This window comes from Chiloscyllium plagiosum, unplaced genomic scaffold, assembly GCF_037043375.1.
Source record: "Chiloscyllium plagiosum isolate Xiang-an unplaced genomic scaffold, Cpla_swu_hap1 HiC_scaffold_40, whole genome shotgun sequence".
In the NCBI taxonomy this organism is placed as follows: Eukaryota; Metazoa; Chordata; class Chondrichthyes; order Orectolobiformes; family Hemiscylliidae; genus Chiloscyllium; species Chiloscyllium plagiosum.
This window is the reverse complement of record NW_028270178.1, coordinates 37,310,200-37,586,098: the sequence shown is the minus strand read 5'-3', so window position 1 is coordinate 37,586,098 and position 275,899 is coordinate 37,310,200. Positions and strand designations below refer to the sequence as shown.

Here is a 275,899-nt window from a genome sequence, read left to right as displayed (position 1 = left end):
ACAGTCTCCCCCTGGACTGGGAGGAGGGGTCAGGAGACTGGAGGATTGACCTTACAGTCTCCCCCTGGGCTGGGAGGAGAGGTCAGGAGACTGGAGGATTGACGTTACAGTCTCCCCCTGGACTGGGAGGAGGGGTCAGGAGACTGGAGGATTGACCTTACAGTCTCCCCCTGGACTGGGAGGAGGGGTCAGGAGACTGGAGGATTGACGTTACAGTCTCCCCCTGGGCTGGGAGGAGGGATCAGGAGACTGGAGGTTTGACGTTACAGTCTCCCCCTGGGCTGGGAGGAGGGGTCAGGAGACTGGAGGATTGACGTTACAGTCTCCTCTGGACTGGGAGGAGGGGTCAGGAGACTGGAGGATTGACGTTACAGTCTCCCCTGGACTGGGAGGAGGGGTCAGGAGACTGGAGGATTGATGTTACAGTCTCCCCCTGGGCTAGGAGGAGGGGCCAGGAGACTGGAGGATTGACGTTACAGTCTCCCCTGGACTGGGAGGAGCGGTCAGGAGACTGGAGGATTGACGTTACTCTATGCTACTTTCTCCCCACCCCCCCCCCCCCCCCCCCTCCTCTCACTTCTCTCTCCACCCTGCAGGCTCTCTGCCTTTATTCCTGATGAAGGGCTTTTGCCCGAAACGTCGATTTTCCTGCTCCTCGGATGCTATTTGGGAAGTGAGATGTAAGAAAGGGATGATCACCCTTTTATTGTAATTGTACTTTTGAACCCCCAGTTGAGAGAGTACAGATTTGAGATGGCCCAGGAAATCCCTTGTGGACTCGACCTGTAAGCCTCTCTTGATTTGTCGTGGAGATTGTACTTCTTGGTCACCTGGAATAAAAAAGTCTCGCAGACAGATTAGTTTAATTTTAATCATCCCCTTTATTTACTAATGATACTATTAGAGTTACAACATAGTACTGATACATATAAGCTAAACTAACCGGGTTCTAATAACCCAGGAGAGTAGGACATCAGCTCTTCAAGAGCCCTGGCAAGCTACTCTGCTGAACTTTAACAAACAGGCTAGCTTTATACAAAAGCACTGCATGTTCTGAACTCGACAGATAACAGTGAAGGACAATAATTTGGGAAAGACATTAATTGATATCAAGTTTTGTTTCGAGGTCAGGATCAAACACTGTTGTACCTTTGTGAAAACAACAGCTCTGTGAATGTTATCACTTGGTGTCCTGTTTATGCAGATTCAGTGATGTTAAGGCAAATGTTCTTAATTGCTTTATCCTCCCCGCCTGTCTGTTTTCTAGTGTGCAGCAAGTGTGTTCTATAATTGAACATTATATTTTAGTCTAAATGTTTAAGGACAAGTTAAGGCTAGAGACCTTCTCACAGTAGTCAATGGAAAATTGAGAAACCAGTTTGTAAAGAGATGATTTGAAGGTGGTAAATATTGTTCCCTTGTTCAAGACAGGGAATAGGAATAATACTGGGAATTACATACCAGTCTTAATCTGTGATGGGCAAATTATTGGAGAGGATTCTGTGGCTTTGTGAGGGGCAGGTCATGAATCACAAGCCTTATGGAATCTTTTGAGGATGTGACAAAACACATTGATAAAGGTAGACCAGTGAAGGTGCTGTTTTTGCATTTTTAGCAAGGCATTTGATAAGGTTCCCCATGGTAGGCTCATTTAGAAAGTAAGTAATTGATGGAGCTCAGTGACCAGTGGTGTACTGCAAGGATTTGTTCTGGGACCCCTGCTCTTCGTGACTTTTGTGAATAGCTTGGATGAGGAAATGGAATAATGTGTTTGTCGATGACAAAGGTTTGTGGAGGGCTGTTGTAGGTTGCAACAGGACATTGACAGGATTCAGAACTGGGCTGGTAAGTGGCAGATGGAGTTCAACCTGGAAAAATGTGAAGTAATTAATTTTGGAAGGTTGAATTTAAATGTTGAAAACAGGGTTAAAGGCAGAATTCTTGTCAGTGTGGAGGAATAGCATGATCTTGGGGTCCATGTCCATAGATGGCTCAAAGTTGCCACCCAAGTTGATAGGATTGTTAAGAAGGCATATGGTGTGTTGGCTTTCATTTAGCAAGGGCATTGAGTTTAAGAGCCCGAGGTGATGTTGCAGCTCTGTAGAGTCTTGGTTCGACCACACTGGAATATGGTGCTCAATTCTGGTCGCCTCATTGTAGAAAGGATGTGGAAGCTTCAGAGAGGGTACAGAGGAGATTGACCAGGATGCTTTCTGGACTGGAGAGCATGGCTTATGAAGAAAGGTGGAGAGGGTTAAGGCTTTTCTCATTGGAGCGAAGAAGGGTGAGAGGTGCCTTGATTAGAGGTGTACAAAATAAGAGGCATAGAGAGTGAAGAGTCAGACTTTTCCCAGGGCAGAAATGGCAATCCCAACGGGGCATAATTTTAAGGTGATTAGAGAAAGGTTTGGAGGGGGATGTCAGAGGTTGGTTCTTTACACATTAAAGTAGGTGCTGGAATGCACTGCTAGTGATGGTAGAGCCAGATCATTAGGGACATTTAAGCAACATGTGATTTAAATGAAGAAGGTGTAGGTTAGTTTGATCTTAGTGTAGGGCCTGTACTGTTCAATGGTCTGTCTCCATTATGTTTTTAAAAATAGTGGTTGTGGAAGGGGATTTTAACTTTCCAAGCATAGACTGGGACTGCTGTAATGTTAAGGGTTTAGATTGAAAGGAATTTAAGAATGCACAAGAAATTGACTCTGTATGTAGATGTATCAACGAGAGCAGGTCCGGTTTTGCACCTTCTCTTGGGAAAGAAGGCAGGACAAATGAGTTGTCAGTGGGGGAGCACTTTGGGGCAAGTAACCATAATTCTATTCGTATTAAAATAATGGGAACGGATAGATCGGATCTAAACTGGAGGAAGGTCAATTATGAAGATATTAGGCAAGAACTTGCAAAAGTTGATTGGGGATAGATATTTGCATGTAAAATGACAGCTAGAAAATGGGAAGACTTCAAAAATTAGATAGTGTTCACGTTAGGGTGAAAGGCAAGGCTGGTAAGTATAGGGAATGTTGAATGACTAGAGAAATTGAGGTTTTCCTTCAGAAAATGAAGGAAGTCTCTGTCAGGTATAGACAGCAGAGATCGAGTGAATCCTGAGAAGAGTATACTTAAGAGGAAAATGAGGAGGGTTAAAAGGGGACAGGAGATAGCTTTGGCAGATGTAAATCCCTTGGGATTCTAAGTCAAGGACAAAAGGGTATCTAAGGAGAGAATAGGCTGCCTTCCTGATCTGCAAGGTGTCTTATGTGTGGAATTGCAGGAGGTGGATGAGATGCAAAATACTCATTTTGTATCAGTGTTTACTGTGGCAATGGACATGGAAGATAGAGAATATTGGGAAATTGATAGTGACATCTTTAAAAATCTCCATATTACAGAGGAGGAGTTGCTGAATGTCTTAATACACATGAAAGTGGATAAATCCCCAGGATCTGATCAGGTGTATCTTCAAAGTCTGTGGGAAGCTAGGGGAGTGATTGGTGGAGCCCTTGCTGAGATATTTGGATCATCAGTAGTCACAGATGAGGTGCTGGAAGATTGAAGGTTGGTTAACGTGCTGCCACTATGTAAGGAAAAGCCAGAAAACTCTAGACCAGTGAACTTGACATCAGTGGTGGGTAAGTTGTTGGAGGGAATTTGAGGAACAGGATTTACATCTATTTGCAAAAGCAAGGAATGATTAGTGATAGTCATCGTGGCTTTCTCCGTGGGAAATCATGTTTCACGAACATTTTATTTTTTTTTTTACAGAAGTTTTTATTTGAAGAGGATTGAGGATAGAGTGGTGGACATGATCTGTATGGACTTCAGTAAGACATTCGACAAGGTTCCTCATGGTAGATTGAATCTTGCTAATCAAACACATAGAATACAGGGAGAACTAGCCATTTGGATACAACACTGGCTCAAAAAGAGGGTGGTGGTGGAGGGTTGCTTTTCAGACTGGAGGCCTGTGACCAGTGGTGTGCTAGAAGGATTGTGGGGCATGAAATGGGGCTGAGAGGTAAATGTGGGGATGGGGCATGGTAGCTGAAAAGGTGATAGGTAAATGCATATGGAGGAGTGATAGTGATAGGTCGGTGGGAAGAAAGACTGACAAGTAGGACAGTTCAAGAAGGCAGTGCCAAGGGTTGGATCTGGGATGTGTTGAGAGGAAGGGAGAGAAAGGAATTCGTGAAGTCACCATTGATGCTATGTGATTTAAAGGGTCCCAAGGCAGAAGATGATGCTTTCTTCCTCCAGTCATTGAATGGCTTGGATTTCACGGTGGAAGAGGCCCTGACCTTGCATATCCTTGGCAGAGTGGGAGGGGGAGTTGTTTCGTGCATGTCCCAGAGATATTCTCTGAAATGTTCTGAATTGGTGTCCTGTCTCCCCATTTTAGAGGAGACCTCATCAAGAGCAACAGACACAGTAGATAAGGTGTTTGGTTGGGCAGGAAAATCTCTGCCGGACATGGCTTTGGATGGAGGTGAGGGTGGACATTTGGGCGCATGTTTTACAACGCTTGCAGTGGCAAAGGAAGGTGGGGAGGTGTGGACTTAACAAGGGAGTCAGAGGGAACAGTCTCTACAGAAGACAGAAGGGTGGGGAGGGAAATATCCCTGGTGTTGGGGTCTGATTGTAGGTGATGGAAATGGTGGAGGATAACATTCTGTATCTGGAGATTAGTGGGATGGAAGGTGAGGACCAGGGGGTTTCTGTCCTTGTTGCAGTTGGAAGGGTGGGATTCAAGGGCGGAGGTGTGGGAAGTTGAAGAGATGTGCTGGACGGCATTGTCGATCATGGGGAGGGGAAATTGTAGTCCTTGTAATAGAGGGCCATCTTGGATGTCCAGGAGTGGAACTGCTCCTCCTGGAAGCAGATATGGCAGAGGTGGAGGAATTGGGAGTAAGGGATCACATTTTTATGGGAGGGCTAGTAGAAGGTGTAGTCCAGTTAGCTGTGGGAGTGTGGATCTTTTATCGGGGTGTACAGCAGAGGTCCTTTGCAGATTTTGGAGAGTGTGACCTTGAGCTGGGGCAGGGCTGACTGCAGGGAGAGTAGGTAGTGGCGCATTACTTAATAGTCAGGTCATGGGAAATGTTGTTGAGAAAAGATTAGATTACTTAGTGTGGAAACAGGCCCGTCGGCCCAACAAGTCCACACCAACCCAACGAAGCGCAACCCACCCAGACCCATTCCCCTACATTTACCCCTTCACCTAACACTTTGGGCAATTTAGCATGGCCAATCCACCTAATCTGCACATTTTTGGATTGTGAGAGGAAACCCACGCAGTCACTTGAGAATGTGCAAACTCCACACAGTCGCCTCAGGCGGGAGATGTTGGAGTCCAGGTTCATAGTTCCTTGAAAGTGGAGTCGCAAGTAGATAGGATAGTGAAGGGGACCATAGAGGCAACTTATTTTATGCAAAAGGTGGTGCGTATATGGAATGAGCTGCTGGAGGAAGGCTGGCACAATTGCAACTTTTAAAAGGCATTTAGATGGGTAAATGAATAGGAAGCCTTTAGAGGGATATGGGCCAAGCGCTGACAAATGGGACTAGATTAATTTTAGTATATCTGGTCAGCATGGACGAGTTGGACTGAAAGGACTGTTTCCATGCTGTAAATCTCTGACTCTTAACAGATTTACTAACTATTCTCTAATTCATTTTGTTCATTGTTGGTGTTCGATAAATAAAATTTATTTCATTTTAATGGAAGAGAGTATTCCTTTTATAGACAGATTGGGGTTGAGCGAGAGGTTTTACTACTTGTCACACTTCTTTTAGGTTATGATGCCAGGTGAGCTTCTGAGTTTCTGATGTAATTATCAGAGGGGTGTCGACCTCCTTAACACGAATGTAGGAGTCGCATAAAGTAGATTGCCCGGGCAATGTCTCGTCGCCCGGGTGTTGAGGAAAGCAAATTGTGAGCAGTGAATATAATAAACTCACTTGAGTGAAACGCTGCTTCCCTCAGAAGGTGTCTGGGGCCTTGGATAGGGAGGAGGAAAATGGGCAATATGCGATTGCATGGGAAGGTGTTATGGGAGGTGGGTTGGGAGTGGAGGAGGAGTGGACCATAGGTTCCCAGCAAGCATGGTCCCTGCAGAATGTAAACAAGGGGGGGAAGGGGAATATGTGTGGTGGAATCCTGCTGGAAATGGCAAATAATGATCCTTTGAATGCAGATAGAAAGTATCCTATCTGGATTCATCAGTGTGGTTTGGCAACTGCTCTTCCCAAGGTCACAAGGAACGACAGTGTCGTGAGCAGAGCACAGCCCAGTCCACCATGCAAACAAGCCTTCTAACCATTGACTACATCTATACTGCCCACTGCCTTGGGAAAGTAACCAACATCAAAGACCTCTCCCACCTGGGTTATACTCTCTTCCATTAGGCAGAAGATATAAAACTTTGTCTACGCTTGTGTATAGATTCAAGAACCGCTTCTTCCCCACTATTAGAACAGAGAGCATGTAACATTACAGCGCAGTAAGGGCACTTTGGCCCTTGATGTTGCACCGACCTGGGAAACCAATCTGAGGCTCTCTATCCCACACTATTCAATTTTCATCCATATGTTTATCCAATGACCATTTAAATGCCTTAAACTTGGCGAGTCTACTACTGTTGCTGGTAGTGTGTTCCATGACCCTAATACTGAGTAGAGAAACTACCTCTGACATCTGTCCTATATTTATCATCTCTCAATTTAAAGCTATGTCCCTTCTTTCTAGCCATTGCCATCTGAGGAAAAAGGCTCACTGTCCACACTATCTAACCCTCTGATTATCTTCTATGTCACTATTAAGTCCCTTCTCCACCTTCTCTCTAACAAAAACAGCCTTTGTTCCTCTGCCTTTCCTCATAAGACCTTCCCTCCATACCAGGTAACATCCTAGTAAATCTCCTGTGAACCCTTTCCAAAGTTTCCACATCCTTCCTATAATTCAGTGACCAGAACTGTATGCAGTACTCCAAGTGCAGCCACACCAGAGTTTTGTCCAGCTACAGCATGACCTCGTGGCTTTAAAACTCAATCCCTTTTCCAATAAAAGCTAACACACCATATGTCTTCCAACAACTCTATCAACCTGGATGACAACCTTCAGGGATCTATGTACATGGATGCTCATCTACACTGCCAAGAAACTTCCCATTAGGCTTTACCACTACTCATTATTCCTGTTCCAGAGTGAATCACCCCACACTTTTTTTTCCACATTAAACTCTATTTTTTACCTCTTAGCCCAGCTCTGCAGCTTATCTATGTCCCTCTGTAATTTGCAACATCCTTCAGCACTATCTATAGCTTCACTGACCTTGGTGTCATCCGCAAATTTACTAACACATTCTTCTACACCCTCGTCTAGGTCACTTTATAAAAGTGACAAATGTTCGTGAAACCAAAACAGATCCTTGTGGTACACCACTAGTAACCGAACTCCAGGATGAATATTTCCCATCAACCACCATCCTCTGTCGTCTATCCAGTTTCTGATCCAAACCACTAACTCTCCCTCAATCCCATGCCTCTGTACTTTGTGCAACAGTCTACCGTGGGGAACTTTATTAAACGCCTTACTGAAGCCCATGTGCACCACATCAACAGCTTTACCCTCATCCACCTGTTTTGTCACCATCTCAAAGAACTCAATAAGGTTTGTGAGTCACAATCTACCCTTTACAAAACCATGTTGACTATTCCTAATCAACCTATTCCTTTCTAGATGATTATAAATCATATCTCTTTTATTACCTTTTCCAACACTTTACTCCCAACCGAAGTAAGGCTAACTGCTCTATAATTACCAGGGTTGTCTCTATTCCTGTTCTTGAACAAGGAGACAGCATTTGCTATCCTCCAGTCTTCTGGCACTATTCCTGTAGACAGTGACAACATAAAGATCAAAGCCAAAAGCTCTGCAATCTTCTCCCTAGCTTCCTCGTGAATCTGAGGATAAATCCCATCTGGCCGAGGGGATTTATCTATTTTCACTCTTTCCAGAATGGCTAACACCTCCTTGCAAACCTCCAATCCCATCTAGTCTAGGAGCCTGTATCTCAGTATTCTCCTCAACAACATTGTCAGTATTCACAATGGAAAAAGACAAAAAATATTCATTTAGTGCTTTTCCTCTCTTCTCAGACTCCACGCACAACTTCCCATTATTGTCCTTGATTGGTCCTAATCTTACTCTAGTCATTCTTTTTATTCCTCATGTACCTATAGAAAGCTTTAGGGTTTTCCTTGATCCTATCTGCCAACGACTTCTCATGTTCCTTCCTGGCTCTTCTTTGTTCTCTCTTCGGGTGTTTCCTGGCTAGTTTTTACCCTCCAGTGCCCTATCTGTGCCTTCACGTCTCATCCTACATAAGCCTTTTTCTTCCTCTTGACAAGAGATTCAACTTTTCCTGGCCGACAGGTACATACTTCCCAAGGACACACAGGAGCTATTTCTTGGAAAAAGCTCAATTTTAATTGTGCCCATCCTTTGCAATGCCCTTCTCCATCCTGTGCATCCTAAATCTTGCCTAATCTCATCATCATTGCCTTTTCCTGAGCTATAACTCTTGCCCTGCAGTATATACCTATCCCTTTCCATCCCTAAAGTGAACATAACCGAATTGTCGTCGCTATCCCCAAAATGCTCACCTACCTCCAAATCTAACACCTGGCCAGGTTTATTACCCAGTACCAAATCCAATGTGGCCTCTCTCCTTGTTGGCCTGTCTGCATACTGTCAGTATACCCTCCTGCACACAATGGACAAAAACTGACCCATCTAAAGTACTCTAACTATAGTATTTCCAGTCATCTTTGGAACTATCTGGAGGCCTATAGAAAATTCCCAACAGGGTGACCTCTTCTTTCCTGTTTCTAACCTCAGCCCATACTACTCCAGTAGACGAGTCCTCAAATGTTCTTTGTCACTGTAATACTGTCCTTGACCCACAGTGCCATACCTCCCCTTTTAGCATCTTCTGTGTTCTCACTGAAACATCTAAATCCCAGAACCTGCAATAACCATTCCTGTCCCTGTTCTATCCCTGTCTTTGAAATTTCCACAACACTAAGTCCCAGGTATCAACCCCTGCTGCAAGTTTATCCACCTTATTCCAGATGTTCCTGGCAATGAAGTAGACACACTTCAAACCACCTTCCTGCTTGCCAGTACAGTCTTTCAACCTTGTTTCTGACCATACTAGTCTTCAACCTTTTTGGAGACTAACTACAATTTAGGTTCCCCTCTCCCTGCTGAATTAGTTTAGACCCTCCTAAAGAGCATTAGCAAATCCCCACCCCTACCGACATCATATGTGGACCACGACTTGGGGCTGCTCCCCCATCCCCTCAAAGATCCTGAAAACCTGATCCGAGACATCACTTACCCTGGTACCTGGGAAGCAACATGCCCACTGAGTCTCTCTCATTCCCACACAACCACCTAAATGTCCCCCTAAAATGGAGTCCTCAAAGACTAATGTGCTGCTTCTCTCCCCTCTTCCATTCTGAGCAACAGGGTCAGACTCTGTGCCAGAGACCTATATCCCATGGCATACCCCAGGAAGTCATCACTACCCAACACTATCCAAAACAGTACATCCATTGAGGGGAATGCCCACAGGGGATCCCTGCACTGTTCCTTTCCGTCCCCTGACTAACCCACTTGCCTTTTTTTGTACCTGAGGTGTGACTATCTCCTGTAACTCCTCTCAATAATCCCCTCTGCCTCCCGAATGATTTGAAGATTATTAGATGTATTATTAGACTTCTGAATGGATCGTTGAATATAATTGTAATTTGGATCTCTCTCTCGCTCGCTCTCCACCTTCTGTCTGGAGCCATAACACTGCATTCTTTGCTGTGTTGTATTACCTAATACACTTTTGTATAGTACAATCTGCCACTACTGCAGGCAAATAGAACTTTTCACTGTATCAAGGTATATGTTTCAAATCAAAGATGCTGGTGGAGTAGAAAGTGAAGACTGATGGAATACTCACTTGAGGTAAAACATTTGAGGCACTCACTGGGATTGACAAGGATCTGAGCCATGTCCCACCCATTTCCCACACTTCTGCTTCACCACCCAGTTCTCTTCCCTCCCACGACACTGACATGATCTTTGTTCCTCACTTTCCATCCCACAAGCAGCTGCATCCAAAGAATTATATAAGCTGCTATTTCTTGTACTTCCAATGCAGTTGCTCCATGGCCACTGGCCAAAAGAGTTCAGACAATTGATTGACATAGTGTAAACTACATGCCCATGGAAATATGATTGAATAATGTGTTGGGGTAGAGAGAAGTTCTGAGGGTAGTTCTCAGCAAGCAGACCTTGTAGATAGCAGATCTCATTAGTCTGTCTCCAGAGAGCACTCTTCATTGAGCAGTCCTCATCAGGCAGATGAAAGATGGACCAGAAGAGGAGGAAGGTCAAGGGAAGAGTTCACAACCATCTCCATGTGAGAGCAGGATGCAGCTCCTCCACTTTTTTAACAAGATTAAAACACTTTATGCCATCAGTCTCTTTGTCCTCTGGTCTCAGCCACTGATACCACTGTTATATACTTTTGTTTATCTAATTTACTAATGTGATATAACTAAACTGATGTTTCTTTGCAAACTCAATTAAACCATGAGAAAATTACTTCTGCATTGTTGACTGCTGTTTTTTTTTTCTTTTAATGTCACCCGAGCCAAGGGAACTCTTTCTTCTCCCAACAGTACACTGACTGTGGCCAGCCACCTCTGAGTCAGTCGACTGCCCTTAATTTGGTAACTGATCGTGAACCTCAAAAAAACATCAATGGTAGTGAATAATTTAGTAGAATTGTTAGATGTGAAGTGAGACCTTTCTTGTCATTGAGATCTCAAATTTACCAAGCAAATCCTGGAGGCTAAGATGAGATTATTACTAATAATTACCAAGGTGCCTATTCATGTTCATTACAAAGCTCATTATTACTTATTTTGCCTCCATTTAATGTATAGGTTTCTATTCAACCACCTGCCATAAAACAATGAAGGGTCAAGAACTCTCAGTACAAAAGTGAGTAGCTGTGACACCAGCTCACTGCTTGCTCTTCCAGATGTCTATCTTGCACATGTGGCATTAACATCTCAGGGTATGCCCCATGGGCAACAGCCACATGCACCCCATGTCTATAGATACTGGCATTCAAGCTGTAGTATCTGACATGCCAACGTTTATGCTTGATTAAATCGCATCAATTGTCTTGTTGCAACACTTTGTCTGCACTGCCATGCTCCAAGGACAATTTGAGCAAAATAATACAGCTCGCAGACTGGACTAGTCTGCATTTCAGGTAGCTCAGTTGATATCTTGGTGCTCAGACTGTTGTACCTCCATTGGTGTCTTGCTTTTCCTTTTTGTACTTTTGGCCTCTCAGCTAGACCTTTTTGAAAGGATCACACTATCATCGATAAGAATAGATTCCCTACGGTGTAGAAGCAGGCCATTTGGCCTGTCACGTTCCCACCCTTTCCCTTCAGCCCTACGTTTTCAATGGCTAATCCACCTGCGCATCCCTGGATACATTGGGCAATTTAGCATGACCAATCCACCAAACCCCCACAACTTTGGACAGTGGGAGGAAACCGAGCATGGAGGAAACCTACACAGACATGAGGAGAATGTGCAAACTCCACACAGTCTCCTGAAGTTGGATTTGAACCGGAGTCCCTGGTGCTGTGAGGCAGCAGTGCTAATGATAGGGCAGCATGGTGACTCAATGTTGTCTTGCAATGCTGTTTAGTGAAAACACAAAGCTAAGCAGCTTCAGCAGTAACTGCAGAAGTTTTAAAAAAACAGATTAAACGTTTCAAGTTTCATGACTTTTCTTCAGAATGCCAAACACTCAACATGTTTTACGGACAGTTGATCATGCCTCAAAATCTAATGAGAGTAGGCCTTAGTCAAGTCTGAGGTGACACCCTTCGTCAAGTCAAGGTGTACAATAGGTCAATGGCAGTGTGTGATAACTGCCCAGTAGTTTGTATGTGGTCAGACAGCTGAATGGTCGTCAACAGTCAGGATGAGGGAATTGTACTTCTTCAGTGCCAAGAGTTGGTCATGGACTACCGTCTGAGTCCAGGTGCAACCTGTCATGGGAAAGCAGTCAGGGCACTCTTTGTCCAGTTAAATCTCCAGAGAATTGAGCTTGATCTATTCTGGGGCACCTTCCACTAAAAGTCAAGTAGGGCTAATCAGCGACTACTGCTGCAGGGGGGAATGTGGGAATTTGTCGGATTGGAGTCCTACAAGGCAGGGATGCAGAGTGAATTACAATACTGAAAGGGGAGAATTCAATACATAAGGTCAGGAGGTGATAGCGAATGGAAAGGGGTCACACAAGGTGAGGGGAAAGAGGGAGGAGGTTATTGATTTAAATAACACCCTGGTTTCCAAGGGGAGACGGTGCACAGCCAGGTGCAGCATATTTTCTTTGTCTGCCTGTGGCTGGGGATGCTGGGTTGGTAAAGTACACAAATGAAGACTTCGATACAAACATTTTGGGGGGGGGGGGGCAAGCTTGCAGTGAAACCTGGCAGAGGTTTAACCAAGGCAAAGAAACTAAGTCTGAGACTCACTGCATGTCAACCCTGACAAAGAAACCCTAACCACAATTGTACTGTTGTATTTAGAGAGAATCCCTAATTACCTGACCATAAATGTTATGGTACATCACTGAAACAAATTGGGTCATGGCATCATAGAGTCCCACAGCACAGAGACAGGCCTTTTGGTGCAAACTGGTCCATGCTGACCAAAATGTTTGTCCACGCTAAGCCTGTTTCCCTGCACTTGGCCCATATCCTTCTAACTCTATCCATGTATTTTTCCAAATGTTAATGTATCTGCCTCAATCACTTCTGGCAGCTCTTTCCATATGCGCATCACCCTGTGTTTTTAAAAAAAAAGTTGCCCCTCAGCTTCCCTTTTATTCTTTCCCCTCTAAACTTAAACTAATGCCCTTTAGTCCCTGATTCCCTAACCTTAGGGTGAATTCACTCAGTCTTTTTCCCCAACCATGCCTCTCATGAAATTGTATAACTCTAAGGTTCCCCCCCCCCCAATCTCAGTCTCCTACACTCTGAAGAAATCAGTCTGAGCTTGTCCAATCTGTCCCTCTATCTCAGACCATTGAGTCTCGGCAACATCCTTGTAAATTTCTTCGAGGAGAAAGTGAGGTTTGCAGATGCTGGAGATCAGAGCTGAAAATGTGTTGCTGGAAAAGCGCCGCAGGTCAGGCAGCATCCAGGGAACAGGAGAATCGACGTTTCGGGCATAAGCCCTTCTTCAGGAATCCTGAAGAAGGGCTTATGCCCGAAACGTCGATTCTCCTGTTCCCTGGATGCTGCCTGACCTGCTGCGCTTTTCCAGCAACACATTTTCAGCAGTTGTAAATTTCTTCCCCTATCCTTCCAGCTTAATACAAGGCGACCAAAACTCAACGCAATACTCAAAGTGCAGCTTCACCAATGGCCTATATAACTGCAACATAACCTCACAACTTTTATACTCAGTGCCCTGACTGATGAAGGCCAGTGTCCCAAAAGCCGCCTTCACTGCCCAGTCTATCTGTGACTCCAGTTTCAGAGAACTCCTTAGGGTACTACAATTCATCATGAAGCTCCTACCTTGATTTGACTTTCCAAAATGCAACACCTCACACTTACTCCATTTAACTCCATTTGCCATTTCTCACCCCACATCCCCAGCTGATCAAGGTCCTGAGTAATTTCTGATAATGTTCCTCACTGTCCACAATGCTGCCAATTTTAGTGTCACCAGCAAACTTACTGATCATGCCTTGTAGATTCTCATCCAAATCATTGATATAGATAACAAACAGTAATGGGCCCACCACAGACCCCTAAGGCACTCCACTCGTCACAGGCCTCCAGTCCAAAAATTATCCTTCCACTATTACACTCTGCTTCCTACCATCAAGCCTATTTTGTATCCAATGCCCTGGATTCCATGTGATCTAATCTTCCAGAGCAGCCTATCATGCGGAACCTTATCAAAGGCCTTATTGAAATTCATATAGACTACGTCTCCCACCCTACTCTCGTCAACCTTCCAGGTCACTTCATCAAAGAACTCCCAACAAATTTGTGAGGCATGACCTCCCACTCACAATGCCATGCTGACTACTCCTAATCAAACCAAATGTCTTTCCAAATACATATCTCCTCTCTCAGCATCTTCTCAAGTAACTTGCCCACCACGCATGTTAAGCTTACTGGTCTGTAGTTCCCAGGCTTTTCTTTGTCGCCCTTCTTGAATAATGGCACCACATTCACCACCCTCCAGTCTTCCTGGACCTCATCCGTGGCGGAAAATGTTGCAAAAGTATCAGTCAGGGCCCCAGCAATTTCTTCTGTAGCCTCTTGCAGCATTGGTCTGGTCAGGACCAGGAGATTTATCCACATTTATACATTGTAATACATTCAACACCTCTTCCACTGTGATATGGAGTGGTCCTGAAACTACACCTCCTGGCTCAGAGTTAGGGACACTACCACTGCGCCACAACAGCCCTTCTTTGACAGATCAATTGGCTGCACAGCTGCATTTGTTCAATTCCTGCACCACTTGAGATTCCCTTAAAGGGTCCAACTTCTCAACACAACTGTTTTCTATTTCAGAAATATACTTTATACATAAATATCTTTCAGTGCATACATAGTCACTAAAGCAATTCGGCTCTGTACAGTAGCATGACAGAAAGGGGGACAAGGGAGGAGGTGGAGTAGCATTTTCGATTAGGGATAACATTACGGCTGTACTTAGGCAAGGCATTCCAGGGAGTGCATCCAGTGAAGTTTTTTTGGGTGGAATTGAGAAATAAAAAAGGGATGATTACCTTATTGAGATTGTACTGTAGATTCCCCAACAGTTAACAAAGCAAATTTGTCTGGAGATCTCAGTTATCTGTAAGAATAATAGGGTAGTAATGATAGGAGATTTTTAAATTTCCAAACATAGACTGGGACTGTCATAATGATAAGGGCTGAGATGGAGAGGAATTTGTTAAGTGTATACAAGAAAATGTTCTTATCTAGTATGTTGATGTATCTATTAGAGAAGGAGGAAAACTTGACCTTCTGTTGAGAAAGAAGGCTGGGCAAGTGACTGAGGTGTCAGTCTGAGAGCACGTTGGGGCCAAGGATCATAATTCTATTAGTTTTGAAATAATTATGGGAAAGGATAGTGTTATGGACCAGGCCAGACACCTTCAAGACGTTTTAAGAAGGTAGCCCAGACCCGAACAGTTTTTGTTGTTTTAGGCAGATGAAAGGTGGATATTCTCGGCGTGACAGGTGTGGTCAAACCACTTGGCTTGAAGCAAAACAGAAACACAAACAAAAGAAAACCAAATTTAGAGTAACACCTTATTTGAAAACCTAACCGATCCTATCATAATTTAACAAAGCTGTTCAATTCCTTGCAACATCCCATAAACACACCCTTTGGTGAAAGGTCAATTCAAAGACAAGTTCTTAGAGGCAAGAGAAATTTCAGAGAGTAGTCAGCCAGGGATCATTTGCTGAAACATGAAACAGCTTTTCACAGGAGTTGCTTGTCTAGGTCACCAGCTATAATTAAACTAGAAGATAAACTGGGAGTGTTAAGGAAATTAGTTAGTCTGAGACTTGGAGTCTTGAGTGAAGAAGCTTTATTTTTCGTGAATTCATGGAGAAGCTGCCACAGTCTTCACTGTCTCATGGCACTCTCCCAAGCCGAACAGTCGGCCTATATTTTTACAATGATACGAAAACTTTGCTTGTTTTAGTTAGATTACATTCAGCACTCAAGTAATGTTGAATACAATAATGCAAGATAAACAAAAGTACAATGCAGCTACTCCCTTTGTTCCCGATTGTCGCTCAAGACAGAGAGACCAATGAGTTTGAATTGCACTCTCTGTATTTCATCAAACCATAATTACACAACCTCAGTCTTTTTCTCCAGCAATATTTTTCCACTACAGCTGCGAGCCCAGTAGCCAGGTCACCTTTAATCTTGGTCGAGTATCCCATCATGCAGCAGTATGCCATGTTCTTACCACTTCTACAATTCCCTCGTTGGTCTTCCAGATCAACGCCTGAGTTTAGGATATCGGCTCATCCAAAAAAGGGGGCACATATCCTTCTGGAAAAGGTCACACACGTCTGTTCATTGTAGGAGTCGTCATGGGGTACGGTCTGATAGATAATCACCAGTTTTCGAGCAGTGGTAGGAACAAACTGTTCTACATATGAGGCAAAGTATGAGGAGTATGATCGTAAAGGTGACGACTCCAATGATTAATGATGATCCCCACTTATCCAGCCAGGAGAGGTAAAAAGACCACCCAGAATCAAAACAGCAGCTTAATCTCTTCCTTGCGAATGTGAGTCACCAGATTAGAGACATTTTTAGAGTTGTCTGGTTTGTAAGTGTAGCATTCCCGCCCAATAACAGCACAAGTGCCTCCCTCCTTTTGGATAATAGACAATCCAAGACCAAGCGTTTCTGAAGGGCCGCTGTTCTAACTGCAATGAGCTCAGCAATGATCTCAGTCAGGGCCTCGGCGGTATCATTGGCGACAGTTTCCAATACTATTTTTAATTTGCTCAATTATTGGGAATGCAGATAGATTCCAAAAGATGGAGAAAACATCCCAACCCATTTGAGGGATCTGGTGAGCAATCTCTTGGGATTCAGCGGTGCAGGTACCTCATCCAAAACTGTGATGTGAGGGACTAACTGTCACCGATAACACACCCTCTCAAATCTGAGAAAAGTCAAGGATAGACCTTAAGGCCACAAGTAAAATAGGAAAGTTGTGGAGGGACAGAGGTTCCACAGGGAGCCTGATGTCTCATTGAGGTCATGAGATCCATTAAACAAAGAGTCACCCTGGCTCGTCAAAGTTTGGATATGATCAATCCAAGGGATAATAAAAGAACATTGACTAGATCCCACATAAGTGCCACGAGAGACGTTCCTGTGTCGCTAACAGTGTTGTTCAGGACTACAAGGAAAGGGGGCACAATGGATCTGTTGTAGTTAGGTTGGTATCAATCTTGGAATCAGGCCAGATTATACCTTGCTGACTTCCACTCCAGCACATCCTCAGAGTTATCAGGTTTGCCTGAAGAGTTTCGGCGTATAAGTCTTTCAGCAACTTCTGGCCAGCTAAAGGATACGGGCCACAAAGGGATACCCCCCGTGAATGGGTACATACCCAACAGGCACTTTCTTTTCCCACCATCTAGCCATTTTAATAGGCCAGATACAAAAAGGTATTATGGTATATTGATCATCTTAGTTGCTTTATTCCCATAACAGAGGGGAAGCCATTTTACTGATCCATAGTCACTTGCACCTAAGGCTTCTCTAAAGATTGAACCCAAGACTCCAGGCACCAGTGCAAGGGGTTCTGCCCAGGGGTAAATACACTCTGCCTCCCCAACCCCGTAATAATAATTCCAGTGTGTCACATGAGAATTTTCAGTGATCTCGGTATGATTAGATTCGATTATATTCCCTACAGTGTGGAAACAGGCCCTTCAGTCCAACAAGTCCACACTGACCCTCCGAAGAGTAACCCACCCAAACCCATTTCCCTCTGACTGATGCACCTAATACTATGGGCAATTTAACATGGCCAAATCACCTGACCTGCACATCTTTGGACTGTGGGAGGAAACCGGAGCACCCAGAGGAAACCCACGCAGACACGGGGAGAACGTGCAAACTCCACACGGACATTCACACAAGGCCGGAATTGAACCCAGGACCCTGGCGCTGTGAGGCAGCAGTGCTAACCACTGAGCCACCATGCCGCCTCCATATGGGATCAGGAGCAATTCAAATTGCATTTCTGTCTGACACATGCCTGCCAACTGCCCCCTCCTTGCATGCATACTTGCTAGAAAACACTTTTAGTTTCCATATCTTCCCCTGTGGTGGATTCCTTGCAGGTTGTGATCTCCCACACGCCCCTGAGAAGCACTACAAGGGAACCCTGGAAAATCTGCCAGACAGTGGAGACTTAACTTACAAGAACCAACATTGCAAAGCATCGGATAATCTTTTTGACCTCCTACTGCAGTGGAGGAAAGATGGTTCACTCTCCCCAGATCCTGACCCATCCTTTGCATATTCTGAGTAAAAGCCATGTTAAAGTGTGATACACATTGTATTGCATCATCATTGCATAGCTGACGGGTACTTTTGGTACGCCCACCACAAGGCCAAATATCTCTAGTTTCAGTCATTTATAGGCTGAGGAGGCCCAGGAATTGCATTCACACAACACCAGGTTATAATCCTAGTGGTTTAGTTAGAAGCACTAGCTTTCGGAGTGCTGCTCCTTCATCAGGTCACTATTGGGACAGGATCATAAGACACAGAATTTATGGCGAAAAAATCATAATGTCATGCCAACCGATATGATATAGTGAACAAATCTAGATTGCTGTGAAGTCTTTCATCTTTTAGAACGGTTTGCAGGTTTTGATTCATTAATATGTAAATCCCAGAACTTCTTTCAAGTCACATTCCTGACACCTAAGGTTTTATTTTAAAAAAAAGACATCTCAGCTCAGAAAATGCATTAACGGTGTGAGGTTTGAGTCTGTCTGTATTCCAATCTTGAGTCAGACTGGTCCTATTTCCAAAGTTGAAATTTATAAGATGTCACATGGATTGGCTGCTTGCATTGACCGCCTGCAGATTGTGTGCTTTTTGAACAAAATAGCATGTATCTGCAAATACAATTCTGCAAATTCACCCCATAGATGTGTATGTGTGTGTGTGCATGCATGTGAGGAAAAGAGAGAGTGTTTGTGTTTGTGTGTGGGAGAGAGTGTGAGTGTGTGCATGTGAGTATGTGCGTGTGATAAATCTGTTGGACTATAATGTGGTGTTGTGTGGTTTTTAACTCTATCCATCCCAGTCTAACACCAGCACCTCCTCATCATATCCACAGGGTTGTCATCAGCATATTGCTACACAGTGCTGCCACAAGGCAGTCAGAGCTGAGACAGATCCCTTCGCATCACCACTGCATAAACTGCCGGGCTTTCCATATCTCCCTGCAGAAGACATGTCCAGGTGAATTATTGGCTCCCGTACATGAAGGCAAAGAGTTCCTGGCTATCCTCGTGGGTAAATGGAGCAAAACATTGAACAAAGGTCTATGACAGTGTAACAAGCCAAATCCAGGGCTACCAAGGAAAAGATGACATTGATATAAGGGATGACCTGTGCCGTGGGAATAATAATCTCATTTACGGCATGCAAATCCTGAACAAAACGCTGCTCATTGTTCCTGCCCAGTTTAGGAACAGGTAAAATGGGAGTTTTACAGGGAATTTTAGTAGGATGCAACACCCCCTGAGCGAACAGTGCATCAATAACCGGACGAAAGCCTATTTCTTCGTCAGGGGACAATCTATATTGAGGAACGCAGGGAAGAATGTGGTGGAACAGACAGTAACATAGTGCGGTGGAGCAGAAAAAAACAACCCCTGATGATTTTTGTGGAGCGCCCACAGGGAAGAGCAGACGGATGCTAGGAGCATCAGGGGCAAATAGTCATGAGGTGGAGGTGGAGGTGGCTGATCCCGAAGAAAAGTCACGGACCAATAGGCAGGTGAGTGTGTGCGTGTGAGGCGTAACCGGTCTCATCAGAGAATACAGTAATCCAAAAGTTTCCACAATGGGTCTCCTTTCGTGATTTACTGCAGGACAAGGATTGGTTCATAGCACCAATTTCCTCAGGCCAATGCATGGGGTACTGAGGTGTGATCCATAGTGAACAAAGGTACAATTTCAAGCTGGATAGAAGCACCTAGGCTCACAGAACTGAAATAAATTCGCAGATTGAGCTGCAGTGAACCTGACTGACCTAAAAAAGAGGCTGTTAGGCTTGCAATTAAATCAGGGACTGGCCGGTGAGTAAAAAGGGCCATGCAGTGGGTAGTTGTGGGACAACGGTGATGGAGAAAGCTTCAGTAGGGATCAGTGCTTCCTTCTAGGTCTGTGATCAGGGGGTGCAAGAGAGGTTCAACAGGGTTGTTCTGTAGTTGCCAGCAGTACAATACAGCCTGCGTCACAGGGTCAGAGCACTCCATCAACAAATTCAGGGCCCGTGCCACAGGGTGATCAGGGAGCTCCAAGTACAGGCCCTGATACAGTGGATCGAAGCACCAAGTTTACACAGGGCTTGGCAATCCAGCAGGCAAACAGGAGAATTCTTGGCAATGACAAACGACTTCTCTACCTGGAGCTGACCTATGTGAATAGGAACAGGTTGGTAGCATTATTCCACCGTGGGAATTCCGGCTATACCAATGGTGGAGACAGTTTCAGAACCTATCGGACATTCCACAAAGGGGGATGCAGATGAAATAGTTGCGCCAGAGACAACTAAAACCATAACATGCTTCCCCTGAACATGTTTCCATCATTGGGTCTTTGAAGGTACAGGAAGGTAGCTGGATCAAAGCAGCCTGTACCGAAAATACCTCATAGCACCCCTGTTATATAGTCTGGAAGGGGTCCGTGTGTGTAAAGTTGGGGCAGGCACAGAGGGCTGAACCTCTGCAGTTACAGGAGGAGCAGCCAACTTCACCCAACAATCTCTATCCCAATGACCCTTCTGGCCACACCAATGGCAAATAGACCAAGCCGGTCCCTGCTCTCCAGTCTAACTGAGGTGGGAATGACTTCAGGGCCTTCAATTATAAGATTGGTGTTATTGGACAAACTGGTCCTTGGGACCCTCAGACCTCTTATTGAATTGACCTTGTCGATCCATGTTAGTGAGGGAGGTAACTACAGCCTCCCAATGTTGCTGTTGCCAGATGACGTTGGTAAAATTGAAAGCCTGAGCTATCTGGGGCTCAACACAATTTAACAGCCAAAGGATCGTTACCTTCCCACATGCCCTTAAAATGGGTGACGACATTAACAAGGGGTTCCCCCTTTTTTTGAAGGCATCGAGTGTCCCCCCCAAAGTTGCTATGCTGCCTGGCCCCATTTGAGATGCCCTGCATAGCTCGGTTCTGGAGCCACTCGTCCCGGGGGATATTTCCCTGATCCCGCTGCTACTCTGTGAACTCCTTGATCCAATCCCCATTTTCGCGGCTGGGACTGGAAAGGAATCCTGAACAGCCGCCCATGAGGTGCCATATGCAACTCTGAGTAGGAGAGGAACACGCTTGGCTAAGGGCTCATAAATCTGGCAGCTTTGGACCAGCCAGTTATGGAAGGGGATAGGCTTCTTCAATGGTTTCGGAGCCCCATTGATCATGCTTTTAACCTCAGAAGGGGAACAAGGCTTCAGGACAGCTATATCACTGACCATCAGTCAGGGCAGTTGGGTGACGGGAGGTGTGGAACTAGAAGGTTCATTCGCATCAGAGGTGGTGGAGAGCATCCCAGATGCCATATCCAGGTCAGACGCATTTCAGTCTGACTGCCAGCTGCATCATAGTGGGTTGGGTAGCGTCAGCGGGGCACTGATATAGTCTACATCCTGGCAATGTGGATGGTGAAGAGGCCGGGCCTGCTGTTCTCACACAGGAGGTCAGGAGGATGTTCCCCATAACTGCATCCTCCTGAGATTCAAGTCACACGGGGATACAGCCCCATCGCGGCTCTGGAAGATGCCTCCTTCTGTGCACCAGCATTTTCCTTAGGTTTAGATTTGGGAGGTTGATGATGCTGAGTAACCTCTAACCATTTAACGAAACAATGCATCATGTAACATTTGTTCCAAGTGGAATTGCCACCTCCTTCCTGAGGAATTTCTTGCCATTCCTTAAGTGAAGTCAAAAGAGCCTCCATAAGGCCATCAGCCCTGGCACCATCCATAAAGATCACCACAAAAAGGAGTGACATACCCAGAATCTCATGTTTCACGGAGCACTGTATCCACCGGTGATCCCAATGGAAGGATGGGGTCTTCGACGTGTTACCATGATCTTATCACCTTCCAATGTCTTTGTTTTATTCACTTTTGCATCTTTGGGCCGTCTTCTGGGTGCCTCACATCTCCATATGCGGAGAGGCACTGACTGCTGGCTCGATTTCCCATTTCCATGATCTACAAAGAGACATCACCTCCCAATAAAGGAAAAGAGGAAACAAACTGTTACCTACGCCCACATGCACTAATCTACTATAAGCACTCACCGGTGTTTCTTCTCTGTCCACAAGGTCTTGAAGTCTCGAGTCGATTTCAATTGGATAGCTACCAGTTCTGTGTCTCTCTCACTGACCTGGTAAGCTTAGTCTTCTCCATGATCTTGCCTCAACTATTCAGTAGTCTTGGCCCAGCTGGAGCCACCTGTCAGATGCCAGATGGTGTCCATACTACACCTCCATAAGGGGAACATCAAGCCTAGGCCCCACCCACTATTTCCACTATTTCCTCCTTTGGCTTTTTTTCTGATCCCATATTAATTGGGAACCTGCCTGACTGTGCCAGATTCTGTCGAGGTAATTACTTAGTCTGAGACTTTGAGTCTTGTTTCAAGCAGTTTATTTTTCGTGAATTCGTGCTGCACAGTCTCTCTTGTCCCTCAGCACACTCTCGATCTGAACAGTCAGTCTATACTTCTACAAAGATACGAACAACTTTGCTCACATTCCACACTTTACCATCATTCGAGATAAAGATAAGCACAGTGCCAGCTATCGCCTTGTTGCTCAAGGAAGGAGAAGCTAATGAGATCGAGAAGCACTCCCACTAACGAGCCTGTGATATACTCCCTGTAGTTCATCAAATTATAATTACACGGCCTCAGTCTTTATCTTCAGTAGTAATGTCCTAACACAAGATATTCCTAATACTAAATCGAAAGGCTGAGAGCCAAGATAGTTTTTACCTTGGTCAAGTACGCCATCAATCGTATGCTTTCCTTCCCTGTCAAAACACCTTTTGAGTATACTCGTGTGAGAAACAAAGCTCACTCACTTCAATAATTGCAGTCCGAAACGAAAATCTGAATCAGCAGTGTCCTTTATTTTACACTTGCAAGTGGGTGTAATGTCCACAAGGCAGGGACAAAAACACACCAAATTCAACAAACTCTTGAAATTTATATAATTTGGGTCCCTACATATTTTTTCTTATTTCATTGTTTCCCGCCCCCCCATTTACATCATTCACTTCCCTAAGACTGATCCCACCACCTCTGTTTATCCGGCCTTGTCCGTGATAGAATGCTTATCTCTGGCCTCATAAGGTCGTTTGACGTCATCCCACTGCAGGTCATCGTTAGGCATATTCTTTCCATCTGGGCCTCTCCGGAGGCCACTCTGATCTGTACGACCTCTTTAATTAGGGTTTGTTCCTGTGTCTCCGTACAAGTGGGAAACAGATGTTTTTACCTACTGTTATACAAGCCGAGGTCATCCCCTTACAACTTCTTATCTATTTGCCCATACATCTCCCATTGTTTTGCAATCACGTTTCATGCTAACATACCATTTTTAACTGATACGAAAACAATTATATATTTCCTTTACATAGTTTCCATTCTTGTTGACTCAGCTCTAGGCTAAAACAATTACACACTGATGTGAGTTCATTTACTCTGTATCAGAAATTATAATTGCGGATCTGCAGAAGAAACATTAATTTACCTATATCCCACAATTTCCCCTTTTTCTTTTAATTACCATTTGTTATCTTCTGCATTTTCTTTTTAAACATCGCCCCCGAAATTCGCAAGCATCATTCCGGAGATTTCATCCATCTTGGTCTCACTCATCTCCTCATTATTTAGTCGATAAAGTTCCTCTGTCTGATTCCCTTTTAGGGGCATCTGTTTCATCAAGGCTGTTTCAATCAGTCTTTGGGTGAGCCCTCGTATATAGGGTATGATACAACAGCCAATGGCCACCAATACCCGACTACTACTATCAGGGAAGTAAGGATAGAAACCACAACCATTTTCCAAACCATCTTTCAAGCCATCCCATGAGAGATGTGTCTGCTCCTGAATTCTCAGCCAGTTCCTCTGCTAAGGTAGTCAATCCCCGTAAGGCCCGAGTAATTGAACCATCAGGTGCAGTGTTATTAGGAATAAAGGTACAACAGCTTCCTCCTAACATCACACACACACACACCCTTTTTCTGCTAAAATCATATCAAAGGCCATTCTGTTTTCCCATGCCATCCTACTTGTCGCATCAAGCTGTTCTGATATTCCTTTAACCGCCTCTCTTGTATAATTTATAAATCGCTGTTGATTATAGAAAATGCAATTTATCCAATCTACATTTTTATTAATTGTTACCCACCAAAAGAGAGCTGACTCAAAGCCTGCTGCAATCTGATTACGAGCCTTGAATTCATCAGGTACTCCCCTAGGAACTCCTACCGAATCGAGATAAATCCTGTCATCAAAAGAAGTATCTAACAGTAATCTCTTACCCCTTCCCCTTTTTCTTACTATCTTCTCCTTCTCAAATGCCAGGGTAAATGGAATTGCCAATTGTACAATTGCACATATCCCTCTCCAATCCGGAGGGAGGGTGGGTCTCAATATTTTGCCTCCACAGTACCACCACAGATCCGCTCGGGGAACCTTTAGTGCTGAGTAGTTCCCTCCTTTCTCCGTTTCGGTAACATTCTTAATCTCTGTACATAATTTCAGCTCCCCCAAATCTCTCGACCGACTTGAACCTCACCTGAACACACACGATGTGTGATTTCCAACTGCGGCGGAAAATGTGGGGGGGAACTTGTACATCTTTCTTCTCCAAGGGAGGGAACATCAGAGATAGGGAGGTACGATTCCTATCATTCCATGCAGTCTCATCCTGGTACAGGGCTATCATACATTTCATGCCCTTCCTGTCTCGCTTCCACTCGAGCGGAAAGGGAACCACCTGGGCCACTGGCCTACCGGAGGCACATGCATAACAATTGCTTTTGTTCAGACTCTTTACAGTATACTTTACCCATTCAACCCAGGCATTTGCATCCCCGTACCCAGTTTCTATTTCGATTATCTGTTTCAAGTCCTTTACCTCTATAATTTTTACTACTTTAGGATCATCGGGAGGGGTGAAAGGTTGTATCTTATTACCCAGTAGTTCTACCCATTTTCCCTGTCCTACGCTAATTCGAAAACAACAGCCCAAGAAATCCTTCCCATTTGCTTTCCTTTCGATCCCAAATGTTTCATTTAATTGTATCTCATAGGTGCCCCCCCGCCCCCCCAGAATTGCTTCGTGCCATGTGATTTTCGCGAGCTGGTCGGAAGGGGGCCCAGTGTCCTGTGACGAGATCATTATACCAAGTACCATCCCCAAGGCCATCCCCATAGGACTTAAGATGTATCTCAGAGCTGCGGTACTGTCTCTGATTATCTACATCCCCACAATTTACTAAGCTGCATGCATCAGTGTCTATTACTTGTGGATTATCAGACTCAGGAACCGTTAATAATACATATGAAAATAATATTTGACAAAATCCCAATACTAAGAGGGTTAGCATCATAACTCTAAGCATTCCCAGTATTCTAAACATCATACTGAAGCACAAAAAGACTTAATATACAATCTTACAGAAATAATCCCGCGCTCGCGCCGCCACTGTATAATCAGTTACTCAAAGTCTCTTTAGTCTGAGTTTCAGCGGGTCTTGCGTTGATTCGGCTGTCCAGACTTCTTCCTCAGCTGGAGGGTCCACAGGCCCTTTGATCCGAGTGTAATGAGTCCAGCCTTTCTCCGCCGTCCTTATTGCCGTTTCGGTAGTCAAAAGAGCCTGGTACGGCCCTTCCCAGTCCGGCTGAAATTTAGTCTCTGTCCATGATTTTACTAAGACCCAATCTCCTGGCCGGATGGGGTGAACGGTGAATTCAAGGGGCGGAGTCTGTGCCAACAGACCCTGTTTTCTGAGGAAAGATAAAGAGGAGGACAAGGCCAGTATATACTTCTTTAAAAATAAATCTTTAGTTTCGGGAATTGGCAATTCTCCATTCGTTCCCAGATAAGGTAATCCAAATAAGATTTCATAGGGGGATAGTCCCAAATCTTTCCTTGGGGCTGTTCGTACTCGCAAGAGAGCTATAGGTAAACATTTGGTCCAAGGGAGTCTGGTTTCTATTATCAATCTAGAGAGCTGTCGTTTGAGTGTTTGGTTCATTCTCTCAACTCTTCCTGATGATGGTGGGTGCCATGGAGTATGGAACTCCCAGGAAATCCCCAACCCCTTCATTACCCCCTGTAACACTTGAGAGGTAAAATGAGTTCCTTGGTCAGAATCTATACGGTTCACTAGCCCGAGGAATTATGTGCTTTAATATTGTTTTAGACACCCCACTCGCAGTGGCGGTAGCTCAGGGGTATGCCTCAACCCAACCAGATAGATGATCTACTATGACCAACATATATTTTAGTCTTCCTACTCTAGGTAGTTCAGTATAATCTACTTGTATACTCTGGAAGGGTCTCAATCCTGGGTCTCTTCCTCCCGGGGCCTGTTTTCTCAAGACTGTTTTTATTTACCTTTCTGCATATTATACATCCCTCACATATTTGTTTAGCAATGGTATATATCCCTTTACATCCATATTCCCTAAGAACTAAATCACACATTGCTTGTACTCCCCAATGACTGCCTTGGTGTAGGATGGCCATAATCTCTCGCATCATCATTTTGTTTAACATTTCCCTTCCATCAGGTAACCTCCAATGCCCGTCTGCTGTTTTTGCAGCCCCTAAATCTCTCAATTCTTTTTCTTCTCTTTCAGTAAATATAGGAGCTTCCCTAGGACCTGGGACAGTAGGTATTAGGGAATGAATCACCACTTCTTGTGGGTTCAGGGCGGCTTCCCTAGCCACTTCATCAGCTAATCTATTTCCTCTAACTTCTGGTTCATTTACTTTCTGATGACGATTTACGTGTACTACGGCTATCTCTCGGGGGAGTAGTAGAGATTCCAAGACCCGTTTAATCAATTCTTCATGAACTAATTCCTTCCCTCGACTATTGATCAGTCCTCTTTCCTGTCATATCTTTCCGAAAGTGTGCACAACACCAAATGCATATTTAGAGTCAGTATATACTGTTCCCTCTTTATTTTCTAATGCCCTAAGGGCTCTTTCCAATGCATAGAGTTCCCAGGTCTGAGCTGACCACCCATTTGGAAACCTTCCTGCCTCCACCACACTACCTTTTGTCCCATCTATGACTGCATACCCATTATGTCTTTTCCCTTCAGTCACCCGGGATGATCCGTCTATAAAAAGTCTAGCCCCTGCATGAAGCGGAACATCTCTCAGGTCCATGCGGACCTTAGTTTGGTATTCTATAATGTCAAGGCAGTCGTGCCCTGGATTCTGAGGAGAGTCTCCTTCCCCTTTCCAAAGAAAGGCAGCTGGATTTAAACAATTGTCAGTGACCAACACTAGATCATCTTTTTCTATTAATATCGCCTCATATTTCAGAATCCGCGAGTCTGTCAACCATCGCCCAGCTTTTTGGTTTAAGATCGTTCTCACTTGGTGTGGGGTGCTTACTATTAGGGCTCCCCCAAACGAAAGCTTTCTGCTTTCCTCCACCAACAGTGCAGTGGCAGCCACAGCCTGCACACACTCAGGCCACCCTCGGGATACTGGATCCAATAGCTTTGGAAGATATGCTACTGGCTGTCTCATCCCTCCCCACCTTTGGGTTAATACTCCCAAAGCCGCTCCCTTATCTACGGTAGCAAAGAGGTGGAAAGGTTTATCTAGGGAAGGTAAGGCTAACACGGGGGCATGAATCAGATCTCTTTTGTGTTTCTCAACTAGTTATTTTTCCTCATCATCCCAACCTAGACATTTTGACTCCCCCTCTAATAGTTTGAGATATAATTTCCTAGTCTTCTGAGCATAGGAATCTATCCACAATCTGCAATATCCCGTTAGACCAAAAAATTTGCATAGCTCCCGTTTAGTGCTGGGCAGTGGCATCCCCACTATTCCCTCTATCCGTTCCGGGCTTATCTTTCGCTTACCCTCACTCACTAAATGTCCCAAGTATTTTACTTCTTGCTCCACATATTGGAGTTTGTTTTTAGATACTTGCAGTCCCTGCTGACCCAGGAAATTCAATAATTTGTTAGTGGCTTCTACTTCTCCTTCTCTCTTTATTCCTGATACTAAGAGGTCATCTACATACTGCAACAGGGTAGTCCCCTTGGGGCTGCTAAATTTCTCCAATATTTGTTCTAACATCTGTCCAAATAAATTTGGGGATTCCGTAAACCCCTGGGGGAGCACAGTCCACCGGTATTGCTGTTTCCGTCCTGTCTTAGGGTCTTCCCATTCAAAGGCAAACAAATTCCTACTTTCCTCCGCCAAGGGACAAGCCCAAAAGGCATCCTTTAAATCTATCACATTAAACCATTTGTGGTCATGAGGGATCTTACTTAATAACTTATAGGGGTTTGGCACCACTGGGTGCCTGATCTGTACTATTCGATTTAATGTTCTCAAATCCTGCACCAATCAATAAGTTCCATCAGATTTCCGCACTGGTAGTATTGGGGTATTATAAGGAGACATACATGGCTCCAACAGTCCATCTCTAATCAGTCCTTCAATTACTGGCTGCAGTCCTCGTTTACCTTCTATGGAAATAGGATATTGTCGTTCACAGACAACGTCCCCTTTCCGTTTTAAATTTATTAAAAGGGGAGGGATCTGTAGTTTTCCACGATTCCCTTCTCTAGTCCATACAATAGGGTCTATCTCTCTCTCCACATCCTCTGTCAACATTGCCAGTTGTACAACTAATTCTTTTTCCTGAATTCCAATCTCCAGTCCTAAGAGGATAATTAAGTCTTTCCCTAGTAAGTTACTTCCTATGTCAGGGATATACAGCAGTTCCCCTGTAACCCTATCCTTAGGACCTTCTATCATCATAAGTTTAAATACTGGAACAGTAAATCCTTCCCCGTTTACCCCCGAAACAGTAATTGACCGCGTTGACATTTCTACTTTCTATGGTTTAAAAATCAGCGATGACCGTGCTGCCCCCGTATCTACTAGGAAGACTACCTCTTCCCCACAGGGTCCCACCTTCAGGTTTATCAAGGGTTCCTGGTGGGCCCCCCCAAGGGCAGGAACCCCTGACCCCCCTATTCTTCATCAAAATTCATAAGCGGAATTACCCTTTCTTCCCTTTGTAGATCAGGACACTCCCGTTTAAAATGCCCTATCTTTCCGCAATAATAGCATCCTGCCTGTGGAGACCTCCATCTCTGCCCCTGTCGCTCGAACCCTCTATCAAATGCTCCCCCTTGTCCTCTCCCTCTCCCTCTCTGTCCTACATGCTGCCACCCGCTGCTCCGGTTGCTCACTATTGGTTCCATTCTTTTCTTAACTACCTCATCAACCGTAGCTACCATCATTTTCATCTTCTGTTTGTGTCTCTCATCCTCCCTCTTTACAAACAGTTTCTGTGCCTCTCTTAACAATTCATCTAATGGTTTTTCACTCCACCCTTCTATCTTCTGTATCTTTCTCTGTATGTCTGGCCATGCTTTTGTCACAAAATGTACTTTCAAAAGACCCTGTGCCACTGGGTCCTCAGGGTTCATTCCAGAATATTTCCGCATTGAGTCCCTTAATCTTTGCAAGAAAGCTGAGGGAGTCTCATCTTTCTCCTGTCTAACTTCAAAGGCTTCAGTCAAATTCTGTGACTTCGGAACTGCCTCTCTTATTCCTTTTAGAACCAGGTATTTCAATTCCCTCATTTCTTCTCTATGCTCTGGGTTTTGATTTTCCCACTGGGGGTCTCTGAGGGGAAACTTCACCTCTCCCTGTCCAGTATCCCCTTTTTCTTTTTTTTAAAGAAATATTGCAATATTTCTCGCTCCCCACAACTTCAAACACCAATTGTCAATTCATGCTTGACTAACTTTTAAAGCCTGTTCCTAACTTGTAAATATATTTATATATTTACGTTCATTTATTCAGTATTTAATATTTAAAATGTAAAATGCATCCAGTTCCCAATTTTGAAATCCACTGAAATCACCCAGTTTTAGTCCCTTAATTTAAATCCAAAATTAGTTTTCTTAAATAGTCCTGACCAATCGTTGCTCAATTGCAAGACTATAGGTCGTAAAATAATCAGAGTTGCCTTAAAAGAATTTGTCTATTCAAGTTTAAAAAAAAATTCTAATGCATGAACAATGGCCGAATGCAAGGTCACAGATATTAACCATAGAATTTTGTTTTTACTACAATCTAATGTTGAACTGAAACTTCAACTGTCCTCCATAAATCGCTTTTATGTAAAGATAAGAGATTAGTTAGAAACTGACAGTAAGGCAGTTATGACCTGTAAAAAGAACAGGAGTTAACATTCTTTTTTTTCATAATCTCTATAGAATCCTTAACCTTAAAAGAAATCATGTTAAGTTTCCATAATAAAAATCAGATTCAAAACAGTCCTGGAACTCAAGCTCCAGGGAATAAAACGCAAACCTTCAATCACCAACAAACAAATGTTCATTCAAACCAAATCACAAAGGGTTAAACTTTCTACCCACTGTACAGCTCTTTTCATTCTCTCTCTCTCTCACACATTGACATATAAATTCAGATATTTACAAACCCAGACTTCGTCCAACCCATACTTTGGCCAGAAGACAGCAGGACGAAGAATGGATTCCTTAGTCCATACAAAGCAACAATATTTAATCATTTTTCTCCCTTGTACAAGTATTATTTCTCCAATTCCACAACATCCTGCCCAAAGGACTTTCTGGAGGTATGTTGTAAGGGATCCCGCCTCCATTTCCATTGCCTTTTTCTTGTTTTCCCGGAGGCTTTTTCCTTTTCCACGGCACAACCCATATTGAGTTCCTTCGTTAGTCCCTTATTAACTACTAAAACTCAATCCCGGCCACCAAGGCAATACTTAAAAGTCAATTTTCTTACCTTGGTCTGTGCACAGAGTGGCCTGGCCCCTTTTTGCCGCATTTTCTATCAACCTCCTCTCACTGTCTGATTCAGATGTCTCTCTAGTGGGATCCGTACCAGTCGCCCAAGGGAGCAGACCAAACCGGAACACGAGACCGCTCCTCAATGGGGAACGGGACGCGTCTTCCCAAGGCCAGCTACTCCCCCCGGCGATGGAAGAAAATCCCAGACAGCCCCAATTGTGAGAAACAAAGCTCACTCACTTCAATCATTGCAGTCCGAGACGAAAATCTGAATCAGCAGTGTCCTTTATTTTACACTTGCAAGTGGGTGTAATGTCCACAAGGCAGGGACAAAAACACACCAAATTCAACAAACTCTCAAAATTTATATAATTTGGGTCCCTACATATTTTTTCTTATTTCATTGTTTCCCCCCCCCCCCCCCCCATTAACATCATTCACTTCCCTAAGACTGATCCCACCACCCCTGTTTATCCGGCCTTGTCCATGATAGAATGCTTATCTCTGGCCTCATAAGGTCGTTTGACGTCATCCCACTGCAGGTCATCGTTAGGCATATTCTTTCCATCTGGGCCTCTCCGGAGGCCACTCTGATCTGTACGACCTCTTTAATAAGGGTTTGTTCCTGTGTCTCCGTACAAGTGGGAAACAGATGTTTTTACCTACTGTTATACAAGCCGAGGTCATCCCCTTACAACTTCTTATCTATTTGCCCATACATCTACCATTGTTTTGCAATCACGTTTCATGCTAACATACCATTTTTAACTGATACGAAAACAATTATATATTTCCTTTACATAGTTTCCATTCTTGTTGACTCAGCTGTTGGCTAAAACAATTACACACTGATGTGAGTTCATTTACTCTGTATCAGAAATTATAATTGCAGATCTGCAGAAGAAACATTAATTTACCTATATCGCACACTCACATGACATACTCTGTGAGATTTTTTTCAGTCTTGAGTTCAGTCTCAAGTAGTTCACTACACTCAATCCCCTTTTGACTAAACCTTACTATTAAAGGTTCATCTATCACTGGAAGTAACACTAATACCTTATCCCCGACAGCAAATTTGCGAATCTTTGATTTATTGCCCACTTTCTGTTTCATCATATGCTGCGATACCTTTAAATGGTGTCTCTCCAACTCCCCAGCTCTGTTTAATCATTCCTAAAATTTGACACACAGTCCAAATATGTGGTCTCTAAATTCTGACTTACCAGTTTCTCCTTAATTGATTCTAACGGTCCTCTCACTTCATGCCCCAAAACGAATCCAATGGTCTGAATTTGGTCGACCCATTTGGTGAATCTCTGATCACGAAAAGCACAAAAGAATTTCCCTTGTCCCAATTATCTGGATAGTCTTGACTATAAGCCCTCAATGATCTTTAATGTCTAATGCCACCTTTCTAACGCTCCCTGGAATTCTGGATGATACGCAGTAGGTTTGAATTGTTTTATCCCCAAGCTATCCATAACCTCATTGAATAGTTTTGACGTGATGCTTGACCCTTGATCTGATTGTATCTCTGTTAGTAGTCCGTATCTCTTGAAATGTTTGAAAAATCCCTCTACAATTCTTTTAGCTGTGATAATTCGTTATGGAATGGCCTCTGGAAATCTAGCCGAAGCATCCATTATTGTGAACAAATACTGAATCCCACTTTTTGTTTGAGGTAGGGGACCTATGCAATCAATTAATACTCCTGTAAAAGATTCTGCAAATGCAGGAAGAGGTATTAAAGGTGCGGGTTTTATTACCGCCTGTGGTTTTACAATTACCTGACATGTATTACACATCTGGCAAAATTCAACTACATCCTTGTGCAGTCCGGGCCAGTAAAAGTGTTTTTGTATTTTAGCTTGTATTTTCCTCACTCTGAAATGACCCCCAAATGGTAGCTCATGTCCCAGTCGCAACACCAGGACCTGATCAGGTGTACCCAAGAACTCTGTGGGAAGCTAGAGAAGTGATTGCTGGGCCTCTTGCTGAGATAGTTGTATCATTGATAGTCATAGGTGAGGTGCCGGAAGACTGGAGGTTGGCAAACATGGTGCCACTGTTTAAGAAGGGTGGTGAAGACAAGCCAGGGAACTATAGATCGGTGAGCCTGACCTCGGTGGTGAGCAAGTTGTTGGAGGGAATCCTGAGGGACAGGATGTACATGTATTTGGAAAGGCAAGGACTGATTAGGGATAGTCAACATGGCTTTGTGCGTGGGAAATCATGTCTCACAAACTTGATTGAGTTTTTTGAAGTAGTAACAAAGAAGATTGATGATGTTAAAGCAAATCTTAGCAGGACTGATACACTTAATGGTAAGGTCCTAGGGAGTGTTGCTGAACAAAGAGATCTTGGGGTGCAGGTTCATAGCTCCTTGAAAGTGGAGTCGCAGGTAGATAGGATAGTGAAGAAGGTGTTTGGTATGCTTCCCAGTGCTTTCCCTAACCCACCAACACTGTGATTTCCTGTAGCCGACTTTATTGCAGTGAAAACACCAGAGCTTTTTAACTTCTCTGTCCCCTTCGATGGTTTCCTTTTTACCCTGTGGTAAGTTATCCTTACGATCATCACTGAGATCTACCTTTCCCTATCCATGTGAGAATTTCTCTTTTGCCCAGTTTCTGTCCCTCATTGATTGAAACTGATTCTCAAAGCCAAACGTTAATTTATAGACAACTCATAATCATCAGCCATTTCAGCTGCTAATCTTGCCATTTTTAACTCTCTGCTCTTCCACGTTAGTTCTTATTATTTCAGGAAGTAGTGAACTCCTCCAAAATAATTGTCTTTCTAGGCTTGCTCTATTTTTAATGCCCTCATCCACCTATCTAAATGAATATTATGCGTTCTTTTCAAACTCGATGTAGGTTTGACCATGGTGCCTCATTAGATTCCTGAAACGTTGTCTGTAGGCTGCTGGCATAAGCTCATATGCTCTTAAGATGGCTTTATTCACCTCCTTGTACACCCCAGATACCTCCTCTGATAGTGATGTGAATACCTCACTAGCCCTATCTACACATTTTGTTTGGATCAACAAAACTCACATGTTCACTGGCCACTGCTTCCACATCCTTCTCATTGAATTTAGACAATGGTTGAATATACTTAAACAGTTCCTCACCCACCCTTGTTACCATGGGTTTGCTCATCCTCACTAAGCTTACCTTCAGCCTTCATCTGCATCCTTTTAAGCTGACTCTCCTGTCTCAGTGACAATTTCTGAAGTGCAAACCCTCTTGCTTTCTTCCTTTCCTGTCTCTCCTTTTCTCCCTCTTCCTTTTGTCTTCCTCTTCTCTCTCTTTCTCTATCTTACCCATCTCTTTCTCCCTCTTTTCCTTTTTGCTCTGCTAAAGCGGTTCATTCTTTTTCTCTTTCCACTGCTTTCAATTATAATTCAAACTGTTTCATTTCTGCTGCCCTTGCCTTGTCTCTTGCCTCTAACTCAAGCTGCTTCATTTTCAGTTGAATTTTAGCCATCTCTAAAGATTCTGATGGGGTTTCCAACAAATGTAAATGCTGAGCTACTGCTGTAGTTATCGCTCCTTTCCTTACAGAATGAGGCAGCTCCAACCCCAGTCTGACTGCTAATTCCCATAGCTTGGTCTTAACCACTTTGTGTAAAACCTCCAAGGTCACTTCTTCCATCTCCAGTTAATCTCTTGGTAACTGAAAGAGCCATTGCTCTCCCAAACACTGTTTAAACCAACCGAGTTCAACATCTAGAACAAAAGTTGCCAATACCTACCTCTCGCTGCCTTTGAGACCAACAACCCTCATCCCAAATCGGAACTATAGAACAAATCCCAGACGAGCCCCCAATCTGTTATGGACCAGGCCAGAGCCCTCCAAACATTTCAAAAAGATAGTCTAGACCCTCACTTTTATTGTTGTTTTAAGCAGGTATTGAGTGGATATTCCAGGAGAGATGCAGCTGACCTCACCACTTAGTTGGTCAGAGTATTGAGTACAGGAGTTGGGAGGTCATGTTGCGGCTGTACAGGACGTTGGTTAGGCCACTGTTGGAATATTGCGTGCAATTCTGGTCTCCCTTCCTATCGGAAAGATGTTGTGAAACTTGAAAGGGTTCAGAAAAGATTTACAAGGATGTTGCCAGGGTTGGAGGATTTGAGCTACAGGGAGAGTCTGAACAGGCTGGGGCTGTTTTCCCTGGAGCATCGGAGGCTGAGGGGTGACCTTATAGAGGTTTAGAAAATGATGAGGGGCATGGATAGGATAAATAGACAAAGTCTTTTCCCTGGGGTCGGGAGTCCAGAACTAGAGAGCATAGGTTTAGGGTGAAAGGGGAAAGATATAAAAGAGACCTAAGGGGCAACTTTTTCACACAGAGGGTGGTACGTGTATGGAATGAGCTGCCAGAGGAAGTGTTGAAGGCTGGTACAATTGCAACATTTAAGAGGCATTTGGATGGGTATATGAATAGGAAGGGTTTGGAGGGATATGGGCTGGGTGCTGTCAGGTGGGACTAGATTAGGTTGGGATATCTGGTCGGCATGGACGGGTTGGACCAAAGGGTCTGTTTCCATGCTGTACATCTCTATGATTCTATGACTCAAAGAAGCAGGCCTATCTATGGGAATTCCTGGAGTACCTGGGTAATCCATGATTACGTAGTTTGGTCTCGAACATAAAGGCTGGAAATCATTTTGTTGAATGAGTTGGGTCTCTTGATAAGAAACATGGTCGACATCCCAGTATGGTTCTACCCATCCAATAATTGGGAAAATATTAGTGCCATTAGGAGTATCATAATGAAGGTGGGTGTTGTTACCCATCCCACAAAGGGTTTGAATACCAGTGGTAATAGAGACACATTCCTCCTTGAGGCATGCACATGGGATGTGGGGTCCTTCAGAGAACATATAATCATAGCACAGAGGATAATTTTGGGCACTTTTACATTCGTGCACCCCCCCCCATCCCTTACTATTGTAGTAATTTGGAGAGGATATCGCGGACTTATTGGAAGAAGTCTATAATCCTGTAAATACTTTAGAACTATTTGATATGCCCATGTTAGGATTTGGAAGGATAAAAGGGGTCAGGGAGTCTATTGCTGAAGTAAGGGCGCAACTTCATCCTCTCCAAATATTTTATTATGGGTTTCTAGAAACAAATTGTTAGTGAAGGATAACATGCCCCCTTTGTCTCTTTTACTATGGAATCTGTCTGAAAGGGGACAAGGCTTACCAGGGATGCCCATAGTACAAATGAAATCAAACTGGCACACAACACTTTTAGAGGGTAAAGACCATTTAGACTTGTTCTGTAAATGACCTGGTCAATCGTTTTGTTGCAGTTGACCACTGCAATAGTCATTCTTGGTAACATTCAGTCTCTCGGCACACATGGACATCTTCCTGGTATAGATGGTACACAGTCTCTGGTTGCTCAGGATCGCACAGGTAAACTGTCCCTTCTTGTGCACCAATGCTGGCAATGGCAAGTCCACACAACAGGTCAAGTTCAATCTTTATCATCTGCCACCCCCCCCCCCTCCTCCACACCATGCAAGGGGCTCATCTGATTGAGCTTGCAATGATGGAGATGAACCCAGGCAGAACGTTCAGTGACCTTAATAGCAGTTGGGGTGGTGAGGAGGACCTGGAAGGGTCCTTCCCAACAAGGTTGGAGGCCGTGGAGTGTTCATTGTAAGAAAGCATAAACCATTCCCTCCTTGTATATAAGTAGATACAATATACACATAATCAATTAAAATAGACGCAGCAAACAAGTAGCACAAACTAATCTAGTAGGGGTCACCTATATTCTGGTTTGAGTATCACGGGAGTACCCTATTTGTGCTCTTCAGCAGGCTAGAAGCCCTAAGAGCAATTTTGAAATAAATTATTCTCAAATTAATCAAACTCAAATAGCCCACTTGAGTAAATATATTGCCCATACTGGCAAAATGCTCATTCATTTTAAACTCAAAGCACTAAAGATTCCCTTCCTACCCATTATTTTCTTACTTTATATGGAGGTAACCAGGCATGGGCGAATTAAGCGAGCCCAGTTTTATAAATCCAGCTTTGCTAAGAGGTAATACTCTTCGAAATTTTGCTACTAAAAACATCAATATTACCTAAAAGTTAGATTAGTTCCACAATATATTGTATTCTTTTTAAAAACATGCCCAATCTTGTGCCCAATCGAATGGCCCAATTGACAGCTGTAGTTAACAGTATTTAGAATTAAGTGTAGAAACCAGGTGGTGATTTTGAGCAGAGAAGTTGGAGATGAGTATTGGCTGGAGGGCAATGCTGTGCCCAAATTATGGTAACATGACGCAAAGCTTTCAAACCACTCTGAAATTTTCTAATATTGAGCTAACCCTAGAATTTGGACATTGGTACAGTCTTAAAATTATAAACCATCACTGTTTAATATCAAATAGCTAAGTGAAGATCATAGCTCAGCCAGACACTCCTCCTTAGATCTAACAGCCCAGTCCAAAGATAAATCAAATCAAATATTCTTATAAGCTCCATACACAAAGCAAAGCTATTTAAGCTTAGCGTCCATGTATGAAATCAAAAAACTTGATAATTCAGCCAGTAGTATATTGTAATATAAAGTGCCTGTAATTATTTCAGAAATGAAAAGTAGCAAATTACTTCCAAATTTCAAAACGATATTGAAAACAATCCAAATGCTAAACCTGTATGATTATAGTCAGTAAGCAATAGAGAAATCAACCTCTACATTGTGAATTGGCACTGAACAGACAGTCTCATTTCCCCGTGATGTTTGGACCTTACCCATGTCTGACACACCCGTCCTTATGCTGTGTCTAACCGGGTTTTGCTGTGGACCCAATGGGATCAGAAGTTTGGGGTATAAGGCTGCCTGCTTGGCAGCTGCATATACTTGCCCACTACTTTGGAAACTGTATCAGTTTCATCAGCATGAGCTGAACATCTTGATAATTGCCAAATTGATTGGACAAGATAGCATTACTATAACACTGCCCTCTTTGGGGTTTAGATTAGATTAGATTAGATTACTTACAGTGTGGAAACAGGCCCTTCGGCCCAACAAGTCCACACCGACCCTCCGAAGAGTAACCCACCCAGACCCATTCCCCTACATTTACCCCTTCACCTAACACTACCGGCAATTTAGCATGGCCAATCCACCCTAACCTGCACATTTTTGGAATGTGGGAGGAAACCGGAGCACCCGAAGGAAACCCACGCAGACACGGGGAGAATGTGCAAACTCCACACAGTCAGTTGCCTGAGGCGGGAATTGAACCCGGGTCTCTGGCGCTGTGAGGCAGTAATGCTATCCACTGTGCCACTGTGCCGCCCATAAAAAGCTTCAGTGTTCCCACAAGGCTCCAACATCGTGGATCATTTAAAAGCACAATGAAGAGTCAGTGTATATTAGTAGATTTTCCTTTTGATAGGATGAAAGCATGTCGATTCCCAACATCAGTTCCAAGGTAACATTTAGGACGCATTACTCCCCATTGGCCACATTTCAACAGTTAAAGCAAAGGCCAGGCATATGTCCCTGGGGGATTTTGCTGTCTTGTTCCCAGTCTCAAAGGTGAAGTGCTGGGGAATCCCTGTCCCCATTTTCAGGATCCCCTCGGGAAAAGATTGTCCAGCAGTGGTCGTCGGGTAGGTACATGAGGTAGGTTCCTCCCCCCCCCCCAACCAGTGGGTATTCTGGTTCCAATAAACCATATCAAGGCTGGCATACGGCTTTTGGGATCACGAGGGGGCTGGATATAATTTGTTTTACCTGTAACTTGGATCGTGGTGCAGTCCGGTTCTGGCCACCCCAATAAAAAAAACATCGCTCTCTTCATTTACGATTGGAAATCCCTGGACTGGTTCATACTGTTGGTCTGGATCCTGACAGTGACTCCAGGTGGATAATATTGCAAAAACATATGGTGAAGTAAAGGTAATTGAGCATCTTGATTATTGTTCAATTGTTTGTCACTTCCGTCAGACAGATAGCCACATCTTTCAGTTTTGTAACACAAGCCATTCATATTCAGGTTACTCCCAGAATTTTAATGCATTTACATTCTCATCACCCTTGGACATATTGAGTAAATTGTTGGTCTAGCAGTCAGGGGCCTGCTTCATTAACGTAACTCTAATTCCCGGGATGGGACGCGGTTTAGGATGGCACAGGCCACTTATGCCCATGATATCGGCTATGAAGGCTGGATACTTCATTTTCAAAAGAAAGAAAGGTTTGTAACAAGTGGACAGTTTAAATTAAGGCTGGGGACAATCAGGCTCAGGAACAAAATCCCAATCCTCAAAAAGGGTCAGTATGCCAGACATAGTTTCTACTCGGAATCCCGAGCCTAAGTTCTTTATTTTATAGTTTTGTTGCTTTAACCTTGTTTATATATTCCTCAACCTTAGTGACCTTGCACTGTTTTTTCATGTCCCTTTATTTATATATTATATACACACCCACACACACATATATACCCATTCACAGTAATCTCCCCAGCTTTTGGGAGTTCCATCTATATATTTTTCTATCCCTATTCCCCCAATCACATGCAGAATTTCTTCAACTGGCCAGTAATGTAGCTTTCCATTCTTTAATTAACAATGAATTAATGCAGCCATGTTTTAAGTTTACCATGAGGCAATAAGACAGGTCACTGACAATGTATAAAGGAATTAAAAACAAGCGACCCGGCCAATTAAATTTGATTTGGGATAATACAATTGATTATTATAAATATTATAAAATATTATTATAATAAAATAATTAATCATTATCTGTAATTCAGGGTGGGAACCCAACAAGTGACTGAGACATTTTCAAAACTGTACTTTGCTGCTTTATCCTTCTTATTGCATCATTCTCTTCCCTACTGTACTTGATCTCCTTGTCTCTATTTTCATTTTAACCTTATTTAACCAATTTATCAATTTATGTTTGTCTAACTTTAAAGCCTGTTCCTATCTCTACATTTTGGAATCTTGATTGTCATAATCTGAAAGCTAGTTTTAGGATTTGAAGTTTCAGCTAATCAAAAATTGCAAGAGGAGAATGACTAAATAGGCGATTTGTCTCGTTCACTTGTCCTGGTCACTGTATCACATGGTTGTGACATTATGGAGCCTGCTAACTCTATGGCAATGGGGCAGTGATGCTACAAAAGAAACAGTGATTCATTTACCACCCTATTCCTTGAGATGTTTGGCTGTCCCTATTGTCCAAAGCATGCAATGCTGGGTGACAGCAGTGCCTGCCTAAGTCAGTCAGTAGTCCTTTTTCATTTGTTCGGGACACCCCATGATATGGATAGAATTCAGTTTGGATTTTGAGGAGAGCACAGAGTGGGGTGGTGCCAAGCATACTTTGCACAGTACTGAGTGGGGATCCAGCTGAAGAAGAGTCCGGAAAATAAGTTTTCATTTATTTTTGTGGACACTGGACGATCAACAGAGCTTAGTTCTCTTTGTCTTGTTTTGAGAGCAGATCTTCTCTGTGGTGATATATCAATGGTCATTATTCTTACAATATATATCTGAGTAATATGCAACACTGTATTTTCTTATTGGTCATTAATATATATTGGAAATTCATTCATTCAGAATTTAATATTTAAAATGTAAAATGTATACAGTTCTCAACTTTGAAATCCACTATAATTACCCAGTTTTAGTCCCTTAATTTAATTCCAAGATTAGGTTTCTTAAATTGTCCTGACCAGTCATTGCTCATTTACAGTGCTATAGGTCATGAAATAACTGTAGCTGCCTTCAAAGGTCTTATCAATTCAAATAAATAAAAACCCCTAATGCATGAATAATGGCAGAATCCAAAGACATAGATATTAACCATAGGATATTAATTTTGTCAGATGATTTATCAAAACCTAATGTTGAACTGAAAATTCAATAGTCATTGAGGGAGAGGACTCCCTCAATAAGACGACAACTGTCCTGACCAATGATCACCAATAACAGTCTTAGAATTAAGTGGAAACAAATGAATCTGAAACAACAAAAGTTATAATGTTGTCTTCCTCTTTATTAAACAGATTTGAAATCGAATAAGATCAGCTTTCGTGTAAGGATAAAAGAGATTAGTTAGAAATTGACAGTAGGGCAGTCATGACCTGTAAAAAGAACAGGAGTTAATATTTTATTTCATAATCACTGAAGGATCCTTAACCTTAAAATAAATCATGTTAAATTTCCAAATTGCAAATCAGATTCAAAACAGTCCTAGATCTCGAGCTCCAGGGAACAAAGCACAAACAAATTGCCATCTGTAAGTATATAAAAAAAAGCTTCTGGATTAGTGGTGATGGAAGAGCACAGCAGTTCAGGCAGCATCCAAGGAGCAGCGAAATCGACGTTTTGGGTAAAAGCCCTTCATCAGGAATAAAGGCAGTGAGCCTGAAGCGTGGAGAGCTTGTAGAGAGAGAGGAGGAAAACCCCTTTATTTATATCTATAGGGTTCTCTTAACACTTCCCTTGCCAAGACCGACCTTTTCGGGCTGGTCTAGAAAATAGACAGCGAGGGGGTCAGGTCGGATACAAATTGAATGAGGAGGAAAACGAACCCTATATAAAACACTCGCGTCTGGTCAGCTGCATTCCTCAACCCTCAACAGTGAAGGACTCAAGGCTCTTAGACCGCTGTCTACAATCTGTCCATAGCGAATCAACAGTCACGGCACCAAAATAAAAATCTAGACATCCTTGCAGGGCCTCTCGGTCTCGGGATTGGTCAAAAAAATAACCAGGAGTACGGTCTGTTTTTAACAAGGTTACCAGTTTAATAAATTAATACATAAAAGCAGCCCGGTGCAGATTTGTCCAGCAACACGGAGGTTAAAAGCTTTTGTGTTCCGTGGAGAAATGGTGCAATTACATTTAAAAATTACACATTATTTATATTTTTTAAAGAGATAGTACAGCCTTAATTACAAAAGACCAATCACATATAATAAGGTGACAGGATTGACAACAGGCTAATTCAGTGATATTTCCTGGGAAACAGATTGTTATACACACAGAATCACCCCGTGTTTAAGATTCATTCAAATACCAAATCGCTGTCTTATGATTCATATTATGAAAAATCTATTGTATTTTCTTATCTTCTGTTTAGCTTAACTCAGCAAAGCAGCAGCACAAGTTCACAGCGTCAAATCATTATTTGCAGCCATTATGTTATATTATTTTAAATTGAAAAGCCATTTTGTGGTTAATAAAAATCAACATAGACTTTTTGCTTCTAACAACACCTAAATTCAAATTTTAGATCCTCACCAGAAGACTGGCGGTTGGCTAATGTGATGCCACTATTTAAGAAAGGTGGTAAGGACAAATCAGGGAACTATAGACCGGTGATCCTGACCTCGGTGGTGGGCAAGTTGTTGGAGGGAATCCAGGATGTCCATGTATTTGGAAAGGCAAGAACTGATTAGGACAAATGTTCGGCTGCTAGGACAAATGTTCGGCACAACATCGTGGGCCGAAGGGCCTGTTTCTGTGCTGTATTGTTCTATGTTCTATGATTAGAGATGGCTTTGTGCATGGGAAATCATGCCTCACAAACTTGATTGAGTTTTTTGAAGAAGTAACAAAGAAGATTGATGAGGACAGAGTGGTAGATGTGATCTATATGGATTTCAGTAAGGTGCTCGACAAGGTTCCCCATGGGAGACTGATTAGCAAGGTTAGATCTCATGGAATACAGGGAGAACTAGCCATTTGGATCCAGAACTAGCTCAAAGGTAGAAGACAGAGGGTGGCGGTGGAGGGTTGTTTTTCAGACTGGAGGCCTGTGACCAGTGGAGTGCCACAAGGATTGGTGCTGGGCCCTCTACTTTTTGTCATTTACATAAATGATTTGGATGTGAGCATAAGAGGTACAGTTAGTAAGTTTGCAGATGACACCAAAATTGGAGGTGTGGTGGACAGCGAAGAGGGTTACCTCAGATTACAACAGGATCTTTACCAGATGGGCCAATGGGCTGAGGAGTGGCAGATGGAATTTAATTTAGATAAATGTGTGGTGCTGCATTTTGGAAAAGCAAATCTTAGCAGGACTGATACACTTAATGGTAAGGTCCTAGGGAGTGTTGCTGAACAAAGAGACCTTGGAGTGCAGGTTCATAGTGTCTTGAAAGTAGAGTTGCAGGTAAATAGGATAGTGAAGAAGGCATTTGGTATGCTTTCCTTTCTTGGTCAGAGCACTGAGTACAGGAGATGGGAGGTCATGTTGCAGCTGTACAGGACATTGGTTAGGCCACCGTTGGAATATTTCATGCAATTCTGGTCTCCTTCCTATCAGAAGCATATTGTGAAACTTAAAAGGGTTCAGAAATGATTTACCAGGATGTTGCCAGGCTTGGAGGATTTGTGTTATAAGGAGAGGAGTTGGTTTCCTGGAGCGTCGGAGGCTGAGGGGTGACCTTATAGGGGTTTATAAAATCATGAGGGGCATGGATAGGATAAATAGACAAAGTTTTTTCCCTGGGCTGGGTGAGTACAGAACTAGAGGGCATAGGTTTAAGCTGAGAGGAGAAAGATGTAAAAGACACCTAAAGGGCAACTTTCTCATGCAGAGAGTGGTACGTGTATGGATTGAGCTGCCAGAGGAAGTAGTGGAGGCTGGTACAATTGCAACAATTAGAACATAGAACATAGAACATCGAAAAGTACAGCATAGAACAGACATTTCCGCTCACGATGTTGTGCCGAGGATTATTCCTAATCTAAAATAAAGCGTTTAAAAGGGATCTGGGTGGGTACATGAACAGGAAGGGTTTATGGGGTTAAGGGCCAGGTGCTGGCAGGTGGGGCTAGATATCTGGTCGGCATGGATGAGTTGGACCGAAGGGTCTGTTTCTGTGCTGTACATCTCTCTGATTCTATGACTCCAGCTTTTCCAGGTGGAACTTCTCAGCCCAGCTCTGCATCCTGTCAATGACCCACTGCGACCTACAAACAGCCCTCTACACTGTCCACAACTCCACCAACCTTCATGTCATTCGCAAACTTAGTAATCCACCCGTCCAGTTCGTCAGTCAAGTCATTTATGAAAATCACATGTTGATGCGTGTCTCGATACTTGTGTTCATGTGTGTTTGTGTTTCACGTGTGTCTGTGTGTCCGTCTCTGCCTGCAATGGGAATCACTTTGTCTGAATGGAAGTTTGAACGAATAAATTAAAATGTGTTGAATCGAAGGCTCAGAGTTCTGTCTCTCTTTCTGCCTGCGCCTTTTGTGTTTCAAGTGACACAATACTGCTGGACTCCCCATGCCACTGCGCAAACATCAGATTTATTTTGGAGAAAACATCAAAGTCTGTGAATGTCTCACATTGCACGTTTGTTTCATTCTTCAAATAATGTCTTTGGAGGCACGGAGCAATTATGCCTGATCCCTTGCGATGTTGTCTGTGAGATATGAGGAGAAACAGATAGACATACCCACTGCTGGTCTCATCCCCGTTACCTTTAAATCCTTTCTCACTTAGAATTTGTGACAGCACGTCAGAAAACATTGTAAGCTGCAGAAAGTGAAATAAAATTCACCGTACTCCCCAATAAATAGCTCACTCGAAGGTGCCTGGATACAATATCAGTGGAAATTCTGTATTTAATGTGTATAATATCAGAAATACTGCTAAAAGACAAATTCCACTTTGCAGAGGTAGCACAACATTTCATGGGTTTGGAAAGTGCTGCCTGAGGATCTTTGGAGAATTTCTGCAGTGTGATTAGTCCCACATCCACAAATATCCACTCCCTCCGCCTTCGATGCTCAGTAGCAGCAGAATATATCGTCTACAAGATGCACTGCAGAAATTCTCCAAAGATCCTCAGGCAGCAAGTTCCAAACCCATGACCACTCCCATCTGGGAGAGCAAGTGCATCTGATACCTGGGAACACCACCTCCCTGCATGTTCCACACTGAGGAACCTCAGTCCAATTGCAACTTTATCCACAACGGACTTGTGTGTGTGTGTCTGTCTGTCTGTGATGGTGCTGTCAGTTTGGATTATGCTGTGAGCTGCTGCTGTCCCTCTCTCTCTCTCTCTGACTGAATCCTTGAGGGAATAAATCTTCCTCAGCACCACATGCAGTGGCATGGAGAGGACAGTCGAGGGTAGCGTTGTGTCACGTTTAACAGCAGAGAGATTATTGCATGGGTTTGAATCTTCATTCCATGACAGGGAATACATGTTTGTAGGCTGCAATGGTGTAGCAACCCCTTGGAACTTGTAAGCTTGACATTAAAAATAAGAAGCCCAGCTTTTGTTATCATTCGAAAGTTTCATTTGCTCACAACACAAGGAATTCATGCAACTCGATATTTTACTGTCTTACTGAACTTCTCTCTGACTCTCGACAATGTTGCTGCATAAACAAATGTTTGGTGGGTGGATTCTGATAACATCATCCTGCCACAATCTCTCACATTGTCACAGCTCATCATTGGCTGTTTATGACATTCGTATGGAGTCTGTTGGATTATTACTGAGCAGTGAGACCATGTATTTAATAATCAAACATTACAACTTCTATTTAATTTCATCAGAAAACTCTGATGGATTTGATTGTGATGGAGATTTACAGAGGGCTCCAAGCTGAAAGGAATTACCCAGCAGGAGATTCCATTTCCCCGGACAATTCATTTGGACAGCGCTGCGATGGGAAATCCTCAGGTTCCCAGCTCAACCCTCTCCCTGCAATGGGATAAGGACTTTCTCTCAGGAGTGTGGTAAGGGAATACTCCCCACTTACCTGGATGGGGGCAGCTCCAAGACTCACTCAAGAAGCTCGACACCATCCAGGACAAAGCAGCCCCCGCTTGATTGGTCCCACATCCACAAGTATCCACTCCCTCCGCCTTCGATGCTCAGTAGCAGCAGAATATATCGTCTACAAGATGCCCTGCAGAAATTCTCCAAAGATCCTCAGGCAGCACCTTCCAAACCCATGACCACTCCCATCTAGGAGAGCAAGTGCATCTGATACCTGGGAACACCACCTCCCTGCAAGGTCCCTCCAAGCCTCTCACTATCCTGACTTGGAAATATATCGCCGTTCCTTCACTGTCGCTGGCTCAAAATCCTGGAATTCCCTCCCGCGGGGCATTGTGGACTGCAGCGGTTCAAGAAGGCAGCTCACCACCACCTTCTCAAGGGGCAACTAGGGACAGGTAATAGATGCTGACCCAGCCAGTGACACCCACATCCCACGAGTGGATATTTTTAAAACATCATTTCATGGTCTGGAAGCAATAGGACCTCCTGTGGGGCTCAATGAGGAGTTTCATTTATTTATAACACGAGGAAACCATGCAACCAGATATTTTACTGCATTACCGATCTTCGCTCTGAACCGAGACAATGTTGCTGCATAAATAAATGTGTTTGTACAACAACTTAGGTTCTGCAGCATGTAACCAACTTTCCTGAAGTGACTCAGAAAACCCGAGTAATCGTTAGGATTGAATCCTTGAATGACAAAATATAAGAAATGTACAACATAGATTAACCACAGGAGGATGAAGCTCCCAGAGATGGTCAACAGCAGAATCACAGCCTTCCTTCTGCTCTCCATCTCTGGGTCTCTGTGATTCTCTCCTTTGCTGTCACCCTTCAGCCTCTTCCGGACCCGACTGGTCACTAAAATGTGTCGGACTGTCAGAGCATTGAGCAACAGAATTAAAGCGAATGGCAGTAAAGGGGTCAAAACAGTATCAAACCAATCCAATACCACCCACCAAGTCTCAGTAAAGTAGCTTGACTTTGTTGTACAGTAGAAAGGCACATTGTTGATTATTCTCCAAGGCTCATATTGAAAATAGAAGGGGATGTTTTTTAAACAGAGCAGGGTGCAGGTTGTTGCTAGAACCACAGTCGCAGTTTTCTCAGTGCAAAAGTTTGTTCTCAGCTTCTGACAACAAATGATCACAAATCGGTCAAAGGAGAAAGTGACAGTGAACCAGACAGAACAGTCCCTGGCTATGCGGAACAGCACCCCAGCAACACTACACACAGAAGTGATGTCCAGGAAACACCGCGGGAAATAATAATAGGGAAATCTCCACAGTATAACACCAGTGATGATTACCACCAGATCAGCAGCTGCCATAACCACCAGGTAGCGTGTAGCGCAAGGGGAAATGCCACACTTGCCCCAGGAAAGGACACCAATCGCCAGCAAGTTAACTGTGGAAGATAAAAGGGAAAAGATGCAGTGAATTACTGATCAGAAACTCCCCCTGCCTGTTCCAGAGAGCACCAATAAGATGTTACAAGCAAAACCCGCCGCACTGTGTGAGTGGAAGTTGGGTGAGTTTGAATTTTAAGACTCTCACACCCACCCCAGATTGTCCTCCAGCTCAATAACTCCAGAGATTATTGAGTTTGAATGGAAACTGCACTCACAGACCCTCCAAGGAGAGCAGAAGGAAGTATGGATTTTGTTTGGTTGCAAGGTCACTATTTAAATGTGTGTAATATACTCTTACAGTTCACAGCTCCAACTCTGGCAGGTGCAGAACCCCATGAGAAACCTCACTCCCAACTCAGTCACAAGACTGGCGATTGGACAGTCAGTAAACCAAACTCCACCCTTCTCCTTGGGTCAGATAATCCCCAGTTCCAAGCACTGGATCAAATCCTGTTCAGAGCCATAACAGGACCAGGAGACAGGTCATTCGAACCTTCACAAGATCTCGAACAACACTACTCCATATATATGACACAAGTACAGCCCCCTTAGTGACAACATGTGAGTGTTAGGACTGTTCTGAGATTTCCACTTAAATCTACACATCTGGATATGACAAACAATTTGAAGTGCAGGGATCAGGAGAGCAATCTGTCAAGATTTGGATCCACTGGCCAGAGATGGTAAGGAGGAGAGAATTTCCTGGAGGGATGATCATTGGATGAAGCTATACAAATCAAAAAGGGACACATATCCCTCAGTTTCTTTGCTTCACAAAAAAAAAGTCCAAGCTCAGATTTAAAATTCAAAACTGATCCGACATTCACTGCCATTTGTGAAAATTAAATCCAACACGTTACCACCCTTTGTATGTCAAAATGTTTCCCAAGCATTTTGTAGCAAAACAGAAATTGTTGGAGAAGCTGAGCAGGTCTGGTAGAATCTTTGGACATAAAGAAGTGTTAAAGTTTCGATATGGGTAACCCTTCTTCAGAACTAACATGTCTGATCTCTCCTCATACCCTCACGCCGTATGAAACCAGAACAGATGACAGAACACTGAGATCAGAGAATTCTGCAGCAGCAGTGACATTGGGTGTCTCTTTCAGTGAAGAATTGTACCGAGAATGCTGCTCAGTGAATTGCTGTCACTGTTCCAGTGTCTGGATCAGGCTGACCAGTCAGTGAGCTGGAGACATTATTGTTCAAACGATAAAACCAGAGAGCAGATAAGCAGCAGTTTCAAACAAGTTCAATTCTCATAAAGCCATATCAGGGATGCCAAGAAAAGCAAGGATGGTGTAGAACGCCTTCTCCACGTGTTGAATTGGTAGATGCGTTTTTCTGTGCGAGGTGATCTGTCCCTTCAGGCAGCTGACAGCTCCTTGTTTGAGACTCTGACCTGATGCATTCCCAGAGACTCTGTCTTATATTGCATGGAAGCTCCTTGGGGAGATCGAGGTGACAGCATTGCTCAGCTTCGTTGCTGTTTTTCAAATTTGTCTCAATGAACAAACTAATTACAATGATGAGGTTAATCCCGATTATGAAGGAGTGTTGCTGCTCAGTACATCATAACGAAATAACAAAACCAGAATCTGGAATCTGCCAACAATAACACTGCCCACTCAAAGACCATGGGCACCATCCCAAGATCAGAAAATATTTCAACCAATGCTGTACTGAGCCAGTTTACTCCGAGTGTGAAAATATGTGTCAGAGCTGTCCTTCTGCACTCTAGGGTAGGAGCTGCCCTCTTTAAACAAGCATGAGGATGTTGTTATGAAGGTGTCGAAGTGTACTGTACCTCTAAGAGAGTGAAGGACTTGGCAAGTGCACGGAGTGCTGGAGAATTTACATTGTAACATTTGGTTCAGAACAGATAGCACTGGTTGCGTTGCTATGAGACAAAAACAAATTTGAATTCAGCAATCAGTTTAAATTATACCCTGAAAAATACCAAACTCTAATCCAGTTTGAATTGAATATATTGACAATCTTAAAAGCCAATGACACAATCTGATGCTTTGGAGGTATAAGACTGGGGAAAATTGAACAGTTGGGAGGAGAATCACCAAACTACCAGCATGTAAAGACTGCCCAAAAATAGCTCTCTTAAAGGTACCTTTATCGATCAGTAACCTGTGAAGCAGAATCGCCACGAAGAAGAAAAGACAGGAACACAGTGAAGAACCGAAAGCTGCCTGGTTTTGAGATAAGAGGTGTTGTCTTGTAAATCTTAATTGGGACTTTTATCAGACTAGTATTATAGAAAGGGAAGGTATGGGTTCGAGGAAGGAGTTGTAAATAGTTGTTAGTTAATCATTCCCTGGTATACCTTAAGAAATAAAGTTGTTAATACTTACTTTAAATAGTTCTTGGCCACTCACATTTTCACAGATTACTGCACGGGATAAATCTTTTCTGTGTTGCTAGTTTAAATTAAGCAGGAGGGTTTACCCCATGTCGTAAGAAATGTTGTACAGTCAGACTTTGAGGAGGTATTAGTTATGGTGCAGGTTGGTTCCCAACTAGGAACGTTTGGGATTGGTGGGTCCTTGGTAACATGGATTATAGATGAGGTCAAAGGTGGGTAGGTATAAATGGGCATTTCTCACAGTGGAGGCGAGTTGGATGTGGTGTTCCCAGGGGTCGGGATTGGGACCTTTGCTTATTCTGATTTTTGTAAATGATTTGGAAATGGGCATTGAGGACAAAATCTCTAAATTTTTTTTTTGAGTGCGAGCAGCAGCTGAGTTTAAACGAACCCGGAAGGCTACAGCTAAGGTAAGACAGTTTGTTTTAAAATTACTTACCAGTAGCAGGCAGCGGTGTTTTTTTTTTCTCTTCCCAGAAAGAGCGGGAGCAGCAGGGGGAAGTGACAATGACCAGACGGGCAGCCGGGAAGGAAAGCAGTGAGGATATAAATCAGGAAGGCGGCTAAACCCGAGACTCTATAACCGTAGTGTCTCCCACCCACCCTCCTCCTCTAACCCCCTTACTAAGTACTGTTTATCTATTAATTGGTTTTTAGAAAAAGACTATAGCAGAGAGGTATCAGAAAGTATTTTAACTCAAACCTGTACAAAGTAATAAAGTAATTAACTAAGCAGAGATGGCTGGGCAGGTGGTGTGCTGTAGCTGTATGATGTGGGAGCTGGCTGATCCCATTGTGAATGGCAGTGACCACATCTGCAGCAAGTGTTGGTTGCTGGAAGAACTCCGGATCAGAGTTGATGATCTGGAATCTGAGCTTCAAACACTGCGGCGCATCCGGGAGGAGGAGAGTTACCTGGACGCTTTGTTTCAGGAGGCAGTCACACCTGGGAGATTAAGTAATTCACATCCAGTTAGTGATCAGGGACATCAGAGTGTGACTGTAAGTGAGGCAGGTAGGGGGAACCTGAGTTCAGGAGTGCAGGAGCCTCAGCCCTTGACCTTGTCCAACAGGTACGAGATTCTTGCTCCCTGTATGGATGAGGAAAAGGGCTCTGGACAGGATGAGCCAACTGACCAAGGCACCATGGTGCAGAAGGCCATTCAAGAGGGGGGAGCTAATAGACAAGTAGTGGTTATAGGGGATTCTATAATTAGGGGGACAGATAGTATCCTATGCAAGCCAGATCGGGAGTCTCGCATGGTGTGTTGCCTACCCGGTGCCAGGGTTCGGGACATCTCTGACCGGCTTGAAAGGATATTGGAGCGGGAGGGGGAGGATCCAGTTGTCGTGGTCCACGTTGGGACTAACAACATAGGCAAAGCTAGGGTGGAGGACCTGTTTGGGGATTATCGAGCACTAGGAAGGAAATTGAAGTACAGGTCCTCAAGGGTCATAATCTCCAGATTACTGACCGAGCCACGTGCCAATTGGCATAGGGATAAGAAAATTAGGGAAGTAAACACGTGGCTAAGGGATTGGTGTGGGAAAGAGGGATTCCATTTCATGGGGCATTGGCATCAGTTTGGAACCGGGGGTATCTGTACCGTTGGGACGGTCTCCACCTGAACCGATCAGGTACCAATGTTCTAGTGAAGAGGATAAATAGGGTGGTCAGTAGGACTTTAAACTTCTGAGTTGGGGGGAAGGGAAAGTGAAAGCGACAGGGAGTATGGAGTTAAATGGAAAGATAAGCGGCAGGATAGCATATGTGCAGGCAGATTTAAACTTGAGACAGACTGGGAATGCAGCAAAAACGAAGGATAACTTAGGACATCTTATGACTTCCAATATCTCTAATGATAAGAAAGTTAGCATTAAGGCACTTTACCTGAATGCTCGTCGCATTCATAACAAAGCTAATGGCACAGATCATCGTGAATGATTATGATGTGGTAGGCATCACAGAGACGTGGTTACAGGGGAGTCAGGACTGGGAGTTAAACATCCAAGGGTTTTCAACTTATCAAAAAGACTGGGAGGTGGGCAGAGGGGGCGGGGTTGCCTTGTTAGTTAAGAACAAAATTAAATCTATGGTGCTGAATGACATTGCGTCGGATGATGTGATGTCTGTGTGGGTGGAATTGAGGAACCACAAAGGCAAAAAAACCATAGTGGGAGTTATGTACAGACCTCCTAACAGTGGTCAGGACCAGGGGCACAACATGTACCGGGAAATAGAGAAGGCATGTCAGAAAGGCAAGGTCACAGTGATCATGGGAGACTTCAATATGCAGGTGGACTGGGTAAATAATGTTGCCAGTGGATCCAAAGAAAGGGAATTCATGGAATGCTTACAGGATGGCTTTTTGGAACAGCTTGTCATGGAGCCCACAAGGCAGCAGGCTATTCTGGACCTAGTGCTATGTAATGAACCAGACTTTATAAAAAATCTTAAAGTAAGGGAACATTTATGAAGCAGCGATCATAATATGGTCGGGTTCAGTCTGCAGTTTGAAAGAGAGAAGGCAAAATCGGATGTAATGGTGTTACAGTTAAATAAAGGTAATTATGAGGGCATGAGAGAGGAACTGACGAAAATAGACTGAAAGCAGAGCCTAGCAGGGAAAACAGTGGAGCAAAAATGGCAGGAGTTTGTGGTTAAAATTGAGGACACTATACAGAGGTTCATCCCCAAGAAGAGAAAGATTATCCGGGGAGGGATTAGGCAGCCACGGCTGACAAAGGAAGTCAGGAAATCTATCAAAGAGAAAGAGAGAGCCTATAAAGTGGCCAAAAGCACTGGGAAATCAGAAGATTGGGAAGGCTACAAAAACAAACAGAGGATAGCAAAGAGAGAAATAAGGAAGGAGAGGATCAAATATGAAGGAAGGCTAGCCAGTAATATTAGAAATGATAGTAAAACTTTCTTTCAATACATAGGAAACAAACGACAGGCAAGCGTAGACATTGGGCCACTTCAAACTGATGCTGGAAGCCTAGTGATGGGAGATAAGGAAATAGCAGGAGAACTTAATAAGTACTTTGCGTCAGTCTTCACAGTGGAAGACATGAGTAATATCCCAACAATTAAAGGGAGTCGGGGACTGAGTTGAGTATGGTTGCCATTACAAAAGAGAAAGTGCTAGAAAAGCTAAAAGATCTTAAAATTGATAAATCTCCTGGCCCTGATGGGTTACATCCTAGAGTTCTGAGGAAGGTGGCTGAGGAAATAGTGGAGGCGTTGGTTGAGATCTTTCAAAAGTCACTGGAGTCAGGGAAAGTCCCGGATGATTGGAAGATCGCTGTTGTAACCCCCTTGTTCAAGAAAGGATCAAGGCAAAAGATGGAAAATTATGGCCAATTAGCCTAAACTCCGGTTTTGGTAAAATTCTAGAATCCATCATTAAGGATGAGGTTTCTAAATTCTTGGAAGAGCAGAGTCGGATTAGAACAAGTCAACATGGATTTAGTAAGGGGAGGTCGTGCCTGACAAACCTGTTGGAGTTCTTGGAAGAGGTGACAAGTAGGTTAGACCGGGGAAACCCAGTGGATGTGGTCTACCTAGACTTCCGAAAGGCCTTTGATAAGGTGCCACACGGGAGGCTGCTGAGCAAGGTGAGGGCCCATGGTGTTCGAGGTGAGCTACTGGTATGGATTGAGGATTGGCTGTCTGACAGAAGGCAGAGAGTTGGGACAAAATGTTCTTTTTCGGAATGGCAGCCGGTGACAAGCGGTGTCCCGCAGGGTTCAGTGTTGGAGCTGCAGCTGTTCACATTATATATTAATGATCTGGATGAAGGGACTGGGGGCATTCTAGCGAAGTTTGCCGATGATACGAAGTTAGGTGGACAGGCAGGTAGTACTGAGGAAGTGGGGAGGCTGCAGAAGGATCTAGACAGTTTGGAAGAATGGTCCAGGAAATGGCTGATGGAATTCAATGTGAGCAAATGCGAGGTCTTGCACTTTGGAAAAAAGAATACAAGCATGGACTACTTTCTAAACGGTGAGAAAATTCGTAAAGCCAAAGTACAGAGGGATCTGGGAGTGCTAGGTGAGGATTCTCTAAAGGTAAACATGCAGGTTGAATCCGTGATTAAGAAAACAAATACAATGTTGTCAATTATCTCAAGAGGGTTGGAATATAAAAGCACTGTTGTGCTACTGAGATTTTATAAAGCTCTGGTTAGGCCCCATTTGGAGTACTGTGTCCAGTTTTGGTCCCCACACCTCAGGAAGGACATACTGACACTCGAGCGTGTCCAGCAGAGATTCACACGGATGATCCCTGGAATGGTAGGTCTAACATATGAGGAACGGCTGAGGATCCTGGGATTGTATTCATTGGAGTTTAGAAGATTAAGGGGAGATCTAATAGAAACTTAGAAGATAATACATGGCTAATACATGGCTTGGAGAGGGTGGACGCTAGGAAATTGTTTCCTTTAGGCGAGGAGACTAGGACCCGTGACACAGCCTTAGAATTAGAGGGGGTAAATTCAGAACAGAAATGCGGAGACATTTCTTCAGCCAGAGAGTGGTGGGCCTGTGGAATTCATTGCCGCAGAGTGCAGTGGAGGCTGGGACGCTAAATGTCTTCAAGGCAGAAATTGATAAATTCTTGATGTCACAAGGAATTAAGGGCTACGGGGAGAATGCGGGTAAGTGGAGTTGAAATGCCCATCAGCCATGATTGAATGGCGGAGTGGACTCGATGGGCCGAATGACCTTACTTCCTATGTCTTATGGTACCAAGTTCAGGAGAATAGTGAATTGTGAAGCTGAGGATGAGTCACTTCAGAGGGACATTGACAAGTGGCCCAATGGGCAGATACCTGTCAGACATATGTCAATGCAGAGAAATGTCAGGGAATGCAATTTGGTGGAAGAAACATGGAGAGAGAACACAGGCTCCATGGCCCAACTCTGAGGAGAGGGTAGGAGCAGAGGGACCTCGGAGTTTACATACATGAATCCCTGAAAGTGGCCAGGCCGCTGCAAATGTTTGTTAAGGAGGCTAATAGGATACTTGGAGATAATAAATAGAGGCCGAGAGTATAAAAACAAGGAAGTGATGCTCCATCTCTGCAAAGCTGAAAATGTGTTGCTGGAAAAGCGCAACAGGTGAGGCAGCATCCAAGGAGCAGGAGAATCAACGTTTCGGGCATGAGCCCTTCTTCATGAGCCCTGAAGATGGGCTCATGCCCGAAACGTCGATTCTCCTGCTCCTTGGATGCTGCCTGACCTGCTGCGCTTTTCCAGCAACACATTTTCAGCTCTGATCTCCAGCATCTGCAGTCCTCACTTTCTCCTCCATCTCTGCAAACCATTGGTCAGCACATTTGGAGTATTCTGCTCAGTTTTGGGCATGTTGCATGGTACAGTAGATGCAGAGAGGCTGTTCCCTGCTGAGGGATAGCCCAGGACCAGAGGGCACAATCTCAGAATATGAGATCATGCATTTAAGACAGAGATGAGGAGGAACTTCTTCACTCAAAGGGCAGTGAACCTGTGGAATTCTTTATCTCAGACGGCTGTAGGGTCGTTAAGTTTATTCCAGACTGAGGCAGACAAATTTTTAATCAGTACCGGAATAAAAAGCGACAAGAAATGCGTGCAAGTGCAGTTGAGGATTATCAGATCAAACATGAACTTCTTGTCTGTGCAGTGAAATGTGACCTGCTGCCTGGTGTTCAGCCGCAGGGTGCCGCTCTGGCTCGTCTCAGGGATCTGGCCAGCCCAGCGTCTCCTCTTGACCACCCAGTTCTCTCTTTGTCGGTTCGCCGCGACCGCTCCCTCGTGGGGGCGGCCATGCTGGAGTGACGTCAGTGTCATTTTTTTTTAAATATATAAATAAAACTCCGAAACGCTGAAACGGAGAAGGGGAGCCTCGAAACGATAAGTGGTTGGAGAGTCTGAGCGGACCGGAGGCGGAAATTTGAAATAAAAGAAGACGTTTTGGAGGTGAGGGGGTGGATCCAGAAATGCGCATGCGTTGTGTCGCTTTCCCCAGAGGGGGCTGCAGCCAATGTCAGGGATAAACTCACACAACACCAGGTTAGAGTGCAACAGGTTTATTTGGAAGCACTAGCTTTCGGAGCGACACTCCTTCATCAGGTGATTGTGGAGGGCTCAATCCTAACACAGAAGTTATAGCAAAAATTTACAGTGATGTAACTGAAATTATACATTGAAAAATTGATTGTTAAGCCTTTCATCTGTTAGAATACAGTGATAGTTTCACTTCTTTCATGTGTAAATCACAAAACCCTTTTTTTTAAAAGTTGCATTCTCGGGTTAGCTGTTAATAATGGTGATAGCTAGACAATGTGTTGAAGGTGTTAGCCCCCTGTGTTCTCTGTCTACGACCTGATGTTTAGATTGATTCTAATCTAAAAAGTGAGATAACGGAGTTTTACACAGATTCATGCAGTTTTTGAGCAAAGTGCAATGTAACTCTGCAAGTACAAATTCACCCCACAAAATATATATGTGCATGTGGGTCTTTGTCTGTGTGTGTCTGTCTGGGGTGGGGGTTGTGAGTGTGAGAAAGTGTGTGATCACCATTGCACCACACACACACAGATATTCCTACACACACAAGGACACAGGTACACGCAGACGTGCACACAGACACCCACACACACTCACACATGCACCCCCTCACAGACTTAAAACACTCTGCCTCACTACACACACACACACACTCTCAACTCACAACCCCCACCCCAGACAGACAGACATACACACAAAACTCTGTTATCTCACTTTTTAGATTAGAATCAATCTAACCATCAGGTCATAGACAGAGACCACAGGGGACTAACACCTTCAACCTATTGTCTAGCTATCACATTGTTAACAGCTAACCCGAGAATGCAACTTTTAAAAAAGGGTTTTGTGATTTACACATGAAAGAAGTGAAACTATCACTGTATTCGAACAGATGAAAGGCTTAACAGACAATCAATTTTTCAATGTATAATTTCAGTTACATCACACTGTAAATTTTTGCTATATATTCTGTGTTACGATCGAGCCCTCCACAATCACCTGATGAAGGAGCATCGCTCCGAAAGCTAGTGCTTCCAATTAAACCTGTTGGACTATAACCTGGTGTTGTGTGATTTTTAACTATGTCAGTGATAGAGGCCCTTCACAGCCGCGGGGTGTTATGGGAGCAGCGACCACTGTTGCTCCATCCACAGCCCAGGGTCTGAAATGACAGAATAAAAATGGATACAGACCTTTAGATCATAGATTTCAATTTTTCAAAAAGCGTACACTATCTGGAAGAAATATGTCGAGGTGCATGCGTGTTCCACTTTGTCACTCCCTTTGTCAAGGTTGAGAAGTAACTCATTAACACGGATTTTCCTACAATTTAGTGCACAACGATTCTGTGCAGAAGCAGTCAGACCGTCACCTTTAGCAATTTCTCTCTTCTGCGTCTTCTCTGTAGCTCATCCACAGAAACACCCTCTGCTGGCTACCATCATAATTACACACACACATACACATACACAGTCTCACTTTAACTCCCCCGGCTCGGCGTTCATCTCCCTCTGCTGGGCACTGTTATAATGGCATACACAAAAGCGAAAACCTCATAGGCATGTGCGCGCACACAGTCTCATCTCCACCTCACTCTGTTGGACACTGAATATCACACGTATGCAGTATTACCTTCAACAGATACTGAGAGATTGATACCTCAAAAATCCTCTGTGTCCTTCTCTACCTCCTCCCCAATGCCATAACTACTCCAAGCCCACACCTTAGTACCTGTGTGCCCATTTCCAACAGCACTCTTACTACACTCACTCCCACTTCCAGGATCATAATCCTCCATAGCTTGGTCCCCTCCCAAGCCCTTGGATCTCTTGTGGCTTTAATAACACCCTCCAGCTGGTATAGTCCTCACTATATCTGTAAATATTTCCAGTCAATACAACTCTGTTTGTCATTATGATGTGGAAGTGTCGGTGTTGGATTGGGGTGGAAAGAATTAAAATTCACACCACACCAGTTATAGTCCAACAGGTTAATTTAGAAGCCACCTGATGAAGGAACAAGGCCTCCAAAGCTAAGCGAAGGTGAGGACTGCAGATGCTGGAGATCAGAGTCGTGAGTGTGGTGCTGGAAACACACAGCAGGTCAGGCAGCATCCGGGGAGCAGGAGAATCAACATTTCGGGCAAAAGCCCTTAATCAGGAAGCTAATGCTTCCAAATAAACCTGTTGGACTATCACCTGGTGTTGTGCGATTTTTAACAATGAGTGTGATGTCCTACAACTGTTACAGCCACCGACTTTCTGTCCTCTCCTATAATTCTGGTTTCACATATATTGCCAACGTCATTATAGTCCGCCATCAGTATTGTTGCCTCCAGATATTTGGTTCTCAATGGCTCACTTCGGCTCACTTTATTCCTGGGTAGCCAGTGTGTGCTCAATGCTTGTTCCATTATAGCATTTTGTTTCTTCTAAGCATTTTCCCTCCTTTCAGCAAGCTCACATTTCCTTCTTATTTCTCTTCATATATTATCATAAATATTACAATGTATAATTGTTTTATGATCGTCACCTTATTATGTTATGCAATTTACCCTCATGCCTGGTTACACACAGAATGTAGCTCCAAACTGAAGTGAGAATCTGCAAGGGCTCTCACATGACACAGTGCCCATCAGTAGTGGAGGGAAATTGTGGATGTGCTGCTTTGTTCTGGATGATGCTAAGCTTCTTGGCTGTAGTTGAGCTGCACTTGTCCAGGCAAGGGGGGAGGATTCCATCACACTCCTGACTTGTGCCTTGGTAGACAGGCTCTGGAGAGTCAGGAGATAAGTTACTCACTGCAGGATCTCCTTCCTCTGATCTGCTCCTGGAGCCACGTTATTTATGTGATTCTGGTTGGTGGTAACCCCTAAGATGCCGATAGTGGGGAAATCAGTTTTTATAATGCCCATTGAATGTCAAAAAGTTAAATTCTCTCTTATTGGAGATAGCCCTTGACTAGCACTTGTACAGCGTGAACATTATTTGTCAGCCCAAGCCTAGATATTGTTCAGGTCTTGTAACATTTAGATATGGATTGCTTCAGTGTCTGAAGGGTTTACCAATGGTGCTGAACATTGTGCAATCACCAGTGAACAGTCCCACTTCGGAGTTGATGATTGAGGGAAGATTATTGAAGGAGCTGAACATAGAATTGTAGAGCTGGACAGCATGGTAACAGACCCTTCGGTCCAACTCATCCATGCTGACCAGATATCCTAAATTAATCTATTTCCATTTGTCCTGTATCCCTCCTAAACCCTTCCTATTCATTCACCCATCCAGGTGCCTTTTAAATGTTGTTATTTTACCAGCCTCCATCACTTTCTCTGGCAGCTCATTCCTTACACACACTACCCTCTGTGTTTAAAAGTTGCACCTTAGGTCCATTTTAAATCTTTCCCCTCTCACCTTAAACCTATGCCATGTAGTTTTGGACTCGTACACACCAGGAGTATTCACTATTCATCCTAACCATGCCCCTCATGATTTCAGAAGGTCACCCCTCAGCCTCCGATGCTCCAGGGAAAACAGTCCCAGCTTGTTCAGCCTCTCCCTTTTGCTCAAACCTTCCAACCCTGGCAACATCCTTGTAAATCTTTTCTGAACCCCTTCAAGTTTCACAACATCCTTCTGATAGCAGAATTGCATGCAATATTCCAACAGTGGCCTAACCAATGTACAGCCGTAACATGACCTCCCAACTCCTATATTCAAGGCTCTGACCAATAAAGGAAAGCTTACCAAATGCCTTATTCTCAACCCTGTCTATCTGTAACTGCATTTTCAAGGAACTATGAAACTGCATTCCAAGGTCTCTTTGTTCAGCCACTCCCTAGGACCTTACCATTAAGTGTATAAGTCCTGCTCTGATTTGCCATCCCAAAGTGCAGCACCTCGCATTTATCTAAATTAAACTCCATCTACCACTCCTCAGCCCATTGGCCCATCTGGTCCAGATCCCATTGGACTCCCAGGTAATCTTCTTCACTGCCCATACACCTCCAATATTGGTGTCATCAGGAAACTTATTGACCACACCTCCTATATTCGTCCAAATCCATCATATAAATGACAACACCAATCCTTGTGGCACACTGTTGGTCATAGGCCTCCAGTCTGAAAAGCAACCCTCCACCACCAGCTTCTGTCTCCCAACTTTGAGCCAGTTCTGTATCCAAATGGCTGGCTCTCCCTGTATTCTATGAGATCTAACCTTGCTACTCAGTCTCCCATGGGGAACCTTGACGAATGCCTTACTGAAGTCCATATCTATCGTGCCTATTGCCCTGCCATCATCAATTCTCTTCATTAATTCTTATTTTAAAAAGTCAATCAATTTAGTGAGACATGATTTCCCACGCACAAAGCCATGTTGACTATCCCTAATCACTCCTGGCCTTTCCAAATGCATGTAAAACCTGTCCCTCAGGATTCCCTCCGACAACTTGCCCACCACCAAAGTCCGGCTCACTCGTCCCTGGCTTGTCCTTACCACCCTTCTTAAACAGTGGCACCACGTTTGCCAACCTCCAGTCTTCTGGCACCTCACCTGTGACTATTGATGATACAAATATCTCAGCAAGAGGCCCAGCAATCACTTCTCTAGCTTCCCACAGAGTTCTAGGGAACACCTGATCAGGTCCTGGGGATTTATCCACCTTTATGCCTTTTAAGACGTTCTGCACCTCCCCCTCTATAATATGAACACTTTTCAAGACATTTTTAAGTTCTCTAGCTCCCGTGTCCTTCTCCACAGTAAACATTGATTGCAAAATATTCATTTAGTATCTCCGCCATCTCCTCCAGTTCCACACATGTTTGAGTGTGCAACATTACTCTGATGAATTCCTAAACCTGAGATGATTGGTCTCAAGAACCACCACCATCTTCCAACCAGCTGAGGATTTTCTCCCTGATTCTTAATGGTGCCAGTTTTGCTTGGGCTGTGTTGGTGCTGCAGATGGCTGAAAGCTGCACCGTGAAGATCAAAAGTTATTTCCAACTAACTCAGATCAGTCTGTTCAGTGTCGGACTGTATTAAAGTGAACGATAAAATGGGACCATTGTAGCTCTGTGGATAGAATATCATGGGTGGCACAGTGGGTTAGCACTGCTGCCTCACAGCGCCAGAGACCCGGGTTCGATTCCCGCCTCAGGCAACTCTGTGTGGAGTTTGCACATTCTCCCTGGGTTTCCTCCGGGTGCTCTGGTTTCCTCCCACAGTCCAAAGATGTGCAGGTCAGGGCGAATTGCCCGTAGTGTTAAGTGAAGGGGTAAATGTAGAGGAATGGGTCTGGGTGGGTTGCTCTTCGGCGGGTCGGTGTGGACTTGTTGGGCCGAAGGGCCTGCTTCCATATTGTAAGTAATCTAATCTAAAACATTCAAGGTAACACAATTAAGATAGCACAGAGAGAATCCTATATTGAATACACAAAGGGTCCTGGTACAGACAGGCAGATGCAGTTGTTTATATAGAGACAGCTGGATAAAGACACCCCTGAGTGTGCTGATAGAAACATTCCATACCTAGCTAATTTAGAGTCTGAGATCCATCACAAGCAGAAGGAAACATTTATTTATTCCAGTTAAGATTTCCAAAGAATGATCGTTATTGATTTCAAATGTTATAACACATAACCTCCTTTAAGAAAATAACAACGAGCATTAAAGAGATTATCCTATGGACCAGACAGCTTAGACAGTAAGGATAGGTGTCTGCACTGCTTGCAGGGAAGATTGAATAATAGGTGCAGAAGCCAACAATATTGGAAGGTGTTACATAACAACATGCACTGTGAAAGTCCCAAGGACAGAGATAAAGATGGAGAGTATGATGCTGGAAAAGCACACCATCCGAGGAGCAGGCAAGTCGACATTTTAAGCAAAAGCCATTCATCAGGGGTTCATCCTCATGAAATGCTTTTGCCTGAAACGTCGATCCTCCTGCTCCACAGATGCTGCCTGACCTGCTGTGCTTTTCTAGCACCGCACGCTAGATTCTGATCTCCAGCATCCGTAGTCCTCACTTTCTCCCAGAGATAAAGGTGTCTGGTAAACATCATGAAATTGTGGAAGACCATCTGTAAGAGTTGTCCATGAAGCTGTCTGTCAGTGACCATCCAGTCACATGATTAATTTGATTGGGTGTGTATGTAATGGGTTAATAACACGATTTGTCTGGAGTTGTTAAATGCGGGCTGAAAACAATTGTATAAAAATGCATGTCCTTTCTTTGTCAATTTCAAGACATTTCTGATCCCCAGAGGTTTTGTCCCACCCCAGTGTAATTTTAATAAACTCTTTGATGCTGCAAGTGGAGTGATTTATTTCGGCCCGGTGGCCTCAGTGGTCAGCACTGCTGCCTCACAGCACCAGGGACCCGGATTTCATTCCAGCCTCAGGCGACTGTCTGTGTGGAGTTTGCACGTCCTCCCCGTGTCTGCATGGGTTTCCTTCGGGTGTAGGTTAGGGTGGATTGGCCGTGCTAAATTACCCCATATTGCCCAGGGATGTGCAGGTTAGGGTGGATTGGCCATGCTAGATTACCCATAGTTTTCAGGAATGTGCAAGTTAGGGTGGATTGGCCATGCTAAATTACCCATAGTGTTCAGGGATGTACAGGTTAGGGTGGATTGGCCATGCTAAATTACCCATAGTGCCCAGGGATGTGCAGGTTAGGGTGGATTGGCCATGCTAAATTATCCATAACGTCCAGGGTTGTGCAGGTTAGGGTAGATTGGCCATGCTAAATTACCCATAGTGCCCAGGGATGTGCAGGTTAGGGTGGATTGGCCATGCTAAATTACCCATAGTGCCCAGGGATGTACAGGTTAGGGTGGATTGGCCATGCTAACTTATGCATAGCATTCAGGGATGTACAGATTAGGGTGGATTGGCCATGCTAAATTGCCCATTGTGCCCAGGGATGCGTAGGTTAGGGTGGGTTGGCCATGCTAAATTACCCCTAGGAGTTAAGAGATGTGTAGGTTAAGTGCATGAGTCAGGGGTAAATATCGAGTAATGGGGAATGGGTTTTGATATTCTTTGGAGGGTCAGTGTGGACTGGTTGGGCCAAAGGACCTGCTTCCACACTGTAGGGAATCTAATTATACAAAAACACAGGGTTTGCAATATGCATCTGTCCATGACAGTAATGCCACGCAGTCCTTGAGGAGACATATCGCAATCTTGACCCTGTCGAATACCTTCCATCATGTTGCGTTAAATAGATCCATATCTAACAGACTGAGTACCATTTATTTATTAAAATAAGGCTGACAAGGTGGGGTCACAGGACTCGAAACGTGAGCTTTTTTTTTCCCCCTTTACTCTCTCCCACGGATGCTGCTAGATCCTCCTCAGCTTTTATTCAGCTATCCATGGCTGGGAGCTGGCCCATTGAGGATTGAGCAGCCAATCGTGCCAAATAACATCCTGCTGATTATACTTTACTTTACCCGTCACGGTGTTCGTATTTTTGGAAAGAATATGGCCACACCTGCTCCAAAGTGTTGACTGTTCTTTTGGTGATGTGGAGACCCAGAACTGTGTGCACCATTCTCAATGTGCTGTAACCATGGCTCTCCCAATCTCAGCTATCCCTTTTCATGATCTTCCTGGAGAAAGGAACAGCTGTGCTCTGATCAGATTTTACAGCCTAACGTCCTTCTTCACTTTAATCCCTTAACCATCGATAGTTCCTGCACTCCAGTCACAGGAGTGAGTACCAAACCCTGCCTGAAAGAATGGGTTCCAATCATGGGGTGGGCTGTGATCCGAGTGTGAGATGGAGTTGTTGGAGATAGAGTAACGTCTATCTATCATATAACGCCTCATTAATCTATTTATCTGAATGACTAGCATTCTGTGAGTGTTGGTCCTGCATCAGTAACTCTGATCAGTGAACAGGGCAAGATGGGTTAAGGTCATGGTTCAAATTCTGACCGATCCCAAACCATTCATTTGTACCGCTAAAAATCTTTACTGTCTGGGCACTGAGTTGAAGAATGATGGTCAATAATCTCCATTCTCGTTCCCCCCATCTCTGTTTCACAGTCAGTTTCCCTACAATTGTGACGCTATCCTGGGGAAAGTGTGGTCTTTCTAATTGTATCACTCGTTAACTCTGAACCAGTGTGGTGCTGGAAAAGCACAGCCGGTCAGGCAGCAGGAGAGTCAACATTTCGAGCATAAGCCCATCATCGGGAATGCTCTTCACCTTCCCCAACTCGATGGAGTCACAGACTGTACTCTCTGGCTCACCTATCACTTTAACATTCGATGGATTTGTTGTCATTTTTTGCCAGGAGCTGAAATCTAGATATTACACTAACGAAACACTGAATGTGGTTCTAGCAATGAGTTGTAACCACTTCTGTTTAAAGAACATTCCTATCTACAACAGTTTTATCCCCTGGAAGATAATCAGATATGGCAGATATTTGTTCTCATAAGGAAAGCTGTTTAACTGACCCTGGATTAGAAGGTTTGAGAAGAGTTTATCCCCATTAATGCATATTCATTTCAACTCTGTTGCTGAGCACTCTGACTGTCTGACACAATTCAGTGGCTGGGATTCCTGATGAAGGGCTTATGCCCAAAATGTCGATTCTCCTGCTCCTCAGGTGCTGCCTGACCGGCTGTGCTTTTCCAGCACCACACTCTTCGACAATTCAGTGGCTAATTAAGTCTGCAAGAGACCGAGGGGTCGGAGCAAGAGAGAGACTCGCAGTGACCCAGAGATAAAGGACGGACTGAAGTCTCCATACCCAGGCAGCTTCATAGTTTTGAGGTTTGTGGATAGTTCATATTTCTGTGATGTTGCAAATCACTTGGACTGTAATTCTCTTTATGTGTGTATGCAGGTGGCATGGTGGCCCAGTGGTTAGCCCGGTTACCTCACAGCGCAAGGAACCTGGGTTCGATTCCCACCTCAGTCTGTGTGGAGTTTGCACATTCTCCCAGCGTCTGCATGGGTTTCCTCCCACAGTCCAAAAATGTACAAGTTAGGGTGGATTGGCCATAGGAAAGCGTTCAGGGCTGTGTAGGTTAGGTATATTAGTCAGGGACTGATGTAGGGGAATGGGTGGGTTACTCTTCGGAGGGTTGGTGTGGGCTTGTTGGGCCGAAGGGCCTGTTTCCACACTGTAGGGATTCTATATCAGATATTCTATATTTGAAAGCTTACATGTACACTGTTTTTCACAACAACATTTTATTTACAAAATGAATCAAGCCAAGTTCAGCAAGCAGTTGAAGAGCACGTTGAAATATCAAGTTGCATCAATTCTCAATTAACCAATGAAAAGAGCTCAATGATCCATGTAATGCATGTTGAAATACTGGCACATGGGATTGCTAACTTCTCTGAAGAGTTTAAAAGAAATAGGGGAGTCAGTCTTTCTGGAACTGTTGTGTAACTTGGGTAGTGTTGTAGAAGAGAGGGACCCAGGGGTGCAGGTACACAATCATATGTGCACGGGGTGTTTTAAGAAGTGTTTAGCATGCTTGCCTTCATTGCTCAGACCTTGGAGTACAGGAGTTGGGGACGCCATGTTGGGGTTGTACAGGACATTGGTGAGGCCTCGTCTAGAGCACTGTGTCCAGTTCTGGTCACCCTGTTACAGCAAGGAGATTATTAAACAATAGGGGGTTCGGAAGGGATTTACCAGGAGGTTGCCAGGTATGGAGGGTTTGCGTTATGAAGGAACGCTGGATAAGATGGGACTTTTTTCACTGGAGTGAAGGCAGTTGATGAGCAATCGGAGAGTTTAATAAATAATGAGAGATTTGGATAGAATTAGTAGGAGTTGTCTTTTCAGGACCAGGATGCACATTCTTAAGGTGAGGTGAGAGGGATTAAAGAGAGACATGAGGGGCAAATCTTTACACAGAGGGTGGTTTGTGTGTGGAATGAACTTCCTGAGGTAGTGGTGGATGCGCGTACAGTTACAACATTTAAGACATTTGGAAGATGGATGAATGGGAAAGGTTTGGAGGGATATGGGCCAGGAGCAAGCAGGTGGGACCAGTTTAGTTTGGGATTATGTTCAGCATGGAGTGAAGAATCTGTTTCTGTGCCGTACAACTCTGTGGTTTATGTATCAGAGAGCTGGAAACCCTTACATTATTAAAGGAAAGATGTTTTCACTGGGATAGTTTATGACAAGTAGGGTAGACGTTCAATGTTATTCGCTTGTTATTGGTTTAAGATGAACAAAGATTGATTTTAGCTTTGGAAACCCAGAGACTGAAAGCCTTTAGGGTAATCAGAGGAGGCCTAACTGGGCCCAGCAGCACAGGTGGCATGGTGGCTCAGTGGTTAGCACTGCTGACTCACAGCGTTTAGGGTCCTGGGTTCGATTCCAGCCTTGGGGTGAGTGTCTGTGTGGAGTTTGCACATTCTCCCTGTGTCTGTGCGGGTTTCCACTGGGTGCTCTGCTTTCCTCCCACAGTCAAAACATGTGCAGGTTAGGGTGGATTGGCCAAGCTAAATTGCCCCATAGTATTCAGGGATGTGTAGGTTAGGGTGGATTGGCCGTGCTAAATTACCCATAGTATTCAGGGATATGTAGGTTAGGGTGGCTTGGCCGTGCTAAATTACCCATAGTATTCAGGGATGTGTAGGTTAGGGTGGATTGGCCGTGCTAAATTACCCCATAGTGTTCAGGGATGTGCAGGTTAGGGTGGATTGGCCATGCTAAATTACCCATAGTGCCCAGGAATGTGTAGGTTAGGGTGGATTGGCCATGCTAAATTACCCATAGTGTTCAGGGATGTACAGGTTAGGATGGATTGGCCATGCTAAATTACCCATAGTGTTCAGGGATGTACAGGTTCGGGTGGATTGGCCATGCTAAATTACCCATAGTACCCAGGGATGTACAGGTTAGGGTGGATTGGCCATGCTAAATTACCCATAGTGCCCAGGGATGTGTAGGTTAGGGTGGATTGGCCTTGCTAAGTTACCCATGGTGTTCAGGGATGTGCAGGTTAGGGTGGATTGGCCATGCTAAATTACCCATAGTGTTCAGGGATGTGCAGGTTATGGTGGATTGACCATGCTAAATTACCCATAGTGTTCAGGGATGTACAGGTTAGGGAGGATTGGCCATGCTAAATTACCCATAGTGCCCAGGGATGTGCAGGTTAGGGTGGATTGGCCATACTAAATTACCCATAGTGTTCAGGGATGTGCAGGTTAGGGCGGATTGGCCATGCTAAATTACCCATAGTGTTCAGGGATGTGCATGTTAGGGTGGATTGACCTTGCTAAATTACCCATAGTGTTCAGGGATGTACAGGTTAGGGTGGATTGGCCATGTTAAATTACCCATAGTGCCATGGGATGTGTCGGTTCGGGTGGATTGGCCATGCTAAATTACCCATAGTGCCCAGGGATGTGTAGGTTAGGATGGATTGGCCTTGCTAAGTTACCCATGGTGTTCAGGGATGTGTCGGTTAGGGTGGGTTGGCCTTGCTAAGTTACCCATGGTGTTCAGGAATGTGCAGGTTAGGGTGGATTGACCATGCTAAATTGCCCATAGTGCCCAGGGATGTGCTGGTTAGGGTGGATTGGCCATGCTAAATTACCCATAGTGTTCAGAGATGTGTAGGTTAGGGTGGATTGGCCATGCTAAATTACCTATAGTGCTCAGGGATGTGCAGGTTAGGGTGGATTGACCATGCTAAATTACTCATAGTGTTCAGGGATGTACAGGTTAGGGTGGATTGGCCATGCTAAATTACCAATAGTGTTCAGGGATGTGCAGGTTAGGGTGGATTGGCCATGTTAAATTACCCATTGTGTTCAGGGATGTACAGGTTCGGGTGGATTGGCCATGCTAAATTACCCATAGTGCCCAGGGATGTGCAGGTTAGGGTGGATTGGCCATGCTAAATTACCCATAGTGCCTAGGGATGTGTAGGTTAGGGTGGATTGGCCTTGCTAAGTTACCCATGGTGTTCAGGGATGTGCAGGTTAGGGCGGATTGGCCATGCTAAATTACCCATAGTGTTCAGGGATGTGCAGGTTAGGGCGGATTGGCCATGCTAAATTACCCGTAGTGTTCAGGGATGTGCAGGTTAGGGTGGATTGGCCATGCTAAATTACCCATAGTGTTCAAGGATGTGCAGGTTATGGTGGATTGGCCATGCTAAATTACCCATAGTGCCCAGGGATGTGCAGGTTAGGGTGGATTGGCCATGCTAAATTACCCATAGTGCCCAGGGATGTGCAGGTTAGGGTGGATTGGCCATGCTAAATTACCCATAGTGCTCAGGGATGTGCAGGTTAGGGTGGATTGGCCATGCTAAATTACCCATAGTGCTCAGGGATGTGCAGGTTAGGGTGGATTGGCCATGCTAAATTACCCATACTGCTCAGGGATGTCCAGGTTAGGGTGGATTGGCCATGCTAAATTACCCATAGTGCTCAGGGATGTCCAGGTTAGGGTGGATTGGCCATGCTAAATTCCAACGTGAATGCATGGGATACATTGACACCACGATGTAAACCACCTGTTCTTCCTCATCCTTTATCACAGGCGTTCACAGAGAAACCCCACGCCTGTTGGTGCTTGGCCACGCCCCCCCAACTCAATGTCACACCCGAGTGACACACATCGAGTGGGCGTCGCCGTGGGTTAACTATTCGCTCGCCAAACAACCTTGTTAATGAGATAAAAACTTCACAAAATGAAAACCTTCGGATTTCGGAGCTTTTTCGGTTTTTGGATGTTGGGGTAAAGGATCTTCTACCTGTGTGACAATGTTCCAATGAAGTTTGAGGATCAGCACTTCACTTACTACTGAGGTACCGTACAGCTTCAAGGGCTCACTGTTTAATTCCACGACCTCAAACCATGCTGCCTGTCCTCCGATTTCTTCCACCCGCCACCCCACTCTCGCCACGTCTTGCCGGCTTCACTTTCAGGGTGGACCCACCTTTCCCTGTGCACACTGAACATTAACACCTATTTTATATCTCAATCACTTCTTTACCACCATTACCACTCCCCTTGTGTGGGAAGCCTGACACCTCCACATCCTTTATCACACGCAGAAAGAGCTTCAATTTACAGTCATTTCAGTTCAATGGAGACTCAATCTGGACTCAAAACATTAACCCTCTTTCTCTCTCCATTGATATTGCCAGACCTGTTGAGTCTCTCCAGTGTTTTCAGTCCTTATTTCTAACTTCAGCTGGGACAGGAGCAAAGGTCCTGGAAGGGTAAAACAAATCCGGGAGATAATAGCTGTTGGCAAGAGGGTAGAGAGTGAGAAGATCAGATAGGAGTTACAGAAGGGGTCAGCTTTAGCATAAAGCAGAGGGCCGAGAGGCGCAGGGAGGTAACAGGGCAATAGCTCCCATTTCCTGCACTCCATACAAGAACCACCGCTGGCCATGAACTAAACCACAGCATCTCCAATTCAGAAAGTCCTCCTGTACTCGCTGAAACAACGTGCACGCATGGGATACACTGGCATCACGATGTAAAACACTGAACCTTGTCTCAAATCCCACCTTCTCTGGCTCCATGAATTTTAACAGCTACTACACCCCCTCCCTATCCCTGTAACCCTCCAGCCCCTGCACCCCTCCCTATCTCTGTAACCCCCTCCAGCCCCTGCACCCCCTCCCTATCTCTGTAACCCCCTCCAGCCCCTACACCCCCTCCCAATCTCTGTAACCCCCTCCAGCCCCTGCACTCCCTCCCTATCTCTGTAACCCCCTCCAGCCCCTGCACCCCCTCCCTGTCTCTGTAACCCGCTCCATCCCCTATACCCCCTCCCTATCTCTGTAACCCCTCTACCACCTACACCCATTCCCTATCTCTGTGACCACCTCTAGCCCCTACACCTCTCCCCCCTACACCCCTCCCTATCTCTGTAACCCCCTCCAGCCCCTACAACCGTCCTATTCTCTGTAACCCCCTCCAGCCCCTACACCCCTCCCTATCTCTGTAACCCCCACCAGCCCCTACATCCCCTCGCTCTCTCTGTAACCCCGTCCAGCCCCTAGACCCCCTCCCTATCTCTGTAACTGCCTGCTGCCCCTACACCCCCTCCCTATCTCTGTAACCTCCTCCATCCCCTACACCCCCTCCCTATCTCTGTAACCCCCTCCAGCCCCCTCCACCCCCTCCCTATCTCTGTAACCTCCTCCAGCCCCCTACACCCCCTCCCTATCTCTGTAACCCCCTCCAGCCCCTACACCCCCTCCCTATCTCTGTAACCCCCTCCAGCCCCCTACACCCCCTCCCTATCTCTGTAACCGTCCTCCAACGCTCCATGTCTCTGTAACCTCCTTAATGGCATTAGATTAGATTACTTAGTGTGGAAACAGGCCCTTCGGCCCAACAAGTCCACACCGACCCTCCGAAGCGCAACGCACCCTGACCCATTCCCCGACATTTACCCCCTCACCTAACACTACGGGCAATGTAGCGTGGCCATTCCACCCTAACCTGCACAACTCTGGACTGTGGGAGGAAACCGGAGCACCCGGAGGAAACCCACGCAGACCCGGGGAGAATGTGCAAACTCCCACACAGCCTGAGGTGGGAATTGAACCTGGGTCTCTGGCGCCGTGAGGCAGCAGCGCTAACCACTGTGCCACCCACTGTCAACTCCAGCCTCCCCACGACCCTTGACCCACTCCAGTTTCCCTGTCGGACCAACAGATCCGCGTCAGATGCCATATCACTTGCCCTTCACGCTTCCCTGGAACATCTTGACACCCCCTATCCCTGTGACCTCCTCCAGCTCCTTCTGTATTTGGTTAAAGACTCTTCACTCGGTGCGCTGTGTGAGTGGGGATTTCGGGAGGGTTTTACAATGGCCGCTGTGTGTAATTGTCCACTCGGCTGTACAGAGGGGAGAGAGTGAGGTGAAGAATTCTGAATAGCGTTCGGTGGCCCGAAACTAGATTGACGGGGCTGGATCGGGAGCATAAATCCTGGAGTGGGTGTACTCACTCGAAAGGTATCCGGGAACTGGAGCTGGGGAGATGTGTAAGGTGTCCAGGGGGTTCGATGATAACTTTGAGGGGGGCGTAGGCGTCAGAAGAACCCGGTCTGGACCGAAGGACTTGGACTCCTGAGTAAGGGAAAGCGAGGGTGAGAGGGAAGACACAGAGTGGGAACAGGCCTGTCAGGAATGGATTGAGTACCTGACAGGGTATAGCGCTATGGAAAAGACAGAGGTGCTGAGCGACTGGTGAGGAGGAATGAGGAGTCCAGGGGGTACGGCACCATTCCTCCCTGTAGGACCACGTATGGACACGGGCAGATGATCAGTCGCTCATGCAGACTCACTCCAAATCCTAGAGAGAGAGAGAGAGAGAGACAAAGATAAAGATAAAGAGAGAGACAGAGAGAGACAGAGAGAGAGAGAGACAGAGAGAGAGAGAGACAAAGATAAAGATAAAGAGAGAGACAGAGAGAGACAGAGACAGAGACAGAGAGACAGAGACAGACAGAGAGAGATAGAGACAGAGAGACAGAGACAGAGACAGAGAGACAGAGACAGACAGAGAGAGATAGAGACACAGAGACAGAGACAGAGACAGAGAGACAGAGACAGAGAGACAGAGACAGAGAGAGAGACAGAGACAGAGAGAGAGACAGAGACAGAGAGAGAGAGAGAGAGAGAGAGAGAGGGACAAAGAGAGAGAGAGAGAGACAAAGCGAGAGAGAGAGAGAGAGAGTGAAAGACAGAGAGACAGACAGACAGACAGAGAGACACAGACAAAGAGAGAGAGAGGGACAAAGAGAGAGACAGACAGACAGACAGAGAGAGAGACACAGAGAGAGAGAGAGAGAGACAGAGAGAGTAGGTCAGGGGTGCAAAACATGGTAACTTACTGGCAAGGGAAGGGTGACCACATTGTCTGGCATTGACCACCTCCAACAAGAGAGAATCTAAATTTGACGTTCAATGGTGTTACCATCACTGTATCCCCCACAGTCAACATCCTGGGGGTTACCATTGACCAGAAACCCAACTGGACTCCCCACATAAACCCAGCGGCTACAAGAGCAGGTCAGAGGCTGGGGATCCTGTAACTCCCCTCCTAACTCTGCCCCAAAGCCTGTCCCACCATCTACAAGGCCCAGGTCAGGAGGGTGTAAGGGGATACTCCCCACTTGCCCCTGGATGGGGGCTGCTCCAACAACACTCAGGAAGCTCTACACCATCCAGGGACAAAGCAGCCCCCCGCTTAATTGGCCCCACACCCACAAAAAAACCCCCTCGCTCCATCCCCCCACCGACGCTCAGTAGCAGCGGTGTGGACCAGCTACAAGATGCCCTGCAGAAATTCCCCAAGGACCCTCAGGCAGCACCTTCCAAACCCCACGGCCACTTCCATCCAGAAGGACAAGGGGCAGCAGGTACATGGAAGTTCCCGTCCGAGCCCCTCACCATCCCGACTCGGAAATATATCGTCGTTGCCCTTCAGTGTGGCTGGGTCAGAATCCTGGAATACCCTCCCTCAGGGCATTGTGGGTCTACCCACAGCACACGGGCTGCAGCGGGTCAAGGAGGCAGCTCACCCCCACCTTCTCAAAGGCTGCCCCAGCCCGTGAGACTCAAATCCAACAAGTGCATAGAAATAAAATTGAAAGTCTCAGAGACGCGGAGCCTCTGATATCAGGCCCAAGGCTGACATACCCCATTAACTCTCAGAGTGGGTATCTGAGAGCAACAGGGGCGATGCCCCAGTTCCCCACACACGTGGGCTCCTCTTACCTTCCTCCCCGTTCCGGAGGATGGGCAGCAGATGGCGAGGCTGGTGGGACTCCGTGCCATCATTCGCCCCCTCCCTCACACTCCTGCGCCTCACCAGCTGCTGAAAGACAAGGAAGGAGGATGAGATTGGGGGGGGGGGGGGAAAGCGTCAAAGAGGTGAAGGAGATTCAAAGGGGTTTGGGAGTGGGGAAGGCGGGGGGAGGGTTGGTGGTGACCCCTCGCGGACGAATTGGTTGGGGGGGGGGGTCCCGAAGCCGTTTCCGAAATGCTGATGTGCGGGGGGTTACGTTACGGGATGGCATCGACGGGCTGAACGGAAGCAACCACATCCTAACCCCAGAAAACCGTGAGGTGAGGTACTTTGGAAGGGCGAGGGAGCAATGGTTAGACGTGAGGAGGATTGGAGGGTCCCTGATGTAGTTGACCCAACGACCCTGGAAGATAGCAGGGCAGGGGGATAAGGTGCTGAAAATGTGTTGCTGGAGAAGCGCAGCAGGTCAGGCAGCATCCAGGGAACAGGAGAATCGACGTTTCGGGCATAAGCCCTTCTTCAGGAATGAGGAAAGTTCCTGAAGAAGGGCTTATGCCCGAAACGTCGATTCTCCTGTTCCTTGGATGCTGCCTGACCTGCTGCGCTTCTCCAGCAACACATTTTCAGCTCTGATCTCCAGCATCTGCAGACCTCACTTTCTCCCCAGGGGGATAAGGTGGTCAAGCCGCCAAAGGGAACAGTCGCCTTTATTAGGCCAGGCTTTGAATACAAAAGGAACTGTGTAAGACATTGGTTTGGCACCAGCTGGAGTGCTGTGTGCAATTCTGGTTCCTCCTCACTATAGGAAGGACGCGATTGCACTGGGAAGGGGGTGCAGAAAGGGAATGTTCCCTGGCACTCAGTACGTCAGCTCTGAAGAGAGGCCGGAGTTGTTTCCTTTCGAACAGACAAGGCTGAGACAGAACCTTCAAACTCGCGAGGGTAAACGGGGGGAAAACCTTTTCCCTAACTCGCTGAGCAGAAACCCGGGCAGAGGGGGCATTGATTTCAGGTAAGGGGGCAGGAGGTGAGAGGTGATTTAAGGAAGAATTTTTCACCCTGAGGGTTGCGGCTACCTGGGACTAGCACGTGGGACTGGAACACACGGGCTGAAGGGCCTCGTTCCAGGCTCGAACATTCTCCAACTCTATCATCCGTCCCTCTCTTAATTTCCCTCCCCTCGGCCTCCGACCCCTCCAATCCAATTCTCACTCCTCCAAATCCCCCCACCCTCCCTCTCTGACTGTTTCAATTCCCTCCCAGTCCCCAATTCCCGTTCCCCTCGAAACAACTCTTCCCCCAATTCCCCTCCCATCCCATTCCCCGCTATCCTCTCGCTATTATCCCCGTCGCAGGAAAGCACCCTCCCATCCCGATCACCGTCGCCTACAATTCCTGAACACAGAAATCTTCTTCCCCACCAATGTCCTCCCCCTCCTCTACGACGTCTCCCCTCCAACTGCCTGCCCCTCCCCTTGCCTCAGTACCTCGGCTGGGAAGTTGGGGGAGTGTCTCTTTAAGAGTGAGTCGCCCCAATTAATTAGCCCTCCCACCGAGGCGGCCATGTTGCTCAGGAGATAACATGGTGTCTCATTGGTCGTCAGTGCCAGAGACTCATGGTTGGCTGGGACAGAGCCTGGGGGAGACCATTCTACCCACCCACTGATATCCCACGGTTTACTTTGACCAGACACTTGTTAGTCTCACACACTGAACACCTCATCACCTCTGTTCAGACCCTCACATCCCCTCTGCTCCTGATTCCCCTCTGCCCTCGGGAAACACTCCCCGTTCAGTTCCCCACTCCAGTAGACTTCCTTCCCCCAATCGCCCCTCCCCACCTCCCGTTCCTGCCATCTCCCAATCCACAATCATGCCAACCCCCCCCCCCAACCAATCTGTTCAGTCCGAGACCATCCTCTTCCTCGCCTTCTCCTCATTTTCTTCCTCTATCCTCCCTCCTTCTCCTCCCCAGCTCTCCCCTCCCCTCGCCTCTCCACCTCTAACCCCTCTACTCTGCCTCTCCCGTCCTGTCTCCTCCCCTCACCTCCCCTCTCCCCTATCCCCCTCCCCTCTCCTCTCCCTTTTCTTCCTCCTCTCCCTTCCCTCCCCTCCTCTCCCCCTCCCCTCTCCTTCCCTCCCTCCTCTCCCCCTCCCCTCTCCTCCCATTCCCTCTCCTCCCATTCCCTCTCCTCCCATTCCCCTCCTTCCGTCCCCTCCCCTCCCCTTCTCCCCTCCCCTTCTCCCCTCCCCTTCTCCCCTCCCTTCTCCCCTCCCCTTCTCCCCTCCCCTTCTCCCCTCCCCTTCTCCCCTCCCCCCTCCCCTCCCTCCTCCCCTCCCCTCCTCCCCTCCCTCCTCCCCTCCCCTCCTCCCCTCCCTCCTCCCCTCCCCTCCTCCCCTCCCCTCCTCCCCTCCCCTCCTCCCCTCCTCCTCCCTTCCCCTCCTCTCCCCCCTCCCCCTCTCGCCCTCTCTCTCCTCCCTTTCCCTCCCCTCCCCTCCTCTCCCCCTCCCCTCTCCTCTCCTCTCCCCCTCCCTCTCCTCTCCTCCCCTCCCCCTCTCCTCTCCTCCCCCTCCCCTCTCCTCCCCTTCCCTCCCCTCCCCTCCCCATCCCTTCCCCTCCCCTCCTCTCCCCCTCTTCCCTCCCTTTCCCTCCCCTCCCCTCTCCCCCTCTCTCCTCCCTTTCCCTCCCCTCCCTCTCCTCCCCTTCCCTCCCCTTCCCTCCCCTCCCCATCCCTTTCCCCTCCCCTCCTCTCCCCTCTCCCCCTCTCCTCTCTCCCCTCTCTTTCTTTCCCTCCCCTCCCCTTCCCTCCCCTTCCCCCCTCCCCTCCCCACCCCTCTCCCTTCCCCTCCTCTCCTCCTCCCCTTCCTTCCCCCTCCCTCCCCTCCCCTCCCTCTCTCACCCCCTCTACCCCACGATCGATCAGCCATGCCCACTGACCTGTGATGGGACAGTGCCCTGTTCCAGGATGGAGCAGCAGGGGACGATACCCAGGACACGAGGACTCAGGGGTAGATCCCAGAGTGGGCAGCTGGCCATCAGAACCTTCCGGAGAATCGCTGCCCTTTGGTTTTTTGGAGAATCTGCTTGCTGTAGTAATACCTGAGGACAAGGGGAAAGAGGCAGTCACTGAGAGAGGGAGGGAGAGAGAGAGAGACAGAGACAGAGAGAGAGAGAGAGAGAGAGAGAGATGTATATGGAAAGCAAGATGGACAGAGCGGGACAGTGTGTGAAAGAGAGAGAGATGTACATAGAATGCAAGATGGACAGAGTGAGACAGAATGTACATGTGAGAGAGAGAGAGAGATGACAGAGAGAGAGAGATTCACCAAGACGGAGAGACAGAGATACACACACTTGCACACACAGAAGATAGAGAGTGAGTGAAATTGAGGGAAAGATACAGAAACAGAGTGAAAAGAGATAGTCAGGGGAGAAGGGATATGCAGAGAGAGAAATATAGAAGGTGAGAAAGTGACAGGGAGAGAGTAACAAGTAGAGATGGAGAGCAAAGTGAGATGTCCCCAACATACAGACGGATGGAGGGAGAAAGAGCAGGAGGGAGAAAAGGGGCACAAACAGCAAAGTAAACAGGGCCAGCACGCTGAAGCATCGACCGGATCCCGCTGCTTACCTGAGGGCTCGGCTGAGCTTGTCGTAGTTCATTTGCGGTTTACATTTCCTCATTCCCCAGAGCCGAGCCACCTCATCTGGGTCCTTGATGACAAACTCTCCGTAATCTCCCTGCCAGGCGATGACTTCCCGATATTCCTCTTTCCGCAGCAGGTCCAGGATGAAGTGCCAGAGCTGGACTTGGCGACTCCCGGGGCTAGAGTCAGGCTTGTAGGCCCAGTCTGGGTAGGCCAAGCCTGCGACGGCAGGCCCGGAAACATAGAACAGAGACAGGCGGTTAGGGGATGGAACTGAGGGATTCGGGGCAAAGGGAAACAAGTCATAGATCAGCTACAATCTCATTTTCTAATGACTCGTGTGGCGTGGGCTTCATAATATCTCTAGTTGCCCCCTTGAGAAGGTGGGGGTGAGCTGCCTTCTTGACCTGCTGCAGTCCACCTACTGTGGGATGACCCACAATGCCCTTAAGGAGGGAATTCTGACCCAGTCACACTGAAGGAACGGCAAAATATTTCCAAGTCAGGAGGGTGAGTGGCTTGGAGGGAAACCTGGCTGGTGCTTCCAGGTCTCTATTGCTTTTATCCTTCTGGATGGAAGTGGCCGTTGGTTTGGAAGGTGCTGCCTGAGGATGTTTTGGTGAATTCCTGCAGGGCGTCTTGTGGATGGTACACACTGAGTTGAAAACCCCGATGAACTTCGGATGCTGGAACTCAGAACCAAACGCAGCAATTGCTGGAAAAGCTCGGCAGGTCTGGCAGCATCTGCGGAGAGAGGTCAGAGTTGACGTTTCAGGCCCGGTGACCCTTCCTCAGACCTGCTGCGCTTTTCCATTAATCCTGCTTCCGGTGCTGCTCCTGCCAAGTGTCAGAGGTGGAGGGATTGGTGGATACCCGTTTCTTAATTTAACGCCCCTCTCGAATTGACCAGAGGACGGTTAAGAGTTGGCCACGTTGCCAATGGGTTTGGAGTCACATTAAGGCCAGAGGCGAGGAGGGCGGTATCCCTCTCGCAAGGGCGTTAGTGACCCAGATGGGCTTTTCCTACAATCGGCAACAGATTCATGGTCATCGTTAGACAATTAATTCCAGATTTCTATTGAGTTCAAACTCCATCAACGTTAAACCTATGTCTCCAAGGTATTAGCAGGGTCTGCGAGATTAACAGTCCAGCGATAATACCAGGAGGCCATCACATTCCCGGAAGGATCTTTGGGGAATTTCTGCAGGGCATCTTGTAGATGGTCCACACCGCTGCTACTGAGCGTCGGTGGGGGGAGGGAGGGGGTGTTTGTGGGTGTGGGGCCAATCAAGCGGGGGGGGGGCTGCTTTGTCCCTGGATGGGGTCGAGCTTCTTGAATGTTGTTGGAGCTGCCCCCATCCAGGGGCAAGTGGGGAGTCACACACTCCTGACTTATAGATGGTGGGATTGGGTTTGGGGGAAAGTCCGGAGGGGAGTTACTCGCTGCAGGATCCCCAGCCTCTGACCTGCTCTTGTAGCCGCTGGGTTTATGTGGGGAGTCCAGTTGGGTTTCTGGTCAATGGTAACCCCCAGGATGTTGACTGTGGGGGATTCTGGGACGATAATACTGTTGAATATCAAGGGGCAGTGGTTAGATTGTCTCTTATTGGCGATGGTCATTGCCTGGCATTTGTGTGGCGTGAGTGTTACTTGCCACTGCTCGGCCCAAGCCTGGATATTGTCCAGATCTTGTTGCACTTGAGCACGGACTGCCCACTATCTGAGCAGTCGCGAATGGTGCTGGACACTGTGCAACTATCAGTGAACATCCCCCCTTCAGACCTTATGACAGAGGGAAGGTCATTGGTGAAGCAGCTGAAGATGGTTGGGGTTGGGTCAGCTGTGAACGCAATGAATGCGAGAATGGTCCAGACGGCCTCCCCCCATGTGCCATTTCCCTCCTCTGACCTGTACTGGCAGCCCTGACGCACGGCAATTATTCACAAAGTTGTGAAAGTTCATTCTCTTTGCTTACCTGCCAGCCAGTAAAGCCTGGGGATGGGAGACCAGCATTCAGCCCCACAGCCACACTGCATCGCTGTCCCCAGACCCCTGTGGATAGGGAGACGGAGACAATATCAGTTACTGCAGGACAGGGAAGAGGACAGACACAGAGAGAGATACAATAGCAAGGGCCAAGACACAGAGAGAGAGTGACAGAGGCAGACTCGGAGAGATTGGTGAAAACTGAGAGACACAGAGAGAACAAGGCGGAGATAGGGAGAGATAGGTATTCAGAGAGTCACGTGGAGAGCGAGAGAGAGAAAGACAGTGAGAGAGAGGGACTGGAAAACAAATATTGAGAAAAAGAAGTGAAAGAGATGGAGGGAAAACATCAGAGAGAGGAACAAATGAGAATTACAGAGAGATGTCACAATGAATGAGCCACAGAGAGGAATGTAGAGAGACTGGAGACCGAGGGTGAGAGGCAGTGAGAGACTCAGGGAGGGATAGAGGGAGTGGAGACCGAGGGTGAGAGGCAGTGAGAGACTCAGGGAGGGATAGAGGGAGTGGAGACCGAGGGTGAGAGGCAGTGAGAGACTCAGGGAGGGATAGAGGGACTGGAGACCGAGGGTGAGAGGCAGTGAGAGACTCAGAGAGGGATAGAGGGAGTGGAGACCGAGGGTGAGAGGCAGTGAGAGACTCAGGGAGGGATAGAGGGAGTGGAGACCGAGGGTGAGAGGCAGTGAGAGACTCAGGGAGGGATAGAGGGACTGGAGACCGAGGGTGAGAGGCAGTGAGAGACTCAGGGAGGGATAGAGGGAGTGGAGACCGAGGGTGAGAGGCAGTGAGAGACTCAGGGAGGGATAGAGGGAGTGGAGACCGAGGGTGAGAGGCAGTGAGAGACTCAGGGAGGGAGATAGAATGTGATGCAGTGTGTTAGAGAGACAGAGCGTGACCGTGAGTGACACAGTGAGAGAGATAGAATGTGATGGAGTGTGACAGAGAGAAGGAGTGATAGTGAGAGACACAGTGAGAGAGATAGAATGTGATGGAGTGTAACAGCGAGAGGGTGTGTGACAGTGAGTGACACAGTGAGAGAGATAGAATGTGATGGAGTGTGATAGAGAGAGAGAGTGACAGTGAGTGACACAGTGAGAGAGATAGAATGTGATGGAGTGTGACAGGAAGAGAGAGTGACAGTGAGAGACACAGTGAGAGAGATAGAATGTGTTGGAGTGTGACAGAGAGAAGAAGTGATAGTGAGAGACACAGTGAGAGAGTTAGAATGTGATGGAGTGTAACAGAATGAGAGAGTGACAGTGAGTGACACAGTGAGAGTGATAGAACGTGATGGTGTGTGACAGAGAGAGAGAGTGACATTAAGAGACACAGTGAGAGAGATAGAATGTGAAGGAGTGTAACATAGGGAGAGATTGACAGTGATAGTCACCGTGAGAGAGAGAGAATGTGATGGAGTGTGACAGAAAGAGAGAGTGACAGTGAGAAACACAGTGAGAGAGATAGAATGTGATGGAGTGTGACAGAGAGAGAGAGTGACAGTGAGAAACACAGTGAGAGAGATAGAATGTGATGGAGTGTGACAGAGAGAGAGTGACAGTGAGAGATACAATGAGAGAGAAAGAATGTGATGGAGTTTGACAGAAAGAGAGAGAGAGTGAGAGACACAGTGAGGAGGATACAATGTGATGGAAAGTGACAGACAGAGTGTGACAGTGAGAGACACAGTGAGAGGGATAGAACGTGATGGCGTGTGACAGACAGAGAGAGAGAGTGACAGTGAGAGACACAGTGAGAGATAGAATGTGATGGAGTGTGACAGAGAGAGAGAGTGACAGTGAGAGACACAGTGAGAGATAGAATGTGATGGAGTGTGATAGAGAGAGAGAGTGACAGTGAGACACACAGTGAGAGAGGTGGAATGTGATGGAGTGTGACAGAAAGTGAGACAGAGAGTGACAGTGAGAGACGACCTGCGAGTGATTGAATGTGATGGAAAGTGACAGAAAGAGAGAGAGTGACCGTGAGAGACACAGTGAGAGAGATAGAATGTGATGGAGTGTGACAGACAGAGAGAGTGACAGTGAGAGATCTAATGAGAGAGATAGAATGTGATGGAGTGTGACAGACAGAGAGAGTGACAGTGAGAGACACAGTGAGAGAGATAGAATGTGATGGAGTTTGACAGAAAGAGAGAGAGAGAGTGAGAGACACAGTGTGAAGGATACAATGTGATGGAAAGTCACAGACAGTGTGTGACAGTGAGAGACACAGTGAGAGAGATAGAATGTGATGGAATCTGACAGAGAGAGTGACAGTGATAGACACAGTGAGAGAGATAGAATGTAATAGAGTTTGACAGAGAGAGAGAGAGTGACAGTGAGAGACACAGTGAGAGGGATAGAACGTGATGGAGTGTGTTAGAGAGACAGAGCATGACCGTGAGTGACACAGTGAGAGAGATAGAATGTGATGGAGTGTGACAGAAAGTGAGACAGAGAGTGACAGTGAGAGACGACCTGTGAGTGATTGAATGTGATGGAAAGTGATAGAAAGAGAGAGACTCTGAGAGAGATAGAATGTGATGGAGTGTGACAGAGAGAGAGTGACAGTGAGAGGGATAGAAAGTGATGGAGTGTGACAAAGAGAGAGTGACAGTGAGTGACACAGTGAGAGGGAGAGAAAGTGATGGAGTGTGACAAAGAGAGAGAGTGACAGTGAGTGACACAGTGAGAGGGAGAGAAAGTGATGCAGTCTGAGAGAGAGAGAGTGACAGTGAGAGACACAGTGAGAGAGATAGAATGTGATGGAGTGTGACAGAAAGCGAGAGAGAGAGAGTGACCATGAGAGAGATAAAATGTGATGTAGTGTGACAGAGTGAGAGTGACAGTGAGAGATACAATGAGAGAGATAGAATGTGATGTAGTGTGACAGAGTGAGAGTGACAGTGAGAGATACAATGAGAGAGATAGAATGTGATGGAGTTTGACAGAAAGAGAGAGAGAGTGAGAGACACAGTGAGGAGGATACAATGTGATGGAAAGTGACAGAGAGAGTGTGACAGGGAGAGACACAGTGAGAGAGATACAATGTGATGGTGTGTGACAGAAAGTGAGACAGAGAGTGACCGTGAGAGACGACCTGCGAGTGATTGAATGTGATGGAAAGTGACAGAAAGAGAGGGAGTGACAGTGAGAGACTCAGTGAGAGAGATAGAATGTGATGGAGTGTGACAGAGAGAGAGTGACAGTGAGAGACACAGTGAGAGAGATAGAATGTGATGGAGTGTGACAGAGAGAGAAAGAGTGACAGTGAGAGACACAGTGAGAAGGATACAATGTGATGGAAAGTGACAAAAAGTGAGACAGAGAGTGACAGTGAGATACGTCCTGCGAGTGATTGAATGTGATGAAAAGTGACAGAAAGGGAGAGAGTGACAGTGAGAGACACAATGAGAGAGATAGAATGTGATGGAGTGTGATAGAGAGAGAGAGTGACAGTGAGAGACACAGTGAGAGAGATAGAATGTGATGGAGTGTGACAGAGAGAAGGAGTGATAGTGAGAGGGATAGAAAGTGATGGAGTGTGACAGAGAGAGAGTGACAGTGAGTGACACAGTGAGAGAGGTAGAATGTGATGGAGTGCGACAGAGAGAGAGTGACAGTGAGAGGGATAGAAAGTGATGGAGTGTGACAGAGTGAGAGAAAGTCACAGTGAGAGAGAAAGAATGTGATGGGGTTTGACAGAAAGAGAGAGAGTGACAGTGAGAGACACAGTGAGAGAGTTAGAACGTGATGGAGTGTGACAGAGAGAAAGTGACAGTGAGAGACAGAGTGAGAGAGATAGAATGTGATGGAGTTTGACAGAAAGAGAGAGAGTGAGAGACACAGTGAGAGAGATAGAATTTGATGGAGTGCGACAGAGAGAGAGAGTGACAGTGAGACACACAGTGAGAGAGGTGGAATGTGATGGAGTGTGACAGAGAGAGAGAGAGAGAGAGAGAGAGGGTGAAAGTGAGAGACACAGTGAGAGAGATAGAACGTGACGGAGTGTGACAAGAGAGAGAGTGACAGTGAGACACACAGTGAGAGAGATAGAATGTGATGCAGTGTGTTAGAGAGACAGAGCGTGACCGTGAGTGACACAGTGAGAGAGATAGAATGTGATGGAGTGTGACAGAAAGTGAGAGAGTGACAGTGAGATACGTCCTGCGCGTGATTGAATGTGATGGAAAGTGACAGAAAGGGAGAGAGTGACAGTGAGAGACTCAGTGAGAGAGATAGAATGTGATGGAGTGTGACAGGGAGAGAGTGACAGTGAGAGACTCAGTGAGAGAGATAGAATGTGATGCAGTGTGTTAGAGAGACAGAGCGTGACCGTGAGTGACACAGTGAGAGAGATAGAATGTGAAGAGGTGTGACAGAGAGCGAGAGAGAGTGACAGTGAGAGACACAGTGAGAGAAATAGAATGTGATGGAGTGTGACAGAAAGCGAGAGAGAGAGAGTGACCGTGAGAGCGATAAAATGTGATCTGGTGTGACAGAGTGAGAGTGACAGTGAGAGATACAATGAGAGAGATAGAATGTGATGGAGTTTGACAGAAAGAGAGAGAGAGTGAGAGACACAGTGAGGAGGATACAATGTGATGGAAAGTGACAGAGAGAGTGTGACAGGGAGAGACACAGTGAGAGGGATACAATGTAATGGAGTGTGACAGAGAGAGAGAGTGACCGTGAGAGACACAGTGAGAGAGATAGAATGTGATGGAGTGTGACAGAAAGTGAGACAGAGAGTGACCGTGAGAGACGACCTGCGAGTGATTGAATGTGATGGAAAGTGACAGAAAGAGAGAGAGTGACAGTGAGAGACTCAGTGAGAGAGATAGAATGTGATGGAGTGTGACAGAGAGAGAGTGACAGTGAGTGACACAGTGAGAGGGAGAGAAAGTGATGCAGTCTGACAGAGAGAGAGTGACAGTGAGAGACACAGTGAAAGAGATAGAATGTGATGGAGTGTGACAGAGAGAGAGTGACAGTGAGAGACACAGTGAGAAGGATACAATGTGATGGAAAGTGACAGACAGAGTGTGACAGTGAGAGACACAGTGAGAGAGATAGAATGTGATGGAGTGTGACAGAAAGTGAGACAGAGAGTGACCGTGAGAGACGACCTGCGAGTGATTGAATGTGATGGAAAGTGACAGAAAGAGAGAGAGTGACAGTGAGAGACTCAGTGAGAGAGATAGAATGTGATGGAGTGTGACAGAGAGAGAGTGACAGTGAGTGACACAGTGAGAGGGAGAGAAAGTGATGGAGTGTGACAGAGAGAGAGTGACAGTGAGAGACACAGTGAGAAGGATACAATGTGATGGAAAGTGACAGACAGTGTGACAGTGAGAGACACAGTGAGAGAGATAGAACGTGATGGAGTGTGACAGAGTGAGAGAAAGTGACAGTGAGAGAGATAGAATGTGATGGAGAGTGACAGAGAGAGAGTGACAGTGAGAGACACAGTGAGAGAGATAGAACCTGATGAGTGTGACAGAGAGAGAGTGACAGTGAGAGGGATAGATAGTGATGGAGTCTGACAGAGAGAAAGTGACAGTGAGAGAGATAGAATGTGATGGAGTGTGACAGAGAGAGAGAGTGACAGTGAGAGAGATAGAATGTGATGGAGAGTGACAGAGAGAGAGTGACAGTGAGAGACACAGTGAGAGAGATAGAACCTGATGAGTGTGACAGAGAGAGAGTGACAGTGAGAGGGATAGATAGTGATGGAGTCTGACAGAGAGAAAGTGACAGTGAGAGAGATAGAATGTGATGGAGTGTGACAGAGAGAGAGAGTGACAGTGAGAGAGATAGAATGTGATGGAGTGTGACAGAGAGAGAGAGTGACAGTGAGAGAGATAGAATGTGATGGAGTGTGACAGAGAGAGAGTTACAGTGAGAGACACAGTGAGAGAGATAGAATGTGATGGAGTGTGACAGAGAGAGAGTGACAGTGAGTGACACAGTGAGAGGGAGAGAAAGTGATGCAGTCTGACAGAGAGAGAGTGACAGTGAGAGACACAGTGAGAGAGATAGAATGTGATGGAGTGTGACAGAGAGAGAAAGAGTGACAGTGAGAGACACAGTGAGAAGGATACAATGTGATGGAAAGTGACAAAAAGTGAGACAGAGAGTGACAGTGAGATACGTCCTGCGAGTGATTGAATGTGATGGAAAGTGACAGAAAGAGAGAGAGTGACAGTGAGAGACTCAGTGAGAGAGATAGAATGTGATGGAGTGTGACAGAGAGAGAGTGACAGTGAGTGACACAGTGAAAGAGATAGAATGTGATGGAGTGTGACAGAGAGAGAGTGACAGTGAGAGACGTGGTGAGAAGGATACAATGTGATGGAAAGTGACAGACAGTGTGACAGTGAGAGACACAGTGAGAGAGATAGAACGTGATGGAGTGTGACAGAGTGAGAGAAAGTGACAGTGAGAGAGATAGAATGTGATGGTGTGTGATAGAGAGAGAGAGTGACAGTGAGAGAGATAGAATGTGATGGAGTGTGACAGAAAGTGAGACAGAGAGTGACCGTGAGAGACGACCTGCGAGTGATTGAATGTGATGGAAAGTGACAGAAAGAGAGAGAGTGACAGTGAGAGACTCAGTGAGAGAGATAGAATGTGATGGAGTGTGACAGAGAGAGAGTGACAGTGAGAGACACAGTGAGAGAGATAGAATGTGATGGAGTGTGACAGAGAGAGAGTGACAGTGAGAGACACAGTGAGAAGGATACAATGTGATGGAAAGTGACAGACAGAGTGTGACAGTGAGAGACACAGTGAGAGAGATAGAACGTGATGGAGTGTGACAGAGAGAGAGTGACAGTGAGAGACACAGTGAGAAGGATACAATGTGATGGAAAGTGACAGACAGAGTGTGACAGTGAGAGACACAGTGAGAGAGATAGAACGTGATGGAGTGTGACAGAGTGAGAGAAAGTGACAGTGAGAGAGATAGAATGTGATGGTGTGTGATAGAGAGAGAGAGTGACAGTGAGACACACAGTGAGAGAGATAGAATGTGATGGAGTGTGACAGAGAGAGAGAGTGACAGTGAGAGAGATAGAATGTGATGGAGTGTGACAGAGAGAGAGTGACAGTGAGACACACAGTGAGAGAGATAGAATGTGATGGAGTGTGACAGAGAGAGAGAGTGACAGTGAGACACACAGTGAGAGAGATAGAATGTGATGGAGTGTGACAGAAAGAGAGAGTGACAGTGAGAGACACAGTGAGAGAGATAGAATGTGATGGAGTGTGACAGAAAGAGAGAGAGAGAGAGTGACAGTGAGACACACAGTGAGAGAGATAGAATGTGATGGAGTGTGACAGAGAGAATGTGACAGTGAGAGAGATAGAAAGTGATGGAGTGTGACAGAGTGAGAGAAAGTGACAGTGAGAGATACAGTGAGAGAGATAGAAAGTGACGGAGGGTGACAGAGAGAGAGAGAGAGTGACAGTGAGACAGTCAGGGAGTGAGAGATTGTCAAAGCAGATGTAAACGAACAGGAGACCACATTTCAGCTCAGCGCTCACACACGTGCTGCTATTGACCCATGGATGTAGGCAGAATATTTTAACAAAGAGCATCTCACTGACCTTCCGTCCACTGGCAGCTGGGAGAGATCCCCAGCTAACAGTCCGCCCTGTCTCTGAGCAGAGGGATGGATAGATGAGAGCAGGAGAGAGAGAGAGAGGGATACAGAGGGGGAGAGAGAGCAGCCTGGAACACGCCTATCAATAAGCTCCCTAATATTACTATTCTCTTTGTATACTTCTCCCTTTCTATCACATCTCAGTCTGACTTTCTCTCCCTCTACCTCTCTCACACTACCTGTCTCTCTCACTCTGACTAATTCTCTCTCTCTTTCACTCTCTGCCCCACTCACCTTCTGTCTCTCTTTCTGTCTTACTATCTCTCTCACGAGCTCTCTCTATCTCTCTCACTGGCTTTCACACTTCCTCTCTCTCTGTTGCTCCGTCTAACTCACACGCTTTCTCTCACGGGCTCTCTCGATCTCTCCTTCTCACTCTCTGCCTCGTGCACACTACCTCTTTTTCTCACTTTCACTATCTGCCCCTCACTAACTTTCTCGCAGTCCCAATACTGCCTCTCCCACACTATCGCTATCTCTGTCTGTCCAGTTCTCTCTGACTCTACCTCCCCATCTCTGTTTTTCCATCAGCCTTTCTACTTCAGTCTGACCTCTCTTTCTCTCCAGCTAACTTTTTTCCCATCTGCCTGATACATTCTCTGACTCTCAGAGATCCTCTATCGTTTATTGCTTTTCTTATGTCTGTTGATCACCCTCTCTTTTCATCACTTTCTATTACATTCTCTCCCTCCCTCCTTCTCTTAACCTGTCTCTGTATAATTTACAAACTGCCTGCCTCTCTCGATGTCGCTCTCTCTCTCTCTCTGTCTTTCTGATTAAATAGCATTTTCCAATTATACCTGATCTCACAAAGAGAGGATCTACATAATCTAAATGACTTCAGTCTTGGATTAGGTGAATCCCAACCAGATTAGACAGACTGAGAGGGTGGTGTGTGAACACAAGCATAGAATCTAATCGAGGGGTTCAGGATGGGTTATATACAGAATAACAGATACCTAGGAGTGAATTACGGACTGGAATCTAACTGAGGGGTTCAGGGTGGGTTATATACACAATAACAGATACCCGGGAGTGAGTTACGGACTAGAATCTAATCAAGGGGTTCAGGGTGGGTTATATACACAATAACAGATACCCGGGAGTGAGTTACAGACTGGAATCTAACTGAGGGGTTCAGGGAGGGTTATATACAGAATAACAGATACTCGGGAGTGAGTTACAGACTGGAATCTAATCGAGGGGTTCAGGGTGGGTTATATACACAATAACAGATACCTGGGAGTGAGTTACGGACTAGAATCTAATCAAGGGGTTCAGGGTGAGTTATATACACAATAACAGATACCCGGGAGTGAGTTACAGACTGGAATCTAACTGAGGGGTTCAGGGAGGGTTATATACAGAATAATAGATACCCGGGAGTGAGTTACAGACTGGAATCTAACTGAGGGGTTCAGGGTGGGTTGTATACAGAATAACAGATACCCGGGAGTGAGTTACAGACTGGAATCTAATCGAGGAGTTCAAGGTGGGTTGTATACAGAATAACAGATACCCGGGAGTGAGTTACAGACTGGAATCTAATCGAGGGGTTCAGGGTGGGTTATATACACAATAACAGATACCTGGGAGTGAGTTACGGACTAGAATCTAATCAAGGGGTTCAGGGTGGGTTATATACACAATAACAGATACCCGGGAATGAGTTACAGACTGGAATCTAACTGAGGGGTTCAGGGTGGGTTATGTACAGCATAACAGATACCCGGGAGTGAGTTACAGACTGGAATCTAACTGAGGGGTTCAGGGTGGGTTATGTACAGCATAACAGATACCCGGGAGTGAGTTACAGACTGGAATCTAACTGAGGGGTTCAGGGTGGGTTATATCCAGAATAACAGATACCCAGGAGTGAGTTACAGACTGGAATCTAACTGAGGGGTTCAGGGTGGGTTATATACAGAATAACAGATACCCCGGGGAGGGAGTTACAGACTGGAATCTAATCGAGGCGTTCAGGGTGGGTTATATACAGAATCAAGGTCAGTGTCACTTTCTGCTATTACCTCTCTACATCTACCTCTGCCTCTCTCTCTGTTTGTGCCATTCCCACTCAGTCCCTCACTAAGTGGGTTTGAAACCACATTGGTCTAAAACTGGAAATGTTTTGTAACTGCAGCTGAAGGAGTTGTAAATTATTCAAAACCCAGAGCACAATTAACGCAAACCTTCAAATGAGACACTTCAGTGGCACTTTATCTTCCTGTGAATAGCGTGGAACTGTAGAGCTCTGACAATAGCAGAGTAAGCGAAAGACAGGGTGACACACAGGTACGGGCTGAGACAGGGAAGGTGAGAGACAGTGTACTGACAAGAGCGAGAGAGAGAGAGAGACAGAGCGAGAAAAGACAGATATGCAGGTGTAGGGTGGAACCAGGAAGGACAAAGCTGGAGAGAGTGAGAAAACGCAGGGAGAGATAGAGATACAGAGTGAGAGAGGGGCAGAGAGAGACAAAGTGATGTCAGAGACAGAGAGAGAGAGGGTGTGAGAAACACGTTGGTACAGGGTGGGAGAGGGAAGGTCAAAGGGAGACAGTGTGATGACAGTAAAAGATGAGGAGAGATGGAGGGACACGGTGTGAGGGAGAGGAGAGAGACAGAGTGATGGCAGAGACATCGGGAGAGAGAGAGAGAGACTGCGTGAGAAAAGATAGGGAGACAGAGGGACAGAGAGAGACAAGATGAAGAGAGAGGGACACAGTGTGAGAAAAGAATGGGAGAGATCGCGGTACAGTGTAAGAGAGGGAGCGAGAGATGTAGACAGAGTGATGACAGATAGAGTGTGCTACAGTGTGGGAGAAAGACAGGGAGATATATATGTATCTTATCTGATTTTATCCAAATATATATTATATATTCATCACTCTATAAGTAAAACATATGTAGTGATAAAAGGTGTATGACTTATAACTATTAATTTTTTTTAGAGTTTGTGGTATTAGTCAATTTTTGTAAAATGCTGTAAACATTAATCAGATTGGTCTTTCCGAAACTATAACTTTAAACCTGAATGTGACAGAGAAAGCAGATGATTATAAGGATCCCTAGAGTGTTGATGGAAGTTTATATTATGGGGTTTTGTGGCAGGTGACTGAAGCCATTCTAGCCGGGTCTACATGAGTCCAAGATTTTGAAATTAAGTTCTTAAAGCTTTTTTAGTCAGTTTCAAAGAGACGTAACTTGGGTCAGGTGAAAGTGTAGTCTCTCCGATAACAGGGGATTGTTCAGTACAGTTCAGGAAATAAGTTACTTCAGTGAAAGAATGTAGTTTGTGAAATTTCCACACCAAAGGTGTTTGGTTGGACCTCTGAAGATTGTTAAAAGACTGAGAAAGTCTAATCTCTCAGTTGTGTGAGTAGTCAACAAGAAAGGTCTCAGAGCACACAGCGCAGGAAGTGAGAAGCAGCTAAGATAAACTTAAAAGATCTCTCTGGAGTGTCTGAGGCTGAGGGCTGATCTTATAGAGGTTTGTAAAATCATGAGGGGCATGGATAGGATAAACAGATGAGGTCTTTTCCCTGGGATGGGAGAGTCCAGAACTAGAGGGCATAGGTTTCGGGTGAGAGGGGAAAGATATAAAAGAGACCTAAAGGGCAACTTTTTCATGCACAGGGTGGTACATGTATGGAATGAGCTGCCAGAGGAAGTGGTGGAGGCTGGTACAATTACAATATTTAAGAGGCATTTGGATGGGTATATGAATAGGAAGGGTTTAGAGGGATATGGGGCAAGTGCTGGCAAATTGGACTAGGTTGGGTTGGGATATCTGGTCAGCATGGACGAGTTGGACTGAAAGGTCTGTTTCTGTGCTCTGCATCTCTATGACTCGATGTCTCTGGATTTTGATTAGAGATTTAAAGAGACAGTGTTGGGAAGTAGACAGGAATTGTTTTGTTGTGTGATTGCAATCATACAAATTGGGAAATTACTTGCTTTAGGATAGAATAGAATGGAGTTGAATCTCCTTTGGCTTAGAGTCACAAAGTTCTACAACACAGAAACAGACCCTTCGGCCTGACTGGTCCATGCCGTCCCATTTGCCAGCATTGACAAATTGATGACTGAAGTTGAAAAGCCTCAGAAGGAAGTGATACTTAAGGTGATTTGTGATCAGTGGGTGGGAAGCTAGAAATGAGGACATCCCCGGCCGGAATTAACTAAAGACAGTGCTAAAAATGGGGAAGGAAACCTTTTGACTTTGAGAGACAAAGAGAAAAGAGTTGAGATGGAAGAAAAAGACAAAGAAAAGAAAAATGAAGGGAAAACGTGAGTGGGAAGACAAGAAGAAAGTAGCAGTGGATAGAAACGTTGAGTTATGAAGACTTGAATTGGCAAGAAGGGATGAAGAACAATGGAGGCGAATGGAAAGGGCAATGTAATTAAATAGGTTTGAACTCCAAAGAAACAAGTAAATCATAAAAAAAAAGCCTGTTTTGGGAAGTTTAGAATAAAGAAGGAAGGAAACAGGAGAAGCTTGGAGATAATTTTGATTCCAACGAGGGATTAGATTTAATCAAGAACCTATCTTAATGGCTAAGTTCATCGACATGAAGTCACCAAGCATTTTACCTCTTTTGTGAAGGTAAATGGACATGTTTAGACCTCACTGATACATCCTACTTTTAAAGGTGAGGGGATTCGCACGTTTGTCAGTAGAAACTGTCAATGTCTACGCCTATGAGCTTCCCCCCCCTGAAACTTGTCCATTAACATGTAGAGCTACAAAGCAGATACGTAAAGACCTCAGATTCAAAGCTCTGCGTCTCTCACCCCAGGTGCTGTCAGTAGATTTCTCCGGTGTTCTCTGTTCTTATTTCAGATTCAGTGTTTTGTTTTCAGTAAACCCAATCGGATGCTTTTAGGATTTACAAGGGAAAGTCGATGCTGTAGGATCAGTGTTTTCAAACACTAACGTGAGAGGAATATTTTCAGAGCATACGGGAAGTTATGAATAGGGAAGGACTCTGAAAAAGTGATTCCTGCAAATCGTTTTTTTTTTAATTCCAACAGTGTGGAAACAGACCCTCCAACCCTCGGAAGAGTAACCCACCCAGATTCCTGCTCAATTGTCCCACATATTCCCTTCAACAACCTGCACATCCCTGAGCACTATGGGGTAATTTAGCATGGCCAATCCACCCTAACCTGCACATCCCTGGGCACTATGGTAATTTAGCATGGCCAATCCACCCTAACCTGTGCATCCCTGAATACTATGGGTAATTTAGCATGGCCAATCCACCCTAACCTACACATCCCTGGGCACTATGGGGTAATTTAGCGTGGCCAATCCACCCTAACCTACACATCCCTGAGCACTATGGGTAATTTAGCATGGCCAATCCACCCTAACCTGCACATCCCTGAACACTATGGGTAATTTAGCATGGCCAATCCACCCTAACCTACACATCCCTGGGCACTATGGGGTAATTTAGCGTGGCCAATCCACCCTAACCTACACATCCCTGAACACGATGGGTAATTTAACATGGCCATTCCACCCTAAACACTATGGGCAATTTAGCATAGCCAATTCACCCAACCTGCACAGCTTTGGACTCTGAAAGGAAACCCATGCAGACACAAGAAGAATGTGCAAACTCCACACAGTCGCCTGAGGCTGGGATTGAACCCAGGTCCCTGGTGCTGTGAGGCAGCAGTGTTAACCACTGAGCCACCGTGCCGCCCATAAATCTAGAAATTTATTTAGACCAGTGTCAAGCATCAAAGATCAGGGTAGCATTTCCAGTTGACTCCTGTAAAGCTCCACGCAGACATCTAGAAGTTGGGAGAGAGTCATTTGGGAATCCACAATAAAATTGGAGGATTGGAAACTCTGTGGATGGAGGATGTACTCTTTGCAAAAGAACATCAAAGAACGTTATACAGACATAGAGCTGTACAGCATAGAACATAGAACAGAGTACATAGAACATTACAGCGCAGAACGGTCCCTTCGGCACTCAATGTTGCGCCGACCTGTGAGCTAATCTAAGCCCATCCCCCTAAACTATCCCATCATCATCCATATGCTTGTCCAAGGACTGCTTAAATGCCCCTAATGTGGCTGCATTAACTACATTAGCAGGTAGGGCATTCCACGCCCTTGCCACTCTCTGAGTAAAGAACCTGCCCCAACACCTGTCTTAAGTCTATCACCTCTCAATATGTCCCCTCGTATAAGCTGACATCATCATCCTAGGAAAAAGATTCTCACTAACTACACTATGTAATCCCCTGATTATCTTGTATGTCTCTATCAAACAGACCCTTCGGTTAAACCCGTCCATGCCCCGACCAGATATCCTAAATTAATCTCGTCCCGTTTGTCAGCACCCGGCCCATATCCCTCCAAACCCTTCCTATTCATATACCCATCCAAATGCCTCTTAAATGCTGTAATTGTACCAGCCTCCACCACATCCTCTGGCAGCTCATTCCACACACGTACCACCCTCTGGGTGAAAAGGTTGCCCTTGGGTTCCTTTTATATCTTTCCCCTCTCACCTTAAACCTATACCCTCTAGTTTTAGACTCACCCACCCCAGGGAAAAGATGTTGTCGATTTACCCTATCTATGCCCCTCATGGTTTTATAAACCTCTATAAGGTCACCCCTCAGCCTCCGACGCTCCAGGGTAAACAGCCCTAGCCTGTTCAGCCTCCCCCTGTAGCTCAAACCCTCCAACCCTGGCAACATCCTGATAAATCTTTTCTGAACCCTTTCAATTTTCACAACATCTTTCCGATAGGAAGGAGACCAGATTTGCACGCAATATTCCAACAGTGGCCTAACCAATGTCCTGTACAGCCGCAACATGACTTCCCAACTCCTGTACTCAATACTCTGACCAATAACGGAAAGCATACCAAACGCCTCCTTCACTGTCCTATCTACCTGCGACTCCACTTTCAAGGAGCTATGAGCCTGCACTCCAAGGTCTCTTTGTTCAGCAACACTCCCCATTACTGTACGATTAACTGGCCCTGATTTGCCTTTCCAAAATGCAGCACTTCGCATTTATGTAAATTAAACTCCATCTGCCACTCCTTGGCCCATCTGAGCAAGATCCCGTTGCACTCTGAGGTAACCTTCTTCGCTGTCCACCGCACCCCCGATTTTGGTGTCGTCTGCATCAGAGTTGAGAGCTTGGTGTTTTGTCTTTGTGTATGTGTGTGTCTAAGTACGTCTGGAGACAAAGAAATTAACATGCTTCCATTGTCGTAAGACTGGACATACCAAAGTCAACTGCTGGAATTTAAATGGAAAAAGTGTGTGTCCTCAAAAAGAGGGGCATTGAGATTTAGAATGGACATTAACATAGTTGAAGTATCTGGCGACAATCTGAAGATGCAGGATTCCTGAGCAGCGTGGGGAGGTAGGGCCACAGGTCATTACAATCTCCCTGGAAGGTCATCAGGGCAAATTTGCCAGGGTTGGAGGATTTGAGCTATAGGGAGAGACTGAACAGGCTGGATTCTGGATTAGTGGTGCTGGAAGAGCACAGCAGTTCAGGCAGCATCCAAGGAGCAGCGAAATCGACATTTCGGGCAAAAGCCCTTCATCAGGAATAACGGCAGAGAGCCTGAACCGTGGAGAGATAAGCTAGAGGAGGGTGGGGGTGGGGAGAAAGTAGCATAGAGTACAATGGGTGAGTGGGGGAGGGGATGAAGTTGATAGGTCAGGGAGGAGAGGGTGGAGTGGATAGGTGGAAAAGGAGATAGGCAGGTAGGACAAGTCTGGACAAGTCATGGGGACAGTGCTGAGCTGGAAGTTTGGAACTAGGGTGAGGTGGGGGAAGGGGAAATGAGGAAGCTGTTGAAGTCCACATTGATGCCCTGGGGTTGAAGTGTTCCGAGGCGGAAGATGAGGCGTTCTTCCTCCAGGCGTCTGGTGGTGAGGGAGTGGCGGTGAAGGAGGCCTAGGACCTCCATGTCCTCGGCAGAGTGGGAGGGGGAGTTGAAATGTTGGGCCACGGGGCGGTGTGGTTGATTGGTGCCGGTGTCCCAGAGATGTTCCCTAAAGCGCTCTGCTAGGAGGCGCCCAGTCTCCCCAATGTAGAGGAGACCGCATCGGGAGCAACGGATACAATAATGATATTAGTGGATGTGCAGGTAAAACGTTGATGGATGTGGAAGGCTCCTTTAGGGCCTTGGATAGAGGTGAGGGAGGAGGTGTGGGCACAGGTTTTACAGTTCCTGCGGTGGCAGGGGAAGGTGCCAGGATGGGAGGATGGATTGTAGGGGGGCGTGGACCTGACCAGGGAGTCACGGAGGGAACGGTCTTTGCGGAAGGCAGAAAGGGGTGGGGAGGGAAATATATCCCTGGTGGTGGGGTCTGTTTGAAGGTGGCGGAAATGTCGGCGGATGATTTGGTTTATGTGAAGGTTGGTAGGGTGGAAGGTGAGCACCAGGGGCGTTCTGTCCTTGTTACGGTTGGAGGGGTGGGGTCTGAGGGGGGAGGTGTGGGATGTAGACGAGATGCGTTGGAGGGCATCTTTAACCACGTGGGAAGGGAAATTGCGGTCTCTAAAGAAGGAAGCCATCTGGTCGATTTCGCTGCTCCTCGGATGCTGCCTGAACTGCTGTGCTCTTCCAGCACCACTAATCCAGAATCTGGTTTCCAGCATCTGCAGTCATTGTTTTTACCTGAATAGGCCGGAGCTGTTCTCCATCAAGGAATCAAATACAAGGTGGATGGTGTACAAATGCTGGCTCATCTCTGTCAAAAGAGACCCTCGGGAGAGGTGTTTGGGGCACTGAATGACAGAGGAGACAGCAGCGTCCGAGGAGGCGCAGTGACGTGTGACCAGAAGGGACTCCGAGCGTTCAGTCATGAGCAGACACAAAACTGAGGCTGGACAAGAAAGAACATAAAAAAGGGAGGAATTAGAAGGACGAAAAGGGTGTCATGGAAAGTCATGAGCCAACAAGATTAAGGAGAATCATGAAAAGCAAGAGGAAAGAGTTGGCTCACTCAAGGTCAATGCCAGGAGTCTATGAGCAGATTGTTCCAGTATAATGCACGTCTCATCAACACGCACTGGCTATAGCACAATTGAGAAATTGGGGACTCTGTTTGGGTAACGTAAACGTGCTGCTGAATTGGGTATAACGACTTTCTATAACGACCTTCTACAGCAGTTTTCCATGGCCTGATTTTCTATAGTGGGAAAGTTGTCGAGTAACTATCACGTCATAGCAGAACACTCTGGAGTCCAAAAAGCAGTACATTTCCGCAAAACGTACTAAGAAGGGAGAGATGACTCAGAACAGGCAAGAAAATTCTTCTTCCAATATTGACGAGGAGGATCTGACTTGTTGGAGGGTCTGAGTATTTTATCTCAAAAGGGACATTTGCTCCTGATGCTTTGTGCTGAGCAGTTACTATTGCAAGTTAGTCACTGATGTTGGCTGATGTGCCTTTCAGAGGAATTAATAAGAGAGAAAAAATGAATTGGAAGTATGGGTGGAGGTTACAAAACAGTCTGATCATAAAGAGTTAAACTCAAGGGCAAAACAGAAGCAGAAAGTGCTGGAGAAACTCAACAGGTCTCATAGCGTTTGCAAAGAGAGAAACAGAATTTGAGTTCGACAGGACGTTTCTTCAGAACTCAGGCCAGACATTAAACTGCCTTTTCTCCCACCACAGACCTGCTGAGCTTCTCCAGCAACTTCTGTTTTTTGTCTCAGATTCCCAACATCGATAGTACTTTTCTTTTACTCGGGTGGGTTAGAGAGTAACGAGGTTAAATAGAGTAACTAGAAATGAAACTAGAGAAAGTGGTTAGCACTTCTGCCTCACAGCGCCAGGGACCCGCTTTTGATTCCAGCCTCGGGGGCGACTGTCTGTCTGGTGTTTGCACGTTCTCCCCGTGTCTGCGTGGGTTTCCTCCGGTTTCCTCCCACAGTCCAAAGATGTGCAGGTTTGGGTGAATTGGCCATGCTAGATTGCCCGTAGAGTTAGGTGCATTAGTTAGGGGGAATGGGTCTGGGTGGGTTACTTTTCGGAGGGTCGGTGTGGACTAGTTGGGCCGAAGAGCTTGTTTCCACACTGTAGGGAATCTAATCTAATCTAACAGATAACTGATTTTATTTTGAGAAGTGACTTGACAAACTCAAGAGTATTGGCCTCACTGAGGATGGTAGAACAAACAGTGGGGATAAAAGGTATGAAGATGGAGCATCCAGGATTGTTTCCTGACTCTGCTGTGACTGGATCTCAGGTTCATAGATTTAGACAGGAAGGATTAAAAAAAAAACTGCAAGATACAGGGAGATGACAGGACCTGAATTGGAACTGGGCGGTACGGTGACATAGTGGTTAGCACTACTGCCTCATAGCACCAGAGGCCCGGGTTCAATTCCCGCCTCAGGTAATTGTCTGTGTGGGGTTTGCACATTCTCCTGTGCCTGCGTGGGGTTTCCTCCCACAGTTAAAAAAAAAATGTGCAGGTGAGTTGAATTGGACGTGCTAAATTGCCCGTAGTGTTAGCTGAAGGGGTAAATGTAAGGGAATGGGTCTGGGTGGGTTGCCCTTCGGAGGGTCGGGTTGGGCCGAAGGGCCTGTTTCTACACTGTCAGTAATCTAATCAAACAGCCTACTCAGAAATTGAGTCAAAAACAACACCTGAGTATTATTTCTTGAAAGACAATATGTTAATGACCCCTGAGAAACCAGCCAGTGAGGAATGGACAGCAGTCATCAGGAGGTAGTTCTACCTGAGCAACAAAATGGGCTTATGGGATTCCAATGGCAGGGCATTCTGGGAAAACACAGGCTAAAATATCAAAGTGTTCTTATTGGCCAGGATTCCATATAATAATATATTTAGATTATATTGCCTGCAGTGTGGAAATAGGCCCTTTGGCCTAACAAGTCCACACCGACCCTCCGAAGACTAATCCACCCAGACCCCTTTTCCCTTTAAAGGATGCATCCTACACGATGGGCAATTTAGCGTGGCCAATTCACCCTAAGCTGCACATCGTTGTGATTGTGGGAGGAAACCAGAGCACACCCACACAGACAGAACATGTAAACCCCACACGGACAGTCGCCCGAGGTTGGAATCGAACCTGGGGACCCTGGTGCTGTGAGGCAGCAGTGCTAACCACTGAGCCACCGTGCCGCCCAGACATGCCTTCCATATCATGTAGTAGGAAGAACCTAACAATCAATTGCTGTTCCTTTAATTGTAGAGCCAACTTGTAAAGGACCCTTTATCATAATCATGGAGTCATCCAGCATGGACAGAGAACACTGGGTCCAACTCGTCCATTCCGAACATAATCCCAAACTAAACGGGTCCCACCTGCCTGCTCCTGGCCCATATCCCTCCCAAACCTCTCCAATTCATATCCTTAACCAAATGTCTTTTAAACGTTGCAATTGTACCCATGTTCAACACTTCCTCTGGAAGTTCACTCCATACTCTAGCCATCCTCTGTGTAAAATATTGCCGCTCATATCCTTTTTACGGCTCTTTCTCTCTCTCTCTCTCACCCTAAAAATGTGCCTCCAGAGTCTTGAAATCCCCCATTCTAGGGAAAAGTCAACTTCCATTACCTCTTCCGAAGCCCCTCATTATTAGATTAGATTACTGACAGTGTGGAAACAGGCCTTTCGGCCCAACAAGTCCACACCGAACCTCCGAAGGGCAACCCACCCAGATCTATTCACCTTCAGCTAACACGACGGGCAATTTAGCATGGCCAGTTCACCTAACCTGCACATCCCTGAACACTATGGGCTAATTTGGCATGGCCAATCCACCCTAACCTACACATCCCTGAACACTATAGGTAATTTAGCATGGCCAATCCACCCTAACCTGCACATCCCTGGGCACTATGGGGTAATTTAGCATTGCCAATCCACCCTAACCTGCAAATCCCTGAGCACTATGGGTAATTTAGCATGGCCAATCCACCCTAACCTGCACGTCCCTGAACACTATGGGTAATTTAGCATTGCCAATCCTCCCTAACCTGCACATCCCTGAGCACTATGGGTAATTTAGCATTGCCAATCCTCCCTAACCTGCACGTCACTGAACACTATGGGTAATTTAGCATTGCCAATCCACCCTAACCTGCACATCCCTGGGTACTATGGGTAATTTAGCATACCAATCCACCCTAACCTGCACATCCCTGGGCACTATGGGTAATTTAGCACGGCCAATCAACCCTAACTTGCACATCCCTGGGTACTATGGGTAATTTGGCATGACCAATCCACTCTAACCTGCACATCCCTGGGCACTATGGGTAATTTAGCATGGCTAATCCATCCTAACCTGCACATCCCTGAACACTATGGGTAATTTAGCATGGCCAATCAACCCTAACCTGCACATTCCTGAACTATGGGTAATTTAGCATGGCCAATCCACCCTAACCTGCACATCCCTGAACACTATGGGTAATTTAGCATGGCCAATCCACCCTAACCTGCACATCCCTGGGCACTATGGGTAATTTAGCATGGCCAATCGACGCTAACCTGCACATCCCTGGGCACTATGGGGTAATTTAGCATGGCCAATCCATCCTAACCTGCACATCCCTGAACACTATGGGGTAATTTAGCATAGCCAATCCACCCTAACCTGCACATCCCTGAACACTATGGGTAATTTAGCATGGCCAATCCATCCTAACCTGCACATCCCTGAACACTATGGGGTAATTTAGCATGGCCAATCCACCCTAACCTGCACATCCCTGGTCACTATGGGTAATTTTTCATGGCCAATCCACCCTAACCTGCACATCCCTTGGCACTATGGGTAATTTAGCATGGCCAATCCACCCTAACCTGCACATCCCTGAACACTATGGGTAATTTAGCATGGCCAATCCACCCTAACCTGCACGTCCCTGAACACTATGGGTAATTTAGCATTGCCAATCCTCCCTAACCTGCACATCCCTGAGCACTATGGGTAATTTAGCATTGCCAATCCACCCTAACCTGCACATCCCTGGTCACTATGGGTAATTTTTCATGGCCAATCCACCCTAACCTGCACATCCCTTGGCACTATGGGTAATTTAGCATGGCCAATCCACCCTAACCTGCACATTCCTGAACTATGGGTAATTTAGCATGGCCAATCCACCCTAACCTGCACATCCCTGAACACTATGGGTAATTTAGCATGGCCAATCCACCCTAACCTGCACATCCCTGGGCACTATGGGTAATTTAGCATGGCCAATCGACGCTAACCTGCACATCCCTGGGCACTATGGGGTAATTTAGCATGGCCAATCCATCCTAACCTGCACATCCCTGAACACTATGGGGTAATTTAGCATAGCCAATCCACCCTAACCTGCACATCCCTGAACACTATGGGTAATTTAGCATGGCCAATCCATCCTAACCTGCACATCCCTGAACACTATGGGGTAATTTAGCATGGCCAATCCACCCTAACCTGCACATCCCTGAACACTATGGGTAATTTAGCATGGCCAATCCACCCTAACCTGCACATCCCTGGGCACTATGGGGTAATTTAGCATTGCCAATCCACCCTAACCTGCAAATCCCTGAGCACTATGGGTAATTTAGCATGGCCAATCCACCCTAACCTGCACGTCCCTGAACACTATGGGTAATTTAGCATTGCCAATCCTCCCTAACCTGCACATCCCTGAGCACTATGGGTAATTTAGCATTGCCAATCCTCCCTAACCTGCACGTCACTGAACACTATGGGTAATTTAGCATTGCCAATCCACCCTAACCTGCACATCCCTGGGTACTATGGGTAATTTAGCATACCAATCCACCCTAACCTGCACATCCCTGGGCACTATGGGTAATTTAGCACGGCCAATCAACCCTAACTTGCACATCCCTGGGTACTATGGGTAATTTTGCATGACCAATCCACTCTAACCTGCACATCCCTGGGCACTATGGGTAATTTAGCATGGCCAATCCACCCTAACCTGCACATCCCTGGGCACTATGGGTAATTTAGCATGGCTAATCCATCCTAACCTGCACATCCCTGAACACTATGGGTAATTTAGCATGGCCAATCAACCCTAACCTGCACATTCCTGAACTATGGGTAATTTAGCATGGCCAATCCACCCTAACCTGCACATCCCTGAACACTATGGGTAATTTAGCATGGCCAATCCACCCTAACCTGCACATCCCTGGGCACTATGGGTAATTTAGCATGGCCAATCGACGCTAACCTGCACATCCCTGGGCACTATGGGGTAATTTAGCATGGCCAATCCATCCTAACCTGCACATCCCTGAACACTATGGGGTAATTTAGCATGGCCAATCCACCCTAACCTGCACATCCCTGGTCACTATGGGTAATTTTTCATGGCCAATCCACCCTAACCTTCACATCCCTTGGCACTATGGGTAATTTAGCATGGCCAATCCACCCTAACCTGCACATCCCTGAACACTATGGGTAATTTAGCATGGCGAATCCACCCTAACCTGCACATCCCTGGGCACTATGGGTAATTTAGCATGGCCAATCCACCCTAACCTGCACATTTTTGGGATGTGAGAGGAAAATGGAGCACCCGGAGGAAACCCACGCAGACACGGGGAGAAGGTGCAAGCTCCACACAGACAGTTGTCTGAGGCGGGAATTGAACCTGGGTGTCTGAGGCAGCCGGGCTAACCACTCTGCCACCGTGCCCGCTCGGAGTTTTATAAACTCCGACCAGGTCACCTCTCAACCTCCTACGCTCCAATGGAAAACAGTGTCCAGCCTTTCCTGACAACTCAAACCCTCCATACCCAGCAACATCCCGGGAAATCTCTTCCGAGCCCTCCCCGGCTTGATAACATCCTTCCGAGAACTGTCTCGTACTGGGACACCTTTGGGGTTCCTTCGACGTTGCGACATTCTCTCGCTTTCGTTGATACTCTGCTAACGTTCAGCCCCCAGCACTAACCTGCAATCTGACCCTCTCCTTCAACCACGACTTTCTCATTTTACCTGCGAGCAGACCCGCCCTTCACGATTGTGTGTGAAGGCCCACCCTCCCACAGCCCGAGTTATACACTTCGCCAGGTCCCATCCTGGTTCGGACGCATCCCGACCAGCAGCGTGGCTTGGTTATGGTGGGACTGGTGAGGCTCTGAGGTCACTCAGTGGAACAGCTCATTGACTCAACGGGTTTATTTGGGAAATGAATCCAAATCAGATTGACCAGCTTAACTGGGCAAGAAGATTACAAAAAGCTCCCGGCAATATGGCACGGGATTAACTGGATTTAAGGCTGAGCTGGTGTTCTGTGAGCATCTTGATCACTGTGCTTTGATAACAACCGCTCTCAGGAGGTCACCCTATCTCGCCCGTCCCCTTCCTCTGTCTCCTCGCTCCCTTTCGCATCTCTCGCTGCCCGCTGAGAGAGGTCACGTGACGGACACTGCCCATCAAAGTAAGACCCACACGAGAGACCACCCGAACCACCCTTCAAGTCCTCAGGTACCACCGTCCCAATCGCAGGCCACAGCCAGATTAAACCCTCCATCGACCTCCGCACGACAGAGTTGAGTCTTTGGAAACCACTGGCTCTCAGCCTATCACAGGCCACTTCACAGAAGGTCAATCCATCCGACAGTTCAGGGAATACCAGAAGGAAGGGGCTTCCAAACAAACGGGAATTGACTGCCCGGTGTGTGTAAATGGGGAGAGGGTGGGTGAGGGGGTTAATCCCCCTCCGATAGGGGGAACAGACTGCCCAGTGTGTTTAAATGGGGAGAGGGTGGGTGAGGGGGTTAATACCCCTCCGATAGGGGGCACAGACTGCCCGGTGTGTGTAAATGGCGAGAGGGTGGGTGAGGGGGTTAATACCCCTCCGATAGGGGGAACAGACTGCCCGGTGTGTGTAAATGGGGAGAGGGTGGGTGAGGGGGTTAATACCCCTCCGATAGGGGGCACAGACTGCCCGGTGTGTGTAAATGGGGAGAGGGTGGGTGAGGGGGTTAATCCCCCTCCGATAGGGGGCACAGACTGCCCGGTGTGTGTAAATGGGGAGAGGGTGGGTGAGGGGGTTAATCCCCCTCCGATAGGGGTGACAGACTGCCCGGTGTGTGTGTAAATGGGGAGAGGGTGGGTGAGGGGGTTAATCCCCCTCCGATAGGGGGAACAGACTGCCCGGTGTGTGTGTAAATGGGGAAAGGGTGGGTGAGGGGGTTAATCCCCCTCCGATAGGGGGAACAGACTGCCCGGTGTGTGTAAATGGGGAGAGGGTGGGTGAGGGGGTTAATCCCCCTCCGATAGCGGGCACAGACTGCCCGGTGTGTGTGTAAATGGGGAGAGGGTGGGTGAGGGGGTTAATCCCCCTCCGATAGGGGGCACAGACTGCCCGGTGTGTGTGTAAATGGGGAGAGGGTGGGTGAGGGGGTTAATCCCCCTCCGATAGGGGGAACAGACTGCCCGGTGTGTGTGTAAATGCGGAGAGGGTGGGTGAGGGGGTTAATCCCCCTCCGATAGGGGGAACAGACTGCCCGGTGTGTGTGTAAATGGGGAGAGGGTGGGTGAGGGGGTTAATCTCCCTCCGATAGGGGGAACAGACTGCCCGGTGTGTGTGTAAATGGGGAGAGGGTGGGTGAGGGGGTTAATCCCCCTCTGATAGGGGGAACAGACTGCCCGGTGTGTGTGTAAATGGGGAGAGGGTGGGTGAGGGGGTTAATCCCCCTCTGATAGGGGGCACAGACTGCCCGGTGTGTGTGTAAATGGGGAGAGGGTGGGTGAGGAGGTTAATCCCCCTCTGATAGGGGGCACAGACTGCCCGGTGTGTGTAAATGGGGAGAGGGTGGGTGAGGGGGTTAACCCCCCTCTGATAGGGGGCACAGACTGCCCGGTGTGTGTGTAAATGGGGAGAGGGTGGGTGAGGAGGTTAATTCCCTCTGATAGAGGGAGCAGATTGCCCGGTGTGTGTAAATGAGGATAGGGCGGGTGAGGGGGTTAATCCCCCTCCAATAGGGGGCACAGACTGCCCGGTGTGTGTAAATGAGGAGAGGGAAGGTGAGGGGGTAAATCCCCCTTCGATAGGGGGAACAGACTGTCCAGTGTGTGTAAATGGGGAGAGGGTGGGTGAGGGGGTTAATCCCCCTCCGATAGGGGGCACAGACTGCCCGGTGTGTGTGTAAATGGGGAGAGGGTGGGTGAGGGGGTTAATCCCCCTCCGATAGGGGAAACTGACTGCCCGGTGTGTGTGTAAATGGGGAGAGGGTGGGTGAGGGGGTTAATCCCCCTCCAATAAGGGGAACAGACTGCCCGGTGTGTGTGTAAATGGGGAGAGGGTGGGTGAGGTGGTTAATCCCCCTCCGATAGGGGGAACAGACTGCCCGGTGTGTGTAAATGAGGAGAGGGTGGGAGAGGGGGTTAATCCCCCTCCGATAGGGGGCACAGACTGCCCGGTGTGTGTGTAAATGGGGAGAGGGTGGGTGAGGGGGATAATCCCCTTCCGATAGGGGGCACAGACTGCCCGGTGTGTGTAAATGGGGAGAGGGTGGGTGAGGGGGTTAATCCCCCTCCGATACGGAGAACGGACTGCCCGGTGTGTGTAAATGGGGAGAGGGTGGGTGAGGGGGATAATCCCCCTCCGATAGGGGGCACAGACTGCCCGGTGTGTGTAAATGGGGAGAGGGCGGGTGAGGGGGTTAATCCCCCTCCGATAGGGGGAACAGAGTGCCCGGTGTGTGTGTAACTGGGGAGAGGGTGGGAGAGGGGGTTAATCCCCCTCCGATTGTGGGAACAGAGTGCCCGGTGTGTGTAAATGGGGAGAAGATGGGTGAGGGGTTCAAACACCCTCCGATAGGGGGCACAGACTGCCTGGTGTGTGTAAATGGGGAGAGGGCGGGTGAGTGGGTTAATCCCCCTCCGATAGGGGGCACAGACTGCCCGGTGTGTGTGAATGGGGAGAGGGTGGGTGAGGGGGTTAATCCTCCTCCGATAGGGGGAATTGACTGCCCAGTGTGTGTGAATGGGGAGAGGGTGGGTGAGGGGATAAATCCCGCTCCGATGGGGGGAACTGACTGCCCGGTGTGTGTGTAATTGGGGAGTGGGTGGGCGAGGGGGTTAATCCTCCTCCGATAGGGGGCACAGACTGCCCAGTGTGTGTAAATGGGGAGAGGGCGGGTGAGGGGGTTATTCGCCCACCGATATGGGGAACAGACTGTCCAGTGTGCATAAGTGGAGAAAGGGAGGGTGAGGGGGTTAATCCCCCTCCAATAGGGGGAACAGACTGCCCGGTGTGAGTGAATGGGGAGAGGGTGGGTGAGGGGGTTAATCCCTCTCTAATAGGGGGCACAGACTCCCCGGTGTGTGTAAATGGGGAGAGGGTGGGTGAGGGGGTTAATCCCCCACCGATAGGGGGAACTGACTGGCCAGTGTGCGTAAATGGGGAGAGGGGGTGTTGAGGGGGTTAATCCCTCCCCGATAGGGGGAACAGACTGCCTGGTGTGTGTGTAAATGGGGTGAGGGTGGGTGAGGGGGTTAATCTCCCTCCGATAGGGGGCACAGACTGCCCGTTGTGTGTAATTGGGGAGAGGGTGGGTGAGGGGGTAAATCCCCCTCCGATAGGGGGCACAGACTGCCCAGTATGTATAAATGGGGAATGGGTGGGTGAGGGGGTTAATCCCCCTCCGATAGGGGGCACAGACTGCCCGGTGTGTGTAAATGGGGAGAGGGTGGGTGAGGGGGTTAATCCCCCTCCGATAGGGGGAACAGACTGACCGGTGTGTGTAAATGGGGAGAGGGTGGGTTAGGGGGTTAATCCCCCTCCGATAGGGGGAACAGACTGCCCGCGGTGTGTAAATGGGGAGAGGGTGGGTGTGGGGGTTAATCCCCTTCCGATAGTGGGAACAGACTGCCCGGTGTGTGTAAATGGGGAGAGGGTGGGTGAGGGGGTTAATCCCCCTCCGATAGGGGGCACAGACTGCCCGTTGTGTGTAATTGGGGAGAGGGTGGGTGAGGGGGTTAATCCCCCTCCGATAGGGGGCACAAACTGCCCGGTGTGTGTAAATGGGGAGAGGGTGGGTGAGGGGGTAAATCTCCCTCCGATAGGGGGAACAGACTGCCCGGTGTGTGTAAATGGGGAGAGGGTGCGTGAGGGGGTAAATCCCCCTCCGATAGGGGGAACAGACTGCCCGGTGTGTAATTGGGGAGTGGGTGAGTGAGGGGGTTAATCCCCCACCGATATGGGGAACAGATTGCCCGGTGTGTGTAAATGGGGAGAGGGTGGGTGAGGGGGTTAATCCCCCTCCGATAGGCGGAACAGATTGCCCGGTGTGTGTAAATGGGGAGAGGGTGGGTGAGGGGTTTAATCCCCCTCCGATAGGGGGAACAGACTGCCCGGTGTGTAATTGGGGAGTGGGTGAGTGAGGGGGTTAATCCCCCACCGATATGGGGAACAGATTGCCCGGTGTGTGTAAATGGGGAGAGGGTGGGTGAGGGGGTTAATCCCCCTCCGATAGGGGGAACAGACTGCCCGGTGTGTGTAAATGGAGAGAGGGTGGGTGAGGGGGTTAATCCCCCTCCGATAGGGGGAACAGACTGCCCGGTGTGTGTAAATGGGGAGAAGGTGGGTGAGGGGGTTAATCCCCCTCCGATAGGGGGCACAGACTGCCCGGTGTGTGTAAATGGGGAGAGGGTGGGTGAGGGGGTTAATCCTCCTCCGATAGGGGGAACAGACTGCCCGGTGTGTGTGTAAATGGGGAGAGGGTGGGTGAGGGGGTTAATCCCCCTCCAATAGGGGGAACAGACTGCCCGGTGTCTGTGTAAATGGGGAGAGGGTGGGTGAGGGAGTTAATACCCCTCCAATAGGGGGCACAGACTGCCCGGTGTGTGTAAATGGGGAGAGGGTGGGTGAGGGGGTTAATCCCCTCTGATAGGGGGAGCAGACTGCCCGGTGTGTGTAAATGGGGAGAGGGTGGGTGTGGGGGTTAATCCCCTCTGATAGGGGGCACAGACTGCCCGTTGTGTGTAATTGGGGAGAGGGTGGGTGAGGGAGTTAATCCCCCTCCGATAGGGGGAACAGAATGTCCAGTGTGTGTAAATGGGGAGAGGGTGGGTGAGGGGGTTAATACCCCTCCTATAGGGGAAACTGACTGCCCGGTGTGTGTAAATGAGGATAGGGCGGGTGAGGGGGTTAATCCCCCTCCGATAGGGGGAACAGACTGCCCGGTGTGTGTGTAAATGAGGAGAGGGTGGGTGAGGGGGTTAATCCGCCTCCGATAGGGGGCACAGACTGCCCGGTCTGTGTAAATGGGGAGAGGGTGGGTGAGGGGGTTAATCCCCCTCCGATAGGGGGCACAGACTGCCCGGTGTGTGTAAATGGGGATAGGGTGGGTGAGGGGGTTAATCCCCCTCCGATAGGGTGAACAGACTGCCCGGTGTGTGTGTAAATGGAGAGATGATGGGTGAGGGGGTTAATACCCCTCCTATAGGGGGCACAGACTGCCCGGTGTGTGTAAATGGGGAGAAGGTTTGTGTGGGGATTAATCCCCCTCCGATAAGGGAGCAGACTGCCCAGTATGTGGAAATGGGGAGAGGGTGGGTGAGGGGGTTAATCCCTCTCGAATAGGGGGCACAGACTTCCCGGTGTGAGTAAATGGGGAGAGGGTGGGTGAGGGGGTTAATCCCTCTCTAATAGGGGGAACAGACTGCCCAGTGTGTGTGTAAATGGGGAGAGGGTGGGTGAGGGGGTTAATCCCACTCCGATAGGGGGCACAGACTGCCCGGTGTGTGTAAATGGGGAGAGGGTGGGTGAGGGGGTTAATCCCCCTCCGATAGGGGGAACAGACTCCCCGGTGTGTGTAAATGGGGAGAGGGTGGGTGAGGGGGTTAATCCCCCACCGATAGGGGGAACTGACTGGCCAGTGTGCGTAAATGGGGAGAGGGGGTGTTGAGGGGGTTAATCCCCCTCCGATAGGGGGAACAGACTCCCCGGTGTGTGTAAATGGGGAGAGGGTGGGTGAGGGGGTTAATCTCCCTCCGATAGGGGGCACAGACTGCCCGTTGTGTGTAATTGGGGAGAGGGTGGGTGAGGGGGTAAATCCCCCTCCGATAGGGGGCACAGACTGCCCAGTATGTATAAATGGGGAATGGGTGGGTGAGGGGGTTAATCCCCCTCCGATAGGGGGCACAGACTGCCCGGTGTGTGTAAATGGGGAGAGGGTGGGTGAGGGGGTTAATCCCCCTCCGATAGGGGGAACAGACTGACCGGTGTGTGTAAATGGGGAGAGGGTGGGTTAGGGGGTTAATCCCCCTCCGATAGGGGGAACAGACTGCCCGCGGTGTGTAAATGGGGAGAGGGTGGGTGAGGGGGTTAATCCCCTTCCGATAGTGGGAACAGACTGCCCGGTGTGTGTAAATGGGGAGAGGGTGGGTGAGGGGGTTAATCCCCCTCCGATAGGGGGCACAGACTGCCCGTTGTGTGTAATTGGGGAGAGGGTGGGTGAGGGGGTTAATCCCCCTCCGATAGGGGGCACAAACTGCCCGGTGTGTGTAAATGGGGAGAGGGTGGGTGAGGGGGTAAATCTCCCTCCGATAGGGGGAACAGACTGCCCGGTGTGTGTAAATGGGGAGAGGGTGCGTGAGGGGGTAAATCCCCCTCCGATAGGGGGCACAGACTGCCCGGTGTGTGTAAATGGGGAGAGGGTGCGTGAGGGGGTAAATCCCCCTCCGATAGGGGGAACAGACTGCCCGGTGTGTAATTGGGGAGTGGGTGAGTGAGGGGGTTAATCCCCCACCGATATGGGGAACAGATTGCCCGGTGTGTGTAAATGGGGAGAGGGTGGGTGAGGGGGTTAATCCCCCTCCGATAGGCGGAACAGATTGCCCGGTGTGTGTAAATGGGGAGAGGGTGGGTGAGGGGTTTAATCCCCCTCCGATAGGATAAACAGACTGACCGGTGTGTGTAAATGGGGAGAGGGTGGGTGAGGGGGTTAATCCCCCTCCGATAGGGGGAACAGACTGCCCGGTGTGTGTAAATGGGGAGAGGGTGGGTGAGGGGGTTAATCCCCCTCCGATAGGGGGAACAGACTGCCCGGTGTGTGTAAATGGAGAGAGGGTGGGTGAGGGGGTTAATCCCCCTCCGATAGGGGGAACAGACTGCCCGGTGTGTGTAAATGGGGAGAAGGTGGGTGAGGGGGTTAATCCCCCTCCGATAGGGGGCACAGACTGCCCGGTGTGTGTAAATGGGGAGAGGGTGGGTGAGGGGGTTAATCCTCCTCCGATAGGGGGAACAGACTGCCCGGTGTGTGTGTAAATGGGGAGAGGGTGAGTGAGGGGGTTAATCCCCCTCCGATAGGGGGAACAGACTGCCCGGTGTCTGTGTAAATGGGGAGAGGGTGGGTGAGGGAGTTAATACCCCTCCAATAGGGGGCACAGACTGCCCGGTGTGTGTAAATGGGGAGAGGGTGGGTGAGGGGGTTAATCCCCTCTGATAGGGGGAGCAGACTGCCCGGTGTGTGTAAATGAGGAGAGGGAAGGTGAGGGGGTAAATCCCTCTCCGATAGGGGGCACAGACTGCCCGTTGTGTGTAATTGGGGAGAGGGTGGGTGAGGGAGTTAATCCCCCTCCGATAGGGGGAACAGAATGTCCAGTGTGTGTAAATGGGGAGAGGGTGGGTGAGGGGGTTAATACCCCTCCTATAGGGGAAACTGACTGCCCGGTGTGTGTAAATGAGGATAGGGCGGGTGAGGGGGTTAATCCCCCTCCGATAGGGGGAACAGACTGCCCGGTGTGTGTGTAAATGAGGAGAGGGTGGGTGAGGGGGTTAATCCGCCTCCGATAGGGGGCACAGACTGCCCGGTCTGTGTAAATGGGGAGAGGGTGGGTGAGGGGGTTAATCCCCCTCCGATAGGGGGCACAGACTGCCCGGTGTGTGTAAATGGGGATAGGGTGGGTGAGGGGGTTAATCCCCCTCCGATAGGGTGAACAGACTGCCCGGTGTGTGTGTAAATGGAGAGATGATGGGTGAGGGGGTTAATACCCCTCCTATAGGGGGCACAGACTGCCCGGTGTGTGTAAATGGGGAGAGGGTTTGTGTGGGGATTAATCCCCCTCCGATAAGGGAGCAGACTGCCCAGTATGTGGAAATGGGGAGAGCGTGGGTGAGGGGGTTAATCCCTCTCGAATAGGGGGCACAGACTTCCCGGTGTGAGTAAATGGGGATAGGGTGGGTGAGGGGGTTAATCCCCCTCCGATAGGGGGAACAGACTGCCCGGTGTGAGTGTAAATGGGGAGAGGGTGGGTGAAGGGGTTAATCCCCCTCCGATTGTGGGCACAGAGTGCCCGGTGTGTGTAAATGGGGAGAGGGTGGGTGAGGGGGTTAATCGTTCTCTGATAGGGGGCACAGACTGCCCGGTGTGTAAATGGGGATAGGGTGGGTGAGGGGGTTAATCCCCCTCTGATAGGGGGAACAGACTGCCCGGTGTGTGTGTAAATGGGGAGAGGGTGGGTGAGGGGGTTAATCCCCCTCCTAGAGAGGGAACAGACTGCCCGGTGTGTGTAAATGGGGAGAGGGTGGGTGAGGGGGTTAATCACCCTCTGATAGGGAGCACAGACTGCCCGGTGTGTGTAAATGGGGAGAGGGTGGGTGAGGGGGTTAATCTCCCTCTGATAGGGGGCACAGACTGCCCGGTGTGTGTAAATGGGGAGAGGGTGGGTGAGGGGGTTAATCCCCCTCTGATAGGGGGAACAGACTGCCCGGTGTGTGTGTAAATGGGGAGAGGTTGGGTGTGGGGGTTAAGCCCCCTCCGATAGGGGGAACAGACTGCCCGGTGTGTGTGTAAATGGGGGGAGGGTGGGTGAGGGGTTTAATCCCCCTCCGATATGGGGAACTGACTGCCCGGTGTGTGTAAATGGGGGGAGGGTGGGTGAGGGGGTTAATCACCCTCCGATTGTGGGCACAGAGTGCCCGATGTGTGTAAATGGGGAGAGGGTGGGTGAGGGGGTTAATCGTTCTCTGATAGGGGGCACAGACTGCCCGGAGTGTGTAAATGGGGAGAGGGTGGGTGAGGGGGTTAATACCCCTCCGATAGGGGGCACAGACTGCCCGGTGTGTAAATGGGGATAGGGTGGGTGAGGGGGTTAATCCCCCTCCGATAGGGGGAACAGACTGCCCGGTGTGAGTGTAAATGGGGAGAGGGTGGGTGAAGGGGTTAATCCCCCTCCGATTGTGGGCACAGAGTGCCCGGTGTGTGTAAATGGGGAGAGGGTGGGTGAGGGGGTTAATCGTTCTCTGATAGGGGGCACAGACTGCCCGGTGTGTAAATGGGGATAGGGTGGGTGAGGGGGTTAATCCCCCTCTGATAGGGGGAACAGACTGCCCGGTGTGTGTGTAAATGGGGAGAGGGTGGGTGAGGGGGTTAATCCCCCTCCGAGAGAGGGAACAGACTGCCCGGTGTGTGTAAATGGGGAGAGGGTGGGTGAGGGGGTTAATCCCCCTCTGATAGGGAGCACAGACTGCCCGGTGTGTGTAAATGGGGAGAGGGTGGGTGAGGGGGTTAATCTCCCTCTGATAGGGGGCACAGTCTGCCCGGTGTGTGTAAATGGGGAGAGGGTGGGTGAGGGGGTTAATCGTTCTCTGATAGGGGGCACAGACTGCCCGGTGTGTAAATGGGGATCGGGTGGGTGAGGGGGTTAATCCCCCTCTGATAGGGGGAACAGACTGCCCGGTGTGTGTGTAAATGGGGAGAGGGTGGGTGAGGGGTTTAATCCCCCTCCGATATGGGGAACTGACTGCCCGGTGTGTGTAAATGGGGGGAGGGTGGGTGAGGGGGTTAATCACCCTCCGATTATGGGCACAGAGTGCCCGATGTGTGTAAATGGGGAGACGGTGGGTGAGGGGGTTAATCGTTCTCTGATAGGGGGCACAGACTGCCCGGAGTGTGTAAATGGGGAGAGGGTGGGTGAGGGGGTTAATCCCCCTCCGATAGGGGAAACAGACTGCCCGGTGTGTGTAAATGGGGAGAGGGTGGGTGAGGGGGTTATTCCCCCTCCGATAGGGGGAACAGACTGCCCGGTGTGTGTAAATGGGGATAGGGTGGGTAAGGGAGTTAATCCCCCTCCGATCGGGGGAACAGACTGCCCGGTGTGTGTGTAAATGGAGAGATGATGGGTGAGGGGGTTAATCCCCCTCCGATCGGGGGAACAGACTGTCCGGTGTGTGTGTAAATGGAGAGATGATGAGTGAGGGGGTTAATACCCCTCCGATAGGGGGCACAGACTGCCCGGTGTGTGTAAATGGGGATAGGGTGGGTGAGGGGGTTAATCCCCCTCCGATAGGGAGAACAGAGTGCCCGGTGTGTGTAAATGGGGAGAGGGTGGGTGAGGGGGTTAATCGTTCTCTGATAGGGGGCACAGACTGCCCGGAGTGTGTAAATGGGGAGAGGGTGGGTGAGGGGGTTAATCCCCCTCCGATAGGGGGCACAGAGTGCCCGGTGTGTGTAAATGGGGAGAGGGTGAGTGAGGGGGTTAATCGTTCTCTGATAGGGGGCACAGACTGCCCGGTGTGTAAATGGGGATAGGGTGGATGAGGGGGTTCATCCCCCTCTGATAGGGGGAACAGACTGCCCGGTGTGTGTAAATGGGGATAGGGTGGGTGAGGGGGTTAATCCCCCTCCGATAGGGAGAACAGAGTGCCCGGTGTGTGTAAATGGGGAGAGGGTTTGTGTGGGGATTAATCCACCTCCGATAAGGTATCAGACTGCCCAGTATGTGGAAATGGGGAGAGGGTGGGTGAGGGGGTTAATCCCTCTCTAATAGGGGGCACAGACTGCCCGGTGTGTGTAAATGGGGAGAGGGTGGGTGAGGGGGTTAATCCCCCTCCGATAGGGGGAACAGACTGCCCGGTGTGTGTAAATGGGGAGAGGGTGGGTGAGGGGGTTAATCCCCCTCCGATAGGGGGCACAGACTGCCCGGTGTGTGTAAATGGGGAGAGGGTGGGTGAGGGGGTTAATCCCCCTCCGATAGGGGGCACAGACTGCCCGGTGTGTGTAAATGGGGAGAGGGTGGGTGAAGGGGTTAATCCCCCTCCGATAGGGGGAACAGACTGCCCGGTGTGTGTAAATGGGTAGAGGGTGGGTGAGCGGGTTAATCCCCCTCCGATAGGGGGGAACTGACTGCCCGGTGTGTGTGTAAATGGGGAGAGGGGGGGTGAGGGGGTTAATCCCCCTCCAATAGGGGGCATAGACTGCCCGGTGTGTGTGTAAATGGGGAGAGATTGGGTGAGGGGGTTAATCCCCCTCCGATAGGGGACACAGACTGCCTGGTGTGTGTAAATGGGGATAGGGTGGGTGAGGGGGTTAATCCCCCTCCGATAGGGGGAACAGACTGCCCGGTGTGTGTGTAAATGGAGAGATGATGGGTGAGGGGGTTAATACCCGTCCTATAGGGGGCACAGACTGCCCGGTGTGTGTAAATGGGGAGAGGGTTTGTGTGGGGATTAGTCCCCCTCCGATAGGGGGAACAGACTGCCCGGTCTGTGTAAATGGGGAGAGGGTGGGTGAGGGGGTTAATCCCTCTCTAATAGGGGGCACAGACTGCCCAGTGTGTGTAAATGGGGAGAGGGTGGGTGAGGGGGTTAATCCCCCTCCGATAGGGGACACAGACTGCCAGGTGTGTGTAAATGGGGAGAGGGTGGGTGAGGGGGTTAATCCCTCTCTAATAGGGGGCACAGACTGACCAGTGTGTGTGTAAATGGGGAGAGGGTGGGTGAGGGGGTTAATCCCCCTCCGATAGGGGGCACAGACTGCCCGGTGTGTGTAAATGGGGAGAGGGTGGGTGAAGGGGTTAATCCCCCTCCGATAGGGGGAACAGACTGCCCGGTGTGTGTAAATAGGGATAGGGTGGGTGAGGGGGATAATTCCCCTCCGATAGGGGGAACAGACTGCCCGGTGTGTGTGTAAATGGGGAGAGGGTGGGTGAAGGGGTTAATCCCCCTCCGATTGTGGGCACAGAGTGCCCGGTGTGTGTAAATGGGGAGAGGGTGAGTGAGGGGGTTAATCGTTCTCTGATAGGGGGCACAGACTGCCCGGTGTGTAAATGGGGATAGGGTGGGTGAGGGGGTTCATCCCCCTCTGATAGGGGGAACAGACTGCCCGGTGTGTGTAAATGGAGATAGTGTGGGTGAGGGGGTTAATCTCCCTCTGATAGGGGGCACAGACGGCCCGGTGTGTGTAAATGGGGAGAGGGTGGGTGAGGGGGTTAATCCCCCTCCGATAGGGGGCACAGACTGCCCCGGTGTGTGTAAATGGGGGGAGGATGGGTGAGGGGGTTAATCCCCCTCTGATTGTGGGCACAGAGTGCCCGATATATGTAAATGGGGAGAGGGTGGGTGAGGGGGTTAATCGTTCTCTGATGGGGGCACAGACTGCCCGGAGTGTGTAAATGGGGAGAGGGTGGGTGAGGGGGTTAATCCCCCTCCGATAGGGGGCACAGACTGCCCGGTGTGTAAATGGGGAGAGGGTGGGTGAGGGGGTTATTCCCCCTCCGATAGGGGGAACAGACTGCCCGGTGTGTGTGTAAATGGGGATAGGGTGGGTGAGGGAGTTAATCCCCCTCCGATAGGGGGAACAGACTGCCCGGTGTGTGTGTAAATGGAGAGATGATGGGTGAGGGGGTTAATACCCCTCCGATTGGGGGCACAGACTGCCCGGTGTGTGTAAACGGGGATAGGGTGGGTGAGGGGGTTAATCCCCCTCCGATAGGGGGAACAGAGTGCCCGGTGTGTGTAAATGGGGATAGGGTGGGTGAGGGAGTTAATCCCCCTCCGATAAGGGAGCAGACTGCCCAGTGTGTGGAAATGGGGAGAGGGTGGGTGAGGGGGTTAATCCCCCTCCGATAGGGGGCACAGACTGCCCGGTGTGTGTAAATGGGGAGAGGGTGGGTGAGGGGGTTAATCCCCCTCCGATAGGGGGCACAGACTGCCCGGTGTGTGTAAATGGGGAGAGGGTGGGTGAGGGGGTTAATCCCCCTCCGATAGGGGGAACAGACTGACCGGTGTGTGTGTAAATGGGGAGAGGGTGGGTGAGGGGGTTAATCCCCCTCCGATAGGGGGAACAGACTGCCCGGTGAGTGTGTAAATGGGGAGAGGGTGGGTGAGGGGTTAATCCCCCTCCGATAAGGGGCACAGACTGCCCGATTTGTGTAAATGGGGAGAGGGTGGGTGAGGGGGTTAATCGTTCTCTGATAGGGGTCACAGACTGCCCGGTGTGTGTGTAAATGGGGACAGGGTGGGTGAGGGGGTTAATCCCCCTCCGATAGGGGGCACAGACTGCCCGGTGTGTGTAAATGGGGAGTGGATGGGTTAGGGGGTTAATCCCCCTCCGACAGGGGGAACAGACTGCCCGGTGTGTGTAAATGGGGAGAGGGTGGGTAAGGGGGTTAATCCCCCTCCGTCAGGGGGCACAGACTGCCCGGTGTGTGTAAATGGGGAGAGGGTGGGTGAGGGGGTTAATCCCCCTCCGATAGGGGGCACAGACTGCCCGGTGTGTGTAAATGGGGAGTGGATGGGTGAGGGGGTTAATCCCCCTCCGACAGGGGGAACAGACTGCCCGGTGTGTGTAAATGGGGAGAGGGTGGGTAAGGGGGTTAATCCCCCTCCGTCAGGGGGCACAGACTGCCCGGTGTGTGTAAATGGGGAGAGGGTGGGTGAGGGGGTTAATCCCCCTCCGATAGGGGGAACAGACTGCCCGGTGTGTGTAAATGGGGAGAGGGTGGGTGAGGGGGTTAATCTCCCTCCGATAGGGGGAACAGACTGCCCGGTGTGTGTAAATGGGGAGAGGGTGAGTGAGCAGGTTAATCCCCCTCCGATAGGGGGAACATACTGCCCGATGTGTGTAAATGGGGAGGGGGTGGGTGAGGGGGTTAATCCCCCTCCGATAGGGGGAACAGACTGCCCGGTGTGTGTAAATGGGGAGTGGGTGGGTGATGGGGTTAATCCCCCTCTGATAGGGGGCACAGACTGCCCGGTGTGTGTAATTGGGGAGAGGGTGGGTGAGGGGGTTAATCTCCCTCCGATAGGGGGAACAGACTGCCCGGTGTGTGTAAATAGGGATAGGGTGGGTGAGGGGGTTAATCCCCCTCCGATAGGGGGAACAGACTGCTCGGTGTGTGTGTAAATGGGGAGAGGGTGGATGAAGGGGTTAATCCCCCTCCGATTGTGGGCACAGAGTGCCCGGTGTGTGTAAATGGGGAGAGGGTGGGTGAGGGGGTTAATCGTTCTCTGATAGGGGGCACAGACTGCTTGGTGTGTAAATGGGGATAGGGTGGGTGAGGGGGTTAATCCCCCTCTGATAGGGGGAACAGACTGCCCGGTGTGTGTAAATGGAGATAGTGTGGGTGAGGGGGTTAATCTCCCTCTGATAGGGGGCACAGACGGCCCGGTGTGTGTAAATGGGGAGAGGGTGGGTGAGGGGGTTAATCCCCCTCCGATAGGGGGCACAGACTGCCTCGGTGTGTGTAAATGGGGGGAGGGTGGGTGAGGGGGTTAATCCCCCTCTGATTGTGGGCACAGAGTGCCCGATGTGTGTAAATGGGGAGAGGGTGGGTGAGGGGGGTTAATCGTTCTCTGATAGGGGGCACAGACTGCCCGGAGTGTGTAAATGGGGAGAGGGTGGGTGAGGGGGTTAATCCCCCTCCGATAGGGGGCACAGACTGCCCGGTGTGTAAATGGGGATAGGGTGGGTGAGAGGGATAATCACCCTCCGATAGGGGGAACAGACTGCCCGGTGTGTGTAAATAGGGATAGGGTGGGTGAGGGAGTTAATCCCCCTCCGATAGGGGGAACAGACTGCCCGGTGTGTGTGTAAATGGGGAGAGGGTGGGTGAGGGGGTTAATCGTTCTCTGATAGGGGGCACAGACTGCCCGGAGTGTGTAAATGGGGAGAGGATGGGTGAGGGGGTTAATCCCCCTCCGATAGGGGGCACCGACTGCCCGGTGTGTAAATGGGGAGAGGGTGGGTGAGGGGGTTATTCCCCCTCCGATAGGGGGAACAGACTGCCCGGTGTGTGTGTAAATGGGGAGAGGGTGGGTGAGGGAGTTAATCCCCCTCCGATAGGGGGAACAGACTGCCCGGTGTGTGTGTAAATGGGGATAGGGTGGGTGAGGGAGTTAATCCCCCTCCGATAGGGGGCACAGACTGCCCGGTGTGTGTAAATGGGGAGAGGGTGGGTGAGGGGGTTAATCCCCCTCCGATAGGGGGCACAGACTGACCGGTGTGTGTGTAAATGGGGAGAGGGTGGGTGAGGGGGTTAATCCCCCTCCGATAAGGGAGCAGACTGCCCAGTGTGTGGAAATGGGGAGAGGGTGGGTGTGGGAGTTAATCCCCCTCCGATAGGGGGAACAGACAGCCCGGTGTGTGTGTAAATGGGGATAGGGTGGGTGAGGGAGTTAATCCCCCTCCGATAGGGGGCACAGACTGACCGGTGTGTGTAAATGGGGAGAGGGTGGGTGAGGGGGTTAATCCCCCTCCGATAGGGGGCACAGACTGCCCGGTGTGTGTAAATGGGGAGAGGGTGGGTGAGGGGGTTAATCCCCCTCCGATAGGGGGAACAGACTGACCGGTGTGTGTGTAAATGGGGAGAGGGTGGGTGAGGGGGTTAATCCCCCTCCGATAGGGGGAACAGACTGCCCGTTGAGTGTGTAAATGGGGAGAGGGTGGGTGAGGGGTTAATCCCCCTCCGATAGGGGGCACAGACTGCCCGGTGTGTGTAAATGGGGAGAGGGTGGGTGAGGGGGTTAATCGTTCTCTGATAGGGGTCACAGACTGCCCGGTGTGTGTGTAAATGGGGACAGGGTGGGTGAGGGGGTTAAACCCCCTCCGATAGGGGGCACAGACTGCCCGGTGTGTGTGTAATTGGGGAGAGGGTGGGTGAGGGGGTTAATCCCCCTCCGATACGGAGAACAGACTGCCCGGTGTGTGTAAATGGGGAGAGGGTGGGTGAAGGGGTTAATCCCCCTCCGAAAGGGGGAACAGACTGCCCGGTGTGTGTGTAAATGGGGAGAGGGTTTGTGTGGGGATTAATCCCCCTCCGATAAGGGAGCAGACTGCCCAGTATGTGGAAATGGGGAGAGGGTGGGTGAGGGGTTTAATCCCTCTCTAATAGGGAGCACAGATTGCCCGGTGTGAGTAAATGGGGAGAGGGTGGGTGAGGGGGTTAATCCCTCTCTAATAGGGGGCACAGACTGCCCGGTGTGTGTAAATGGGGATAGGGTGGGTGAGGGGGTTAATCCCCCTCCGATAGGGGGAACAGACTGCCCGGTGTGTGTGTAAATGGGGAGAGGGTGGGTGAAGGGGTTAATCCCCCTCCGATTGTGGGCACAGAGTGCCCGGTGTGTGTAAATGGGGAGAGGGTGGGTGAGGGGGTTAATCGTTCTCTGATAGGGGGCACAGACTGCCCGGTGTGTACATGGGGATAGGGTGGGTGAGGGGGTTAATCCCCCTCTGATAGGGGGAACAGACTGCCCGGTGTGTGTAAATGGGGAGAGGGTGGGTGAGGGGGTTAATCGTTCTCTGATAGGGGTCACAGACTGCCCGGTGTGTGTGTAAATGGGGACAGGGTGGGTGAGGGGGTTAATCCCCCTCCGATAGGGGGCACAGACTGCCCGGTGTGTGTAAATGGGGAGAGGATGGGTGAGGGGGTTAATCCACCTCCGACAGGGGGAACAGACTGCCCGGTGTGTGTAAATGGGGAGAGGGTGGGTAAGGGGGTTAATCCCCCTCCGACAGGGGGCACAGACTGCCCGGTGTGTGTAAATGGGGAGAGGGTGGGTGAGGGGGTTAATCCCCCTCCGATAGGGGGAACAGACTGCCCGGTGTGTGTAAATGGGGAGAGGGTGGGTGAGGGGGTTAATCTCCCTCCGATAGGGGGAACAGACTGCCCGGTGTGTGTGTAAATGGGGAGAGGGTGGGTGAGGGAGTTAATCCCCCTCCGATAGGGGGAACAGACTGCCCGGTGTGTGTGTAAATGGAGAGATGATGGGTGAGGGGGTTAATACCCCTCCGATAGGGGGCACAGACTGCCCGGTGTGTGTAAACGGGGATAGGGTGGGTGAGGGGGTTAATCCCCCTCCGATAGGGGGAACAGACTGCCCGGTGTGTGTGTAAATGGGGAGAGGGTGGGTGTGGGAGTTAATCCCCCTCCGATAGGGGGAACAGACTGCCCGGTGTGTGTGTAAATGGGGATAGGGTGGGTGAGGGAGTTAATCCCCCTCCGATAGGGGGCACAGACTGCCCGGTGTGTGTAAATGGGGAGAGGGTGGGTGAGGGGGTTAATCCCCCTCCGATAGGGGGCACAGACTGACCGGTGTGTGTGTAAATGGGGAGAGGGTGGGTGAGGGGGTTAATCCCCCTCCGATAAGGGAGCAGACTGCCCAGTGTGTGGAAATGGGGAGAGGGTGGGTGAGGGAGTTAATCCCCCTCCGATAGGGGGCACAGACTGCCCGGTGTGTGTAAATGGGGAGTGGGTGGGTGAGGGAGTTAATCCCCCTCCGATAGGGGGAACAGACAGCCCGGTGTGTGTGTAAATGGGGATAGGGTGGGTGAGGGAGTTAATCCCCCTCCGATAGGGGGCACAGACTGACCGGTGTGTGTAAATGGGGAGAGGGTGGGTGAGGGGGTTAATCCCCCTCCGATAGGGGGAACAGACTGACCGTTGAGTGTGTAAATGGGGAGAGGGTGGGTGAGGGGTTAATCCCCCTCCGATAGGGGGCACAGACTGCCCGGTGTGTGTAAATGGGGAGAGGGTGGGTGAGGGGGTTAATCGTTCTCTGATAGGGGTCACAGACTGCCCGGTGTGTGTGTAAATGGGGACAGGGTGGGTGAGGGGGTTAATCCCCCTCCGATAGGGGGCACAGACTGCCCGGTGTGTGTAAATGGGGAGAGGATGGGTGAGGGGGTTAATCCCCCTCCGACAGGGGGAACAGACTGCCCGGTGTGTGTAAATGGGGAGAGGGTGGGTAAGGGGGTAAATCCCCCTCCGACAGGGGGCACAGACTGCCCGGTGTGTGTAAATGGGGAGAGGGTGGGTGAGGGGGTTAATCTCCCTCCGATAGGGGGAACAGACTGCCCGGTGTGTGTGTAATTGGGGAGAGGGTGAGTGAGCGGGTTAATCCCCCTCCGATAGGGGGAACATACTGCCCGATGTGTGTAAATGGGGAGGGGGTGGGTGAGGGGGTTAATCCCCCTCTGATAGGGGGAACAGACTGCCCGGTGTGTGTAAATGGGGAGTGGGTGGGTGATGGGGTTAATCCCCCTCTGATACGGGGCACAGACTGCCCGTTGTGTGTAAATGGGGAGAGGGTGGGTGAGGGGGTTAATCTCCCTCCGATAGGGGGAACAGACTGCCCGGTGTGTGTGTAATTGGGGAGAGGGTGGGTGAGGGGGTTAATCCCCCTCCGATACGGAGAACAGACTGCCCGGTGTGTGTAAATGGGGAGAGGGTGGGTGAAGGGGTTAATCCCCCTCCGAAAGGGGGAACAGACTGCCCGGTGTGTGTGTAAATGGGGAGAGGGTTTGTGTGGGGATTAATCCCCCTCCGATAAGGGAGCAGACTGCCCAGTATGTGGAAATGGGGAGAGGGTGGGTGAGGGGTTTAATCCCTCTCTAATAGGGAGCACAGATTGCCCGGTGTGAGTAAATGGGGAGAGGGTGGGTGAGGGGGTTAATCCCTCTCTAATAGGGGGCACAGACTGCCCGGTGTGTGTAAATGGGGATAGGGTGGGTGAGGGGGTTAATCCCCCTCCGATAGGGGGAACAGACTGCCCGGTGTGTGTGTAAATGGGGAGAGGGTGGGTGAAGGGGTTAATCCCCCTCCGATTGTGGGCACAGAGTGCCCGGTGTGTGTAAATGGGGAGAGGGTGGGTGAGGGGGTTAATCGTTCTCTGATAGGGGGCACAGACTGCCCGGTGTGTACATGGGGATAGGGTGGGTGAGGGGGTTAATCCCCCTCTGATAGGGGGAACAGACTGCCCGGTGTGTGTAAATGGGGAGAGGGTGGGTGAGGGGGTTAATCGTTCTCTGATAGGGGTCACAGACTGCCCGGTGTGTGTGTAAATGGGGACAGGGTGGGTGAGGGGGTTAATCCCCCTCCGATAGGGGGCACAGACTGCCCGGTGTGTGTAAATGGGGAGAGGATGGGTGAGGGGGTTAATCCACCTCCGACAGGGGGAACAGACTGCCCGGTGTGTGTAAATGGGGAGAGGGTGGGTAAGGGGGTTAATCCCCCTCCGACAGGGGGCACAGACTGCCCGGTGTGTGTAAATGGGGAGAGGGTGGGTGAGGGGGTTAATCCCCCTCCGATAGGGGGAACAGACTGCCCGGTGTGTGTAAATGGGGAGAGGGTGGGTGAGGGGGTTAATCTCCCTCCGATAGGGGGAACAGACTGCCCGGTGTGTGTGTAATTGGGGAGAGGGTGAGTGAGCGGGTTAATCCCCCTCCGATAGGGGGAACATACTGCCCGATGTGTGTAAATGGGGAGGGGGTGGGTGAGGGGGTTAATCCCCCTCCGATAGGGGGAACAGACTGCCCGGTGTGTGTAAATGGGGAGTGGGTGGGTGATGGGGTTAATCCCCCTCTGATAGGGGGAACAGAGTGCCCGGTGTGTGTAAATGGGGATAGGGTGGGTGAGGGAGTTAATCCCCCTCCGATAGGGGGAACAGACTGCCCGGTGTGTGTGTAAATGGGGATAGGGTGGGTGAGGGGGTTAATCCCCCTCCGATAGGGGGAACAGACTGCCCGGTGTGTGGAAATGGGGAGAGGGTGGGTGAGGGGGTTAATCCCTCTCCGATAGGGGGCACAGACTGCCCGGTGTGTGTAAATGGGGAGAGGTTGGGTGAGGGGGTTAATCCCCCTCTGATAGGGTTCACAGACTGCCCGGTGTGTGTAAATGGGGAGAGGGTGGGTGAGGGGGTTAATCCCCCTCCGATAGGGGGCACAGACTGACCGGTGTGTGTGTAAATGGGGAGAGGGTGGGTGAGGGGGTTAATCCCCCTCCGATAAGGGAGCAGACTGCCCAGTGTGTGGAAATGGGGAGAGGGTGGGTGTGGGAGTTAATCCCCCTCCGATAGGGGGAACAGACAGCCCGGTGTGTGTGTAAATGGGGATAGGGTGGGTGAGGGAGTTAATCCCCCTCCGATAGGGGGCACAGACTGACCGGTGTGTGTAAATGGGGAGAGGGTGGGTGAGGGGGTTAATCCCCCTCCGATAGGGGGAACAGACTGACCGGTGTGTGTGTAAATGGGGAGAGGGTGGGTGAGGGGGTTAATCCCCCTCCGATAGGGGGAACAGACTGCCCGTTGAGTGTGTAAATGGGGAGAGGGTGGGTGAGGGGTTAATCCCCCTCCGATAGGGGGCACAGACTGACCGGTGTGTGTAAATGGGGAGAGGGTGGGTGAGGGGGTTAATCGTTCTCTGATAGGGGTCACAGACTGCCCGGTGTGTGTGTAAATGGGGACAGGGTGGGTGAGGGGGTTAATCCCCCTCCGATAGGGGGCACAGACTGCCCGGTGTGTGTAAATGGGGAGAGGATGGGTGAGGGGGTTAATCCCCCTCCGACAGGGGGAACAGACTGCCCGGTGTGTGTAAATGGGGAGAGGGTGGGTAAGGGGGTAAATCCCCCTCCGACAGGGGGCACAGACTGCCCGGTGTGTGTAAATGGGGAGAGGGTGGGTGAGGGGGTTAATCTCCCTCCGATAGGGGGAACAGACTGCCCGGTGTGTGTGTAATTGGGGAGAGGGTGAGTGAGCGGGTTAATCCCCCTCCGATAGGGGGAACATACTGCCCGATGTGTGTAAATGGGGAGGGGGTGGGTGAGGGGGTTAATCCCCCTCTGATAGGGGGAACAGACTGCCCGGTGTGTGTAAATGGGGAGTGGGTGGGTGATGGGGTTAATCCCCCTCTGATACGGGGCACAGACTGCCCGTTGTGTGTAAATGGGGAGAGGGTGGGTGAGGGGGTTAATCCCCCTCCGATAGGGGGCACAGACTGCCCGGTGTGTGTGTAATTGGGGAGAGGGTGGGTGAGGGGGTTAATCCCCCTCCGATACGGAGAACAGACTGCCCGGTGTGTGTAAATGGGGAGAGGGTGGGTGAAGGGGTTAATCCCCCTCCGAAAGGGGGAACAGACTGCCCGGTGTGTGTGTAAATGGGGAGAGGGTTTGTGTGGGGATTAATCCCCCTCCGATAAGGGAGCAGACTGCCCAGTATGTGGAAATGGGGAGAGGGTGGGTGAGGGGTTTAATCCCTCTCTAATAGGGAGCACAGATTGCCCGGTGTGAGTAAATGGGGAGAGGGTGGGTGAGGGGGTTAATCCCTCTCTAATAGGGGGCACAGACTGCCCGGTGTGTGTAAATGGGGATAGGGTGGGTGAGGGGGTTAATCCCCCTCCGATAGGGGGAACAGACTGCCCGGTGTGTGTGTAAATGGGGAGAGGGTGGGTGAAGGGGTTAATCCCCCTCCGATTGTGGGCACAGAGTGCCCGGTGTGTGTAAATGGGGAGAGGGTGGGTGAGGGGGTTAATCGTTCTCTGATAGGGGGCACAGACTGCCCGGTGTGTACATGGGGATAGGGTGGGTGAGGGGGTTAATCCCCCTCTGATAGGGGGAACAGACTGCCCGGTGTGTGTAAATGGGGAGAGGGTGGGTGAGGGGGTTAATCGTTCTCTGATAGGGGTCACAGACTGCCCGGTGTGTGTGTAAATGGGGACAGGGTGGGTGAGGGGGTTAATCCCCCTCCGATAGGGGGCACAGACTGCCCGGTGTGTGTAAATGGGGAGAGGATGGGTGAGGGGGTTAATCCACCTCCGACAGGGGGAACAGACTGCCCGGTGTGTGTAAATGGGGAGAGGGTGGGTAAGGGGGTTAATCCCCCTCCGACAGGGGGCACAGACTGCCCGGTGTGTGTAAATGGGGAGAGGGTGGGTGAGGGGGTTAATCCCCCTCCGATAGGGGGAACAGACTGCCCGGTGTGTGTAAATGGGGAGAGGGTGGGTGAGGGGGTTAATCTCCCTCCGATAGGGGGAACAGACTGCCCGGTGTGTGTGTAATTGGGGAGAGGGTGAGTGAGCGGGTTAATCCCCCTCCGATAGGGGGAACATACTGCCCGATGTGTGTAAATGGGGAGGGGGTGGGTGAGGGGGTTAATCCCCCTCCGATAGGGGGAACAGACTGCCCGGTGTGTGTAAATGGGGAGTGGGTGGGTGATGGGGTTAATCCCCCTCTGATAGGGGGAACAGAGTGCCCGGTGTGTGTAAATGGGGATAGGGTGGGTGAGGGAGTTAATCCCCCTCCGATAGGGGGAACAGACTGCCCGGTGTGTGTGTAAATGGGGATAGGGTGGGTGAGGGGGTTAATCCCCCTCCGATAGGGGGAACAGACTGCCCGGTGTGTGGAAATGGGGAGAGGGTGGGTGAGGGGGTTAATCCCTCTCCGATAGGGGGCACAGACTGCCCGGTGTGTGTAAATGGGGAGAGGTTGGGTGAGGGGGTTAATCCCCCTCTGATAGGGTGCACAGACTGCCCGGTGTGTGTAAATGGGGAGAGGGTGGGTGAGGGGGTTAATCCCCCTCTGATAGGGGGAACAGACTGACCGGTGTGTGTGTAAATGGGGAGAGGGTGGGTGAGGGGGTTAATCCCCCTCCGATAGGGGGAACAGACTGCCCGGTGAGTGTGTAAATGGGGAGAGGGTGGGTGAGGGGTTAATTCCCCTCCGATAGGGGGCACAGACTGCCCGGTGTGTGTAAATGGGGAGAGGGTGGGTGAGGGGGTTAATCGTTCTCTGATAGGGGGCACAGACTGCCCGGTGTGTGTGTAAATGGGGACAGGGTGGGTGAGGGGGTTAATCCCCCTCCGATAGGGGGCACAGACTGCCCGGTGTGTGTAAATGGGGAGAGGGTGGGTGAGGGGGTTAATCCCCCTCCGATAGGGGGAACAGACTGCCCGGTGTGTGTGTAAATGGGGAGAGGGTGGGTGAGGGGGTTAATCTCCCTCCAATAGGGGGAACAGACTGCCCGGTGTGTGTGTAATTGGGGAGAGGGTGGGTGAGGGGGTTAATCTCCCTCCAATAGGGGGAACAGACTGCCCGGTGTGTGTAATTGGGGAGAGGGTGAGTGAGCGGCTTAATCCCCCTCCGATAGGGGGACATACTGCCCGATGTGTGTAAATGGGGAGAGGGTGGGTGAGCGGGTTAATCCCCCTCCGATAGGGGGAACAGACTGCCCGATGTGTGTAAATGGGGAGGGGGTGGGTGAGGGGGTTAATCCCCCTCCGATAGGGGGAACAGACTGCCCGTTGTGTGTGTAACTGGGGAGAGGGTGGGTGAGAGGGTTAATCCCCCTCCGATAGGGGGAACAGAGTGCCCGGTGTGTGTAAATGGGGAGGGGGTGGGTGAGGGGGTTAATCCCCCTCCGATAGGGGGAACAGACTGCCCAGTATGTGGAAATGGGGAGAGGGTGGGTAAAGGGGCTAATCCCCCTCCGATAGGGGGCACAGACTGCCCGGTGTGTGTGTAAATGGGGAGAGGGTGGGTGAGGGGGTTAATCCCCCTCCGATAAGGGGAACAGACTGCCCGGTGTGTGTAAATGGGGAGAGGGTTGGTGAGGGGGTTAATCCCCCTCCGATAGGGGGAACAGACTGCCCGGTGTGTGTGAATGGGGAGAGGGTGGGTGAGGGGGTTAATCGTTCTCTGATAGGGGGCACAGACTGCCCGGTGTGTAAATGGGGAGAGGGTGGGTGAGGGGGTTAATCCCCCTCCGATAGGGGGAACAGACTGCCCGGTGTGTGTAAATGGGGAAAGGGTGGGTGAGGGGGTTATTCCCCCTCCGATAGGGGGAACAGACTGCCCAGTGTGTGTAAATGGGGAGATGGTGGATGAGGGGGTTAATCCCCCTCCGATAGGGGGAACAGAGTGCCCGGTGTGTATGTAAATGGGGGGAGGGTGGGTGAGGGGGTTAATCCCCCTCCGATAGGGGGAACTGACTGCCCGGTGTGTAAATGGGGATAGGGTGGGTGAGGGGGTTAATCCCCCTCTGATAGGGGGAACAGACTGCCCGGTGTGTGTAAATGGAGATAGTGTGGGTGAGGGGGTTAATCTCCCTCTGATAGGGGGCACAGACGGCCTGGTGTGTGTAAATGGGGAGAGTGTGGGTGAGGGGGTTAATCCCCCTCCGATAGGGGGCACAGACTGCCCCGGTGTGTGTAAATGGGGGGAGGGTGGGTGAGGGGGTTAATCCCCCTCTGATTGTGGGCACAGAGTGCCCGATGTGTGTTAATGGAGAGAGGGTGGGTGAGGGGGTTAATCGTTCTCTGATAGGGGGCACAGACTGCCCGGAGTGTGTAAATGGGGAGAGGGTGGGTGAGGGGGTTAATCCCCCTCCGATAGGGGGCACAGACTGCCCGCTGTGTAAATGGGGATAGGGTGGGTGAGGGGGATAATCACCCTCCGATAGGGGGAACAGACTGCCCGGTGTGTGTAAATGGGGATAGGGTGGGTGAGGGAGTTAATCCCCCTCCGATAGGGGGAACAGACTGCCCGGTGTGTGTGTAAATGGGGAGAGGGTGGGTGAGGGGGTTAATCGTTCTCTGATAGGGGGCACAGACTGGCCGGAGTGTGTAAATGGAGAGAGGGTGGGTGAGGGGGTTAATCCCCCTCCGATAGGGGGCACCGACTGCCCGGTGTGTAAATGGGGAGAGGGTGGGTGAGGGGGTTATTCCCCCTCCGATAGGGGGAACAGACTGCCCGGTGTGTGTAAATGGGGATAGGGTGGGTGAGGGAGTTAATCCCCCTCCGATAGGGGGAACAGACTGCCCGGTGTGTGTGTAAATGGAGAGATGATGGGTGAGGGTGTTAATACCCCTCCGATAGGGGGCACCGACTGCCCGGTGTGTAAATGGGGAGAGGGTGGGTGAGGGAGTTAATCCCCCTCCGATAGGGGGAACAGACTGCCCGGTGTGTGTAAATGGGGATAGGGTGGGTGAGGGAGTTAATCCCCCTCCGATAAGGGAGCAGACTGCCCAGTGTGTGGAAATGGGGAGAGGGTGGGTGAGGGGGTTAATCCCTCTCCGAAAGGGGGCACAGACTGCCCGGTGTGTGTAAATGGGGAGAGGGTGGGTGAGGGGGTTAATCCCTCTCCGAAAGGGGGCACAGACTGCCCGGTGTGTGTAAATGGGGAGAGGGTGGGTGAGGGGGTTAATCCCTCTCCGAAAGGGGGCACAGACTGCCCGGTGTGTGTAAATGGGGAGAGGGTGGGTGAGGGGGTTAATCCCTCTCCGAAAGGGGGCACAGACTGCCCGGTGTGTGTAAATGGGGAGAGGGTGGGTGAGGGGGTTAATCCCCCTCTGATAGGGGTCACAGACTGCCCGGTGTGTGTAAATGGGGAGAGGGTGGGTGAGGGGGTTAATCCCCCTCTGATAGGGGGAACAGACTGCCCGGTGTGTGTGTAAATGGGGAGAGGGTGGGTGAGGGGGTTAATCCCCCTCCGATAGGGGGCACAGACTGCCTGGTGTGTGTAAATGGGGAGAGGGTGGGTGAGGGGGTTAATCGTTCTCTGATTGGGGCACAGACTGCCCGGTGTGTGTGTAAATGGGGACAGGGTGGGTGAGGGGGTTAATCCCCCTCCGATAGGGGGCACAGACTGCCCGGTGTGTGTAAATGGGGAAAGGATGGGTGAGGGGGTTAATCCCCCTCCGACAGGGGGAACAGACTGCCCGGTGTGTGTAAATGGGGAGAGGGTGGGTAAGGGGGTTAATCCCCCTCCGATAGGGGGCACAGACTGCCCGGTGTGTGTGTAATTGGGGAGAGGGTGAGTGAGCGGGTTAATCCCCCTCCGATAGGGGGAACAGACTGCCCGATGTGTGTAAATGGGGAGGGGGTGGGTGAGGGGGTTAATCCCCCTCCGATAGGGGGAACAGACTGCCCGGTGTGTGTAAATGGGGAGTGGGTGGGTGATGGGGTTAATACCCCTCTGATAGGGGGCACAGACTGCCCGGTGTGTGTGTAACTGGGGAGAGGGTGGGTGAGAGGGTTAATCCCCCTCCGATAGGGGGAACAGAGTGCCCGGTGTGTGTAAATGGGGAGAGGGTTTGTGTGGGGATTAATCCCCCTCCGATAAGGGAGCAGACTGCCCAGTATGTGGAAATGGGGAGAGGGTGGGTAAAGGGGCTAATCCCCCTCCGATAGGGGGCACAGACTGCCCGGTGTGTGTGTAAATGGGGAGAGGGTGGGTGAGGGGGTTAATCCCCCTCCGATAAGGGGAACAGACTGCCCGGTGTGTGTAAATGGGGAGAGGGTGGGTGAGGGGGTTAATCCCCCTCCGATAGGGGGAACAGACTGCCCGGTGTGTGTGAATGGGGAGAGGGTGGGTGAGGGGGTTAATCGTTCTCTGATAGGGGGCACAGACTGCCCGGTGTGTAAATGGGGAGAGGGTGTGTGAGGGGGTTAATCCCCCTCCGATAGGGGGAACAGACTGCCCGGTGTGTGTAAATGGGGAAAGGGTGTGTGAGGGGGTTAATCCCCCTCAGACAGGGGTAACAGACTGCCCAGTATGTGGAAATGGGGAGATGGTGGGTGATGGGGTTCAACCACCCTCCGATAAGGGGCACAGACTGCCCGGTGTGTGTGTAAATGGGGAGAGGGTGGGTGAGGGGGTTAATCGTTCGCTGATAGGGGGCACAGACTGCCCGGTGTGTGTAATTGGGGAGAGGGTGGGTGAGGGGGTTAATCGTTCTCTGATAGGGGGCACAGACTGCCCGGTGTGTGTAAATGGGGAGAGGGTGGGTGAGGGGGTTAATTCCCCTCCGATAGGGGGAACAGACTGCCCGGTGTGTGTGTAAATGGGGAAAGGGTGGGTGAGGGGGTTAATCCCCCTCCGATAGAGGGAACAGACTGCCCGGTGTGTGTAAATGGGGAGAGGGTGGGTCAGGGGGTTAATCCCCCTCCGATAGGGGGAACAGACTGCCCGGTGTGTATGTAAATGGGGAGGGCGTGGGTGATGGGGTTAATCCCCCTCCGATAGGGGGCACAGACTGCCCGGTGTGTGTAAATGGGGAGAGGGTGGGTGAGAGGGTTAATCCCCCTCCGATAGGGGGAACAGACTGCCCGGTGTGTGTGTAAATGGGGAGAGGGTGGGTGAGGGGGTTAATCCCGCTCCGATACGGAGAACAGACTGCCCGGTGTGTGTAAATGGGGAGAGGGTGGGTGAAGGGGTTAATCCCCCTCCGATAGGGGGGAACTGACTGCCCGGTGTGTGTGTAAATGGGGAGAGGGTGGGTGAGGGGGTTAATCCCCCTCCGATAGGGGGTACAGACTGCCCGGTGTGTGTGTAAATGGGGAGAGGGTGGGTGAGGGGGTTAATCCCCCTCCGATAGGGGGCACAGACTGCCCGGTGTGTGTAAATGGGGAGAGGGTGGGTGAGGGGGTTAATCCCCCTCCGGTAGGGGGCACAGACTGCCCGGTGTGTGTAAATGGGGATAGGGTGGGTGAGGGGGTTAATCCCCCTCCGATAGGGGGAACAGACTGCCCGGTGTGTGTGTGTAAATGGAGAGATGATGGGTGAGGGGGTTAATACCCCTCCTATAGGGGGCACAGACTGCCCGGTGTGTGTAAATGGGGAGAGGGTTTGTGTGGGGATTAATCCCCCTCCGATAAGGGAGCAGACTGCCCAGTATGTGGAAATGCGGAGAGGGTGGGTGAGGGGGTTAATCCCACTCTAATAGGGGGCACAGACTGCCCGGTGTGTGTAAATGGGGATAGGGTGGGTGAGGGGGTTAATCCCCCTCTGATAGGGGGAACAGACTGCCCGGTGTGTGTAAATGGGGAGAGGGTGGGTGAGGGGGTTAATCTCCCTCTGATAGGGGGAACAGACTGCCCGGTGTGTGTGTAAATGGGGAGAGGATGGGTGTGGGGGTTAATCCCCCTCCGATAGGGGGAACAGACTGCCCGGTGTGTGTGTAAATGGGGAGAGGATGGGTGTGGGGGTTAATCCCCCTCCGATAGGGGGAACAGACTGCCCGGTGTGTGTGTAAATGGGGGGAGGGTGGGTGAGGGGGTTAATCCCCCTCCGATATGGGGAACTGACTGCCCGGTGTGTGTAAATGGGGGGAGGGTGGGTGAGGGGGTTAATCCCCCTCCGATGGTGGGCACAGAGTGCCCGATGTGTGTAAATGGGGAGACGGTGGGTGAGGGGGTTAATCGTTCTCTGATAGGGGGCACAGACTGCCCGGAGTGTGAAAATAGGGAGAGGGTGGGTGAGGGGGTTAATCCCCCTCCGAGAGGGGGCACAGACTGCCCAGTGTGTAAATGGGGATAGGGTGGGTGAGGGGGATAATCACCCTCCGATAGGGGGAACAGACTGCCCGGTGTGTGTAAATGGGGATAGGGTGGGTGAGGGAGTTAATCCCCCTCCGATAGGGGGAACAGACTGCCCGGTGTGTGTGTAAATGGGGAGAGGGCGGGTGAGGGGGTTAATCGTTCTCTGATAGGGGGCACAGACTGCCCGGAGTGTGTAAATGGGGAGAGGGTGGGTCAGGGGGTTAATCCCCCTCCGATAGGGGGCACAGACTGCCCGGTGTGTAAATGGGGAGAGGGTGGGTGAGGGGGTTATTCCCCCTCCGATAGGGGGAACAGACTGCCCGGTGTGTGTAAATGGGGATAGGGTGGGTGAGGGAGTTAATCCCCCTCCGATAGGGGGAACAGACTGCCCGGTGTGTGTGTAAATGGAGAGATGATGGGTGAGGGGATTAATACCCCTCCGATAGGGGGCACAGACTGCCTGGTGTGTGTAAATGGGGATAGGGTGGGTGAGGGGGTTAATCCCCCTCCGATAGGGGGAACAGAGTGCCCGGTGTGTGTAAATGGGGATAGGGTGGGTGAGGGAGTTAATCCCCCTCCGATAGGGGGAACAGACTGCCCGGTGTGTGTAAATGGGGAGAGGGTTTGTGTGGGGATTAATCCCCCTCCGACAAGGGAGCAGACTGCCCAGTATGTGGAAATGGGGAGAGGGTGGGTGAGGGGGTTAATCCCTCTAATAGGGGGCACAGACTGCCCGGTGTGTGTAAATGGGGAGAGGGTGGGTGAGGGGGTTAATCCCCCTCCGATAGGGGGAACAGACTGCCCGGTGTGTGTAAATGGGGCGAGGGTGTGTGAGGGGTTAATCCCCCTCCCAAAGGGGGCACAGACTGCCCGGTGTGTGTAAATGGGGAGAGGGTGTGTGAGGGGGTTAATCCCACTCCGATAGTGGTACAGACTGCCCGGTGAGTGTGTAAATGGGGAGAGGGTGGGTGAGGGGTTAATCCCACTCCGATAGGGGGCACAGACTGCCCGGTGTGTGTAAATGGGGAGAGGGTGGGTGAGGGGGTTAATCGTTCTCTGATAGGGGGCACAGACTGCCCGGTGTGTGTAAATGGGGAGAGGGTGGGTGAGGGGGTGATTCCCCCCTTGACAGGGGGAACAGACTGCCCGGTGTGTGTAAATGGGGAGAGGGCGGGTGAGGGGGTTAATCCCCCTCTGATAGGGGGCACAGACTGCCCGGTGTGTGTGTAAATGGGGAGAGGGTGGGTGAGGGGGTTAATCCCCCTCCGATAGAGGGAACAGAGTGCCCGGTGTGTGTAAATGGGGAGAGGGTTTGTGTGGGGATTAATCCCCCTCCGATAAGGGAGCAGACTGCCCAGTATGTGGAAATGGGGAGACGGTGGGTGAGGGGGTTAATCCCCCTCCGAGAGGGGGAACAGTCTGCCCGGTGTGTGTAAATGGGGAGAGGGTGGGTGAGGGGGTTAATCCCCCTCCGATAGGGGGCACAGACTGCCCGGTGTGTGTAAATGGGGAGAGGGTGGGTGAGGGGGTTAATCCCCCTCTTATAGGGGGAACAGACTGCCCGGTGTGTGTGAATGGGGAGAGGGTGGGTGAGGGGTTTAATCGTTCTCTGATAGGGGGCACAGACTGCCCGGTGTGTGTAAATGGGGAGAGGGCGGGTGAGGGGGTTAATCCCCCTCCGATAGGGGAACAGATTGCCCGGTGTGTGTAAATGGGGAGAGGGTGGGTGAGGGGGTTAATCCCCCTCCGATAGGGGGCACAGACTGCCCGGTGTGTGTAAATGGGGAGAGGGCGGGTGAGGGGGTTAATCCCCCTCCGATAGGGGAACAGATTGCCCGGTGTGTGTAAATGGGGAGAGGGTGGGTGAGGGGGTTAATACCCCTCCGATAGGGGGAACAGACTGCCCGGTGTGTGTAAATGGGGATAGGGTGGGTGAGGGGGTTAATCCCCCTCAGATTGGGGTAACAGACTGCCCGGTGTGTGTAAATGGGGAGAGGGTTTGTGTGGGGATTAATCCCCCTCCGATAGGGGGAACAGACTGCCCGGTGTGTGTAAATGGGGAGAGGGTTTGTGTGGGGATTAATCCCCCTCCGATAAGTGAGCAGACTGCCCAGTATGTGGAAATGGGGAGAGGGTGGGTGAGGGGGTTAATCCCCCTCCGATAGGGGGCACAGACTGCCCGGTGTGTGTGTAAATGGGGAGAGGGTGGGTGAGGGGGTTAATCCCCCTCCGATAGGGGGAACAGACTGCCCGGTGTGTGGAAATGGGGAGAGGGTGGGTGATGGGGTTCAAACACCCTCCGATAAGGGGCACAGAGTGCCCGGTGTGTGTGTAAATGGGGAGAGGTTGGGTGAGGGGGTTAATCGTTCTCTGATAGGGGGCACAGACTGCCCGGTGTGTGTAATTGGGGAGAGGGTGGGTGAGGGGGTTAATCGTTCTCTGATAGGGGGCACAGACTGCCCGGTGTGTGTAAATGGAGAGAGAGTGGGTGAGGGGGTTAATCCCCCACTGATAGGGGGATCAGACTGCCCGGTTTGTGTAAATGGGGAGAGGCAGAAACAGACTCTTCGGTCCAACCCGTCCATGCCGACCAGATATCCCAACCCAATCTAGTCCCACCTGCCAGCACCCGGCCCATATCCCTCTAAACCCTTCCTAGTCATATACCCATCCAAATGCCTCTTAAATGTTGCAATTGTACCAGCCTCCACCACATCCTCTGGCAGCTCATTCCATACACGTACCACCCTCTGTGTGAAAAAGTTGCCCCTTAGGTCTCTTTTCGATCTTTCCCCTCTCATCCTAAACCTATGCCCCTCTAGTTCTGGACTCCCTGACCCCAGGGAAAAGACTTTGTCTATTTATCCTATCCATGACCCTCATGTTTTTATAAACCTCTGAAGCTCCAGGGAAAACAGCCCCAGCCTATTCAGCCTCTCCCTATAGCTCAAATCCTCCAACCCTGGCAACATCCTTGTAAATCTTTTCTGAATCCTCTTAAGTTTCATATCTTTCCAATAGGAAGGAGACCGGAATTGCATGCAATATTCCAACAGTGGCCTAACCAATGTCCTGTACAGCCGCACCATGACCTCCCAACTCCTACACTCATACTCTGACCAATAAAGGAAAGCATACCAAACGTCTTCTTCACTATCCTATCTACCTGCGACTCCACTTTCAAGGAGCTGTGAATTAACAAACAACTATTTACAACTCCTTCCTCTAACCTATCTTTTATCTTCCCTTCTGCAATATTAGTCCAATAAAACCCCCGATTAAGATTCACCTAAAATTCAATTTTTCAAAACCAGCCAGAAGTTAAATCTTCTATTTGGATCTTTCTGTGTTTTCTTTTCTTCTTCTTGGGGATTCTGCTTCACAGGTCATGGATTGATAAACATACCTTTTAAGAGAGCGATTTTACGGGCAGCCTCCACATGCTGGTGGTGCGGCAGTTCTCCTCCCAACTGTTCAATTTTCTCGGGTCTTATACCCCCAAAGCAGCGGATTGTGTCATTGGCTTTTAAGATTGTCAATATATTAAATTCAAACTTGATTGGGATTTGGCATTTTTGGGGGATATAATTTAATCCGATCGGTCTAATTCAAATCCATTTTTGTCTCCAGGCAACCAGCTACCCTAGTTACCCCAGTAGCTGGACCACATGTTAGATTGTATCTTATTCAGAACACTTGGTGCTCTCAGGTTGTTCTGCTAGCTTTTAACTCTCTTAAAGATACAGTACACCGACATCTTTATAACACTCAGCAAGGCAAAAGCTGCTGGAGTTTTGAAGGAATGAAAGCTGTCTATTCCCGCTCTCGGTTATAGCTGAAAGCTGGCGTCCTCTCTGCTGCTGGGTTACCCTGTGAGACAAATCTGATGTCTCAATTTGCCTTTTGGCCAAGGGGTATGTTTATGGCATGTTGCTGAATTGGAACAGTTAATTAGTAATAGTTACTGAATCTATTATTCGGTTAAGTTCTCCAATAGAGTTAAGTGATTCTAAGTCCTTCTTTCTTTTGTTGTATTATAACTACAGTGTTTAAATAATTGTGTTTTGCTTAGCGTCGAGTAGTTTGACCAAATGAATTGCATCTGAAACATAGCACTTTCTATTGGCCTATAAAGTTAGGGCCTAGGCTACCATCTTAATATAATTTGAGGGGGTCTGATCTGGTCCATAACAGGTTAAGCGAAGTCATGTGTAAAATCACAGAGATTTATGTGCAGAAAAAGGCCCTTTGGCCCATTGCTGCTGTAAAGTGAATAAAACCAATCATTTAATCAACCAGATCAACAAACACATCGAGTTAGACCACACCTACCACCCCTGAGGAAAGGACCAGGAAGTGGCTTCACCACAGGAAATAACATCACCACAGGAAATGACATCACCAACTCAAAGAAACCCAAACATATAAATAGAAAGCAGGAATTTTCAGCATTGCTTTGCCTGAGGCCCACTGAAGGTGTTACCTAGTAAGGGTAACGAAACATCTGGAAATGAGCCTTCCAGCTCAGCGAGCAAACCTACATACAAAACCTCAACCTGAGCTACAAATCTTCTCAAAACTTGTTACAATCATTTTACTGAAAGTGGAGGAGATGGATCCCTTGTAGAAAGTGTGGTCCCAGCCTGGCTAAGCACTTAAATAAGACTATACTGGTTGAACTTTTAACTTTTTCTTGACTGTATTGTTTAACTTACAACTTCGAACATAGAACATAGAACATTACAGTGCAGAACAGGCCCTTCAGCCCTCGATGTTGTGCTGACCTGTGAACGAATCTAAGCCCTTCCCCCTACACTATCCTATCATCATCCATGTGCTTATCCAAGGACTGTTTAAATCTCCCTGATGTGGCTGAGTTGACTACATTGGCAGGTAGGGCATTTCACACCCTGACCACTCTCTGAGTAAAGAACCTGCCTCTGACATCTGTCTTAAATCTATCACCCCTCAATTTATAGCTATGTCCCCTTGTACAAGCTGATGTCATCATCCTAGGAAAAAGACTCACTGTCCACCCTATCTAATCCTCTGATCATCTTCGATGTTTCTATTAAATCCCCTCTTAGCCTTCTTCTCTCCAGTGAGAACAGACCCCAAGCCCCTCAGCCTTTCCTGAGAAGACCTCTGCTCCAGACCAGGCACCGTCCTGGTAAATCTCCTCTGCACCTTTTCCAATGCTTCCACATCCTTCCTGTAATGGGGCGACCAGAACTGCACACAATATTCCAAGTGTGGCCGCACTAGCATTTTGTAAAGTTGCAGCATGACATCACGGCTCCGGAACTCGATCCCTCTACCAATGACACACTGTATGCCTTCTTAACAGCACTATCAAGCTGGGTGGCAACTTTCAGGGATCGATGAACTTGGTTCCATATTTCCTTCTCCCTTGTTCTTAAGTTTTTGTACTTGTACCTAATATGGTGCTGTGTGTGGTGACATTGAAAAATTATCACTGTACTTCTGTACGTGAGTAAATCTAAATTCTACAATGATTACAGTTCAGCACAATATAGTCATTTTAAAAACTTTGATTATAACCTGTACAAAACCAAGCACGAAATGGCAGTTTCTCTGCTAATCCTGCAATAAGGAGGGGAAAATTTGAGAACCATTGAGTGTCAGCCAGAAACATCAAAACAGACAGTAAGAGCTTCTGTAAATATTTTTAAAAGATAAGACGTTCACAAAATAAATATTGACGCTCGAGGAAGCGAACCTGGGGAATTAATACTGGAACACGAGGAGCTGGCAGTTGAATTGAAGTGGTGTTTTGTGTCGGTCTTTACTATCGAGGACATAAACAAAATCCCAGAATTAGCTGCAAAACAGGAAAAGAGAGAGGAGGAGAAAATCAAGTTATGTTTTCCCAAGGATAGGGGATTTCAAGACTGGGGGCACATTCCTAAGTTGAGAGGAGAGAGAGAGACATGAGGGGCGAATATTTTACACAGAAGGTGATTCATGTGTGGAATGAGGAAGTGCTGGATGTGAGTACAATTACAATGTTTAAAAGTCATGATTTGGAGATGCCGTTGTTGGACTGCGGTGTACAAAGTTAAAAATCACACAACACCAGGTTATAGCTGAAAATGTGTTGTTGGAAAAGCGCAGCAGGTCAGGCAGCATCCAAGGAGCAGGAGAATTGACGTTTCGGGCATAAGCCCTTCTTCAGGCTTATGCCCGAAACGTCGATTCTCCTGTTCCTTGGATGCTGCCTGACCTGCTGCGCTTTTCCAGCAACACATTTTCAGCTCTGATCTCCAGCATCTGCAGTCCTCACTAACACCAGGTTATAGTCCAACAGGTTTAATTGGAAGCTTTCAGAGCACCGCTCCTTCATCAGGTGATTGTGGAGTCACAATTGGAAGACACAGAATTTATAGCAAAAGTTTACAGTGTGATGTAACTGAAATTATACAGTGAAAAATACCCAACACGTATTAAAACAGCCATCCCCTATGGGCAAGCCCTACGCATACACCGGATCTGCTCAGATGAGGAGGAGCGTGACGGGCACCTGGAAGTACTCAGGGATGCCCTCACAAGAACGGGGTACAACGCCCAACTCATCGACCGTCAGTTCCGACGTGCCACAGCAAGGAGCCGTAGTGACCTCCTCAGGAGACAGAGACGTGCTGCAACCGACAGGATACCCTTCGTTGTTCAGTATTTCCCAGGAGCTGAAAAACTACACCATGTTCTTCGTGACCTGCAACACATTATCAATGAGGATGAGCACCTCACCAAGACTTTCCCCACACCTCCACTACTTGCCTTTAAACAACCGCCAAACCTCAAACAGGTCATTGTTCGTAGCAAACTGCCCAGCTCTCAGGACAACTCCATACAACCCTGTCACGGTAGGCACTGCAAGACGTGTCAGATTGTGGACATAGATACCACTATTACGCGTGGGAACACCTCCCACCTTGTACATGGCAGGTACTCATGTGACTCAGCCAACGTTGTCTCTCTTAACGTTGCAGGCAAGGATGCCCGGAGGCATGGTACATTGGGGAAACCGAGCAAAGGCTACGATAACAGATGAATGGGCACCGCACAACAATCAACAGACAGGAGGGTTCCCTCCCAGTTGGGGAACACTTCAGTGGTCCAGGCCATTCAGCCTCGGACCTTCGGGTGACCATCCTCCAAGGTGGACTTCGGGACAGGCAGCAGAGAAAAGTGGCCGAGCAGAGACTGATAGCTAAGTTCGGTACCCATAGGGAGGGCCTCAACCAGGACCTTGGGTTCATGTCACATTACAGGTGACCACCATTGTACTATACACACACACAGATACTCCTACACACATATATACACACACATACACACAGACAAATGTATACACAGACACGCACACAGACACTCACACCTAACCCTTACAGACACGCACACTCCCACACTCACACAGACATCCTCTCAGAGACTTAGACGACTCTACACTCATGCACACAGACATACACTGTCTCACAGACACTCACAACCCCCCACCCCAGACACACACACACACTCCCACACTCACACATGCAACCCCTCACAGACTTAAGACACTCTACACTCACTACACACACACATAGACTCTCTCTCACACTCACAACCCCAAACCCAGACAGACAGACACACACACACACAGACAGACAAAGACCCACATGCACACATATATTTTGTGGGGTGAATTTGTACTTGCAGAGTTACATTGTACTTTGCTCAAAAACTGCATGAATTCATGAAAAACTCTTATCTCACTTTTTAGATTAGAATCAATCTAAACATCAGACAGAGAACACAGGGGGCTAACACCTTCAACATATTGTCTAGCTATCACCATTGTTAACAGCTAACCCGAGAATGCAACTTTTAAAAAAAAGGGTTTTGTGATTTACACATGAAAGAAGTGAAACTATCACAGTATTCGAACAGATGAAAGGCTCAATAAACAGTCAAGGTATTTTTCACTGTATAATTTCAGTTACATCACACTGTAAACTTTTGCTATAAATTCTGTGCCTTACAGTTGTGCCGTCCACTACCACCTGATGAAGGAGCGTTGCTCCGAAAGCTAGTGTGCTTCCAATTAAACCTGTTGGACTATAACCTGGTGTTGTGTCATTTTTAATGTTTAAAAGACATTTGGGTAAAGACGTGAATAGGAGAGGTTTGGGAGGGATATGGGCCAGGAGCAGGCAGGTGGGACTAGGTTAGTTTGGGGATTCTGGTCGGCACGGACTGGTTGGACCGAAGGCTCTGTTTCCGTGCTGTCCGACTCTCTGGCTCTGTGGCCAGGGATGTGGTACTGAACAAATAGAGGGAGTTGTAAGGTCTAAGTCTCCAGGTCCTGATGGAGACTTAGAAGAATCAGATTGTGAGATAGTTGGTGCATTCGAGTTAATTTCCCGAGATGTCCAAGATTTGGGGAAGGTTCTGTCAGATCAGAAATTCAATTATCAAATTATTGGCATTCCTTGACGATGCAACGCATGCTGTTCATCAAGGGGAACGAGAGGATGTACTGTTTTGAGCTTTCCAGAAGGCATTTGATAACTTCCCTGTCAAAAGTTATGAGGGAAGGGATCAAAGATACAGACAGTAGAATCAATCATGGAATTGTTAGTAGGCCATTCATCTCACCATACTATCCAGTGTCAATCTCCTGCCTTCTCCCCCATATCGCTGCACACCACTGCTACGTAAATAACCACCCAGTACCCCCTGGAATGCCTCCATGGAAGCTGCATCCCCCATATTTCCAGACACTGCATCCAAAACCCAGCTACTCGCTGGGCGCAAAATGTTTCTCCTCACATCACCTTTGTTTCACAGAGTCATAGAGATGTACAGCATGGAAACAGACCCTTCGGCCCAACCCGTCCATGCCGACCAGATATCCCAACACAATCTAGTCCACCTGCCAGCACCCGGCCCATATCCCTCCAAACCCTTCCTATTCATATACCCATCCAAATGCCTCTTAAATGTTGTAATTGTACCAGCCTCCACCACATCCTCTGGCAGCTCATTCCATACACGTACCACCCTCTGGGTGAAAAAGTTGCCCCTTAGGTCTCTTTTATATCTTTCCCCTCTCACCCTAAACCTATGCCCTCTAGTTCGGGACTCCCCAACCCCAGGGAAAATACCTTGTCTATTTATCCTATCCACGCCCCTCATGATTTTATAAACCTCTATAAGGTCACCCCTCAGCCTCCGACGCTCCAGGGAAAACAGCCCCAGCCTGTTCAGACTCTCCCTGTAGCTCAGACCCTCCAACCCCGGCAACATCCTTGTAACTCTTTTCTGAACCCCTTTCAAGTTTCACAACCTCCTTCCTATAACTGGAGCGGAGAGCTGTCAGATACACCCTGTGGTGGAGGCTCCCTGTGCAGAAAGTGATCTAGCGGGAGAGACTAAGCTGTTCCTGAGCTCCAGACTGGAGTGGATCCGGAACTGCTCCCTGAGACCAGCTGTGATCTCGTGGTGAAGCTGATGCTGAACCATGTGGAGGAAGGGCGATTCTGATCACACCACCGAGACCTTACAGAGAAATCCAAAAATCTCCTTCTCCCATTCGGGAATCAGCTCCTTTCGCTCTCCATGAATTTTTCCCACGTTTCTTCCCATAGCCCTTGCTGCTCAAGCCACGGGACAATTTCCACCCGGAGAGGGTGAGACAGACAGAGAAAGGGAGGGAGAGCAAGATAGAGAGAGAGAGAGAGAGACAGCGCCAGATAGAGAGAGAGAGACAGAGAGAGAGTGAGATAGAGAGAGAGAGAGAGGCAGAACCAGATAGAGAGAGAGAGAGCCAGATAGAGAGAGAGAGAGAGTGAGATAGAGAGAGAGAGACAGAACCAGATAGAGAGAGAGAGAGAGGCAGAGAGAGAAAGAGAGAGAGCAAAATAGACAGAAAGAGAGAGAGAGCAAGATCGAGAGAGAGAGAGAACAGAGAGAGAGAGCGAGATAGAGAGAGAGACAGAACCAGATAGAGAGAGGCAGAGAGAGAAAGAGAGAGAGCAAAATAGACAGAGAGAGAAAGAGAGAGAGAGCAAGATCAAGAGAGAGAGAGAACAGAGACAGACAGACAGAGACACACAGATAGAGAGAAACAGAGAGAGAGAGACAGAGAGAGAGAGGGAGACAGGGAGAGGGGGAAAGAAAAGTCTATATAGACAGAGAGAGGGAGAGGGAATGAGAGAGGAAGAGAGCCTAATAGAGAGAGAGACACACACACACAAAGAGAACCAGAGAGAGAAAGAGGGAGAAAGAGAGACAGAGACATGGAGGCAGAAACAAAGACAAAGAGAGACAGAGACACACAGAGAGAGTGAGACCCAGAAGAGAGAGAGAGACAGAGAGTGAGAGAGAGAGAAATACATAGAGGTGTAGACAAAATGACACAGCGACAGACAGAGAGATGGTAATACAGAGACATAGAGGGAAAGACAGAGAGTGAGAGATTGGAACAAAGCAAGAGACAGAAAGATGCAGAGAGAGAGAAAGACATAGAGCTGGACAGAGACAATGAGATAGAGAGAGGCAGAGAGGGAAACACAATAAGATACAGAGAAATGGAAACAGAAAGAAAGATGGACAGAGAGAGAAATAGAGACAGAGAAGTATAGAGAAAAGAGACAGGCAAATGAGTGAAAGAGAGAGAGCCAGGGAACAGTAACGTGCGAGGGGAGGCAGTGCAAGGTGAGTTGGGGCGAGAGGCCTGAATCTGATTTGAAATCCTCAGTTGACTGTGCAGTTAATGACCAGTGACTGGCTGGAGGCAATAAAGACAATGTCTGTTTTAATTCCCAATCTGAGAATCAAAGCGGACAGAGTTGTGCTTTTTCATTGGCGTGGTCTTCACACAATCTGTGGGAGAGAGGGAAGGGGCTGGGGCAATTCCTGAATCTGCTCTTGAACTGTGTCAAACACCTCTGTCCTTTCCTTACTTTCTCAAAAGCAAAACAACTTCAGCAGTTGTGGTTCAAAGTCTGGGTGAAGATTTGTAGCTCGGGTGCTCGTTGCTGTGGTTCTGTTCGCCGAGCTGGGAATTTGTGTTGCAGACGTTTCGTCCCCTGTCTGGGTGACATCCTCAGTGCTTGGGAGCCTCCTGTGAAGCGCTTCTGTGGTGTTTCCTCCGGCATTTGTAGTGGTTTGAATCTGCCGCTTCCGGTTGTCAGTTCCAGCTGTCCACTGCAGTGGTCGGTATATTGGGTCCAGATCGATGTGTTTATTGATTGAATCTGTGGATGAGTGCCATACCTCTAGGAATTCCCTGGCTGTTCTCTGTTTGGCTTGTCCTATAATAGTAGTGTTGTCCCAGTCGAATTCATGTTGCTTGTCATCTGCGTGTGTGGCTACTAAGGATAGCTGGTCGTGTCGTTTCGTGGCTAGTTGGTGTTCATGGATATGGATCGTTAGCTGTCTTCCTGTTTGTCCTATGTAGTGTTTAGTGCAGTCCTTGCATGGGATTTTGTACACTACATTGGTTTTGCTCATGCTGGGTATTGGGTCCTTCATCCTGGTGAGTTGTTGTCTGAGAGTGGCTGTTGGTTTGTGTGCTGTTATGACTCCTAGTGGTCGCAGTAGTCTGGCTGTCAGTTCGGGAATGCTCTTGATGTATGATAGTGTGGCTAGTCAACGTAGTGTACAAAATCCCATGCAAGGACTGCACAAAATACTACATAGGACAAACAGGAAGACAGCTAACGATCCGCATCCATGAACACCAACTAGCCACGAAACGACACGACCAGCTATCTTTAGTAGCCACTCACGCAGATGACAAGCAACATGAATTTGACTGGGACAACACTACTATTATAGGACAAGCCAAACAGAGAACAGCCAGGGAATTCCTAGAGGCATGGCACTCATCCACAGATTCAATCAATAAGCACATTGATCTGGACCCAATATACCGACCACTGCAGCGGACAGCTGGAACTGACAACCGGAAGCGGCAGATTCAAACCACTACAAATGCAGGAGGAAACACCACAGAAGTGCTTCACAGGAGGCCCCCAAGCATTGAGGATGTCACCTAGACAGGGGACGAAACGTCTGCAACACAAATTCCCAGCTCGGCGAACAGAACCACAGCAGTTGTGGTCTTGAAGTTTCCCCCATCACCCTAACCAGTCCATAACTACCGCGATTAACCTTTATTGGTCCAGGCCGTAATGTTTGTAATCCTCCAGTCTTCTGATAGCTCCCCCATTACGGCACCTCAAATTTCTACCCGCCTTTAATTCAAAATCCTTCAAAATGCATGATTTCACAGCAAGGAACTCCGCACTCATTGTGAACGCTCCTGCTGGAGGTTTTGTGTTCATACAGACAGCAAGGAGCCGAGCGGTTGGTTACCCGTGAGGCTGGTTGGTTCTCGGTTAGCTGAGCAGGTCGGAGCTAGAAACAAGTTGCTGAGACACAGAGGCAGAGAGAGAGAGAAAGATGCAGAAGGGTCTGTTGCCCCTCTTCCCCAGCAGAGGCTGCCTGTTCTCTGCAGTACAAACGGAAACTGAGTTTCAACTGGCAGAAAACCAGTTTCCTTTCCTGAAACGGGTGCTATGAGCGATGACTTTTAAGTTGTAGCTCAGAAACAGACCCTTCAGTCCAACTGAACATAATCCCATCTGCCCACGCTTGCCTCATATCATCCGAACCTTTCCTAATCATGTACTTAGAGAACTTATGGGCGGCACGGTGGCACAGTGGTTAGCACTGCTGCCCCACAGCACCAGAGACCCGGGTTCAATTCCCACCTCGGGCAACTGTCCGCGCGGGAGTTTGCACATTCTCCCCGTGTCTGCGTGGGTTTCCTCCGGGTGCTCCGGTTTCCTCCCACAGTCCAAAAATGTGCAGGTTAGGTGAATTGAGGAGAAAGTGAGGTCTGCAGATGCTGGAGATCAAAGTTGAAACTTTATTGCTGGAACAGCACAGCAGGTCAGGCAGCATCCAGGGAACAGGAGATTCGACGTTTCGGGCACAGGCCCTTCTTCAGGAAGGTTAGGTGAATTGGCCATGCTAAATTGCCCGTAGTGTTAGGGGAATGGGTCTGGGTGGGTTGCTCTTCGGAGAGTCGGTGTAGGCTTGTTGGGCTGAAGGGCCTGTTTCCACACTGTAAGTAATCTAATCTAGAACAGTACATGCGGAGTGGACTCGATGGGCCGAATGGCCTTACTTCCACTCCTATGTCTTATGGTCTCTTATGCCTTTCGGCCCACAGCGTTGTGCTAAGCACTTACCTTAATCGAAGATCAACCTAACATACACACCCCTCAATTTACTGCCATCCATGTGCTTATCCAGCAATCGCTTAGCTGTCCCTAATGTCTCTGACTCTGCTACCACTGCTAGCAGTACATTCCACACACCCACCAATCTCTGTGTAAAGAACCCACCTCTGACATCTCCCACATACCTTCCTCCAATCACCTTAAAATTACGACCCCCTCATGACAGTCATTTCCTCCCTGGGGAAAAGTCTCTGGCTATCTGCTCTATCTATGCCTCTCATTACCTTGTACACTTCTACCAAATCACCTCTCTTCCTTCTTCTCTTCAGCGTGAAAAGCACATCTATACATTGTACCACATCCTCAGGGAGTTCACTCCACACACGCACCACTCTCCATGTAAATAAAATTGCCCCTCATGTCTTTTTTTTAAATCTGTCTCCTCACATCTTAAAAGTATGCCCCCTGGGCTTGAAATCCCCCATCCTAGGCAAAAGACACCTGTCATTCACCTTATCCATGCCCCTCATGATTTTATACCTACATTTTAAACCTACATAAAGTCATCCCTCAACCCCTACGCTCCAGTGAAAAAAAAGCTCCCAGCCTACCCAGCCATTCCCAGTAATATTGTGGTAAATCCCTTCTGAGCCCTCTCCGGGTTAATAATCTCCTTCCTGTAACAGGGTGACCAGAACTGGACACAGTGCTCCAGACGAGGCCTCACCAATGTCCTGTACAACCCCAACATGGCGTCCCCAACTCCTGCACTCCAAGGTCTGAGCAATGAAGGCAACAAGTCTTGCCTTCTTAACCTCCCTGTCTACATGTGACACAAATGACAAAGAATTATGTACCTGAATCCCTCTGTCTCTCTGTTCAACACTACCCAAGACCCTACCGTTAATTGGAAAAGTCCTGTCCTTGTTTGTTACCTCACGTTTATCCAAATTAAACTCCGTCTGCCACTCCTCAGCCCATTGACCCAATGGATCGAGATCCACTTCATGACCGATTCTAGACTTACTAACCATGCCTCCTGCATTCTCATCCAACTTATTCATATAAAATGATGAACAAAAGAGGAACCAGTACCAACCCCTGTGGAACAACGCTGGTCACAGGCCTCCAATCCGACACCACCCTCTGTCCCCTACTGTAAAGCCAATTTGTATGCAGTGTGCAAACTCACTGAATCCCATGTGATCTGACTGTACTAGTTACTGCATTAGTGGTGCTGGAAGAGCACAGCAGTTCAGGCAGCATCCAAGGAGCAGTAAAATCGACGTTTCGGGCAAAAGCCCTTCATCAATAACTGTACTAGATAGTCTCCCATGCAAAACCTTTTTTTTAGATTAGATTACATTACAGTGTGGAAACAGGCCCTTCGGCCCAACAAGTCCACACCGCCCCGCCGAAGCACAACCCACCCATACCCCTACATTTACCCCTTTAACCTATTTAGCATGGCCAATTCACCTGACCCGCACATCTTTGGACTGTGGTAGGAAACCGGAGCACCCGGAGGAAACCCACGCAGACACGGGGAGAACGTGCAAACTCCACACAGTCAGTTGCCTGAGTCGGGAATTGAACCCGGGTCTCTGGCGCTGTGAGGCAGCAGTGCTAACCACTGTGCCACCGTGCCTTGTCAAAGGCTTTGCTAAATCCCAAGTAAACAACATCTACTGCTCTGCCCTCATCAGTCTTTTTGGTTATTTCATTAAAGAAAATCTGTATCAAGTTTGTGAGACACAATATGCCTCACGCAAAACCATGCTGACTATCCCAAATCAATACCACTGTTGTATGCGTTACTGGAACAGCTGGGCTATGGGCAGCACAGTTGGGAAAGAGTTTCCTGGAAAATTGTCTTCGGACCCAGAAACATTTCACTGTATCAGGTCAAACGTGGGCAAGGAGACCTCATGCTGACGTTTAACCGTTCCCACCCTCACCTTGGCCTCGGCTCCTGAACCGTTCATAGAGAGCACGGAGGGAGAGGCCTCACAAACATCCTGTACAAACTCAACAAGACATCCCAACTCCTACACTCAAAGGGCCAAGCAATGGTTTTAACATCCTGACGAACTGAGATGTAAATTTCAAAGAATTATGTCTCTGAACCCCTTAGGTCTCTCTGTTCTACAACACTACCCAAGGCCTTACTTTTATTGCATAAGTCCTGCCCCTGTTTGTTCTACCAAAATGCAATTCCTCACATTTATCCAGGAGTTTAATTTAGATAAATGTGAGGTGCTGCATTTTGGAAGGGTTAATCAGAGCAGGACTTAGACTCTTAATAGTAAGGTGTTGCTGAACAAAGAGACCTTGGAGTGCAGGTTCATATTTCCTTGAAAGTGGAGTCGCAGGTATATAGGATAGTGAAGAATGCGTTTGGTATGGTTTCCTTTATTGGTCAGAGTGTTGAGTACAGGAGTTGGGAGATCATGTTGTGGCTGTACAGGACATTGGTTAGGCCACTTTTGTGTGCAATTCCGGTCTCCCTGCTATAGGAGGGATATTGTAAAACTTGAAAGGGTTCAGAAAAGATGTGCAAGGATGTTACCAGGGTTGGAGGATTTGAGCTATAGGGAGACACTGAATAGGCTGGGTCAATTTTCCCTGGAGCATCGGAGACTGGTGTAAGGGGGAGTTTATAAGGTCTGTCTATGTATGTGTGTAAGGGAGAGTTTGTAAAGTTTATCTGTGTGTGTAGGGGAGAATTTATAAGGTTATACGTGTATGTGAGGGAGAGTTTGCAAGGTTTAGCTGTGTGTGCAAGGGACAGTTCGCAAAGTTTATCTGTGTGTGTGAGGGAGAGTTTATAAGATTTATGTGTGCGCGAGGGAGAGTTTATCTAATTTATCTGTGTGTGTGAGGGAGAGTTTATCAGTTTATCTGTGTGTGTAAGAGAGTTTATCCATTTATCTGCGTGTATAAGAGAGTTTATAAATTAATGTGTGTGTGAGGGAGAATTCATAAAGTTTATGTGTGCGTGTAAGGGAACGTTTATAAAGTTTGTGTGTGTGTGTAAGGGAAAGTTTATGTGTGTGTGTAAGGGAGAGTTTATAAAGTTTACCTGTATGTGAGAGGGTGAGTTTATAAAGTTTATCTGTGTGTGTTTGTGAGAGGTAGACTTGGTAAGGTTTGTCTGTGTGTAAGGGAATGTTTATAAAGTTTGCCTGTTTTTGTGTAAGGAGGTGTATATCAAGTTTGTCTCTGTGTGTGTCTGTAAGAAGGAATTGATAAGGGGATTAAAGTTTAAATCAGGTTTGCGTCAGTTTTTACCTGCAGCGATAGCCTCATTACTTCAAGTAATTAATAATCCTTGTCTAGCACTGAAATCTGATCCATGCTGTCTCTCGACCTTATTCAGGTAGATTGGGGTACTGCATCTACCTTTTATTAAAATAAATCATTGGAACCTCTGTGGAAATAGTGAGGATCGGTTTACAGTGACCTCATCCAGTAGATGATCATGACAGTGAAAGGGGACATTCTGAAGAAGTGACCCTGAACTCAAAACATTAATTTTCTCTCTCTCTCTCTCTCTCTCTGGACAGGTACTGCCAAATTTGCTGCGCCCTTTCTTTTGAGTTTGGTGTTTCCAGGTTATTCCCAGGTCGTTATTTCGTTAACTTACAGTCAAAGGGACATGTTGTTTCAAACAGTCAGCCGGCAGTTGAAAGGTTCAGAAGGAGTGCTTAAAGGTCTATTTTAAATTCTGCGTTGCTGAGCAATGAAACTTTACATTTCATTCACAGATTTCCATTTCTGCCTTCATTCCAGACTTTTTCCTCCTTTCGTACAAAGAATTATTTCCTCATCTCACTACTAAGAGGTCCAGCTCCATTTATTCCCACCCTACATGGTATTCCAGGTTTTCCAAATGGTTCCTCCCTGCCTCAGCCTCCCAAACGTGACAAACCCCTGAACGTCCAGTTTGTGTCACTTTTATTTTTCTCAGACTAAAAGCCTTCATCACCGTCCATCTCAGTTCCAGAGACAGTGAGATGGAAGTGCTATCACTGAGAGCAGTTTTCTCTCTCTCTCTCTCTCTCTCTGTCCCCAGGGGGCAGTCAGTAAATGAATTGGCTGGTTGCTGCTTCTAATGTTACAGGATGGGATCGATCTGTGGCCGAGGAATGGAGACTGAAGGCAGCCTACCCCTGGGGATCAGCAGTCTCACCAAACCAGTGCCTGAGTGAGTAGTTACAGATAACCCAAAATACAGCTGCAGGGGAGGGTAGCAAACCTGGAGAGTGTGAGAGAGAGAGAGAGAGAGAGAGAGAGGAGAAAGGAAGAGGAAGTGAGAGAGAGAGCACAAGAGAGAAAGAGACAGAGCAAGAGGGAGAGAGAGACAGGGTGAGGGAGAGAGAGAGAGAGAGAGACCACCTGGTGTTGGCTGTGGCACCAGTAAATGACAATGGCAGAAATAGCCCTGTTTACCCTGGGTGACGTGGTGGCTCAGTGGTTAGCACTGCTGCCAGGAACCTGGGTTCGATTCCACCCTCAGGCGATTGTTTGTGTGGAGTTTGCACATTGTCTCTCCAATTTAATAGCTTCCTTCCTAAACCAGGACAAATTATAAGCAGTACTGCAAATCTGGCCTTATCTCAACAGCGAGTCCGAACCCCACGACGTCTCATGGCTTCAGGTTAAACACGGGCAAGAAACCCTCCCACTAGTCCCCCCGTACCACCCTCCCTTGGCTGATGGATCAATACTTCCCCCCCCCCTCTCTGTGTAGATACACCCTTAGAGGGTGGCAAGGGCACAGAGTGTGCTCTGGGGGTGGGGCGGGGGGATTTCAGTGCCCACCACCAAGGGTGGCTCAGAGACAGCAGCATTCCGGATCGAGCTGGTCGGGTCCGAAAGGACATCGCTGCTAGACTGGGGTCTGAGGCAGGTTGGGGTGTGGGGTGAGGGGGGATCCAACAGGAGGGAGAAACACCCCTACCCTCATCCTCACCAACCAGCCGGCTGCAGATGTATCTGCCCATGACAGTATCGGTAAGAGTGACCACCGCACTGTCCTGATGGAGACAAAGTCCCACCTTCCCATTGAGAATCCCCTCCATTGGGTTGGGAGGCTCTATCCCCAATGGGACAGACTTCAAACAGACCCAGCAGCTCAAGACAGGGACATCCATGAGGTGCTGTGGGCCGTCAACAGCAGCAGAACGGTCCTCCAGCACAATCTGGAACCTCATGGCCCGGTATATCACCCCCCCCGACTCACCCATTACCGTCAAGCCAGGGGGTCAACCCTGGTTCAATGGAGAGTGCAGGAGGGCATGCTGGGAGCAGCACCAGGCAGGCCGGAGGATGAGGCGACAAACAAAAACATACAAATTTCGAACAAGTGTAGGCCATTCGGCCCCTTGAGCCATTCAATAAGATTATGGCCGATCTGGCTCCCCCACATTTCCAACCATACCTGATAACCTTTGACCCCCTTGTTTATCAAAAATCTATCCACCTCTGCCTTACAAAAACTCTACTTGCACCACCTTTTGAGAAGGGGATGCCCAAAGGCACTTGGGCCCTCTGAGAAAAAAACTTTTTCACCTCAGCTCTCTGTTATAAATGTGCATTTTAAACAGTGAGCCCATAATTCTACACTCTACGATAAGTGGGAACATCATCTCCACCACTGAGGGTCAATCAAACAGTTGATGGTCAGAATCTTTTTCTCCCCCACAGTTGAAACTCGAGGGGCAGGTATTTCAGGTGAGACGGGGCAAGTTCAAAGGAGGTGTGTAGGCAGCACGTTTGTTTACAGAGAGCGATAGGAATGTGGGTAAGCACATGAAACAGCAAAAGGAATGGAGCGAGGACAGGCAGAAGGGATTAGTTTAGTTTGGCATCCTGTGTGGCACAACATTATGAGCCGAAGGATCCATTCCTGTGCTGTACTGTTCCATGCCTCAAATATTGCTCAGTCCTTGGAGTACAGGAGTTGGGGACGCCATGTTGGGGTTGTACAGGACATTGGTGAGGCCTCGTCTGGAGCACTGTATCCAGTTCTGGGCGCCCTGTTACAGGAAGGGGATTATTAACCCGGAGAGGGTTCAGAAGGGATTTACCGGGAGGATGCCAGAAATGGGGAGTTTGAGTCATAAGGAGAGAGTGGGACGTTTTTCACTGGTCAGTAGGAGATTCACAGGTGACCTTACAGAGGTTTATAAAAATACTGAGAGGTATAGATTGGGTTAATGGTACGCATTTTTCCTCCAGGATGGGGGATTTTAAGACTAGGGGGCATGTTTTTAAGGTGAGAGGAGAGACATTTAAAAAAAAACATGAGGAGCAAATGTTTTACACAAAGAGTGGCTCGTGTGTGGAATGAACTTCCTGAGGAAGTGGTGGATGCGCGTTCAGTTACAACATTGAAAAAGACATTTGGATAAGGTTTGGAGGGATATGGGCCAGGAGCAGGCAGGTGGGACTAGGTTTGTTTGGGATTAGGGTCGGCACGGACTGGTTGGGCCGAAGGGTCTGTGTCTGCGCTGTCTGACTCTATGAGCATTCTAGGTACTAGTCTCGTAAACCTTTAATGAACTCACTTACATCATCCTTAAATAAGGGCAACTGATGCTGTGCTCAATACTCTCACCAATGCCCTGTATAACTCAAATATAACCTCCCTATTCTTGTATTCAATCAACCTCAGAATAAATCGTAACATTGTAGGAGCTACTGCATTTTTCAGTCCTAGACTTCTAAGCCATTTGTCTAGTTGTGCACACACAAGGTTCTGGTTGCGATCCCAACCCGAAAAAGCAAACCCATTGATCCCTACTTTGTCGCCTACTCACCAGCCAGGCTTTTACCCATGCCAATACCTTACCCTCTACTCCACAAACTTTTGTCGTCCAATTGTCAAATACTCTTCTGGTGACAAATCCACTGGTGCTCCTTTATCTGCAGCAGGTTTCGCTTTTTAAAATTGGGTAAGCATCTCTTTCGCCAAACCATGTTGACTCTGCCCGACTAGCTCAATTTCTTTGTAAATGCCCTTCTAAACTATTTTTAGGAATACCTCCCTACATTTCCGCCTGACAGATGTTACACAAAGTGACGGATAGCTTCCTGCTTTAATGCCTCCCTTTCTTTTTGAAATAAAGGAGTCACCATTCGCGATTTTTCAAGCGGGGAGTCTTCAATCACACTCCTGACTTGTGCCCTGTGCATGATGGACAGGCTTTGTGGAGTCAGGGAGAATTACTCAGCACAGTGTTCCTCACACCTCTGACCTGCTCTTGTAGCCACTGTGTTTATGTGGTGAGTCCAGTTGAGCTCCTGGTCAAAGGTAGCCGCCAAGATGTTGACAGTGGGGGATTCAGTGATGGTAACACCATTGAATGTCAAGGGACACTCAGCTCCTGATCTCATGGTTCAAGCCTTGGTTCAAACTTGGACAAAAGAGCTGAATTCCAGAGGGGAGGGGAGAGGGACAGCCCTGGCAAAACTGGCATCCGTGGTAATCAGGGGGCCAACTTTCCGCTGGTTAGAGTCATATCTGACACACAGGTGAAGATAGTCATGGTTGTTGGAGGGTCAGTTATCTCAGCTCCAGGACACCTCTGCAGAAGTCCCTCAGGGTAGTGTGCATGGCGGAGAAAGTGAAGAAGGGCTTATGCCCGAAACGTCGATTCTCCTGTTCCCTGGATGCTGCCTGACCTGCTGCGCTTTTCCAGCAACACATTTTCAGCTAGTGTCCATGGCCCCAACCACCTTCAGCTGCTTCATCAATGACCTTCCCTCTCTCATAAGGTCCGAAGTGGGGATTGCACAATGTTTAGCAGCATTCGTGACTCCTCAGAGACTGAAGCAGTCCGTTTCCAAATGTAATGAAAGCTACACTATACCCAGGCTTGGGCTAACAAGTGACAAGTAACATTCATGCCATACAAATGCCAGGCTATGACCATCTCCAATAACCACTGTCCTTTGACATTCAATGGTGTTACCAGCACTGAATCCCCCCCATCAACATTTGCAGATGACACGAAGATTGGTGGAGTAGCAGAAAGCATAGGGGACTGTCAGAGAATACAGGAGAATATAGACAGACTGGAGAGTTGGGTGGAGAACTGGCAGATGGAGTTCAATCGTGGCAAATGTGAGGTGATGTATTTCTAATTCGAGAGTAAACTATACTGTAAATTGGAAGAGCCTTGGGAAAAGTTGATGGGCAGAGAGATCTGGGAGTTCAGGTCCATTGTACCCTGAAGGTGGCTGCACAGGTGGATAGAGTGGTCAAGAAGGCATATAGTATGCTTGCCTTCGCCGGACAGGGTATTCAATATAAGAGCTGGCAGGTCATGTTAAAATTGTACAAGACTTTGGTTAGGTCGCATTTAGAATACTGTGTACAGTTCTGGTCTGGATGTGGATGCTTTGGAGAGGGTGTAGAGAAGACATACGAGGATGTTGCCTGGTATGGAAGGTGCTAGCTATGAAGAGAGGTCGAGTAGGTGTTTTCATTAGAAAAAAAGGAGATTGATGGAGGACCTGATTGAGGTCTATAAAATCATGAAGGGTATAGACAGGGTGGTTGGAGATAAGCTTTTTGCCAAGGATTCAAGAATGAGAGGAGAAAGTTTAAGGGGGATACACGCAGCAAGTAGTTTACACAGAGGGTGGTAGGTGCCTGGAACACGTTGCCAGTAGAGGCAGGCACGATAGATTCATTTAAGGTACGTCTGGACAGATGCATGAGTAGGTGGGGAGCAGAGGGATACAGATCCTTAGGAATTCAACAATAGGTTTAGACCTAGTGGATTTGGATCAGCACAGGCTTGGAGGACAGAAGGGCCTGTTCCTGGGCTGTAAATTTTCTTTGTTCTTTGTTATCCTGGAGGTTACCATTGACCAGAAACTGAAATGGACTAGCCACATAGATACAGCGGCTACAAGAGCAGGTCAGAGGCTAGGAATCCTGCAGTAACTCCCCTCTCGAATCCCCAAAGCCTGTCCCACCATCTACAAGGCATAAGTCACGAGTGTGATGGAATAATATCCATTTGCCCTGGATGGGGGCAGCTCCAACAATACTTGACACCATCCAGGTCAAAGCTGTCCACTTGATTGGCCCCACACCCACAAACATCCCCCCCCCCCCCACCGAAGCTCAGTAGCAGCAGTGTGGACCATCTACAAGATGCCCTGCAGAAATTCCCCAAAGACCCTCAGGCAGCACCTTCCAAACCCCACGGCCACTTCCATCCAGAAGGAGAAGGGGCAGCAGGTATATGGGAACAGCAGTTCCCCCCCTGCAAGTTCCCCTCCGAGCCCCTCACCATCCCGACTCAGAAATATATCGCCGTTCCCTTCAGTGTGGCTGGGTCAGAATCCTGGAATTCCCTCCCTCAGGGCATTGTGGGTCTACCCACAGCACACGGACTGCAGCGGGTCAAGGAGGCAGCTCACCCCCACCTTCTCAAGGGGGGGGGGGGGCAACTAGGGACGGATAACAATAGTCAGTGAGGCCCACATCTCATGAAAACAATCAAATGAGCAAGGAGAACCGATTAAGAGAGAGAGACAAAAACAGGCAGCGAGAGAGCTATAGTGACAGCAAAGGCGACACCAGAATGGCACGACAGACTGGAGAGAAAGAGAGATAGAGAGAGAGAGATGGAGTGAATGAGAGAGTGAGGAGGGACACACAAAACTAGATGGGGGGGGGGGGGGAGGGACAGAGAGAGGGGGGTGGGAACAGACATGGGGAGAGACAGGTTAAAACACATCAGCTACAAAGCACCAAGAGAGTTCTCACAGTTTGTGGGAAAGGGGTGTGGGCTCCTGAAGCCTACTGTAATTCCCACATATCGGAAAGTCTGCTTGCACAAAGAAATGAGACATACACACACTGTTTAAAACGTAGTTAAAATCATCCCACTTTTAATATTGAAGTAAATTTACTCTGAAGATACTTTCGGAAAAATATATAGCGAACATCTTGCACGATCAAAGTATATATCTTATTTAATTACAGTTCAGAGAAATACATTTGCAGGCACCATATGGTATGAAACATCAGTTAAACACATCACACACTTCATATCAAACATTTACACACATCGGGCAGTCAGTCTGTTCCCCTATTGGAGGGGGATTAACCCCCTCACCCACCCTCTCCCCATTTACACACACCGGGCAGTCTGTTCCCCCTATCAGAGGGGGATTAACCCCCTCACCCACCCTCTCCCCATTTACACACACCGGGCAGTCTGTTCCCCCTATCAGAGGGGGATTAACCCCCTCACCCACCCTCTCCCCATTTACACACACACCAGGCAGTCTGTTCCCCCTATCAGAGGGGGATTAACCCCCTCACTCACCCTAACCCCATTTAAACACACCGACAGTCTGTTCCCACTATTGGAGGGGGATTAACCCCCTCACCCACCCTCTCCCCATTTACACACACCGGGCAGGCCGGGAGAGGAGTGTGGGTAGGTGCGAGGTGAAGGAGTGAGGGGACAGAATGAGGGGAGTAGGTTCATAAGGCAATGCAATAGAAGAGGGCGGGGTGCGTGGAGGGGGGACTGAGGATATGGTGCAAGGGGAATGAGCAGAGGGAGAGGGAGGAAGGAATGAGGAGAGAAGGATCTGGTGATGCGAGGGATGTGAAGGGAGAGTTCGAGGGAGGTGAGGACAGAGAGCCTGCAGAAGGAACTACAGGAGAGGGAGGGCAGAGAGGGAGTGAAGGGTGGGGAGGAATGAATGAGACAAGGGTGGGGAGGAAGCAGGGACGTGAGGAGTTACACGAGTGAGTACAGGAAGGAGCAGAGTGAGGTTAGTGGGGAAAGAGAGTAGGGGGGTTCTGGGGGCACGTAAAGGAGGTACGGAGTGAGCAAGGCTGAGGAAGAATGGGGGAGGAATGGGTTCAGGAGGAGGGGGAGTGCGGGTGGACAAGGGGGGCAGGGGGGGGAGCACAAGCGGAAAGAACTTGGGGCAAGCGGGGTGAGTGTGATGGGGTGGGGGGAGCATGAGAGAGGACCGGAGGAATGCAGGGAGAGTGGTGGGAGGTGAGGGGGAGTGCGGGGTGGAAGGGGGGACGGAGGAGCCCGGGGGGTGGGGGGGGGGGCAGTGTGACAAGAGGAGTGAGAGTGCGAATGGGGGAGGGTGTGTGAGGGGAGTGGGGGAGGAAGGAGAGGGAGGAGCACGAGGAGAATGAATGTGAGGGGAGAGGGGAAGCGCAGGGGGGGGGGGTGTAGGAGTGGTTGGGAGGAGCATGAGAGGGAGGAGGGGAGGGGGGAGCGCGAGGGGGAAGGAGGGACTTGGGAGCAGTGGGGGAGGGAGAGAGGATCGCGAGGGGAGAGGGAGGGATGGGGAAGCGTGAGGGGGAAGAGGGTGAGGGGAGGGAGGGGGGATGGGGAAGCGTGAGGGGGAGGAGCGCGAGGGGAGGGAGGGGGAGGAGGGCGAGGGGAGAGAGGGTGAGGGGGAGAGGGGGAGTGAGGGTGAGCGAGGACAGGGAGGCACACCCGACAAAAGGTGTGAGTGTGTGAATGGGGATGAGGGAGGGGAAGGCGAGGGATGGAGTGCGCGCGACAAGAGGTGTGGGAGGGGGACCGCGAGGCAGGTAACGGTTGCGAGCGCGGGAGGCGAGGTGCTGTCCGCAGCGCGCCTGCTCCGGGCGGGGCAGAGGGGGAGGGGCGGTGATGGTGTCGAGGATACGCCTGCGCTCTCTCTCTCTCTCTCTCTCCGTGTCCTGGTCCGTCCGACTCCGTCTCAGTCCCCCGGCCCGATGTCACCTCGCACCGACCCTCTCGGACCCCGGATGCTGGAAAGGGGCGGTGGGGGGGGGGGGAATGGATATGGAGGAGGGGAGGGGGGGAGGGGAGGGGGGAGGAGGGGAGGTGGAGAGGGGGTGGGGCAAGGGGAAGAGAGACGGGGCAGGTTGCAGAAGGGGGCAGGGGGGCAGACTGTGGAAGGGGGCGGGGACAGGGGCAGGGGGCAGACTGGAAGGGGGTGGGGGCAGGGACAGGGGTAGGGGGCAGATTGCGGAAGGGGGCGGGGGGCAGGTTGCGGAAGGGGGTTGGGGGGGGGGGGTATCAGTCCCTCAGGGGCGGGGGGCGGGGTGAGGCTGCAACCGCCCTCGCCCCCTGCTCCGTCTCCGAGCCGTTCTCACTCACCCAGCGCCGCTTGAAGCGCAGTTTGAGGGGCATGAGGGAGCTGCCAGGCTCGGCCCCGCGAGAGGAGCTGGAGGCCGGGGCCGGGGCTGGGGCTGGGGCTGGGGCTGGGGCCGGGACCGGGGCTGGGGCTGGCTGTTGAGGCGCAGGGCTGGGCCCGGTGAAAGCCGCGTCAGCAGCACGGGGCTTGCGGCCGGGCGGCGGGGCCTGGAGCCTGATGCTGGGGGCGGGTGGCTCGTCCTCGGCGGGGGGGGTGTGGGTGTGGGTGTGGGTGACCGGGGCCGGGTACCGGGCCAGCGGGAAGGAGCGCGGGCTCAGGTGGTACTGGTAGACGGAGCGGGCGTGGGCCTGCAGCCACAGGCTCATCTCCTCGGGGTTGAAGCTGAAGCGCACCCCCCCTGGGCCTGGGCCTGGGCCTGGTGCCGGGCCGGGGCTCAGGCCAAAGCCGGGCCCCAGGGGCGGCCCCCCGGGGGAGAAGGGGCTGACTGCCTCCGGCTGGTACAGGCGCACGGCGGCGGGGGCAGGAGGCGGGTACCGGAGCCTGGCCTCCTGCTCCGGAGATGCCCGGTAGCGGGCGGCAGCCGCCAACGCCGCCCCACTGCTGCTGCTGGTGCTGCAACAAGCCGGGGACAGGGGCTCCGGGCCCGGGAAGGTGAACAGGGAAGAGCCGCTGGGGATGGGGGGAGCGCTCTGGGGAACGGCACCTGCCAACAGCAAAGGGGGACGGGAGGGGGGGAGGTGAGGGACGGGGGAGAGGGGGGGAGGTGGGAGGGAGGGGAATGCGGGGGAAGGTGGGAGGCGGGGGAATGGGGGGAGGTGGGAGGGAGGGGAAAGGGGGGAGGTGTGAGGGAGGGGAAAGGGGGGAGGTGGGTGGGAGGGGAAAGGGGGGAGGTGGGTGGGAGGGGAAAGGGGGGAGGTGGGTGGGAGGGGAAAGGGGGGAGGTGGGTGGGGAAAGGGGAGAGGTGGGAGGGAGGGGATGGGGAGGGGAAAGGGGGGAGGTGGGAGGGGAAAGGGGGGGAGGTGGGAGGGAGGGGAAAGGGGGGAGGTGTGAGGGAGGGGAAAGGGGGGAGGTGGGTGGGAGGGGAAAGGGGGGAGGTGGGTGGGGAAAGGGGAGAGGTGGGAGGGAGGGGATGGGGAGGGGAAAGGGGGGAGGTGGGAGGGGAAAGGGGGGCAGGTGGGAGGGGAATGGGGGGGAGGTGGGAGGGGAATGGGGGGGGAGGTGGGAGGGGAATGGGGGGGGAGGTGGGAGGGGAATGGGGGGGAGGTGGGAGGGGGGGGAATGGGGGGAGGTGGGAGGGGAATGGGGGGGAGTTGGGAGGGGAATGGGGGGAGATGGGAGGGAGGGGAAAGGGGGGAGGTGGGAGGGAGGGGAAAGGGGGGAGGTGGGTGGGAGGGGAAAGAGGGGAGGTGGGAGGGGAAAGAGGGGAGGTGGGAGGGGAAAGGGGAGAGGTGGGAGGGAGAGGTGGGAGGGAGGGGATGGGGAGGGGAAAGGGGGGAGGTGGGAGGGGAAAGGGGGGGAGGTGGGAGGGGAATGGGGGGGGAGGTGGGAGGGGAATGGGGGGGGAGGTGGGAGGGAGGGGAATGGGGGGAGGTGGGAGGGGAATGGGGGGGAGGTGGGAGGGGAATGGGGGGAGGTGGGAGGGGAATGGGGGGGAGGTGGGAGGGGGGGGGAATGGGGGGAGGTGGGAGGGGAATGGGGGGGAGGTGGGAGGGGAATGGGGGGAGATGGGAGGGAGGGGAAAGGGGGGAGGTGGGAGGGAGGGGAAAGGGGGGAGGTGGGTGGGAGGGGAAAGAGGGGAGGTGGGAGGGGAAAGAGGGGAGGTGGGAGGGGAAAGAGGGGAGGTGGGAGGGGAAAGGGGAGAGGTGGGAGGGAGAGGTGGGAGGGAGGGGATGGGGAGGGGAAAGGGGGGAGGTGGGAGGGGAAAGGGGGGGAGGTGGGAGGGGAATGGGGGGGAGGTGGGAGGGGAATGGGGGGGGGAGGTGGGAGGGAGGGGAATGGGGGGAGGTGGGAGGGGAATGGGGGGGAGGTGGGAGGGGAATGGGGGGGGAGGTGGGAGGGAGGGGAATGGGGGGAGGTGGGAGGGGAATGGGGGGGAGGTGGGAGGGGAATGGGGGGAGATGGGAGGGAGGGGAAAGGGGGGAGGTGGGTGGGAGGGGAAAGGGGGGAGGTGGGAGGGGAAAGGGGGGAGGTGGGAGGGGAAAGGGGAGAGGTGGGAGGGAGGGGATGGGGAGGGGAAAGGGGGGAGGTGGGAGGGGAAAGGGGGAAGTGGGAGGGAGGTGAAAGGGGGGAGGTGGGAGGGGATGGAGGAGGGGAAAGGGGGGAGGTGGGAGGGGAAGGGGAGGTGGGTGGGGAATGGGGGGGGAGGTGGGGGGGGAGGTGGGGGGGAAGGTGGGAGGGAGGGGAAAGGGGGGAGGTAGAAAGGGGGGAGGTGGGAGGGAGGGGAAAGGGGGAGGTGGGAGGGAGGGGAAAGGGGAGAGGTGGGAGGGAGGGGAGGTAGGGAGGGGAGAAGAGGAAGGAGAGGGAGGGGGATGGCAAATATAAATAAACAAAACATTAGACTTTGCAATTAGACAAAGTTCATCTTCCAAACGCAGAGAGAGCAAGCTGATGGGGGAGGCAGAGACAGGGAATGTCACACAGACACACAAACACACACACACAGATGGGCAGGAGAGGCTCCTCGGATGCTGCCTGACCTGCTGTGCTTTTCCAGCACCACTCGGATCTAAACTCGGGTTTCCAGCATCACTTTTGCCTTGGAGAGGGATTAGACTTCCAGGGGACAGGGTGAAAGTGGGTACCGCAGATGCTGGGGATGAGTGTGGCACTGGCAAAGCACAGCCTGGGTCAGGCAGCAGCAGGCGTATCCCAATGAAGGGCTTTTGCCCAAAACGTCGGCTCTCCTGCTCCCTGGGATGCTGCCTGACCCAGGCTGTGCTTTGCCAGCACCGCACGCTCTAATCTTGACTCTAACCTCCAGCAGCTGCAGTACTCACTTCACCTTGAACATTTCTCCCCCCCAACCCCCACCACCCCAAATCCCACACTCTCTCCTGGCCACTGGAAGTCTAATCCCTGTCCTGTAGACCTCCGTGATATTCCCTGTCTCTGCCTCCCCCCCCATCACCTTGCTCTCTGTTTTGGAAGATGTCTCAAAGATTAAACAGTGTTCAAGAAATGAGTGAAGTAACCTATAGATTTTTTTTTAAGATTCGAACTGCTATGGTGTGGAACAGGCCCTTTAGCCCAACAGGGGCAGCACAGTGGCTAGCACTGCTGCCTCACGGCGCCAGGGACCCAGGTTCGATTCCAGCCTTGGGTGACTGTCTGTGTGGAGTTGGCACATTCTCCCAGTGTCTGAGCGGGTTTCCTCTCACAATCCAAAGATGTGCAGCTCAGGTGAACTGGCCATGCTAGTCAGAGGGAAATGGGTCTGGGAAGGTTGGTGTGGACCTGTTGAGCTGAAGGGCCTGTTTCCACACTGTAGAGGAATCTAATCTAATCCAAATACGAAGTCCACACTGACCCTCCGAAGAGGAACCCACCCAGACCCATTCCCCTTACGCGTATTACCGACTTCCCTGTGTTTACGCCCTACTGATGCATCTCACACTGTCGGCCGTTTAGCAAGGCCAACTCACTTGACCTGCGCATCTTTGGATTGTGGGAGGAAAGCCATGCAGACCTGGGAAGAATGTGCAAACTCTCAGAATGGAGAGATCATACAATCTCTACAGTGCGGTAAGGAGCCGTTTGGCCGATCGAGATGGCACAGCCCATCTGAAGGGCATCCCACCCACTCCCCTGTCCTGGTAGCCCCACATTTCCCATGGCCATTCCACCCTAACCTGTACATCTTCGGGCTGTGGGAGGAAACCGGAACACCTGGAGGAAACCCACGCAGACACGGGGAGAAGGTGCAAATTCCACACAGAGTTACCAGAAGCTGGAATCGAACCCGGGTCCCTGGCACTGTGAGCCACCGTGTCAGCCTTGGGATAACAGATTTGCACCCTGTCTTCTCATCTCAGCCTGAACCCCGTTTCTGAAAGTCTACTACTCTCACTTGCTTACCAAAGCCTGGCATAATTCTCACTGACCAGGATGTACGCCCTTCCCTGAGTAACGTCGGACTTCCACTCTGCTAACACACCAGACTCCTGCAAATCTCTTATTCCATAAATAGACCACCATGAACGCCTCAATTAGATTCCAATCTGTAGTTCATTCCCTGACATCTGTTATTCTATACATAAACCATCCTGAACTCCTCGATGAGATTACAGTCTGTAACTAACTCCTGGGTATCTGTAATTCGACATACAACCCACTCTGAATTCCTCAATAAGATTCCAGTCTGTAACTCACTCTCGGGTATCTGTTACTGTACATACCACCAAGGACTGAAGGGCCTATACAGCGCTGAAGAAAATATAACCCACCGTGAGCTCCTTGGTTAGACTCCAGTCTGTAACTCACTCCCAGGTATCTGTTATTTGATATAAAAACTACCCTAAACCCCTCAATTAGATTCCAGTCTGTAACCCATTTCCGGGTATCGGTTATTCTATGGATAAACCACTCTGAACCCCTCGATTAGATTTCAGTCTGTAACTCACTCCCGGGTATCTGTTATTCTGTATGTAACCCACCCTGAACCCCTCGATTAGATTCCAGTCTGTAACTCACTCCCGGGGTATCTGTTATTCTGTATATAACCCACCCTGAACCCCTCTATTAGATTCCAGTCTGTAACTCACTCCCGGGTATCTGTTATTGTGTATATAACTCACCCTGAATCTCTCGATTAGTTTCTAGTCTGTAACTCACACCTGGCTATGTGTAATTCTAAATATAAACCACCCTGAACCCCTCGATTAGATTCCAGACTGTAACTCACTCCCGGGGATCTGTAATTCTGTATATAACCCACCCTGAACCCCTCGATTAGATTCCAATCTGTAACTCACTCCTGGGTATCTGTTATTCTGTATATAACCCACCCTGAACCCCTCGATTAGATTCCAGTCTGTAACTCACTCCCGGGGATCTGTAATTCTGTATATAACCCACCCTGAACCCCTCGATTAGATTCCAGTCTGTAACTCACTCCCGGGGATCTGTAATTCTGTATATAAACCACCCTGAACCCCTCGATTTGATTCCAGTCTGTAACTCACTCCCGGGTATCTGTTATTCTGTATATAACCCACCCTGAACCCCTCGATTAGATTCCAGTCTGCAACCCATTCCCAGGTATCTGTTATTCTCTATACAACCCACCCAGAACCCCTCGATTACATTCCAGTCTGTAACTCACTCCCGGTTATCTGTTATTCTGTATGTAACCCACCCTGAACCCCTCGATTAGATTCCAGTCTGTAACTCACTCCCAGTTATCTGTTATTGTAAATATTAACCACCCCAATCCCCCAGATTAGATTCCAGTCTGTAATTCACTCCCAGCTATCTGTTATTCCATATATAAACCACCCTGAACCCCTTGATTAGATTCAAGTCTGTTATTCACTCCCAGGTATCTGTTATTCTATTAACAACGCACCCTGAACAACTCTATTAGATTCCAGTCTGTAACTCACCTCTGGGTATCTGTTATTCTATAGATAATCCACCCTGAACCCCTCGATCAGATTGTGGTCTGTAACTGACTCCTGGGAATCTGCTATTCTACATATATACCACACTGAATCCTTCAGTTAGATTCCAGTCTGTCACTCTCTCCTGGTATCCGTATTCTAAATATTAACCACCCCAAACCCAGAATAGATTCCAGTCTGTGACTCACTCCTGGATATCTGTTATGCTGTACATAACCCACCCTGAATCCCTCCATTAGATTCCAGTCTGTAACTCCCTCCCTGGTATCTGTTATTCTGTATATAACCTACTCTGAACCCCTCGATTAAATTCCAGTCTGTAACACTCTCCTGGTATCCTTAATCTATATATTAACCACCCCAATCCCCAGATTAGATTCCAGTCTGTAACCCACTCCGGGGTATCTGTTATTCTGTATATAACCCACCCTGAACCCCTTAATTAGATTCCAGTCTGTAACTCACTCCCGGGTATCTGTTATTCTATAATATAAACCACCCCAAACCTCTGGAATAGGTACCAGTCTGTAACTTACTCTTGGGTATGTGTTATTAGTTATATAATCCACCCGGAACCCCTCAATTAGGTTCCAGTCTGTAACTCACTCCCAGGTACCTGTTATTCTATACATAAACCATCCTGAACCCCTTGATGAGATTCCAGTCTGTAACTCATTCCTGGTATCCTTATTCTATATGTTAACCAGCCCAATCCCCCAGACTAGATTCCAGTCTGTAACTCACTCCCAGCTATCTGTTATTCTATTAACAACGCACCCTGAACACCTATATTAGATTCCAGTCTGTAACTCACTCATGGGTATCTGTTATTCTGTATATAACCCACCCTGAACCCCTCTATTAGATTCCCGTCTGTAACTCACTCCCGGGTATCTGTTATTCTGTATATAACCCACCCTGAACCCCTCTATTAGATACCAGTCTGTAACTCACTCCCGGGTATCTGTTATTCTGCATATATCCCACCCTGAACCCCTTGATTAGATTCCAGTCTGTAACTCACTCCCGGGTATCTGTTATTCTGCATATAACCCACCCTGAACCCCTCGAAGAGATACCAGTCTGTAACTCACTCCCGGGTATCTGTTATTCTGTATATAACCCCCCTGAACCCCTCCATTAGATTCCAGTCTGTAACTCACTCCCGGGTATCTGTTATTCTGCATATAACCCACCCTGAACCCCTCGAAGAGATACCAGTCTGTAACACACTCCCGGGTATCTGTTATTCTGTATATAACCCCCCTGAACCCCTCGATTAGATTCCAGTCTGTAACTCACTCCCGGGTATCTGTTATTCTGTATATATCCCACCCTGAACCCCTTGATTAGATTCCAGCCTGTAACTCACTCCCGGGGTATCTGTTATTCTGTATTTAACCCACCCTGAAACCCCTCGATTAGATTCCAGTCTGTAACTCACTCCCGGGGTATCTGTTATTCTGTATATAACCCACCCTGAACCCCTCGATTAGTTTCCAGTCTGTAACTCTCTCCCGGGGTATCTGTTATTCTGTATATAACCCACCCTGAGCCCCTCGATTAGATTCCAGTCTGTAACTCACTCACGGGTATCTGTTATTCTGTATATAACCCACCCTGAACCCCTCGATTAGTTTCCAGTCTGTAACTCACTCCCGGATATCTGTTATTCTGTATATAACCCACCCTGAATCCCTCGATTAGATTCCAGTCTGTAACTCACTCCCAGGGTATCTGTTATTCTGTATATAACCCACCCTGAACCCCTCGATCAGTTTCCAGTCTGTAACTCACTCCCGGGTATCTGTTATTCTGTATTTAACCCACCCTGAGCCCCTCGATTAGATTCCAGTCTGTAACTCACTCCCGGGTATCTGTTATTCTGTATTTAACCCACCCTGAGCCCCTCGATTAGATTCCAGTCAGTAACTCACTCCCGGGGTATCTGTTATTCTGTATTTAACCCACCCTGAACCCCTCGATTCGGTTCCAGTCTGTAACTCACTCCCGGGGTATCTGTTATTCTGTATATAACCCACCCTGAATCCCTCGATTAGATTCCAGTCTATAACTCACTCACGGGTATCTGTTATTCTGTATTTAACCCACCCTGAACCCCTCGATAAGATTCCAGTCTGTAACTCACTCCCGGGGTATATGTTATTCTATATATAACCCACCCTGAACACCTCGATTCGATTCCAGTCTGTAACTCACTCCCGGGTATCTGTTATTCTGTATATAACCCACCCTGAACCCTGTGATTAGATTCCAGTCTGTAACTCACTCCCGAGTATCTGTTATTCTGTATACAACCCACCCTGAATCCCTCGATTAGATTCCAGTCTGTAACTCACTCCCGGGTATCTGTCATTCTGTATGTAACCCACCCGGAACCCCTCGATTAGATTCCAGTCTGTAACTCACTCCCAGCTATCTGTTATTCTATTAACAACGCACCCTGAACACCTATATTAGATTCCAGTCTGTAACTCACTCATGGGTATCTGTTATTCTATAGATAATCCACCCTGAACCCCACGATTAGATTCCCGTCTGTAACTCACTCCCGGGTATCTGTTATTCTGTATTTAACCCACCCTGAACCCCTCGATGAGATACCAGTCTGTAACTCACTCCCGGGTATCTGTTATTCTGTATATATCCCACCCTGAACCCCTCGATTAGATTCCAGTCTGTAACTCACTCCTGGGTATCTGTTATTCTGTATATAACCCACCCTGAACCCCTCTATTAGATACCAGTCTGTAACTCACTCCCGGGTATCTGTTATTCTGTATATATCCCACCCTGAACCCCTTGATTAGATTCCAGTCTGTAACTCACTCCCGGGTATCTGTTATTCTGTATATAACCCACCCTGAACCCCTCGATTAGTTTCCAGTGTGTAACTCACTCCCGGGCATCTGTTATTCTGTATTTAACCCACCCTGAGCCCCTCGATTAGATTCGAGTCTGTAACTCACTCCCGGGTATCTGTTATTCTGTATTTAACTCACCCTGAGCCCCTAGATTAGATTCCAGTCTGTAACTCACTCCCGGGTATCTGTTATTCTGTATATATCCCACCCTGAACCCCTCGATAAGATTCCAGTCTGTAACTCACTCCCGGGTATCTGTTATTCTGTATATAACCCACCCTGAAACCCCTCGATTAGATTCCAGTCTGTAACTCACTCCCGGGGTATCTGTTATTCTGTATATAACCCACCCTGAACCCCTCTATTAGATACCAGTCTGTAACTCACTCCCGGGTATCTGTTATTCTGTATATATCCCACCCTGAACCCCTTGATTAGATTCCAGCCTGTAACTCACTCCCGGGGTATCTGTTATTCTGTATTTAACCCACCCTGAAACCCCTCGATTAGATTCCAGTCTGTAACTCACTCCCGGGGTATCTGTTATTCTGTATATAACCCACCCTGAACCCCTCGATTAGTTTCCAGTCTGTAACTCACTCCCGGGGTATCTGTTATTCTGTATATAACCCACCCTGAGCCCCTCGATTAGATTCCAGTCTGTAACTCACTCACGGGTATCTGTTATTCTGTATATAACCCACCCTGAACCCCTCCATTAGTTTCCAGTCTGTAACTCACTCCCGGGGTATCTGTTATTCTGTATATAACCCACCCTGAGCCCCTCGATTAGATTCCAGTCTGTAACTCACTCACGGGTATCTGTTATTCTGTATATAACCCACCCTGAACCCCTCGATTAGTTTCCAGTCTGTAACTCACTCCCGGATATCCCTTATTCTGTATATAACCCACCCTGAATCCCTCGATTAGATTCCAGTCTGTAACTCACTCCCAGGGTATCTGTTATTCTGTATATAACCCACCCTGAACCCCTCGATCAGTTTCCAGTCTGTAACTCACTCCCGGGTATCTGTTATTCTGTATTTAACCCACCCTGAGCCCCTCGATTAGATTCCAGTCTGTAACTCACTCCCAGGGTATCTGTTATTCTGTATTTAACCCACCCTGAACCCCTCGATTCGGTTCCAGTCTGTAACACACTCCCGGGGTATCTGTTATTCTGTATATAACCCACCCTGAACCCCTCGATTAGTTTCCAGTCTGTAACTCACTCCCGGGGTATCTATTATTCTGTATATAACCCACCCTGAACCCCTCGATTAGATTCCAGTCTGTAACTCACTCCCGGGGTATCTGTTATTCTGTATATAACCCACCCTGAATCCCTCGATTAGATTCCAGTCTGTATCTCACTCCCGTGGTGTCTGTTATTCAACATTAAAACAACTCTGAACCCCTCTATTAGATTCCCATCTTACTCCGGAGAGCAATGTCATATATAAAAGCCACCCCAAACCCTTCGATTAGGTCCCAGTCTGTAACTCGCTCCCAGGTATCTGATATTTTGTACATATACCACCCTGGGCCCCTTGATTAAATTCCAGACTATCTATACATAAACCACGCTGAACCCCTCAATCAGATGCTAGTCTGTAACTTGCTTCTGGGTAGCTGTTATTCAATATCTCGCTGAAAATGTGTTGCTGGAAAAGCACAGCAGGTCAGGCAGCATCCAAGGAACAGGAGAATCGACGTTTCGGGCATAAGCCCTTCTTCAGGCTTATGCCCGAAACGTCGATTCTCCTGTTCCTTGGATGCTGCCTGACCTGCTGTGCTTTTCCAGCAACACACTTTCAGCTCTGATCTCCAGCATCTGCAGTCCTCACTTTCTCCTCGTTATTCAATATATAACCTACTCTGAACCCCTCGATAAGATTCCAGTCTGTAACTCATTCCTGGATAGTTTTATTCAGTATATAAGCCACACTGAAACCCTCAATGACATTCCAAACTGTATTCATTCCCAGGTCTCTTGATTCTGTATATAACCCACCCTGACCCCCTCGATTAGATTCCAGTCTGTAACTCACTCCCCGGGTATCAGTGATTGTGTATATAACCCACCCCTGAACCCCTCGATTAAATTACAGTCTGTAACGCACTCCCGGGTATCTGTTATTCTGTATATAACCCACCCTGAACCCCTCGATTAGATTCCTGTCTGTAACTCACTCCCGGGTATCAGTTATTGTGTATATAACCCACCCCTGAACCCCTCGATTAGATTACAGTCTGTAACGCACTCCCGGGTATCTGTTATTCTGTATATAACCCACCCTGAACCCCCGATTAGATTCCAGGCTGTAACTCACTCCCGGGTATCTGTTATTCTTTATAATAACCCACCCTGAAACCCTCGATTAGATTCCAGTCTGTAACTCACTTCCGGGTATCTGTTATTCTGTATACAACCCACCCTGAACTCCTTGATCAGATTCCAGTCTGTAACTCACTCCCGGGGTATCTGTTATTCTATTAACAACCCACCCTGAACCTATTGATTAGATTCCAATCTTGAACTCACTTCTTGTTACCTTTATTATATAAAACCAGCCCCAAACCCCTAGTTTAGATTCCAGTCTTTAACTCACTCCCGGGTATCTGTTATTCTTTATATAAACCATCCCAAACCCTTGGAATAGGTACCAGTCTGTAACTCACTCTCGGGAATGTGTTATTAGTTATATAACACATCGATATAAACCCCTCGATTTAATTCCAGGCTGCAACTCAGTCCCGGAGTTTTATTAATCTCAATATAAACCACCCCAAATCCCTCGGGTATCTGTTATTCTGTATATAACCCACCCTGAACCCTGTGATTAGATTACAGTCTGTAACTCACTCCCGAGTATCTGTTATTCTGTATATAACCCACCCTGAACCCCTCGATTAGATTCCAGTCTGTAACTCACTCCCGGGGTATCTGTTATTCTGTATCTAACCCACCCTGAACCCCTCGATTCGTTTCCAGTCTGTATCTCACGCCCGAGTATCTGTTATTCTGTATATAACCCACACTGAAATTGTCAATTAAATTCCAGTCGTAACTCAGTCCCGGGAATCTGTTATTCTGTATATAACCCACCCTGAACCCTGTGATTAGATTACAATCTGTAAGTCACTCCCAGGTACCTGTTATTCTGTATATAACCCACCCTGAACCCCTCGATTAGATTCCAGTCTGTAAGTCACTCCTGGGTACCTGTTATTCTGTATATAACCCACCCTGAACCCCTCGATTAGATTACAGTCTGTAACTCACTCCTGGATATCTGTTATTCTGTATACAACCCATCCTGAACCCCTTGATGAGATTCCAGTCTGTAACTCATTCCTGGTATCCTTATTCTATATGTTAACCAGCCCAATCCCCCAGACTAGATTCCAGTCTGTAACTCACTCCCAGCTATCTGTTATTCTATTAACAACGCACCCTGAACACCTATATTAGATTCCAGTCTGTAACTCACTCATGGGTATCTGTTATTCTATAGATAATCCACCCTGAACCCCACGATTAGATTCCCGTCTGTAACTCACTCCCGGGTATCTGTTATTCTGTATATAACCCACCCTGAACCCCTCTATTAGATACCAGTCTGTAACTCACTCCCGGGTATCTGTTATTCTGTATATATCCCACACTGAACCCCTCTATTAGATACCAGTCTGTAACTCACTCCCGGGTGTCTGTTATTCTGTATATATCCCACCCTGAACCCCTTGATTAGATTCCAGTCTGTAACTCACTCCCGGGGTATCTGTTATTCTGTATTTAACCCACCCTGCGCCCCTCGATTAGTTTCCAGTCTGTAACTCACTCCCGCGGTATCTGTTATTCTGTATTTAACCCACCCTGAGCCCCTAGATTAGTTTCCAGTCTGTAACTCACTCCCGGGGTATCTGTTATTCTGTATATATCCCACCCTGACCCCCTCGATTAGTTTCCAGTCTGTAACTCACTCCCGGGGTATCTGTTATTCTGTATATAACCCACCCTGAACCCCTCGATTAGATTCCAGTCTGTAACTCACTCCCGGATATCTGTTATTCTGTATATAACCCACCCTGAGCCCCTCGATTAGTTTCCAGTCTGTAACTCACTCCCGGGGTATCTGTTATTCTGTATATAACACACCCTGAACCCCTCGATTAGAGTCCTGTCTGTAACTCACTCCCGGGGTATCTGTTATTCTGTATTTAACCCACCCTGAGCACCTCGATTAGTTTCCAGTCTGTAACTCACTCCCGGGGTATCTGTTATTCTGTATATAACCCACCCTGAGCCCCTCGATTAGTTTCCAGTCTGTAACTCACTCCCGGGGTATCTGTTATTCTGTATATAACACACCCTGAACCCCTCGATTAGAGTCCTGTCTGTAACTCACTCCCGGGTATCTGTTATTCTGTATTTAACCCACCCTGAGCCCCTCGATTAGTTTCCAGTCTGTAACTCACTCCCGGGGTATCTGTTATTCTGTATATAACCCACCCTGAGCCCCTCGATTAGTTTCCAGTCTGTAACTCACTCCCGGGGTATCTGTTATTCTGTATTTAACCCACCCTGAACCCCTCGATTCGGTTCCAGTCTGTAACTCACTCCCGGGGTATCTGTTATTCTGTATATAACCCACCCTGAATCCCTCGATTAGATTCCAGTCTATAACTCACTCACGGGTATCTGTTATTCTGTATTTAACCCACCCTGAACCCCTCGATAAGATTCCAGTCTGTAACTCACTCCCGGGGTATATGTTATTCTATATATAACCCACCCTGAACACCTCGATTCGATTCCAGTCTGTAACTCACTCCCGGGTATCTGTTATTCTGTATATAACCCACCCTGAACCCCTCGATTAGATTCCAGTCTGTAACTCACTCCCGGGGTATCTGTTATTCTGTATCTAACCCACCCTGAACCCCTCGATTCGTTTCCAGTCTGTATCTCACGCCCGAGTATCTGTTATTCTGTATATAACCCACACTGAAATTGTCAATTAAATTCCAGTCGTAACTCAGTCCCGGGAATCTGTTATTCTGTATATAACCCACCCTGAACCCTGTGATTAGATTACAATCTGTAAGTCACTCCCGGGTACCTGTTATTCTGTATATAACCCACCCTGAACCCCTCGATTAGATTACAGTCTGTAACTCACTCCTGGGTATCTGTTATTCTGTATATAACCCACCCTGAACCCCTCGATTAGATTCCAGTCTGTAACTCACTCCCGGATATCTGTTATTCTGTATATAACCCACCCTGAACCCCTCGATTAGATTCCAGTCTGTAAGTCACTCCCAGGTACCTGTTATTCTGTATATAACCCACACTGAACCCCTCGATTAGATTCCAGTCTGTAAGTCACTCCTGGGTACCTGTTATTCTGTATATAACCCACCTTGAACCCCTCGATTAGATTACAGTCTGTAACTCACTCCTGGGTATCTGTTATTCTGTATACAACCCACCCTGAACCCCTTGATGAGATTCCAGTCTGTAACTCATTCCTGGTATCCTTATTCTATATGTTAACCAGCCCAATCCCCCAGACTAGATTCCAGTCTGTAACTCACTCCCAGCTATCTGTTATTCTATTAACAACGCACCCTGAACACCTATATTAGATTCCAGTCTGTAACTCACTCATGGGTATCTGTTATTCTATAGATAATCCACCCTGAACCCCACGATTAGATTCCCGTCTGTAACTCACTCCCGGGTATCTGTTATTCTGTATATATCCCACACTGAACCCCTCTATTAGATACCAGTCTGTAACTCACTCCCGGGTATCTGTTATTCTGTATATATCCCACCCTGAACCCCTTGATTAGATTCCAGTCTGTAACTCACTCCCGGGGTATCTGTTATTCTGTATTTAACCCACCCTGCGCCCCTCGATTAGATTCCAGTCTGTAACTCACTCCCGGGGTATCTGTTATTCTGTATTTAACCCACCCTGAGCCACTAGATTAGTTTCCAGTCTGTAACTCACTCCCGGGGTATCTGTTATTCTGTATTTAACCCACCCTGAACCCCTCGATTAGATTCCAGTCTGTAACGCACTCCCGGGGTATCTGTTATTCTGTATATATCCCACCCTGACCCCCTCGATTAGTTTCCAGTCTGTAACTCACTCCCGGGGTATCTGTTATTCTGTATATAACCCACCCTGAACCCCTCGATTAGATTCCAGTCTGTAACTCACTCCCGGGGTATCTGTTATTCTGTATTTAACCCACCCTGAACCCCTCGATTAGATTCCAGTCTGTAACTCACTCCCGGATATCTGTTATTCTGTATATAACCCACCCTGAACCCCTCGATTAGTTTCCAGTCTGTAACTCACTCCCGGGGTATCTGTTATTCTGTATATAACACACCCTGAACCCCTCGATTAGAGTCCTGTCTGTAACTCACTCCCGGGGTATCTGTTATTCTGTATTTAACCCACCCTGAGCCCCTCGATTAGTTTCCAGTCTGTAACTCACTCCCGGGGTATCTGTTATTCTGTATTTAACCCACCCTGAACCACTCGATTAGATTCCAGTCTGTATCTCACTCCCGTGGTGTCTGTTATTCAACATTAAAACAACTCTGAACCCCTCTATTAGATTCCCATCTTACTCCTGGGAGCAATGTCATATATAAAAGCCACCCCAAACCCTTTGATTAGGTCCCAGATTGTAACTCGCTCCCAGGTATCTGATATTTTGTACATTAGATTACTTACAGATTACATTACAGTGTGGAAACAGGCCCTTCGGCCCAATAAGTCCACACCGACCCGCCGAAGCGCAACCCACCCATACCCCTACATTTACCCCTTTAACCTAACACTACGGGCAATTTAGCATGGCCAATTCACCTGACCCGCACATCTTTGGACTGTGGGAGGAAACCGGAGCACCCGGAGGAAACCCACACAGACACGGGGAGAATGTGCAAACTCCACACAGTCAGTCGCCTGAGTCGGGAATTGAACCCGGGTCTCTGGCGCTGTGAGGCAGCAGTGCTAACCACTGTGCCACCGTGCCGCACACTACATATACCACCCTGGGCCCCTTGACTAAATTCCAGACTATCTATACATAAACCACGCTGAACCCCTCAATCAGATGCTAGTCTGTAACTTGCTTCTGGGTAGCTGTTATTCAATATATAGCTGAAAATGTGTTGCTGGAAAAGCACAGCAGGTCAGGCAGCATCCAAGGAACAGGAGAATCGACGTTTCGGGCATAAGCCCTTCTTCAGGCTTATGCCCGAAACGTCGATTCTCCTGTTCCTTGGATGCTGCCTGACCTGCTGTGCTTTTCCAGCAACACACTTTCAGCTCTGATCTCCAGCATCTGCAGTCCTCACTTTCTCCTCGTTATTCAATATATAACCTACTCTGAACCCCTCGATAAGATTCCAGTCTGTAACTCACTCCCGGGTATGTTATTCTGTATACAACACACCCTGAACCCCTCGATTAGAATTCCAGTCCGTAACTCACTCCCGGGGTATCTGTTATTCTGTATACAACACACCCTGAACCACTCGATTAGAATTCCAGTCTGTAACTCACTCCCGGGGTATCTGTTATTCTATATATAACCCACCCTGAACCCCTCGATTCGATTCCAGTCTGTAACTCACTCCCTGGGTATCTGTTATTCTGTATATAACCCACCCTGAACCCCTCGATTCGATTCCAGTCTGTAACTCACTCCCTGGGTATCTGTTATTCTGTATATAACCCACCCTGAACCCCTCGATTAGATTACGGTCTGTAACTCAGGCCTGGGTATCTGTAATTCTACAATTATGGTGCCCTATGCCCCTCGATTATGTTCCAGTCTGTAACGCCCCCCCGACAGAGTTTTACTTACATAAACCCACCTTGAACCCCTCAATTAGATTCCTGTGTAACGAACTCCTGGGTATTTGTTATTCTGTATATAACCCACCCTGAACCCCTCGATTAGATTCCAGTCTGTAACTCACTCCCCGGGTATCTGTTATTCTGTATATAACCCACCCTGAACCCCTCGATTAGATTCCAGTCTGTAACTCACTCCCGAGTATCTGTTATTCTGTATATGACCCACCCTGAACCCCTCGATTAGATTTCAGTCTGTAACTCACTCCCGGGAATCTGTTATTCGGTATATAACTCACCCTGAATCCCTCGATTAGATTCCAGTCTGTAACTCACTCCCGGGTATCTGTCATTCTGTATGTAACCCACCCTGAACCCCTCGATTAGATTCCAGTCTGTAACTCACTCCCGGGGTATCTGTTATTCTGTATATAACTCACCCTGAATCCCTCGATTAGATTCCAGTCTGTAACTCACTCCCGGGGTATCTGTTATTCTGTATATAACCCACCCTGAACCCTGTGATTAGATTCCAGTCTGTAACTCACTCCCGGGTTATCTGTTCTTCCGCATATAACCTACCCTGATCCCTGTGATTAGATTCCAGTCTGTAACTCACTCCTGGGTATCTGTTATTCTGTATATAAACCACCCTGAGCCCCTGGAATACATTCCAATCTGTAACTCACTCTCGAGTATGTATTATTAATTATACATACCAACCTGAAACCCTCAATTACATTCCAGGCTGTAACTCAGTCCTGGAATTTTATTATTCTCGATATAAACTACCCCAAACCTCTCGGGTATCTTATTATTTATATAACCCACCCTGAACCCCTCGATCAGATTGCAGTCTGTAACTGACTCCTGGGTATCTGTTATTCTACATATATACCACCCTGAACCCCTCCATTAGATTCCAGACTGTAACGCACTTCCGGCTATCAGCTATGTATATAAACAACATCTGGATTAGATTCCAGTCTGTTACTCACTCCCGGGTATCTGTTATTCTGTATATAACCCACCCTGAACCCCTCGATTCGATTCCAGTCTGTAACTCACTCCCGGGTATCTGTTATTCTGTATATATCCCACCCTGAACCCTGTGATTAGATTCCAGTCCGTAACTCACTCCCGGGGTATCTGTTATTCTGTATACAACACACCCTGAACCACTCGATTAGAATTCCAGTCTGTAACTCACTCCCGGGGTATCTGTTATTCTATATATAACCCACCCTGAGCCCCTCGATTAGTTTCCAGTCTGTAACTCACTCCCGAGGTATCTGTTATTCTGTATATAACCCACACTGAAATTGTCAATTAAATTCCAGTCGTAACTCACTCCCGGGAATCTGTTATTCTGTATATAACCCACCCTGAACCACTCGATTAGATTCCAGTCTGTATCTCACTCCCGTGGTGTCTGTTATTCAACATTAAAACAACTCTGAACCCCTCTATTAGATTCCCATCTTACTCCTGGGAGCAATGTCATATATAAAAGCCACCCCAAACCCTTTGATTAGGTCCCAGTCTGTAACTCGCTCCCAGGTATCTGATATTTTGTACATTAGATTACTTACAGATTACATTACAGTGTGGATAACAGGCCCTTCGGCCCAATAAGTCCACACCGACCCGCCGAAGCGCAACCCACCCATACCCCTACATTTACCCCTTTAACCTAACACTACGGGCAATTTAGCATGGCCAATTCACCTGACCCGCACATCTTTGGACTGTGGGAGGAAACCGGAGCACCCGGAGGAAACCCACACAGACACGGGGAGAATGTGCAAACTCCACACAGTCAGTCGCCTGAGTCGGGAATTGAACCCGGGTCTCTGGCGCTGTGAGGCAGCAGTGCTAACCACTGTGCCACCGTGCCGCACACTACATATACCACCCTGGGCCCCTTGACTAAATTCCAGACTATCTATACATAAACCACGCTGAACCCCTCAATCAGATGCTAGTCTGTAACTTGCTTCTGGGTAGCTGTTATTCAATATATAGCTGAAAATGTGTTGCTGGAAAAGCACAGCAGGTCAGGCAGCATCCAAGGAACAGGAGAATCGACGTTTCGGGCATAAGCCCTTCTTCAGGCTTATGCCCGAAACGTCGATTCTCCTGTTCCTTGGATGCTGCCTGACCTGCTGTGCTTTTCCAGCAACACACTTTCAGCTCTGATCTCCAGCATCTGCAGTCCTCACTTTCTCCTCGTTATTCAATATATAACCTACTCTGAACCCCTCGATAAGATTCCAGTCTGTAACTCACTCCCGGGTATGTTATTCTGTATACAACACACCCTGAACCCCTCGATTAGAATTCCAGTCCGTAACTCACTCCCGGGGTATCTGTTATTCTGTATACAACACACCCTGAACCACTCGATTAGAATTCCAGTCTGTAACTCACTCCCGGGGTATCTGTTATTCTGTATATAACCCACCCTGAACCCCTCGATTCGATTCCAGTCTGTAACTCACTCCCTGGGTATCTGTTATTCTGTATATAACCCACCCTGAACCCCTCGATTAGATTACGGTCTGTAACTCAGGCCTGGGTATCTGTAATTCTACAATTATGGTGCCCTATGCCCCTCGATTATGTTCCAGTCTGTAACGCCCCCCCGACAGAGTTTTACTTACATAAACCCACCCTGAACCCCTCAATTAGATTCCTGTGTAACGAACTCCTGGGTATTTGTTATTCTGTATATAACCCACCCTGAACCCCTCGATTAGATTCCAGTCTGTAACTCACTCCCGAGTATCTGTTATTCTGTATATAACCCACCCTGAACCCCTCGATTAGATTTCAGTCTGTAACTCACTCCCGGGAATCTGTTATTCGGTATATAACTCACCCTGAATCCCTCGATTAGATTCCAGTCTGTAACTCACTCCCGGGTATCTGTCATTCTGTATGTAACCCACCCTGAACCCCTCGATTAGATTCCAGTCTGTAACTCACTCCCGGGGTATCTGTTATTCTGTATATAACTCACCCTGAATCCCTCGATTAGATTCCAGTCTGTAACTCACTCCCGGGGTATCTGTTATTCTGTATATAACCCACCCTGAACCCTGTGATTAGATTCCAGTCTGTAACTCACTCCCGGGTTATCTGTTCTTCCGCATATAACCTACCCTGATCCCTGTGATTAGATTCCAGTCTGTAACTCACTCCTGGGTATCTGTTATTCTGTATATAACCCACCCTGAACCCCTCGATTAGATTCCAGTCTGTAACTCACTCCCGGGTATCTGTTATTCTGTATATAACCCACCCTGAACCCCTCGATTAGATTCCAGTCTGTAACTCACTCCCGGGTATCTGTTATTCTGTATATATCCCACCCTGAACCCTGTGATTAGATTCCAGTCTGTAACTCACTCCCGGGGTATCTGTTATTCTGTATATAACCCACCCTGAACCCCTCGATTAGATTCCAGTCTGGAACTCCCTCCCGGTGTCTCTGTTATTCTGTATATAAACCACCCTGAGCCCCTGGAATACATTCCAATCTGTAACTCACTCTCGAGTATGTATTATTAATTATACATACCAACCTGAAACCCTCAATTACATTCCAGGCTGTAACTCAGTCCTGGAATTTTATTATTCTCGATATAAACTACCCCAAACCTCTCGGGTATCTTATTATTTATATAACCCACCCTGAACCCCTCGATCAGATTGCAGTCTGTAACTGACTCCTGGGTATCTGTTATTCTACATATATACCACCCTGAACCCCTCCATTAGATTCCAGACTGTAACGCACTTCCGGCTATCAGCTATGTATATAAACAACATCTGGATTAGATTCCAGTCTGTTACTCACTCACGGGTATCTGTTATTCTGTATATAACCCACCCTGAACCCCTCGATTAGATTCCAGTCTGTAACTCACTCCCGGGGTATCTGTAATTCTGTATATAACCCACCCTGAACCCCTCGATTAGATTCCAGTCTGTAACTCACTCCGGGGTATCTGTTATTGTGTATACAACCCACCCTGAACCCCTCGATTAGATTCCAGTCTGTAACTCACTCCCGGGTATCTGTTATTCTGTATAAAACCCACCCATAACCCCTCGATTAGATTCCATTCTGTAACTCACTCCCGGGGTATCTGTTATTCTGTATACAACCCACCCTGAACCCTGTGATTAGATTCCAGTCTGTAACTCACTCCCGGGTATCTATTATTCTGTATATAACCCACCCTGAACCCCTCGATTAGATTACAGTCTGTAAATCACTCCCGGGGTATCTGTTATTCTGTATATAACCCACCCTGAGCCCCTCGATTAGATTCCAGTCTGTAAGTCACTCCCGGGTATCTGTTATTCTGTATATAACCCATCCTGAATCCCTCGATTAGATTCCAGTCTGTAAGTCACTCCCAGGTACCTGTTATTCTGTATATAACCCACCCTGAACCCCTCGATTAGATTACAGTCTGTAACTCACTCCTGGGTATCTGTTATTCTGTATATAACCCATCCTGAATCCCTCGATTAGATTCCAGACATAACTCACTCCCGGGGTATCTGTTATTCTATTAACGACCCACCCTGAACCTATTGATTAGATTCCAATCTTTAACTCACTACTTGTTACCTTTATTATATAAAATCAGCCCCAAATCCCTAGTTTAGATTCCAGTCTGTAACTCATTCCTGGATAGTTTTATTCAGTATATAAGCCACACTGAAACCCTCAATGACATTCCAAACTGTATTCATTCCAAGGTCTCTTGATTCTGTATATAACCCACCCTGACCCCCTCGATTAGATTCCAGTCTGTAACTCACTCCCCGGGTATCAGTGATTGTGTATATAACCCACCCCTGAACCCCTCGATTAAATTACAGTCTGTAACGCACTCCCGGGGTATCTGTTATTCTGTATACAACACACCCTGAACCCCTCGATTCGATTCCAGTCTGTAACTCACTCCCTGGGTATCTGTTATTCTGTATATAACCCACCCTGAACCCCTCGATTAGATTACGGTCTGTAACTCAGGCCTGGGTATCTGTAATTCTACAATTATGGTGCCCTATGCCCCTCGATTATGTTCCAGTCTGTAACGCCCCCCCGACAGAGTTTTACTTACATAAACCCACCCTGAACCCCTCAATTAGATTCCTGTGTAACGAACTCCTGGGTATTTGTTATTCTGTATATAACCCACCCTGAACCCCTCGATTAGATTCCAGTCTGTAACTCACTCCCGAGTATCTGTTATTCTGTATATAACCCACCCTGAACCCCTCGATTAGATTTCAGTCTGTAACTCACTCCCGGGAATCTGTTATTCGGTATATAACTCACCCTGAATCCCTCGATTAGATTCCAGTCTGTAACTCACTCCCGGGTATCTGTCATTCTGTATGTAACCCACCCTGAACCCCTCGATTAGATTCCAGTCTGTAACTCACTCCCGGGGTATCTGTTATTCTGTATATAACTCACCCTGAATCCCTCGATTAGATTCCAGTCTGTAACTCACTCCCGGGGTATCTGTTATTCTGTATATAACCCACCCTGAACCCTGTGATTAGATTCCAGTCTGTAACTCACTCCCGGGTTATCTGTTCTTCCGCATATAACCTACCCTGATCCCTGTGATTAGATTCCAGTCTGTAACTCACTCCTGGGTATCTGTTATTCTGTATATAACCCACCCTGAACCCCTCGATTAGATTCCAGTCTGTAACTCACTCCCAGGTATCTGTTATTCTGTATATAACCCACCCTGAACCCCTCGATTAGATTCCAGTCTGTAACTCACTCCCGGGTATCTGTTATTCTGTATATATCCCACCCTGAACCCTGTGATTAGATTCCAGTCTGTAACTCACTCCCGGGGTATCTGTTATTCTGTATATAACCCACCCTGAACCCCTCGATTAGATTCCAGTCTGGAACTCCCTCCCGGTGTCTCTGTTATTCTGTATATAAACCACCCTGAGCCCCTGGAATACATTCCAATCTGTAACTCACTCTCGAGTATGTATTATTAATTATACATACCAACCTGAAACCCTCAATTACATTCCAGGCTGTAACTCAGTCCTGGAATTTTATTATTCTCGATATAAACTACCCCAAACCTCTCGGGTATCTTATTATTTATATAACCCACCCTGAACCCCTCGATCAGATTGCAGTCTGTAACTGACTCCTGGGTATCTGTTATTCTACATATATACCACCCTGAACCCCTCCATTAGATTCCAGACTGTAACGCACTTCCGGCTATCAGCTATGTATATAAACAACATCTGGATTAGATTCCAGTCTGTTACTCACTCACGGGTATCTGTTATTCTGTATATAACCCACCCTGAACCCCTCGATTAGATTCCAGTCTGTAACTCACTCCCGGGGTATCTGTAATTCTGTATATAACCCACCCTGAACCCCTCGATTAGATTCCAGTCTGTAACTCACTCCGGGGTATCTGTTATTGTGTATACAACCCACCCTGAACCCCTCGATTAGATTCCAGTCTGTAACTCACTCCCGGGTATCTGTTATTCTGTATAAAACCCACCCATAACCCCTCGATTAGATTCCATTCTGTAACTCACTCCCGGGGTATCTGTTATTCTGTATACAACCCACCCTGAACCCTGTGATTAGATTCCAGTCTGTAACTCACTCCCGGGTATCTATTATTCTGTATATAACCCACCCTGAACCCCTCGATTAGATTACAGTCTGTAAATCACTCCCGGGGTATCTGTTATTCTGTATATAACCCACCCTGAGCCCCTCGATTAGATTCCAGTCTGTAACTCACTCCCGGGGTATCTGTTATTCTGTATATAACTCACCCTGAATCCCTCGATTAGATTCCAGTCTGTAACTCACTCCCGGGGTATCTGTTATTCTGTATATAACCCACCCTGAACCCTGTGATTAGATTCCAGTCTGTAACTCACTCCCGGGTTATCTGTTCTTCCGCATATAACCTACCCTGATCCCTGTGATTAGATTCCAGTCTGTAACTCACTCCTGGGTATCTGTTATTCTGTATATAACCCACCCTGAACCCCTCGATTAGATTCCAGTCTGTAACTCACTCCCGGGTATCTGTTATTCTGTATATAACCCACCCTGAACCCCTCGATTAGATTCCAGTCTGTAACTCACTCCCGGGTATCTGTTATTCTGTATATATCCCACCCTGAACCCTGTGATTAGATTCCAGTCTGTAACTCACTCCCGGGGTATCTGTTATTCTGTATATAACCCACCCTGAACCCCTCGATTAGATTCCAGTCTGGAACTCCCTCCCGGTGTCTCTGTTATTCTGTATATAAACCACCCTGAGCCCCTGGAATACATTCCAATCTGTAACTCACTCTCGAGTATGTATTATTAATTATACATACCAACCTGAAACCCTCAATTACATTCCAGGCTGTAACTCAGTCCTGGAATTTTATTATTCTCGATATAAACTACCCCAAACCTCTCGGGTATCTTATTATTTATATAACCCACCCTGAACCCCTCGATCAGATTGCAGTCTGTAACTGACTCCTGGGTATCTGTTATTCTACATATATACCACCCTGAACCCCTCCATTAGATTCCAGACTGTAACGCACTTCCGGCTATCAGCTATGTATATAAACAACATCTGGATTAGATTCCAGTCTGTTACTCACTCACGGGTATCTGTTATTCTGTATATAACCCACCCTGAACCCCTCGATTAGATTCCAGTCTGTAACTCACTCCCGGGGTATCTGTAATTCTGTATATAACCCACCCTGAACCCCTCGATTAGATTCCAGTCTGTAACTCACTCCGGGGTATCTGTTATTGTGTATACAACCCACCCTGAACCCCTCGATTAGATTCCAGTCTGTAACTCACTCCCGGGTATCTGTTATTCTGTATAAAACCCACCCATAACCCCTCGATTAGATTCCATTCTGTAACTCACTCCCGGGGTATCTGTTATTCTGTATACAACCCACCCTGAACCCTGTGATTAGATTCCAGTCTGTAACTCACTCCCGGGTATCTATTATTCTGTATATAACCCACCCTGAACCCCTCGATTAGATTACAGTCTGTAAATCACTCCCGGGGTATCTGTTATTCTGTATATAACCCACCCTGAGCCCCTCGATTAGATTCCAGTCTGTAAGTCACTCCCGGGTATCTGTTATTCTGTATATAACCCATCCTGAATCCCTCGATTAGATTCCAGTCTGTAAGTCACTCCCAGGTACCTGTTATTCTGTATATAACCCACCCTGAACCCCTCGATTAGATTACAGTCTGTAACTCACTCCTGGGTATCTGTTATTCTGTATATAACCCATCCTGAATCCCTCGATTAGATTCCAGACATAACTCACTCCCGGGGTATCTGTTATTCTATTAACGACCCACCCTGAACCTATTGATTAGATTCCAATCTTTAACTCACTACTTGTTACCTTTATTATATAAAATCAGCCCCAAATCCCTAGTTTAGATTCCAGTCTGTAACTCATTCCTGGATAGTTTTATTCAGTATATAAGCCACACTGAAACCCTCAATGACATTCCAAACTGTATTCATTCCAAGGTCTCTTGATTCTGTATATAACCCACCCTGACCCCCTCGATTAGATTCCAGTCTGTAACTCACTCCCCGGGTATCAGTGATTGTGTATATAACCCACCCCTGAACCCCTCGATTAAATTACAGTCTGTAACGCACTCCCGGGTATCTGTTATTCTGTATATAACCCACCCTGAACCCCTCAATTAGATTCCTGTCTGTAACTCACTCCCAGGTATCAGTTATTGTGTATATAACCCACCCCTGAACCCCTCGATTAGATTACAGTCTGTAACGCACTCCCGGGTATCTGTTATTCTGTATATAACCCACCCTGAACCCCCGATTAGATTCCAGGCTGTAACTCACTCATGGGTATCTGTTATTCTTTATAATAACCCACCCTGAAACCCTCGATTAGATTCCAGTCTGTAACTCACTTCCGGGTATCTGTTATTCTATTAACAACCCACCCTGAACCTGTTGATTAGATTCCAATCTTTAACTCACTACTTGTTACCTTTATTATATAAAACCAGCCCCAAACCCCTAGTTTAGATTCCAGTCTTTAACTCACTCCCAGGTATCTGTTATTCTTTATATAAACCATCCCAAACCCTTGGAATAGGTACCAGTCTGTAACTCACTCTCGGGAATGTGTTATTAGTTATATAACACATCGATATAAACCCCTCGATTTAATTCTAGGCTGCAACTCAGTCCCGGAGTTTTATTAATCTCAATATAAACCACCCCAAATCCCTCGGCTATCTGTTATTATTTATACAACCCACCCTGAACCCCTTGATCAGATTGCGGTCTGTAACTGACCCGGGTATCTGTTATTCTGTATATAACCCACCCTGAACCCCTTGATGAGATTCCAGTCTGTAACTCATTCCTGGTATCCTTATTCTATATGTTAACCAGCCCAATCCCCCAGACTAGATTCCAGTCTGTAACTCACTCCCAGCTATCTGTTATTCTATTAACAACGCACCCTGAAAACCTATATTAAATTCCAGTCTGTAACTCACTCATGGGTATCTGTTATTCTATAGATAATCCACCCTGAACCCCACGATTAGATTCCCGTCTGTAACTCACTCCCGGGGTATCTGTAATTCTGTATATAACCCACCCTGAACCCCTCAATTAGATTCCAGTCTGTAACTCACTCCCGGGGTATCTGTAATTCTGTATATATCCCACCCTGAACCCTGTGATTAGATTCCAGTCTGTAACTCACTCCCGGGTATCTGTTATTCTGTATATAACCCACCCTGAACCCCACGATTAGATTCCCGTCTGTAACTCACTCCCGGGGTATCTGTTATTCTGTATATAACCCACCCTGAACCCCTCAATTAGATTACAGTCTGTAACTCACTCCCGGGGTATCTGTTATTCTGTATATATCCCACCCTGAACCCCTTGATTCGATTCCAGTCTGTAACTCACTCCCGGGGTATCTTTTATTCTGTATTTAACCCACCCTGAGCCCCTCGATTAGTTTCCAGTCTGTAACTCATTCCTGGGGTATCTGTTATTCTGTATTTAACCCACCCTGAGCCCCTCGATTAGTTTCCAGTCTGTAACTCACTCCCGGGGTATCTGTTATTCTGTATATATCCCACCCTGACCCCCTCGATTAGTTTCCAGTCTGTAACTCACTCCCGGGGTATCTGTTATTCTGTATATAACCCACCCTGAACCCCTCGATTAGATTCCAGTCTGTAACTCACTCCCGGGGTATCTGTTTTTCAGTATTTAACCCACCCTGAACCCCTCGATTAGATTCCAGTCTGTAACTCACTCCCGGATTATCTGTTATTCTGTATATAACCCACCCTGAGCCCCTCGATTAGTTTCCAGTCTGTAACTCACTCCCAGATATCTGTTATTCTGTATATAACCCACCCTGACCCCCTCGATTAGTTTCCAGTCTGTAACTCACTCCCGGGGTATCTGTTATTCTGTATATAACCCACCCTGAGCCCCTCGATTAGTTTCCAGTCTGTAACTCACTCCCGGGGTATCTGTTATTCTGTATATAACCCACCCTGAACCCCTCGATTAGATTCCAGTCTGTAACTCACTCCCGTGGTGTCTGTTATTCAACATTAAAACAACTCTGAACGCCTCTATTCATTAGATTAGATTACATTACAGTGTGGAAACAGGCCCTTCGGCCCAACAAGTCCACACCGACCCGCCGAAGCGAAACCCACCCATACCCCTCCATTTACCCCTTACCTAACACTACCGGCAATTTAGCATGGCCAAGTCACCTGACCCTGCACATCTTTTGGACTGTGGGAGGAAACCGGAGCACCCGGAGGAAACCCACGCAGACACGGGGAGAACGTGCAAACTCCACACAGTCAGTCGCCTGAGTCGGGAATTGAACCCGGGTCTCTGGCGCTGTGAGGCAGCAGTGCTAACCACTGTGCCACCGTGCCGCCCACTACATATACCACCCTGGGCCCCTTGACTAAATTCCAGACTATCTATACATAAACCACGCTGAACCCCTCAATCAGATGCTAGTCTGTAACTTGCTTCTGGGTAGCTGTTATTCAATATATAGCTGAAAATGTGTTGCTGGAAAAGCACAGCAGGTCAGGCAGCATCCAAGGAACAGGAGAATCGACGTTTCGGGCATAAGCCCTTCTTCAGGCTTATGCCCGAAACGTCGATTCTCCTGTTCCTTGGATGCTGCCTGACCTGCTGTGCTTTTCCAGCAACACACTTTCAGCTCTGATCTCCAGCATCTGCAGTCCTCACTTTCTCCTCGTTATTCAATATATAACCTACTCTGAACCCCTCGATAAGATTCCAGTCTGTAACTCACTCCCGGGGTATATGTTATTCTATATATAACCCACCCTGAATCCCTCGACTAGATTCCAGTCTGTAACTCACTCCCGGGTATCTGTCATTCTGTATGTAACTCACCCTGAACCCCTCGATTAGATTCCAGTCTGTAACTCACTCCCGGAGTATCTGTTATTCTGTATATCACCCACCCTGAACCCTGTGATCAGATTCCAGTCTGTAACTCACTCCCGAGTATCTGTTATTCTGTATATAACCCACCCTGAACCCTGTGATTAGATTCCCGTCTGTAACTCACTCCTGGGTGTCTGTTATTCTGTATATAACCCATCCTGAACCCCTCGATTAGATTCCAGTCTGTAACTCACTCCCGGGTAACTGTTGTTCTGTATATAACCCACCCTGAGACCCTCGATTAGATTCCAGTCTGTAACCCACTCCCGGGTATCTGTTATTCTGCATATAACCCGCACTGAAATTGTCAATTAAATTCCAGTCGTAACTCACTCCCGGGAATCTGTTATTCTGTATATAACCCACCCTGAACCCTGTGATTAGATTCCAGTCTGTAACTCACTCCGGGGTGTCTGTTATTGTGTATATAACCCACCCTGAACCCCTCGATTAGATTCCAGTCTGTAACTCACTCCCGGGTACCTGTTATTCTGTATATAACCCATCCTGACCCCCGCGATTAGATTCCAGTCTGTAACTCACTCCCGGGTATCTGTTATTCTGTATATAACCCACACTGAGCCCCTCGATTAGATTCCAGTCTGTAACCCACTCCCGGGTATCTGTTATTCTGTATATAACCCACCCTGAACCACCCGATTAGATTCCAGTCTGTAACTCACTCCTGGGTATCTGTTATTCTGTATATAACCCATCCTGAACCCCTCGATTAGATTCCAGTCTGTAACTCACTCCCGGGTATCTGTTATTCTGTATATAACCCACACTGAGCCCCTCGATTAGATTCCAGTGTGTAAGTCACTCCCGGGTACCTGTTATTCTGCATATAAGCCACCCTGAACCCCTCGATTAGATTACAGTCTGTAACTCACTCCTGGGTATCTGTTATTCTGTATATAACCCATCCTGAACCCCTCGATTAGATTCCAGTCTGTAACTCACTCCCGGGTATCTATTATTCTGTATATAACCCACCCTGAACCCCTCAATTAGATTCCAGTCTGTAACCCACTCCCAGGTATCTGTTATTCTGTATATAACCCACCCTGAACCCCTCGATTAGATTCCAGTCTGTAACTCACTCCCGGGGTATCTGTTATTCTGTATATAACCCACCCTGAACCCCTCGATTAGATTACAGTCTGTAACTCACTCCCGGGGTATCTGTTATTCTGTATATAACGTACCCTGAACCCCTCGATCAGATTCCAGACATAACTCACTCCCGGGGTATCTGTTATTCTATTAACGACCCACCCTGAACCTATTGATTAGATTCCAATCTTTAACTCACTACTTGTTACCTTTATTATATAAAATCAGCCCCTACCCCTAGTTTAGATTCCAGTCTGTAACTCATTCCTGGATAGTTTTATTCAGTATATAAGCCACACTGAAACCCTCAATGACATTCCAAACTGTATTCATTCCCAGGTCTCTTGATTCTGCATATAACCCACCCTGAACCCCTCGATTAGATTCCAGTCTGTAACTCACTCCCCGGGTATCTGTTATTCTGTATATAACCCACCCTGAACCCCTCGATTAGATTCCAGTCTGTAACTCTCTCCCGGGTATCTGTTATTCTGTATATAACCCACCCTGAATCCCTCGATTAGATTCCAGTCTGTAACTCACTCCCGGGTATCTGTCATTCTGTATGTAACCCACCCTGAACCCCTCGATTAGATTCCAGTCTGTAACTCACTCCCGGGGTATCTGTTATTCTGTATATAACCCACCCTGAACCCTGTGATCAGATTCCAGTCTGTAACTCACTCCCGGGTATCTATTATTCTGTATATAACCCACCCTGAACCCTGTGATTAGATTCCAGTCTGTAACTCACTCCCGAGTATCTGTTATTCTGTATACAACCCACCCTGAATCCCTCGATTAGATTCCAGTCTGTAACTCACTCCTGGGTATCTGTCATTCTGTATGTAACCCACCCTGAACCCCTCGATTAGATTCCAGTCTGTAACTCACTCCTAGGTATCTGTTATTCTGTATATAACCCACCCTGAACCCCTCGATTAGATTCCAGTCTGTAACTCCCTCCCGGTGTCTCTGTTATTCTGTATATAACCCACCCTGAACCCCTCGATTAGATTCCAGTCTGTAACTCACTCCCGGGGTATCTGTTATTCTGTATATAACCCACCCTGAACCCTATGATTAGATTCCAGTCTGTAACTCACTCCCGAGTATCTGTTATTCTGTATATAAACCACACTGAAATTGTCAATTAAATTCCAGTCGTAACTCACTCCCGGGAATCTGTTATTCTGTATATAACCCACCCTGAACCCCTCAATTAGATTACAGTCTGTAACTCACTCCCGGGGTATCTGTTATTCTGTATATAACCCACCGTGAACTCCTCGATTAGATTCCAGACATAACTCACTCCTGGGGTATCTGTTATTCTATTACCGACCCACCCTGAACCTATTGATTAGATTCCAATCTTTAACTCACTACTTGTTACCTTTATTATATAAAATCAGCCCCTACCCCTAGTTTAGATTCCAGTCTGTAACTCATTCCTGGATAGTTTTATTCAGTATATAAGCCACACTGAAACCCTCAATGACATTCCAAACTGTATTCATTCCCAGGTCTCTTGATTCTGCATATAACCCACCCTGAATACCTCGATTAGATTCCAGTCTGTAACTCACTCCCGGGTATCTGTCATTCTGTATATAACCCACCCTGAACCCCTCGATTAGATTCCAGTCTGTAACTCACTCCCGGGGTATCTGTTATTCTGTATATATCCCACCCTGACCCCCTCGATTAGTTTCCAGTCTGTAACTCACTCCCGGGGTATCTGTTATTCTGTATATAACCCACCCTGAACCCTGTGATTAGATTCCAGTCTGTAACTCACTCCCGAGTATCTGTTATTCTGTATATAACCCACCCTGAATCCCTCGACTAGATTCCAGTCTGTAACTCACTCCCGGGTATCTGTCATTCTGTATGTAACTCACCCTGAACCCCTCGATTAGATTCCAGTCTGTAACTCACTCCCGGAGTATCTGTTATTCTGTATATCACCCACCCTGAACCCTGTGATCAGATTCCAGTCTGTAACTCACTCCAGAGTATCTGTTATTCTGTATATAACCCACCCTGAACCCTGTGATTAGATTCCAGTCTGTAACTCACTCCTGGGTGTCTGTTATTCTGTATATAACCCATCCTGAACCCCTCGATTAGATTCCAGTCTGTAACTCACTCCCGGGTAACTGTTATTCTGTATATAACCCACCCTGAGACCCTCGATTAGATTCCAGTCTGTAACCCACTCCCGGGTATCTGTTATTCTGCATATAACCCGCACTGAAATTGTCAATTAAATTCCAGTCGTAACTCACTCCCGGGAATCTGTTATTCTGTATATAACCCACCCTGAACCCTGTGATTAGATTCCAGTCTGTAACTCACTCCGGGGTGTCTGTTATTGTGTATATAACCCACCCTGAACCCCTCGATTAGATTCCAGTCTGTAACTCACTCCCGGGTACCTGTTATTCTGTATATAACCCATCCTGACCCCCGCGATTAGATTCCAGTCTGTAACTCACTCCCGGGTATCTGTTATTCTGTATATAACCCACACTGAGCCCCTCGATTAGATTCCAGTCTGTAACCCACTCCCGGGTATCTGTTATTCTGTATATAACCCACCCTGAACCCCTCGATTAGATTCCAGTCTGTAACTCACTCCCGGGTATCTATTATTCTGTATATAACCCACCCTGAACCCCTCAATTAGATTCCAGTCTGTAACCCACTCCCGGGTATCTGTTATTCTGTATATAACCCACCCTGAACCACCCGATTAGATTCCAGTGTGTAACTCACTCCCGGGTACCTGTTATTCTGCATATAAGCCACCCTGAACCCCTCGATTAGATTCCAGTCTGTAACTCACTCCCGGGTATCTGTTATTCTGTATATAACCCACACTGAGCCCCTCGATTAGATTCCAGTGTGTAAGTCACTCCCGGGTACCTGTTATTCTGCATATAAGCCACCCTGAACCCCTCGATTAGATTACAGTCTGTAACTCACTCCTGGGTATCTGTTATTCTGTATATAACCCATCCTGAACCCCTCGATTAGATTCCAGTCTGTAACTCACTCCCGGGTATCTATTATTCTGTATATAACCCACCCTGAACCCCTCAATTAGATTCCAGTCTGTAACCCACTCCCAGGTATCTGTTATTCTGTATATAACCCACCCTGAACCCCTCGATTAGATTCCAGTCTGTAACTCACTCCCGGGGTATCTGTTATTCTGTATATAACCCACCCTGAACCCCTCGATTAGATTACAGTCTGTAACTCACTCCCGGGGTATCTGTTATTCTGTATATAACGCACCCTGAACCCCTCGATCAGATTCCAGACATAACTCACTCCCGGGGTATCTGTTATTCTATTAACGACCCACCCTGAACCTATTGATTAGATTCCAATCTTTAACTCACTACTTGTTACCTTTATTATATAAAATCAGCCCCTACCCCTAGTTTAGATTCCAGTCTGTAACTCATTCCTGGATAGTTTTATTCAGTATATAAGCCACACTGAAACCCTCAATGACATTCCAAACTGTATTCATTCCCAGGTCTCTTGATTCTGCATATAACCCACCCTGAACCCCTCGATTAGATTCCAGTCTGTAACTCACTCCCCGGGTATCTGTTATTCTGTATATAACCCACCCTGAACCCCTCGATTAGATTCCAGTCTGTAACTCTCTCCCGGGTATCTGTTATTCTGTATATAACCCACCCTGAATCCCTCGATTAGATTCCAGTCTGTAACTCACTCCCGGGTATCTGTCATTCTGTATGTAACCCACCCTGAACCCCTCGATTAGATTCCAGTCTGTAACTCACTCCCGGGGTATCTGTTATTCTGTATATAACCCACCCTGAACCCTGTGATCAGATTCCAGTCTGTAACTCACTCCCGGGTATCTATTATTCTGTATATAACCCACCCTGAACCCTGTGATTAGATTCCAGTCTGTAACTCACTCCCGAGTATCTGTTATTCTGTATACAACCCACCCTGAATCCCTCGATTAGATTCCAGTCTGTAACTCACTCCTGGGTATCTGTCATTCTGTATGTAACCCACCCTGAACCCCTCGATTAGATTCCAGTCTGTAACTCACTCCTAGGTATCTGTTATTCTGTATATAACCCACCCTGAACCCCTCGATTAGATTCCAGTCTGTAACTCCCTCCCGGTGTCTCTGTTATTCTGTATATAACCCACCCTGAACCCCTCGATTAGATTCCAGTCTGTAACTCACTCCCGGGGTATCTGTTATTCTGTATATAACCCACCCTGAACCCTATGATTAGATTCCAGTCTGTAACTCACTCCCGAGTATCTGTTATTCTGTATATAAACCACACTGAAATTGTCAATTAAATTCCAGTCGTAACTCACTCCCGGGAATCTGTTATTCTGTATATAACCCACCCTGAACCCCTCAATTAGATTACAGTCTGTAACTCACTCCCGGGGTATCTGTTATTCTGTATATAACCCACCGTGAACTCCTCGATTAGATTCCAGACATAACTCACTCCTGGGGTATCTGTTATTCTATTACCGACCCACCCTGAACCTATTGATTAGATTCCAATCTTTAACTCACTACTTGTTACCTTTATTATATAAAATCAGCCCCTACCCCTAGTTTAGATTCCAGTCTGTAACTCATTCCTGGATAGTTTTATTCAGTATATAAGCCACACTGAAACCCTCAATGACATTCCAAACTGTATTCATTCCCAGGTCTCTTGATTCTGCATATAACCCACCCTGAATACCTCGATTAGATTCCAGTCTGTAACTCACTCCCGGGTATCTGTCATTCTGTATATAACCCACCCTGAACCCCTCGATTAGATTCCAGTCTGTAACTCACTCCCGGGGTATCTGTTATTCTGTATATATCCCACCCTGACCCCCTCGATTAGTTTCCAGTCTGTAACTCACTCCCGGGGTATCTGTTATTCTGTATATAACCCACCCTGAACCCTGTGATTAGATTCCAGTCTGTAACTCACTCCCGAGTATCTGTTATTCTGTATATAACCCACCCTGAATCCCTCGACTAGATTCCAGTCTGTAACTCACTCCCGGGTATCTGTCATTCTGTATGTAACTCACCCTGAACCCCTCGATTAGATTCCAGTCTGTAACTCACTCCCGGAGTATCTGTTATTCTGTATATCACCCACCCTGAACCCTGTGATCAGATTCCAGTCTGTAACTCACTCCCGAGTATCTGTTATTCTGTATATAACCCACCCTGAACCCTGTGATTAGATTCCAGTCTGTAACTCACTCCTGGGTGTCTGTTATTCTGTATATAACCCATCCTGAACCCCTCGATTAGATTCCAGTCTGTAACTCACTCCCGGGTAACTGTTATTCTGTATATAACCCACCCTGAGACCCTCGATTAGATTCCAGTCTGTAACCCACTCCCGGGTATCTGTTATTCTGCATATAACCCGCACTGAAATTGTCAATTAAATTCCAGTCGTAACTCACTCCCGGGAATCTGTTATTCTGTATATAACCCACCCTGAACCCTGTGATTAGATTCCAGTCTGTAACTCACTCCGGGGTGTCTGTTATTGTGTATATAACCCACCCTGAACCCCTCGATTAGATTCCAGTCTGTAACTCACTCCCGGGTACCTGTTATTCTGTATATAACCCATCCTGACCCCCGCGATTAGATTCCAGTCTGTAACTCACTCCCGGGTATCTGTTATTCTGTATATAACCCACACTGAGCCCCTCGATTAGATTCCAGTCTGTAACTCACTCCCCGGGTATCTGTTATTCTGTATATAACCCACCCTGAACCACCCGATTAGATTCCAGTGTGTAACTCACTCCCGGGTACCTGTTATTCTGCATATAAGCCACCCTGAACCCCTCGATTAGATTCCAGTCTGTAACTCACTCCCGGGTATCTATTATTCTGTATATAACCCACCCTGAACCCCTCAATTAGATTCCAGTCTGTAACCCACTCCCAGGTATCTGTTATTCTGTATATAACCCACCCTGAACCCCTCGATTAGATTCCAGTCTGTAACTCACTCCCGGGGTATCTGTTATTCTGTATATAACCCACCCTGAACCCCTCGATTAGATTACAGTCTGTAACTCACTCCCGGGGTATCTGTTATTCTGTATATAACGCACCCTGAACCCCTCGATCAGATTCCAGACATAACTCACTCCCGGGGTATCTGTTATTCTATTAACGACCCACCCTGAACCTATTGATTAGATTCCAATCTTTAACTCACTACTTGTTACCTTTATTATATAAAATCAGCCCCTACCCCTAGTTTAGATTCCAGTCTGTAACTCATTCCTGGATAGTTTTATTCAGTATATAAGCCACACTGAAACCCTCAATGACATTCCAAACTGTATTCATTCCCAGGTCTCTTGATTCTGCATATAACCCACCCTGAACCCCTCGATTAGATTCCAGTCTGTAACTCACTCCCCGGGTATCTGTTATTCTGTATATAACCCACCCTGAACCCCTCGATTAGATTCCAGTCTGTAACTCTCTCCCGGGTATCTGTTATTCTGTATATAACCCACCCTGAATCCCTCGATTAGATTCCAGTCTGTAACTCACTCCCGGGTATCTGTCATTCTGTATGTAACCCACCCTGAACCCCTCGATTAGATTCCAGTCTGTAACTCACTCCCGGGGTATCTGTTATTCTGTATATAACCCACCCTGAACCCTGTGATCAGATTCCAGTCTGTAACTCACTCCCGGGTATCTATTATTCTGTATATAACCCACCCTGAACCCTGTGATTAGATTCCAGTCTGTTACTCACTCCCGAGTATCTGTTATTCTGTATACAACCCACCCTGAATCCCTCGATTAGATTCCAGTCTGTAACTCACTCCTGGGTATCTGTCATTCTGTATGTAACCCACCCTGAACCCCTCGATTAGATTCCAGTCTGTAACTCACTCCTAGGTATCTGTTATTCTGTATATAACCCACCCTGAACCCCTCGATTAGATTCCAGTCTGTAACTCCCTCCCGGTGTCTCTGTTATTCTGTATATAACCCACCCTGAACCCCTCGATTAGATTCCAGTCTGTAACTCACTCCCGGGGTATCTGTTATTCTGTATATAACCCACCCTGAACCCTATGATTAGATTCCAGTCTGTAACTCACTCCCGAGTATCTGTTATTCTGTATATAAACCACACTGAAATTGTCAATTAAATTCCAGTCATAACTCACTCCCGGGAATCTGTTATTCTGTATATAACCCACCCTGAACCCCTCAATTAGATTACAGTCTGTAACTCACTCCCGGGGTATCTGTTATTCTGTATATAACCCACCGTGAACTCCTCGATCAGATTCCAGACATAACTCACTCCTGGGGTATCTGTTATTCTATTAACGACCCACCCTGAACCTATTGATTAGATTCCAATCTTTAACTCACTACTTGTTACCTTTATTATATAAAATCAGCCCCTACCCCTAGTTTAGATTCCAGTCTGTAACTCATTCCTGGATAGTTTTATTCAGTATATAAGCCACACTGAAACCCTCAATGACATTCCAAACTGTATTCATTCCCAGGTCTCTTGATTCTGCATATAACCCACCCTGAATACCTCGATTAGATTCCAGTCTGTAACTCACTCCCGGGTATCTGTCATTCTGTATATAACCCACCCTGAACCCCTCGATTAGATTCCAGTCTGTAACTCACTCCCGGGGTATCTGTTATTCTGTATATAACCCACCCCGAACCCTGTGATCAGATTCCAGTCTGTAACTCACTCCCGGGTATCTATTATTCTGTATATAACCCACCCTGAACCCTGTGATTAGATTCCAGTCTGTAACTCACTCCCGGGGTATCTGTTATTCTGTATATAACCCACCCTGAACCCTATGATTAGATTCCAGTCTGTAACTCACTCCCGAGTATCTGTTATTCTGTATATAAACCACACTGAAATTGTCAATTAAATTCCAGTCGTAACTCACTCCCGGGAATCTGTTATTCTGTATATAACCCACCCTGAACCCCTCGATTAGATTACAGTCTGTAACTCACTCCTGGGTATCTGTTATTCTGTATATAACCCATCCTGAACCCCTCAATTACATTCCAGTCTGTAACTCACTCCCGGGTATCTATTATTCTGTATATAACCCACCCTGAACCCCTCAATTAGATTACAGTCTGTAACTCACTCCCGGGGTATCTGTTATTCTGTATATAACCCACCCTGAACTCCTCGATCAGATTCCAGACATAACTCACTCCCGGGGTATCTGTTATTCTATTAACGACCCACCCTGAACCTATTGATTAGATTCCAATCTTTAACTCACTACTTGTTACCTTTATTATATAAAATCAGCCCCTACCCCTAGTTTAGATTCCAGTCTGTAACTCATTCCTGGATAGTTTTATTTAGTATATAAGCCACACTGAAACCCTCAATGACATTCCAAACTGTATTCATTCCCAGGTCTCTTGATTCTGTATATAACCCACCCTGAACCCCTCGATTAGATTCCAGTCTGTAACTCACTCCCCGGGTATCTGTTATTCTGCATATAACCCACCCTGAACCCCTCGATTAGATTCCAGTCTGTAACTTACTCTCCGGGTATCTGTTATTCTGTATATAACCCACCCTGAACCCCTCGATTAGGTTACAGTCTGTAAATCACTCCCGGGTATCTGTTATTCTGTATATAACCCACCCTGAACCCCTCGATTAGATTACAGTCTGTAAATCACTCCCGGGGTATCTGTTATTCTGTATATAACCCACCCTGAACCCCTCGATTCGATTCCAGTCTGTAACTCACTCCCGGGAGTCTGTTATTCTGTATATAACTCACCCTGAACCCCTCGATTAGATTCCAGTCTGTAACTCACTCCCGGGGTATCTGTTATTCTGTATATAACTCACCCTGAATCCCTCGATTAGATTCCAGTCTGTAACTCACTCCCGGGGTATCTGTTATTCTGTATATAACCCACCCTGAACCCTGTGATTAGATTCCAGTCTGTAACTCACTCCCGAGTATCTGTTATTCTGTATAACCCACCCTGAACCCCTCGCTTGGATTCCAGTCTGTAAGTCACTCCCGGGTATATGTTATTCTGTATATAACCCACCCTGAACCCCTCGATTAGATTACAGTCTGTCACCCACTCCCGGGTATCTGTTATTCTGTATATCACCGACCCTGAACCCCTCGATTCGATTCCAGTCTGTAACTCACTCCCGGGTATCTATTATTCTGTATATAACCCACCCTGAACCCCTCGATCAGATTCCAGACATAACTCACTCCCGGGGTATCTGTTATTCTATTAACGACCCACCCTGAACCTATTGATTAGATTCCAATCTTTAACTCACTACTTGTTACCTTTATTATATAAAATCAGCCCCTAACCCCTAGTTTAGATTCCAGTCTGTAACTCATTCCTGGATAGTTTTATTCAGTTTATAAGCCACACTGAAACCCTCAATGACATTCCAAACTGTATTCATTCCCAGGTGTCTCGATTCTGTATATAACCCAGCTTGACCCCCTCGATTAGATTCCAGTCTGTAACTCACTCCCCGGGTATCTGTTATTCTGTATATAACCCACCCTGAACCCCTCGATTAGATTCCAGTCTGTAACTCACTCCCCGGGTATCTGTTATTCTGTATATAACCCACCCTGAACCCCTCGATTAGATTCCAGTCTGTAACTCACTCCCGGGTATCTGTTATTCTGTATATAACCCACCCTGAACCCCTCGATTAGATTCCAGTCTGTAACTCACTCCCAGGTATCTGTTATTCTTTATAATAACCCACCCTGAACCCCTCGATTAGATTCCAGTCTGTAACTCACCTCCGGGTATCTGTTATTCTGTATATAACCCACCCAGAACCCCTTGATCAGATTCCAGTCTGTAACTCACTTCCGGGTATCTGTTATTCTATTAACAACCCACCCTGAACCTATTGATTAGATTCCAATCTTTAACTCACTTCTTGTTACCTTTATTATATAAAACCAGCCCCAAACCCCTAGTTTAGATTCCAGTCTTTAACTCACTCCCGGGTATCTGTTATTCTTTATATAAACCATCCCAAACCCCTGGAATAGGCACCAGTCTGTAACTCACTCTCGGGAATGTGTTATTAGTTATATAACACATCGATATAAACCCCTCGATTTAATTCCAGGCTGCAACTCAGTCCCGGAGTTTTATCAATCTCAATATAAACCACCCCAAATCCCTCGGGTATCTGTTTTTATTTATACAACCCACCCTGAACCCCTTGATCAGATTGCGGTCTGTAACTGACCCGGGTATCTGTTATTCTGTATATAACCCACCCTTAACCCCTATATTAGATTCCAGTCTATACCTCACTCCCGGATATCTGTTTTTCTGTATATAAACCACCCTGAACCCCTCGATTAGATTCCAGTCTGTAACTCACTCCTGGATATCTGTTATTCTGTATATAACCCACCAAGAACCCCTCGATTAGATTCCAGTCTGTAACTCACTCCCGGGGTATCTGTTATTCTGTATATAACCCACCCTGAACCCCTCGATTAGATTCCAGTCTGTAACTCACTCCCGGGGTATCTGTTATTCTGTATATAAACCACCCTGAACCCCTCGATTAGACACCAGTCTGTAACTCACTCCCGGGTATCTGTTATTCTGTATATAAACCACCCTGAACCCCTTGATTAGATTCTAGATTGTAACTCACTTCCGGGTATCTGATATTCTCTATATAAACCACCCTTAACCCCTCGATTAGATTCCAGATTGTAACTCACTTCCAGGTATCTGCTATGTATACAAAAGCCACCATAAATCCCTCGATTAGATTCCAGTCTGTAACTTACTCCCAGATATCTGTTATTCTGCATATAAACCACCCCAAATCCCTTGATTAGATTCCAGTCAATGAGTCCCTCTCGAGAAGCTTGACTCTGACCTAGCATTATACTCACCAGATCCTCGTACGTCGATGTAGGGATAGTTCACCATCAGCATTTTATTGAAGTTAAACTTATAAGTAAATCGTTTCCCTTTGGTTTTGTGGAGAATTCTCTTGTTGTAGTAATACCTGGATAAAGGAGTGAAAGGTTAGTGAGTCGGAGAGACACAGGCATGTGAAGCAGTCGGGAGGTGGGGGAAGAGAGATGGACACACAGAGAAATGAGGGAGAGACAGAGTTAGAGGCATAGTGACCAAGACCTAGAAACAGACGGTGCGGGAAGAGAGAGAATGAGACACACACAAAGCGTGGATGGACAGAGGGAGGATTAAGAAGCGGCGGAGGGGCAGAATGTGTGTGAGAGAGAGAGAGATTTGAGGGAATGAAGAATGCAAGAGAAAGAGATATAGGGGGATTGAGAATGAGAGAGAGGGAGAGAGCGAGCGAGAAATGGGGGGATGGAGAATGAGAGAGAGAAATGGGGGCTTGGTGGGTGTGTATGAGAGAGTGAGAGAGAATGGAAAAGAGAGAGACATGGTAAGAGACAGATGGGGGATGGAGATAGAGAGAGAGGGTAGGAAGGGAGACTGGGAAGATGGAGAATGAGAAAGGAAGGGAGGTGAAATGAGAAAGAGGGGGAGGGGTGGGAAAATGAGAGAGGAGGTGGGGGATGGGGAATCAGAGACAGGGTGTGGGGGCTTGGAGAATGACGGGGGAGGGATGCGGATGTGGGAAGCAGTTTGTGTTGGGAGGGGGTGTGGAGAGTGCAGGGTGTTGGAGCAGCAGGAGAAGGGAGACCGAATCGAGATGCAGCCAAGTGGGGAGGACACAAAGGGAGGTGGGTCGGAGACATGGGGGGAAACAGAGGGTGAGGCGGTGAGATGGGAATGACACAAGTCAAGTTTGGGGCACAGAGAGAGGGTGATGCTAGGGTTCAGGAGCAGAGGGTGGGGGTGGGGGGGGGGGGGGGGGGGGTGACAGTGTGATAGGGGAGACAGCAAAAGAGCAAGAGGTAGAGGGACTGGACATGGGAACCAGACAAAGGGCTGGATAGAGGGAAAAAGCAGAGGCAGGGAAGGCTGGGCAGACAGACCGACGGGGGAGAAAGGGAGGATGAGAGAAACTGTGGGAGCTTTACTCTGTATCTAACCCCGTGCTGTCCCTGTCCTGGGAGGGTTTGATGGGGGACAGTGTAGAGGAAGCTTTACTCTGTATCTAACCCCGTGCTGTCCCTGTCCTGGGAGGGTTTGATGGGGGACAGTGTAGAGGGAGCTTTACTCTGTATCTAACCCCGTGCTGTCCCTGTCCTGGGAGGGTTTGATGGGGGACAGTGTAGAGAGAGCTTTACTCTGTATCTAACCCCGTGCTGTCCCTGTCCTGGGAGTGTTTGATGGGGGGACAGTGTAGAGAGAGCTTTACTCTGTAACTAACCCCGTGCTGTCCCTGTCCTGGGAGTGTTTGATGGGGGACAGTGTAGAGGGAGCGTTACTCTGTATCTAACCCTGTGCTGTCCCTGTCCTGGGAGTGTTTGATGGGGGTACAGTGTAGAGGAAGCTTTACTCTGTATCTAACCCTGTGCTGTCCCTGCCCTGGGAGGGTTTGATGGGGGACAGTGTAGAGGAAGCTTTACTCTGTATCTAACCCAATGCTGTCCCTGTCCTGGGAGTGTTTGATGGGGGACAGTGTAGAGGGAGCGTTACTCTGTATCTAACCCTGTGCTGTCCCTGTCCTGGGAGTGTTTGATGTGGGACAGTGTAGAGCGATCTTTACTCTGTATCTAACCCTGTGCTGTCCCTGTCCCTGGGAGGGTTTGATGGGGGACAGTGTAGAGGGAGCTTTACTCTGTATCTAACCCCATGCTGTCCCTGTTCTGGGAGGGTTTGATGTGGGACAGTGTAGAGAGAGCTTTACTCTGTATCTAACCCCGTGCTGTCCCTGTCCTGGGAGGGTTGGATGGGGGGACTGTGTAGAGCGATCTTTACTCTGTATCTAACCCTGTGCTGTCCCTGTCCTGGGAGTGTTTGATGTGGGACAGTGTAGAGCGATCTTTACTCTGTATCTAACCCCGTGCTGTTCCTGTCCTGGGAGTGTTTGATGGGGGATAGTGTAGAGAGAGCTTTACTCTGTATCTAACCCCGTGCTGTCCCTGTCCTGGGAGGGTTTGATGGGGGACAGTGTAGAGGGAGCTTTACTCTGTATCTAACCCCGTGCTGTCCCTGTCCTGGGAGTGTTTGATGTGGGACAGTGTAGAGAGAGCTTTACTCTGTATCTAACCCCGTGCTGTCCCTGTCCTGGGAGTGTTTGATGGGGGGACAGTGTAGAGGGAGCTTTACTCTGTATCTAACCTCATGCTGTCCCTGTCCTGGGAGGGTTTGATGGGGGACAGTGTAGAGGGAGCTTTACTCTGTAACTAACCCCGTGCTGTCCCTGTCCTGGGAGGGTTTGATTTTGACCAGCAGACATCGACCGGATCCCGCTGCTTACCTGAGGGCTCGGCTGAGCTTGTCGTAGTTCATTTGCGGTTTACATTTCCTCATTCCCCAGAGCCGAGCCACCTCATCTGGGTCCTTGATGACAAACTCTCCGTAATCTCCCTGCCAGGCGATGACTTCCCGATATTCCTCTTTCCGCAGCAGGTCCAGGATGAAGTGCCAGAGCTGGACTTGGCGACTCCCAGGGCTAGAGTCAGGCTTGTAGGCCCAGTCTGGGTAGGCCAAGCCTGCGACGGCAGGCCCGGAAACATAGAACAGAGACAGGCGGTTAGGGGACTGACACAGCCCAAGATTTGAACCCCTTAAATCATGGCCTGAGACTCAGATACTGGGAGGAAGCCATTTTGTCCATCACGAGCCTGTTAAACAAGACAGGGGAGATAGCCATTCAGCCCCTCTTGAGCCATTTACACCGGAAGAGAGGAAGAATGTTCAGCCCGCTTGAGTCTGTTAGACCAGAGGAGACTGCTCAGCCCTTCTCAAGGGACAGAAGGAAGCTCATTCACCCTCTCTTCAAATGGGAGGAAGGACATTCACAGAGACTTCAAGGTGGGCCATTCAGCCCCCAGTTGATTCTGCCCCCAACATGTCCATCTTCCCTCCGCTGTATCCCCAGGCACCCTCCCCATGCCCTGAATGACTTACCCACCGGCCGTGCTCCCCCCACCCACCCCGCCACACTCTCCCCCCGCCACACTCTTTTCCCACCCAGCCCCTCCACACTCTTATCAGCCCCACCCACCCACCCCCGCCACACTCTCCCCCCGCCACACTCTCCCCCCGCCACACTCTTTCCCACCCACCCCCACCACACGCTTACCCACCCCCGCCACACTCTTTCCCACCCACCCCCACCACACGCTTACCCACCCCCGCCACACACTTCCCCCCCCCCCACCCACAAACCCCCGCCACGCTCTTCCCCCTCTCACCCACCCACCCCCGCCCCACACTCTTTCCCCCCCCCACACTCTTTCCCCCCCCCCACACTCTTCCCCCCCCCACCCCCGCCCCACTCTTTCCCCCCCCCACCCCACATTCTTCCACCCCCGCCCCACACTCTTCCCCCCCCACCCACCCCCACTCCACCCCCGCCCCACACTCTTCCACCCCCTCCCACCCACCCCCGCCCCACACTGTTTGCCCGCCCACCCACCCCCGCCCCACACTGTTTGCCCCCCCACCCACCGCCGCCCCACACTCTCTTCCCCCCCCACCACCCCCCCCCACACTCTCTTCCCCCCCCACCCACCCCCGCCCCACACTCTTCCCCCCCCACCCAGCCCCGCCCCACACTCTTCCCCCCCCACCCAGCCCCGCCCCACACTCTTCCCCCCCCACCCACCCCCGCCCCACACTCTTCCCCCCCCACCCACCCCCGCCCCACACTCTCTTCCCCCCCCACCCACCCCCGCCCCACACTCTTTCCCCCCCCACCCACCCCCGCCCCACACTCTTCCCCCCCACCCACCCCCGCCGCACACTCTTCCCCCCCCACCCACCCCCGCCCCACACTCTTCCCCCCCCACCCACCCCCGCCCCACTCTCTTTCCCCCCCACCACCACCACCCCTGCCCCACCCACCCACGCCCCACACTCTTTCCCCCCCCACCCACCCCCGCCCCACACTCTTTCCCCCCCCACCCACCCCCGCCCCACACTCTTTCCCCCCCCCACCCACCCCCGCCCCACACTCTTTCCCCCCCCACCCACCCACGCCCCACACTCTTTCCCCCCGCCACCCACCCCCGCCCCACACTCTTTCCCCCCCCACCCACCCCCGCCCCACTCTCTTTCCCCCCCACCACCCCTGCCCCACCCACCCACGCCCCACACTCATTCCCCCCGCCACCCACCCCCGCCCCACACTCTTTCCCCCCCCACCCACCCCCGCCCCACACTCTTTCCCCCCCCCACCCACCCCCGCCCCACACTCTTTCCCCCCCACCACCACCACCCCTGCCCCACCCACCCCCGCCCCACACTCTTTCCCCCCGCCACCCACCCCCGCCCCACACTCTTTCCCCCCCCACCCACCCCCGCCCCACACTCTTTCCCCCCCCACCCACCCCCGCCCCACACTCTTTCCCCCCCCACCCACCCCCGCCCCACACTCTTTCCCCCCACCACCCACCCCCGCCCCACACTCTTTCCCCCCCCCACCCAACCCCGCCCCACACTCTTTCCCCCCCCCACCCAACCCCGCCCCACACTCTTCCCCCCCCACACTCTTTCCCCCCCCACCCACTCCCGCCCCAAACTCTTTCCCCCCCCACCCAACCCCGCCCCACACTCTTCCCCCCCCACCTACAACCGCCCCACACTCTTTTCCCCCCCCCACCCACTCCCGCCCCACACTCTTTCCCCCCCCCACCCACTCCCGCCCCACACTCTTTCCCCCCCCACCCAACCCCGCCCCACACTCTTCCCCCCCACCCACTCACGCCCCACACTCTTCTCCCCCCCCACCCACCCCCCGCCACACTCTTTCCCCCCCACCCACCCCCGCCACACACTTACACCCCCCACCCACCCCCCCCAAACTCTTACCCCCCACCCACCCCCGCCACACTCTTACCACCCCCACCCACCCCCGCCACACTCTTTACCCCCCCCCACCCACCCCCGCCACACTCTTTCCCCCCCCACCCACCCCCGCCACACTCTTTCCCCCCCCACCCACCCCCGCCACACTCTTCCCCCTCCCACCCACCACACTCTTTCCCCACCCCCGCCAGACACACTCTTCGCCCCCACCCACCCCCGCCACACTCTTTCCCCCCCACCCACCCCCGCCACACTCTTTCCCCACCCCCGCCACACTCTTTCCCCACCCCCGCCACACTCTTTCCCCACCCCCACCCACCCCGCCACACTCTTTACCCCCCCACCCACCGCCGCCACACTCTTTCCCCCCCCCCACCCACCCCCGCCACACTCTTTCCCCCCCACCCACCCCCGCCACACTCTTTCCCCCCCACCCACCCCCGCCACACTCTTTCCCCCCCACCCACCCCTGCCACACTCTTTCCCCACCCCCATACACCCCCGCCACACTCTTTCGCCACCCCCATACACCCCCGCCACATTCTTTCGCCACCCCCATACACCCCCGCCACACTCTTTCCCCACCCCCATACACCCCCGCCACACTCTTTCCCCACCCCCATACACCCCCGCCACACTCTTTCCCCACCCCCATACACCGCGCCACACTCTTTCCCCACCCCCATACACCCGCCACACTCTTTCCCCACCCCCATACACCCGCCACACTCTTCCCCCCCCCCACCCACCCCCGCCACACTCTTCCCCCCCCACCTACAACCGCCCCACACTCTTTTCCCCCCCCCACCCACTCCCGCCCCACACTCTTTCCCCCCCCCACCCACTCCCGCCCCACACTCTTTCCCCCCCCACCCAACCCCGCCCCACACTCTTCCCCCCCACCCACTCACGCCCCACACTCTTCTCCCCCCCCACCCACCCCCCGCCACACTCTTTCCCCCCCACCCACCCCCGCCACACACTTACACCCCCCACCCACCCCCCCCACACTCTTACCCCCCACCCACCCCCGCCACACTCTTACCACCCCCACCCACCCCCGCCACACTCTTTACCCCCCCCACCCACCCCCGCCACACTCTTTCCCCCCCCACCCACCCCCGCCACACTCTTTCCCCCCCCACCCACCCCCGCCACACTCTTTCCCCCCCCACCCACCCCCGCCACACTCTTTCCCCCCCCACCCACCCCCGCCACACTCTTCCCCCTCCCACCCACCACACTCTTTCCCCACCCCCGCCAGACACACTCTTCGCCCCCACCCACCCCCGCCACACTCTTTCCCCCCCACCCACCCCCGCCACACTCTTTCCCCACACCCATACACCCCGCCACACTCTTTACCCCCCCCACCCACCGCCGCCACACTCTTTCCCCCCCCCACCCACCCCCGCCACACTCTTTCCCCCCCCACCCACCCCCGCCACACTCTTTCCCCCCCACCCACCCCCGCCACACTCTTTCCCCCCCACCCACCCCCGCCACACACTTTCCCCACCCCCATACACCCCCGCCACACTCTTTCCCCACCCCCATACACCCCGCCACACTCTTTCCCCACCCCCATACACCCCGCCACACTCTTTACCCCCCCCACCCACCACCGCCACACTCTTCCCCCCCCATACACCCCGCCACTCTCTTTCCCCCACCACCCACCCCCGCCACACTCTTTCACCCCCCACCCATCCCCGCCACAGTCTTCCCCCCCCACCCACCCCCGCCACTCTCTTTCTCCCCCCCCACCCACCCCCGCCACTCTCTTTTCCCCCCCACCCACCCCCGCCACACTCTTTCCCCCCCACCCACCCCCGCCACACTCTTTCCCCACCCCCACCCACCCCCGCCACACTCTTTCCCCACCCCCACCCACCCCCGCCACACTCTTTCCCCACCCCCACCCCCGCCACACACTTTCCCCACCCCCATACACCCCCGCCACACTCTTTCCCCACCCCCATACACCCCGCCACACTCTTTCCCCACCCCCATACACCCCGCCACACTCTTTACCCCCCCCACCCACCACCGCCACACTCTTCCCCCCCCATACACCCCGCCACTCTCTTTCCCCCACCACCCACCCCCGCCACACTCTTTCACCCCCCACCCATCCCCGCCACAGTCTTCCCCCCCCACCCACCCCCGCCACACTCTTTCCCCACCCCCACCCAACCCCGCCACACTCTTTCTTCCCCCCACCCACCCCCGCCAGCCATACTCTTTCCCCACCCCCACCCACCCCCGCCAGCCATACTCTTTCCCCACCCCCACCCACCCCCGCCACACTCTTTCCCCACCCCCACCCACCCCCGCCACACTCTTTCCCCACCCCCACCCACCCCCGCCACACTCTTCCCCCCCCCACCCAACACCGCCAGACACACTCTTTCCCCCCCCCACCCAACACCGCCAGACACACTCTTCCCCCCCCCACGCAACACCGCCAGACACACTCTTTCCCCCCCCCACGCAACACCGCCAGACACACTCTTTCCCCCCCCCACCCAACACCGCCAGACACAGTCTTTCCCCCCCCCCACCAAACACCGCCAGACACAGTCTTTCCCCCCCCCCACCAAACACCGCCAGACACACTCTTTCCCCCCCCACCCAACACCGCCAGACACACTCTTTCCCCCCCCACCCAACACCGCCAGACACACTCTTTCCCCCCCCCCACCCAACACCGCCAGACACACTCTTTCCCCCCCCCACCCAACACCGCCAGACACACTCTTTCCCCCCCCCACCCAACACCGCCAGACACACTCTTTCCCCCCCCACCCAACACCGCCAGACACACTCTTTCCCCCCCCACCCAACACCGCCAGACACACTCTTTCCCCCCCCACCCAACACCGCCAGACACACTCTTTCCCCCCCCCACCCAACACCGCCAGACACACTCTTTCCCCCCCCCACCCAACACCGCCAGACACACTCTTTCCCCCCCCCACCCAACACCGCCAGACACACTCTTTCCCCCCCCCACCCAACACCGCCAGACACACTCTTTCCCCCCCCCACCCAACACCGCCAGACACACTCTTTCCCCCCCCCACCCAACACCGCCAGACACACTCTTTCCCCCCCCCACCCAACACCGCCAGACACACTCTTTCCCCCCCCCACCCAACACCGCCAGACACACTCTTTCCCCCCCCCACCCAACACCGCCAGACACACTCTTCTCCCCCACCCCTTACCCACCGCCAGACACACTCTTTCCCCACCACCCATCCCCGCCACACTCTTTCCCCCCCCCACCCATCCCCGCCACTGTCTTCCCCCCCCACCCACCCCCGCCACACTCTTTCCCCCCCCCACCCATCCCCGCCACACTCTTTCCCCCCCCCACCCATCCCCGCCACACTCTTTCACCCCCCCACCCATCCCCGCCACACTCTTTCACCCCCCCACCCATCCCCGCCACAGTCTTCCCCCCCCACCCACCCCCGCCACACTCTTTCCCCCCCCCACCCATCCCCACCACAGTCTTTCACCCCCCCACCCATCCCCGCCACACTCTTTCACCCCCCCACCCATCCCCGCCACAGTCTTCCCCCCCCACCCACCCCCGCCACACTCTTTCCCCCCCCCACCCACCCCCGCCACACTCTTTCCCCCCCCACCCACCCCCGCCACACTCTTTCCCCCCCCACCCACCCCCGCCACAGTCTTTCCCCGCCCACCCACCCCCACCACACTCTTCCCCCCCCCCACCCATCCCCGCCACAGTCTTCCCCCCCCACCCACCCCCGCCACACTCTTTCCCCCCCCCACCCACCCCCGCCACACTCTTTCCCCCCCCACCCACCCCCGCCACAGTCTTTCCCCGCCCACCCACCCCCACCACACTCTTCCCCCCCCCCACCCACCCCCCGCCACACTCTTTCCCCACCACCCATCCCCGCCACACTCTTTCCCCCCCCCCACCCATCCCCGCCACACTCTTTCCCCCCCCCACCCACCCCCGCCATTCTCTTGCCCCCCCCCACCCACCCACCCCCGCCATACTCTTTCCCCCCCCACCCAACCCCGCCACACTCTTTCCCCCACCCACCCACCGCCGCCATTCTCTTGCCCCCCCCCACCCACCCACCCCCGCCATACTCTTTCCCCCCCCACCCACCCACCCCCGCCACACTCTTTCCCCCCCCCACCCATCCCCGCCACACTCTTTCCCCACCCCACCAATCCCCGCCACAGTCTTCCCCCCCCACCCACCCCCGCCACAGTCTTTCCCCGCCCACCCACACCCACCACACTCTTCCCCCCCCCACCCACCCCCCGCCACACTCTTTCCCCCCCCACCCACCCCCGCCACAGTCTTTCCCCGCCCACCCACCCCCACCACACTCTTCCCCCCCCCCACCCACCCCCCGCCACACTCTTTCCCCACCACCCATCCCCGCCACACTCTTTCCCCCCCCCCACCCATCCCCGCCACACTCTTTCCCCCCCCCACCCACCCCCGCCATTCTCTTGCCCCCCCCCACCCACCCACCCCCGCCATACTCTTTCCCCCCCCACCCAACCCCGCCACACTCTTTCCCCCACCCACCCACCGCCGCCATTCTCTTGCCCCCCCCCCACCCACCCACCCCCGCCATACTCTTTCCCCCCCCACCCACCCACACCCGCCACACTCTTTCCCCCCCCACCCAACCCCGCCACACTCTTTCAACCCCCACCCACCCCCGCCACACTCTTTCCCCCACCCACCCACCCCCGCCATTCTCTTGCCCCCCCCCACCCACCCACCTCCGCCACACTCTTTCCCCCCCCACCCAACCCCGCCACACTCTTTCAACCCCCACCCACCCCCGCCACACTCTTTCCCCCACCCACCCACCCCCGCCATTCTCTTGCCCCCCCCCCACCCACCCACCCCCGCCATACTCTTTCCCCCCCCACCCACCCACCCCCGCCACACTCTTTCCCCCCCCACCCACCCACCCCCGCCACACTCTTTCCCCCCCCACCCACCCACCCCCGCCACACTCTTTCCCCCCCCACCCAACCCCGCCACACTCTTTCCCCCCCCACCCAACCCCGCCACACTCTTTCCCCCCCCACCCAACCCCGCCACACTCTTTCCCCCCCCACCCAACCCCGCCACACTCTTTCCCCCCCCACCCAACCCCGCCACACTCTTTCCCCCCCACCCACCCCCGCCACACTCTTTCCCCACCACCCATCCCCGCCACACTCTTCCCCCCCCACCCAACCCCGCTACACTCTTCTCCCCCCCCCTTACCCACCCCCGACACACTCTTCTCCCCCCCCCTTACCCACCCCCGACACAACCACCCCGCCACACTCTTCTCCCACCCCCGCCACACTCTTCTCCCCCCCCCTTACCCACCCCCGACACACTCTTCTCCCCCCCCACTTACCCACCCCCGACACACTCTTCTACCCCCCCACTTACCCACCCGCGACACACTCTTCTACCCCCCCCTTACCCACCCCCGACACACTCTTCTACCCCCCCCCTTACCCACCCCCGACACACTCTTCTACCCCCCCCCCTTACCCACCCCCGACACACTCTTCTCCCCCAGCCCCTTACCCACCCCCGACACACTCTTCTCACCCCCCCTTACCCACCCCCGACACACTCTTCTCCCCCCCCCCTTACCCACCCCCGACACACTCTTCTCCCCCCCCCCCCTTACCCACCCCCGACACACTCTTCTCACCCCGCACCTACCCCCGACACACTCTTCTCCCCCCCCTTACCCACCCCCGACACACTCTTCTCCCCCCCCTTACCCACCCCCGACACACTCTTCTCCCCCCCCTTACCCACCCCCGACACACTCTTCTCCCCCCCCTTACCCACCCCCGACACACTCTTCTCCCCCCCCTTACCCAACCCCGACACACTCTTCTCCCCCCCCTTACCCACCCCCGACACACTCTTCTCCCCCCCCCTTACCCACCCCCGACACACTCTTCTCCCCCCCCCCCTTTACCCACCCCCGACACACTCTTCTCCCACCCCCCCCCTTACCCACCCCCGACACACTCTTCTCACCCCGCACCTACCCCCGACACACTCTTCTCTCCCCCCCTTACCCACCCCCGCCACACGCTTCTCCCCCCCCCTTACCCACCCCCGACACACTCTTCTCCCCCAGCCCCTTACCCACCCCCGACACACTCTTCTCCCCCCCCCCTTACCCACCCCCGACACACTCTTCTCCCCCCCCCCTTACCCACCCCCGACACACTCTTCTCACCCCCCACCTACCCCCGACACACTCTTCTCACCCCCCACCTACCCCCGACACACTCTTCTCCCCCCCCCTTACCCACCCCCGACACACTCTTCTCACCAGCCCCTTACCCACCCCCGACACACTCTTCTCCCCAGCCCCTTACCCACCCCCGACACACTCTTCTCCCCAGCCCCTTACCCACCCCCGACACACTCTTCTCCCCCCCCCTTACCCACCCCCGACACACTCTTCTCACCCCCCCCCTTACCCACCCCCGACACACTCTTCTCCCCCCCCCCCCTTACCCACCCCCGACACACTCTTCTCCCCCCCCCCCCTTACCCACCCCCGACACACTCTTCTCCCCCTCCCCTTACCCACCCCCGACACACTCTTCTCCCCCCCCCCTTACCCACCCCCGACACACTCTTCTCCCCCCCCCCTTACCTACCCCCGACACACTCTTCTCCCCCCCCCTTACCTACCCCCGACACACTCTTCTCTCCCCCCCTTACCCACCCCCGACACACTCTTCTCCCCCCCACCCCCTTACCCACCCCCGACACACACTTCTCCCCCCCCCCCCTTACCCACCCCCGACACACTCTTCTCCCCCCCCCCCCTTACCCACCCCCGACACACTCTTCTCCCCCCCCCCCCTTACCCACCCCCGACACACTCTTCTCCCCCCCCCCCCTTACCCACCCCCGACACACTCTTCTCCCCCCCCCCCCCTTACCCACCCCCGACACACTCTTCTCCCCCCCCCCCCTTACCCACCCCCGACACACTCTTCTCCCCCCCCCCCTTACCCACCCCCGACACACTCTTCTCCCCCCCCCCCTTACCCACCCCCGACACACTCTTCTCCCCCCCCCCCCCTTACCCACCCCCGACACACTCTTCTCCCCCCCCCCCCTTACCCACCCCCGACACACTCTTCTCCCCCCCCCCCTTACCCACCCCCGACACACTCTTCTCCCCCCCCCCCTTACCCACCCCCGACACACTCTTCTCCCCCCCCCCCCACCTACCCCCGACACACTCTTCTCTCCCCCCCTTACCCACCCCCGACACACTCTTCTCCCCCCCCCCCCTTACCCACCCCCGACACACTCTTCTCGCCCCCCCCCCCCTTACCCAGCCCGACACACTCTTCTCCCCCCCCCCCCTTACCCACCCCCGACACACTCTTCTCACCCCCCACCTACCCCCGACACACTCTTCTCTCCCCCCCTTACCCACCCCCGACACACTCTTCTCTCCCCCCCTTACCCACCCCCGACACACTCTTCTCTCCCCCCCTTACCCACCCCCGACACACTCTTCTCCCCCCCCTTACCCACCCCCGACACACTCTTCTCCCCCCCCTTACCCACCCCCGACACACTCTTCTCCCCCCCCCCCTTACCCACCCCCGACACACTCTTCTCCCCCTCCCCCTTACCCACCCCCGACACATTCTTCTCACCCCTCCCCCTTACCCACCCCCGACACACTCTTCTCCCACCCCCCCCCTTACCCACCCCCGACACACTCTTCTCACCCCGCACCTACCCCCGACACACTCTTCTCTCCCCCCCTTACCCACCCCCGCCACACGCTTCTCCCCCCCCCTTACCCACCCCCGACACACTCTTCTCCCCCAGCCCCTTACCCACCCCCGACACACTCTTCTCCCCCCCCCCTTACCCACCCCCGACACACTCTTCTCCCCCCCCCTTACCCACCCCCGACACACTCTTCTCACCCCCCACCTACCCCCGACACACTCTTCTCACCCCCCACCTACCCCCGACACACTCTTCTCCCCCCCCCTTACCCACCCCCGACACACTCTTCTCACCAGCCCCTTACCCACCCCCGACACACTCTTCTCCCCAGCCCCTTACCCACCCCCGACACACTCTTCTCCCCAGCCCCTTACCCACCCCCGACACACTCTTCTCCCCCCCCCTTACCCACCCCCGACACACTCTTCTCACCCCCCCCCTTACCCACCCCCGACACACTCTTCTCCCCCCCCCCCCCTTACCCACCCCCGACACACTCTTCTCCCCCCCCCCCCTTACCCACCCCCGACACACTCTTCTCCCCCTCCCCTTACCCACCCCCGACACACTCTTCTCCCCCCCCCCTTACCCACCCCCGACACACTCTTCTCCCCCCCCCCCTTACCTACCCCCGACACACTCTTCTCTCCCCCCCTTACCCACCCCCGACACACTCTTCTCCCCCCCACCCCCTTACCCACCCCCGACACACACTTCTCCCCCCCCCCCCCTTACCCACCCCCGACACACTCTTCTCCCCCCCCCCCCTTACCCACCCCCGACACACTCTTCTCCCCCCCCCCCCCTTACCCACCCCCGACACACTCTTCTCCCCCCCCCCCCTTACCCACCCCCGACACACTCTTCTCCCCCCCCCCTTACCCACCCCCGACACACTCTTCTCCCCCCCCCCCCCTTACCCACCCCCGACACACTCTTCTCCCCCCCCCCACCTACCCCCGACACACTCTTCTCTCCCCCCCTTACCCACCCCCGACACACTCTTCTCCCCCCCCCCCCCTTACCCACCCCCGACACCCTCTTCTCGCCCCCCCCCCCCTTACCCAGCCCGACACACTCTTCTCCCCCCCCCCCCTTACCCACCCCCGACACACTCTTCTCACCCCCCACCTACCCCCGACACACTCTTCTCTCCCCCCCTTACCCACCCCCGACACACTCTTCTCTCCCCCCCTTACCCACCCCCGACACACTCTTCTCTCCCCCCCTTACCCACCCCCGACACACTCTTCTCCCCCCCCTTACCCACCCCCGACACACTCTTCTCCCCCCCCTTACCCACCCCCGACACACTCTTCTCCCCCCCCCTTACCCACCCCCGACACACTCTTCTCCCCCTCCCCCTTACCCACCCCCGACACATTCTTCTCACCCCCCCCCCTTACCCACCCCCGACACACTCTTCTCCCCCCCCCCTTACCCACCCCCGACACACTCTTCTCCCCCCCCCCTTACCCACCCCCGACACACTCTTCTCTCCCCCGCCCTTACCTACCCCCGACACACTCTTCTCCCCCCCCCCTTACCCACCCCCGACACACTCTTCTCCCCCCCCCCCCCCCCTTACCCACCCCCGACACACTCTTCTCCCCCCCCCCCCCTTACCCACCCCCGACACACTCTTCTCCCCCCCCCCCCCCCTACCCACCCCCGACACACTCTTCTCCCCCCCCCCCCTTACCCACCCCCGACACACTCTTCTCCCCCCCCCTTACCCACCCCCGACACACTCTTCTCCCCCCCCCCTTACCCACCCCCGACACACTCTTCTCTCCCCCCCTTACCCACCCCCGACACACTCTTCTCTCCCCCCCTTACCCACCCCCGACACACTCTTCTCCCCCCCCTTACCCACCCCCGACACACTCTTCTCCCCCCCCTTACCCACCCCCGACACACTCTTCTCCCCCCCCTTACCCACCCCCGACACACTCTTCTCCCCCCCCTTACCCACCCCCGACACACTCTTCTCCCCCCCCTTACCCACCCCCGACACACTCTTCTCCCCCCCCCCCTTACCCATCCCCGACACACTCTTCTCCCCCCCCCCCTTACCCACCCCCGACACACTCTTCTCCCCCCCCCCCCTTACCCACCCCCGACACACTCTTCTCCCCCCCCCTTACCCACCCCCGACACACTCTTGTCCCCCCCCCCTTACCCACCCCCGACACACTCTTCTCCCCCCCCCCTTACCCACCCCCGACACACTCTTCTCCCCCCCCCCTTACCCACCCCCGACACACTCTTCTCACCCCCCACCTACCCCCGACACACTCTTCTCACCCCCCACCTACCCCCGACACACTCTTCTCCCCCCCCCCTTACCCACCCCCGACACACTCTTCTCCCCCCCCTTACCCACCCCCGACACACTCTTCTCCCCCCCCCCTTACCCACCCCCGACACACTCTTCTCCCCAGCCCCTTACCCACCCCCGACACACTCTTCTCCCCAGCCCCTTACCCACCCCCGACACACTCTTCTCCCCAGCCCCTTACCCACCCCCGACACACTCTTCTCCCCAGCCCCTTACCCACCCCCGACACACTCTTCTCACCCCCCACCTACCCCCGACACACTCTTCTCACCCCCCACCTACCCCCGACACACTCTTCTCCCCCCCCCCTTACCCACCCCCGACACACTCTTCTCCCCCCCCTTACCCACCCCCGACACACTCTTCTCCCCCCCCCCTTACCCACCCCCGACACACTCTTCTCCCCAGCCCCTTACCCACCCCCGACACACTCTTCTCCCCAGCCCCTTACCCACCCCCGACACACTCTTCTCCCCAGCCCCTTACCCACCCCCGACACACTCTTCTCCCCCCCCCCCCCTTACCCACCCCCGACACACTCTTCTCCCCCCCCCCTTACCCACCCCCGACACACTCTTCTCACCCCCCCCCTTACCCACCCCCGACACACTCTTCTCCCCCCCCCCCTTACCCACCCCCGACACACTCTTCTCCCCCCCCCCCTTACCCACCCCCGACACACTCTTTTCACCCCCCACCTACCCCCGACACACTCTTCTCTCCCCCCCTTACCCACCCCCGACACACTCTTCTCTCCCCCCCCCCTTACCCACCCCCGACACACTCTTCTCCCCCAGCCCCTTACCCACCCCCGACACACTCTTCTCCCCACCCCCTTACCCACCCCCGACACACTCTTCTCTCCCCCCCCCTTACCCACCCCCGACACACTCTTCTCTCCCCCCCCCCTTACCCACCCCCGACACACTCTTCTCCCCCCCCCCCTTACCCACCCCCGACACACTCTTCTCCCCCCCCCCCTTACCCACCCCCGACACACTCTTCTCACCCCCCACCTACCCCCGACACACTCTTCTCTCCCCCCCTTACCCACCCCCGACACACTCTTCTCCCCCCCCCCTTACCCACCCCCGACACACTCTTCTCCCCCCCCCCTTACCCACCCCCGACACACTCTTCTCCCCCCCCCCTTACCCACCCCCGACACACTCTTTTCACCCCCCACCTACCCCCGACACACTCTTCTCTCCCCCCCTTACCCACCCCCGACACACTCTTCTCACCCCCCACCTACCCCCGACACACTCTTCTCTCCCCCCCTTACCCACCCCCGACACACTCTTCTCCCCCCCCCCTTACCCACCCCCGACACACTCTTCTCCCCAGCCCCTTACCCACCCCCGACACACTCTTCTCCCCAGCCCCTTACCCACCCCCGACACACTCTTCTCCCCAGCCCCTTACCCACCCCCGACACACTCTTCTCCCCAGCCCCTTACCCACCCCCGACACACTCTTCTCCCCAGCCCCTTACCCACCCCCGACACACTCTTCTCCCCAGCCCCTTACCCACCCCCGACACACTCTTCTCCCCAGCCCCTTACCCACCCCCGACACACTCTTCTCCCCAGCCCCTTACCCACCCCCGACACACTCTTCTCCCCCCCCCCCCCCCTTACCCACCCCCGACACACTCTTCTCCCCCCCCCCTTACCCACCCCCGACACACTCTTCTCACCCCCCACCTACCCCCGACACACTCTTCTCTCCCCCCCTTACCCACCCCCGACACACTCTTCTCCCCCCCCCCTTACCCACCCCCGACACACTCTTCTCCCCCCCCCCCCTTACCCACCCCCGACACACTCTTCTCCCCCCCCCCCCTTACCCACCCCCGACACACTCTTTTCACCCCCCCCCCTTACCCACCCCCGACACACTCTTCTCCCCCCCCCCCCCTTACCCACCCCCGACACACTCTTCTCCCCCCCCCCCTTACCCACCCCCGACACACTCTTCTCCCCCCCCCCCCTTACCCACCCCCGACACACTCTTCTCCCCCCCCCCCCCTTACCCACCCCCGACACACTCTTTTCACCCCCCACCTACCCCCGACACACTCTTCTCTCCCCCCCTTACCCACCCCCGACACACTCTTCTCTCCCCCCCCCCCTTACCCACCCCCGACACACTCTTCTCTCCCCCCCCCCCTTACCCAACCCCGACACACTCTTCTCTCCCCCCCCCCCTTACCTATCCCGACACACTCTTCTCACCCCCCACCTACCCCCGACACACTCTTCTCTCCCCCCCTTACCCACCCCCGACACACTCTTCTCCCCCCCCCCCTTACCCACCCCCGACACACTCTTCTCCCCCCCCCCCCCTTACCCACCCCCGACACACTCTTCTCCCCCCCCCCCCTTACCCACCCCCGACACACTCTTCTCACCCCCCACCTACCCCCGACACACTCTTCTCTCCCCCCCTTACCCATCCCCGACACACTCTTCTCCCCCCCCCCTTACCCATCCCCGACACACTCTTCTCCCCCCCCCCTTACCCACCCCCGACACACTCTTCTCCCCCCCCCCCCCTTACCCACCCCCGACACACTCTTCTCCCCAGCCCCTTACCCACCCCCGACACACTCTTCTCCCCAGCCCCTTACCCACCCCCGACACACTCTTCTCCCCAGCCCCTTACCCACCCCCGACCCACTCTTCTCCCCAGCCCCTTACCCACCCCCGACACACTCTTCTCCCCAGCCCCTTACCCACCCCCGACACACTCTTCTCCCCCCCCCCCCTTACCCACCCCCGACACACTCTTCTCCCCCCCCCCCTTACCCACCCCCGACACACTCTTCTCCCCCCCCCCCCCCACCCACCCCCGACACACTCTTCTCCCCCCCCCCCCCCACCCACCCCCGACACACTCTTCTCCCCCCCCCCCCCCCTTACCCACCCCCGACACACTCTTCTCACCCCCCACCTACCCCCGACACACTCTTCTCTCCCCCCCTTACCCACCCCCGACACACTCTTCTCCCCCCCCCCCCCCTTACCCACCCCCGACACACTCTTCTCACCCCCCACCTACCCCCGACACACTCTTCTCTCCCCCCCTTACCCACCCCCGACACACTCTTCTCCCCCCCCCCCTTACCCACCCCCGACACACTCTTCTCCCCAGCCCCTTACCCACCCCCGACACACTCTTCTCCCCAGCCCCTTACCCACCCCCGACACACTCTTCTCCCCAGCCCCTTACCCACCCCCGACACACTCTTCTCCCCAGCCCCTTACCCACCCCCGACACACTCTTCTCCCCCCCCCTTACCCACCCCCGACACACTCTTCTCACCCCCCACCTACCCCCGACACACTCTTCTCCCCCCCCCTTACCCACCCCCGACACACTCTTCTCCCCAGCCCCTTACCCACCCGCGACACACTCTTCTCCCCAGCCCCTTACCCACCCCCGACACACTCTTCTCCACCCCCCCTTACCCACCCCCGACACACTCTTCTCACCCCCCCACCTACCCCCGACACACTCTTCTCCCCCCTCCTTACCCACCCCCGACACACTCTTCTCCCCAGCCCCTTACCCACCCCCGACACACTCTTCTCCCCAGCCCCTTACCCACCCCCGACACACTCTTCTCCACCCCCCCTTACCCACCCCCGACACACTCTTCTCCACCCCCCCTTACCCACCCCCGACACACTCTTCTCACCCCCCCACCTACCCCCGACACACTCTTCTCCCCCCTCCTTACCCACCCCCGACACACTCTTCTCCCCAGCCCCTTACCCACCCCCGACACACTCTTCTCCCCAGCCCCTTACCCACCCCCGACACACTCTTCTCCCCAGCCCCTTACCCACCCCCGACACACTCTTCTCCCCAGCCCCTTACCCACCCCCGACACACTCTTCTTCCCAGCCCCTTACCCACCCCCGACACACTCTTCTCCCCAGCCCCTTACCCACCCCCGACACACTCTTCTCCCAAGCCCCTTACCCACCCCCGACACAGTCTTCTCCCCAGCCCCTTACCCACCCCCGACACACTCTTCTCCCCCCCCCCCCCCCTTACCCATCCCCGACACACTCTTCTCACCCCCCACCTACCCCCGACACACTCTTCTCTCCCCCCCTTACCCACCCCCGACACACTCTTCTCCCCCCCCTTACCCACCCCCGACACACTCTTCTCCCCCCCCTTACCCACCCCCGACATACTCTTCTCACCCCCCCCGACCCACCCCCGACACACTCTTCTCACCCCCCCCTGACCCACCCCCGACACACTCTTCTCCCCCCCCCTTACCCACCCCCGACACACTCTTCTCCCCACCCCCCTTACCCACCCCCGACACACTCTTCTCACCCCCCCCCCTTACCCACCCCCGACACACTCTTCTCCCCCCCCCCCCCTTACCCACCCCCGACACACTCTTCTCCCCCCCCCCCCTTACCCACCCCCCGACACACTCTTCTCCCCCCCCCCTTACCCACCCCCGACACACTCTTCTCCCCCCCCCCCCCTTACCCACCCCCGACACACTCTTCTCCCCCCCCCCCCTTACCCACCCCCGACACACTCTTCTCCCCCCCCCCTTACCCACCCCCGACACACTCTTCTCCCCCCCCCCCTTACCCACCCCCGACACACTCTTCTCACCCCCCACCTACCCCCGACACACTCTTCTCTCCCCCCCTTACCCACCCCCGACACACTCTTCTCCCCCCCACCCCTTACCCACCCCCGACACACTCTTCTCCCCAGCCCCTTACCCACCCCCGACACACTCTTCTCCCCAGCCCCTTACCCACCCCCGACACACTCTTCTCCCCAGCCCCTTACCCACCCCCGACACACTCTTCTCCCCAGCCCCTTACCCACCCCCGACACACTCTTCTCCCCCCCCCCCTTACCCACCCCCGACACACTCTTCTCCCCCCCCCCTTACCCACCCCCGACACACTCTTCTCCCCCCCCACCTTACCCACCCCCGACACACTCTTCTCACCCCCCACCTACCCCCGACACACTCTTCTCTCCCCCCCTTACCCACCCCCGACACACTCTTCTCCCCCCCCCCCTTACCCACCCCCGACACACTCTTCTCCCCAGCCCCTTACCCACCCCCGACACACTCTTCTCCCCAGCCCCTTACCCACCCCCGACACACTCTTCTCCCCAGCCCCTTACCCACCCCCGACACACTCTTCTCCCCCCCCCCCTTACCCACCCCCGACACACTCTTCTCTCCCCCCCTTACCCACCCCCGACACACTCTTCTCCCCAGCCCCTTACCCACCCCCGACACACTCTTCTCCCCAGCCCCTTACCCACCCCCGACACACTCTTCTCCCCAGCCCCTTACCCACCCGCGACACACTCTTCTCCCCAGCCCCTTACCCACCCCCGACACACTCTTCTCCCCCCACCCCTTACCCACCCCCGACACACTCTTCTCACCCCCCCACCTACCCCCGACACACTCTTCTCCCCCCTCCTTACCCACCACCGACACACTCTTCTCCCCAGCCCCTTACCCACCCCCGACACACTCTTCTCCCCAGCCCCTTACCCACCCCCGACACACTCTTCTCCCCAGCCCCTTACCCACCCCCGACACACTCTTCTCCCCAGCCCCTTACCCACCCCCGACACAGTCTTCTCCCCAGCCCCTTACCCACCCCCGACACAGTCTTCTCCCCAGCCCCTTACCCACCCCCGACACAGTCTTCTCCCCAGCCCCTTACCCACCCCCGACACACTCTTCTCCCCAGCCCCTTACCCACCCCCGACACACTCTTCTCCCCAGCCCCTTACCCACCCCCGACACACTCTTCTCCCCAGCCCCTTACCCACCCCCGACACACTCTTCTCCCCAGCCCCTTACCCACCCCCGACACACTCTTCTCCCCCCCCCCTTACCCACCCCCGACACACTCTTCTCCCCACCCCCCTTACCCACCCCCGACACACTCTTCTCCCCCCCCCCCCTTACCCACCCCCGACACACTCTTCTCCCCCCGCCCCTTACCCACCCCCGACACACTCTTCTCCCCCCCCCCCCCCCCTTACCCATCCCCGACACACTCTTCTCCCCCCCCCCTTACCCACCCCCGACACACTCTTCTCCCCACCCCCCTTACCCACCCCCGACACACTCTTCTCCCCCCCCCCCCTTACCCACCCCCGACACACTCTTCTCCCCCCCCCCTTACCCACCCCCGACACACTCTTCTCCCCCCCCCCCCCCTTACCCATCCCCGACACACTCTTCTCACCCCCCACCTACCCCCGACACACTCTTCTCTCCCCCCCTTACCCACCCCCGACACACTCTTCTCCCCCCCCCCTTACCCACCCCCGACACACTCTTCTCCCCACCCCCCTTACCCACCCCCGACACACTCTTCTCCCCCCCCCCCTTACCCACCCCCGACACACTCTTCTCCCCCCCCACCTTACCCACCCCCGACACACTCTTCTCCCCCCCCCCCTTACCCACCCCCGACACACTCTTCTCCCCCCCCCCCTTACCCACCCCCGACACACTCTTCTCCCCCCCCCCCTTACCCATCCCCGACACACTCTTCTCACCCCCCACCTACCCCCGACACACTCTTCTCTCCCCCCCTTACCCACCCCCGACACACTCTTCTCCCCCCCCTTACCCACCCCCGACATACTCTTCTCACCCCCCCCTGACCCACCCCCGACACACTCTTCTCCGCCCCCCCTTACCCACCCCCGACACACTCTTCTCCGCCCCCCTTACCCACCCCCGACACACTCTTCTCCCCTCCCCCCCCTTACCCACCCCCGACACACTCTTCTCACCCCCCACCTACCCCCGACACACTCTTCTCTCCCCCCCTTACCCACCCCCGACACACTCTTCTCCCCCCCCTTACCCACCCCCGACACACTCTTCTCGCCCCCCTTACCCACCCCCGACATACTCTTCTCACGCCCCCCTGACCCACCCCCGACACACTCTTCTCACCCCCCCCTGACCCACCCCCGACACACTCTTCTCCCCCCCCTTACCCACCCCCGACACACTCTTCTCCCCCCCCCCCCCTTACCCACCCCCGACACACTCTTCTCCCCCCCCCCTTACCCACCCCCGACACACTCTTCTCCCCCCCCCCCTTACCCACCCCCGACACACTCTTCTCCCCCCCCCCTTACCCACCCCCGACACACTCTTCTCCCCCCCCCCTTACCCACCCCCGACACACTCTTCTCCCCCCCCCCCTTACCCACCCCCGACACACTCTTCTCACCCCCCACCTACCCCCGACACACTCTTCTCTCCCCCCCTTACCCACCCCCGACACACTCTTCTCCGCCCCCCTTACCCACCCCCGACACACTCTTCTCCGCCCCCCTTACCCACCCCCGACACACTCTTCTCCCCTCCCCCCCCTTACCCACCCCAACACACTCTTCTCACCCCCCACCTACCCCCGACACACTCTTCTCTCCCCCCCTTACCCACCCCCGACACACTCTTCTCCGCCCCCCTTACCCACCCCCGACACACTCTTCTCCGCCCCCCTTACCCACCCCCGACACACTCTTCTCCCCTCCCCCCCCTTACCCACCCCCGACACACTCTTCTCACCCCCCACCTACCCCCGACACACTCTTCTCTCCCCCCCTTACCCACCCCCGACACACTCTTCTCTCCCCCCCTTACCTTCTCTCCCCCCCTTACCCACCCCCGACACACTCTTCTCCCCCCCCTTACCCACACCCGACACACTCTTCTCCCCCCCCTTACCCACCCCCGACATACTCTTCTCACCCCCCCCGACCCACCCCCGACACACTCTTCTCCCCCCCCCCCTTACCCACCCCCGACACACTCTTCTCCCCACCCCCCTTACCCACCCCCGACACACTCTTCTCCCCACCCCCCTTACCCACCCCCGACACACTCTTCTCCGCCCCCCTTACCCACCCCCGACACACTCTTCTCCCCTCCCCCCCCTACCCACCCCCGACACACTCTTCTCCCCTCCCCCCCCTTACCCACCCCCGACACACTCTTCTCACCCCCCACCTACCCCCGACACACTCTTCTCTCCCCCCCTTACCCACCCCCGACACACTCTTCTCCCCCCCCCCCTTACCCACCCCCGACACACTCTTCTCCCCCCCCCCCCCTTACCCATCCCCGACACACTCTTCTCACCCCCCACCTACCCCCGACACACTCTTCTCTCCCCCCCTTACCCACCCCCGACACACTCTTCTCCCCCCCCCCCTTACCCACCCCCGACACACTCTTCTCCCCACCCCCCTTACCCACCCCCGACACACTCTTCTCCCCCCCCCTTACCCACCCCCGACACACTCTTCTCCCCCCCCCCCCTTACCCATCCCCGACACACTCTTCTCACCCCCCACCTACCCCCGACACACTCTTCTCTCCCCCCCTTACCCACCCCCGACACACTCTTCTCCCCCCCCTTACCCACCCCCGACACACTCTTCTCCCCCCCCTTACCCACCCCCGACATACTCTTCTCACGCCCCCCTGACCCACCCCCGACACACTCTTCTCACCCCCCCCTGACCCACCCCCGACACACTCTTCTCCCCCCCCCTTACCCACCCCCGACACACTCTTCTCCCTCCCCCCCCCTTACCCACCCCCGACACACTCTTCTCCCCCCCCCCTTACCCACCCCCGACACACTCTTCTCCCCCCCCCCTTACCCACCCCCGACACACTCTTCTCCCCCCCCCCTTACCCACCCCCGACACACTCTTCTCCCCCCCCCCCTTACCCACCCCCGACACACTCTTCTCACCCCCCACCTACCCCCGACACACTCTTCTCTCCCCCCCTTACCCACCCCCGACACACTCTTCTCCGCCCCCCTTACCCACCCCCGACACACTCTTCTCCGCCCCCCTTACCCACCCCCGACACACTCTTCTCCCCTCCCCCCCCTTACCCACCCCGACACACTCTTCTCACCCCCCACCTACCCCCGACACACTCTTCTCTCCCCCCCTTACCCACCCCCGACACACTCTTCTCTCCCCCCCTTACCCACCCCCGACACACTCTTCTCCCCCCCCTTACCCACACCCGACACACTCTTCTCCCCCCCCTTACCCACCCCCGCAACACTCTTCTCACCCCCCCCTTACCCACCCCCGACACACTCTTCTCCCCCAGCCCCTTACCCACCCCCGACACACTCTTCTCCCCACCCCCTTACCCACCCCCGAGACACTCTTCTCCCCCCCCCTTACCCACCCCCGACACACTCTTCCCCCCCCACCCCCGCCACACTCTTCTCACCCCCCACCTCCGCCACACTCTTCTCACCCCCCACCTACCCCCGCCACACTCTTCTCCCCCCCTTACCCACCCCCGACACACTCTTCTCCCCCCCCCCTTACCCACCCCCGACACACTCTTCTCCCCCCCCCCCTTACCCACCCCCGACACACTCTTCTCCCCCCCCCCCCCTTACCCACCCCCGACACACTCTTCTCCCCCCCCCCCTTACCCACCCCCGACACACTCTTCTCCCCCCCCCCCCTTACCCACCCCCGACACACTCTTCTCCCCCCCCCCCCCTTACCCACCCCCGACACACTCTTCTCCCCCCCCCCCTTACCCACCCCCGACACACTCTTCTCCCCCCCCCCCCTTACCCACCCCCGACACACTCTTCTCCCCCCCCCCCCTTACCCATCCCCGACACACTCTTCTCACCCCCCACCTACCCCCGACACACTCTTCTCTCCCCCCCTTACCCACCCCCGACACACTCTTCTCCCCCCCCCCTTACCCACCCCCGACACACTCTTCTCCCCACCCCCCTTACCCACCCCGACGCACTCTTCTCCCCCCCCCCTTTACCCACCCCCGACACACTCTTCTCCCCCCCCCCCCTTACCCACCCCCGACACACTCTTCTCCCCCCCCCCTTACCCACCCCCGACACACTCTTCTCCCCCCCCCCCCCTTAACCACCCCCGACACACTCTTCTCCCCCCCCCCCTTACCCATCCCGACACACTCTTCTCACCCCCCACCTACCCCCGACACACTCTTCTCTCCCCCCCTTACCCACCCCCGACACACTCTTCTCCCCCCCCCTTACCCACCCCCGACACACTCTTCTCCCCACCCCCCTTACCCACCCCCCGACACACTCTTCTCCCCCCCCCCTTACCCACCCCCGACACACTCTTCTCTCACCCCCCACCCACCCCCGACACACTCTTCTCTCCCCCCCTTACCCACCCCCGACACACTCTTCTCCCCCCCCTTACCCACCCCCGACACACTCTTCTCCCCCCCCTTACCACCCCCGACATACTCTTCTCACCCCCCCTGACCCACCCCCGACACACTCTACTCACCCCCCCCTGACCCACCCCCGACACACTCTTCTCCCCCCCCCCTTACCCACCCCCGACACACTCTTCTCCCCCCCCCCCTTACCCACCCCCGACACACTCTTCTCCCCACCCCCCTTACCCACCCCCGACACACTCTTCTCCCCACCCCCCTTACCCACCCCCGACACACTCTTCTCCCCCCCCCCTTACCCACCCCCGACACACTCTTCTCCCCCCCCCCTTACCCACCCCCGACACACTCTTCTCTCCCCCCACCCACCCCCGACACACTCTTCTCTCCCCCCCTTACCCACCCCGACACACTCTTCTCCCCCCCTTACCCACCCCCGACATACTCTTCTCCCCCCCCCCTTACCCACCCCCGACACACTCTTCTCCCCACCCCCCTTACCCACCCCCGACACACTCTTCTCCCCCCCCCCCCTTACCCACCCCCGACACACTCTTCTCCCCCCCCCCCCCTTACCCACCCCCGACACACTCTTCTCCCCCCCCCCCCCCTTACCCACCCCCGACACACTCTTCTCCCCCCCCCCCTTACCCCACCCCCGACACACTCTTCTCCCCCCCCCCCCTTACCCACCCCCGACACACTCTTCTCCCCCCCCCCCTTACCCATCCCCGACACACTCTTCTCACCCCCACCTACCCCCGACACACTCTTCTCTCCCCCCCTTACCCACCCCCGACACACTCTTCTCCCCCCCCTTACCCACCCCCGACACACTCTTCTCCCCCCCCTTACCCACCCCCGACACACTCTTCTCCCCCCCTTACCCACCCCCGACATACTCTTCTCACCCCCCCTGACCCACCCCCGACACACTCTACTCACCCCCCCTGACCCACCCCCGACACACTCTTCTCCCCCCCCCTTACCCACCCCCGACACACTCTTCTCCCCACCCCCCTTACCCACCCCCGACACACTCTTCTCCCCACCCCCCCTTACCCACCCCCGACACACTCTTCTCCCCCCCCCCCCTTACCCACCCCCGACACACTCTTCTCCCCCCCCCCCCCTTACCCACCCCCGACACACTCTTCTCCCCCCCCCCCCCTTACCCACCCCCGACACACTCTTCTCCCCCCCCCCCCCTTACCCACCCCCGACACACTCTTCTCCCCCCCCCCTTACCCACCCCCGACACACTCTTCTCCCCCCCCCCCTTACCCACCCCCGACACACTCTTCTCCCCCCCCCCTTACCCACCCCCGACACACTCTTCTCACCCGCCACCTACCCCGACACACTCTTCTCTCCCCCCTTACCCACCCCCGACACACTCTTCTCCCCCCCCTTACCCACCCCCGACACACTCTTCTCACCCCCACCTACCCCCGACACACTCTTCTCACCCCCCCACCTACCCCCGACACACTCTTCTCCCCCCCCCCTTACCCACCCCCGACACACTCTTCTCCCCCCCCCTTACCCACCCCGACACACTCTTCTCCCCCCCCCCTTACCCACCCCCGACACACTCTTCTCCCCCCCCCCTTACCCACCCCCGACACACTCTTCTCACCCCCCACCTACCCCCGACACACTCTTCTCTCCCCCCCTTACCCACCCCCGACACACTCTTCTCCCCCCCTTACCCACCCCCGACACACTCTTCTCCCCCCCCTTACCCACCCCCGACACACTCTTCTCCCCCCCCTTACCCACCCCCGACATACTCTTCTCACCCTCCCCGACCCACCCCCGACACACTCTTCTCCCCCCCCCCTTACCCACCCCCGACACACTCTTCTCCCCCCCCCCTTACCCACCCCCGACACACTCTTCTCCCCACGCCCCTTACCCACCCCCGACACACTCTTCTCACCCCCCACCTACCCCCGACACACTCTTCTCACCCCCCACCTACCCCCGACACACTCTTCTCTCCCCCCTTACCCACCCCGACACACTCTTCTCCCCCCCCTTACCCACCCCCGACATACTCTTCTCACCCCCCCCTGACCCACCCCGGACACACTCTCTCACCCCCCACCTACCCCCGACACACTCTTCTCCCCCCCTTACCCACCCCCGACATACTCTTCTCACCCCCCCCTGACCCACCCCCGACACACTCTTCTCACCCCCCTGACCCACCCCCGACACACTCTTCTCTCCCCCCCTTACCCACCCCCGACACACTCTTCTCCCCCCCCTTACCCACCCCGACACACTCTTCTCCCCCCCCCCTTACCCACCCCCGACACACTCTTCTCCCCCCCCCCCTTACCCACCCCCGACACACTCTTCTCACCCCCCCCTTACCCACCCCCGACACACTCTTCTCCCCCAGCCCCTTACCCACCCCCGACACACTCTTCTCCCCCCCCCACCCACCTACCCCCGACACACTCTTCTCACCCCCCACCTACCCCCGCCACACTCTTCTCCCCCCCCTTACCCTCCCCCGACACACTCTTCTCCCCCCCCTTACCCTCCCCCGACACACTCTTCTCCCCCCCCTTACCCACCCCCGACACACTCTTCTCCCCCCCCCTTACCCACCCCCGACACACTCTTCTCCCCCCCCCTTACCCACCCCCGACACACTCTTCTCCACCCCCCTTACCCACCCCCGACACACTCTTCTCTCCCCCCCCCCCCTTACCCACCCCCGACACACTCTTCTCCTCCCCCCCCCCTTACCCACCCCCGACACACTCTTCTCCCCCCCTTACCCACCCCCGACACACTCTTCTCACCCCCCACCTACCCCCGACACACTCTTCTCCCCCCCCCTTACCCACCCCCGACACACTCTTCTCCCCCCCCCTTACCCACCCCCGACACACTCTTCTCCCCCCCCTTACCCACCCCCGACACACTCTTCTCACCCCCCACCTACCCCCGACACACTCTTCTCCCCCCCCCTTACCCACCCCCGACACACTCTTCTCCCCCCCTTACCCACCCCCGACACACTCTTCTCACCCCCCCTTACCCACCCCCGAGACACTCTTCTCACCCCCCCTTACCCACCCCCGAGACACTCTTCTCACCCCCCCCTGACCCACCCCCGACACACTCTTCTCACCCCCCCTGACCCACCCCCGACACACTCTTCTCACCCCCCACCTACCCCCGACACACTCTTCTCCCCCCCCTTACCCACCCCCGACATACTCTTCTCACCCCCCCCGACCCACCCCCGACACACTCTTCTCACCCCCCCTGACCCACCCCCGACACACTCTTCTCACCCCCCACCTACCCCCGACACACTCTTCTCTCCCCCCCTTACCCACCCCCGACACACTCTTCTCCCCCCCCCTTACCCACCCCCGACACACTCTTCTCCCCCCCCTTACCCACCCCCGACACACTCTTCTCCCCCCCCCTTACCCCACCCCCGACACACTCTTCTCCCCCCCCTTACCCACCCCCGACATACTCTTTCTCACCCCCACCTGACCCACCCCCGACACACTCTTCTCACCCCCCCTGACCCACCCCCGACACACTCTTCTCCCCCCCTTACCCACCCCCGACACACTCTTCTCCCCCCCCTTACCCACCCCCGACACACTCTTCTCCCCCCCCCCTTACCCACCCCCGACACACTCTTCTCACCCCCCCCTTACCCACCCCCGACACACTCTTCTCCCCCATCCCCTTACCCACCCCCGACACACTCTTCTCCCCCCCCCACCCACCTACCCCCGACACACTCTTCTCACCCCCCACCTACCCCCGCCACACTCTTCTCCCCCCCCCTTACCCACCCCGACACACTCTTCTCCGCCCCCCTTACCCACCCCCGACACACTCTTCTCCGCCCCCCTTACCCCACCCCCGACACACTCCTCTCCCCTCCCCCCCCTTACCCACCCCCGACACACTCTTCTCACCCCCCACCTACCCCCGACACACTCTTCTCTCCCCCCCTTACCCACCCCCGACACACTCTTCTCCCCCCCCCCTTACCCACCCCCGACACACTCTTCTCCCCCCCCCCCCCTTACCCATCCCCGACACACTCTTCTCACCCCCCACCTACCCCCGACACACTCTTCTCCCCCCCCCTTACCCACCCCCGACACACTCTTCTCCCCCCCCCTTACCCACCCCCGACACACTGTTCTCACCCCCACCTACCCCCGACACACTCTTCTCTCCCCCCCTTACCCACCCCCGACACACTCTTCTCCGCCCCCCTTACCCACCCCCGACACACTCTTCTCCGCCCCCCTTACCCACCCCCGACACACTCTTCTCCCCTCCCCCCCCTTACCCACCCCCGACACACTCTTCTCACCCCCCACCTACCCCCGACACACTCTTCTCTCCCCCCCTTACCCACCCCCGACACACTCTTCTCCCCCCCCCCCTTACCCACCCCCGACACACTCTTCTCCCCCCCCCCCCCCCTTACCCATCCCCGACACACTCTTCTCACCCCCCACCTACCCCCGACACACTCTTCTCTCCCCCCCTTACCCACCCCCGACACACTCTTCTCCCCCCCCCCTTACCCACCCCCGACACACTCTTCTCCCCACCCCCCTTACCCACCCCCGACACACTCTTCTCCCCCCCCCCCTTACCCACCCCCGACACACTCTTCTCCCCCCCCCCCTTACCCACCCCCGACACACTCTTCTCACCCCCCCCCCTTACCCACCCCCGACACACTCTTCTCCCCCCCCCCCCCTTACCCATCCCCGACACACTCTTCTCCCCCCCCCCCCCCTTACCCATCCCCGACACACTCTTCTCCCCCCCCCCCCCCCTTACCCATCCCCGACACACTCTTCTCACCCCCCACCTACCCCCGACACACTCTTCTCTCCCCCCCTTACCCACCCCCGACACACTCTTCTCCCCCCCCTTACCCACCCCCGACACACTCTTCTCCCCCCCCTTACCCACCCCCGACATACTCTTCTCACCCCCCCCTGACCCACCCCCGACACACTCTTCTCACCCCCCCCTGACCCACCCCCGACACACTCTTCTCCCCCCCCCTTACCCACCCCCGACACACTCTTCTCCCCACCCCCCTTACCCACCCCCGACACACTCTTCTCCCCCCCCCCCCCTTACCCACCCCCGACACACTCTTCTCCCCCCCCCCCCTTACCCACCCCCGACACACTATTCTCCCCCCCCCCCTTACCCACCCCCGACACACTCTTCTCCCCCCCCCCCCTTACCCACCCCCGACACACTCTTCTCCCCCCCCCCCCTTACCCACCCCCGACACACTCTTCTCCCCCCCCCCTTACCCACCCCCGACACACTCTTCTACCCCCCCCCTTACCCCCGACACACTCTTCTCTCCCCCCCTTACCCACCCCCGACACACTCTTCTCCGCCCCCCTTACCCACCCCCGACACACTCTTCTCCGCCCCCCTTACCCACCCCCGACACACTCTTCTCCCCTCCCCCCCCTTACCCACCCCCGACACACTCTTCTCACCCCCCACCTACCCCCGACACACTCTTCTCTCCCCCCCTTACCCACCCCCGACATACTCTTCTCACCCCCCCCTGACCCACCCCCGACACACTCTTCTCACCCCCCCCTGACCCACCCCCGACACACTCTTCTCCCCCCCCCTTACCCACCCCCGACACACTCTTCTCCCCACCCCCCTTACCCACCCCCGACACACTCTTCTCCCCCCCCCCCCCTTACCCACCCCCGACACACTCTTCTCCCCCCCCCCCCTTACCCACCCCCGACACACTATTCTCCCCCCCCCCCTTACCCACCCCCGACACACTCTTCTCCCCCCCCCCCCTTACCCACCCCCGACACACTCTTCTCCCCCCCCCCTTACCCACCCCCGACACACTCTTCTACCCCCCCCCTTACCCCCGACACACTCTTCTCTCCCCCCCTTACCCACCCCCGACACACTCTTCTCCGCCCCCCTTACCCACCCCCGACACACTCTTCTCCGCCCCCCTTACCCACCCCCGACACACTCTTCTCCCCTCCCCCCCCTTACCCACCCCCGACACACTCTTCTCACCCCCCACCTACCCCCGACACACTCTTCTCTCCCCCCCTTACCCACCCCCGACACACTCTTCTCTCCCCCCCTTACCCACCCCCGACACACTCTTCTCCCCCCCCTTACCCACCCCCGACACACTCTTCTCCCCCCCCTTACCCACCCCCGACACACTCTTCTCACCCCCCCTGACCCACCCCCGACACACTCTTCTCCCCCCCCCTTACCCATCCCCGACACACTCTTCTCACCCCCCACCTACCCTCGACACACTCTTCTCCCCCCCCCTTACCCACCCCCGACACACTCTTCTCCGCCCCCCTTACCCACCCCCGACACACTCTTCTCCCCTCCCCCCCTTACCCACCCCCGACACACTCTTCTCACCCCCCACCTACCCCCGACACACTCTTCTCTCCCCCCCTTACCCACCCCCGACACACTCTTCTCCCCCCCCCCCCTTACCCACCCCCGACACACTCTTCTCCCCCCCCCCCCCCTTACCCACCCCCGACACACTCTTCTCCCCCCCCTTACCCACACCCGACACACTCTTCTCCCCCCCCTTACCCACCCCCGACACACTCTTCTCACCCCCCCTGACCCACCCCCGACACACTCTTCTCCCCCCCCCTTACCCATCCCCGACACACTCTTCTCACCCCCCACCTACCCCCGACACACTCTTCTCCCCCCCCCTTACCCACCCCCGACACACTCTTCTCCCCCCCCCCTTACCCACCCCCGACACACTCTTCTCACCCCCCACCTACCCCCGACACACTCTTCTCTCCCCCCCTTACCCACCCCCGACACACTCTTCTCCGCCCCCCTTACCCACCCCCGACACACTCTTCTCCGCCCCCCTTACCCACCCCCGACACACTCTTCTCCGCCCCCCTTACCCACCCCCGACACACTCTTCTCCCCTCCCCCCCCTTACCCACCCCCGACACACTCTTCTCACCCCCCACCTACCCCCGACACACTCTTCTCTCCCCCCCTTACCCACCCCCGACACACTCTTCTCCCCCCCCCCCTTACCCACCCCCGACACACTCTTCTCCCCCCCCCCCCCTTACCCATCCCCGACACACTCTTCTCACCCCCCACCTACCCCCGACACACTCTTCTCTCCCCCCCTTACCCACCCCCGACACACTCTTCTCCCCCCCCCCTTACCCACCCCCGACACACTCTTCTCCCCACCCCCCTTACCCACCCCCGACACACTCTTCTCCCCCCCCCCCTTACCCACCCCCGACACACTCTTCTCCCCCCCCCCCTTACCCACCCCCGACACACTCTTCTCCCCCCCCCCCCTTACCCACCCCCGACACACTCTTCTCCCCCCCCCCCTTACCCACCCCCGACACACTCTTCTCCCCCCCCCCCCCCTTACCCATCCCCGACACACTCTTCTCCCCCCCCCCCCCCCTTACCCATCCCCGACACACTCTTCTCACCCCCCACCTACCCCCGACACACTCTTCTCTCCCCCCCTTACCCACCCCCGACACACTCTTCTCTCCCCCCCTTACCCACCCCCGACACACTCTTCTCTCCCCCCCTTACCCACACCCGACACACTCTTCTCCCCCCCCTTACCCACCCCCGACACACTCTTCTCACCCCCCCTGACCCACCCCCGACACACTCTTCTCCCCCCCCCTTACCCACCCCCGACACACTCTTCTCCCCACCCCCATTACCCACCCCCGACACACTCATCTCCCCCCCCCCCCTTACCCACCCCCGACACACTCTTCTCCGCCCCCCTTACCCACCCCCGACACACTCTTCTCCGCCCCCCTTACCCACCCCCGACACACTCTTCTCCCCTCCCCCCCCTTACCCACCCCCGACACACTCTTCTCACCCCCCACCTACCCCCGACACACTCTTCTCTCCCCCCCTTACCCACCCCCGACACACTCTTCTCCCCCCCCCTTACCCACCCCCGACACACTCTTCTCCCCACCCCCATTACCCACCCCCGACACACTCTTCTCCCCCCCCCCCCTTACCCACCCCCGACACACTCTTCTCCGCCCCCCTTACCCACCCCCGACACACTCTTCTCCGCCCCCCTTACCCACCCCCGACACACTCTTCTCCCCTCCCCCCCCTTACCCACCCCCGACACACTCTTCTCACCCCCCACCTACCCCCGACACACTCTTCTCTCCCCCCCTTACCCACCCCCGACACACTCTTCTCTCCCCCCCTTACCCACCCCCGACACACTCTTCTCCCCCCCCTTACCCACACCCGACACACTCTTCTCCCCCCCCTTACCCACCCCCGACACACTCTTCTCCCCCCCCCCTTACCCACCCCCGACACACTCTTCTCCCCACCCCCCTTACCCACCCCCGACACACTCTTCTCCCCACCCCCCTTACCCACCCCCGACACACTCTTCTCCCCCCCCCCCCTTACCCAGCCCCGACACACTCTTCTCCCCCCCCCCCCCCTTACCCACCCCCGACACACTCTTCTCCCCCCCCCCCTTACCCACCCCCGACACACTCTTCTCCCCCCCCCCTTACCCACCCCCGACACACTCTTCTCCCCACCCCCCTTACCCACCCCCGACACACTCTTCTCCCCACCCCCCTTACCCAGCCCCGACACACTCTTCTCCCCCCCCCCCCTTACCCAGCCCCGACACACTCTTCTCCCCCCCCCCCCCCTTACCCACCCCCGACACACTCTTCTCCCCCCCCCCCTTACCCACCCCCGACACACTCTTCTCCCCCCCCCCCCCTACCCATCCCCGACACACTCTTCTCACCCCCCACCTACCCCCGACACACTCTTCTCTCCCCCCCTTACCCACCCCCGACACACTCTTCTCCCCCCCCCCTTACCCACCCCCGACACACTCTTCTCCCCCCCCCCTTACCCATCCCGGCACACTCTTCTCCCCACCCCCCTTACCCACCCCCGACACACTCTTCTCCCCCCCCCCCCCTTACCCACCCCCGACACACTCTTCTCCGCCCCCCTTACCCACCCCCGACACACTCTTCTCCGCCCCCCTTACCCACCCCCGACACACTCTTCTCCCCTCCCCCCCCTTACCCACCCCCGACACACTCTTCTCACCCCCCACCTACCCCCGACACACTCTTCTCTCCCCCCCTTACCCACCCCCGACACACTCTTCTCTCCCCCCCTTACCCACCCCCGACACACTCTTCTCCCCCCCCTTACCCACACCCGACACACTCTTCTCCCCCCCCTTACCCACCCCCGACACACTCTTCTCCCCCCCCCCTTACCCACCCCCGACACACTCTTCTCCCCACCCCCCTTACCCACCCCCGACACACTCTTCTCCCCACCCCCCTTACCCACCCCCGACACACTCTTCTCCCCCCCCCCCCTTACCCAGCCCCGACACACTCTTCTCCCCCCCCCCCCCCTTACCCACCCCCGACACACTCTTCTCCCCCCCCCCCTTACCCACCCCCGACACACTCTTCTCCCCCCCCCCTTACCCACCCCCGACACACTCTTCTCCCCACCCCCCTTACCCACCCCCGACACACTCTTCTCCCCACCCCCCTTACCCACCCCCGACACACTCTTCTCCCCCCCCCCCCTTACCCAGCCCCGACACACTCTTCTCCCCCCCCCCCCCCTTACCCACCCCCGACACACTCTTCTCCCCCCCCCCCTTACCCACCCCCGACACACTCTTCTCCCCCCCCCCCCCTACCCATCCCCGACACACTCTTCTCACCCCCCACCTACCCCCGACACACTCTTCTCTCCCCCCCTTACCCACCCCCGACACACTCTTCTCCCCCCCCCCTTACCCACCCCCGACACACTCTTCTCCCCCCCCCCTTACCCACCCCCGACACACTCTTCTCCCCCCCCCCTTACCCATCCCGGCACACTCTTCTCCCCACCCCCCTTACCCACCCCCGACACACTCTTCTCCCCACCCCCCTTACCCACCCCCGACACACTCTTCTCCCCCCCCTTACCCACCCCCGACATACTCTTCTCCCCCCCCCCCTTACCCAGCCCCGACACACTCTTCTCCCCCCCCCCCCCCTTACCCACCCCCGACACACTCTTCTCCCCCCCCCCCCTTACCCACCCCCGACACACTCTTCTCCCCCCCCCCACCCTACCCATCCCCGACACACTCTTCTCACCCCCCACCTACCCCCGACACACTCTTCTCTCCCCCCCTTACCCACCCCCGACACACTCTTCTCCCCCCCCCCCTTACCCACCCCCGACACACTCTTCTCCCCCCCCCCTTACCCATCCCGGCACACTCTTCTCCCCACCCCCCTTACCCACCCCCGACACACTCTTCTCCCCACCCCCCTTACCCACCCCCGACACACTCTTCTCCCCCCCCCCCTTACCCACCCCCGACACACTCTTCTCCCCCCCCCCCTTACCCACCCCCGACACACTCTTCTCCCCCCCCCCTTACCCACCCCCGACACACTCTTCTCACCCCCCACCTACCCCCGACACACTCTTCTCTCCCCCCCTTACCCACCCCCGACACACTCTTCTCCCCCCCCTTACCCACCCCCGACACACTCTTCTCCCCCCCCTTACCCACCCCCGACATACTCTTCTCACCCCCCCCTGACCCACCCCCGACACACTCTACTCACCCCCCCCTGACCCACCCCCGACACACTCTTCTCGCCCCCCCTTACCCACCCCCGACACACTCTTCTCCCCACCCCCCTTACCCACCCCCGACACACTCTTCTCCCCCCCCCTTACCCACCCCCGACACACTCTTCTCACCCCCCACCTACCCCCGACACACTCTTCTCTCCCCCCCTTACCCACCCCCGACACACTCTTCTCCCCCCCCCCTTACCCACCCCCGACACACTCTTCTCCCCCCCCCCCTTACCCACCCCCGACACACTCTTCTCACCCCCCCCTTACCCACCCCCGACACACTCTTCTCACCACCCCCCTTACCCACCCCCGAGACACTCTTCTCCCCCAGCCCCTTACCCACCCCCGACACACTCTTCTCCCCCCCCCCTTACCCACCCCCGACACACTCTTCTCACCCCCCCCTTACCCACCCCCGACACACTCTTCTCCCCCAGCCCCTTACCCACCCCCGACACACTCTTCTCCCCCCCCCACCCACCTACCCCCGACACACTCTTCTCACCCCCCACCTACCCCCGCCACACTCTTCTCCCCCCCCTTACCCTCCCCCGACACACTCTTCTCACCCCCCCTTACCCACCCCCGACACACTCTTCTCCCCCCCCCTTACCCACCCCCGACACACTCTTCTCCCCCCCCCTTACCCACCCCCGACACACTCTTCTCCCCCCCCCTTACCCACCCCCGACACACTCTTCTCCCCCCCCCTTACCCACCCCCGACACACTCTTCTCCCCCCCCCCTTACCCACCCCCGACACACTCTTCTCCCCCCCCCCCTTACCCACCCCCGACACACTCTTCTCCCCCCCTTACCCACCCCCGACACACTCTTCTCACCCCCCACCTACCCCCGACACACTCTTCTCCCCCCCCCTTACCCACCCCCGACACACTCTTCTCCCCCCCCCCTTACCCACCCCCGACACACTCTTCTCCCCCCCCTTACCCACCCCCGACACACTCTTCTCACCCCCCACCTACCCCCGACACACTCTTCTCCCCCCCCCTTACCCACCCCCGACACACTCTTCTCCCCCCCCTTACCCACCCCCGACACACTCTTCTCACCCCCCCCTTACCCACCCCCGAGACACTCTTCTCACCCCCCCCTGACCCACCCCCGACACACTCTTCTCACCCCCCCTGACCCACCCCCGACACACTCTTCTCACCCCCCACCTACCCCCGACACACTCTTCTCACCCCCCACCTACCCCCGACACACTCTTCTCCCCCCCCCTTACCCACCCCCGACACACTCTTCTCCCCCCCCTTACCCACCCCCGACATACTCTTCTCACCCCCCCCTGACCCACCCCCGAGACACTCTTCTCACCCCCCCCTGACCCACCCCCGACACACTCTTCTCACCCCCCCTGACCCACCCCCGACACACTCTTCTCACCCCCCACCTACCCCCGACACACTCTTCTCCCCCCCCTTACCCACCCCCGACATACTCTTCTCACCCCCCCCTGACCCACCCCCGACACACTCTTCTCTCCCCCCCTTACCCACCCCCGACACACTCTTCTCCCCCCCCCTTACCCACCCCCGACACACTCTTCTCCCCCCCCTTACCCACCCCCGACACACTCTTCTCCCCCCCCTTACCCACCCCCGACATACTCTTCTCACCCCCCCCTGACCCACCCCCGACACACTCTTCTCACCCCCCCTGACCCACCCCCGACACACTCTTCTCCCCCCCCTTACCCACCCCCGACACACTCTTCTCCCCCCCCCTTACCCACCCCCGACACACTCTTCTCCCCCCCCCCTTACCCACCCCCGACACACTCTTCTCACCCCCCCCTTACCCACCCCCGACACACTCTTCTCCCCCAGCCCCTCACCCACCCCCGACACACTCTTCTCCCCCCCCCACCCACCTACCCCCGACACACTCTTCTCACCCCCCACCTACCCCCGCCACACTCTTCTCCCCCCCCTTACCCTCCCCCGACACACTCTTCTCCCCCCCCTTACCCTCCCCCGACACACTCTTCTCCCCCCCCCTTACCCACCCCCGACACACTCTTCTCCCCCCCCTTACCCACCCCCGACACACTCTTCTCCCCCCCCTTACCCACCCCCGACACACTCTTCTCTCCCCCCCTTACCCACCCCCGACATACTCTTCTCACCCCCCCCTGACCCACCCCCGACACACTCTTCTCACCCCCCCTGACCCACCCCCGACACACTCTTCTCCCCCCCCTTACCCACCCCCGACACACTCTTCTCCCCCCCCCTTACCCACCCCCGACACACTCTTCTCCCCCCCCCCTTACCCACCCCCGACACACTCTTCTCACCCCCCCCTTACCCACCCCCGACACACTCTTCTCCCCCAGCCCCTCACCCACCCCCGACACACTCTTCTCCCCCCCCCACCCACCTACCCCCGACACACTCTTCTCACCCCCCACCTACCCCCGCCACACTCTTCTCCCCCCCCTTACCCTCCCCCGACACACTCTTCTCCCCCCCCTTACCCTCCCCCGACACACTCTTCTCCCCCCCCCTTACCCACCCCCGACACACTCTTCTCCCCCCCCCTTACCCACCCCCGACACACTCTTCTCCCCCCCCCCTTACCCACCCCCGACACACTCTTCTCACCCCCCCCTTACCCACCCCCGACACACTCTTCTCCCCCAGCCCCTCACCCACCCCCGACACACTCTTCTCCCCCCCCCACCCACCTACCCCCGACACACTCTTCTCACCCCCCACCTACCCCCGCCACACTCTTCTCCCCCCCCTTACCCTCCCCCGACACACTCTTCTCCCCCCCCTTACCCTCCCCCGACACACTCTTCTCCCCCCCCCTTACCCACCCCCGACACACTCTTCTCCCCCCCCCTTACCCACCCCCGACACACTCTTCTTCCCCCCCCCTTACCCACCCCCGACACACTCTTCTCCCCCCCCCTTACCCACCCCCGACACACTCTTCTCCCCCCCCCTTACCCACCCCCGACACACTCTTCTCCCCCCCCCTTACCCACCCCCGACACACTCTTCTCCACCCCCCTTACCCACCCCCGACACACTCTTCTCTCCCCCCCCCCTTACCCACCCCCGACACACTCTTCTCCCCCCCCTTACCCACCCCCGACACACTCTTCTCACCCCCCACCTACCCCCGACACACTCTTCTCCCCCCCCCTTACCCACCCCCGACACACTCTTCTCCCCCCCCCTTACCCACCCCCGACACACTCTTCTCCCCCCCCCCTTACCCACCCCCGACACACTCTTCTCCCCCCCCCTTACCCACCCCCGACACACTCTTCTCCCCCCCCCTTACCCACCCCCGACACACTCTTCTCCCCCCCCCTTACCCACCCCCGACACACTCTTCTCCCCCCCCCTTACCCACCCCCGACACACTCTTCTCCCCCCCCCTTACCCACCCCCGACACACTCTTCTCCACCCCCCTTACCCACCCCCGACACACTCTTCTCCACCCCCCTTACCCACCCCCGACACACTCTTCTCTCCCCCCCCCCCTTACCCACCCCCGACACACTCTTCTCCCCCCCCCCCTTACCCACCCCCGACACACTCTTCTCCCCCCCCTTACCCACCCCCGACACACTCTTCTCCCCCCCCTTACCCACCCCCGACACACTCTTCTCCCCCCCCCTTACCCACCCCCGACACACTCTTCTCCCCCCCCCTTACCCACCCCCGACACACTCTTCTCACCACCCACCTACCCCCGACACACTCTTCTCCCCCCCCCTTACCCACCCCCGACACACTCTTCTCCCCCCCCCTTACCCACCCCCGACACACTCTTCTCCACCCCCCTTACCCACCCCCGACACACTCTTCTCTCCCCCCCCCCCTTACCCACCCCCGACACACTCTTCTCCCCCCCCCCGTTACCCACCCCCGACACACTCTTCTCCCCCCCCTTACCCACCCCCGACACACTCTTCTCCCCCCCCTTACCCACCCCCGACACACTCTTCTCACCACCCACCTACCCCCGACACACTCTTCTCCCCCCCCCTTACCCACCCCCGACACACTCTTCTCCCCCCCCCTTACCCACCCCCGACACACTCTTCTCCCCCCCCCCTTACCCACCCCCGACACACTCTTCTCCCCCCCCTTACCCACCCCCGACACACTCTTCTCCCCCCCCCACCCACCTACCCCCGACACACTCTTCTCACCCCCCACCTACCCCCGCCACACTCTTCTCCCCCCCCTTACCCTCCCCCGACACACTCTTCTCCCCCCCCTTACCCTCCCCCGACACACTCTTCTCCCCCCCCCTTACCCACCCCCGACACACTCTTCTCCCCCCCCCTTACCCACCCCCGACACACTCTTCTCCCCCCCCCTTACCCACCCCCGACACACTCTTCTCCCCCCCCCTTACCCACCCCCGACACACTCTTCTCCACCCCCCTTACCCACCCCCGACACACTCTTCTCTCCCCCCCCCCTTACCCACCCCCGACACACTCTTCTCCCCCCCCCCTTACCCACCCCCGACACACTCTTCTCCCCCCCCTTACCCACCCCCGACACACTCTTCGCCCCCCCCTTACCCACCCCCGACACACTCTTCTCACCACCCACCTACCCCCGACACACTCTTCTCCCCCCCCCTTACCCACCCCCGACACACTCTTCTCCCCCCCCCTTACCCACCCCCGACACACTCTTCTCCACCCCCCTTACCCACCCCCGACACACTCTTCTCTCCCCCCCCCCCTTACCCACCCCCGACACACTCTTCTCCCCCCCCCCGTTACCCACCCCCGACACACTCTTCTCCCCCCCCTTACCCACCCCCGACACACTCTTCTCCCCCCCCCTTACCCACCCCCGACACACTCTTCTCACCACCCACCTACCCCCGACACACTCTTCTCCCCCCCCCTTACCCACCCCCGACACACTCTTCTCCCCCCCCCTTACCCACCCCCGACACACTCTTCTCCCCCCCCCCTTACCCACCCCCGACACACTCTTCTCCCCCCCCTTACCCACCCCCGACACACTCTTCTCCCCCCCCCACCCACCTACCCCCGACACACTCTTCTCCCCCCCCCTTACCCACCCCCGACACACTCTTCTCCACCCCCCTTACCCACCCCCGACACACTCTTCTCTCCCCCCCCCCCTTACCCACCCCCGACACACTCTTCTCCCCCCCCCCCTTACCCACCCCCGACACACTCTTCTCCCCCCCCTTACCCACCCCCGACACACTCTTCTCCCCCCCCTTACCCACCCCCGACACACTCTTCTCACCACCCACCCTACCCCCGACACACTCTTCTCCCCCCCCCCCTTACCCACCCCCGACACACTCTTCTCCCCCCCCCTTACCCACCCCCGACACACCTCTTCTCCCCCCCCTTACCCACCCCCGACACACTCTTCTCCACCCCCCTTACCCACCCCCGACACACTCTTCTCTCCCCCCCCCCCCTTACCCACCCCCGACACACTCTTCTCCCCCCCCCCCTTACCCACCCCCGACACACTCTTCTCCCCCCCCTTACCCACCCCCGACACACTCTTCTCCCCCCCCTTACCCACCCCCGACACACTCTTCTCACCCCCCACCTACCCCGACACACTCTTCTCCCCCCCCCTTACCCACCCCCGACACACTCTTCTCCCCCCCCTTACCCACCCCCGACACACTCTTCTCACCCCCCCTTACCCACCCCCGAGACACTCTTCTCACCCCCCCCTTACCCACCCCCGAGACACTCTTCTCACCCCCCCCTTACCCACCCCCGAGACACTCTTCTCACCCCCCCCTTACCCACCCCCGAGACACTCTTCTCACCCCCCCCTTACCCACCCCCGAGACACTCTTCTCACCCCCCCTTACCCACCCCCCGAGACACTCTTCTCACCCCCCCCCTGACCCACCCCCGACACACTCTTCTCACCCCCCCTGACCCACCCCCGACACACTCTTCTCACCCCCCACCTACCCCCGACACACTCTTCTCCCCCCCCTTACCCACCCCCGACATACTCTTCTCACCCCCCCCTGACCCACCCCCGACACACTCTTCTCTCCCCCCCTTACCCACCCCCGACACACTCTTCTCCCCCCCCTTACCCACCCCCGACACACTCTTCTCCCCCCCCTACCCACCCCCGACACACTCTTCTCCCCCCCCTTACCCACCCCCGACACACTCTTCTCCCCCCCCTTACCCACCCCCGACATACTCTTCTCACCCCCCCCTGACCCACCCCCGACACACTCTTCTCACCCCCCCTGACCCACCCCCGACACACTCTTCTCCCCCCCCTTACCCACCCCCGACACACTCTTCTCCCCCCCCCTTACCCACCCCCGACACACTCTTCTCCCCCCCCTTACCCACCCCCGACACACTCTTCTCCCCCCCCCCTTACCCACCCCCGACACACTCTTCTCCCCCCCCCCCTTACCCACCCCCGACACACTCTTCTCACCCCCCCCTTACCCACCCCCGACACACTCTTCTCCCCAGCCCCTTACCCACCCCGACACACTCTTCTCCCCCCCCCACCCACCTACCCCCGACACACTCTTCTCACCCCCCACCTACCCCCGCCACACTCTTCTCCCCCCCCCTGACCCACCCCCGACACACTCTTCTCACCCCCCCTTACCCACCCCGACACACTCTTCTCACCCCCCACCTACCCCCGACACACTCTTCTCTCCCCCCCTTACCCACCCCCGACACACTCTTCTCCCCCCCCTTACCCACCCCCGACACACTCTTCTCACCCCCCCTTACCCACCCCCGACACACTCTTCTCACCCCCCCCTTACCCACCCCCGACACACTCTTCTCCCCCAGCCCCTTACCCACCCCCGACACACTCTTCTCCCCACCCCCTTACCCACCCCCGAGACACTCTTCTCCCCCCCCCTTACCCACCCCCGACACACTCTTCTCCCCCCCCCCTTACCCACCCCCGACACACTCTTCTCCCCCCCCTTACCCACCCCCGCAACACTCTTCTCACCCCCCCCTTACCCACCCCCGACACACTCTTCTCCCCCAGCCCCTTACCCACCCCCGACACACTCTTCTCCCCACCCCCTTACCCACCCCCGAGACACTCTTCTCCCCCCCCCTTACCCACCCCCGACACACTCTTCCCCCCCCACCCCCGCCACACTCTTCTCACCCCCCACCTCCGCCACACTCTTCTCACCCCCCACCTACCCCCGCCACACTCTTCTCCCCCCCTTACCCACCCCCGACACACTCTTCTCCCCCCCCCCTTACCCACCCCCGACACACTCTTCTCTCCCCCCCCCCTTACCCACCCCCGACACACTCTTCTCACCCCCCCCTTACCCACCCCCGACACACTCTTCTCACCCCCCCCTTACCCACCCCCGACACACTCTTCTCCCCCCCCTTACCCACCCCCGCCACACTCTTCTCCCCCCCCTTACCCACCCCCGCCACACTCTTCTCCCCCCCCACCTACCCCCGCCACACTCTTCTCCCCCCCCACCTACCCCCGCCACACACTTCTCCCCCCCTCCTTACCCACCCCCGACACATTCTCTCCGGCCCACGACATCCACCGGCCCACCGCAGGACGCCATCAAGACTGCCCGCACCCCTCCCCTGCCTTGCCCACCGCCCCGTCTAGCCCTCCCGGACCCCAACCCGATGCCAGCTCCCCCCCTGTTGGACAGCGGCGCACCGCCCTCCCCACCCCACCCCGCCGCGCCGCGCCTCGCCTCGCCTCACCCACTCCGTTCCTGCTGTCGTCCTCCTCCTCCCCCTCCTCTCCTTTCACCCCGGCGGTCTTCATGGCCCGAGGACGGGAGGGCGGTCGGGGGCAAGGTGGCCGTGGGGAGGGGACGGGGGTGGAGGCGGCGGACGTGGACGTGTCACAGCCCAGAGCCAAGAGGGAGAAACAAACAGAAAAACATCAAACAAATTCAACCCAAAGGCAAACTGTACTTTTTTTTTTTGGCCGGCTGAAAAATAATCAGTTGGTGCCTTTAAGTGGGGGGGGGGGGCGGGGAGGGAGGACTTGCCCCTTTAACTGGAGACCCCACATTCCTCCAGGGGGACCATCTTGCCCCCACGAACCCCCTCCTCCTCCTCCTCCTCCAAGATCCAGTCGCTGCCTGGGTGATAGCGGAAGTCGTCGCGCCCTTGATGACGCACGTCCTGCCCAGCGTTTCCCCCGGGGGACGGGGGAGGTGCCGAACCGCGACGCCCCGCTGATGACGACGGGTAGAAGCCCCATCGTGACGGCCCCGCATTTCCAATCCGGGCGGTCACCGCGTTCACCGGAAGGGCCGGGGGCGACCGAACCCGTCGCCGCCCGCCAGGCGAGCTCCGACCTGTTTTAGTTTTCAACCGCCCCCACCGCCGGGCGGCGTCCAAGATGGCGGCGGCCGCCCCTGGAACGAAGGCCGTCGCCATCTTGGTGCGGGGCAAACCGTGAGTGGGACGCATGCGCAACTCCCGCGGTGATGGGTTGCGGGGGGTGGGGATGGCCCGGTGCCATCTTGGAGCGGGGCAAACCGTGAGTGGGACGCGTGCGCAACTCCCGCGGGGGAAGGAAATGGCCCGGTGCCATCTTGGTGCGGGGCAAACCGTGAGTGGGACGCGTGCGCAACTCCCGCGGGGGAGGGGGAGGGGGAGGGTGAAATGGCCCGGTGCCATCTTGGTGCGGGGCGGACTACGCATGCGTGACTGCAGCCTTGACCGGGGAACAGGTTCCTCTTAAAGGGACCACGCTTGACTTTAAAGTCAAGTCTCAAGGGGGCAGTGTTGGGATAATGTTGAATACCACTACACTAGTAACCCAGTGGCTCAAATCCCACTGCGGCAACTTAATTTCAATTGGTAGAATTTAGGGAAGGGGGTCTGCCATCCTTACTTGGCCTGGCCTACATGTGACTCCAGGCCCACAGCGACGTGATTGGGTGTTGATGGGCAACGAGGGGTGGGCAATAAAGGCCGGCCTCCCCAGCAATACCAACGTCCCACGACAGAATGAATAATATTTTTTTTAAAATGCCGATTCCCAGAAAGGGAGAAAAAGCAGTCAAGTAAGAGGCGACCCTTTGCCCGGTGGTAATGTTGTTCAGTTTGAAATTTCCCAGCCGGATCAAGGTCAGAAGTCACACAGCACCAGGTTACAGTCCAACAGGTCACTTTTTCAGAAGCTTGTGGTTTCAAATAAACTTGTTGGACACAACTTGCGTTGCGTGACTGCTGACTTTGTCCAACACCGGCACCTCCACATCATGGCTAACAGAAGGGTCAGATCAATATATCTCACGCACCAGTTTTACTGGGTTCACTTTCCTTCTGTGTTGGTCACAGTGGATGCTACAAGATTCTTGGACAATTATAACATTTAAAAAGACATTTGGACAGGTAGGTGAATAGGAAAGGTTGGGAGGGATATGGGCCAAATGCAGGCAAATGGGACTAGTTCACTTCAGGAAAACCTGATCAGCACAGACAAATTGTGACTAAGGGTCTGATTCCGTGCTGTATAGCTCTCTTGAAAAGGCATAAACCTAAGGCAGAGAGGCGCAAAAGGGGTAAATGTAGGGGAATGGGTCTAGGTGGGTTGCTCTTCGGAGGGTCGGTGTGGACTGGTTGGGCCGAAGGGCCTGTTTCCACACTGTAAGTCATCTAATCTAATCTAATCTAAAACTAAATGCAACTGGTGCCACTCAGTGGTTAGCACTGCTGCCTCACAGCACCAGGGACCCGGGTTCAATTCCACCCTCGGGTAACTGTCTGTGTGGAGTTTGCACGTTCTCCCCGTGTCTGCGTGGGTTTCCTCCGGGTGTTCCAGTTACCTCCCACAACCTAAAGATGTGTAGGTTAGTTGGATTGGCCGTGCTAAATTGCCCAATAGTATCCAGGGATGTGCAGGCTAGATGGATTAGCCATGGGAAATGGGGTGGGGGGTGGGATACGTTTACAGGTATAGAATGAGGGGGTGGGTCTGGGTGGGATGCCCTTTGGAGGGCTGGTGTGGACCTGATGGGCAGAATGTTCAGCTTCTCCACTGTAGAGATTCTGTTACGCTACAAGTCTGTCCTTTGACATTCATTGGTATCACTCACAAGCAACAGAATCCCTCACAAATGGTTTACTATTGATCTGAATCTCAATTGGACGCACCATACAAACACAACTGTAAGTTAGAGGTTAGTAACTGCAGCAAGTAACTCCCCTCTTGATTCCCGAAACCCTGTCCCACCATCTACAAGGCCCAGGTCAGGAGGGTGAGGGAATACTCCCCACTTGCCCCTGGATGGGGGCAGCTCCAACAACACTCAGGAAGCTCGACCCCATCCAGGGACAAAGCAGCCCCCCCGCTTGATTGGCCCCACACCCACAAACACCCCCTCACTCCATCCCCCCACCACTGACGCTCAGTAGCAGCGGTGTGGACCAGCTACAAGATGCCCTGCAGAAATTCCCCAAAGACCCTCAGGCAGCACCTTCCAAACCCCACGGCCACTTCCATCCAGAAGGACAAGGGGCAGCAGATTGTGAGACAGAGTTTTACAACCTGGAAACAGACCCCTCCATCCATGCAGCGAGTCCAATCCGACCACATTCCCAAACTAACCTAGTCCCACCTGCCTGCTCCTGGCCCATATCCCTCCCAACCCTTTCCTGTTCAAGTCCTTATCCAAATGTCTTTTAAATGTTCTGACTGTACCTGCATCCACCACTTCCTCTCGCAGCTCATTCCACATACCAACCACTCTGTTTAAAAAAAACAATAATACCCCTCATATCTTTTTAAAAACTTCCTCCTCTCACCTTATAAAAAGCAAGTGAGAACTGCAAGATGCTGGAGATGGGAGTCGAGAGTGTGGGTGCTGGAAAAGCACAGCCTGGATCAGGCAGCGTCCGAGGAGCAGGAGAGTCAACGTTTCAGGCATAACTGCTACTGCGGATGTACAGAAGTACAGTGGATGTTGGATATAAAGGGGAATCTGTAACCGGGGACGATAGAATTTCCAAACAAGGGCGGGGATGCCACTGAGGAGTGATCGAGTTGAGGAAAGATTTGTCATTTTATTCCGAAAGTTGTGAATCTTCGAGCATTCTCTCTTCCAGGAGATAGCGGTAGCTCAGTCACTGAGTATGTCACAGGTATCAAATTCACAGCTTTCTCAAACCAGTGGTGGACAAGGGGCACGTGGATTCGTGTGAGTGGCTTTGAAATGGATAATGGCGATGAGTATGAAACAACTTCACGAAGGCCCGCTATCCCATCTCCAAGTCACCCTTTATTGACAAGTGCTGAGTACGTACTAAGGGGCTGCATGGTGGCTCAGTGGTTAGCACTGCTGCCTCACAGCACCAGGGTCCCAGGTTCGATTCCAGCCTTGGATAACTGTCTGTGTGGAGTTTGCACATTCTCCCCATGTCTGCATGGGTTCCCTCTAGGTGCTCCGGTTTCCTCCCACGATCCAAAAATGTGCAGATTAGGGTGAATTGGCCGTGCTAACTTGCCCGTAGTGTTAGGTGCATTTGTTAGGGGGAATGGGTCTGGGTGGGTTACTCTTCGGAGGGTCGGTGTGGACTGGTCGGGCCAAAGGGCCTGTTTCCGCACTGTAGGGGAATCTAATCTAATCAGAGCCAGTTCTGATAGTGAACAGCACCCCTGACTCTCCTGTTTATATTTTATTAAACAATTCACAGTTTACAAAACAATTAACATTAACAGCTGTATATAGAAAAACAGCAGTTTTACAAGGGGAGAGGAACGGCAAAGCCAGGCCCAAACCCTACTGTTCAACCAGTTTTCAGGGAGATGAGGACAAACCTCAAATCCCAGTTTCAGTCATTACAAACAGTAACAAGAATATTTGTACATACAAGACAGTCCAATGATATTTTTAAAAAGTGCATACGATACAGACCCCCCAGAAACCCAGCCATCCCTTCCCCCCCCCCCCCCCTCCACCGCCCCCCAGCCATCCCTCCCACCTTCCGGCCACTCTCAGGCAGCCCGCCCCTATGCACCTTCTGGCCCTCGGTCCATCCCACCCCCCTTCCAGTTCTCGGTCCGCCCTGACACACCCTTCAACCACTTCTAGGACAGCCCGCCCCAGTACCTGCTCGGGGTGACAGCGCTGAGGACGGCCTACCCACCTTCCGGCTCTCGGTCTGCCCCTATGTACCATTGGGCTCTCACCCACCCCGATGCACCATCCGGCCTGTGGACTACCCTGACACACCTTCCGGCCACCTCTAGGACAGCCTGTCCCCTTCCCCTGGGACGACAGCACGCAGGGCAGCCCACAAGCCTTCCTGATCTCAGCCTGCCCCTACGCACCTTCTGGCTCTCGGCTGCTCTGACACACCTTCTGACCGCCTCTAGGACGGCCTGTCCCGACTACCCCTTCTCGGGACGACAGCGCTCAGAACGGCCTACCCACCATCTGGCTCTCGGGGCGACTGGCATCAGGGTGGCCTACCCACCCTTCGGCTTTTAGGACAGCCTACCAACCTCCAGGTTCACAGAATGGCCTACCCACCCTCTGGCTCTCGGGACGACCCATGAGCCTCCCAGCTCACAGTGAGGCCTGCCAGACCCAGGGAGACAAGACAGTGCAGGTGATAACCCAACAAGCAACAAGACAGAGTCAATTATCAACAAACAGAGTCCTTTCTGGTACAGAGTCCATTACCACAAACAATTCTCTTCAAAATGTAGAGTCCATTCCCAAAAACAGAGTCCACTCCAGGATACAAAGCGCATTGTCAGGAAGAGAGTCCACTCCAAGCTGCAGAGTCCGTTGCTAAAGACAGAGTCCACAACCAAGGGCAGAGTTCTCTCCCAAAGGCAGCAAATGCACACCCCACAGCACACAGGTATTCAGTCTCCATGGAGGCCTGGTCCATCCTTAGAAAACCAGGCCCGCTCACAGGAACACAGTACATTGTAAAGGTGCAGTTAACTCACAGGGGGTTTGGTCCACCCCTGAAGGCAAGGTCTTCTCCCAATCTCCAGGATACAGCTCACCTCCCAGCACACACACAGGTGTTCAGTCTTCAGAGGCCTAGTCTCAGGGCTAGGCCTCCCCACAGGAACAGCTCCTCTGGGAAGATGTATTTCTTCACAAGGGCTCAGTCCAAACACCAAAAAAACAGTGAAGACGCATACAAAACACAAAGAAAACTAAAGTGCAAGGGCTAAGCCACAAAATCAACACTGTCCTTTTCTCAAAAGTAAAAAAAAGAAAAGAATAACACAAAGGCTGTAACCAGCCGGTCAAAGAGCACGGTGGCACAGTGGGTAAGCACTGCTGCCTCACAGCACCAGAGACCCGGGTTCAATTCCCGCCTCAGGTGACTGAGTGTGTGGAGTTTGCACGTTCTCCCCGTGTCTGCGTGGGTTTCCTCCGGGTGCTCCGGTTTCCTCCCACAGTCCAAAGATGTGCAGGGTCAGGTGAATTGGCCATGCTAAATTGCCCGTAGTGTTAGGTGAAGGGGGGAACGGGTCTGGGTGGGTTGCTCTTTGGAGGGTGGGTGTGGACTTGTTGGGCCGAAGGGCCTGTTTCCACACTGTAAGTAATCTAATCTAAAAAAAAAAGCCTCTGGTCTGTGCACAAGCATGGACCCCAACCTCCCCTTCGCCGGTCATTTTAACACAGCCTCCTGTTCGCATGCCCCCCCCCCCCCCCCCCCCGTGCCCATCCCGTGCTCCGGTGAAACCCAGCGCAAACTGGAGGGACAACTTCAGACTAGGCCCCTTCTGGGCTTAATATCGAGTTCAACACCTTCAAATTATGAACATTTCTTCCCTTTCTTTTAGCCTGTTATCATGTCCACCCCCACCCACCCCCCCATCCCCGTCCCAATTCCTGTCCTTTTCCCGTCTGGCAGTCAGGCGCAACATCGTTCTGCCATACTTGCGTTCCGATCACTCAATCTGAACTGTCAACACCTTTTCTCCACCCTTACACCCACTGTCCCCACACCCCACCCCCAAACTATAGCATAAATGCTGACCCCTCACGTCGAATGAAAAGCCATCTAGACTGTAGTTTCTCCATGGCTGCTGTCTGACCCACTGTGATCTCCAACGTTTCCTGTTTTCAGTGCATCTGCAGTAATTTGTTCCCACTGTCCATTCTCTATTAGCCAATGGCTCGAGGCGATCTTTCATCCTGACATCATTCTGCTTCATTGATACATCTTTAGACCTCAAATCGCCTGATCCTTGGTTGGATCCACGACAAGGTTCAAAAAGGCCTTCTCAAAGGGGCAGCTAGGGACGGGCAATAAACGCCAGGCCCAGCCCAGCCCAGCCCAGCGACGCACACTTGAATTGAAAAGGAATTATTAGTTTAGGGAATTGTCCCAAATTAGATTAGATTACTGACAGTGTGGAAACAAGCCCTTCGGCCCAACAAGTCCACACCGACCCTCCGAAGAGCAACCCACCCAGACCCGTTCCCCTACATTTACCCCTTCACCTGACGGTACAGGCAATTTAGCATGGCCAATTCACCCTAACCTGCACATCCCTGGGCACTATGGGGTAATTTAGCATGGCCAATTCACCCTAACCTGCACATCCCTGGGCACTATGGGGTAATTTAGCATGGCCAATTCACCCTAACCTGCACATCCCTGGGCACTATGGGGTAATTTAGCATGGCCAATTCACCCTAACCTGCACATCCCTGGGCACTATGGGGTAATTTAGCATGGCCAACACACCCTAACCTGCACATCCCTGGGCACTATGGGTAATTTAGCATGGCCAATTCACCCTAACCTGCACATCCCTGGGCACTATGGGGTAATTTAGCATGGCCAATCCACCCTAACCTGCACATCTTTAGACTGTGGGAGGAAACCGGAGCACCCAGAGGAAACCCACGCAGACACGGGGAAGAATGTGCAAACTCCACACAGTCAGTTGCCCGAGGCGGGAATTGAACCCGGGTCTCTGGCACTGTGAGACAGCAGTGCTAACCACTGTGCCACCCCTGTGAATACTTCCTGATGGGCTTCTTCTGTCAATTTGAGTGTAACAAAAATTAAAGTCGCCCTGCCTTTATTATCCCTTGATTTATTGTCTAACCCAGCATACAGTTAGGGGGCCTATGCACCACTCCTGTAGTGTTTTCTCCTTCGTTTCATTTCTTACCTCCACCCATTTTGATAAAACAAACTAGGGCAGGACTTGTACAATTAATGGTAGTGACTTGGGTAGTGCTGGACAACAGAGGGAATCAGGGACATCATTCTGTGAACTCTGTCTCACATGTAGACGGGGCGGGGGTGAAGAAGGCGTTGAGCACGCTTGCCTTCATTGCTCAGTCCTTGGAGTACAGGAGTTGGGGACGTCATGTTGGGGTTGTACAGGACATTGGTGAGGCCTCGTCTGGAGCACTGTGTCCAGTTCCTGGCGCCCTGTTACAGGAAGGAGTTTATTAACCCGGAGAGGGCTCGGAAGGGATTTACCAGGAGGTTGCTGGGTATGGAGGGTTTGAGTTATCAGGAGAGGCTTGAGCGTCTTTCACTGGAGTATAGGAGGTTGAGGGGTGAGAGGTTGATAAACTCATGAGGGGTATAAATAAGGTGAGTGGCAGATGGCTTTTCCCCGGGGTGGGGGATTTCAAGACTGGCAGGCATACTTTTAAGGTGAGAGGAGAAAGATTTAAAAAGGGCATGAGGGGCAATTTGTTTTACACAAAGAGTGGTTCGTGTGTGGAATGACCCTTCCTGAGGATGTAGTGGATGCAGGGACAGCTACAACGTTTAAAAGCCATTTGGATAAGGACAGGGAAGGGATATGGGCCAGGCAGAAGGGACTAGTTTAGTTTGGAGTTATGGTTGGCAAGGACTGAGTAGGCCGAAGGATCTGTTTCCATGCTGTATGGCCCCATAACATATGGATTATACATCTTCCAATTCCAGATTATTTCTTGCAATCATAGTTATTCTGTCCCCTACTAACAATGCGACCTCATCATCTGTTGCTCCCTGCCTGCCCTTTCAGAACATGACGTACCCTTGAATACTTTGTTTTCAGCCTTGATCTCCTCGGTAACCACGTCTCTGTAAAGGCTATCAGATCACATCTAGGACTTGCATTTGGGCAGTTCATTAATTTTCTTTTGTCCTCAATATTTGCACACTTTTTAATAAAGAGTCATTCATTTTCTCTTTTTGCAAACATTTCCCCATTTGGACCCGATCTTACCCCCGTTCCGGTAAGAGGGCGGTGGATTAGGGCTTCTGACCCCAGGGGTTTGTCTGCTTTTCTTCTCGTTTCTTTTCCTTTTTCTTTTCTCTTTTGTTTGATTTTACTTACCTCTGGGGGGAAAAGCTTAATTGTGTCAACGGCATCAGTGACAGCGACTGGGGACAGCAGCATGGACTCCAGTAGGCCCGGCAGCATGGACTCCAGTAGGCCCGGCAGCATGGACTCCAGTAGGCCCAGCAGCACGGACTCCAGTAGGCCCAGCAGCATGGACTTGAGTGGGCCCAGCAGCATGGACTCCAGTAGGCCCAGCAACACAGGTTCCATTAGGAACAGCAGCATGGACTTCAGTAGGCCCAGCAGTACGGACTTGAGTAGGCCCAGCAGCATGGACTCTGTAGGCCCAGCAGCTCAGACACCAGTAGGCCCAGCAGCACGGTCTCGAGTAAGCCCAGAAGCACAGGTTCCAGTAGGCCCAGCAGCACGGACCTGAGTGGGCTCAGCAGCACAGACACCAGTGGGCCCAGCAGCACGTACTCAAGTGGGTCCAGCAATGAGGACTTGATTAGGCCCAGCAGCACAGACTTGAGTGGGCCCAGCATTGTGGTCTCCAGTAGGCATCGCAGCACGGACTTCAGTAGGCCCAGCAGCATGGACTCCAGTAGGCCCAACAGCAAGGACTCCAGTAAGCCCAGCAGTACAGACTCCAGTAGGCCCAGCAGCATGGACGCGTGTAGGCCCAATAGCAAGGACTCCAGTAAGCCCAGCAGTACAGACTCCAGTAGGCCCAGCAGCATGGACGCGTGTAGGCCCAACAGCAAGGGCTCCAGCGAGGCACAGCAGCATGGACACACAGTAGGCCCAGCAGCACAGACTCCAATAGGCCCAGCAGCACAGCCTTGGGTAAGCCCAACAGCATGGACGCGTATAGGCCTAACAGCAAGGACTCCATTGAGGCACATGGACTCACAGTAGGCCCAGCAGCACAGCCTTGAGGAAACCCAGCAGCACGGACTTGAATAGGTCCAGCAGCATGGACTCCAGTAGGCCCAGCAGCAGGGACTCAAGTGGGTCCAGCAGCGAGGACTTGATTAGGCCCAGCAGCACAAACCTGAGTAGGCCCAGCAGCACATACTTGAGTAGGCCCAGCAGCACAGACTCCAGTAGACCAGGCAGCATGGACTTGAGTAGGCCCAGCAGCACGGACTCCAGTAGGCTCAGCAGCGAGAACCTGATGAGGCCCAGCAGCATGGACCTGAGTGGGTCAGGCAGCACGGACCTGAGTGGGCCCAGCAGCACGGACTCCAGTAGGCCCTGCAGCACAGACTCCAGTAGGCCCAGCAGCACGGACTCCAGTAGGCTCAGCAGCATGGACCTGAGTGGGTCAGGCAGCACGGACCTGAGTGGGCCCAGCAGCACGGTCTCCAGTAGGCCCTGCAGCACAGACTCCAGTAGGCCCAGCAGCATGGACTCCAGTAGACCCAGCAGCATGGACTCCAGTGGGCCCAGCAGCACGGACCTGAGTGGGCCCAATAGCACGGACTTGAGTGGGCCCAGCAGCATGGACTTGATTAGGCCCAGCAGCACGGACTCCAGTAGTCCAAGAAGCACGGACTTGAGTGGGCCCAGCAGCATGGACTCCAGTAGGCCCAGCAGCACGGACTCCAGTAGGCTCAGCAGCATGGACCTGAGTGGGTCAGGCAGCACGGACCTGAGTGGGCCCAGCAGCACGGACTCCAGTGGGCCCAGCAGCACGGACTCCAGTGGGCCCAGCAGCACGGACTCCAGTGGTCCCAGGAGCATGGACTTGAGTAGGCCCAGCAGCACAGACTTGAGTAGGCCCAGGAGCTGGTGATGGCACCATTGGAGGTGAGTTTGGGTTCCTGTCTGTGTGCAGGACAGATCCATGGAGTCGGAGGAGGCTCGGGGTGGTGGTGGGTGGGGGGGGTGTAAGAGGTGGTGGTGATTTTGGGCCCAGTACAGGACCCGGCAGTATCAGCAGCGCCCACATCAGCGATGGAGGCCCGAAGCAGACTCACGGCTGTGGCAACCGAGTGGAGTTTGCGCTGATGCAGCATCTGCATTGGCTATGTCCAGTGAGGGCATGGGTACATGAAGCGTGGCGAATGGGGACTGGCACCTTGCCACCAACCCTGTGATGGAACACTTAAGAGGCCGGAAAGGCTGGACATTTTACCTCATTATTATTCTGCTTATTTATCCTTAAGTTTTGGTTTATTTTTCTGTGTTTTGAGATGGTGCCGGAGCATGGCGACGCTGTATTTTGTAACAAGACGGACGTGACAATAAATAAGTCAGATGAATGAAACATTTCCAGCTGATTTTTTTTGACTAATTGTATCGGCTTTCTCTTCCTGTTCCACACTGCATATCGTTACCCAAGTAGCTGCCCCGCAATCCTGCCACACCCTCTCGCTTTGCCAGTCTGCCTTTCCCATTTCTCCGCCATTACCGAGCGAGGAGGTGATGCTGGACTTGTACAGGACACTTGGTCGGACCTCAGCTGGTGTGTTGTGTACAGTTGTGGGCACCCCATTGTCAGAAAGATACACTGGAGAGAGAGAGAGTGCAGGAGCGATTTACCAGATCTGAGAAACTTACAGGGAGAAAGTGAGGACTGCAGATGCTGAAGATCAGAGTCAAAACGTGTGGTGCTGAAAAGGACAGCCTGTCAGGCAGCATCCAGGGAGCAGGAGACGTTTTGAGCATCATTTCCCTGATGAACAGCTGAGGATCCTGGGATTGTATTCATTAGAGTTTAGAAGGTTATGGGGAGATCTAATAGAAACTTACAAGTTAATGCGTGCCCTAGAAAGGGTGGACGCTGGGAATTTGTTTCCGTCAGGCGGGGAGACTAGGACCCGTGGGCACAGCCTTAGAATTAGAGGGGGGTCAATTTAGAACGGAAACGAGGAGACGTTTCTTCAGCCAGAGAGCGGTGGGCCTGTGGGATTCATTGCCACGGAGCGCAGTGGACGTTAAATGTCCTCAAGGCAGAGATTGATCATTTCTTGATCTCGCCAGGAATTAAGGGCTACGGGGAGAGTGCGGGTAAGTGGTGTTGAAATGCCTATCAGCCATGATTGAGTGGCGGAGCGGACCCGATGGGCCGAATGGCCTTACTTCCACTCCTTGGCCTTCCGGTCGACTCTCCTGCTCCTCGGATGCGGCCTGACCCAGGCTGTGCTTTTCCACGCGTTTTGCCCCTGAGAAACTGACAGCCGTGAGGGATGATCAAAGAGGTCGGGGGCTGTTGCCTCTGGCGGTACGGTGGCTGGCAGAGATCGAACTGAGACTTCCAGAATTACAAGCAGAAAAGCTCCCCGCTCGTAAAAGGAACAAGAAGGAGGGGGCACGGATTGAAGTGAGACACCGTGGAGTTAGGAATGAACTGCCCGGAAATGAGATGGAGGCAGGTTCAGGTTTGAGGCGAAAGTGAGAACTGCAGATGCTGGAGAGTCAGAGTCGAGAGTGTGGGGCGCTGGAAAAGCGCAGCCGGTCAGGCAGCATCCGAGGGAGGAGGGAGAATCGACTTTTCGGGCAAAAGCTCAACAGAGGCATTCAACGTATGGTCACTTGGTTGGAAATGACGTGTCAGGGTACAGGGAAAAAGCAGGAGACTGGCTTTAAGTCATGATTATCATTTGGACAGCTGGCACAGACACTAGTGGTCCATATGGGTCTCCGTCCGTACTGTGAATCCATTGCCTGGCCACAGCCTGGAGGCAAACTGCCAAAAGAATGAGGCAAACGAAAGCAACCATCTCTCGGTCAGTAAGAGACGAACCTTCAGATAAAACCGTCTCTCTCTCTCTCTCTCTCTCTGATATTCTCAGTGAAGTTGTTCATTCTGATTCAGACATCAGGCTTTTGGAAATCTGCTCTGAAGATTTTCCCTCGCTCCGGGGCTGCCTGCGACTTGGCAGGAAAATGACGGAAACCTCGAGAAGCCAACCCTTTCGGCTTTCCGAATTCACAGCCCTTGGCGCGTCCTGTTTCTTTTGTCGTCCTGTTCTCGTCTGGGGAGGGATGCCTTTGGCTGCGCATCAAAGGAAGGCCGTCTGGTCGTGAATTTTAACCTAGTCGACAGTCAGATTTCCACTTGCCCGCTCCTGAAGGCTTATATTTGATTTTTTTTTATATATAGTGAAAGGAACTCTACCAACTCTCCTGCCTGTTCTGGACAGCAATATTTAAAGGAATGATTCGGTGATCGAGGGAAACGTTTGCTTATTTGGCGTGGCTCACGGGGTTAGGAGCGTGGTCACCAGCACAAAAAAGAGTCTAAGAGAGCCGTGACAAAGTTGAGACAGAGGCTGGGCTGTGGGGAGATGTAAGATATTATAAATATCGCATTGAGACTTTGGCAAGTGTTGGGGCAGACCACGGTGGTGGAATTTGAATTGAATGTAAATCTGGAATTAAGAGTCTAAGAGTGACCATGGTAACTAGAGGGCATAGGTTAAAGGTGAGAGGGGAAAGATTTAGATTAGATTACTGACAGTGTGGAAACAGGCCCTTCAGCCCAACAAGTCCACACTGACCCTCCGAAGAGCAACCCACCCTAACCCATTCCCCTACATTTACCCCTTCACCTAACACTACGGGCAATTTAGCATGGCCAATCCACCCTAACCTGCGCATTTTTGGACTGTGGGAGGAAACCGGAGCACCCGGAGGAAACCCACGCAGACACGGGGAGAATGTACAAACTCCACACAGTCAGTCGCCTGAGTCGGGAATTGAACCCGGGTCTCTGGCGGGAAAGAAGCTACCATCCTCACCTGGTCTGGCTTACCCGCGACTCCAGACCCACAGCGATGGGGTTGGCTCTTGGGTAAAGCATGCCGGCCTAGCCAATGGATTTGAAATGATTTCGTTGCCGTGCGTATTTTGCACAGTGGCAGCCAATCAAATGCAGTGAAAAACATTCACCCGTCGCTACGGTACGGCACCATTTTGACAGTTTTGAGAATTAGAGGAGAATGAAAAGATACAGCTGAGAAAGATCCCAGTCGGCTCACAACCGCCATCGCATCTACCCCAGACACAACTGCTGTGCAAGTCCTCAGGCCCCATCTACAGTATTGCTGGGCCTACCTCGCTGATGTCACCTCCACTGACGTAGCAGCCACTGATTCCAGGCTCATCCTGGAAAAGAAAGCAAGGGCTCTCTCACCACCAACCCCATCCCCCACCCCCATGCTGGGCTCCATCACCCCCCCATGCTGGGCTCTCTCTCCTCCTCCCTGGGCTTTGCTCCATCTCCCCACACTAGGCCTGCTTTCCCCACACTTGGCCTACTTTTCCCACACTAGGCCCGCATTCCCCACACTGGGCCCGCATTCCCCAACACTAAGCCTACTTTCCCCACACTAGGCCTACTTTCCCCTCACTAGTCCTGCTTTCCCCAACATTAGACCGACTTTCCCCACACTAGGCCCGCTTTCACCAACGCTAGGCCTACTTTCCCCACGCTAGGCCTTCTTTTCCCACACTCGGCCCACTTTCCCCACATTTGGCCCACTTTCCCCACACTAGGACTACTTTTCCCACACTAGGCCCGCATTCCCCACACTGGGCCCGCATTCCCCAACACTAGGCCTACTTTCCCCACACTAGGCCTACTTTCCCCTCACTAGTCCTGCTTTCCCCAATATTAGACCGACTTTCCCCACACTAGGCCCGCTTTCACCAACGCTAGGCCTGCTTTCCCCACGCTAGGCCTTCTTTTCCCACACTCGGCCCACTTTCCCCACATTTGACACACTTGCCCCACACCAGGCCTACTTTCCCCAAAGTAGGCCCGTTTTCCCACACTCGGCCCATTTTCCTACACATGGCCCGCTTTCCCCACACATGGCCCGCTTTCCCCACACACAGCCCGCTTTCCCCACACTAGGCCTGATTTCCCCAACACTAGGCCCGCTTTCCCTAATTTAGGCCCGCTTTCCCCACACTAGGCCCGCTCTCCCCATACTTGGCCCGCTTTCCACACATTCGGCCCGCTTTTCCCACACCAGGCCCGCTTTTCCCACACCAGGCCCGCTTTTCCCACACCAGGCCCGCTTTTCCCACACCAGGCCCACTTTCCCCACAAACATCGATTGTCCTCCTTTCCCTATACCAGGCCTACTTACCCCACACTAGGCCTGCTTTTCGCACATTCGGCCCACTTTCCCCACACTAGGACTACTTTCCCTACACTGCGCCTGCATCCCACACTAGGCCTGCTTTTCCCACACTAGGCCCACTTTCCCTACACTAGGTTTACTTTCCCTACACTGGGCCTGCTTTCCCTAAACTAGGCCTGCTTCCCCCAACACTAGGCCTGCTTTCCCCCACACTAGGCCTGCTTCTCCCAACACTAGGCCTCCTTTCCCACACCAGGCCTGCTTTCCCTAAACTAGGCTTGCTTTCCCCAACACTAGGCCCAATTCCCCCCGTAATTTAGCACAGTCAATCCACCCTAACCTGCACGTCCCTGAACAGTATGGGTAATTTAGCATGGTCATTCCACCCTAACCTGCACATCCCTGAGCACTATGGGTAATTTAGCATAGCCAATACACCCTAACCTGCACATCCCTGAACACTATGGGTAATTTAGCATGGCCAATCCACCTTAACCTGCACATCCCTGGACACTATGGGTAATTTAGCATGGCCAATCCACCTTAACCTGCACATCCCTGAACACTATGGGTAATTTAGCATGGCCAATCCACCTTAACCTGCACATCCCTGGACACTATGGGTAATTTAGCATGGCCAATCCACCTTAACCTGCACATCCCTGAACACTATGGGTAATTTAGCATGGCCAATCCACCCGAACCTGCACATCCCTGAACACTATGGGTAATTTAACATGGCCAAGCCACCCTAACCTACACATCCCTGGGCACTATGGGTAATTTAGCATGGCCAATCCTCCTTAACCTGCACATCCCTGAACACTATGCGTAATTTAGCATGGCCAATCCATCATAACCTACACATCTCTGAACATTATGGGGTAATTTAGCACGGCCAATCCACCCTAACCTGCACATCCCTGGACACTATGGGTAATTTAGCATGGCCAATCCACCCTAACCTGCACATCCCTGGGCACTATGGGTAATTTAGCACGGCCAATCCACCCTAACCTACACATCTCTGGGCACTATGGGTAATTTAGCATGGCCAATCCATCCTAACCTGCAAATCTTTTGGACTGTGGGAGAAAACCGGAGCTCCCGGAGGAAACCCACACAGACCTGGGGAGAATGTGCAAACTCCACACAGACAGTCGCCCTCGCGGCTGGGATCGAACCCGGGTCCATGGCGCCATGAGGCAGCAGAGGTAACCCCTGAGCCACCGTGTGCTGTCCCAGTTGACGGAGGGTGGGAGAGCAGCCCGGTGGGGGTGTGAGGGAGTGTCTGGGTATCTGGCGATGGCTGGGTGAGGTTTTCAGCCACCGAACAGCTACAATGGGTGATATGATTGAGCAGGAGACAGGCAGACACTGTGACAGTGTAGGAATGTGGTCGGTATCTCACCTCAGGATTCAATACTAAAAAAGCAGGTTCGTGAACAGGGCCTTCGCTCAGCCTTCGCTTGGTTACCCAGGAGACTGAGGGATTCAGTGTCTGGCATTTGAAGTTCTTTCACGTCCAGTGTCACACACTTACATTCACAATTCCTGTTCCATGTGATAGAGGAAAACAGAGAGAGAGAGAGAGAGAGAGAGAGAGACGGGAGAGTCATAGGAGATGTACAGCATGGAAACAGACCCTTCGGCCCAACCCGTCCATGCCGACCAGATATCCCAACCCAATCTAGTCCCACCTGCCAGCACCCGGCCCATATCCCTCCAAAGCCTTCCTATTCATATCCCCATCCAGATGCCTCTTAAATGCTGTAATTGTACCAGCCTCCACCACATCCTCTGGCAGCTCATTCCACACACGTACCACCCTCTGGGTGAAAAAGTTGCCCCTTAGGTCTCTTTTAGATCTTTCCCCTCTCACCCTAAACCTATGCCCTCTAGTTCTGGACTCCCCCACCCCAGGGAAAAGACTTTGCCTATTTATCCTATCCATGCCCCTCATGATTTTATAAACCTCTATAAGGTCACCCCTCAGCCTCCGACGCTCCAGGGAAAACAGCCCCAGCCTGTTCAGCCTCTCCCTGTAGCTCAGATCCTCCAACCCTGGCAACATCCTTGTAAATCTTTTCTGAACCCTTTCAAGTTTCACAACATCTTTCTGATAGGAAGGTGACCAGAATTGTATGCAATATTCCAACAGTGGCCTAACCAATGTCCTGTACAGCCGCAACATGACCTCCCAACTCCTGTACTCAATACTCTGACCCATAAAGGAAAGCATACCAAACGCCTTCTTCACTATCCTATCTACCTGCGACTCCACTTTTAAGGAGCTATGAACCTGCACTCCAAGGTCTCTTTGTTCAGAGGAACAGAGAGAAGGATAAAGTGAGATGAAGTCAGACAGAGGGAGAATGTGAATGAGGAAGATGGGAAAGAGAGAGAGAGAGTGGAGAAGATAAGGACTCAAGGCTCTGAGTTACAGGGTGAGGTTGAACAAGCTCAGACTTTTTGCTTTCGAGTGTAGGAGACTGAGGGAGGACCTTATTGAGGTGTATTATAGTGGAGGCAGTGGCACTGGGGTAATGTTGCACACGGGTAGTGCAGAACAACAGGCTAAAGTTCAAAGGGGGTGGGTTCAGATCACATCGTGGGTGAAATTTAAATTCCATACCTTTCAAGCGTGCAGGTACAGCAGGCAGTGAAGAAAGCTCAGAGCATGCTGGCCTTCACAACAAGAGGGATTGAGTATAGAAACAAAGAGGTGCTTCTGCAGCTGTACAGGGCCCTGGTGAGACCGCACCTGGAGTACTGTGTGCAGTTTTGGTATCCAAATTAGAGGAAAGACGTTCTGGCTATTGAGGGCGTGCAGCCCCTACACCCCTCCCTATCTCCTAACCCCTCCAGCTCCTACATCCCCTCCCTATCTCTGTAACCCCCTCCAGCCCCTACACCCCCTCCCTATCTCTGTAACCCCCTCCAACCCCTACACCCCTCCCTATCTCTGTAACCCCCTCCAGCCCCTACACCACCTCCCTATCTCTGTAACCCCCTCCAGCCCCTACACCCCCTCCCTGTCTCTGTAACCCCCTCCAGCCCCTCCCTGTCTCTGTAACCCCCTCCAGCCCCTACACCTCTCCCTATCTCTGTAACCCCCTCCAGCCCCTACACCCCCCCATCTCTGTAACCCCCTCCAGCCCCTACACCCTCCCATCTCTGTAGCCCCCTCCAGCCCCTACAACCCCTTCCTATCTCTGTAACCCCCTCCAGCCCCTATACCCCTCCCTATCTCTGTAACCCCCTCCAGCCCCTACACCCCTCCCTATCTCTGTAACCCACTCCAGCCCCTACTCCCCCTCCCTATCTCTGTAACCCCCTCCAGCCCCTACACCCCCTCCCTATCTCTGTAACCCCTCCAGCCCCTGGGTTGGGCACTGTCTTCCTAATAGAACATAGAACATAGAACATAGAAGAATACAGCGCAGTACAGGCCCTTGGGCCCTCGATGTTGCACCGATCCAAGCCCACCTAAACTACACTAACCCACTATCCTCCATATACCTATCCAATGCCCTCTTAAATGCCCATAAAGAGGGAGAGTCCACCACTGTTACTGGCAGGGCATTCCATGAACTAACGACTCGCTGAGTGAAGAACCTACCCCTAACATCAGTCCTATATCTACCCCCCCTTAATTTAAAGCTATGCCCCCTTGTAATACCCGACTCAATACGCGGGAAAAGGTTCATACTGTCGACCCTATCTAACCCCCTAATCATCTTGTAATAGAGCCGGACAGCTTGAAAAGAGACCTTTCGGCCCAACCAGTCCGTGCCGACCCTCATCCCAAACTAATCTAGTCCCACCTGCCTGCTCCTGGCCCATATCCCTTCAAATGTTTCTTATTCAGGTCCTTATCCAAATGGCTTTTAAACATTGTAGCTGTCCCTGCTTCCACTACATCCTCAGGAAGGGTCATTCCACACACGAACCACTCTCTGTGTAAAACAAATTGCCCCTCATGCCCTTTTAAAATCTTCCTCCTCTCACCTTAAAATATGCCCGCCAGTCTTGAAATCCCCCACCCTGGGGAAAAGTCATCTGCCATTCATCTTATTTATACCCCTCATGAGTTTATCAACCTCTCACCCCTCAACCTCCTACACTCCAGTGAAAGATGCTCCAGCCGCTCCTTATAACTCAAACCCATCCATACCCGGCAACCTCCCGGTAAATCCCTTCTGAGCCCTCTCCGGGTTAATAATCCCCTTCCTGTAACAGGGCGCCCAGAACTGGGCACAGTGCTCCAGACGAGGCCTCACCAATGTCCTGTACAACCCCAACATGGCGTCCCCCAACTCCTGTACTCCAAGGACTGAGCAGTGAAGACAAGCGTGCTAAACACCACCTTAACCGCCCTGTGACACAGACTCATTGACCCATTTGATGAAGATCTCTCTGTAATCTTGGATCACCTTCACTGCCCACTCTCCCCCCAATCCTGGTGTCATCCACCAACATCCTGGCCATGCTTCATGCTGTTCTCATCCACATCATTTATAGAAATGACACAAGTTCCGATCCCTGTGGAACACCGCGGGTCACAGGCCTCCGGTCTGGAAAGCAACCCCCCCCCCCACCACCACCCCCTGTCGTTCAGCCAACTGTGCATCCATTCGGAAAGCTCCCCCTGAATCCCACGTGATCGACCTTCACCAATTCCCCCACCATGAGGAACCCTGTCTCAGGCTTCACTAAAGTCCAAGTCAGCGAGGTCTGCCCTCATCAATCTTGTGGCGACTTCCTCCAAAAAAAGTCAATCACGTTTGTGAGACACTAATTCCCTCCCACAAAACCGTGCTGACGATCCCGAATCAATCCTTGCCCCTCTGAACGCGGGGATAGCCTACCTTTCAGAATCACTCCCAACAGCCGACCCACCACCGATGTTAGATTTACAGATTCGATTCCCTACCATATGGAAACAGGCCCTTCGGCCCACACTGACCTATCGTCCCCATGGTTCACCTTCCATCCCTCCGTAAACAAAGGCACAACTCTCCGGTCATCCAGCACCTCGCCCGTTGTCATAGATGAGACAAATATTTCTGCTCGGGGCCATGAAATTTCCAACCCATGACGTCCTGGGGTACACTCAGCCAAGGCCTGGAGATAGTCTCAGACCTCCGTCACTTCCTCTACTGTCATGCTTTCACAACGTCAATATTTATTTCCCTGGCCTCTATTTCTTTCTCCATCACGCAAACTGACCCAAAATATTCATTTAATGTCTCCACCATCTGCTGAAGTTCAACACAACGACGACCCCTTTGATCTTTAAGGGGCCTCACTCCTGGTCTAGTTGCTCTCTCTTGTGCTTAATGTACTTGTAGAATCTCTTTAGATTATCCATAATCTTAGTTACAGAGTCATAGAGATGTACAACACGGAAACAGACCCTTCGGTCCAACCCGTCCATGCCGACCAGATATCCCAACCCAATCTAGTCCCACCTGCCAGCACCCGGCCCATATCCCTCCAAACCCTTCCTATTCATATACCCATCCAAATGCCTCTTAAATGCTGTAATTGTACCAGCCTCCACCACATCCTCTGGCAGCTCATTCCATACACGTACCACCCTCTGGGTGAAAAGGTTGCCCCTTAGGTCCCTTTTATATCTTTCCCCTCTCACCCTAAACCTATGCCCCCTCTAGTTCTGGACTCCCCCACCCCAGGGAAAAGACTTTGCCTATTTACCCTATCCATGCCCCTCATGATTTTATAAACCTCTATAAGGTCACCCCTCAGCCTCCGACGCTCCAGGGAAAACAACCCCAGCCTGTTCAGCCTCTCCCTGTAGCTCAGATCCTCCAACTCAGAAATTGGGCGAGAGAGTGGGAGGGAGGGAGAGGGAAGGGGATGGATAGAGAGAGAGAGGGCAGGGAGAGAGAGAGAGGGAGGTGTGGAGAGAGGGAGGGAGAGAGAGGGAGAGTTGGAAGGAGGGAGGGAGGGAGAGAGAGAGAGGGAGGTGGGAGGGAGAGAGGGAGGTAGGAGGGGGAGAGAGAGGGAGGGGGGGATAGACAGAAATTGGGCGAGAGAGTGGGAGGGAGGAGAGGGAAGAGGATGGGCAGAGAGAGAGGGTGGGGAGAGAGAAGGGGGGAGGGAGAGAGAATGCGAGAGACCTTTGACCTCACCTATCTTGCATTCCTGTTTTTATTGATGGAGCGTTTAATCAGAATGACTGATCTGGGACATCAGCACATTCGGCACCCCGCCCCCCGGGCCCTGCCTGCCTATCTCCTCCCTCATCCTCAATCCCCCTCCACTCCATTCTCCCTCACTCTCATTCTCCCTCCTCTCTGATCCCATCTCCCTTCCCTCCAGCATCTCTCATACACTCTATCTCTCGTCTACTCTCTCAGTGACACTGAAATTCCCCAAAGACCCTTCCAAACGCCACGGCCACTTACATCCAGAAGGACAAGGGGCAGCAGGTAAATGGGAACACCAGCCCCCTGTGAGTTCCCCTCCGAGCCCCTCACCATCCAGACTCAGAAATATATCACCGTTCCCCTCAGTGTGGCTGGGTCAGAATCCTGGAATTCCCTCCCTCAGGGCATTGTGGGTCTACCCACAGCACACGGACAACAGCGGGTCAGGAAGGCAGCTCACCCCCACCTTCTCAAGGAGGGGGGCAACTAGGGATGGACAAGGATTGTCTTTTGAGTTAACAATAAAAACAGACTTATTCTGTCTAACTCCCTCTCTACCTCACTTATTCCTGCTGTCTCCCAGTCTCACTGTCTCCCCCTCTCACTGTCTCCCTCCCTCTCTCACTGTCTCCCTCTCACTGTCTCTCTCCCTCTCTCACTGTCTCTCTCCCTCTCTCACTGTCTCCCTCTCTCTCTCACTGTATCACCCCTCTCACTGTCTCCCTCTCTCTCACTGTCTCTCTCCCACTCTCACTGTCTCCCTCCCACTCACTGTCTCCATCTCTCTCTCACTGTCTCTCTCCCTCTCTCACTGTCTCCCTCTCTGTCTCTCTCCCTCTCTCACTGTCTCCCTCTCTCTCTCACTGTCTCCCACTCTCACTGTCTCTCTCCCACTCTCACTGTCTCCCCCCCTCTCTCACTGTCTCCCTCTCTCTCTCACTGTCTCCCACTCTCACTGTCTCTCTCCCACTCTCACTGTCTCCCTCCCTCTCACTGTCTCCCTCTCTCTCTCACTGTCTCCCTCCCTCTCTCACTGTCTCCCCCTCTCTCTCACTGTCTCCCTCTCTCTCTCACTGTATCACCCCTCTCACTGTCTCCCTCTCTCTCACTGTCTCGCTCTCTCTCTCACTGTCTCCCACTCTCACTGTCTCTCTCCCATTCTCACTGTCTCCCCCCCACTCTCACTGTCTCCCCCCCCTCTCACTGTCTCCCTCTCTCTCTCACTGTCACCCACTCTCACTGTCTCTCTCCCACTCTCACTGTCTCCCTCCCTCTCACTGTCTCCCTCTCTCTCTCACTGTCTCCCTCCCTCCCTCTCTCACTGTCTCCCCCTCTCTCTCACTGTCTCCCTCTCTCTCTCACTGTCTCCCTCTCTCTCTCACTGTCTCCCTCCCTCTCTCACTGTCTCCCCTCTCTCTCACTGTCTCCCTCCCTCTCTCACTGTTTCCCTCCCACTCTCACTGTCGCCTCCTCTCTCTCACAGTCTCCCTCACTCTCTAACTGTCTCCCCCTTTCTCTCACTGTCTCCCTCCGTCTCTCACTGTCTCCCCCTCTCTCTCACTGTCTTCCCCTCTCTCTTTCACTGTCTCTCTCCCTCTCTCACTGTCTCCCTCCCTCTCTCTCACTGTCTCCCTACCTCTCTCACTGTCACCCTCCCTCTCTCACAGTCTCCCTCTCTCTCTCACTGTCTCCCTCCCTCTCTCACTATCTCCCCCTCTCTCTCACTGTCTCCCTCTCTGTCTCACTGTCTCCCTCCCCTCTCTCTCTCACTGTCTCCCTCCCTCTCTCACTGTCTCTCTCTCTCTGACTGTCTCCCCCTCTCTCACTGTCTCCCTCTCTCACTGTCTCCGTCCCTCTCTCACTGTCTCCTTCCCTCTCTCTCACTGTCTCCCTCTCTCTCTCTCACTGTCTCCCTCTCTCTCTCACTGTCTCCCTCCCTCTCTCACAGTCTCTCCCTCTCTCTCACTGTCTCCCTCTCTCTCTCACTGTCTCCCTCCCTCTCTCACTGTCTCCCTCCCTCTCTCACTGTCTCCCTCCCTCTCTCTCACTGTCTTCCTCCCTCTCTCTCACTGTCTCCCCCTCTCTCTCTCTCCCTCTCACTGTCACCCTCCCTCTCTCTCTCTCTCTCTTCCTCTCTCACTGTCTCCCTCTCTCTCACTGTCTCCCTCTCTCTCACTGTCTCCCTCTCTCTCTCACTGTCTCCCCCTCTCTCTCACTGTCTCCATCTCTCTCTCACTGTCTCCCTCTCTCTCTCACTGTCTCCCTCACTCTCTCTCAGTCTCCCTCCCTCTCTCACTGTCTCCCTCTCTCTCACTGTCTCCCTCTCTCTCTCTCACTGTCTCCCCCTCTCTCTCACTGTCTCCCTCCCTCTCTCACTGTCTCCCGCCCTCTCTCACTGTCTCCCTCTCTCTCACTGTCTCCCTCTCTCTCTCACGGTCTCCCCCTCTCTCTCACTGCCTCCCTCTCTCTCTCACTGTCTCCCTCCCTCTCTCACTGTCTCCCCTCTCTCTCACTGTCTCCCTCCCTCTCTCACTGTCTCCCCCTCTCTCTCACTGTCTCCCTCACTCTCTCACTGTTTCCCTCCCACTCTCACTGTCTCCCCCTCTCTCTCACTGTCTCCCCCTCTCTCTTTCACTGTCTCTCTCCCTCTCTCACTGTCTCCGTCCCTCTCTCACTGTCTCCTTCCCTCTCTCTCACTGTCTCCCTCTCTCTCTCTCACTGTCTCCCTCTCTCTCTCACTGTCTCCCTCCCTCTCTCACAGTCTCTCCCTCTCTCTCACTGTCTCCCTCTCTCTCTCACTGTCTCCCTCCCTCTCTCACTGTCTCCCTCCCTCTCTCACTGTCTCCCTCCCTCTCTCTCACTGTCTTCCTCCCTCTCTCTCACTGTCTCCCCCTCTCTCTCTCTCCCTCTCACTGTCACCCTCCCTCTCTCTCTCTCTCTCTTCCTCTCTCACTGTCTCCCTCTCTCTCACTGTCTCCCTCTCTCTCACTGTCTCCCTCTCTCTCTCACTGTCTCCCCCTCTCTCTCACTGTCTCCATCTCTCTCTCACTGTCTCCCTCTCTCTCTCACTGTCTCCCTCACTCTCTCTCAGTCTCCATCCCTCTCTCACTGTCTCCCTCTCTCTCACTGTCTCCCTCTCTCTCTCTCACTGTCTCCCCCTCTCTCTCACTGTCTCCCTCCCTCTCTCACTGTCTCCCGCCCTCTCTCACTGTCTCCCTCTCTCTCACTGTCTCCCTCTCTCTCTCACGGTCTCCCCCTCTCTCTCACTGCCTCCCTCTCTCTCTCACTGTCTCCCTCTCTCTCTCACTGTCACCCTCTCTCTCTCACTGTCTCCCTCCCTCTCTCACAGTCTCTCCCTCTCTCTCACTGTCTCCCTCTCTCTCTCACTGTCTCCCTCCCTCTCTCACTGTCTCCACTCTCTCTCACTGTCTCCCTCTCTCTCACTGTCTCCCTCCCTCTCTCACTGTCTCCCTCTCTCTCTCACTGTCTTCCTCCCTCTCTCTCACTGTCTCCCTCTCTCTCTCTCTCCCTCTCACTGTCTCCCTCCCTCTCTCTCTCTCTCTCTTCCTCTCTCACTGTCTCTCCCTCTCTCACTGTCTCCCTCTCTCTCTCACTGTCTCCCCCTCTCTCACTGTCTCCCTCTCTCTCACTGTCTCCCTCCCTCTCTCACTGTCTCCCGCCCTCTCTCACTGTCTCCCTCTCTCTCACTGTCTCCCTCTCTCTCTCACTGTCTCCCTCTCTCTCACTGTCTCCCTCTCTCTCTCTCACTGTCTCCCCCTCTCTCTCACTGTCTCCCTCCCTCTCTCACTGTCTCCCGCCCTCTCTCACTGTCTCCCTCTCTCTCACTGTCTCCCTCTCTCTCTCACGGTCTCCCCCTCTCTCTCACTGTCTCCCTCTCTCTCACTGTCTCTCTCCCTCTCTCACTGTCTCCGTCCCTCTCTCACTGTCTCCTTCCCTCTCTCTCACTGTCTCCCTCTCTCTCTCTCACTGTCTCCCTCTCTCTCTCACTGTCTCCCTCCCTCTCTCACAGTCTCTCCCTCTCTCTCACTGTCTCCCTCTCTCTCTCACTGTCTCCCTCCCTCTCTCACTGTCTCCCTCCCTCTCTCACTGTCTCCCTCCCTCTCTCACTGTCTCCCTCCCTCTCTCTCACTGTCTTCCTCCCTCTCTCTCACTGTCTCCCCCTCTCTCTCTCTCCCTCTCACTGTCACCCTCCCTCTCTCTCTCTCTCTCTTCCTCTCTCACTGTCTCCCTCTCTCTCACTGTCTCCCTCTCTCTCACTGTCTCCCTCTCTCTCTCACTGTCTCCCCCTCTCTCTCACTGTCTCCATCTCTCTCTCACTGTCTCCATCTCTCTCTCACTGTCTCCCTCTCTCTCTCACTGTCTCCCTCACTCTCTCTCAGTCTCCATCCCTCTCTCACTGTCTCCCTCTCTCTCACTGTCTCCCTCTCTCTCTCTCACTGTCTCCCCCTCTCTCTCACTGTCTCCCTCCCTCTCTCACTGTCTCCCGCCCTCTCTCACTGTCTCCCTCTCTCTCACTGTCTCCCTCTCTCTCTCACGGTCTCCCCCTCTCTCTCACTGCCTCCCTCTCTCTCTCACTGTCTCCCTCTCTCTCTCACTGTCACCCTCTCTCTCTCACTGTCTCCCTCCCTCTCTCACAGTCTCTCCCTCTCTCTCACTGTCTCCCTCTCTCTCTCACTGTCTCCCTCCCTCTCTCACTGTCTCCACTCTCTCTCACTGTCTCCCTCTCTCTCACTGTCTCCCTCCCTCTCTCACTGTCTCCCTCTCTCTCTCACTGTCTTCCTCCCTCTCTCTCACTGTCTCCCTCTCTCTCTCTCTCCCTCTCACTGTCTCCCTCCCTCTCTCTCTCTCTCTCTTCCTCTCTCACTGTCTCCCCTCTCTCTCACTGTCTCCCTCCCTCTCTCACTGTCTCCCCCTCTCTCTCACTGTCTCCCTCACTCTCTCACTGTTTCCCTCCCACTCTCACTGTCTCCCCCCTCTCACTGTCTCCCTCTCTCACTGTCTCCCTCTCTCTCACTGTCTCCCTCTCTCTCTCACTGTCTCTCCCTCTCTCACTGTCTCCCTCTCTCTCTCACTGTCTCCCCCTCTCTCACTGTCTCCCTCTCTCTCACTGTCTCCCTCCCTCTCTCACTGTCTCCCGCCCTCTCTCACTGTCTCCCTCTCTCTCACTGTCTCCCTCTCTCTCTCACGGTCTCCCCCTCTCTCTCACTGCCTCCCTCTCTCTCTCACTGTCTCCCTCCCCTCTCTCTCTCACTGTCTCCCTCTCTCTCACTGTCTCCCTCCCTCTCTCACTGTCTCCCGCCCTCTCTCACTGTCTCCCTCTCTCTCACTGTCTCCCTCCCTCTCTCACTATCTCCCCCTCTCTCTCACTGTCTCCCTCTCTGTCTCACTGTCTCCCTCCCCTCTCTCTCTCACTGTCTCCCTCCCTCTCTCACTGTCTCTCTCTCTCTGACTGTCTCCCCCTCTCTCACTGTCTCCCTCTCTCACTGTCTCCGTCCCTCTCTCACTGTCTCCTTCCCTCTCTCTCACTGTCTCCCTCTCTCTCTCTCACTGTCTCCCTCTCTCTCTCACTGTCTCCCTCCCTCTCTCACAGTCTCTCCCTCTCTCTCACTGTCTCCCTCTCTCTCTCACTGTCTCCCTCCCTCTCTCACTGTCTCCCTCCCTCTCTCACTGTCTCCCTCCCTCTCTCTCACTGTCTTCCTCCCTCTCTCTCACTGTCTCCCCCTCTCTCTCTCTCCATCTCACTGTCACCCTCCCTCTCTCTCTCTCTCTCTTCCTCTCTCACTGTCTCCCTCTCTCTCACTGTCTCCCTCTCTCTCACTGTCTCCCTCTCTCTCTCACTGTCTCCCCCTCTCTCTCACTGTCTCCATCTCTCTCTCACTGTCTCCCTCTCTCTCTCACTGTCTCCCTCACTCTCTCTCAGTCTCCCTCCCTCTCTCACTGTCTCCCTCTCTCTCACTGTCTCCCTCTCTCTCTCTCACTGTCTCCCCCTCTCTCTCACTGTCTCCCTCCCTCTCTCACTGTCTCCCGCCCTCTCTCACTGTCTCCCTCTCTCTCACTGTCTCCCTCTCTCTCTCACGGTCTCCCCCTCTCTCTCACTGTCTCCCTCTCTCTCACTGTCTCCCTCCCTCTCTCACTGTCTCCCGCCCTCTCTCACTGTCTCCCTCTCTCTCACTGTCTCCCTCCCTCTCTCACTATCTCCCCCTCTCTCTCACTGTCTCCCTCTCTGTCTCACTGTCTCCCTCCCCTCTCTCTCTCACTGTCTCCCTCCCTCTCTCACTGTCTCTCTCTCTCTGACTGTCTCCCCCTCTCTCACTGTCTCCCTCTCTCACTGTCTCCGTCCCTCTCTCACTGTCTCCTTCCCTCTCTCTCACTGTCTCCCTCTCTCTCTCTCACTGTCTCCCTCTCTCTCTCTCACTGTCTCCCTCTCTCTCTCACTGTCTCCCTCCCTCTCTCACAGTCTCTCCCTCTCTCTCACTGTCTCCCTCTCTCTCTCACTGTCTCCCTCCCTCTCTCACTGTCTCCCTCCCTCTCTCACTGTCTCCCTCCCTCTCTCTCACTGTCTTCCTCCCTCTCTCTCACTGTCTCCCCCTCTCTCTCTCTCCATCTCACTGTCACCCTCCCTCTCTCTCTCTCTCTCTTCCTCTCTCACTGTCACCCTCTCTCTCACTGTCTCCCTCTCTCTCACTGTCTCCCTCTCTCTCTCACTGTCTCGCCCTCTCTCTCACTGTCTCCATCTCTCTCTCACTGTCTCCCTCTCTCTCTCACTGTCTCCCTCACTCTCTCTCAGTCTCCCTCCCTCTCTCACTGTCTCCCTCTCTCTCACTGTCTCCCTCTCTCTCTCTCACTGTCTCCGCCTCTCTCTCACTGTCTCCCTCCCTCTCTCACTGTCTCCCTCTCTCTCACTGTCTCCCTCTCTCTCTCACGGTCTCCCCCTCTCTCTCACTGTCTCCCTCTCTCTCACTGTCTCCCTCCCTCTCTCACTGTCTCCCTCTCTCTCTCACTGTCTTCCTCCCTCTCTCTCACTGTCTCCCTCTCTCTCTCTCTCCCTCTCACTGTCTCCCTCCCTCTCTCAATGTCTCCCTCTCTCTCTCACTGTCTCCCTCCCTCTCTCACAGTCTCTCCCTCTCTCTCACTGTCTCCCTCTCTCTCTCACTGTCTCCCTCCCTCTCTCACTGTCTCCCTCCCTCTCTCACTGTCTCCCTCCCTCTCTCTCACTGTCTTCCTCCCTCTCTCTCACTGTCTCCCCCTCTCTCTCTCTCCATCTCACTGTCACCCTCCCTCTCTCTCTCTCTCTCTTCCTCTCTCACTGTCTCCCTCTCTCTCACTGTCTCCCTCTCTCTCACTGTCTCCCTCTCTCTCTCACTGTCTCCCCCTCTCTCTCACTGTCTCCATCTCTCTCTCACTGTCTCCCTCTCTCTCTCACTGTCTCCCTCACTCTCTCTCAGTCTCCCTCCCTCTCTCACTGTCTCCCTCTCTCTCACTGTCTCCCTCTCTCTCTCTCACTGTCTCCCCCTCTCTCTCACTGTCTCCCTCCCTCTCTCACTGTCTCCCGCCCTCTCTCACTGTCTCCCTCTCTCTCACTGTCTCCCTCTCTCTCTCACGGTCTCCCCCTCTCTCTCACTGTCTCCCTCTCTCTCACTGTCTCCCTCCCTCTCTCACTGTCTCCCGCCCTCTCTCACTGTCTCCCTCTCTCTCACTGTCTCCCTCCCTCTCTCACTATCTCCCCCTCTCTCTCACTGTCTCCCTCTCTGTCTCACTGTCTCCCTCCCCTCTCTCTCTCACTGTCTCCCTCCCTCTCTCACTGTCTCTCTCTCTCTGACTGTCTCCCCCTCTCTCACTGTCTCCCTCTCTCACTGTCTCCGTCCCTCTCTCACTGTCTCCTTCCCTCTCTCTCACTGTCTCCCTCTCTCTCTCTCACTGTCTCCCTCTCTCTCTCTCACTGTCTCCCTCTCTCTCTCACTGTCTCCCTCCCTCTCTCACAGTCTCTCCCTCTCTCTCACTGTCTCCCTCTCTCTCTCACTGTCTCCCTCCCTCTCTCACTGTCTCCCTCCCTCTCTCACTGTCTCCCTCCCTCTCTCTCACTGTCTTCCTCCCTCTCTCTCACTGTCTCCCCCTCTCTCTCTCTCCATCTCACTGTCACCCTCCCTCTCTCTCTCTCTCTCTTCCTCTCTCACTGTCACCCTCTCTCTCACTGTCTCCCTCTCTCTCACTGTCTCCCTCTCTCTCTCACTGTCTCCCCCTCTCTCTCACTGTCTCCATCTCTCTCTCACTGTCTCCCTCTCTCTCTCACTGTCTCCCTCACTCTCTCTCAGTCTCCCTCCCTCTCTCACTGTCTCCCTCTCTCTCTCTCACTGTCTCCCCCTCTCTCTCACTGTCTCCCTCCCTCTCTCACTGTCTCCCTCTCTCTCACTGTCTCCCTCTCTCTCTCACGGTCTCCCCCTCTCTCTCACTGTCTCCCCCTCCCTCTCACTGTCTCCCTCCCTCTCTCACTGTCTCCCTCTCTCTCTCACTGTCTTCCTCCCTCTCTCTCACTGTCTCCCTCTCTCTCTCTCTCCCTCTCACTGTCTCCCTCCCTCTCTCAATGTCTCCCTCCCTCTCTCACTGTCTCTCTCCCTCTCTCACTGTCTCTCTCCCTCTCTCACTGTCTCGCTCCCTCTCTCACTGTCTCCCTCTCCCTCTCTCACTGTCTCCCTCACTCTCTCTCAGTCTCCCTCCCTCTCTCACTGTCTCCCTCCTTCTCTCACTGTCTCCCCATCTCTCTCAGTCTCCCTCCCTCACTCTCTAACTGTCTCCCTCACACTCTCTCAGTCTCCCTCCCTCACTCTCTCACTGTCTCCCTCACTGTCTCACTGTGCCCCTCACTCTCTCACTGTCTACCCCTCTCTCTCACTGCCTCCCTCTCTCTCTCACTGTCTCCCTCCCTCTCTCAATGTCTCCCTCTCTCTCTCTCACTGTCTCTCTCTCTCTCTCACTGTCTCCCTCTCTCTCTCACTGTCTCCTTCCCTCTCTCACTGTCTCTCTCCCTCTCTCACTGTCTCGCTCCCTCTCTCACTGTCTCCACCTCTCTCTCACTGTCTCCCTCTCCCTCTCTCACTGTCTCCCTCACTCTCTCTCAGTCTCCCTCCCTCTCTCACTGTCTCCCTCCTTCTCTCACTGTCTCCCCATCTCTCTCAGTCTCCCTCCCTCACTTTCTCACTGTCTCCCTCACTCTCTCACTGCCTCCCTCACTCTATCTCAGTCTCCCTCCCTCTCTCACTGTCTCCCTCTCTATCTCACTGTCTCCCCCTCTCTCTCACTGCCTCCCTCTCTCTCTCACTGTCTCCCTCCCTCTCTCACTGTCTCCCTCCCTCTCACACTGTCTCCCTCCCACTCTCAATGTCTCCCTCCCTCTCTCACTGTCTCTCTCCCTCTCTCACTGTCTCTCTCCCTCTCTCACTGTCTCGCTCCCTCTCTCACTGTCTCCCTCTCCCTCTCTCACTGTCTCCCTCACTCTCTCTCAGTCTCCCTCCCTCTCTCACTGTCTCCCTCCTTCTCTCACTGTCTCCCCATCTCTCTCAGTCTCCCTCCCTCACTCTCTCACTGTCTCCCTCACACTCTCTCAGTCTCCCTCCCTCACTGTCTCACTGTCTCCCTCACTGTCTCACTGTGCCCCTCACTCTCTCACTGTCTACCCCTCTCTCTCACTGCCTCCCTCTCTCTCTCACTGTCTCCCTCCCTCTCTCAATGTCTCCCTCTCTCTCTCTCACTGTCTCTCTCTCTCTCTCACTGTCTCCCTCTCTCTCTCACTGTCTCCTTCCCTCTCTCACTGTCTCTCTCCCTCTCTCACTGTCTCGCTCCCTCTCTCACTGTCTCCAGCTCTCTCTCACTGTCTCCCTCTCCCTCTCTCACTGTCTCCCTCACTCTCTCTCAGTCTCCCTCCCTCTCACTGTCTCCCTCCCTCTCTCACTGTCTAACTCCATCTCTCACTGTCTCTCTCCCTCTATCAATGTCTCCCTCTCTCTCTCACTGTCTCTCTCTCTCTCACTGTCTCCCTCCCTCTCTCACTGTCTCCCTCCCTCTCTCACTGTCTCCCTCTCTCTCTCTCACTGTCTCCCTCTCTCTCTCACTGTCTCTCTCTCTCTCTCACTGTCTCCCTCCCTCTCTCACTGTCTCTCTTCCTCTATCAATGTCTCCCACTCTCTCTCACTGTCTCTCTCTCTCTTTCACTGTCTCTCTCCCTCTCTCACTGTCTCGCTCCCTCTCTCACTGTCTCCACCTCTCTCTCACTGTCTCCCTCTCCCTCTCTCACTGTCTCCCTCACTCTCTCTCAGTCTCCCTCCCTCTCTCACTGTCTCCCTCCCTCTCTCACTGTCTCTCTCCCTCTATCAATGTCTCCCTCTCTCTCACTGTCTCTCTCTCTCTCACTGTCTCCCTCCCTCTCTCACTGTCTCCCTCCCTCTCTCACTGTCTCCCTCTCTCTCTCACTGTCTCTCTCTCTCTCACTGTCTCCCTCCCTCTCTCACTGTCTCTCTTCCTCTCTCAATGTCTCCCTCTCTCTCTCACTGTCTCCCTCTCTCTCACTGTCTCCCTCCCTCTCTCACTGTCTCCCGCCCTCTCTCACTGTCTCCCTCTCTCTCACTGTCTCCCGCCCTCTCTCACTGTCTCCCTCCCTCTCTCACTGTCTCCCTCTCTCTCTCACTGTCTCTCTCTCTCTCACTGTCTCCCTCCCTCTCTCACTGTCTCTCTTCCTCTCTCACTGTCTCCCTCTCTGTCTCACTGTCTCCCTCCCCTCTCTCTCTCACTGTCTCCCTCCCTCTCTCACTGTCTCTCTCTCTCTGACTGTCTCCCCCTCTCTCACTGTCTCCCTCTCTCACTGTCTCCGTCCCTCTCTCACTGTCTCCTTCCCTGTCTCTCACTGTCTCCCTCTCTCTCTCTCACTGTCTCCCTCTCTCTCTCACTGTCTCCCTCCCTCTCTCACAGTCTCTCCCTCTCTCTCACTGTCTCCCTCTCTCTCTCACTGTCTCCCTCCCTCTCTCACTGTCTCCCTCCCTCTCTCACTGTCTCCCTCCCTCTCTCTCACTGTCTTCCTCCCTCTCTCTCACTGTCTCCCCCTCTCTCTCTCTCCATCTCACTGTCACCCTCCCTCTCTCTCTCTCTCTCTTCCTCTCTCACTGTCTCCCTCTCTCTCACTGTCTCCCTCTCTCTCACTGTCTCCCTCTCTCTCTCACTGTCTCCCCCTCTCTCTCACTGTCTCCATCTCTCTCTCACTGTCTCCCTCTCTCTCTCACTGTCTCCCTCACTCTCTCTCAGTCTCCCTCCCTCTCTCACTGTCTCCCTCTCTCTCACTGTCTCCCTCTCTCTCTCTCACTGTCTCCCTCCCTCTCTCACTGTCTCCCTCCCTCTCTCACTGTCTCCCTCTCTCTCACTGTCTCCCTCTCTCTCTCTCACGGTCTCCCCCTCTCTCTCACTGTCTCCCTCTCTCTCACTGTCTCCCTCCCTCTCTCACTGTCTCCCTCTCTCTCTCACTGTCTTCCTCCCTCTCTCTCACTGTCTCCCTCTCTCTCTCTCTCCCTCTCACTGTCTCCCTCCCTCTCTCAATGTCTCCCTCCCTCTCTCAATGTCTCCCTCCCTCTCTCACTGTCTCTCTCCCTCTCTCACTGTCTCTCTCCCTCTCTCACTGTCTCGCTCCCTCTCTCACTGTCTCCCTCTCCCTCTCTCACTGTCTCCCTCACTCTCTCTCAGTCTCCCTCCCTCTCTCACTGTCTCCCTCCTTCTCTCACTGTCTCCCCATCTCTCTCAGTCTCCCTCCCTCACTCTCTAACTGTCTCCCTCACACTCTCTCAGTCTCCCTCCCTCACTCTCTCACTGTCTCCCTCACTGTCTCACTGTGCCCCTCACTCTCTCACTGTCTAACCCTCTCTCTCACTGCCTCCCTCTCTCTCTCACTGTCTCCCTCCCTCTCTCAATGTCTCCCTCTCTCTCTCTCACTGTCTCTCTCTCTCTCTCACTGTCTCCCTCTCTCTCTCACTGTCTCCTTCCCTCTCTCACTGTCTCCTTCCCTCTCTCACTGTCTCTCTCCCTCTCTCACTGTCTCGCTCCCTCTCTCACTGTCTCCACCTCTCTCTCACTGTCTCCCTCTCCCTCTCTCACTGTCTCCCTCACTCTCTCTCAGTCTCCCTCCTTCTCTCACTGTCTCCCCATCTCTCTCAGTCTCCCTCCCTCACTTTCTCACTGTCTCCCTCACTCTCTCACTGCCTCCCTCACTCTATCTCAGTCTCCCTCCCTCTCTCACTGTCTCCCTCTCTATCTCACTGTCTCCCCCTCTCTCTCACTGCCTCCCTCTCTCTCTCACTGTCTCCCTCCCTCTCTCACTGTCTCCCTCCCTCTCACACTGTCTCCCTCCCACTCTCAATGTCTCCCTCCCTCTCTCACTGTCTCTCTCCCTCTCTCACTGTCTCTCTCCCTCTCTCACTGTCTCGCTCCCTCTCTCACTGTCTCCCTCTCCCTCTCTCACTGTCTCCCTCACTCTCTCTCAGTCTCCCTCCCTCTCTCACTGTCTCCCTCCTTCTCTCACTGTCTCCCCATCTCTCTCAGTCTCCCTCCCTCACTCTCTCACTGTCTCCCTCACACTCTCTCAGTCTCCCTCCCTCACTCTCTCACTGTCTCCCTCACTGTCTCACTGTGCCCCTCACTCTCTCACTGTCTACCCCTCTCTCTCACTGCCTCCCTCTCTCTCTCACTGTCTCCCTCCCTCTCTCAATGTCTCCCTCTCTCTCTCTCACTGTCTCTCTCTCTCTCTCACTGTCTCCCTCTCTCTCTCACTGTCTCCTTCCCTCTCTCACTGTCTCTCGCCGTCTCTCACTGTCTAGCCCCCTCTCTCACTGTCTCCCTCACTCTCTCTCAGTCTCCCTCCCTCACTCTCTCACTGTCTGCCTCACTCTCTCTCAGTCTCCGTCCCTCTCTCAGTCTCCCCCTCTCTCTCACTATCTCCCTCTCTATCTCACTGTCTCCCCCTCTCTCTCACTGCCTCCCTCTCTCTCTCACTGTCTCCCTCCCTCTCTCACTGTCTCCCTCCCTCTCACACTGTCTCCCTCCCACTCTCAATGTCTCCCTCTCTCTCTCACTGTCTCTCTCCCTCTCTCACTGTCTCTCTCCCTCTCTCACTGTCTCGCTCCCTCTCTCACTGTCTCCCTCTCCCTCTCTCACTGTCTCCCTCACTCTCTCTCAGTCTCCCTCCCTCTCTCACTGTCTCCCTCCTTCTCTCACTGTCTCCCCATCTCTCTCAGTCTCCCTCCCTCACTTTCTCACTGTCTCCCTCACTCTCTCACTGCCTCCCTCACTCTATCTCAGTCTCCCTCCCTCTCTCACTGTCTCCCTCTCTATCTCACTGTCTCCCCCTCTCTCTCACTGCCTCCCTCTCTCTCTCACTGTCTCCCTCCCTCTCACACTGTCTCCCTCCCACTCTCAATGTCTCCCTCCCTCTCTCACTGTCTCTCTCCCTCTCTCACTGTCTCTCTCCCTCTCTCACTGTCTCGCTCCCTCTCTCACTGTCTCCCTCTCCCTCTCTCACTGTCTCCCTCACTCTCTCTCAGTCTCCCTCTCTCTCTCTCACTGTCTCCCACTCTCACTGTCTCTCTCCCACTCTCACTGTCTCCCCCCCTCTCTCACTGTCTCCCTCTCTCTCTCACTGTCTCCCACTCTCACTGTCTCTCTCCCACTCTCACTGTCTCTCTCCCACTCTCACTGTCTCCCCCCCTCTCTCACTGTCTCCCTCTCTCTCTCACTGTCTCCCACTCTCACTGTCTCTCTCCCACTCTCACTGTCTCCCTCCCTCTCACTGTCTCCCTCTCTCTCTCACTGTCTCCCTCCCTCTCTCACTGTCTCCCCCTCTCTCTCACTGTCTCCCTCTCTCTCTCACTGTATCACCCCTCTCACTGTCTCCCTCTCTCTCACTGTCTCGCTCTCTCTCTCACTGTCTCCCACTCTCACTGTCTCTCTCCCATTCTCACTGTCTCCCCCCCCACTCTCACTGTCTCCCCCCCTCTCACTGTCTCCCTCTCTCTCTCACTGTCACCCACTCTCACTGTCTCTCTCCCACTCTCACTGTCTCCCTCCCTCTCACTGTCTCCCTCTCTCTCTCACTGTCTCCCTCCCTCTCTCACTGTCTCCCCCTCTCTCTCACTGTCTCCCTCTCTCTCTCACTGTCTCCCTCTCTCTCTCGCTGTCTCCCTCCCTCTCTCACTGTCTCCCCTCTCTCTCACTGTCTCCCTTCCTCTCTCACTGTTTCCCTCCCACTCTCACTGTCGCTCCCTCTCTCCCACAGTCTCCCTCACTCTCTGACTGTCTCCCCCTCTCTCTCACTGTCTTCCCCTCTCTCTTTCACTGTCTCTCTCCCTCTCTCACTGTCTCCCTCCCTCTCTCTCACTGTCTCCCTTCCTCTCTCACTGTCACCCTCCCTCTCTCACAGTCTCCCTCTCTCTCTCACTGTCTCCCTCCCTCTCTCACTGTCTCCCCCTCTCTCTCACTGTCTCCCTCTCTGTCTCACTGTCTCCCTCCCCTCTCTCTCTCACTGTCTCCCTCCCTCTCTCACTGTCTCTCTCTCTCTGACTGTCTCCCCCTCTCTCACTGTCTCCCTCTCTCTCTCACAGTCTCTCCCTCTCTCTCACTGTCTCCCTCTCTCTCTCACTGTCTCCCTCCCTCTCTCACTGTCTCCCTCCCTCTCTCACTGTCTCCCTGTCTCTCTCACTGTCTTCCTCCCTCTCTCTCACTGTCTCCCCCTCTCTCTCTCTCCCTCTCACTGTCTCCCTCCCTCTCTCTCTCTCTTCCTCTCTCACTGTCTCCCTCTCTCTCACTGTCTCCCTCTCTCTCTCACTGTCTCCCCCTCTCTCTCACTGTCTCCATCTCTCTCTCACTGTCTCCCTCCCTCTCTCACTGTCTCCCTGTCTCTCTCACTGTCTTCCTCCCTCTCTCTCACTGTCTCCCCCTCTCTCTCTCTCCCTCTCACTGTCTCCCTCCCTCTCTCTCTCTCTTCCTCTCTCACTGTCTCCCTCTCTCTCACTGTCTCCCTCTCTCTCTCACTGTCTCCCCCTCTCTCTCACTGTCTCCATCTCTCTCTCACTGTCTCCCTCTCTCTCTCACTGTCTCCCTCACTCTCTCTCAGTCTCCCTCCCTCTCTCACTGTCTCCCTCTCTCTCACTGTCTCCCTCTCTCTCTCTCACTGTCTCGCCCTCTCTCTCACTGTCTCCCTCCCTCTCTCACTGTCTCCCGCCCTCTCTCACTGTCTCCCTCTCTCTCTCACTGTCTCCCTCTCTCTCACGGTCTCCTCCTCTCTCTAACTGCCACCCTCTCTCTCTCACTGTCTCCCTCCCTCTCTCACTGTCTCCCCTCTCTCTCACTGTCTCCCTCCCTCTCTCACTGTCTCCCCCTCTCTCTCACTGTCTCCCTCCCTCTCTCACTGTCACCCTCCCTCTCTCACTGTCTCCCTCCCTCTCTCTCACTGTCTCCCTCCCTCTCTCACTGTCACCCTCCCTCTCTCACTGTCTCCCTCTCTCTCTCACTGTCACCATCTCTCTCTCACTGTCCCACTCCCTCTCTCACAGTCTCTCCCTTTCTCTCACTGTCTCCCTCTCTCTCTCACTGTCTACCCCTCTCTCTCACTGCCTCCCTCTCTCTCTCACTGTCTCCCTCCCTCTCTCAATGTCTCCCTCTCTCTCTCTCACTGCCTCCCTCTCTCTCACTGTCTCCCTCTCTCTCTCACTGTCTCCCTCCCTCTCTCACTGTCTCTCTCCCTCTCTCACTGTCTCGCTCCCTCTCTCACTGTCTCCACCTCTCTCTCACTGTCTCCCTCTCCCTCTCTTACTGTCTCCCTCACTCTCTCTCAGTCTCCCTCCCTCTCACTGTCTCCCTCCCTCTCACTGTCTCCCTCCCTCTCTCACTGTCTAACTCCATCTCTCACTGTCTCTCTCCCTCTATCAATGTCTCCCTCTCTCTCTCACTGTCTCTCTCCATCTCACTGTCTCCCTCCCTCTCTCACTGTCTCCCTCCCTCTCTCACTGTCTCCCTCTCTCTCTCACTGTCTCTCTCTCTCTCTCACTGTCTCCCTCCCTCTCTCACTGTCTCTCTTCCTCTATCAATGTCTCCCTCTCTCTCTCACTGTCTCTCTCTCTCTTTCACTGTCTCTCTCCCTCTCTCACTGTCTCGCTCCCTCTCTCACTGTCTCCACCTCTCTCTCACTGTCTCCCTCTCCCTCTCTCACTGTCTCCCTCACTCTCTCTCAGTCTCCCTCCCTCTCTCACTGTCTCCCTCCCTCTCTCACTGTCTCTCTCCCTGTATCAATGTCTCCCTCTCTCTCACTGTCTCTCTCTCTCTCACTGTCTCCCTCCCTCTCTCACTGTCTCCCTCTCTCTCTCACTGTCTCTCTCTCTCTCACTGTCTCCCTCCCTCTCTC

General features: G+C 52.2%; 2 protein-coding genes and 1 long non-coding RNA gene across 3 annotated transcripts; 1 reads left to right on the top strand and 2 right to left on the bottom strand.

The window, feature by feature from the left end:
• Nucleotides 1-46,325: 46,325 nt before the first annotated feature.
• Nucleotides 46,326-54,978, bottom strand: LOC148138473 (putative G protein-coupled receptor 139). The gene is made up of 3 exons (XM_087981722.1): nt 54,936-54,978; nt 48,504-48,633; nt 46,326-47,226 (listed from the first exon to the last, which is right to left on the bottom strand). The coding sequence occupies exons 1-3, from the start codon at nt 54,976-54,978 to the stop codon at nt 46,326-46,328; spliced, it is 1,074 nt and encodes a 357-aa protein (XP_087837848.1).
• A 16,624-nt stretch (nt 54,979-71,602) lies between these two features.
• LOC148138471 (uncharacterized) lies at nt 71,603-241,683 on the top strand. The gene is made up of 2 exons (XR_015753914.1): nt 71,603-71,785; nt 241,156-241,683. It is a non-coding gene; the product is annotated as an uncharacterized LOC148138471 (long non-coding RNA).
• LOC148138472 (ETS domain-containing transcription factor ERF-like) lies at nt 154,430-238,905 on the bottom strand. The gene is made up of 4 exons (XM_087981552.1): nt 238,649-238,905; nt 197,155-197,389; nt 194,684-194,799; nt 154,430-155,226 (listed from the first exon to the last, which is right to left on the bottom strand). The coding sequence occupies exons 1-4, from the start codon at nt 238,710-238,712 to the stop codon at nt 154,445-154,447; spliced, it is 1,197 nt and encodes a 398-aa protein (XP_087837678.1). The 5' UTR covers nt 238,713-238,905; the 3' UTR covers nt 154,430-154,444.
• Nucleotides 241,684-275,899: the final 34,216 nt, after the last annotated feature.

Excerpts from the sequence above, each read along its gene's own strand:
- LOC148138473 (XM_087981722.1), bottom strand. The coding sequence starts at position 54,978 with ATGCCCAAAACTGAGCAGAATACTCCAAATGTGCTGACCAATG. Across the intron at positions 48,634-54,935 it reads TCCAAATGTGCTGACCAATG|GTCAGAGTCTCAAACAAGGA; the intron begins GTTTGCAGAGAT and ends GGAATGCATCAG. Across the intron at positions 47,227-48,503 it reads GCTTTTCTTGGCATCCCTGA|TAACTTGCTGGCGATTGGTG; the intron begins TATGGCTTTATG and ends ATCTTCCACAGT.
- LOC148138472 (XM_087981552.1), bottom strand. The coding sequence starts at position 238,712 with ATGAAGACCGCCGGGGTGAAAGGAGAGGAGGGGGAGGAGGAGGACGAC. Across the intron at positions 194,800-197,154 it reads AAGCTCAGCCGAGCCCTCAG|GTATTACTACAACAAGAGAA; the intron begins GTAAGCAGCGGG and ends TCCTTTATCCAG. Across the intron at positions 155,227-194,683 it reads CATCGACGTACGAGGATCTG|GTGCCGTTCCCCAGAGCGCT; the intron begins GTGAGTATAATG and ends TGCTGTTGGCAG.